The following is a 288,358-nucleotide window of genomic DNA, read 5'->3' as shown; positions in this document are numbered from 1 at the left end:
AAAACAACGTCCTTACCAAGTCCTTAAACCTCAAAAATGAATTTTGGGAAATGCATTCTTTTTTCCTCCCTTTAAATGTTGCTTTCTTATAATTGTGTCTCTTTTCTCATTTTCCCCTTTACCATGGGATCACAAGCCTAAGAGATGTTCATACTCTGACATCCTCAGATTTGTCAGATTTCCCCAGGAGCTGTGGTATTGGTACTAAATGCCACAATGCCACTGAAGTCATAAGAATCAGCAAAACCAGTAAGCACAGGAGAGCCCTTAAATAAACTTTTCCCAGCAGCCTGAACTCCCTTTCCACAGAGAGAATGCACCAAGGCTGCTGCAGTAGCTTTCACCCTTCTCTCATAATCACAGGAGTCTGTTTTACAGGAGAGTGGTGGGAGAATGATGCTCCCTGGAGATGTTTCCAGGTTTCATGAATTCACTGCGGTGCTGCAGTCCTGTACTTGCTTTAAATTCAGGTTTCTTAGGCCACATGTATAAAAGACAATCTCAGCCTCATTTAAAACTAGATACATCTCTGGAACCTCGGATCCATAAAAAGCTTGGAAACACTGGCAATACATGCTTTCCAGTTATGAAAGTATATTGGAAAAACTATGTATTAGTATGTAGTTTTTTCTTGTTTGTGGTTCTTTTCCAAGAACTGCTGTATGTTTGCAAAGGTTTAAGGCCAAAGTACTGTACAGAACAGAATTTCATTCTGAAGCACCAGACCAGTATAAAGAACACGAGGAAATGCTAACACACTGCATTTTGCTCAGTGTGCTGGCAGAGAACTGTGTTCCCAACAAAAAACAATCCCCAGGTCTTTCCTTTAAAGCCAATCAGTCCAGGGAATTAAAATCTCAGTTAAGATCTGTTCTTACAGCATGCTTTTGCTTCCAAAATGCCCTAGCTAAGCTCATTCTAGGCACCACTCAATACTTACTGGCTGCTACCTGTTGTGCCCAATGGATATGCCCTGACTCCTAAGGGACTTGCCCACACACCTGCAGCAAAGAGACTGTCTCAGATCAAGTCACACTCATTTAACTTGACAGCTACATCTTCAGCCCGAGGTAAGAGCTCCTCAGGGCTGATATTTCAGGGAAGAACGGTTCCTTGGCATGTCTTTACTCTGGGGAAAAGCATTTGTGGTTGGGTTTCTGCTTCCTCATTTACCAAATGCTAATGCCCTCTGCTTAAAGCTGTTGTTTTTATGATCACGTTGTTCACTGCACAAACCCCAATCCTGCAGCTCAGGACTGCTGGGATGAGCCCAGCTGCTGGTGGGCGGCCCTAGAGATGACAAACCCCTCAGGGGCACACAGCCCAGGTTCACATGGGCTCATACCACCCGTACAAACAATGTGTTCCACTCTGCTGCTTTCTTCTCGAACTGCTGTAAGTTTAAACAGCTGTAAGATGCTTTCAGCCATCAAATAATAGCAGCTGTGAGCTCCTTGCCAGCAACCACAGCAAGAGCTTGTGCCTGCTACTTGAAGTCAAATTTCTGTCTCCAGCAGGGGTTCCCCAACTTGCTCTGCTCTGCTGCATCCTTTCCAAATAGCTGTAAATTGAGGTTATTGTAAGACACTTAAAGCTTTCAAGTAGCAAAGCTGAGCTCTGCTGCTCTCTGACATTCACTCTAAGAGCCATAGAGGAACACATAAGGCAGCTTACCACAGGTCTGCCCAAGCTCACTCTCAAACCAGGAAGCACCAGAGAAACTTTTACTGTTAACTTCCTCAGGACACAGAAATGCACATGATTTTTCTAATCATTACAAGTTATAAAACCAACAGTTGCCTGATTTATTGCTCTTTGAAACAGAAGGAATGACTGGAGAACAGTGTGTGCCCTTACCTGTGCTCTAAATAAAGGTATGTGAACAACCAAATACAGCAGCAGAGTTTAGGAGCATTCAGCCCTAACATAGAGAGGGCACAGGCATCGGATCATCTGTCAGAGATTCACTTATGCTCCCATCTAGGCCATGAAGTGGCCTTAAAGTGGCCTAAAAGGTGCACTTGAGTTCAAACCTAATCTGGATAGACAGAGTTTATGGTTGGTGCAGATACCTCATGAGTTACTCAAAACCTTCCTGTGACAGCAGTGCTGAGCACACATATCACACACAACATCACGATGAGCAGCCTCACACAGTCTGGGCTGCTTAGACCGAAGCACCAGCCAATCACAGAATCTGACAATTTCAGATGGCTGACTAGGTACCTTGCTTTAGCTGGGAACAGTCTGCAAAATCAAAAGCATTTCCCCAAACAGCCTACTTTTAGCATTTCCTAGCTTTCTTATCGCCAGTTTGCAGTATCAGTATGTGTTTAAATGTATTCAAATGCATCATATATAACATGCAGCTATCAGATCACTTTACTTTTATCCTCTGTGATCCACAGTAAGAGCAACAAGGATTGAGGTGGTTTTGAAAAAAAATGCATTGTTCTGTTATGCTACCAAAAACCCAATAAACAGCACAAACCCCTAAATACAACACTTATTCCTAATATTCCCTGCAAAACCTTGTCTGATTGCCTGTTGCCTGCATGATCCTAAACAGAACATAAAATCAGAGCGGTAAAGAGGAAAAGAGGGATGCGTTGGGATGAGAGGAACGATTTGCCAGGTCATGCTTTGCTCATTCATAACACCATTTCGTGATTTTTCAATTAACAGCTCTTGCCGCTGTCATATTCAAGTTTTTAACCTCTTTTTCCCCTAAGGGCTTTTTCCAAGCAACCATGGATGTTTCATTGCCTGGGCCCAGAGTTACCATCAACAATAGGGCTATGCCACACCCTGTGACCAGCTGAAGGTTCAGGTTTGAACAGTGAAACCCTGCGAAGTCTTTCCTCTAAGCATCTGTAGTTCTCTAACTCGTTCTCCATGCTACAGCCATCAGCCAGCTGGGAAGCAGTGCCTGATACTCCTCCTCTGCTTTCTCAGATTATGAGGATGTAGTGGCGGTTCCTTCCTGGCCCTGACAGAGGCATCACAGCCACACAGCCTCTGGTCTAACAATCATGTCTGCTCTCTGGAAGCCCTTTTGCAGCAGGGACTCAGCAGCACAGACACAGACTGCTGACTGATAAATGTGGCTGTTTTTTCCCTGTGAATTCATATTGGTCTTTATTTTGCTGCCTGAGACCTGGGGAACTCCATCTCCTGTGTCGCAGCTGCCATCTGCAGGTACCCGAGCTCCTCGCTGGGGAACAGCCTCTCCCGGGAATGGAAAAGGGGATGTGTGTGGCAGAAAGGCTTTTTGTCCCCTTCCACCTCGCTCACTATTTTTCTACCTCCCATCTGTTAATCCCTCCCCTCTTTCTGGCCTCTCTGCTTTCTCCATATGCTTGCTCTGCTAACATCTATATTCTTCCTCACCTTCATGTATGTCCATCTGCTGATGTGATGGAGTTGCAGTCTAAGCTTTCAGCTACCACCAAGCATCAGAAAGAAACGTAATCCCTAATCCTTCCTTAGGTCTCACCCTCCTTCAACAGCACCAAGGAAACCAACCACCAATGCTGCCTTTTTATACTTCACTGGGATACCAATACTTAGCACAAAACCACCTGAAAGATTAAAATCCCCTAAATTAACATTCCCTCCCATCCTCAGAGCCTCCTTCAAGCAGCTGCTCCCTAGGGTTGGCACCCCAGTCAGGAGCAGTGTTTCAGCAGGGATTTCACCGGCAGCTTCAAAAGTCTCTGAGACTGTCCCACACCTGAGGCCAAACAGAATAGGACGCCCAGAAATCCAGCTTTCATACCCTGCCTACCCCCTGAACCATTCCCTGGTTAAAGGTTAATCCCTCTCTCCCTGTTTCAGCATGTTAAAGCCTCACTGCTCTGTCCCCTCCTTCTCAAGCAGAGCATTGTTTAAATGGTCCACCTATCTTTGGAAGTAAGGCACTATTTACCAAGGTGCACACACACATCATGCTTTTATCATCTTGTCAGCAAGCTGAGAGTGAAAACAACAAAACATGATTCTGTTAGAGGGAAGAGCTCATTGTCACAGCCCAAAATGTTTTCAATTACCTTCTCTCCCTACCACAAAACCCTCCTAATGAAATATGCAGACCCAAAGGAAAAGCAGGTGCCTTAGTATAAAAGCAAAGAGCCAAATCCTGGCTCTACTTCATTTCTAACCATTCCCCTTCACAACCAGACACATCGTCTCTGTTTTCATTACACAAGCAGCCTCCCCCTCCCCAGCAAGTATTTAAGCATGAGACAGTTCTACAAACCTGCACTGACAACTATTCTCATTTTCTACGATGCACCTTATGACAGCTCTTCTAATAGTAAATACCTCAGATGGGTACCTCAGAAACGTGGTGGATGGCAATTAAGCTCCGTTATCTCAGTTCGTGTGTAAGAATGCCTTTGCTCATCTTCTGGCTTTGAACTGCATTAATAGCAAAGACTTCTGAATTAAGAATTGGCAAAGAACAAGAATGAACATTTTGAAGTGCCTGGTTTTGTACCCAAAATACCACATAACCTGTGTTTTCATTTCCTCTGCCCACTGCCTAAAAACCCATTGCTTTAGAGTAACAGAGCTATTGGATATTTGTATCAATACATATTGTGCAGGTTGGAATTGTCTAAGCTACCAAAAAATATTTTAACTCCAGAAAACCAAGTTGTGATCTTTGATTATAATGAATATTCAAAAGAGGCAATGTAAAACCAGGCTCAGCAGTAGCTCTGCCGCTCATACCTTACTCTTTGCATAATTCAAGACTTTCTTTTGATAGTGAATCAAGGCACTGTGTGGGCACTGAAACAAACCTGATACAGCTTGTAAGAGCTAGAAAATCATTACCTAATCTAACACAGCAGCAGGCAATATTCCTCTTCCTCCTCCACTATCTTAACAATGCAAAGTAAGAGTCATGTAAGGCAAGAGTCATGAGGAACACAACCACCAGGCAAATGCGATATCAGAAATGCACCCTCTCTACCATGTGCCCCAGAGGATCTCATGGATGAGCAATTCCGCTCACCCACATGAGGATCCAGCAGGCTATAAAAATGAAACAGTGAAAACAATAACAGCAGAAAAGGTCCCACAAATCAGCACAGGAAAGGGAGACCCACACAGCTTCAACACCACCCTTTTCAAGAGAAACACATCAGCCATATTAACTGTGTGCCTTGCCACTGCACTGGGCAAAAGCACCAAAGCCTGTGGGGACTCCCTAATGGAAAAAAGGAGAGATTAAATAGAAAAATATATACATGTGCTTCCTTAAAATTTCTTTATAATGCAGTTCCTGGGGCTCAGCAGCAATTTGGTGAGACACAGGGATGCCGAAACACAGGGATAAAATGAGCAGAAGTACGAATGGTGCCATGAAGGTTTGAATTAAAACAAAAAAGGCACCATATTAAAGAGTTAAGAGAAACAACATTTTAAAGCATGTCAAGTTTGGCAACTGGGTGCAGTTTTTTGCATCATCGTAACACTTGTGCATTCATATCTGCATCCTCCAGAAAGCTTAGTTCCTCCATGGACAGTGCTCACAAACTGCAGGGAAGCCCCACAAGGAAGAGAGCGTACTCCCACCCTCCTGGCAAAGCACTCACCAAGAGGAAATTTCGTAGTGGGATTCCCACACAGGCTCATCAAGTCCAGCACAATTAAACGAGCCCCTCACGACAAAAGGCTGACCAAGCATGGGCTTGTCAGAGTGCAGCAACTCTCCCTTCACAGCCCTCATCACGCAAGTCACGGCAGCCACAGCTGCCAGGAGAGCACAAGAGACAAGTGTCTTCATACATCCACATCAGGTGAACCATGCACAGCCTGAACCAACACCCAGAGAGCTTTAAATAACACAGTACAAAGCTATACTATAGCCAGACCATATACTGAGTTTTCACATAGAAACATCATCTCCACCTTTGTGAGTGAGAGCTGGGGGCAGCTCAGCCCTCTGGGCAGCTCTCCAGCAATGCCAGGAGCTGCCAGCCAGATCCTGACCCCCTGCACCCACATCCACTGTGTCCCCTCCACTAATGCAGCACCCAGGCATAGCAGCTCACTCACGGCCTGTCCCCAGCATAGCTGTTATGACAGGTTTATGCCAGTTTAATATTAAAGCCTAGAAGACTATTTGCATAATTAAACATTGATCTGCTCTCCCTCTCTGCATGTGCCCCTAAATTTGTGTGAAAGACATTAATCCAGCATCTGCCTCAGGACAGAGGTCCTGCAGACATGATGTGGTGCCAGTCCCCTATGGAAAATTCCGTCCATCTTTAAAAAAGGATGCAGAATTTTTAAAATGTAAAGCCAAGGTGACAGGCCAGAGGCATTTTCCTTTTTATCAGGGAACAAAGAAGAGAAGCAAAGGGACAAGGCAATTAGCTTCCAGGCTAGCACAGGAAAGGGGATGTAATTGCTAGGCTTTGGTACTGCAATGCCCATAATCTTCAGCTGTGGGTGTTTGGAGAAAACAGCACACCCAGAATAAGCAACAAAATATAAATGCCAAGAAAGAGCTATTTTTCAAAATGTATTGCAAGCTACAACCAACAGGCATCAATGAATCCACTTTTTTCTCAAACAGTTATTCAAAAAGTGTAATGCCCAAACAATCCAAAGTAACTTTTTATTATGAAGTATTTTTGAGAAACAAGAGGACCCTGCTGGACAAAAGAGAAGATACCCTGAGACCTGTAACCCAGATATTGGGCTGCTGCTGGTCAGCATGCTGTCCCACAGCACACTGTCCTTCCCTGGCTAATGGGAACGTCAGGGGGAGTCCTCTGGGAAAGCAAAACAGGCAGTGGTCTCAGAATATACCTGACAGCACCATGGAAAAGCAACTGGTCACAGACAAGAGTCTGTAAAATACCAGGGTGAGCATATGAAGTTTTTGCATAGGCAGGGGAGGGACAGAAGTTGACCTTCATCCAAATCAGCCTTAGTTTGTCCTTTGGGAGAGAAATGACACCAGTGACAGAGCAGTTCCAGTGTTTCTGGTAAAAGGAAGAAGAAATTCCAGCCCACTACAGATGGTGTGGCAAAGACAGTCTAAAAGTAATATTAAGGTTAAAACCTGTATGATAGTTCTGTTGCCCAGCCAAAATGTTTGCTTTTGTGTCCATGCTATTAAAGCATTTCAAAGGGAACACAGATGCACAGGATCCATGCTGAGAAGACACTGCCTTTGATGGAGGAAAATTAGTAAGATCTCTCTCTCATACATATGGATGACCAGGGGAGACAAAACCAAGCAAATCTCCATAACCAAATCAGCTGACAAGGACAGATGCAGGGGATCACTTGTGGCAATACTGACACCTGGGCAAATTTTTCTATCCCGAAATAGAGTTATCCCAAAGCTGCCAAAGTGTGCCAATATCCATCCTCAGAGGAGCACTGCCACCCCACTGCAGCAGTCCCCGGCCTCAGCCCAAATTAAAAGCAGCAGAGATTTCTCCAGCTACCCAAATTGCACAGGTTTCACACTCATCCATAGGCACAAGCTGCCCCAAACTGGGACTGAAGGGGCCCCTAGCTGCAGCTCTCTGTGATGAGAAGAGAATTTTTCCTCATGCCAGGAAGGGGTTGGGGCAGCCACTAGGCAAGGCAGGAGTGCAGGGTTTCCGTGGAACTTCAACAGGCAATGGCTGCAATGTAACTATGGGGAAATTTCTTCAGTGTATCAGGTGTAACGCAGAAATAAACAATTTCTCTATGTAAATTGTATAAAACCATCCCATACAATGCATGAAAATATCCAAGTGCTCAAATTAATTGCTTCCATGGGAGACAAACAGTAGATAAATAGCCAATATTAATATTTTGAGTTCCAATTTCTATCTTGTGCTACTGAAAGTTATTTTCACATTTAAATAACAAACTTGTATTTAAATTAATCAGGGTTTAACAGTTAAGCCACAATTGAAAAATACCAGAGGAATCCTAATTTTGCTGCAAGCACTGATTATTCTGTATTTTCAAAATTGTAATTGAAGGATTGCTTTTTTCCCCTAGCTATCACAGAAGAAAATTGCATTGGGTTTTTTAATTTCCAAGTCACTTTAGCTGGAAATTTTACTGGGACATACCAGAATACCTTTTGTCTTCATCAAGTCTTCTACTTTCCTTATATGAACAAATTCTGAGATCATGGCAAGTAGCTGAGAGTTTGTTCAGCATAACATTTGTAAATGTTGTTTTGCCTTTTGTTTTGGGCCCTTTTTTAAAGGTCAGCAAGCATCACACCTAATCTGACTTGTAATTACTCTAGTAAACATGGCTAAATAGATAAATGCCAGCACATTTAAGTATATAACATTAAATGCACTGCTTTCTCTTCCTAATGCACTAGATGAAAAGAAAAGCAGAACTACAGAACTTTTCTAACGATTATTTATAAGCCAAGATGAAATGGAGTTCGTACGTCTTTCAATAAGCTAAAGAGGTCCTTTTTTCCTCCACAAAATGCTCTGATTACTTCTCCTTGTTCTTCCTCAGGAGATACAGGACAGAATAAAATAGCTGTTCTGCATGAATAAGGAAATAACCTAAGGTGCAACATGTCAGTCCATAATGTAATATACCTCCTGTGTCAGCTCCATGGGCCCACGTGAATTTTGGCAGCCATCTGTTATATTGATCAGATTACCTGGGTGACAGTGAAATCCAAAGGATGCATATTTCAGAAACTTCAACGGGTGAAGAAAGCCAGGCAAGCCAGGGAAGTAACCAGCATCACATCCAGACAGTGTCATGTGGACCACGGAACACAGCCTTGCCCAAGGACAGGGTCACCACCTCGCAGAGGGGTACAGCATTAAATCCATAAATTTACTTTAATGAGTGATGATAAATAAACCAAGGAGGAACAGAAGGTTATGTGTGCAGGGAGCATGGTGAGGCCAAGGGAGTTTTCCCCAGCATCACAGTGGGGCTGGGCAAGAAGTCGGAGCCACCACCAAAATAAAGGGGAAGCCATAGGGAATTCCAGTTTGGAGCCTGCTGGCTCCTGCTTATGGGAAAAGCAGCCCTAAGCAAGCATCTCAGCCACCTCCCTCCTCATCTGCTCAGACACAGCCCCCTTCAGCTGAGTGAGCTGCCCAGCATCTCAGCCAGTCCAGGTTCAAAAACCACGTGCCGGCTTCTTCACATTCAGCACATGCAGAGTCTGTTTTTTCCACATCCCACCCAAAACGTCCATTAGGTTCTGCTCACCCTGGGGTGTCTCTGTGTTATCTCCTACAGGACCAGACCACTAAAGCCCAGCCAACAGTGGCTGCATAGTTGCATTTCTCATCCAAGCTTCTGTGTGCTATTTCCTCAGCAGAAGGGCAATGGGACATAATTTCTACACTTCAAAATAAACCTGGCAAAAAGCAGGCAAACGTAACTTCTTCTGTAATGGTCTTTTGGTATCTTTGTAATCAAAATATAGTTTTACAACAGCATTTGCATTTCTCCTGTGAGAATGGAGCATAAAAGTAATCCAAAGCCCTAACAAAAGGAACCACAGGTTTCTGAGTAAAAACAAATAGCTCTCATCCCACTAAACCCCACAGCTACTGCAAATCACTTGATACAATATTTAATACAAATACCAGACTCCAGTCCCTGACTGAGTCAGGATAAAGAATCTACTCTAAAAAATAACTACCATATATATTGCCCTACACATCAATATTAACTGAAATGAAATAACAAAAGAAAACCATAATTTCCCAACCACAACTCCTGTCAGAGTACAGCCTAAGAAAATTGTCAGACAGTATTTGACTAATACACACATTAATTTCATTGAGCCTACTTAAGACTGCTGTGAGACTGTTAATATACCACACCACTGCCACATGCCAGGACAGAAATAACTAAATCAGATCAAGACTGGTACTTTGTAAGAAATTAAAATCTCCTGTCAGTCTAGGAAAGAACACAGTACTTCTCCCCATGAATATATCATGTACACAAAGCAGGCACAGTAGGACCAGAGGCACATCAACTTTAAATACCCACTTTTTGTGCTGTCGTGTGTGTAGGCATGACACCCCCATTCTGTTTGCTCAGTACAGCTGCAGTGACCCTGCACATCCTGATGGGCTCTGAGGGCTTGCCAAACTACAGCAAAGGCCACGGGAGTTTGGTGCCAGCCCTCAACCTCTGCCAACACACACACATTTGCTACAGAGCCACCTTAAATTCAGTTCATAACTTCCTAGACCATTTTCCCCAGCTCACCAGGGAGCCTCTGGAAAGCTCCATCCCCACCTGCCTGCGGGGCATGGGTCCTGCTTGCCAGTGCTGAGCCCAGAGGCAGCAGAAGGGCAAACAGTGATCTGCTGCCTCACCCACCTCCCATCACCTCTGGCACCCACTGCAGGGGCATTTCACATGCCAGTGGCACCTCTCCCTTTTCTCTCTTTTCTAGCTAAGTTGCACAGTTGGGATGCTTTATAAACAAAGATACACCTCGCATGTAACTTATTACAGGCAAGAAGTTTCACCAGAAGGCTGTGTGTTGCCAGCACATCTCCATGCATGGTGTCGACTTTGAGTCAACACCAAGTGCTTGGTCTTGGGGGAAATACGCATTAACTGATGCACTGAAACTGAAATGGTGCAATTTCCTATACCATTCCCAAACCTGATGATTACTGGCCCCCCATCAAGCATCATTAAAACATATTTGCTTAGTCTCTCTTCAGTGTGTGTGCACTATATCAAACTCATATTTTGTGGTAGGTTTGCACATGCCAAACGTATTATTTACACATTATTTAAGTTTTTACATATCCCTAAGAGCCAAACAAATTAATACTTTGATTAACTTAGCCATTTACTCTTACGCAATTATTTTCTAAAATTAATGCATTATTTAAATTTATTCAATAAAATAGCTTCTGGGGTGCCTCTTCTCTGTGTTTATTATAAGCTCTGAAGATCAAACATTCATCATTCGAGCTGTGTGGCTTTGATTAAAATTGTCAAGGTAAATCACAGGGCACTCTAGGTCTCCCTGGATTTGACAAGTATGGGCACATTCTTGCACACAAGTCAAGTTTGGCACTCAGGGCAGGCAAAACAACCTTGGCATTTGCTCTCAGGAGCTATTCAGCCAAATAAGTTCGGACAAATGTTTGTGAAAAGGGAATAGGAAGGGCTCATGACTGCAGCTTGAGTTAATTCTCTTTAAACTGTGATCGAATATGTGCACAGAACACCTTTTTTCCCTTCTGAGCCCCCTCGCCAGTCTCCTCCCCAACAGCGGCATACTGACAGTAAAACACTATATGCACACTCCAAGAGTTCCCATTAAACAGAAACAGTTATTAAAATGCATCTTGTTCTTTGCTTAATTTATAAGGTGCTCTCTTTTCTACATGCCCTAAATAATCACTTTTTAATAGGTAATACAGTTGTACATCACAGTGTATGCAGGTATTTCCCATTGGGAGGCTGGGATGTGCTCTCCAACAGCGCTGGCTGCCGTACAGACATTCCTTGACACTCCTGCTCTGACCAGGAGTGGTATGTGCAGATATATGGCTTGTAATCAGCACTCAGCACCAAGGATGAAGCACAAGGGAAGAAAACAACATCAGAGTGCTTTGTGCCAGGGAAGACTCTCAAAACACAGATGAGTCCTTCACAGTCCAAACTATCTGTTATCTTTCTAGTGTACATCTGAAAAACTACCAACAAAAGCAATTAGCTCTAGAGAAGTATTTAATTCCCAGCAACACATGTAAGTACTTTACTATTGCTTTTTAATTGGAAAACATGCTACCAAGAACATTTACTGCAAGTTTTGAACTGACCCTGCCTCATCAGCATGATTCTCTCTGGGATTTTCACTTATTATGGTACAACTTTATCACTAGCAGCAATCAGTACTTTCTAAACACTGATTTGTCTGTACAAAACCTCACCTCAGCGCTTAGAAATAGCAACCTTAGGTGTTTGGGAAAGTTTTCCCAGATTAATCATAAACCAGAATAACCTAATTTAAAATACACTCGTGCACATAACATACCCTGCCAGTTGATCCCAGCACACACAGAGCACACTGGCATGTGTCTGTTTATACAATGAGTTGTCTGAACCACACAAGCCCACCTTTATTTCAGTGCTTTGTCTCTCTCAAGTTCCCCATGATGTGCAACAAACCTAAATACAGTCTTTATTCTAACTGAACCAGACAAATAAATGCATATCCTAAAGGAGAAAGCACTTGATGACAGGTAACTAACTCGAAAGCCAAAAACACATAGAACACAGGGGACAACAGCCTGTTCATTTCTTCTTTGCTAATCATTGAATTAAAGTCTTCTCAGTGACTAGAAACCAAACTGAGACTGCTAAAATGCCCTATATTTAAGTTCACTCAGATTTGTTCAAGGTCTTTCTGTGTAACACATAGGACTTCAAAGTGCTATGGTTAACTCAGAGCAATTGACCCACTTCTTAAATTCAAATAGACACAGTTTTGATTGTGGTAAATGTAAGTAATGTACCACGTAAGTTACTTACTCAGCTGGACCACCGTACATCAAAGCATAGTTCAATGAACATTTATAGAGCACAGCAAATGCTGTGGAATAAACACTAAAACCCCCTCTCTCCACCAGGGAGGAGCAGTGCAGGACATTCCAAAGAGAGCGGGAAGTGTCACGATGCTTACTGAAAACATTGCACCTGAAAGGGACTGACAAGTCCTTAAAAACATAGAATGTTGGCTTTAAGAGAAGGCTCTTGCAGAGATGCCAATTTTTGCCATATGCCAAGTTACTGTGGAGAACAGCAGTTTAAAACATCATTTCTGTAAAACTTAGCCCCTACTGCCACCTGCAGTTCCCACAAAATGCGCTCCCTGATTTAGTGTTTCCATTTCCAAGCAGAAGCTGCTGCACACCCCTGGGTACCAAACATCTCAAACCAGGCAACAGTAAGGATCGCCCTTTCCACAATTAATATTTAACTGCTTTGTGTTTGCTTAAAAGCAGGTCACATCCTGTTCTCACTCACACACCCAAGACCTATTAAAATACCACCAAACTCAGTGAGGATGCGGCCTAGAGAGACCTGCCAGGTTAAAGCTCTGGCTTTGTCACGTTTGCTGTCCCTTGTGTGAGTGAAGTGTGCATATTCCAATATGCAAACCCTGATGGCTAATAGTATCTATGTGCTTCTCGACTTCTTTCTCTGGCCTTACCAATCTGGCATGAATTTTGGCAGGGCTGTCATCTCTTCTGCTGCACCCCTGAGAGCTGCACCATGTTGCTTGTGGTTCTCCTCTTCCAGAGGCAGCAAAATGTTGGCCCAAAACTACCTGTTGCAAATACATAAATTTTTAAAAATTAAAAAGGAAAAATACTTTGTAGGAAGTACACATTAATATATATGTAAGCGATCCACTCATTGCTTCAGGGCAGACAAGTTAATATCTAATTGCATATATGGGCTGCTGTGTAGTACAATTTCCATTGTTCTTCCTAACACACCTGGAGAACAAGTGCCTCAGGGCAGCTCCTTGTGACCTGCATGCTGGAGAGCTCAAGAGATCCCAGCAGTGGTCAGTACCAGAACTACTACTTCTAAATCCCCCCCACAGGTATGTTTTAGAGATCAATTTAGTATTTCTCTGTGGCTGCCAAATGCCTGCCCGGCCACTCTCTAACTCAACCTCCTCAGCAAAGCAGGGGAGAAAACATAGTGAAAAAAATGATGGGTGAAGATACAAACACTAATACAGACCAGGAGATCCCCTAACAATTGCCATCTCAGGCACAACAGATACAACTTGGGGAAAACTCACATTGTTTCTTACCAATTAAAGTAGATTTGGATGGCAAGAAACAAAAATAACTTACTCTCCTTTATCCCCTTTTCCCCAACTCATCCTGTCTCCTTCACTCCCAACTCCTGTGCCTCTTCTGGCTCCTGGCAGTGCTCCCTCCCTCTCACCTCCGTGCCCCCAAGGTGCCTCAGGCAGGGCTGAGGGGCTGGGTGAGGTTCCAGCCACAGGGCTGCTGGAACTGGCCATGCCCAGCCTGGAGCACCCCAGCCTCTCCTCTCAGCCCTGCAGCTGCCCCTGGCACCTCATGCCTCCCAAAAGCAAAATAAGGACTAAAGCACATGTGTGCAGTCTCCAGATGCTCTCTTGGGCCTGTGATCACATACTGTTATTTTCAGAGTAGTTATGAAAAAGCACCACTCATGTGGATGGGTGACACAATCCCCTTTGGGACATCAAGGGCAAAACCACCCTCTGGCTTGGTGCAGAAGAGGATGAGGCTAAACTGCCATCAACCCACTCCTGCTCACCTTCACTGCCTGCTACTGTCAGGTGCTTTTATTTTATCTATTTTTCTTTCCATTTCTTCTCTCTCTGCTCAAACAAATCTGGTTATAATCACAACAAAACAAAAACCTTCTCAAGGTTTTTTTTATTAACCACATACTGGAAGCAGAGAGCAAGTCTTCACCAATCTGCTCATGCATAAACACCCATTTTACAGCCATTTACTTGGTGTTCTCAAATAATTTTCTTTCATCTTTTACTCAGCCCTTTCCTCGGTCATTAAGTGGCTTCATTGGAGTTTCTTCAAGGTTCATGCATTTTGCTGTACTTTCTTTTTCCTTTCCCTCCACTGTTTTAGGAGGCTTTGGGCAAACATAACCTTCAGCTTGCTCCACCACTAAGCTAGTCCCAGAAACCCGAAGGCAAAGATCTCACCCACAAGGCAGCAGTGAGCACCAGCATCCACATCTCAAAACCAAAGCTGGATAAAACCAGACGGCAATTTCCCTGGGAGGAGGGAGGGAAAGTGGACTGCACACTCTAAACAAGCAACATTAAAAACACCAGTCCAGCTGTCACATACATCATCCAACAGGCAAAGCCACGAACCTGGAACAGGGAGGAAACCACAGTGAGGCAAGAGCAGGTAAAAAGTAGTAAACCGGGGCTCAAAGGTCAAGCCTATTTTGAAACCTTCCTTTTTCTCCCCATTCCATCACACCACCCTTTCACATTCCACTACCTTTAATGCAATTAGAGTATAGTGGAAAGCAGAACAAACCCACATTTTGGAAGATTTATTAATTATAACCCCAAATAACTGTGGCCTGCTTGTGAAGGTGGCAGCCACAACCCCTCTGTAGCAGAGGTGAGGTGAGGCACTGCTGCCAGCACAGCTGGGCTGCCATCCCAACAGGATGGGACCAGCAGCTCAGGTGGAATGCAGAGGCCAGACATGAAGATCCCTTCCATTTGGAGCAATTTATTCCAGACTAGATAAACAGGCTCCTTGGATGGATTTTAAAAATTCATGGAGAAAAATTGTGGCTGTCTGGGGAGTGTGTTTGCGGGCTTTTTAGCAGAGAAAAACCCTCTAAATGAAAACCATCTAATCCTGCTACAATACACACATCAATGCACGTGTATCAAAAGAAATGGAAAACCTTAATGTTGTTAACATCTACAACTAATAAAGCACCTGAATGCAAACAGCCATCCTTACATCTCAGTGAGGCAATATAAAGGGTCATGGCTCACACTCGGTCTGGGGAGAAGCCCTCATCCACATTACTGACAGAGAAGCAGAAATCACCAGGCTCTTTTCTCAAAGCTAGCCAGATCTCCCCACAGCTGTCCCAAAGCCAGAGGTCACCCTTCTCCCTGCCTAGGCCTGCTTTGATGTGTCCAGAGGTAAGCTACAGCACCGGAGGAGGTCTAGAGGTCAGAAGGTCTTTAACATTCCTGTTCATTTTTCAAGAACAAAGTTTCAGTGATAGAATACTTGAGTAATAGGGATTAGAAATTATTTCTCTTGCAATTCCATTAGAAGTCTATGCATTTTAATGCTCTTGAACAAAACCTTCAACTTATACTTCCATATTAATAAGCAAAACTAGAAAACCCACCTTTCTGCCTTTCTGCTGTGCTTTTCCCAAACTCACTCAAATTACCTTAAGCTTTTCTGTAACAAATGCAAGATGAAGAGACTATCAGCCACTCAGCAGTAGCCTAAAGACACAAATACATTAGCTAATGGGCTGTTCACAACCTGCAATGGTCAATTAAATACAAGGAAAACACCATCCCAGTCAAAGTACAGCCCCCCCATCTTAATCCCATCGAGGCACAGGCAAACAAGCTCATCATAGTTTGCTTCTAGCCCTGCCATTTTCTTAAAAGCCGGAAAAGCCAGGCGAACTTTTTTCCCCAGCCCCTCTGAACCAAAAAGCTAACACTGTTTAGGGCACAAGTTGATTGATTAACTTTCAAGAGCCCTCAAGTAAAGATCAGACACTTAGTCAATATTATTTTGCTCTTTTAACCTTCTAGTTAGAGGCAAGTATAAAAACTGTCTGAAAAGCACAGATAAAACTTTCTTTTCATTCTCTTTTATTTCATCATAATTTAGTGTTCACAAAAAGACAAAGTAAAAAAAATATTAAACTTTTTAATGCCATTTGTAGACCTTCAGAAGAGAAATTATTTCTCTACCAATTACTAGGAACAAAGAACAGGAGCCCAGCACGGCCAGGGGCAAGAGCCGAGCCTGCTCCACCCAAGGGCCAGCTCTGGATTCTCCACAACAATGGGATGAAAGGCCTTTTCTCCCCAAACAACAGATCTTGACAGGCTGGCACTCACCCGGCACAGCCACACTGCTCCTCAGGCCTGTACTTGACAGCCCATGTTGATTGTCCTTATCAGGACAGGAAAACTCAGTGCAAAATTCCACTTCAGTGCAGGATAAAACAATTAAAACCAGCTCACTTCACACGGTGCACTCCTGGTTTAGGAAAATCCATAATAGTTATAAATCCGTTGTAGTATTGCTATTTAATAGTGCTTTCTAGCTCTAGATGTCTGTATCAACTTCCATTAGAGAAGGAACTGTTCTCCCTTTCCAATAGATACTTCACCACGCAAAAAGAACAAGAGAAAACACCTTTATCAGCATAAACTAGAAATTTTAAAAGCACCATTAAAAATTATATAAACATATTTACTGATATTCATTTCATTACTAATGATTAAACTAATGCTCGCTGATTACTAAGGAGGAAACGACATGATTTCTTACCTGAGTTGCCCATTATTACGATGCATTTTTAGCTGTTGACTGATACTATTGCAGTATTTCCAACTGGATGATTGTGAAACTGAATGCCAGAGAAAGAAGGACTAAAGATGCTTCATTATTTTCATCTGTGTAGGCATGACACTTGTAAAACATCTTCTAGGCAGCAAGTGTGACATTCTCCTGAGTGCTGAGACACACAGGGATGGAGCCAAACAAGGAAGGACACACTTGCCCCCCCCGCCGCCATCTTGCGGGGGCCCCCCGCCGCCATCTTGCGGGGGCCCCCGTCTGCCGTCCTGTGGGCCGCCGGCCCCCGCAGCACCTTCTTGAGGGCTGACGGCCCCCGGGGCGCGCCGAGGGCCCAGGCCGGGACAGCTCTTCCCGCCCTTTGTGACAGATGGAAAAGTGGAGGGACCTATTGCACCTCATTCACCTCCGTTATTCAGTTCAGCGATTCCACTTTGCTTCAGAGCACTGGCTTCAAGGGTAAGAGGTCTCTCCCCATACCCTGCCCCTGGCTATGGCTGAACGTCTCCAGTTACCACTGCACGGCCGGCTCTCCCTCTTAGGGAAACGCAGCAAACCCACCATGAAAGCCCACACTTGCAAACCGTGCCGAGAGACTCCCGATGCTCCAGGACACACTCCTTCCCCTCACCAAACTTCTGCGGAGCTGCTCCTAAGGGCGATCCAACCACCTGCAGCTCCCAACAAATACTGATCACACAGTATCAAAAACCAGAAGAATTTAAGTAGCAAAGAACCAACAGCTTTTGCCAATCCACACAAGACTTAAGACTGTTAGCTTAAAAACAGAGCAAGCTGTCAATATTTATGTATTAGTGTATTAGGATATGGCAGTTTCTTACTAAGAGCAGATTTACAAAATCTTACAAAACATATTAAATATCACATCTATCTTGCATGCTGCATACCATAAAGCTACTATGAGTGTAATTATATATAATTAGTTGCATGTTTGTAAACTCAACAGCTTAATCATGTTTAATTAACCACATTGTAATTGGAACATTTGATAGTTAAATGTCTTGCTAAACTGATGAACACCTGGAACACACAGTCTCACCACCAATAAATTAACTTTAACTAAAATATGTCATTAGTAATTATTTTCCTTCCTTCCTGGTAGACCACTAGGATTAGAGATAATAAATAGCCAAATCAGATCCATAGCAATTTGTTAAGACCGTAAGTGCAGGAGCCCTCCTGCTGCCAATATTACTGTTTTCTGATACATTCTTCAACACAGATTACTAACTGTTGCGTAAGTCATAGTCATTGTTTTTTCCCTTTTTTTATTTCCAAACCCAATTTTTACCTGCACTTGGGTGCTTTTGGCTTTGTTTGGGGTTCTCGGGGCAGGGGGAGGGTGTTGGCTTTATTTTTAAGAACTACCAGGTCTAATGTACCAAGTTATCTCCAGGTGAGGAGCAGGGAGAAAGGCTCATCCCCTCACTCCAGCCCCACACAGAGGCCATGGCTGCTGGTTTATCAGCACAAGTGAAAAGTGGGCACACGCTGAGGGAATCTTCACAAAAGCACTTTTGAGCCATTTGCTTACCCATATCAAGGCACACAGACAGATATAACAGTGAGAGGCCTTAGAAAAGTGACCACTTTTCCAAGGTAAATAACTGGTACATTTTCAGAAAATGAGAAACCAGACAATACAAAATACATAGCATTAAACTGCAAGGTGTATCTGTAGGTCAAGCGCTCCTATTCACTGTCATTATTCCCCATCATTGACATCTGCTGTGGAACCAAGAGGCAGCAAATCTAAAACGATAAAAGGAAAAGAACACAATGCAATGACAGACTGCTGAACTGTCATACCATAGCCTTGAAATTATGGGATCAGGCAGCCTTAGAAAAGGACTAGGCATCTGTACAAACAGTAATATATATACTATTGTAAGGATTTTTTTAAATGGTTTGAAACAGATGACACAACTCTGGAGCTGCAGCAGAAGGCTGGGAGAGGGAGCTGAGTGTAACATCACTGCTGCATGGCTCCTTGCAGCAACATTCAGAGCTAGCTCTCACTGAATATTGACACCAACACTTACTAACCTTACCAATAGTGAGATACAGGATGGTGAAAAATAAGAGCAATTTCTTTCAACCTGGATATATACGGAGCAGCTTCATTTTGTGTACACAGATTCTAGTTTCCTTAGGTGAGCTAGAAACAGAAACTCTAGTCCCTTTCTTTTCCTTCACACACTGGTATGCAGGAATGAGAATTCAGTCAGGCCCTGTATCACTATGGATGGGATAATAGTGAAAAAAGGTGCAGGGAGGTAGAAAATTATGTGAGCGAGGCTGTAACAAACAAGACACGAGCTATTGCAGATGCAGAGTCCTCTTAAGTTTAAAAAGCTGCATACTCACCAGTTTTTCCCAGAGCCTTACAACATAATGTTGGCAGTCCTGCTTCCTTCAGGCAAACACCAGTAGAGGAATTACCAGCCCGAGTGTGTGAAGTTGCTGACGACGTTCAAACTTGGAGTCAGTCAGCCTATTCAGCCTTCCTGTTACTAGTATGACAAGGTTGTTACTCCATGCCTAAGCATTGTTTCACACACTCCTTTCCAAGATGAAAAACCATCAGCTACACACTTTCAAGAGTCTTTGTGGACACTGTAGGAACCCACCATCAAACTGGACCAGGCAGAGCCATACTGTGCTTTCTAAAGCTGTCAAAATTGCTGCAACTTCTTTGTCTTCTGGTTTATTCATCCAAATACCACCTAGTTTCCTAAACCAGTAGATTACTCAGGGTGTACCAAGTATAGAAAGGACTGTCATAGTTCAGTATCAAGAGTTAAAAGGAGCCTGGCATAATTCAGGGTCATAACACAAGTATGCAGGAATTGGAAACTGCTTGCTTCCCAAATCTCCACTACTCTTCAAACACATTCTTTTTCCCTCACAAACATCTGCAGCTACTGTGATCTACTAGTCTTGGTGCAAAGCAAGAGTGCTAGTACACGATCATCCCAGATTTACATATAGTTGGCCTGTAGCAGTACATCTGCCCACTATTTTCACAGATTTAACCCTAATGAAAGGATTGCATCTCCCAAAATCATCTCTAGGAAATTTTACATCTCCTGTAGCAAGTGATACAACAAAAGATAACCTTTCCAGTGAACTGCTGGTAACTCATTGCATGAAAAAATTACATCTCTTGCATGCTGTAATACATGACAGTTATTTGCCCCAAGCAAACTAAAAACTGAATGGCAGAACTAGCTGGTTACAGATGGTAGTGTGAAAAGTTTGCCTCCTCCTTTCTATACTGCTTAGCTGCAAGAGCATTAGACAACAGAGCAAAGGATTATTTGTACTTCACTCAGATTTAAAAGGATAAATGCTGAATATGAATTCACAGCCTTCACTTTAAGCAATAAAAAAGTGCTCCAACAAAGGAAGAAACAGCTTTGATGAAACATCAGATGGGATAATGAAAAAGAGCAGCGAGATGAACTTGACATGAATATTGGGCAAAGTTTGCTTTCCAGAAAAAGGAACTCCAGCTCTGCCTTTATACCTGGCCTGTTTTTTAACAAGGTGTGGGGATGTGTATCACTGGCTGATGACAAAAGAAAGCAGAGGATATTTGCCAGCTGGGACACGGTAGATTCAGCTGAACCCCTGTTGGTTCTCCATGCTGAGTCAGCCATCAGGAGGGCTGTGGAATGACAGACGGTGAGACTAAACACAAAATATGCCATGAACTGCAGGAGCAATGAAAACTGGAGCTTAAGCAAACCTAATCAAGAGTTAAAGGATAAATACAGCCTAATGACAGGCAAATGGCATTAAAAAGTAGGTGGCATAAATGAATGTTCAAGCTTCACCTCTGCTCAGCACCCAAGTCAGAAAAAAATCCCCAGCACACCTTAGGGAAAGACACAGCAATATTAGAGATGAAACACAAAGTGAAAAAGCTGGAATCAGTTCAGACTTCCTTTCTGGACAATCTGTGAGCACCACAGATGTATTTAAGTACAGCCAGCTTTTTTTTTTTTTTTAAATAACTTTAGATTTGCAGCTGAAACATAAAATCCAGAAAGCAGCAGAATTTTCTCAAATGCTGAAATAAAGACTTCAAATCAGTTTAAAAACAGATCAGGAAAGAAAGGCAATTTCACAACCAAGTGCTAAAACACTGAAGACATTGTTCTAACACAGAAACAGATGAACAGGGCAGATGCAACATTACAATCAAGTTTCTACACACAAATAAAGCACAGGGAAAGAGCCAGAAGTGATACTTAAGGCTAGAGACTATGACCTAATGTGTATAATTAAGCCACATGAATTTATTCAGCTCCCTTTGGTTTTTTACAGAGGAAAAGGAAAGCAATAGATAATGGTCCCACACTGAGTAAAGAATTTATTAGGGCATTCCCCCCCTCCACCAAATGCTTTGTCTTATTAAACACAGGGAAGAAGTGGCTCTACATTAAGAACTTCCAATTCTACATAGTCATAACTTTAAGGGAAGATACATACCCTAAAATACTGCTACTTGACCAAAAATGCTGCCTTTTCTATGACACAGACAGTTATGAATGACACACAGTTGTTTTTTCACTTTGGGACCTTTTAAGATTCAATGCACTGATGACATTAGTCCAACTGAAAATATTTCTAACAAAGCTGCAAATAATTTCCTTATTTCCAAACAGGAAAAATACAATTTTTTCCCCCAAATAGTATCATTTTATACAGCAATACCAAAAGGCAGCAAGGATATCTAAAGTAAAATGGTAAATAAGGTGTTAAATTGAATAGAAATCTTAAGATGCAAAAAATGGAAGTTTATGTTTCCGTCTGTATTTTGGTTTTTGTATCTTGGAGACAAAGTACCAAACCAGCTTCCACACTGGCCTAGGCTCATACAAAGAGCTCCAGGTACCATGAGTCATGCCAGGGCTGCTGGAAAGATAATTAACTTCTTTCGAGACACACAGCTTTCTGGTCATCAGTCTACCAAATTCACAAAGTCACCCCAGGCAAAGAATTCATTAATTCCAGGTCAAATAAAGCAGAAGTAAGCATGTTCAAAATGCAAATTATCTTTGTTTCCCATTTTTCACATAATGTTGAATGAAAGGAAGAGGGAAAATGCACTGCTGCAGTGCAGGACGGAGAAATACACTCCCACCACATAATGGTACCTTTACGATCCTTCTATTCCAGAGTCTTGTCTCTGCTTTGGGAATACAACTTTATATCATTCTATTTCTTATTAAACTTTATTTCCTATAATAAAAAAATTGAAGTCTACAGTAACAAAACTTGGTCTTTACCATATCCCTGCTGACCCAATTATACCTTTGAAGAGGTACAATAGTTACTATGGTTATAAATGTTAATGCAATAGAAGGCATTAATATTAGTCAGGAAAAAAAAATCCCAAACTCAAATCTAATCCTCATTGTATAAATAAATGATCAGAAGATAAAAGTTTGCAGCACATTCTATTGGGTGTTTGTCATCCAGCTCTATCGCCAGAGGTTAAGGAAATGCATGTGCCATCCACCTGTATGTCAGCATTACCTAAACATTGTTCTGATCACCAACTGATCATCACTTCTTGGGGTCCTGATCAGGCTCCTGGTGGAGCACACATGGGCACAGCACAGGGTTTGGTGAGGCAGCCAGGCAGAGCAAGCTGTGTATAAAAATGCACACACACTTCCACAGGTCCTTGCTCAATTGCAGAACTATTCTTTAACTATGGAACGTCTCAAAATACAGATATCTTGCAGTAACCTTTTCCCATCAGTACATTAAAGGGCCAAAATCAAAACAATACATGTATTCTTCAAAAAAAAGGTGTGTAAACATCCTGGGAAAAGCAGTATTCATAATACAGATGTTAAAATTTATTTTTTTATAACAAAATTGTGTTTGCTATCAAAAACCCTGTAATATTTCTGGTGTATCAACTCCAACATAAATACATTAACTGTTAGCCAATCACTGTTCCCCTCGCAGGAAGAATTTCTAATTGATTATGTGACATATATTGGATTATACACCACTACTTATATTATACAATATATAATTCATGTTCAATTCTTTCTCATTCCACATGTACATCTAGAACTTAATAACCTTTCTCTAAAAGGTTACTCATCGTCTCCTTTAAATGTACCTCTTCAAGTCCTGGCAGTTTTTCCAATATAGTATTATTTATCTCCTGTTCAGGTTTCTTATGCTAAACATAGTAAGGTCAACAACCCATAGAAATCTTTGGTCTCTTCACAGCATGAGGCATGTACTGTAATTTCGAGGCAAAAAACCTGTAGAGAAAATCAGCATATACTGGATGCTGCTCCTTTTCACAATTCCAGCTTAACAGAATATATAAGGCATCTAAATTTTAAATTATACACATCACTTCAATTACATTATAGCTTCATCTGAAGCTAGCAATTACATTTCGTAAAATAAATTAATACTTCACTTCAAGAAGCTGTAGAGAAGTCCAAACCTCTGAAGTATGCTTTTGTTAAGTCATTAAATTAATGCACAGATTTGTCAGCTCTTTTCTCACATGCTTTGATCAACTTATTCCATCTTCTCCATTTGCCTCCACATGAAAACTGTTGAGCATGCTACAAACAGCATTATACATGAGTCCTCAAATGTTTCCTGTCAGATATCTGGGGCAAGACTCTGCCCTTCAGATTCTCAATGCAGGCTTCATTTCCAGACAGGCCTCATATTCAAGTGTTGTCTTCTAACAGGTTTGCCTGTCAGACAGAAGAGAAATAATTACTGAAAAATGTTTTGCATCTCGTATTTTTCTTGTCCTATTTTATAGCCTAATATTAAATGCGAAAAGCCGAATTCATTGATTTTTAAAAGAAATTAGAAGTGAAATGGTATTTGAAGAAGCTCGGGGGTTTTCTTCCATTTCTGGAAAGCTGAATGCAGCATTACGCTGTATTAGGCATAAAAAGAGAACAAAATAGTTTGTGTAGTATCATTAAACTGATTAAGTACAATAATTACCAGATAATTAACAAGATAGCATATCAAGAAAAAACATAAGAAAACCACATATTCTTTTATTTCTACACTAAGCCTGCTTAATTCTAAGCTAACAATTCCTTTCTTAGAGAAATCCTCGCCCTGCTCCTTCCTTTTAAAACTAATTCTTCTGAGAAACCATTCCCAAACTTACAGGATATACTTTACTTTTCCTGTTCTATTACCTGTTGAATCAAACAAAAATTTCATTTCCCACTTCAGAAGTTTAATTTAGTGCATATCAACAACAGGAAAACACTTTAAATGGCTTTGACCCAGAAGACTGATGAAGGATAAAACACTTCTTCCAATATATATTAATAGTAGATTATGTTCTACTATAAACATTACAAAAAGGCACAATCCAATATATGATAAATATGCTTAAATGTTTTACTGAAAAAACACAGGAATGTTGCTGGATGTATTGTCCTTGATTATTTTAGACTTTTTCTTAAGGAAACAGAATAGTATTTATTTACATGTCATTTAATGCCTATAGGTGATTGCTACAGGTTATTAGCCTTTTCATCCTTAAGAGCCAAGGAATAAATGTTATCTCCATTAAACACAGCAGAAAGATGGCTTTAGAGACTTCCTGCGCATGTTCACTAATGCACAGTCTAATCAAGACACAGTCAGTTGTGGCTTGCATACAACACAGGGGAGAATAATGCAAAAGTACAGTAGACAAAAAAAAAATTACTCTGCCTCTTCATTTTGGAGCATTTGGTATCTGTGACTCTGCAGGTCTTCAATGCTCTCAGCAATTGGCTTATTTAGTGTTTCTGGCAGGAGGAGAGTCAGGAATCCTGCTGACAGTCCACTGATTCCAAACACCACAAACGGTACAGAAGGACTAAGAGATTTCTAGAATTCAAAGTACATAGTAAAAAGCACAGCATTTTTTCCTGCTCTTAAAATACATCAACTGTAGTCAAAACCAAAATACTACAACTTGTCACTCCAGCAGTTTGTGCAGTTTTCCATATACTAGTAGAGCAAAGAAACCCAAAAAATAGCATTTCACAGAAACACCTTCGTATGACAGCTTTTTTTTACATGTCTAAGAAAATTCAGATAGTGAGCCTTAGCAGTACCAAATGCATTATACAGCAATCATTTCACTAACACATGAAATAGTTACACAACACAGAATATTAGACTTCTATTTCAAAAACCAATAAAATACTAGGTATTTTTAAGAGTCTTATTCATTAATTTTTGAAATTGAGTGAACATTATTTAACTTTTCATAAAACCAACTTTTTTTTTTTAAGGAATATAGGCATACATTGTACCAAAATCAACAAAGTGCTTTTGAGAGAAATCATGGGAATCTGAGTTAAATAAAAAACTCAATAATCTTACCATAGATGGCACAAACGGAGCCAGAATGCCCCCAAATCTGCAAGACATGGAGCACACACCCAAGCCAGCATTTCTGTTTTGAACAAAGGATGAAAGATTTGTACTTTCAGAATACACAACTGAGTCATGCATGAACATGTGGTGGCACTGTCAGAGCCAACTTAAAAATATAAATTATCAGTAGTCTTTAATTGAAATGAAGTTTTAAGACCTCCAGCAGTTACTCCAAAAGTTTTCCTGAACTGGCTGCAGATAAGGTAAAATCACAGCCTTTCAAACCCTCACAAAACCACCCTTCACAGAAGTTTGAACAAAGAGGTTTTCCAAGATGCCATATAGGGCAATTCAACTGGACATCCCTGTGCTGAATGGGGAATGATTTCAAAATGTGACAGGATCTTCAGAGAGATGCTATCTGCAGCTCAGACTGAAGCAGCCTCAGGGTGCACAACTGAAAAGTCAGTGCTTACCTCCAAACAGAAAATCACTATTTGCCAGTGTGAAGCTTGAAAACATCTGGCCAGATGTGTCACTACAGGAGCTGCTGAATTCTGGGCTCCCCTCCATTTTCAGACAAGTTCAAAAGAATCTCATCTAGACTGTGATATCAAAGCATGGCTTAGAACAGCAGGATCCTCTCTAAAGAAAGTTAAAAAGTCCTTCGAGTCTTTTATTTCCTGATCAAATGCAAACATCTTCCACCTCTGTATCACTCCTACATAGAGTATGTAACAGCCCCTTCAGAGACTGCCATTGGTACCATCATTAGTGAGATGGCAAGAACAAGCTCAAGGTGGCTGTTCTCTCTACGTCTCTTGGTTGCTTCCTCTCACTCCTCATCCTCAGTCTCACTGCAGAGCTGAGCTGCTCCTGCTCGCCCTTTTGTCACAGTGACAGGGTTAAAGAAGCAGAGCAGTGACATGGGTCACCAGTGTCCCAGTATCAGCCACCTGCACATCCCTTCCTAATGGCCCTTTGCACAGGTGAAGGGAAACAAGATGATGGAGGGAGCTGATGAGAAGCCAGTGACTTTGGCGCTTCTTCACATTGAGGCAACATTGACCCAAACCCCACAAGACAAGGCCAAGCACTTCCCCATCAACAAAATCCTCGAATGAGACACACTAGTCTGTCGGTGAACCATTCCTTTGGAAGCATCTTTCCCACAGCCCCCAAGTCTGTCCATACCCAGAAGTTTGCTGGCTTTGTTTCCTGGTGAGAGGTAACAGGGCAAAAGGTAGTCCTGAATGCAAATTGCGTCATTTCAATTCCAGTGCAAAATGAAAGCAGTTGTTAGAAGACCATATGATAGTTTTAATTCAGAATTCAGCAGAGTTTGAGTTATACAGAATAATGTGGTATCCAAGAGGAAAACCACACAAATAGCTTAGTAATTGCTGAAAATAAGCAAAAAAGCTATCCTAGGCAGTCCAGTGGCCCCACTCTGATTTCATCCATCAAATACAAGGGCATCATCATTTTGCAATCATTTTCTCATTAAAAAAAAAGAAGTTCATTCTTATAGCTGTATTACTAGAGCCATGATTACATTTTGTCCCCAAAGATAACCTTACTCTTTGTCCAAAATGCAGCAGCGCTGAAGTTTTCTATTTTTAACCTTCTTTTCCCCCATAGGTATTTTAATGACACATCAAAAAGGAAAAAAGCCCAAAGCACAAACACTCCCTAACCTACAGCACTGCCCTGTTTCTAGCACGAGATGTATTTGTTGTCATTGCTGCATGAACCAGCTAACTTAAAATATGTGCCTAACAGTCTTCATGCCTCAAGCAATAATTAGGTTTAAATAAGGAGCAGTAGGACTGAAAACTTATTTTTTCTGCAAAACATCTAACTGGGGGGGAAAAAAAGGAAAAAAATAGTGATCCTACCTCCTCTGCCTTTCAACGTACATGCTTCATCCCATGACATGAGCGAGGATGCCACGAGCACTACAAAGCTTTGCAGACACCACCAGATGGTGCTATTGCTTTGCTTTAAATTTAACACCCATCACCACTTCCCTTGCAGAAACTATAGTATGTGCAATTAAAAGTACCAGAGAGGTATTAAACATTGTTAAATGTATAAATTGTCACACGGCAGGAATTTTCCCATGGTTTAACATAACAATTTGCCACATTATTAAACATGACTTATCTAATAAAAGTTGCTGATTTTTTAAACTGTCTTTATTCTTGCATGTTCTCCACTGGTGGTCTGTGAATTTGACATGCAAAGTACTTTTTTTGCCAGAATATTACTTCAGATTCTCAAGTGAAGCAGTACTTTACTTGATTTTTATTCCTAATTACAAATGCTTAGTTTCAAACACACCGAAACAGTGCTGTAATTCTTGCTAGGTATGAGCTGTCACATCCTTGGCACCAAACATCAATAGGACTTAAGAAGATAGTGTAACATGGAAACAGAGCAAAAAAAGCAGAAACCAATAAACTAAAACATTTTCAGATTTAATTTTCTTGATTATTAACTCCAGAAAAGCAAAGGGGACAGGAAAAACAAAACAAACAAAACAAAACAAATCAAACACAGGCACTTAAACTAACAAAAACAAAAAGGAAAACAATGAGGTTTTAAAGGATACAAAAGTTTGGATGGGGAGAATGCAAACAAGCCCCCACACCCTATTTCAGTTAGCATGCTTGGGACTTGCATGTTCAACCTAAACCTGTGCCAAGGAGTCACACACTTTTTTTTTTTAGGGGTTTGTTTGTTGGAGGATTTTTTTGTTTCCCCTTTTTAAACTTTTCCCCAAAGCCCTCAATGACCTGGATTTATGTCACCAACGTACCTCCCTCCCTCTGTGGTGCTACAGTCCACATCTACCAGCTGGGACACCTTCCTCATCAGCTTTCAGCTTTCCCTGCACTCTCTAAACTGGGCCCAGATTTTGCAGTAGATTTAAAATTGCTATTCTTAACAAAGTTCTGCAGTATGACTCAAATTCTGAACATGTACTTGGAGTACCATTTGGAAAATCATATGGAATCAAGATAAGGGTGAGAAGAACAAGACTGTTTATTATATTTTCCTATCTCGGCTTTTTCTTGGGATAACAGAATAACCTCACAGAGAGTTGGTAAGAACTATGAAAAATAAATTTTTAGCCCAGTTCTTCATTAATTAAATGGTATAGAGCAAATTACTGTCAAAGAGATACTATTAAATTAGTTGCATTATGAATATTTAATAACAAAGATACAGAAAAGCACTTGTTTTCCAGTGGGCTAACAAACAATCATCTAGGAGATGTAAGTATACATAAGGACTTGTATAAATGGTCCTTTCTGCAAATACTCTCCATTTATGATTAGGTTAGCACACGATTCATCACATCGCTACGTTTGGGTTTGCACCCTGTAATTTTACTCCCAAAAACCAACAGAAGTGAGAAACCCAGCACCTACCACTGCAGCACAAGAAGGGTGGTTTTCATGCTTCTATTCTGGATTCAGACCTAGAACAAGTTGTCCCAAACGGCCTGGGAAGGTGCACAGGTGCAAAAGGTGTGACTGCTAGGAAAAACTCTTTTGAGCCCTGGCAAGCTGCTTCATTACAGGAAGGATTCATACTGTTATTTCAGGCAAAAATAATTACAGATAAATACTAAAGCATACCAGCAATCAGTAGTGCTGAGCATGAAAACATATTTTATTTACCCAGAAGCTCTGTTAAATTACCTCAGCAGTGTTGGGTACAGCTCAGATGTATAAATGTACAGGATGTTGAAAGCAGCACTGACCATCATTTTTCCACACAGAGCTAACAAAGTGGGACCAAGGAGGAGACCTTTCAGGAAAGAAAAAACAAGCTGTAGGCATGAACAGTCTCTTTTATTACTCTTTTTTACACAAACATCCAGGCTTCTTTAGGAGATTATCACACATATCCAATGTTTGATCCATACATTTTTCAACAAAAGCACTGTCTCAGTTCTTCCCAACCAAACTAGCTTAAGAACAGATGGTTAAAATTGTATATAGGACTAAGAAAACCAACCCAATTTTTTTTTGTGAAATACAAAACTGTCACAGGCTGAAACAGAAGGGCTGCCACTTCCAGCTGTGCAATCAGAACATCTCACCGGGTAACCACGTCTTTTGATGAGCACAGACACTGTACCCTCTCTGGCCCATTTATTGGAGTCAACCCATAACACGCACTGTTCACTCCAAGAGTTTACTTGCTCCCCAAGGACATCCTCTTAGGACTTAGAATTGCAACAGCTCTGTAACTGGAAAGAACAAATGCTAGTGCAGCCCAGTTTACTAACAGAGTTCAGTCAGCTGAACTGAAGTGTGCATGTTTTAAAGTCTTTAATTAATGTGATTTTGGTTATGGTTATGTTTGCACCATCTGTTTTAACAAGAAGATAATTTAATACTCTTTCAGCATGGAAAAAAACCCTGAATGCTCTGATTAGCCGTATTTCAGGTTCTCCTCCTAAGCATTGAGTTCATCATGCTTCTGTTGGCATCAAATGATATTCATTAAGTAATGGGAAACTCTGATTGCGTCTCAATTGCTTTTCTTTTAGTTTTGCCCTTGAATATTCTCAGTACAATTCATCTGCTCAAGTCAAATTCTGTTTCAATTGATGCAGAAATTCATTTGTATGTAAACTGAAATCCAGAAACTTGATTTAGTTTCTCTAAGCGTGGTGCATTTTTGCAGTTATTTCTGTAATTCATGCAAAAGAGATGTGCAGCATTTTCATCCAAGTTCTCCTTTTGCTCAGGAAGAACTCCAATATTCCATAGAGTTGCCAGATGGAAAGATGTGAACCTGGTCCTCCAGAGCCCTGCTGGGTGTTGTCAGAAAGCTGGGACATCCCTTGCCTTCTGTTAAGCAAATATAAGGCAGTGAAGGTACTTGTGATTTGTTAAGTTTCAAACATGTTCTCCCAGGAAGAATTAAAACTGAACACTGCAAATCCACATATTAGCAGTACAGCATTGGAAGTTTTGGTTTTACTATCAAAACAGAAGAAAGAAACTGTCTAGACAGAGAAATTAGGACTCAGATTCTTAGGAATGAATTTTAAGTGCACTGTTCTCCAGGTTCCCTCCCTTAGGGGATTCTGAAGGCTGGCCATGTGGGGAATTATCGTGGGATGAGAAGCACACTGGCAATACCCAGGGAAGCTGACATACAGTGAAAATAACCCCAGACATAGTCCTTATGTTTTTCTCACAGTCTTGGAACATACTTTTAGCAATTCCTGCAGAACAGCCCATGATTTTCTTTCCATTTAAAAAATGTAACAGCATTAAAAGCAGGAATGCACATTCTCCTATGGGATTCTGGTGGACATGTATCCGTCATTCCCTTGGTCTGGCCAAGCATGTCCCTGCAGCCCCTGGAACTCTGGTATTACAGCTGCTCTCACACCTTTCCACCGAATGTGCAGTGGCAGCTGCACACACACAAGGCTGCCTGAAACAGCCCAGTCAGGGCAACTGATCCAAACATGGGTAAAAGTAAGGTTCTAAGTTCTCTCTAAATCCATGTACTTCAGTTTTATTGATAAGGGATGACCTTCCATTAGTAGATCTTTGGAATTTAGAGAAGTAAACTGGAAGAAAATGGTAACAAGCGGTGCTGATGTCTAAGACCTTCTAGAAGAGGAGTTTCTCTGTGAGATTAAGTTTTGATGCTGTCATTGCCATTAATAGTCTCATTTGCAGTGCCATTATGTAGAGTCACCCTCTGCCAGTCATCTTCATGGTAAAAGTTCACTTAAGCAGTACTTTTGAAACCAGGAGTTTATAAACTTACTTCAGAAAAAGTATCCACCATAAAAGGTTAGTTCTCAACACAAAATAACCAACATTAACAAAAGCTGAGGTAAAATTGATTTAAATAACTGCAAATTCTCTTTCCTTTTTCAGTGGAAAGCAGATCAATAAAAGCCACAAAAAGGTATTATGTGTTCAGCACAAGCAGATAAATCTAAATGAAAGATAAAATCCAGTTACCTCTAGACTAGTAGTCTCCTTTTCTTACTATAGTATAAAGCAAACACAAAATGCAGATATCTTTGTGCTTTCTAGCAGCTTTTGGAAGAAAATAGTATTACAGCTCCATTCTCCCTCCACTGCCACTCTCCCTCACCATCTTCCAGTCTGATACACAAACTAATTGCTGAGTTTGAGTGATAAGGAAAGAGGAAGCTGAGGGATGTATCAGTTTTTACCTAACCATTGAGAGAATTTTAGTCTTAAATTCAGTACACAACTCTAATAACAAAAATGTTCTTGGCTTATTCCACAGGGGAAATTACTCAGATCAGATTCTCATTCACAAGTTAGCAGAGTTATGTAGAAATCAAGCAAAGGTTACAGACAAGAGGCAAGTGCCCAACATCTCACTAAAATCTTAAATCCCTTGTAATAAAATCAAGGATCTTACCAGTCATTCAGAAGAACAGAGACTTAGACAAACATAATACTAATAGGAAGGTCAGACTGGAGCTGCAACAATCCTCATTTCATCCAAAGTGACTCGTTTTCATCATGCTTGGAATCGAATTTATTTCTACTGAACTGACAAGGATCACTCTGGGCCAAGAGCCAGCTTTACCCTCTCTACAGTGCAAAGTCAGATGTTTTAATGGGATTAAAGTCAAGTCAACTGGAAAAGGCAGAAGACTTCCTGTAAATTAGCAACTCTTCGGGAACATTACCCTATCCTAATTAGTCCCTACTGCTTTTCTATCATTTTGTTTTAAAATTTATAAGAAGCATAAAGAGGAAATCTGTTGGAATAAAGAATCTGCCTCAATAAAAGGAGCAACAAAACGTCTGAGAACTTGAATTAAGACAAGATGGCAAATTAGATTATGGGACATTTTATCTCTGTCTGTTTTTCTTCCTGGGACTTCTGAGATCAATTGGAACTGATGCCAGACAGCATTTATATCTGTTAAGAACAAATACAGCCTATGGAAGACTACCTTGTAATCACATTGCTGGTGCTCCTCAGTCAAAACACTGCTAAGGCTGAAGCATTTCTAATGAAGTGACTTTATGAAAAACAAAAGCAGAGAGCAGCCTCACACTATTTGTTAGTGCTGTAAGTTTTCAGTAGCAAAAATAAATAGTAATACAGAAAAACTGAACTTGAAATGGAAATGAAAGTGAAAATATAAGCCCCAAAATTTTGTTAATGTCACCAACAATGCCAGAAAAGAACATATCTTTTGAAAAGAGAAAAATACTTGATGATACTCCACTGTTACTATGAACTGTCCTCACAACTGCATAAACAGCAACACCCAGTTGAGACTGACATAGACAGCAAGCTTCTGGCATCTCTATGGGTTCCATACTGCAATTCTGACTCTCATTTTTTATTCGCAAGTACAAAATTATTTTTTATGCTTTGTAGTGGCTTGGGGCTTTTTAATGATGAGTTACGCTTCCAATTCCATAAAACCTCAGATTTCTATTTCTATACCTACCACATGCCACCAAAAAAGAATGAAAAATTAAGCTTGGCATCTCACACTGTCAAGATCCAGTCAAACTAATGTTACACTGCATGGCAGTCTGGCGATAAAATCCAGAGCTTATAAGGTTAACTGCTTGAAAGTGATGAGCGCAGTGTCAGTGTCTGAGACAGAATGTGACCTTCAAAGAGCCAAGGCTTACAGTCAGACAAACTTAGTCAATTAACAGGTTCAAATTATGCCTGCAGGAAGGTAAAAGGACTACAGACATGACCCTGGCTCCCTGACCAGTCCTGAAAGCAGGAGAGGAGTATAAATTGATAGGTCTTCAGGCGCTCATAATACTCAGTCACAAAATATCCATTAAGTTGTTTTGTCAGCTTTTAACCAAATTTGGAAACTTCTGGCTTTGCAGCAGCACACACTTACCAGCACTTGTTGGTAAAAACATGGTGAATATACAGGCAAATCCTGCAAATATCAGGAAACACGTCATGGTTTTACGTCTGCCAGACCTAGAAGGAAAAGAGCACCAAGGTAAAGATGTAAACAAAGTCCTTTGGGTGTCTTTCAACTTGTCTGTAAAATATCAAAGTACTAAAGTACACAGCAGCATAAGGAACAGTTATAAATCTATTGTATCTTGGTAAGTACTTCAAATCTTGCTTCTCTAGTTCTGTGCACTGAAATCCTCCCAAAACAGCTTTCCTTTTTCTAGTCAAGTTTTCATTTTTAAGCTATGGAATTTGTAGCCTTGAGAAGATTCCATCTACTTTGGCAACAAGAACTCAAGACTTTTTCCTCTCTGTACTAAGCAAGGCAATGGGCCTTGTCTCCAAAAGGGTATTACAGTGCATACACACGAAGATCAAATTAATAACGTTCAAGAAAATGTAATTCAAATACTTCTTAAGTATTTCTCCTTTACAACTTTGCATAAACATAAACAGTTGTAACCCACTGTAAAACTGTTTTGTATGCTTTTGTGTCTAACAATATACACACAGAAATCACTAAGGGCCATTTTTACTGCCTGGTGTTTTAAAATAAAAGAGAAGATGACAGGACAGAAAATCATCAGCCCATCTCCACATCTGCCATATTTAAATATTTCATAATTATTTGCAAAGACCCACAAGTAAAGATATTCTTAGCAACCATTTGCAGGCATGTAGAAATATTACACGTCCTTGTTACTTTATGAACTTTCACAGCTATTTCTAACTACTCCCCCATACTAGTAGAACCACAGTTTATCTGTAACAAATGTACAATGCTTGGTTTTAAAAATATAAAATATTTTTGCAACAAGCAAGTAATACTTTAAGGATATTGCTCACTAAAACTGAATGAAAACAGAGCAGTGGTTTGTCACATTCTCTTCTTTATTAAAGCATCTAAAACTACACCTATCTATACTTCAGGAAACCAAAAGCTTGAAAATTACAATTACTTTGACAAATTACAATGAAGAAAAAGAAAAAAAAAGGGAAAAAAAAATAAAAGGACTTGTGCAGTTTGCAGTTTAAAGAAATAGATGTGTCACTTAGGCTTTGTGGGCTTGAGGTGAAGGTGGGCTGCTTGTTTTGCTTTGCAGTTTAACTGAGCTGGCAGCTTTTTACTGCCCAAAATTCCCCAAAGGTGGCATCCTCTCCAGGATGAAGAAAAGAGGATTTTTGCCACTGACCTCAGTGAGACCAAAGTATCATAACAAAGATACTGAATGCGAAGTTTACGTGAAACCCTGAGGAGCCCTCTGCTGCTGGACTGTTTGGCCTTTGGAAAATAGAACCTACATAAAAAGGATGGCTTCCAAACACACTGAAAAGTATGAGAATACATGGACATGGCTCATCCACACCTTCATGAAAATTCAGCAGTTCTCACTTCAAGGATCTCTTTGAAAAGTAAAAATGAACAATTCTGAAAACTGCTTTCAACTGCAGTTGGTAGGCACTACAAACCCAAGTTATTCTGAATAAAATATGTAAGAGATATATTATAACCCATAGATACTTGAATAACTAAGCTATTCCTTTTTTCCATAAAGACCCAACTTTTTAAATAACATTAATCATTGAAAAGCTTATCTCTGGAGTAATGCAAGATACGAACAGAACTAAAAAAAGTGAAGAGGCAGAAAACCAGGCTCTCTTTTCTTTATCAAGTGCAGAAACCCCCACAGTGGAGTAAATCCCCAAAGAATCAACACTGTTCAGAAAAATAGTGAAATATCTTACTGAGAAAAACGTTAATATTTTTCTATGGTATCTACAAATGTGTGAAGAGAACTGGGAAATAAACTTTTCTTACCAGGATTTCTCAATAAAAAACATGCAGAGGGGAAATGCTGGAACTTCCACAAGACCAGAAAGAGCCACGTTTAAATACAGATTTCCTCTTAATTCACCAGCATTTAAAGTTAGTCCATAGTACACAAAACTACAGACATACCTAAAAATAACCAGAAAAGTTGTATTATTAACTGGTCTTGTTGTATCACTTTTCAAGACAGCACCTAATATAAAATTATGCAATCTGTATTTTATCTTGCTCACAATTTTCCTCCACTGAGTCTATGTAATGTAATTTTGGGCTGCTTCTTATTTCAGATCTCTATGGTTGCTATCCAGGCAGGCCTTTTCTTCCCAAGACTGGTTCCAACACACATCCTGTCAGTTATTTCTGCTTCAGCTTCTCATTTCAGTCTGCATAAATATTATGCTCTCACCAGATTATTTCTTGGTAGGTTTTGAAGCAGTTTCTGAGCAACACACTGAAAATAAAACACCACCAGCAACAATAACAAAACACCAACCTTTCAAGACATCATTTCAGATGATTGTTGCCTGCCATCAACTGCGAAATTTATGATTTACTTTCTTAGGACATCATTTTTAAGAGAAAAGGATGAAGATTTTGTTTGCTTCCTGCTGTCTGATTCCCAGCACCTTGGCATTGTGTTATTACCTACCAGAGGTACATCAGAATGAGGGTTCGCCACCGAAGCACCGGGTGTCTCACCAAGGTCAGGATACCAGCTGTTGATTCACCATTTCTCAAAGTTACTGCATTTGGCTTCAATTTCAGATTTAATCTCTCTTTTCCATTACCAAGGGCAATGTACTGCAGCACATCTTCAGCTTCTGCCATTTTCCCTTGGGAGTACAGCCATCGTGGTGATTCTGGGAGCATGCTAACAGGACAGCACAGAAAATCAACAACGTAAAGTTCATTCATATGAACACAGCACTGAAGTCAAGCTTTCCATTTTGCAGATCAACACTTGAAAAGAAAGTACCAGTATGAAATTCAGAGGAAAACATTCTATTTGCACCGCTCTGCATATTCAGTTCCAAGTAGCCTGGTGCTAACAGTTAACCTTACAGATGGATCATTGGGAGATGCTTGACAATGCACTCAGTGATGTTAAAAGAGCTGACACCGAAACCTTGACTTGTGCTGAACTACTTCTTAGGCAACACTACACTACCACGGCCCAGGAAGCATCTCAAACCTCTATTATCTGAGCAGCCTGGACAAAACTTCATTCTCATAAAGTTTATTTCAAGCTTCCCATTATGGGAAGGGCTCTGAGTAAGAGTGGAAAGAAAAGGAAGGAAACCTTCCTGGGGAATTAACTGTCAGGCTCCAGTACCAGCTCATTGCTGCTGATGTAGGTTTTAAACCTCTTATTCCCACATATAATCAGAATATCCCTGCTTACCACAACTTCATGATTCCTACTTTTTTTTTCCCTGTTGCAGCTTTTATATGAGCCATAAAATAAAGAATGGAATATTTTGAACTGAACATTTATTTTCTCTGGCACTCTTAACAGAGATATACATTCTATAACCAAACTTAACTTCCATTACTTTAAAGGATCCCAGTATTTTTAGTATTTGGGGAAGTAATTCTACTTCATCACAAACAGAATGCCATAGAGGAAAATATATCATGCAGAACTTCTTTATGATGCCCTCAGGCTTTGTATTCTTTGACTACAGGAAGAGAGGTGGGTTTTTTAGTGTAGTCTTCAACAGAACTTCTTTCAAGAGAAGATCTATCTAACAAAAGGAAATCAGAGGAGTCTTTTTCAATCTGTGCTGTATGCCAGACATTCCTTGCATTAATGTGCAGGCAACCTACTATGCTAATTCTTTAATTTCTTCTACAGTTTTAACTAGTGATTAGGAATGTACAAGGTGTGTAACTTTTTATGTTAGAAGAACGTTCTCTAAGAACACAGGCCAGCCAAAGCTAGCACTTAATTCTTTACATACTGATGCAGTTTAAAATCATTATTATGATAGTGCCAGTGTAGGAATTCTAAACAGGAGCACCCAGCACCAGGAACAGGCACAGGGAACCTCAGAAGCAAGCAGATACATAGCAGAACATGCTAAAAAGGTAATTCCAAGTGCTCCCACTTATTTCCCTTTGCATGCATCTCATGGAAAGAAACTCTAAAATCCCTCTAGGACAACTTCCAAAACTTCTCAAGTGCTGAAGCCCTGCCTTGGCAAGAGGCAGTGCTCCTGGCAGATGCTCCAGCTTGCAGCCTCTGGCAGGCCTTCCTTCCCTTCCCCAAGCAGATTTGTAATCGAGTTTTCTTGGACAGCTGGCACACAGCTGCTCTTTGCAGTGCTGGCCACCACAGCTGTAACAGCATTCAGAAAAACAAACTTGTATTTTGGGTAACCCTGAGTTTCTGCTTCATTTAACACCCCTTCTTCCCACACGGTATAATTTTAACCTTGCTTGGTTCACAAACCCACGAAGAAAAATGTTATCCTCATTTTTGCCACTCACTCAAACGATGACAAGAAAAAGTAACTTCATTACTGCATCTTTTTTCTGATCATTATAATGCATGTGAACCACTTACAAAGAAAGGAGGAGGAAGAAGACTCCTGGAGTATTCGCCACGAAGGCAAGGTAGCGCCATTCTCTGACACAGTAACCCAGCCAAGCATAAACAGCAATGCCAACTGCAAACGTCAAATTAGTTAAGGACCCTGAAAATACAAGAGCAAACCAGTCACTACAGAAACCACTGGCAAAAGAAAAACATTTCTTAAGCAGAAGCCCAAAATTCCTAGCCCATGATACACCTAAATAAAACAGCAATTTTATGAGCTATGTTTATAGCACTTGTGAACCAGCTGGCTTAAGTCTATTTTGCAATCCCAATGAAGAACAGCTTTGTGTAGTGTGTGGGAGGGTTGGGGTTTTTCCCCCCTTCGAAAAATAAAGAGTAGGACACGGAAGAGAGGAAGAAAATAACAGAAACCTGCAGAGAGAAAACCTGAGGGCAGGAAGGGGACACATTGAGAATGAGTGCTTTATTTAGGTCTGTTAGGGCAATCTTGAATAGAAATGGCAGGCTGGAGCAGAAATTGAAACTAAGTTCTAGAAGTACAAGGACGGAGCTCAGTACAAAACCAGCTGCCAAGCCAGAGGTTTACTACAGCAGATGTCCGATGAACAAGCATAAATAAAAATGTTTAGAATATGGGGTCAACTGGAACTCCAAAAGCCTAGCAACAAACCTCCTGCAGCCTAGCACAGGAGATCCTGCAGGAACCCAGACACTCTCAGCTGTGGCTCACAAGGGCCAGCTCACACCAACACCCAGGACAGCTGCCCCAGCACAGCTGAGCTGCATCCAGCAGCTCCCTCTCCTTCAGCCCCTCCTTCTCAGCGCTGAGCAGAATTAGAATAGAGCACCTAGAGCAACGAGCTCTAGGAAGTAGGAAATGGCCTGTCTCTTCCATCCATCAGGAGGCTGGCCCTGCAGGGAAAAGGCAGGGAAGAGCAGAGACAACAGGGCAAGGAAGGGTGGGAGAGAGAGAAGGCGTAAGTCAGAAAAGTGAACTCAGGAGAAAAGGAAAATTCAGTACTTAAAAAAAAAAAAGAGTAGAAGGTTCTAACTAAACCACAACTGTCTCATACATCCCCAGGACTCCAGAGAAAAAAAATACGAAAAACAGTAGAATGAAGCAACTGAATAAATGAGGGAGAGAAATATACCTCCAGCTGCAGCAAGTTAGCATTTGGAGCATGGTTTTCTCCGTGTTCTAGAAGCTGGAAAGGAGTTGCAGCCTGGGCTACTCCAGCTTTGCAACTGTCTGATATGCAAGTGTTCAGCTTATTTAGGTCTTGGCAGTTGTATATGAAAGAAGGACATTTAAAAATACTGGAGAGTCAGCACATTCAGCAGTGGAAAAAACACAGTTCAGGCACTAACTCATTCTGTGGTTCAGAGAAAGTTCCCAGAGTACCTTCCCAAGGTACCATACAGATGAATTAGGCAGGATCTGCTGAAACTTTTTTTTTAATGTAATGCAGTGTACAAATTTAGAAATGTTAGGAATTAATGTATCAATTTGAAAACCTTGGTTTTGCTATTTATCAAACAAACTCAGTCCCATCTTCCTTATTCAGGCACCTTTCCCACAGAAATCAGAACTTGGAAGAATCACATCACACTCATCTGACTTATACTACAACTGACTTGACTTGGTAAAAACATAAAAAGGTACTGACAGAACAATATGTGTCATAGTAACAATGATTAAATATATCCCAAATCCCACCTGTAAATGACCAAAATGATTTTCCTACATATTCTTGTGTTAGGACAAAAGACACAAGAGCCATTCCACCATTCACAATTCCAACAAAAAACCGTGAAACTGCAAATACGTCATAGTTCGGAGCTAAGGCTGTGACGTACCCAAAAACGACATCAAAAAATAGACCTGCAGAGACAGAATAAAATGTAGTTAGTACTTCTGCTACACAGCTTGAACTCAAAAGAAGGGAAGAGACCACAGCCAGTTAGTGACTGTAATGATTAGTCTGGAGTACTCATCTCTCATCTCTGGCTTTCTGAAATCACACCATATGAAAATTACAATCATTTTCAAGTCACAATGCCTGAGGTCTGCAATGCCAAAGATGGCATTTCCTTGAGAAAATTTTCTCATTTAACAACAAGACCCTTTGGCTGCAAACGCAGCTGGAAAACAAAACACCAGGACTTGAGTAACCCACCCTGAAGATACTTAGAAAAGTCAGTCTCCCCCACCCCCTTGAAAAAAAAGCAGATTATTTTTTATTGGGAACAATATAGTTAGGCAACATGTGGAATACTGTGCTCCAACAGAGACAGCCATGGCAAAAACAGGTTTTTTCACCTCCCACTGATACTTCATGACCTCTGTGCTGCTCAGCACACTGACAAGAATCGGTTTCAGTGCTGCTCCACTCCAAGTGAAACGCTTATAACACGTCATTGACAGAGCAAGGGACCCATGAGCAGCCTTTCAGTAGGGTGGCCCAGGGGCAGGAAAGAAAGAGATGTTTTCCATGTAGAACACTTAAGAAAAACCTTTTAACCATCTTACCTGAGATATACACTGGTTTCCTGCCCAGTTTATCTGACAAAGGGCCAAATGTGATATTTCCAATGAGCAATCCAGCAAAAAACAGGGATGATGCAAGGCTTACTTTGTAGGCTTCTTGTTCAATTAGGTACCACTATAAAAAAAAAAATACAAATCCTTATTAAAAGTATGCCCTTCCTCAAAAAATAATTTAAAACTATCAAAATTCTTCTCATCATTTCCCACTTCTTGTTTTATATTCCATTAAAGTTTTATTCAAAGTTTGATAGGTAGGCCAACAATAGTCATATTCTTTCCTCTCTAACAGATTCTAATATCTCTCCTCCTGGAAATTGCATTGTAATAAATTAAAATCATTCCACTTGGTAAGCATCATTAGCTGCACCCCAGTTCCCAAGCTTTGGCAAGGCAGCTTATCTTAGGTTATTAAAACAAGGAAAGTCTGACCTGTGAACAGCTTAGCCATCTCAGCACTAAACCAGCACAGCTACTTCAATGAACAGGTATTAAAATTTCATTATTAAGAAGTATAATGCACATTCACTACTGCAGTACTTAGAGAGTTAATGCTGTGCTTCCTGAACAATGAGGGATCCCTGGTGCCTTTCCTCACCACACACACGATGCACTCTTGAAGAGAACCAGAAAGGGATTACAGAAAAGTGTCCCTGTTTCATAAAAATGCTCAGAACTAGTTATGGTCTACTCGTTGGTATTTCGGTATTTTATTGCGCACGTGCATTTGTTATCAAACAAAAGTTACAAATAAATTATGGGTTTCTTTAAAAAATATACTTTCTACCTCATCCAAAATCTAAACTGAGGCAGGACAATCACAAATCATCACAGTGAAGTAACGGAGAGTGGACTGAAAATACTATTTCCCAATGGGGCGAGGCATGCGGACAGCCTGTACAATGATTAGTTCTTGAAGCCATTCTGGAGTTTTTTTGAGAGCACTGCCCCTGCAAAACCAGAACAGGACTGAGAATATTTAAGCTCCATGAAGTTTAATCTCCATCAACAAAATAAAGGAAATAAACTTTACAGAAACAGCTCTTGCAGGGTAGAACAAGAGAAAAGACTGCTTTTGCAAACTGTTACTTGTGCTGTTCGGTGGATCAAAGTGTGTATTTTAACAAGTCTGATACAATGATCTGTGAAGAATATAACTTTTAAAAGAATGCATCTATCTACTTTATTTTCACAAATAGAGGTTGTTAAATATTCTTCAAAATTAACTGTAGCTTGCCAACAAAAATGTTGCCAGTTTTGCTCTCACCAAAACAGGCATCCTCTGAGCTCTTTACATGCACAAGGCAGTCTGGTTTGTCTGATTTAGTTACTAGACTGCTAGCAGAGAAATGCTGGTCAGCATCTAAAGGCTTCATTAAAAAAAAAAACTATTAACAATACAGTCTTCAGAAATCTTAAAATAAAGTTAAAAAAATGCATAGGAACATAAATTTATTTTTATTAAAAAACCACAGTATTAGTTAAAATCTTTTGACTTCTGATTATAAATTAAGCACTACCCTATGTTAGGCATCCTGCTGAGAGTCTGAACCTGAAGGAAACAGGCTAATCAGAAATTTCTGTTTCTGACAGAGGATACGATCCAATGTTGCATAATTCCTTCTTATGTCTAGTCACTACATTTTTCCAAGATAAACACTATACAGGCCCACTTGGAATAACGGGAAGGAAGCAAAATTTGACATTAGCCACACACCAAGTGCTAACCTGTCTTACAGGAGTTTACTGACAACTGCTCCAAGAATTCCATCAGCAGAACTCCTGCAGTTCACACTACCAGCCAAGCCACCCACACAGCCTTTTTTCTGACACTGGCAGTGATGCTGAGGTCACTCCTGCTTGCCTGAGCAATTATAGCCCAGGGACCAGGAAAAAGCAAGCACAGCCTCTTGCCTGGAATCCATAAGGCATGAAGGTGAAGGGTCAAGCTTCTGTCCCACTCGGCAAACTCCAGTCTGTTCCATCTCCCACTTTCACAGAAATATCCAGACTGGTGCATGAGTTCCATTTTAATGGTTATAGTCTTTAATATGCATCTTCTGTGAGTAACTAATGCAGCTCATGGCAAAGCTTACATCCACAGCAGATTGTGCACACATGACAGATTGAGGCTTTTCTCAGTACAAAGCAGACATTAAGAGGAGCTCATTCTAAATTCTAAAGTTATAAACTGCTAATTAAATGATCATTCTTCCTTAATGACTTTCTAAAACAGATGAAAGTAAAACTGAAAACAAAATAAATAATATACAGAAAGTTTAATCTAAATTAATAAGCATTAGATTTATTCAGTCACGTACTCTCAGATTTTAAAATGATAAAATGAAAGAGCCAGATAGGTGGATTCTAAAAATTTTTAGTGCCATGAGCAGAAGATTACACTAAGCTCTGCTTGGCTTTCCCAAGCACCATGTCGTGCACTACTGACATAAATCCCAAGAGGAGGAGAAATTATTACAAATGAGAGAAGTACTTGCCTCAGTTACGATGGATGTGAAATTCCTGGCAAAATGGATATGCTTGGCAAGCTCAGCTCTGCTCACCAGAATCCCTTCTTGGTCTCTGTGATACTCAGGCACAGCTCCCACAAGCACAATAAGCATCGACTGACAAGCCACGTATACCTTAAAAATAAAACACGATTGTTTACCCTGAACAATCCCAAGAGACCTACTGGAATACTGCAAGCTTTTCATTAAACCAACAGTTAGCAAATTCCCTTTACCCAGCATCCCAGAGAAAACACAGTCAGTCTACTGTGTTTAAATCCCCAGATGTGGCCATGGAGGCTGTTGGGAGCAGCAAGTACCACTCCAGAGAGGCTGCTGCACTTCCAAGGAAAGTTGCACCTTGATACCCTCCTTCCTGTTGTAGAGGTGTTCAGTTTGTTCTTGCAGTTTTGTAGCCAGACATAGGAAGGGAAAGAATTAAAAACTTCATTATGGTTTCATAGGTGTGATCTAAGACTAAAACTTTTTATGTAATAGATGTTTTACTTACTACATTCTAAAGAATAAAACCTGCAGTAACAAGTAAAAAAAAAAAAAAAAAGTTATCCAAGATTTTTTTTTTTAAGTCTTCGCTAGTTCTTTCCATTTCAGGAACTGAATTCCTAACCTGATCATCAGCAAAACTAGAATGTGCAGGAATAAAAAATAGTTTCATAAAGAAACCCGTATGAGAATATTGATTTATTGAGATAGGCCTCAAGATGTTCTACATATCTCCCAGGCCTTGCATGCTACTTTATTTTTCTAACCTAAAATAATATTATCCTTAAGCCTATCCACACATTAGTGATTTTTAGGAGGTTACCACCGATGGAAGCTTTGCCTCTAGAATGGCTCTCTTCATTAGGCCACAAGTCTTTGGCTGGTGCTTTGGCTGGATGTTGTTTTAATGTACCATTTAATCCGGTGCTTACCATGGACACTCTTGCAGAAACAAGTTACAAACCAAAACCTGCAACCAGCCCAATTTCCCTCCCAACAGTGTTTAATTCAATGTAGAACTACACTAATAGGAGGAAACCTGATATAAGAAAACAAAGAGAGTGAAACATAAATGTTTGCATGCCGGGGTATGGACACTATTTAAAGAGAGCATCCTACATAACACTTTCACAAGAGATTAAGAAGAAAAAAAAATTTAAAAAAAAAACAGGGAAAAAAAAACCCAAAAAAACCCAAAGAAAACATTTGGTAGGGTTAGACTCCATTTCCCTCCAGTCAGCAGAAGTTTAAAAGTCACTCTTCAGAAAAATGAAGTCGATAAAAAGACGTGCATAGGAATAGGAAAAACAGATCACAAACTTTGACAAGTTAAGCATGTAAGACAGCACTGAGGTAAGCAAGAGGTTTGACAGGCAACTTGGAAAAGAACTAAATCCGTTTTGGAACGCCCATGAATCCAAGCGGGGCTCCAAGAGGATGTTTGCCGCCACGGTAATGCGAGGGGAGGGCTCCTGTGCCAGCCCCCGCAGGAGCCAGCGGAGCAGCCCACGGCTGGGACCAGCAGGGGGAAAGTCCTCTGAGCCGAAGGAACGGAGGGGACAGAGGACCTCGGGCTCCTGCGTGACCCCCTTTCCCAGCGGAATGCCCGAGCCAGCAGCAGCCGCCGGCGGGGCGGGGGTGCGCAGGAGCGGGGCGGGAAGCGAGCGTGGAGCCCCGCGGCAGAGCGGGGCCGGGCGGCCGCGCCAGCAGCAGCCTGTGCCCGGGAGCGGCACCGCCGTCCCGCTCTGCCTGCGCCCTCCGGGACGCTGCGCGGGCTGCGCAAGGAGAAACCAGAGGGAGCGCGCAGCTCCCAGCTCCCCAGACGCCCAGAACGCGGAAGCGGGCGGCCGCAGCGGCCGTGAGGAGCCCGGCGGCCCCGCCTCACCTGCAGCAGCACCAGCAGCGCCGTGAGGCGCCGCTGACCAGCGCCGAACGGCCCCGCCGCCACGAAGGCCTCCTCCAGCTCCAGCTCCATCCCCCGCGCCAGGGCCCGCCCGGAGCAGAGCCGAGCCGCGCCCCTGTCGCCCCGCCCCGCCGGGAAAGCCCTCACACACGGCCCGGAGCACCCGCTTCCTTACTGTAAATCGAGCGAGCCCGGGCAGCCGCGGTGCGAGGGGAGCGGCGTGAGGCGCATCAGCATCAGGCGGTGGGAAAAGCCTCGCCGCTGCTGCAGGGAGAAAGGGCTGCCAAGAGAGGAGGTTGGTCCAACAGGATGCACGGGGATATGGCCACATCTCTCCAGCAAAAAGGCACGCACAGGGGAGCTGCGAGAGATACCCCAGAGAAGAGCAGAAGAGCTTGGCAGATGTTCCACAGTGGTTTGAACAAGGGAGCAGCTTTCCTTCTTTCATGACCTCGATTTTAAGAGAAGCAGCGTTTTTCATCAAGATTTAATCTAGACTAGATAATTGCAGGCTTTCACCAAAGGTTGATTTTGTTTGGTAGCCTTCTCCAAAGGCCAGGAAATTGTCCTGCCAGTTCAATGATCAGTTTGAACTACTACAAATTCTCTCTTCACCCAGGGGGCTTGCAGAGTAACACCTAAAAGCTCCACATCCTATGAACAGCAGGGGAAACTCCCTTCAAGTTAGCAAGAAGAGAGACTTAACTCTCATTAATTAAACCTGACACAAAGGAATTTGACAAAAGCAGTGAGTGACCTTTGGTACAAGTGCCTTCAAGACTCTAGCACACATGGTTAGGGTTGTATTTTTCCTAACATTATATTTGTTTACAATTACACTAACTTTATACAGGGGTTTAGGTTTGTTTTGGGGTTTTTCTTTTTAAGTCTTTCTCCTCAACCATATCAAGGAATTCTTTCATTTGAGGCAGTAAGGTAGGATGACCTCCCCTCAGTATTCTTAGTCTAGAAGAACTAAAATTAGTAGAAATATTGGCTGGGGCAGCACAGCTCCCCGAGGAAGCAGTGAGTGCCACACCATGTAGTGTGGTGCACAGGAAGAGCTAAGTGAGGGTCAAAGTGCTGCTTACCTTGGAATTGTGACAGCCTGGAAAAAACAAACTTTCTAAATAATTTCTAAGCTTCCTCATCCACATAGTCACTGTACATTTAGCAGAGAGTAGTGAAATCCTACATTTTGAATTTGTAGGCTGATCCAGCTGCTTTCATGATTCCTATCCTAATTCAAACAGGGCAATCTGTTGCTGAACCTTGGCAAAGGCAGCAGATGTAAGACAGGCTCCCTTTCTGTTCCTGAATACATCTACAGAAAGGAGGAAAATAATTTTGGAAGTCTACTGATTTTACAACACCTATTAGATTTCCCCTCATATTCCACCATCTGTTTTCCCATGTTAGTGAGGAAAATACACAGTGCTTCAGAACTCAAACAAAAATCAAACCCAAACCAAAAACCCTGTCACCATTGCTGCTGCTGACTCTTCTAACATTTTAACCTAAAATGTATGTACCAGCACTAGTTTTGAATTATCAGATGATTCCCTGAGTGGGTCTTACCAGCATCATGTTAAACAGCAGGAAGACAGCTTTTAGCCCACATTTGGGAGCGTTCCTGCTACCTGCTAAACATCAGTTGAAGAAATAAAGGAAAAAAAGGCAGCATTGTTTTCTGACATCCACAGTTTCTTGGCAGGGTGCTTGTACTGCATGAACTGTTCTGAATCAGGAACTGAATCACTGCAAGGTCCCTTAACAGTCAGTCTGTGCTTCTGGGATGGATTTTCATAATGCTTAGAAACGATTTATTGCTACTGTCTTTTAAGCCTCTCTCCTCAATTCACCATATCAAGAAATTCTTTTCTTTGAGGCAGTAAGTCAGGAAGGCTTACAAACAAGGCCCAGAAAATGAGGTTACTGAGGTTTTTTGCTTGGGTTTTGGTAGGGGTGTTAACAGCTGACTTGAGGGGAGGTTTGAAAAAGGAAAGGGCCAAATTCACCTATGCATTGCCCCTCTGGATTACCAGAAAAACTCTGACTAGGGAACACAAAACAAAATCAGTTTGCTGTCCAGCAGTTCCCCAGGAAGTTACACTCTTTTGGGACACTAAACATCTCAATTTTAATTTACTCTGAACCAAATACCTAATCAAGACAGGTGACACTACAGCATTTTCAAGTTGCCTTTAGCAGGGTACATTTCATTTCAGCCTAAATCAGCTTCAGATTCAGGTTCACGGCAGAACCTCAAGGGCAGTTTAGTTTAGTCAAACTTCAGAGAGTTTTAAGAGTCTCTCCAAAGTTCAGAAAGGTTGCTTTCATGCTTGAACCATTATAATAAATAACAATACAGATTACATAGTGACTAGTTTGTTAATAGTAATTCAGATAATAAAATACCCACTGCATTCTGCTCAAAGCAGCATTTATTAAAGATAGCATCAAGATAAGTCAATGCATAATGAAGCTTTCCATCCTACAAATATGTAAACAAGTTGACAGCAAGTTATTATTACAATATAAAAATTAAAGCTTACATTACATTTTTTTTAAAGCTACTACCTTCAGTCCAAATGTGTATTCTCTGGTTTGTAGCATTTAAAAATACAAGTTCTTGAAAAATGTTGAAGTATTGCCTTTGCACATACATTTTTGTAGAAAAAATAGTTAAAAATACCAACTTCCCATTAATAAAATCAACACCAAAAATAAAACACATTTTTGTCAGGAACAGCAATTAAATGTGTCCAGCATTTTCTCCACCATTCTGTTTTACCAAGTTATCTTCTATTTTAAATTCATTACAGTTTGCAAAATGGATATTATGAGGTTACTTTCACATACCAAAGGAATTAGCAATATTGGCAATTACATTGTAATCAAAGTCCAGCCTAAGCTTATTTGCAGCTGAGGCCATCAATTTAATCCTCATCTCAAACTGGGTATTTTAACAAGCACAGTAGGCTCTTGCTGAGAAATCTTAGTCAGTTCATATATATTTTGGAAAGTCTTGAAACCTTGATATGATTTAAACAGAAACACATATTCTCTTTTAAAGCACTTTTAACCCCCAAGTCCCTGTTTAACTACATTAGCAGTCCTGTTGGTGGCAGTCAGTCAATTCTCAGGAAACACTTTGTTCAGAAGATGAGATAATTTGACATAAACTACATTTTACATTCCAAACCAAAAAAGAATGTTAAACATTGATTTTTAACATTTTTTTCAAGAAGTTTCCTGGCAAGAGCTAGACAGATGACTTCTGCAGTTGCTAAGGCAAGAGAAGTTTGAAAATTCCCGGTAGCCAAAGTTTAAAAGATTGTAGTGTTTCAAAACTAAACTAAGCTAAATGTAACAAGGAGAGAGAACTACGTATCACTGGGATGAAAGCTAATCATGCCATTGTGCCCTGACAAGCATCAGCTAACAATGAACAGTAAGAAGAAAAAAACCAAAGATAATCCAGTGAATCAGTTTGAGGATGAATTCAAAGAGCAAAATCAGGCTGGCAACAAAATATTTTTATAGTTGTCTATTAGACTGAAGAAAACAGCTAGGAAAACATTGAAGGTTTGATCATGTCAGTTATCTATCTGAGAGAAAAGTACATTTATATGCAAACAGTAGTGAATATGAATAATACTGCCAGCTTTCTTAATTCCATGCAAGGTCCAGAAAGAGGAAGATTTATTTAGCCTTTATTACTACTGAGTTAGCAAGTGAAGTCTGCCAGAAGTTACAGCCTCAGGTACATAGAGACACATAGAGCAACTTCCTGACAGGAGTGTGGTAGAGCCTAAAATACTTCAATGATCTCTAGCCTTGGAAATGTGTTAAAAACACAACCCCCACAACAGGATCTACATGAACCCGTAACAGGAACTATAATCCTGAGAAAAGGGCTTACCCTACTCCTTCATGCAGGATTCTGTTTGGAGCAAGAGGATCATTTTTTTGCCGTGCTTGCTGGTAAAACAAGCATGATTAGTTACAGCAAAATGTGTCAGTGAGTGTTAAATTGGACAGTAAAGAGTTAGAGATTCCATCCCAAGCCCAGGTTAGTCTGCTATTCAGAGTAGGGTGAGATGCAAATAGAAGAGCTTTGCGTTCCCTAGTGTCTTCCATACCTTAACACACAGACAAGCCTCAGGGAAACAGATGAGAAGCACAAACATTCCTGGGGCAGCAGTCCCACATCCCCAGGGAGGCTGCCTTTGTGATCACTCCCTGCCCACAGCTCCTTAGAAAAGCTGGATAACAAGGTACAGTTTAGGTTAGGGGACAGGATTTTCCCACTGTACTCATTTGGGAGAGAGCAGCCTTCCTGTCTTCCGGTATCCAACCGTCTTTCTGAGTAAAGGATTACAAGCTTTAGCCTTTTAATCACACATGGCCTGCTGGGACTTCTCACTAAAGCACTGAGGTTCCTCAGAGGTGCTGAAAGTGCTGTTGCATTTGAGCACAGCTTTGCCAAGGCCTTGCAGACACCTCCCACAGCCAGGGAGGAACAACACCAACACAGACCAGCTGCACTCGTACCCACAGAATTCAAACCCTGGCCTGAGTGTGCAGAAGACTGCTCTGAATGCCAGTCTATGCCAGCAGACCATCGAGTGCCTACCAGTGCTGTAACAGAAAAAGAAATGCAGCAGGCCCAAGCCTCAGGAACACATTTAAAATCTGCAGTAAACTTGCAGATGACTTTCAATACCTGGGGGAAGGTCTAAGGACTGAAGTCAGAGATTCAAGGATAAGAGGAAACAGATGCCATTTTCTCTTCAAGGGAAGTAACACAGTCTGTCCCAAAGATGAATAATAAAATACTATCTGCAAAAAGTGGGTGGCTTCTTCCTGAATCCACAGTAGAAATATAATCAGCCTAATTCTCAGAACTGCAGAAAATAGTACCAAAGGTGACCTAAAAAAGTAACTTTGACAAGCCACTGCCTTGAAAAACATTTCAAAATTAATCTCTGTGCAGATATGCCATGGGACTCTAGGTTATAAAATGACTGACTACATGAACTAGACTTTCAGAAGAAGCTATTTATATGCAAATATTTTAGTAATAACTTCAGCAATAAAAGAAAGTACTACGCAGACCATTTTAGAATCCACATATGATATGCAATATACACTCATACATGTTCTAAAGTACATATATATACACATAGATTCGTTCTTTAAGCAATGTAGAGCAAAACCAAACCAGGACCTGACTAACCTATCCAACATGCCTTTATGGCAGCATGACTTTAACACACAGCTCATAGGCTGATCAGATCCCTGAGGCCTATCACTGGAATTGCTACACGTTTTACTTACCACAATTCTAACCAAAATCTGACTTAAATCATGTTACATCTCTTTAGATGGAGGAAGACAGACACAAACACCATGAAACAACCTCACAAACAAAAAACGCTAAAAACCCCCCAAAAAACACACGCGCACACACACACAGAGACAAAACCCACACAGCTCTATAATACATAGAAAGGCACCTGATAGTATTGTTAGTAGCAAATATCTACAGCATCCTAAGTGTACTTATAAGCAGTCAAGATAAATTTTAAAAAGATCATGAAATACAAGAATTGCTGGCATTCAAAATGTAACTCTAACCTATCAAGTCACTAAAATGACATGTGCAGTTGTAAATCATTAAGTGTGCAAAACTATACAGTTTTGCATAAAGTGCTCTATGTACCCCCAGTTTGCACCTATTAGTATTACATAAATTTGTTAAGCTTGGCAATATGATGCAAGATGATGACATTAAGGATATATCCTACCTACCTCATCTTTCCTTTTTCTTTCCCACCATCATCCACTGTCCTTTAAACTGTACATTTAAAAATTACACAAAGGCCTTTTTCAGGAATTGTAGTTCAGAAAAATATTTCAAGTAAATCTATTTTTCCATGTAAACTTGGGGACACTATGGTTCCATTTTCACAAGCTCTAGATACTTACAGCTTCTGCTAATTCAATTGGAGTTGCAATTATTTCAGTCTGTTCAATACCTCTGGCAAAAGAGTGTTTCCTGTTACTCATTTAACTCCCATTTAAGGAGTGATGAAATTTATGCTGTAACTTATCCAGATTTAAATCTAAACAATAAGCAATTATAGAAAAACAGAGTAATACTTTATCTGATCACTTAGGCTCACAAAACCAAGTCCTACCATATCTATTCATACAGACTCATTCTAGGAATTGTACACAGATCTTTAACACTTGAATTCAAGTTATTGTAGTACAGCAGTTTCTCTTGCAGGCATTGTGCAGTACACTTAGAAGTATACAACAGGTCTCTTCTTTACTCTGTATTTCAGTGATCCATATCGTATCTGAGGGGAAAAATAAAGTTAGAACAGAGTTGAGTCACACCAAGCAAAAATATGGTTCACCTCCTGTAGTGGGTTGAACCTCAGCTGATGGACAGACTTTTAGACAAACCACAACACCTCCCCACTAATCCTATTTAGCAAATGTCTTTCAGTGGGTTTTAGACACCCCAGTTTCACTAAGAGAATCTACCTATGACTCAATAAGAGAAAGTTTCAACAGAACTGGGCAAGAGGAGTAGGTATCATCTGTTTTCCTGGAATGAGCCAAAAACTTTTATGAGACACCACAGAGATTTATCCTGAAGTATCTTTAAATTTTGTGATGCACACACATACACAGTGCATTGAACCCCAGCTAGGATCTTCTCTTTGTATATTACAGAGTCAGGCCATATGCCTGTGGGAACAAAAAAATTCTGAATATTCTTTATTTTTTAAACAGCAGACGTTTAAGTGTGCACAACATGCAGATACTATTGCTATCAATATCCCTTTCAAGGTGAGCAGTTCCTGAAATTTGGGCTTGGTGGTGCCAGCATTAGCATTACAAGCACAGAGTCTATTTCATCCCCTCTCCCTGTTCCTTGCTTAGTTCCTTTCATTCATGTATTTCCCCTAAACACTCCAACCTACAAAAGCGACAAACTTAGATATTGTTATCATATACTTCCTTCCCCATTTAGCATTCCACAAAACCCAGTTATTGTTGACAACTCCTCCAAGATTAAAAATAAAAATAAACTTCTGCACTATGAAAAATGCCAGTGTACACTGAAAAAACAAACTCAATTAACCAGGATTATACTTGCCTCTTTACGGCCTTTGACAGTTTTCACAGATTTCATACTCTGAGTTCTTCGAAGACCTCTCTGAGCAAACATTTCATCCTCTGAATGTGTCCCCTCCATCTCTTCATCTGTTTTGTCATCTCCAGGATTTTTTTCCAGTGGAGTTTTGTAACCTTTAAATAAAAATTATAAAAAGAAGTAGCTGTAATTTCTATGCTTCTAAGAAAGCCATGATTTTCATCTTTAACACACGTGATTCATCCTTTTAAATTATGCACTCATTTCAAAACAGAAACATCTACTCTGGCAGGAATTTGGTACTTCTAATCCTACCACTTGGTTCCACAGGTATGTAATACAGTGATTCTTCAGTTGTCAAAACTGAAACCACAAGCATGCTGCCATTTTCTGCTTTACACCGAACTGCAAAAACCTCAGTGGTCATCTCCAGAAGTACTTAAGATTTTTGGATACAATCCACATGAGAGGGAGGTCACACTTAGATAAACCTTTAAAGGTCCCTTCCAATCCAAACCATTCCATGACTCTGATTCATAGGATCTTTCATCATACTCTCATCCCTCTCCTGCATATTTAACACCAAAGCTCCTTTCAGACAGGTAACACACCGAAGTACTGTTAAGGGTTGTTAACATCCTGCAAAACCAGGACCAAGACTATTACCCAAGACTCTCACTAGAGGGCACAAACTGCTTAAAAACACCTTCCAAAAAGCTCCTTGGGGTCCAGCAGCTCCGAATCCCCATCACAGACCTATCACAAAGCTCCCAAATCCAGTCTGGTTCCTTGTTCCTTCCTCTGCCAAACTCTCCTTTTACCCCAGAACCTACAGGCTGTAACACTCAGGAACACCTTTTAGACTCCAAACCAAACTTTATTAATGACCTGTGTATATTTCATCTTAAGCCAATATTTTATTTAGGCTTAGTTTTTTTCCTCAATTTTTTTTCCTAGAAATTAGAATCACATCATCTATTCCACAGCTACTTGAGGCAGACATTCTGTCATTCTCTTCTGCCATTTTAGAGGCAACACGTCTCTGCTTTCAATACAGTTTCAATTCATCTTTTTCAATACAAAAGATTTCAATCACATCTGTTTCTCAGTTTCAGACTAGGGATGTTTGTAGTGACACCAATACTTCCTTATCTGTTTGTAACACCTGATGCATCAGCATCCTATCTGCCTTTTTCACAGCAAGTACATTGCCAGCTCAGCATCATCCTATGATCCATGTCCTACAACTAGGCCTTTTCAACCAATTTGCACAGAACTCCCAGCTCAGACCACAAAAAATAACATCCTGCTAAGCATTACAGATTATTGCTACAGAGTGTTCCTAAATCTATGTGTACTTCTGGGTTTTTTAAAGTTCCTAATGTTGAAGAAAATTCAAAGAAAACAGGAGAGCTATATGCTATATTTGAGTCCAGGAGCAGAAACAATTAAGTTCAACTAGCTGTAAGAAAGCTTTTTGACATTTGAGATTGAATCTCACAATCAGTGATTATTTATATGAAGTAATTTTTTTAGGAATTAAATTTAGAGCATTTTCAAGCTATTTCAGATAGATAAGTAATGCTCTCTTACTGAGAAACAGCCCCAGCACAACAGCTGCAGTGACATCATCTCTAGTGCAGCTCTTCATGAATTCTTGGCTTTCTCTCCAGCCAGAAGCTCCAGTTCACACTGCCTTGCACAGGATACCTTCTGGGGAAAATGTGCAATTCAGCTTAGGGCCCTTCAGCTGGCCATCTATTCCTTGAAACATCATGGGCTACCACACAATTCATGGAATTCCTTGTACCCCACAAGCGCTTCCCCTCCCCAAAAACGGAGGGATGAGAAGGAATGAAAGGCTTCGGTGAAAGGAAATAGCCCAGATCTACTTCTTTTGTGGGAAATATCAGCTCCTTTACATCACAGCCTCACCATTTAAAAAGGTGCAGTTGCCAGACTTCCAGTAAAACCTTCCTTCAAGCATCACAAGCTCAAGAGCGAAGTGTTGATGACAATAACAATACATGTAATATAATAATGAAATAATAATATCTCTGAACAATATCATATATTGGTCACCACACACCATCTTCTGAGTGTTGATGGGCATCAGTCCATTATGACAACTTGATGCCTTTCTTATTCCTATCACCATATACAATTTTACATTTTGATCTCTTACTACAGACCTAGTGAATTCATTTCTAGTAATTTTCTCTTCTATTTACCAAGCTTCCATATATTTTCATGTTTAACTTTTTGTACATTTGTCACAGAAACACCACTTAATCACACAATTTTTGACTTCAAATTAAGCTTTACTTCGGTAATAAATTCTTGTTGCCAATTGGCAAGGACAGGAATAATGAGTATAGTTTGATTACACAGAGTGGCTGTGAGAAGAAAGTAATTCAGGAAGGATTTCCTAACTGTCCAAATCTACTTTGCTCTCATGTACTCTGTTTAAGTGTACTGGAATTCTTTGAGGTATTTTCCATTTAGAAATGGGGTAAGTGTATCTCTGCTCTTCCACTTTTGCTTTGGGTGAATTGTTCTAGCTAGGGGGAAAAAAAAAAAAATAGATACATACCTGAAGATTCACTTGCAGAGGCTCTGGTTTTCTTTTTAGCTTCTGGCAATGTCTGATAAGGTCTCTGTCCAACAGGCTCATCTCCTTGTATAGTGGTCAAATCATGCATACTGAAACTTCTCAGTTTCTCAGTTATTGCACCTTGGCTCTGAAATACAACAACAATATCTTTGAAAACCAGGTAGAGGTTTAACTTTGCTGCTTAGCTTAGGTTAAGATGTTTAAGCCCATGCTTCCTTGCACAACAAAACACATTGAACGCATGTTCAATTTACGCATGCAGTTGCTTTACATTTGCTTTAGATACTGCTTTTACCCAAGCTTAACTGTGGATTGCTCCCAGGTGACAAAGTTACACAAACTACAGCTTAATTACAAACGATGCATTTCACTCCTTTAAACTGAGCAAATAAAGGCTTCTTGGGTAAGGGCAAGTATTTAAAAGAAACACACATCAGAAATGTTCCATTCACTTCAAACGTGGCAGTTCAAGGTAGCATGACACTGAGTGTAACACTCCCACTTTAAAGAGTATGGTTGAAGATAGTTTTCTGCTGTTTTATGTTTTACCCTCCACAAATGTGAATTTCTGTAAGGAGAAAAGTGTTAAAAATGCACTCTGTAACATTAACTCAAATAACTGAGAAACTGGCAGCACTACAAAAGCAACTCTAGTTGACAGAAACTTGCAACCACAAACCAAAGAGGTCCTGCCTGGAGTCCAGGATAGCAGGTCCTCTTACCAGTATAGCTTTACTGACATAATACCAACCCAAAATCTAATGCTACACAGGAGAATAGTTAGTCACGTATGAACATGAGTATTCCTTCTCCAATTGTCTTCACATCTTTTCTATATGGAACCTATGGAAATTTCCCTGTTGGAAAGAAAGGTCATCCAGCAGTTCTTCCATCTTACATCAGATAATGTTATTATTAAAGCATTAAAGATTAATTTATTGCATAGGCAACTAAAAGAATAAGACCATGAGAACAAGTACTCAAAGTCATGTTAAAATAACATTTAATTCTTCCCTCTCTGGCATAAGGCAAAAAATAACCATTTCAAGGAAAGGTTGACAAGCCTGTGCATGAATTCCACTTCAAGGAAGTGTTAAAAATTTTGTTTCATTCTTTCAAATGAAGCTTTTAAGTAAAATTCTGCATTTGAGCAGTATGCTAGCTAGCAGGAGCAGAAACCTGGGTACAATTCCATACACGTTTTTCTGCAACGGCAGCAGAAGGCAGTTCTGGCACCACTGGCCACAGCCATTTGTTCCCACTCTCATGACAACAACTGTTTGCATGTGGTAGACCAGCACACTGAATTATTCCACGTTAAAAATAGCCATGTAAAGTGAAGAGACAGTGGAATTAAAGCTCCTTAAGTCTGCATGGGTACCAAAAGGCCGGGGGGAAAGTGGCTGAAACCTGATACTTATTTTCTAATGACTAGTCATTAGTACAGCATATAAAATAAAGGCAGTGGACAGTGTGTTACTCAAGCTTGACAAACCCATTATCATTCTTACCCCACCATTCATACATTGTCACCAAACAATAACAAAGAAAAGGTTTCTTCTGAGAAAAGTAGATGCCTTAACTTTTCTATCTCTTCCTACATACTTGTAGGATAACTCACAGTTCTCAAAATTTAAGTACACCTTGCCTTTGAGTTAAAATGCATTATGGACACTGTATAGTGCCTGTATTAAAGATTATAGAAATCCTGAAGTCAAATTTGGTCCCCAAAATGGTTTATTTAAGGCAGGTCTCCTAAGATTCCTCCTAAGGCAGGAAAAGTCCTGCCCTTCCACTACTCCACTTCTTGAACAGAAAAGCATTTCAAGTAAAGCGCATCAGGAACCAGCTATGCCTGAGAACTTTATCAGCTGCTATGACATGGAGAAGAGAACTGGACAAACAGCTGCTTCTTTTGACAAGTAACAGCTTACAGTATTTGCTATAACATACAAGACTGTTCATTAGTCTGTGTCCAATGCTTGAAGAGGTTGAACAGGACTCAAGTCTCAGACACCGAACACCGATGAACGTGTAAAATGGACCTAGTTGGTTCTCAGCAGAATGCACACAAATTCAGCACAACTCCACTCACCAAGTGTGAACAGAGTCTGCTTAAAATAGTGACAGAGGCTGGTTTTGGGCAGCAGAAGTATAGAAAGACACACTTGTGTAATAGTTGCCCAGCGAGCTCATTCATCATGTGGTATACTACAAAAAGACATTTGGAAATTGTACAGGATAATACAATTAAGATTATAACAACTAACATACTAAGAATTCACATTACTAGCCTGTATTTCTTATTCCACTGTAGATAGAGGACTAGATCCAAGCTGGAAACATTCAGCCCTATTTTCCAGGGAAGCTTTTGGATACAGAATTTTGTTTTTCGAAGGGGAAAAAAAGTCAAGTATGTGCCATAAAATAACATTGTGCCCTTAACCAAACTGCATGGTTGAGCTGGAGCTCCTGTGGAGCACTGCCTCATTCAGGGAGGACGTAAGGGATTTATACAATGGGCCCTTCATTCCAGAACTACTTGCCAAGATGGAAAGTTTTACTCAAGTTACACACAGAAAACACTGAGAAGTTTGAAAGGATATATACACAACTAAAAGATGCAGCACACATGCTTGAGAGTCAGAGTAGGAATGGGGGTTGCACAACCACTGCTGTGCTGGGTAGGCCCCATCACACACTGTACTAATCCTATGCAGGTACTCCCTACAGTGCCCCCAGTCTCCATCCCACCCCAGGAAGATCCAGTCTAGCCAAATCAAGATTGATTTCTAATTCAACTCCACTGCATAGACTGAAGGACAAATTTCAAGGTGTTCTGTGTGGGTGTGCATATCACTGTACTCACACTGCATTTAAGACTTAAGAAGATTCTTCCACCCCCATGCCCAAAAGCAGCAGTTAATTGCTTTCTGCTGAAACAAAGCACTCTGTGAGGATCTGGATTACTATCAGCTCAGGATGAAAGTCTGGCTGAAAAATATTAAATTCCTTCCTACTGCAGGAAATGTGAGATTAAATACCCTCTACTGCAGGAAATGTGAGAGTAACATTCACATTTAGAATAATAATGCTTTAAGAGCTTTGATATTTTGTTTGAAAGGTCAGAGAGTTACATCTTGAAAGGAACATGTTTGCCCTAAAAACTGAAAGCAGAGCAATTAAATTGTAGGTGGAGCTGAAGGGGATCTCCTGCTTCCACTCCCATGCCATGGACATGGCAGCAGCCATCACCTCTCCCCAGATATACACACCCCAAGATGCTGCTCAGGAGAAGATGGTAGCACAGGCACCACTGGTGGCCCATTATGTCAACAGTTCCTACCAGTAAGGAAGGAATACATTGGGTTGCATCCAGCCCAGAGGCTGGTAACTAAGTTAGAGCACAAAAGATTGAGATACATACATTTACAATTACAATGCCAGGGAAAAGAAATTAATCACACAAGACCTTCAGCGCTAAAATTTCTATGTAAGCAAACACTGAAGAGAGATGAGCTGTGAAGTCTGTGTGTTGTCTTAAACAAAATCCAAGTCTTAAAGAATGATTTTGCTTCATTATTCAATAGCATTCCCTAAAACATACTAAACTTTTTCAGAGTCCACATTCATTAGCAGTGACCAATGCGAAAGACCAATTAAAGTTGCAATATGTTTCTAAATCATTTTTTTAAATAAATATAGCATATTTAAGGATATCCTTTCAAGACTACTCAGCCTCTAGTAAGCTATTAGTATGCAGTCTCATCAGCTGACCCTCATATATGAAATGACATTTTCTATTCTGTTATTGAGCGTGTACTTTTATAGTCTATATGCTTAACCCAGGGAAGTTGCTGCAAACAAACACCACACTGTCTGCCTCAGGGACTCTGTTGTTTAAATTGGACTTGCACCCCTCAGTGGCCAGGATCATTGACTGGAGCTGCCTGCCTTCCTTGGACAAGTTCTCAATGGACTCTGCAGCGTGCAGCACCCACATTCTCAGCTGTTCTCCCCCTGATCCAATCCAAGCTGACAGGGAATGACTTCTGCTCCCTCTCAACCTGCAGAGGGACTGCTGCCCCGTGAATGACCTCTGCAGCATGCCAGGCAGTCCCAGCAGGGAGGAGGATGAAAGCAGTATTGCTCCCCACAGTGGTACTGGCTGTGTGCCACAGCTGGCTGTGAGATACCTCCTTCCTCTGCCATGCCCTGAGTGGGGAGAAGGGGAAGTCTGAGCAAGGCCAGGAGAATAATAACCAACAAAAAGGCAGCAGATTCAGGATGACTAGAAGGCATTCAGAAAACACAGCCCTCAAACCGTATTATCACCACCACTTTACAAATTAACGCTATTTGTGCGACCTCATAAAGAGGGACAGAGTATTTCACAGCTTAATTAGCAGCCACCCTGCTCATGATGATAAAGACACCAGTTTTCACTAGTAGCTCAAGAAATCAGAATTCATGGGTTGGCAGAAATTGAAACATACAGGTAACCATCATCTCAGAAGACCGGAAAAGCTGATGCATCAAAGTATGAGATGCATCAGTGGAACTGAAGTGTTGCGGATATAATTTCCCCAAATCCATAAACTGCTGAGCTATTGAGGCATCTTGTTTCTGATTCTTTTACTAATAAAAATTTCCTTCAGTATATAAAAATTCAGTACAGACTATCTTTCATCTCTAAGCCTCCTGAAATCAGGATTTGTTTTCTGACATGCTAATTTAACATAATTTATTTTGCTAATGTAAGCTATTTAGCAGGTTTTGAAACACTACATTTTAAATGAACAGGGGCTAACTAGTACCAGCTAAAAATATCATTATGAGAATGTAAACTATAAGCCACTACTGCTGCCAAATATATTTCAATTTAACTACAGGGGAGCAGGTTTAAATCTATGTCAAACTTTCAGTAGACTGACCTGGCTGGCTGCTCCAACCTCCCTAACAGAGCCAACTAGCCTTTTAATGGTAATCCCCTATTCCTTTGACAACCCTTGGAGAAAATCACTCTTTCCCACATTTGATCTTCAAAATATTTCAGCAAGTTTCCAAGCAATTTTACCACCCTCCTAAAGTCAGCATAAGCAGTTTGCTTGGACACTTCAGTGTCTTTTGACATAGGTTCAAATCTCACACACATGTTTAGCCTCTCCCCCTCTCCTAATTTGAGATCTGCTATGTCAGAATAAGGATGTGTGCTCTATTTAAAAAAAGGGTAAAAAAAGAATAGTGATGAAAGTGTGTCCTCTTTCCCATCAAGACTGATGCCACTGCTACAATTCCATTCCCGAAATCCTATAGCATGCTCCACCAGCTCTTGCTGAAGGGATAATCTTTTCACCTGCTGGAGGCAGCAGTCAGCTCTTGAAAAACAGGAAACAAAATCGAGAACACATGCATTGTGTCCATTTGCCTGCATGGAGCAGGCACGCTCAGCTTTTTGGAATGACAAGCACAAGAGGCTTAACATGCCAAAATAAAGATTTTTTTTTCAGTGAGTCTCCTCTTTCATACTGTTTAAAAATCACGTCTATTCTAGGTCTTTGGTATTGTGGTGGTTGTTTTGCCCAAGCATCTGATCTGCACTGAACTAATTCTGTACAAATATTCATGAGTATGTTTAACAAGTTTTAACAAATAGAGCAGGCATCTTGCCAGTCACAGCTGAATAGCAATGAAATCTAAACACAGACATTTCAGAAAAAGTTATTATTTCAGAAGAAAATGAGAGGAGATATTGGTGTTACTTCTTTTACAATATTTCTGTAACATCCTAAAAATTAACAAGGAAATATGCAACCATAGCCAAACATGAGGAACACACACAAAGCACAAGTATCCTTACAGGTGCACATTGTAATAAATTTGTAATGCAAAGAATTTGTATTTTAGCATTTAGCACTTAAACTTTTTCCCAGTAGAGCACTTTGGGTGTTTGTTTGTTGGGTTTGTTTGATTTGTTTAAATAACCTATTTTTACTCTGGATACTTTTATTCCTTTGGAGGTGCACTCTGTTGCATTCTAAATTATTTCATGTCTCAAGGCAATACTAAGAATTTGAATAACAAAAAAAAAACCCCACAGTGATCAAATTTAATCACTTTCTCAGTATTTTAGGCTCATTATGACCATATTTAAAATCAAAAAGTTATACTGCTACCACCCACATGTATCTTTAAAAAGAGAGGAAAATGAACAAACAAGATATGCATGACTACTTTTTGAAAGCTTTTTGAGGTAGCATGTGAAAATGTAGTTTTTAGGAAAGTCTTTGATTTACAACACAGGAAGCTCATATAGAAGCCCAGACATTTAAGCTAAATGCCAGCTGTACATACTCAACTTTGACAGCTCAGGATCTCAACACTGTTTTCTGTTATCTAGTGACAGTGTTCAGGTTTTCAGTGCTGTTACTATGAGCACAGTGGTTCCATTTATTCCCAGAAAGAAATTAATCCTGATTGCCTTAAAACTGGGATTTCACTTGGACATACACCTTTTTCTCTCCCTACTTTTTGTGTTTTGGTTTTAAATTACTGTTAGGTAGGATACACCTTGTCTGAAGTATATTCCTTTCAGTGGTGCACAAATTGCTTAGAATCTTACATACAAGCTTATATTTTGTCTTCCTAGACCCAGAGCCCTCTGAAATACAACTGAAGGTGATGAGTTTTTGTAGGAAGGTAAACTGGGGAAAACAACAGATTACTTCATAGCTTAATGGAAAATAGATGACAAAGCAAGTGTATGCTAAACACCAATAGGCAGGCTTATGCTTAGTATATTAATTTAATAATTCATTCAACAAATTGCAAACCAGTTAATTGTGTCAAAATAACTTTTACCCATGGTAGTAGTCTTTCATGCCTTAATTAATATGTAGCATTACCTCAGGTTGATTGGAGAAAAACAGCAGAAAAGCGAGAAATCCTTTTAAAAGTTTGTTTACCAACAAGAAAGCACAACAGAGACAGAAAAGAAACAATGGTCATTTTTACCAAAAGCCTGCACAGAAAACTATGTGGTACCTTCTGAATTAAACTGATCCCCATCATCCAAGAAATAACTACAAGCCATCTTCAACCAACCAACATGGTATGAGGAGGAGAGGGCTGCAAGCCTTTAACGGTGTCCCAGGTTTTCAATACACTTGCAGAATTTATCTTTTTATTTAAGAATGCTAAATCCTCAGTACAATTACACTGTTCTACATCAAGCTCAAAAGCAATTAATGCAAGCAGAAAGTTACCTTTACAGCCGCTGTCACTGCAGCAGTTGCTGCCAAATTCAACCCTTGCCTTCCAAAATTCACCATGGTCTCATAGCCTCTTTCTTTGGCTTGGACAATGTACTCATCAATCTCCTAAAAGCAAAACATATTTAAAGTTTAGAAGGCTGTTCATAACAGAGCAGTGTTGCCCCACAGTATTATTTTTCCATCAATAAAGGAAGACAGAAGAAATATTTAAGAAAATATTTAATGGGATACTTACTGCTTTTATATACAGATGTTTTGTTCACTACAACTCTCATTTAAGAAAAGGATTATATGTGGTCAAACAAGAAGATAGATCACTTTTGTACAGCTCAGAAACATTGCAACAAATTCCTTACAGAGAATAAGCTTAACTTATTGGACAGAAGTTTTTCAAGGAATAACACGCATTTCTAGAAATAACATCAATGAACATGAAGAAGTCAGTGAGCTCCCTAGAAAGGTAGAGCTGCCTTACAAAGAACTTCTGAAGCCACAGCTTTGACATAGTTAAGTACCAAGGACAATACAGTCATGACATTCATCTCCAGCTCTGGTAAATGCCTGGAGTTGAAGATAAACTCAGCAAAGTACTTCCCACCAGTTCACAGACTACAGGGAAGTATCCCTTTAGCTTACAAAGTTGCAAATTGTTTATAGCTCAACCTTCAGAAGGTCAAGATGACTGTTTCTATCAGTGGCAATCTTGTCAGCTACCTGCTTTGCTCAATAAAGGCCAAGCCTAGCACTGACCTTTAGGAATGCTATTTTCTGCAGCGTGAGGCTTCTCAGTGCTTGCCTTCACACCTTTCCTAATCGCTCTTTGCACACATCCAAACAGGATGCTGAAAAAGAGCTAAGCAGAACTGTGTCCCTGTCATACTTTGACTAAAGCTAACCATCCTCTAGCTATTTTTATGTTTGGGTGTTTATTGTTGCAGACTGGTCTACTCTTGAAACTCGGTAACAAGTCTCTCCTCTTATCTTGTCAGTTTGCAAACCAAAAAAGAGTCATTGATGTCAATCATCCTGAGAAGTGTTATTACTAGTTTATGCTAGAAAAAAACGTTAACGTGAATAGCTTTTAGTAAAGCTGTGTTCATACTTCTGTGCAGAGAGTACTGCACATGTGCTTGCAGCAGAAAGTCAAGCTGCATCACTTCCACTCAACTGAGCTCCTCAGAGTGCATCAAGAACAGGGATGAGCAGGGAACACCAAGATCTCGTGTCAATAGGAAGCAGGACCTCGTCTGCTCAGGCAAGTTACACAGAAGCATAGACAGGGACAGTCACATGCACTTGCCTCTGCCAGTCCAAATTCATGCTGCCTGGCAAGCCAGTAACACACTGCTGTGCTTTTATGGTATATCTAGCAACAGCTTTTATTTCAGCATATGGTGTTTCCACATTAGGCATTAAAAATCTGAGAAGTTATTTCTTACCCTTTCTTTAGAAGAAAGCAGTGGGTGGAGGAATTTTCTGTAGATTAAGCTTGCCCCTCTAGTATACGGGGAAAGGAGCCAGATAACAAAAGCTATCTTCAGTTCATAGTACAGTGGAAACCTACAGATAAGTTAAAGGTTGCACAAAATCAACAATTGCAGTAAGAAAATGCACAGTAACTAATCATTATGAAGAGATCATTTCAAAAATTATATTAGCATATAAGATTCTTCAAATACAAGAAGTTACATTAGACAAAAATTAAATGAATTATGGATTTATGGACTGTTGTCATTTAAGAAATGAAAACAGTTAATATACTTGCTTTGCATTATACATTCCTGCACAGAGAAATTCTAGGCCATCCTTTTAAGAGTTCCATTCCCCTACTCAGTTTCTACAGTGAAGCTGGAAATGTTGTAGTCCCTATTTCAAGTGACAGTGTACAGCAAACTTGAAAACAGACGCTGTTCATCCAAGCACCAAGATCTTTTCCTGTAAAAAGGGCTATCAACGAGCACAACTTCCTTATACAAAAGAAATCATTACAAATCAAAACATATATAGTTTCCTCTAGAGTTCATAAAAAGCAAGCTCTTACCAAGAGACTGTTAGGTCAGTTATCGTTTCAGTAACTGTATAAAGAGCAAACACAATCCAATACATCATCCAGCGAACCTGAAAATTAAAACACCATCTCCAGTAAGAGTTTTGATTTCACCTTTACACATAATACAAGCTATACAGTGTATACTATTCAGAGTTGTCAAAGCAAGACATTCAACAGTATCTCAGTCTTCATAAACCAGGTTTCAGGTGAAATGATGTGAAGGTCCTGAAAGAATTCTGTTCATAAGTAGAACTGGTGGCAGCTGCAACAAGCTAAGTGAAATGGCTGGGTCACCAGGGTCACAATCTCACCTAGGCTGGTTTCACAGATTCGACTCTGTATCTACAAAGCTTTAGTGATATGAAAAATAAACAGTGCAAAGAGTTGGTAGATTATCTTAAGTATGCAGAGCAACTCCCACCATAACACTAAAGGCTATTTCATTCTCTTCCACACTCAACCGTATGTTCATACCACACACTTGAAAATCAGCATTAGTGAAGCAGCCCTTGCTTTCATTTCACAGTATGTGTTATTCAGCTTTACATTGCCATTAAGTTCCATGTGTGTGATTAATGGTATGGTATTAACACTGAGGCAAGGCAACAAAAAAAAGCATTTTCAAGGAGATTTTATTTCTGTTTACATGCCAAGAACTACAAAATTCTCGTTAATAAAAAAGCTCACATATTAATGCTTCAAGGGTTTACAGGTATATACTTTTTTTGTTTAAGGTTTACACTATATATCATTGCTATGAAATCAGACAATGCTCTTAAAATAGTATAGTTCATTTTATAACAGTCAATGGACTCACTCATTTTTCTTCAGCATTTGTTCAAATTTTGTTGCCCAAGCTGATTACATCTTTCGGAATAAATACTACAGAAATAGTTCCATGCACTTGTCTTCCCTAAGATATCAGCTGCCAAATGCAATGTATTTCCAAAATGGAAACCACCACTGGTTATTTGTACAAACTGAACATCCACATGTTCTTTAAATTCCAATGCTCTCTATGCTAGGAAAAAAAAAACCCAAAACCTGCAACAACACAAAATCATTTGAAACACAAAACTCAAAACCCCAAAAAACCAAACCACCGAAGAATAAAACAAAACCACCACAATTGTTAGAGACTAGTTTGAGCTAAATTCATGGTACTCTTTCAAAGGAGAGAATATATATATACGCCTTCCCACAGAGGATGTGGCTCAGATTTAATCTTCACTTTTAAAACAATCTTTTTTTGAAGTGGACTTAAATAACTACTCAAAACCTAATGATAAACTGCTGCCTAATTCATGGATGTGCATTATAGTTAATAACCACTTCCTCTGTCAGAACCTGAGTCCCATTTATCTTAAATGCTTCTCTGTGTTTCAGTTTGAAAAGAAACTCAGTCATGTGATAACATTCTTCAATTCAGTCTCTCAGAGGATTTAGATATCTCAGGGTTGAATAAACTAAGACAAACGTACACAACAGCTGAAGTCATTGCTGACAGGCCATGTGATATTTAGACTGGTGACCCTTCCATGAACCAGAGTCAACACCTGAATGAAAACAAAATTAAATACAACCTTGCCCCATCAACTTAAGCATAATGCAATGCAATTTTTAAGATGCCATGCAAGACTGTATTTTTTTCCCCCCAATATAATTTATCCAGGCTATTCTTTCTTTAATCAATATCTATTTATCCAGTTAAGAACAGCAGTGGAAGTGTTCTCCTGGGCTGCTAGGAGCAGTAAAAAACGCCCTGCAGAAGGGCACATGAGAGCTACCAGGAGTCCTGCTGAGGTCTGGGCAAAGATTCTATAAAACACAAATCATATTCTAGTACAGCTAATGCAGTAGGTACCACAAGTATCCTTGACAAATGAACCTGAGTGACTTAGAAAGGTTTTCATACCAGAAAAAAGGGCATGAAAAATTGAAGGTCAGATTTTGCACTACTCAGAACACCATCATCTACTTTAAGTAATAGAAGCTTCAATGAGTTTTACTTTTCATGTTAGAAGAGTGATTACAGATTTGTTTTGTTGAGGGTTTTTTTTTCCTAGCATCCAAGTGTTAAGCTCATCTTTGTTGGCTCTAGCTGAAGCACATTCTTTCAAGTCAGGATTTTGAAGCCAGGATTTGAAAAGGCTGGTCTGTTCAGGCTTCTAAGCTACATTTCAGATGCTTATTTCAAGTGCTTTGGTGCAATACAGTGAAAAAACTTCTCAAATATCTCAGTCAACTCCATTAAACCAGGGTAATTACAAGAACAAATAAATCTCCTCAAAGGCACAGATTCTAATTTTTAGCATTGAAGTCCATAAGTCTTCTAAATTACCACAATCAGCACAACACTTTTTTCCCCCCAGAAATAATCTTTGAACAATTTGCTGCATCATGACCTACACAACAAGTCAAGATGTCTGTTCTTTTGTTTGGTTGGTTTTTAGTGGTGGAAGCAGTGGCTGAGTAAAATATTTTACTGTTACAAAGCTCTTATCAATTCCACAACAAACGCAGATGACTCCTGAGCCACACAAAACCCTGGAAAGGAAGTTGTGCTTGGGCCATAACGTGACTGGCAGCAGACCTGTGCCATTTGGAAAGCTGCATTTAAGTCTAAACCCTTTACTGTGAAAGAAAAGGACCCAGCTGGGAAAATGACAGCCATAGATCATCCCTAAGACCTATCTGGACAGTCAACTCAACCAGTAATGGAGTGGTAATTCACTGATGATTCACTGTCATTCCCTGCTAATGAAAAAGTCACTGTGATGGGTCTTATTCATCTTGGCCCCATGAATATTTTGGATGTGACTGCCAGTTGTGGGACTGCTCAAAGACCACAGGTTCACACTAAAAGAGCTGGAAAAACACAACTCCAGGCCCTACTAGCAGGGGTCCTGTGTAAGGATGCCCAAGAAAGAGAGCTAAGTCATGGCTAACTGGACACCTGAGGCGACCAAAGTATCCCAGCATTCTAAAATATTACTTCTCTTTTTCTACAAAACATAGTGCAAGAGGCAATGGTAGCCTCAAAGCACTTTCCTTTATTTTGGTTGGAAACTGCTATCCCCTTCTTAGCTTATGGATCCCTTTTGAAGAAGCAGGGAGGAAAAGCAGATTATAAACTCCTTGCATTATAGACTTTCCTGACAGAGTAATATGAGCATGAGACAGAGAAAGTTCTCCTCTTAGTTTTGATTATTTTTTTCTCCCATAAGCTTAGCTCTTGTACACAGAAATGAGAAGAAGTACAAATATGATGTCCACTTTGGGGCCTTGATAGAGTGATCAGACTGAATTAAGACATTCAAGAGGAGGAAACAACAGCTACCGCATTCTACAACTACAACCAAGTACGAAGTACAGACATCACACATCAGACAGCAGCCTTAGGTCACAGCTATGGCTGCCGAGTTAGAGTAACTGACAGCCCTGACCCCACCCTGAGTCAGGCAGCCAAGTAAAGGACAAGATTCAGGACAGGTTAGTTGCTGAAATCAAGTCAGGCTGTCTCTTAAAACAGGGAAGTAATTCAGTGACTGAAGCTCCTTGTGACTGCAACTGGGTAACATTCTTGTAATTATCATCATTGCTCACACTGACAAGTAAATAATTTAATAGCTTAACTCAAACTGCAGTAACTATAGCTGTGTTTTTCTCCATCTTTCTCTTCTGTCTGTTCTGCTTCTTTCTCCACACCACCTTAACCAAATCTTTTCCTTCTCTGGTTACATTTTCTCTCCTCTTTGAGGAACAATAGATTAACAAGAACTACCCTTTTCTTAGGTAGATTTTTGAGTCCCCCGTTGAGCTCATACAATGACATTAAGCTGCTGCTGCTGCTCTTCTAGTGGTCACTGAGAATCAGTTTGTCAGTACTTATACTTGAGATGTTGGCAGAATTAGGAAACTTTCATTCTATCCGCTGCCCAAAAGTGCACTATTTCTTGTACTTTGCTGAAATAGATCCAAGACTTTAAGGTTTATGTTAAAAATACTCTTTAAAAAAAGAGCGTGTTGAAGATGTTTCAGCATAAAACTATGAAAAGTCTGAGATACCTTAACCCTCCAAACAAAATCATAGGATTACCACTAAGTTCACACAAGTGTTGTATCTAGCAGTAAGACAGTCAAAGCTTTCATATGATTTATTGTATAATGAAAATGTCACAGATCTATGTCAGCAGAGGCATGCAATTAAACAATTAAAATAATAAGACTTACATATTCCTTCACGTTTTTTGTCTTCACAGCTTTGTACGAGTAATACGCAGGATACAGCATCCCAAACACCAGCCTATTGGAAAACAGAAAAAGCCTTCAGGATCTGTTACATTGTATATGACAAAACGGTGACAACACCTCATTACAACAATGCAGCCAACTTAATATAAAAAAATCCTGTTCTCTAGCATTAAAAAAAAAGAAAACCAACCAACCAAAAAAACCCCACCAGTGTTATGTGTTCCTTGGAGGGAGTTTCATGATAGGCAAAACTAGAACAACATGAACAGAAAAGGGTGTATGCCCTAAAGACAACAAACTGTTTCGTAAAGCTGCTTCTAATAGACAATGTAAAACCAGTTGTTGTTCTGGTTCATTTACAAGTAAAACCAGTCCTGCAGCCTTGTCCACACCAGAAGTTTGTTTCCTGGCAGTGCTATCACAGTTGAAGAACTTCTGAAACTATCAGTAGTTAATCACAATCATCTACTTTTATCAGATTACCAGAAGATTATTTCCAAAAGAATTTTAAGACAATACTGTGACTTACAAAATTTCATGTCCTTTTGCTAGAACTCTGCAACAGCAGCATTTAGAAATGGAGGCAAAGTGGGAATTAATCCACTTTTGCTCAGACAGCCAATTGCTGCTGAAATTCATCAAAAGCAAGGTGCAATTCATCAAGAGCAGGGTGAGGGCGTGCCAAGCAATCCATGCTGAGAGCACGGTCAGAACAAAGATCTGCTCTTACTCAACTTTGTTCCAACCAGCACTTTCTAGTAAGAGTCTTGGCCAAAGACTAGAACAGTCCTTTATGAGAAATGGAACAGCAGTAGTTACCATCTCCTTGATAAATGCAAGAGCTCCATATTTCTATTTCACCACCTTGTTACACTTTTGTAAAGTCAAGCAAATTGCCTGCCCTTAAGTTCCATCTGACTTAAAGCAACCATTAGCGAAAAGTCCAGCTACACACCTGCAGCATCACTTACAACTTGCTCTAGGTGGTTACATGGGAGAAATTTACACTTGTAGGGATATCCAGAGATCCTTTAAGTTCAGAACTTGTAAGTAATTTAACATCTGATAGTTAGGCAAAGGAAGATGCATCACATATTTTGGTTTTGTTTTTTCTTTTTTTAAAAAAAGTCCACCTGGGACAGACTTGGCATATAAGATTTTAATTCAAATGAATTTACCAGAGTAAATAACTGAAATTTCATGTTTTATTGTTGTCTCAAGTAGCTTTAAGTAAGTAGTTCTACCTACACAGCCACTGCAGAAGACTGCATGATACTACCACAGAACTCTCCTAGTATACAAGACAACAGTGTAAGTTTGGATTCAATCAGTTGAATTACACCATCTTCCATACCACTCTGGTATGTGGGCAGAAGTCTTCTGCTTGGTAGGAAGCCAATTTAGAGTACTAAAGTCATCCCCAACAGTTAACGTACAGTACATAAGTGGGGGGAAAATTGAATTTCTAACAGCAAAAATTAAATACTTTCTTCAACATCAGACACCATACAGAGAATGTTTCTCCACCTTTAGTGCCCACAGTTAGCCCTGGAAGGAAGCATCTTGCAGGGGGATACTGGCAAAGGTTCTAAAAGTTAAGCTGTAAATGTTTCAAGTCAGAAAGAGGTTGATAAAATTATGGAAGCATAATTGCTTCCATAAGAAGAACCCTTCATGTTTGGAAGGGTCTTGTGAAGTCATCTAGTCCAACCTCCTGCTTAAATCAAAGTCAACATCAGATTTGGACCAGATTTCTTAATGTTTCAGCCAGTCAGGTAGGTCCTGGAGGCTTCCAAAGCGATTCCACAGCCTCTCTGGGCAATCTGTTCCAATGATTAATGAACCTCTTAGTGCAAAGGTTTAGTTATATTCAGTCAGAACCAAAAGTTTATGACTTATCTCTCTTGACTGAGTAGCAGAACAAGAGAAGGGGTCTGGCTCTCATAACCACCAAAAAGTTACATGAGATTGCTACCAATTCTCCTCAAAGTCTTCTCTTTTATGGCTGAACGAGCCCAGCTCATTCAGGCACTCATCACAAGTCATGTGCTGTAATCACCTTGATGGCCTGGGCTGAACTTTTATATATTTGATTGTGCCCAACTTTGGGCTTCTTAGTACAAGAAAGATGTTAATTTATTTGAAAATCTCACATCTGTATTGCCATCCTCTTTTATACATAATTTCCTCTTAATTTAAAAATTACAAAACTCAAAGAAAATCCTCAAACACTGATGCCTGTATTTTCTTAAACAGCAAAGGCAGCTCTAAGATAAATAATGGGTTTTAATACAGAACAATTAAAAAGTTACTACTTGATTATAAGTTAAGAGTCAAAGCTAGTTAATCATGTATAGCTGTTTCACCAAACAAGGCAAGATTTGAACAAAGCTTCTGGGCTTCATGTGCAATCCTGCATTGGACCCTCACTCATCCAACAGAGTTGTTAACAGCTGATAGTACAGAGGAGCCAAAGGGCACTTCAAGCACGTCTCCACAAAATCAGATCCCTCTGGAGTGGGAAGAGATGGTCACTGCAGAGCACTCAAACCAGTATTGATATGGAAAAGCATAACAGGTGCACCATAGTGGCACTTTCACAGCTGGATCTAGGTGTTCAGGATTCCACAGTTCATGCTACACTGGAAGTAACAGGAGATGGTCCTGGAGCTCTTTAATATGGATAGGCTAGCTGCTGCTCCACTGGAGCAAAGCTTACCTACACTTCTGATGTTGAAAGGCCTTTTGACAGTCTAGACTACCTGAATTCCAGCTCACCATACTAATCTGTAGAAGCCTATCCAGATACAGCTCTGCTGCAATCCACTGACCTTTTATCCTAAGGCCAAGAAAAGCAACAGTAAAAAAGCCTCGTTGAATGGTTTTACTCCCAGCTATGAGAAAAGCCCGGCAACACAAGCTAAAAATCTCACTTCACCCAAATAACATGAGATCCAGAAACAGAAGGAATAGGAGACCAAAGACCTTTCATTTTGTTGAAATTCTATAGACAACAGCTCTTCCTTCGATTTTTGTCCCTGTGGAAAATCCTGTTCAGTAACACACCAGCTCTAATGTCTCTCACCTTCCCTTGTTCTGGCTGAAATTATAACCATTAAGTATCAGAGATAAGAAAAGCCTTGTTAATCCTTTAACCCATAAAACAGACTTTATAAGGGTGGAAATTATCAGTTCAAAGAGAAGATACAGAAGAGGTTCCTGAACACCACAACCACCACCAACTGTCTGACATGCAAAATTATATGCCACCAGTTACTGGTCATCTATGCACCTCTCCCTAATTCTAAAAATACCACTCCAAAGTTATTTAAATAACTATTAGTAGTCTGGTCATGTAAGTGTCTTGCAATTAAGCATATGAAAGGGAAAACAGTTTGAGTCTTTCACTTTACAGATTTTTCAGCTACACTTTTCCACTCTACTGTCAAGTAGCATCACTTCTATAAAGAAAAAAACCCCAACATTTTAAAATTTAAACAGCAGTTTATCCTCTGAACCATCCTCAAACTGCTATAAACATGAACTGGGACAAAACAGAATTTTGAGAACACTTCTTCAGAAACAACTAATCTTCAACCAGAAAGCTTATTACAGCAACAGTAAGGCAATCATAAAGCTAAAGATGACCTCAAGTTAAATGAAAACACTAGCACAAGACAAACACAAAGGTAGCTAGTTTTTCCCATTTAGAAAAATCTTTGAGTTATTCAATACTAGTCAAATCAGGAGTTAGAAAGATACCTATTTTTGTAACCATTTTTTCTTTTAAAGAATTTTTCTAGAAATCACTTTAAAGCGACAGAGTGGAGAGTGGTTAACACCACAATATATCATTATTATCTTATTCTATAATATTGTTATTATTATATTATATACACTTCAATATATTATTAGTTATTAGTGTTCAATACTGCTGTAAAATGGAAGTGTTAGAAAAACTTTTGCTTGTTCACTAGAAGTGGGTAGATAGGATTAAAACAAAACAGCAGCATATTTAGTCAGTAATAATAGGAACTAGCACTGTGAAGTTTTTATCTCCTTACAGCCAGAGCTGACACTGAAAGTGTGGCATGATGCTGCTGCCAACTCTGGCACCACTATCTTCTCCACACAGGCAAAGTCCTCTAACCTTAGTTAAAGCTACCAGACAATTTTACAGTACAAAAGCCAGCCTGTCAACAGTGAGTAGCTGAAGGCCAGCAAGTACACTTTTACCCTCAATCTATGCATGATAGATCAGTATACTGGCAAAAGAGAGAACACTGCAGCTGACTGAGGCAGAAACACCTAGAACAGGAGCAGCAGGGAGCCTGATAGATGGCTACAAAAGCCCCACATGTTCCAGTCCTTTTCCTCTTTGGATCTGTACCTCAAAAAAGCTCAAAGCTGTCAGCAACACCTACTGCTACAGATTATGAGCACATCCATCCTCTGGTATTTCTACAATAACTGTACAACTACTTTAAGGATGTTCCCAATTATTCTATAGCTTTTCAAATTTAAAAGCTCAAGTGTTTTTTTAAAAGTGTAGTTTGTATTTCACAGTAGATATCAGCACACTGCACGAGTGTAGCAGACAAAAATAAAGGCAGCTCCCACAGATGGAAACAGATTTCAGCCAAGTGTGAAGTCATTTACTTGATATTTCTAGTAGATATATGGATAATCCTGCTTACCAATGTAATTTCACTGCCAGTTGTTAGCCCAGCTATTTCAGGTTCTCAGCTGGACTCAACACTGTAGCATTCCATTTTTGGTACAGCCACCTCCTCTACAAACATTTTGCTCATGTAAAGAGAAACGTTTCTCAAATATATTAGGAGATTAAAATAAAAACACAAAGAAAAAAGTATCAAAGAGCCTTTAAATCTGGATAAAACAACGTATTTCTGTATCCATATAGCTGTATTTTAAAAAACCCCAACCTACTGCATGTATTATCCCATAATCTATGGTTTTACAATTTTAATAGCTTTAAAGTGAATAATTGTTTGAAAGGCTCATTTATGAAGCAAAGCAACTGAGTTTGCATCTGACTGATAACTGAAAGATCAGTCACCTGAACACACATTGCTCTGGCACTGAGCATATTTGACCTGGATAGTAAGCAACTCTAAAGCCACAGTTTCAAAAAAATATTAAAAATTAAAGAAACCAAGACACAAATAAAAGCAACTTTGTCACTCAAAAGTACTACTTGCATCCAGACTCCGCAAACACTAAGGCATTAACATTAACAACAGTGCATTAAAGGGTTCAGTCTGTTCACATTGCCAAAGTATTGCCCAAAGCATGGACTAGTGTTCGGCACTTATTTCTTTTGTTCCTCTGAAATGCAAAAAAAGGAAATGCTCTGTGTCCCTTCCCTAACAGTTAAAGCAATCCAGGAAGCTCTTTGAGTATGAGATGCTTTGGAGACAACGCCATTCACTAAATATTCCCTTCCCTTAACAAACTTTGTAACAGAGATGACACCCATTTGTCCACTCATTTAAAGGCTGAGGATCTCCACAGACTGATACAGAGCCAGACACTCTGTGCATCTACAGTAGGAATATGTACCTACACCCTTGAGTGGCAGGCTGGAGAATAAAAGAATCCTCCATGCCTCCACAAAAACATGGAACTGAATATAAAGGCCTGATATGGTGCCTTGCTTTGCTGACCATGCCCAGATCCCCTTGTCAATACTAAGTCTTTCCCAATTATGTTAGGAGCAGCTTCCATCCCTGTCATAAACAAACACAAGGTTTTTCTAAGAGCTGGTCAGACAACATGGAAATACCAGAAGTAATGTAGGCAACCCCATACTATCTATGAAGAAATTAGGTCTGGTGGTGGTAATACCATTTTGCTTCTAGATGAACTATAATTACTATTCCACATATGGTTAGCAAGTTTAGCCTAAGCAAGATTTCATTTGAAGGGAAGTTTGCTAATGAAAACTAAATAGCAGAATAAAATCTAAAGAACAATGCTTGAATCTTTGGCTGGCTGTTCCTGGCTGTAAAAAAAGCAAATAGAGCCATATGCCTTAACAATGTATCCACTGGGATTTCAGTCAGCACACACTGCAAAAGCAGAAGCATTTTTGTTTAGACTATCTATTGCCCATATACTTCCAAGCCACTCCCATCAAAGATCAGCAGTTTGGATTTTTTCCTCTTTTTTTTGGCTACCAAGTGTTAAGGCTACAGTTACAGAGTAACTTCTAGCTGCTGTGCACCTCTGTAGTACCCTCAAGCTCAAAATAAGGCATAAGGAATATCTGGAAGAATCCTGTTCAGGGGAAAAAAGCCAAAAACCCTGCATGTGGTGGGTTGACCCAGGCCGGACACCAGGTGCCCACCAAAGCCACTCTATCACTCCCCTCCTCAGCTGGGCAGGGGAGAGAAAATACAACAAAAAGCTCAAAGGCTGTGGGGAGAGATAAGGACAGAGATCACTCACCATTTACTGTCAAGGGCAATTACCAACTCGGCTTGGGTAATTTGATTGGTAATCTATTACCAATCAAACCAGAGTAGGATAATGAGAAGACTAAAACCTTGACACACAAACCCAATACACTGCCAAAAAAGCAAGACCCTCAAGTCATGCTTGACCCCTACCCGTGAGTGTTACAGCTGGGTAGTAATTTCTAGACTAAGACAGCTACCAGCTGTGTTTTCACATGTCCAGACAAAAAAAAGCTCACCCTAGCATTTTTGTCCTGAATGTTTTTGAAAAGCACTACACTAAACAAAGACCTTCCGTCCAGCACCTGACAGAATTTAGTTCCATTTTGCTATTCAGATACACAATACTAACCACACAACCTACAGTAAAAGACTACATATTCAAGTAATCACAAAAACTACACTTTGACCAAAATGCTAGTCTGTTACAGGGACAGGGGAGCATGAGGATCAGCTCCTGAAGCCCACACGAAATGGTATCCTACTTTTTCTTCCAACCCCCCTGCCTTGGGCAAGGAACTGGGAAAATAATGTAAATCCTATTAAAAGAATATGTCTGCTAACAGTAGCAAACTTAAAGTTCAGCAACTCCTTTAGCAGATTACAGTTACCAAAATGCAGGAATGCAATCAGAAACAGGTCTGTTAAAATCTTCATAGCATTCTTATGACGAGAATATCCCCAAAAGCCAGAGGAAAAAAAATGTCTTAACAGTTAAAGAATATACCCAGAAGCACTGACACATCTGAATAAAGCACATTCTTGAACAGAGCAAGGCAACTATTAACTTTCCAGCTTAGAAAGCTGGAATTCTCCAAAGCAACTGCCAGATTCTTCCAAAGCACAGCATAACCAATACTAAAATGCAATTACTTAAACAGTCAGAAACCACCTTAGAATTTTAAGAGGAAAAGTGACATCCCCACTGATTCCTCTAAAGCGTGGGACTTTTCCATGCCAGGAACACTTATTTAATGGGTTGCAAGTATAATAATTGCAAGCAGCCTGATAGGAGACAATTAAGCCTTTCTTCCAATGCAGACCTCCAGGCTCTGTTATCCACTTGTGTTTATGGACTAATTATTGATCTACCCCAAATTAGGGAACCTGTTTCCAGACAACTTTTCAAGTTGTCTTGATATGGAAACATCCCTGCCTGAACCTTGAAAGAAGTCTAAAAAGAGCACAACAAAAAAAATTACAAAAACTTCTCTTCTATAAGGGATATTCTGCACTGGAATCCATGTCCAAGTGCTGATGTACTTACGGGCTCTACCAGCCCTCTCTCAGGGGCCTGTGGCAGTCTGGAACAAGAGACTGCTAAAAAACAACTCCCGAAGCAAAATCCAGGCTACCCTCTAGTGAGTCAGCCTGGAAATTCTTCCACATGGTCAAGCTGCATCAGGGCTCTAACGCAGTTTTCTCCCAGTCACTCTTATCATGAGTTGACAGGGCATTACTGGTACACAAAACCTGTGAATCAACTCACCTCCTGCTCACATATAGATCCAGTACAGTGCAGAAGTACTTGGGGAAAAGCTATCTGCATATAATTCTAACTCAAAGAATCTATGCCTGTGCCTGGAGACAGTGCCCAAAACTTGTGTCCACAACTGAGCAATTTTTCTTGTGCTGCTGGATAGCCTAGGCATAAGGGCTTTAACAGAAGGGCATAATTCTGGAGGAACCATCACCATATCATTAAAAAAAACCAAAACAAAACAAAAACAAAAAAATCAAAAGCCCCACCAGCCAACAAATCCTGTTCAAAACATAGTCAAAAGGCCCAAACAACGCAGTTGTACAGAAAATTCCAAAAAGCTAGTACTGGAAGGCAAATAGAAATTGTTATAAAACTCTTAGTCACTTCTCTGCATGACTACCTATTCACCTCTTGCTTTTACGATACGTGTTTGACTCCTGCTGTAATAGCGTCCTGCCCATCCCTGTGCTCCTTCCTGTTTACAGTCTTACAGAGCTCACCACATGCGCAGGGCAGTCAGGTGAGCTCCCACCTTACAAGCACTCACACCAAGGAACCAAAACCAGATCATCTGTAACACTTCCTCATGATAAAGAGCAAACATGGAATGCCTTCAACGCAGAACAGCACTTATTAGAAAACTTAAATCTTCCCCCTAGCTCCTACCTCAAACTTAATAGCAAATTTTCATCCCTATTGGAGAAGTATTCATTTTCAAAGCTGCTCACACTTACTTAAATCTCAAGTAAGTTATTTTCCTTCAAATACCTGAAATCTCTGATTTCTCTGGTGCTACGACTGCTTACCACTGGAAGCAAAGTACTTGTGGCCCCACATTAGCCAGCTGTGGTATCAGGCAGGAGCACAACTGAACATTGAGAACTAGCCAACAACTAGGAACAACTGCAAGTACTTCTCAGACAGCTCTTAACACAGCCTTGCACATGACTCTGTTCAAAGAAAAAGATGTGTCCTTGTACTGAACTGTGCTTTTCTTCTAATGATCTGCAAGGACTGACATTGATGTTGGATTAAAGATGTCAGAAGAAACAAATTGACTAACTTGCTATTTTTCATTTCTAAAAAAACATCAAACCAAGCCTGGTTTTCAGTAGATATCTTCTATTTTCATTTAGTATATGCATGAATAAGCTTATTTCATAAAGCGGTAAGCAAAACACAATTAAGGCCACAATTTTTTTAAGTTTAAAGATGAAAGCTGATACCTACCTACATGCGTGTTCAAAGAAACTGTCACAAAGAGTTTACATAATAAAGGTAACTGACAGATGACAGCGAAACCCGCTTATGAGCTTCCCTGCTTTGGAGAAAGTTCTTTACACTTACTACTCTTGGAGTTACTACAACCTACACATGCAGTTTTCACGAGCAACATGATCCTCTCCATTTAGGATACTTCTGAGAGCTCCTAAAAGACGTGCCTAATTTAATGCAGATGATGTGCTGAACAAGATTAACAGGAACATTACAGATCTAGAATGAGGTGTTTCATTTTGTTATGAGGTTTAAAGTTACATATGCACTTGTTAGTTTCTTGGCTTCCACAAATTCAAGTAAAAAACTACCAGCTCTCTTATTTATACTACTTACTGAGCTTTGTGCCTAGTGTCTTTGAAATTATGTTGGATGCTTCTACAAATTTTTAAGTCTTTCTTTCTGTGTAAGAACATGACGTCCTTCATATCTAGGATACTTAAGAAGAATCCAAAAGACACCTTAAAACACCTTCCATTGCAATCTGCAATTCACAATAGTGAAAAATTGTTCATTACAGTAACTTCAGCTAACTTGTGTCAAGTCAGCAGCCTTCTCAAAGAAACCTTCTCAGGTTTCTCAAAGGTTTCTCTGCTCTGTGCCGCAGTAAATTTTGAAACAAGGAAAGTTAAATGGACGTTTGGAGAGCCAAAGCTAGCATAAAGAAAACAAAGCAAAGACTTATCTCCGTACTGACAAGTCCTGCACATTTTTAAACATATTTAACAGTCTTAAAGCTTTAGCTCCTGGAAGTCTCAGAGATCCCAGTCCTGGTGAAATGACCAGGTAATCAGATTTTCATACAAAGATGATATTTCATCCAGTACAAAATTGGAACAGAAGCAGCAATGCAGCATAGCTGAAGAGCAGCAATACTAATTAAGTGACAGAAGGTCTGCAGGTGATAGAAAACTGAAACAAACTCTGCCAAAAATATCTGAACACCACATCCCTAGAATAAAGGCCAAAAAAGCCCAACAGGATACATTCTCATTACAGCAACTGTACTTAATGTTTAAAACTGCCTCACTCATTTAATGTATGCAAATCCCAAGGCAAGATAACTCAGTGTTTTAAGTGGCAGTAATCTTTCACTGCTGTAGGGAAAAAAAAAAAAAAAGGTTGTCTGAAAGGATACAAGGCCAGCTTTTTATTTATTATAGTTAATTTGGGCATATTTACCCTGAGTTATATTACCTTCAATCAAACTATAGAAGTCACAATGAGAAGCCCATGTATAAACACAGACTATAGACATCCAAGTCTCAACTGCAGGAGATGGGGAGAACTTCTTTCTAATAAAGTGTTCAAGCATATTTCCTCTATTGTCTCAGCAGCTGCCTAAGGAGAAAGCGTCCTGATGTACCCAGCGCTTGAACTGCAGGTCCAGGAATCCAGTACTTTAATATTATTTTCAGTACTAGACGAAACCCAGTTTATATTCTCTCAAGACTCTGAAGTCGTGCCTTTTCTCAAGTGTTCTTCAAATCTTGTTCAGCTTTGACAAGTGGCTTCAAAGCTAGCTACTGCACTGGAGTTCCCCTTCCAGGCTTGGCCATCACTTACAGCCTAGGCTCATTCCCTCTAACACCTCCAAATGCCATAGTCAAAAAACGGATTTCCACTTGGATTCTTACCTTTCCAACTTTGGTTTTCACCCTACATCAAGTCCACTAGAGACTTGAGCAAATTTCACAGGTTAAAATCCACAGTCATTGCTTGCTGCTCTAAGAGTATCTTCTGTATTTTTGGAGTATTAATCAACATCAAAATAACTGGCTATAGGAAACTAACATTTAAAATAGGGGCGGTCCCAACTAAAAATTGCTTCTGCTTATTCCAAGGGAAACCATATTTTATTTTTGAGCTGTCTGCTAGTATAAGGCAAACCACACTGCATGTAACCACACATTCATATGGGTTGCATTTAAAAAAAAAAAAAGTGTCCACATTTCTATATGTCACACTGTGTGGCATATTAATCTGTCTGGGTGGCTCCAGAGAAAAAAGTGAAGTTCATAACCCAAAGGCTCAGAAAGGTCCTACTTAATCATTACACATTCTTGAACCCAAGAGTGTCATCACAGACCAGCCTCAATGTCTTGCCTCTCCCAAAAAAATGCTACAAAAACACCACAATCTGAGCAAAGTGGTAAGTGGAACCATGTAACGCCAACTCTTGAAGTAAAAGTAATCATGTCTTATCTCTACTCCAGACAGCTGGTGGTTTTGCTTTTAATCATCCAAAGTCACTGACATTTTAATTTTTTGCCTTAAGGTCCATGATTTTCAAACTATTCTGTTAATCTTATAACCCAGAAATGTACTTCTGAAGCACCTTAAAGCATTAAAAAAAAAAAAAAAACCTCCATTGTACACAGGAAAAGGTTTCTGTGAACTTTGTATTTGGCAGATGCTGTTGAGGTAGCATCTGGACTTGTCATTCCCAAGTATATGTGTTTCCTCAATTATGCCTCATACTTAGGGAACTCTGTGAAGATTCTGCTAGACACCGAGTCAAGACTGACAAGCAGAATCTCTACCAGTCTTAGTCATGCAGTTTTATTAGTAAATAAACCTTATTGTCAAAAATACAATGCTAAAAGATACCCTGATTTCCTCCCTTTTGAAGCCAAATCATTTATGGGTTTTTCTTTAGAGACCCATGCATTAATTAATTAGTTAGAGGGGTAGGTTTCCCTCCCAAAAACAAATAAAGCACACTATGCTGATTAACCAAAAAGAATTTTTTAAGAACTCTGTTAACACAAATATGTTTGACTGGTTTTATGTAAATGGGCTCAGAAACCATGAGATACAAACAACATGTGTGCCTTTTCAGAAATTTTATTTTCCAAATGCAAATGAAAGATAGTTTGCCCAATTCACATTATCCTCTTTATACAAATGTAAATTCCATTTTGTCTCAACCATTCAAGGGTAACTTTCAGGCAAGAAAAACTACCCCTCAAAGTTCTGTAAGTACAATAGTAAAACCAACACTGCTTACATTGCAACTACAGCAAAGTAATGACTGCCAAAGCAGTCATGTAAAACACATTTATGTTTCTGTGATTATATTGTCTTCCAAGTGAACCATAAGCTGTTCACTGCTGAAAATTTTGAATAGGTCAGCTTCTAAAGCAGCCTAATACTAAATACACTGCAACTGAGTAATCCTAGACATGCCTTTAGACATAAAGGAAATTATGTGTTCTAGAACAAAATCCTAATGGGGGAGAGGAAAAAAAAAATATTAGCAGACAAAAGTGAGTAATAACAGCACAAAGCCAAATAATTAATTTTTGGGTTTTTTATATTAGTTTAAGGTAACATTACTGTATTGTAAAAACTAATCAGGATATCTTTAAGCTAGTGACCATCTTCCTTACTCTCCCCTTTCTACAGTTTTGATCAATGAGTTACAAAAGAAGCAGGGTGGGGGGAGGAAATAACAAAATCAGACAGTGGTGGGAAGGCACAAGCACAAACTGTTTTCTGATTTTCCCCTTTGAGCACTGCAACTTCCAACAGCTTTAACACAAAGAAGTACAGCATTATGTCAGACTTCTCGCATCAGGAAAAATTCTGCTTGGGAAATCCTTGCACTTAAAGCCAGGTTGCAGGCTTTTGAAATAAATTGCACCTAGTTTTCAACATCAAATGCAAGTTCCAACTGTCTTTGGGATGCATGAGCAATGCTCCAAAGATGATAAACACAGGGCAAACATTCATCTAGTTAAACCCACCTCCATGTTGATTCTTGCAGACTGCTATGAAACAACAGAAACAGAAGTAACACCTATTATTTTGCCAGTGATAAACTGAGCAGCAAAGTAACAGCAATGGCTGACAAAAAGCTCAATGCAGAGATAGCCTCTGTGGGGTGTTTTATTTCCCTCACGTCCAAAAGTATCTTGTCAGACTATTCTGTACCACTGAGGCCAGTCAAGCTTGAAGCCATACTGGTCAGCAAAAAACCTGCAATCACCTTTCCTACCTAGACTCTCCACACCTCATCTCATTTGTCCTGTAGTAAATTGTTACAATCTAGTCTGGCAGGTCTTAGAAAAGTGAGATTGACAACAGAGGGATCCTACTGTTGGCAGCTATAATATTTTCTTCTGTAAAATCCTAGTACTTTCACAGGCTTTGAAATTTTGGAATTTCAAAACCAGAATAAAAAAGACCAAAAAGCTTAGAGAAACCTCCTTTACACATGGAACAATGGAACAGAGGACTTTGCCAGACATGCTTTTACACACAGTTTTAAGATAAATTCTTATCAAACATTAAAATTATTGAGCCAAAGCAGCTTTTTTTTTTTAATCAAAATTTGGCTCAGGATCTTCCTCAGCCTTACACAAGCATATCAGGAGCTGTCTCTACATACAAACTCAGGAAAGACAAGCTGTTCCGTCCAGGCTGCAGAAACGCTCAATAGCCTACAATGTGTTCGCTCAAAGCAGACATCGGTTTGTGGAACACACAAGAGTGGAGGTTGTTTGTTTTAATTAGAAACATCCTTTTGTGCCAGATCATGCAGTTCTTGGTATTTCTTTATCTATAATGCATGGGACGCAGATGTGAGTTTCAGCACGTTTTGTAACCCAGTACATGCCAAGACCATTAAGTAAGAACGTCAGACTCCACAGGACACCTCTAGCCGTGCTCCATCTGTTTTGAACAAGGTTCAGTCCACCCGCCTGCCATAGGCTGGGCACACTGACCACGCATGCTCTGCACCTACACCATCCTGTAAACATGGGAGAGAAAAGAGCAGCTAAGCTACAGAGCAAATGTTGACTTAAGGCAAGGTGTGCCAGGCAGGCAGTAGGGACACTTCTTTCTTACAAGCTGTCATAGATAGTCATTTTGCATTGTACTAACTCAAGAGGTGTTACAAGCCACATATAAGTGAGCAGAAACTTCTCATTGTACATATTAGGATTGCCTCACTGAGAAGCTGAGCTATTGGAGAGAAGTGTTCTGATGATTTCATTGCTCAATTATGTAAATGATTTTAAACTCTCGTACAGACAGAACAATACACTTAATCCCTACACTTGCATATGCTTACAGATTTCAACCCATAAAATTGAATACACTTTTAAAAATCTGACACCTTGTTTAATTAGAACAGCTGCACTGTTATTACCGGAACTAGATTCACAAGAAGAAAGAATAAGCAGCAATGTGAAAGCGAAGAATGTAGTTTCAGAGTACACTATAACCAGGGTGGTCATACGCTAAAGCCTCAAATAATGCTGGTTTTGTCCTGCAACCTTTCATTCTCAACATAGCACTTACCTAGCAACTACACAACAGCAGTGTGAGCTGGTGCAGCTCATTGCAACTAACAAAAGATTAACATCTATCAATGCTGACTTTCATTCTAGTTGACAAAACAACCAGACTTACACAGTGGTTACAGAGTAACGTTTGGATCCTGTGGAAAGTGAATGATGAGAGGGTGATGGGCAGGATGGCCCCCCCGCTCCCAGCAGAAGGACAGTGAGATCTATTTAAGCATAGCATGAAATGCCAAGGATAACTGATACATGGTCACTGATTCATTCCAGTCCTGTGATGAGACAGACATTGCAGCACATCTCACTCACACAATGACAGCAACTCTCTTTTCCCCACAGGTGCGGCAGCAATTTATAGGCCTTTAAACTGAAAGAATACCGGCAGAAATTCAGCTGCAACCATTCTGCCAGAGAGCAGGCTACAAACAGTCAAAGAAACTCTCCCACAAATGGCCCTTCCAACTTGAAGATTAAGCTATTAAGCTTTAGCTATTCCTTCCACACAACACACGGTATTATTGTTACTTAATTCCATCTGAGGAGCTGTGAGTGCTTTAAGACATGTTTGACAGCACGTTGATTAGCAAACAAGAGGGTAAATATTTTTGTACTTTATGCTTTTAATTTAAAAAATTGTATTCCAAAAAACAAGACACAATCTAGGTTACAGTCAAAGCATACACAGTTACATAAAACATCACCTACATGCTAAACCAGGGTATTCCTGACAACAACCCAATAAACACAGAAGCTCTGGCTTCAGCCACCCATTCTCAGATATGTAGTAATTCTAGGGGCAGCTGGACATCTGGAAATGTCAAACAACAACAGAAGCATTAAAAGTAGAGTAAGATAATGCCTTGGAAACTACTGTTAAAGAAACAGCTCCAATTTGTAAAGCAGCAAAGGCTGAGAGAGATTAATACTACTACCTACCTTCAGGTCACCTCCTGTGTCCCCAGACAGTCTTTGTCCAGCTTAACATATTTAGTTATAATCTAATATCAGAATCAAGGAGTATTTGCAAGGCTCTAAAATGGGGGTGGGGAAGACAGACATTATAAATACAAGCAAACAGAAAGCTACTAGTACCCAAGACAAAATACATCCTCCCATGGAGCACTGCAACTCTCCCTTCCAACATTCAAGGACGCTGACCAACTTAACTGGAAACAAACCATGTACTCAAACATGAAGGGAGAGAGTGTGTTGCAAAGCAACACAGATGGGGGAACTTTCATTTTTAAGTGAGGAGGGAAAAAAGTTAACAGATTACAGCAGACAGTCTGCTTTAACAGATTGCAAGAACAAAATGGCCATCTACTTTGTATTTAGGATGCTTCACATCTTTGCTTGGCACAAGAGGATGGTCTGATCTCATCCATACCAGGCTGTGACTGACAAGTACTCAGCATGTTTACTATTAAATACTGTCTCAGCAACTGATGTGTACACAATTGCTCAGACCTTACAAATGAGAAGAATGAGCAATCCAAGCAGACTAAGTCAGGCACAAGCTCTACTTGAAGTTAACAAGATGGGCAGTCACAAATTTAAAATTTTATTTCCACCATTAAAGACTAATGACAATATGTACCACTCTGAGAAGTTTCTGAGACTCTGAATGAAAGTTTTATCTTCTTGTTGGTTTTGTAACTGAAAAGAAAAGAAAAAAAAAAAAAAAAGGAAAAACCCTGAAGTAAACATTCCAAAAACTGTTGCAACAGCCAGAGCATTTTAGAAATAATAACGAGCTATACTTACTACAACAGCACCCAATTGACACCGAACTTGAAAATGAAAAGATGTTTTTAATTATGCACTTCAAGTCTTCTGCTTCTTGACGTAAGGACAACATGCATTTAGTACAAGGTATTTCACAAGTTTAGACGCTTAAGAATAATAGCATTGATAGAGCAAAGAGAAAAGATTTCATTAAAACAAAGTTTTGCTGAAGATTATTATGTGGAACAGTGAATTTGAACCACTCCCCATTTCCTGTGCATGACACCTCAAGACAATTCACATGCAATTAAGAATTCAAATTCTCTATTAGCTCCATTCCCTAGTTCTTTAAAGCTTTAACCAACCTATTTTAGCAGAGTTAATGAATCCCAAATCGCAGTCTCAAACTGAATCAGAAGGCAGTTTGCTTGGGACCCACGTGTCAGGACAAGTCCACCACGTCAGAAGTCAGCAGAGGGCACTGTGACACACCTACAAATTAGTATTTTTCTGCTCTTTTGGCCCTGAAACATAGGAGGTCAGTCAGGAGTGGACAACCCTGCCATAGACAGAAAAACTGCTGCTCCTTCCCATCACCAGTCAAGATGACAGGTGTTCTTGATGGCTGCCCACACACAACAGGGCTGCAGGGGCCTGCTGTGGACATATGCACCAGGAGGTCACCATACCAGAACCAAAATGCTACATAAGAAAGAGCCCCAGGTCTTCACAGCTACACGGTGTTTAAAAATATGTTTCTTAGGGCATCTAAGGGAAAGAGAGTATACACCTTCCAAACTCCAAACACACAATCCAGAGACCCAAAGTCACTGAAATAGGTACATCTGAGAAGAGACCAGGAAGGAAAACAGATCAAAAAAGGAAGACAATGGTCTCTGAGAAAACAGGATGAGAAGGACATTCTCAAGGCCATTGAAGTTAAGACCTCTCATGTCACACCATATCTACTTCCATGCTACTTCTCACCTTCCGTTTCCACATGAATTTTGCTTTATTAGTGAAATTAAACAATAGTCTCAAAGCTGTCCAAGTTCTCATTGAACACTTTCACCTTCCCGGGAAATTGAACACTAGCAAACTTTTAAGTCCCACAGCTAGGAAACAAGGACACAAGAAGGTGGAAAGGATTTATAAATAATATTTAGGACTTCCTTTTTAGCAAAAATAATTAGGGCAGACAGATGAGTGACCAATGGCAACCAGGAAACCAAACTACACAGAACTACATAGTACATTATCCTTTATTGCCTTTTGCAATAAATCTGTAGAGAACAGTAGCTGTTCTCTTCATTCCCTGTCCTCTTGGGTTAGGCTCATAGAAGACCTTATTCTTATGCAAATACAACCCATAGCAATTCAGGCAGAAAAAACCCAACTAACTTCACAAGAATTTGGTCATCAGAAATTAAGGTGCTGCTATTTCCCTTGAAACCAATACAGTCTAAGTAGTTAAAATAAGAATTCTTTGGTTGCTGCTCTTACATAACAAAGCAGAAACAGGTTGAACAACTCCATCTGATGTACAGAAAGCAAACGTATGCCTCTTGCCTCTAGCGCCGTGTGTTGCCCATGGGAAGACCACACTGACAAAGTGCACCAACAGCAATTCCTCCCACAGCCTCTCTTCAAACCTCTGTCCTCTTTTGCCAATTCTGGAACGTGATGTTCTACTTTGCAAGTTGCAATTATGTGACAAGTCTCAGGGAGGGCAGGGAGGGGGAGAAGGACTGCTACTTATCTAGGTGACTGGACAGCAGCAGGAAAACGTACGCGGCAGTATGAGAAAACTTCCTGACAAAGTTTTCAGATGAAATTACACCAGACAGCTTAAGGGGGATATCTGTCACCAGCAAAACAGGAACATCCTACTATGCCCTGCTTTGGATCACACACTCCTGCTACATACTTTATGCTAATTCGGGTGTTTGTTGGACTGCTTTGTGAGCAGATTCACTTCATTTGCCTGGCAAAAACTCACACACAGCAAATCTCAGCTCAAGCGACCCAATAAGCACTGAGGGCCCCAGAGTCACAGTGCTACTCAGCAAGGAGCATGAGGAAGACTCTGCTGCCCAAATATTACTCAACCTGTATGATGGAATATTATTCAAATGAGCAAAATAACCCATCAGTTTCAGGAAGGAACAGTACAATGCCCACGAAAAAGATCAGAGGCTGCACTGCAGCTTACTCTTTCTCAAACAGAACTTACACAGCATGTAACATAATGCTTCTCACCTGAGAAAGTTCGCCTATTTGGCTTTCAAAAACTCAAGTTTATGAAGCCCAGTACACAACAAAACTGCCAGTCTACCTCTTCAGCTGACAAACTATACTCAGCACAGACCCCCATCTCACACTAGCAAGCGTTCTTCTAGTCCCCTCAAGTCTGCCACAAGTTAAAAACGAAAAGTTACCAGATTTTGTAGGTTACTTTGGATCAATTTACAAGCAACGGTTGCAATTTGTGCGTGACAGGCACAAGCAGCCCGAGCTCGCTGGCTCCGCAGCCCCGGGAAACATGCACTTAGAGCAGGAGGCACACGAGCCCGGTGCAGGTTTTGGGGGAGTTTTTGGGGGCACAAGGACTCTCTGAGGCACGCAGACCCCCAAGGAGAGCGCAAGACACCCAGCTCGGGAGGCTGGAGGTAGGAGAAAAGGGGCGCCGCCTCCCTCCCGCCGCTCATCGGGACCACCCCCGCCCCGGGAAATAAGCCGCCTCCCGCAGCCCCAGCCCGGCACTCACACGACCGCTCGGGAGATCATCCAGGACACCATCGCGGCGGCGGCAGCTGCGCCTTCCCTCAGCCGGCCGGGCCGCAATGGCCGCGGCCCTGCCCCGCCCCGCCCGCCCCATTGGCTCGGGGGCTGCGCGCCTGCGCCGTGGGGCCGCGCGGGCGGGGCCGCGCACGGCGGGGCGGGAGCGGGCGGGGGGCTCTGTGGGGACCCCGGCGGGGCGCGAGGGGAGCGAGGCGGGGCGCGGGCACCCCGGCGTGTGTGAGGGGAGCGGCGTGGGCAGGCCTGGGGGAGCTGTCTCCTCCTGCTTCTTCACCCAGGACCTGTCTGCGCAACAGTGGCGTCGGTCCTAGACCCCCACACGGAGACCCCCACACGGAGACCCCCACACGGAGACAGCCTTTGCACAGCGCCCGGCAGAGAGAGGAACAGATAGAAGTCGTTAAGATTTGCAGTAAGGCACCTTTCTCCCCTTCTCACCTCCTCCATTTGAAACACAGTGACCAATTCTTGCAAGAAGAATGGTGGGTTGCTCACCCCTTACCTTGGTCTTTGCCCTGGGTTCCCCCTGTGCTCGCAATGCTGTAGAATGTTTGGTAAGCCAAAACATCCGTGTCACACGCTGAAGTCACCTCAGGTTGGCCTGCTGCCCCGGAGAGTGCTGAGCCACTCGTGTGCTGGAGGGGTTAGATAAGAGTGCTGTGGGGACACCGGCTGGAGCCCTGCCTTCTGAGCAGAGTGTAGGGCCAGCCCGCTCCCTGCGCTCCTGCACCCCTCTGAAGCACTACGAGAAGGTGCTTCTCCTCCATCCTTGCTGACAAGCACTCAGACCTAAAGACTGTTTAAGGTCACGTCCTTAGGTGGGCCACACAGACTGCTACATGCAGTTAATCCAAAACTGCGGATGACCAGGAAGATAAACGTGCGATGATTAGTGCTTGTCTGCCTTGTTACTTTTGTTTCATCCCCTACACATCTTGTTACCAGCTGCTGCTCAAAGCAGGACAGCAAACAGGACAGTCCACGGCATAACCCAGTCCAGGTACTCTTGCCAAGGTCATGGTCTGGCAGGTTGTGACATCCAGGAGAAGCTGATTGCTCCCTGATACCTTAGTTAATCTATTGCAATCCATCTCTGCCTACCAGTTTTACACTTCCTGCAAAACCGCTTGCACATATAAAAGGACAATATTTTGCTGAAACTGACTGCTTTGTCTTTTCTCAGAAGACTAGGTTGTATGAAGCTTTGCCCAAGCCATCGCTGAAAACATTCCATTTTACTCTTCTGATTTCAAGACGTGTAACAGCAATATCCAAAGTGATAGATGTCGATGCTACTGAACATGCCACTCAGCAGCTAAGATAGGGAAAGAGTAGATTACAGTTTCAGCACCATTCCTGCTGCCTCTCACAGCAAAAGACATGCCAAAGTCAGCATCACAATCTCTGGAAGAAATTAGTTCTTTAACATACTTTTAAGTGGGGATAATACGCAGCTTCCCTGCCTGCCATACAGCAAGAAGAAAGAGCTTAATCTTTGTAAGCTACTGTCTTATTCTGATGAGAGGTGTCAGGTGAATACAGGATGGTTTCTGTTCCACAGGCAAGCACCAGAATTCCTCACCTCCTCCCACCAGTAAAACCCAGCCATGGGCATCTTCACTCCCCTGCAGCCTTCAAACACAGCACACACACAGTCAAAAGGGACAGAAAGAGGGTAAATAATCAACTGTGGAACATTTCAATGATGACAGTGTTTGACAACTGTTGTTATAGTTGTATACTGTGAAATTTGAAGTCTGAAATGAGAAAGAATACAACGTAAAAAGAAATTCTTTTTAACCACGCAGAAATTCTGGTCTTGCAAATAATGATACTGCCCGTCTTGGGTGTCTCCTCACACTGACCTTTGTGGGGGGTTACTGATGCAGGAAGAGGTAGAGAGGAATTCGTTTGTGAGCAATTTAAAGTACACCACTCACCAATCTTATTTCTGAAACAGGCCTAACCTGAAAGCATTCTTCCCTGCGTTCAATGAAAGGAGAAATCTGAACCACTGCTTCTATGCTCTTTGAATAACAAACCTCTGCAGTGGTAGACTGTGCAGAGCAAATTCACATGGCAAAGCATTTGTAATATAAATTACCTGGCAGAGATTACATTTTAAACTCCATTTCTGTAAACTCCTGCTGCCTGCCTGACGCTCCGCTGAAGTTTGTGGCATTCCAGTCCATCTAGAGCAAACTGCAAGATGAGAGCTCTAGTTCATAGCATATGAAATTAAGTACACAATACATTTCTTTACTGCAAGCAATTGTGTTTGGTACTAGCTCAGAGAACCATTCCAGGCAAAGACTGATACTCTTTTTTACTGTCTGAGATTGTATATACAATAATTCCATAGCTGCATATTTTATTTCATATGGAATATGTTTATACAAAATAAAAAGTGGTTTTCCTCTAAGAGACATTTATTTTTCTTGCGTTTGTTACCATGGTAATACTGTCTCTGGTGGAAAGCTAAATTTACATTTAAAGAGGCTTTTTTTTTAAGGGTAAAGGCAGATGGCTCCTAACAGTAATTTATCTTGCTCAGAAGATTACACTTTATTTCACAGAATGTTTTGAGACTTAATTCAGTGCAACAAGCTGGGTGGTGGTTGCTGGGCCCGCAGCAGACAGGCACAGGGATGCCCCGTGAACTTCCCTGTACTCCAGTTCACATATAATGATAATCCATGCTCCTGAATGGCAGGAACACAGGGAGCAGCATGGCAATTAAATCCATGCCATGTACTTACTCAAACTTGGCCTGCCTTACTCATATGTCTGTCTATTTCTGTGTAAGGAAGAGACTTACAGGTATCTCATTAAAGGATATTTTTAACACCCCTTCCAAAAACCACTTAATATAGTTAAATACATAGTTAATATATAGTTAATACAGTTAAAAGTTGCTTTAAATAGTTTTAACAGTGTTTGGAAAATCATTTGTAAAGGCTACATAACTTCTCTGATATAGTACAATGTATGTATCCAAACATCGATGTTTAGCTTTCACCTCTTTTATAGGTAAACAAACATTTTAATTACATTTCAGCTGTGCAAACAGTAATTGAGCAACATTTAGGAAGACACAAGCTAGTTTCTGACAGTGGGATTCAGTCCCCTGCATTACAAGGATATGCTCCCCAAAGACAGCACCACTTGCATCACATATGTTAAAAATACACATAGGTTAATCACAGGGGTGGGTTTTTCTTAGCTTCACTGTTTTATATTCATCTATCCTAGATGAGTCTCAAATCTAGAACAATTTGAAAAAAAAAATGGAGAATTCTTTTAGTCCTGAATCATACCACATACATTTGTAATTTTGGTATCAGAGCACAGAACAGATGATACCAGTCTATTTGCTGAAACAGCAATACAGATTGGGTGAAGATGACTATTTCTTAGAATACTCTAAGCTGATGTTATTACCATAATTGATTAATTAATGTGGTTGAATTTATGGTTTATGCTACCTTCAAGTATTTAACTCTGCATCTACCTTTCCTGTCCGTGAAGCAACAGCAAAGGTAGGCTCAGATCTCTAGATAAAAAGCCCTTCTGCCTTAATGGGGTTTAATTTGAAAGTGAGTGTTGGGCAATGCTATGGATGTTTTATGAAATCAAAACAGCTGAAACTTTTGCACAGAATTCTGGATGTGCCACTTCTTGCTCACATGTGTTTCAGCCTCCCAGCACAGCATCTTGCTGAGGAATATGGCAAAGCCAGTTTGTGTCTAATACAGCTGTGTCTTAAGTTTTTTTATTCCAGCATGCAGACAGAATGCCAAGAGGCCATAAGTTTATTTCTTTCAGAAAAGTCTGTGTGAAATTTATTAACATTCCAAATTAGGAATGTAAAGCACCCAACTTAATGAAAAAAAAAAAGTTTCAAATTGATGTTTCTGCCTCTTTAGTTTCACTATTGTTCTCAGTTTTATTACAATCTGACATTCCTTTTAAAGCTCTTGCTTCTATATTCATAAGTAAAATCCTTGGGTTTTGAATAATTTCTTTCCCTCATGTTCACAGATACACCTGCAAATGCAAAACCTGAAAACACAAACTGCAATGTGATGTAAAATTTATGTTTTAAGGCGTTTCTAGAAGTCAGTTTCCTGACTTTCAGGGCCCTGACAATTCCAGTTGAATCTTAGTAGATTTTAAGCAAAACAGAATTTGAGATTAAAAAAGGCATCTAGCTAGAGCTGTAGGATGACTGCACTGTGTAGTACACGGGAATCCTTGCAAGAAGACGAGTTAGCAAATGCAGCAGGCCCAGAGACTTTTTTTTCCAAGACTATGAAAGAATGATGTCTAGCACTGTAATTCTGTCAGTTGTAGGTCAGGAAAAGCAAATAAGGCTGAGACACAGCACTGAAAGCAATTCAGAACAGCTCTGTCAATATAATGCCGAAGCATTTCCATCACTCCAGCACCAGCCTGTTTTGACTGCAGCAGTCAATTTAGACAGAATCCAACTAACCTTATAAGTACAAATATTAAAAGGGTACTCTATTTACTATTTTAAAGAAAATTCACCATGCTGTGGAAAGGTTTCTCATGCAACTGCTGATTGGTTTTATCAATTTTTAATGGGTTGCAATGGGTTAAGTGCCTCCAGTTCCTTCTTACCAGAAACATTAAAGCACCCATTAGGATTTTTTTTCTTAAGGGAAATGTGATCTAAAGAGGAAGGGGAAAGTTCAGAACAGCTCCATCTGAGACTTTCTCCTGGCAGCAGTTGTATGTCCATCCTACCTTATTGCTTCCATTTGGAGTTGAAAGCATATAAAATGCAGCCCCCATAAGGGCAAGCTGAGGCAACAGAGGAGCTCATTTCCAGCCCAAGAGGCTCTCACAAAGCTGCTCTGCTGTACTTGTCACTTCCCTGCTTCTGTGTTGATAAGCTATAGACAGAGAGGTCTGACATGTATTACATGTGGACCTTCAAACATTACTCTGTAGATACAAGTACATCCAAGTAGGGCAGTCCAGTAGATATATTTGTATAGTTATTTCTCCCATGTTCCCAAGTAGAGTGGCATTAAAGCTGTTAGCTTGTTCAAAAGCTGCAGCTGAATGTTTCAGTAAATATACACCTCCCTCATGAGAACAAACCCATTTTAAATTATGGGCTATGCATACTCTGGCATCTGATGATCCACTCTCTGGGATTTGAAATCTGTATACAGAGAGGCAGACCATATTTTTCCTTCCTGTCTGGGTAGTATCATCTCAGCTATATTCCATCACTACTTGTGATGCATCACATTTAATAATTATACCAATCTGTTGGAGTTTTTTTTTAAATGCACTTTCTGCTTTTGATGTTTCTGATCCCTATGGAAAGCTTATGTTATTTTATAGTCTGCTGAGTAAGCTCATGTGCACACCAGCTGCATTTTATCAGGGAACAATGTTTGCCTTTTGAACCGGCTGGTAGATTTTACTTAAAATAAAGAGGAGATATACATTCTTTGGCAACAATTACAATGTTGTTCAGCATAATATCGATTTGCAGAATGTCATAGTCTCCAGCTAAACAGTGCTTGTTCAACACTGCCACCAGCCCAAAAGAGATGGAAAAAATATATCTTAGAAACAGACACCTAGTTTATCTGCTGCATAACAAACCAGGATCACCCTATGTCATTTGCACAGATGTCTTGTCCTACCTGTTCCTGAAGCCTTTCAACAGGGATTACACACCTTTTCTTGACTATGTATACTAGTCCTTCATTATCCTACTGGGAAGCTTCTCCTGGTATCAAAGTTAACCTGAGTCAAGGAGTATTCAGGAGTTTTTACCCTGTTTCCCCCAAGTATGGAAGGAAAAGTGTTAACTTCCTTTGCAGCAACTTCAAAAAACCAAAACCAGTACTTAAGGTATTCCATCTTCCTTTGAATAAAGAATTCCTTATGGGATATTTTCTAGTCTTTTTGATTCCTTTTCTAACACCCAACTGTCTTGAAATGCAAAGCCCAAACCCATACACAGAGCTTGAGAGGAGCATAATCAGCACCAAGAGCTGAAGGACTACATCGTACGTTACCCAGCAACTCAAAACTCTGCCAGCAAAGGACGCTGGGCTACCAGGTTTCCCTTTTCTTCTTTCCCACCCTCTCAGGGCAGCACAGTGCAATTGGCTGGGAGAGATACTCAGGGGAACCGCTGCTGTGAACCAGCATAGCAATTTCTATGTACAACCCCAAGTTAGCCTTTAGCCAGCTGACCCCACTATGCCTTGCTTTCTCATTCCAAGACTGGTCTAGTCAAAACTGCTGACCAACAAATACATTTAAGGAAGCTGTTTTATTAAACAATATCCTGATTTGATTTTCCCTTGTAGCAATGGTTTCTGTCTTCTCATTATTTGGGTTCCTTTCCCCCCAAGAATTGTCCTCTCTCTGCATTCTCCCCTGAATTTAGGAAAAGGTCTCTCTGGATTTTAAAACTGGAAGGTAGCATCAAATCATTTTATCGAAGTTAAACCCAAGACACAGAATCATTAATTCATGTGTTGAGTCAGATAACCTTTGTTTTCTAGAAGCAGTGCTGCTGACAAAGAATATTGATTTGAAGGCATCAGAACATTGATTTTTTTTCCATTTTCATCAGTAAATTGTTTTTCCCTCTAGAAAACTAGGCCCACGCTTTTAAAATTTGAATTTGCCTTTAGTTTCCAGTTTAGGTTCCTGCTATGCTTTAAGTGATAGATTAAAGAGGTATTTCACGCTCATTATCTCTCCACAAGGATTTATGCATGCATAAGTCACCTTTCAATCTCTTGAGAAATTAAACTGCACATTTCTTTTTTTTTTTTTTTTTTAGTCCCTAAATGCTTTATGGTAGATTTCTACCTCTAATCCCAAATTTGTCCAGCATATTCATACACTGAACTTTGTAACCAGATTACTCTTAATTTTACAAACTTTCTGTTCAAGTGCCATAACAAATCTGCCACCTACTTTTGGTCTCGTTAATAGAGAAAACAAAATGTTCTTGGGTGCTCATATTCTGTTGTTTGTTCTCTTTAATCCAGGCATCTTCCTTGCATGCTGCTTCTCAAACTCCTGGCTACCAGTCTGAATGCTTTGTTGATGTCTGTTCTTGGAGAGCTCACCTAGCACAGGAAAAATTACTTTCCTTTTGAAGAGCCCAGGTTATTAAGCACTTCCACAAGGATGCTGTTCTCTCTTGCTAGAAGTTAAGAGAGTTAGCACAAGGTTTCCCAGCATTCTTCAGGCAAAGGGGAAGTGGGACGGACCCCAAAGGCATGGCTGGATAGGAGCACCTATGTCTCCTCACTCCTGCAAGCACAACAAGGACAACTCCTGCTGCGCCAGCTGACTGCCCTCCCTTCCTTCCCACCTCTGACAAAGCCTCCCAAGGCTTGTCCTGAGGTGCAAAATCAAAGCATAGTGTTTCTATGATATATATCACAACCATACAGAGTGTACAGTGGATCAACAAGCCTTATATTGTATCTACCTTCCAATTTGCAAAGCTTCTAGAGGAAACATTCATTTCCCCCCTGCAGCAAACCAGTACTTGCTTCTTGCTATACTGAGTGACTCAAGTCAGCACTGAAGAAAATAAAGATTACCTAGAAAAAAAAAAAAAAAAAAAAAAAAGAAGTTGACACTTCTGTTTGCTTTCTTGTTCAACATTGCCAAAACCAGCAGATATACACAGCAAAATGTCTCTCATGGTCCACAGGGCCCTACACAGAAACCATTTGTTTCTGCCTCAAAAAGATCTTTCCCATCCTCTGTGGCAAGGAAGTCACCCTTTAGTTTTTTCCTCTGTTATTTGAGTAGAATATTGCCAGCTAATAGGATACATTTCTATGTAGTCTGGTATGCTTAGAATAGAAGTGCGAGCTGTTTAATACATTAGCAATAATTGTCAAAGGTTTGAAACCTCTCTGGGGAGCAGCAGGAGGTTTGCACAGGAATTTTGTGCACTGCTAGAAATCCCTGTCAGCATGTATTACTGCTCACTCAGAAGGCATCCTGAAGAAGTGTCTCTCATACTCAAAACTTTGCCACCTTTGCTTTCCAAATAGCCTTTAGTTCTTAGGAAAGTTGACTCTGAGAAAAGGAGCACAGACAGTCTTTCAGCCTGTCTAGACGTTCTGGATGCTGAATGTTTAATAGCCTGGTATAGCATAGCTGGACTATAGCAGTGGAAAGTGATGAAGGCAGGAAAAACAATAGGCAGAACTTCTGGTTTAACAGGCATAAATACACTGCGTCTGTAGCTGCTCTGAGCCGGTAGCCTGCAGGAGGCTAGGAAACAATCATCCACTTTATGTCAAGGAAGCTCTGTCTAGACAAATCAGAACTTCTTCCCACAGAGCTTTACCGTTTTTGCATATCCTTTGTCTTCCAGAATTTGCAAGAAATAACTGTTAGGCATCAAAACTTACACAAAAGTCACTGTCCAGAAAGTCAAAAATGAGAATCAGTAGCTGGTTTGTTTTGGCTTCCTTTCACACAATATTCATGTAAGGACACAATTCTTCCACATATTCTTTTTTCATCCTCTCTCACACATTTTGGAAAATAAACCATCAAGATACATGAAACCTGAATTAAAAAAAAAAAAGCCAGAAAAAATTAAAGTGCAACCTAAAACTCAGGAACCTCAGCAGCTGATCTCTGGAGTATTTAGGACCACAAATTACACAAATGATGGATACTCCTCAATTCAGCACCTATTGTTGATCAGCTGAATTAAAAAATAAAGTCACCTTTATGGTTTTGAGTGGCTTTAATGTTTGTGGTTGACCCACTGGGTTCATAGGCATAAAACAAGGACTCAAGTTTCACCATCCATAGCATGGAACAAGTCTTATAGCTTATGCAAATGCTAGAAGGAAGACATGAATACCTTCCCTCACTTTATTTCCTTGTAGATGAGTTGCATCACAACTGTGAGCACCACTAAATTTCTCTTAAATCAATTAGCTCAGTCTTCACTCGGTTCAGCAGTTATCAAGCACGTGCTTTCAGACCCCTTTTTTTGTCTAAAGAAAGTTAACGTAAGCAACATGAAACAAGTGTTAAATTGCTCAGTTGTAACTTAGAGGGCTCAAAGAGTTTGTGACATAAGGAAATTGGAGTCAACACAAGGCTCTGAGGTGGTGCTTATTGCAACCATTTCCTTGAACTTCCGTCTCATCCTTCTGCTCACATTAATTGGAAACAAGAAAGACAGTGGATTTGCATTACATTTGGGCGTATGAGAGACACAAATTACAGATTTAATAAGAGTAATTTAAGGCCTCCTCCTGGAAAGAGAACATCTCTCCCCAGCCCAGCCACACAGGCTGGCTCACCACCTGCCTTGGACCTTGACCTTTCTGAATCATGTCAAATAAAGCTGTGTGCAGTCATGTCTGCTTCAGGTAAATAACCACTGGGATTACAAAGCTATCAGACATGGCTTGATGGCCTTTTCTGAAGTCCAGGTTAGTGCAGTACTTTAAAACACAGACCAGACCATGCTGGGGAACATTCTGTATACTATACTCTCTCATTGCAATTACAACTGCAACTTGATGTTTTGTAATTTGGGGTCGTCTTATTAAGATATGGTCAAATAATGAATATTCACAGGTAGCTACAGCTGCAATTTAGTAATACCAAAACAAAGTTCTGGGAACATCATTTTGACTAAAAGTGAAGGGGAGGGGGGAAATAGAGGACCGAGATAAGATGATTTATCTTTCACTACTGATTCTTAATAGTAAGAACATAATAATAGTTACTATTAGTTTTGCCTCACTTAAGCTAGTTCTAATATTTAAGCTAACAAGTATTTTGGTCTAATCTGAAAGCAGGATCAGTATCTAAGCATTGAAAGGGTAGCACAGTACTCCTACTGGGACCCAGTAGGCTCTTGGTTTAGAACTCAACAGCAAGAGCAAGCCCATCTTCAGACCACTCACTGAAAGGAGGCAGGCCTTCTGCAGACCTGTACAGTGTGTTCATAGTGCATGGAACCACTGGCACACACCTTGCTAGAATTTCTTCAGCAGGTCTTGTATTATGTTTTTTCATATTAGAAATCTGTACATGCTAAAGCAGATTGTTCCTTCAGATTCCTGTATATCGTCCTACAAAATAGTATGGGACAGGACCAGATAAGTCCCTGTATAGATAAAAATCTGAAAATACTAATTTCTGTGAGTAGAAACCTCAGGTTCAAAAGTCACATGCAACAGGAAAATAATGATACAAAATGTAATTGAGCATTAGTTACACCGAGAACAACAGCAATGCAGATACCATAACAACTGAGGACTAAGCACCTTTCCCCACTAATTCTTTCCAAAATTGTTTTTCCTAATACAGTCACGTTCACTGTCAGTGGTGCTTCAGCTGCAGAGTTCATGCTTTTCCAAGTTTTACCTGTAGTTAGGACTTGCCTCAGTGAGAGAAACATCTCCCTGGTTTGCATACTAGAATACCTGGTGCCTGCATTCAGAGCTTATTTACTGAAGACAAAAGAGTTTTCTGCTGGCTGAACTTCAGCCAGCTAGGCAAGAATAACCAATTTCTGCTTCTACCTTTTCCAGTAGGCACCACAGGAGCAACAGCAAGGATACAAATGCAGGAAGAAGATCCCACCACTTCTGGCATGGGAATCCATGGAAGATAACTCAGGGAGATGGAGGACAGAGAATTGGATTCCTTTGGTGCCACAAAATCAAAAACGAATGTGTAATACAGACTTGATACTAATCAGGGTGTTATCTATACAAATAAGTATATGCAGTGGCTGCCAGAATCTTTGATCGAAGACAAAACAGAGGAGCAACCTTTTCGCAGTGGTGCCCAGGGAAAGGACAAGAGGCAACAAGCACAAGCTAAAATACAGGAAATTCCATTTGAACTTAAGAAAATACTTTTTCCACTGTGATAGATTGCCCAGAGAGACTCAAGTCTCCAGCCTTGAAGAGATATTTAAAACTTGGCTGGACCTGGCCCTGAGCAGCCTGCTGTAGGTAGCCCAGCTCCGAGTGGGGAGGGGTCAGACTAGACAATCTCCAGAGGCTCCTTCCAGCCTCAACTAGTTCATGACTCCAAGACAACCTTTTCATTCAATTAAATGACACAGCCAAACAATCTACTGCTCTTAAATCCAAGAAGACAAGCAAGTCCCTTCTCATCTCTATGCTTATGTAAGTCTGTGCCTTTTCAGATTGTTATTATAAGATGTAATGTTTCATTACAGTTCTTGCAGTAATGGCAGACTTAAATCAATTCCCTTTCTAGGGCCGATTTTGAATGTAGTCTGAACAAATGTAACAGACAGACCCTGGAACACTTCTAATGAGAATGGTAAATTAATCAAAGAAGTTACTGGCCGAGTAGAAAATTTGTGATAGTTTTAATTGGGATAAGAGTGCCAAGAAAAACACAAAAGTACCACTGCTTGATCAGCACAGAATCAGCAACATAATTTGTTTACACCCTGTGCCAGACAACACTATGAAATGTTAAGACCTAACCCTTACCAAAGAGATAAATATTGTTAAATAATAGCTATTACTGAACTGCAGAACACAATTAACACTAGTTTGTTAGCCTTTCCTGATACAGAAACTGAACAGGACAGGCAGCTGGAATACAGGAAAGAAACCTGTGTATCAGTTTTAAGCCAATTGGCAGACAATCTGCTGGCAGAAGAAAGAAGAACTAGCATCACACAAAAATATTCATCAGACAAGTTTGTTAAAGAGTGCTTACCACATGTGATAAGCACTGTTACTGTTTTAGACAAAACTGGCAAACAATTATACTTGGTGAGATAAAGAAATAGGGAAATACTACAGTTGCATTAAGAAAAGGCAAAGGAATTTGGAAAGCAGAGTAATAAGTGAGGCTGAGAAAGGATGTTACAGAAATTTCAAACAGAAAAGGTAACTAATTTTTTTTTCTAAGCTATTAAGAGTTTTTCTTTCTACCTCACTTTCAGAAAGGCCAAACCATGTTTCTGTTATTATTTTTTCTTCCCCAGACAAGCATAAATAACATGGTCTTGCTCCCCATCTACTGCACAGTTTAATGGTAGCTGAAAACAGCTGTTTCTTACCTCAGCTTTGGCCCTTTCCTAAACCCCAAAGCCTCCCATTTGTTTTTTATTGTGCATATTGTAGAGCAGCATTGTAAACCATTTCCTTACCATAACCATCACCTGTTTTAGTTATGTCAGGATAAGCAATACCAACGTCCAAGTCATTTCAGTCCAAAGCTGCTGTTAATAAAAGCCCCTGCTTCTGGAGGGGGCACCACCCTGACACAAATCATAGGGAAGCTGGAGGTTCAGAACAAAGGAAGTTTTCTGCACTGCAGCACCAGTATAGGTCTTTATACTAGTTTTTTTTAAAGATACATAAGAAGTTTCAAAGTAAACACTAAGAAATTTATGTACAGAGTATTAATCAGATTATAAAACTTCTGTTCCAAGTACTTCAATGCGCTATGTGTGGGGTACCACAAGAACCTTCAACAACTCAGGAGGCAGAATGGACAACTATATCTAGCCAGATATAGTTGTACATTCTCCCTGATTTTATCTGTATGACATAATATACTAGTGATCTCCAGTGAAGATAAGAGCTCAACCCGCCTCCCAGTTAATTCAAAGAAGATCTGTAAGTTTATTTCACTGTTGAAAATATTCTACTTTTTTTATCAGTAACAATAGCTACTCAGAAAACTATCTACATAAACACCTTTCATCCAACACAGAAAGAAATTCCTCTACAATATTCTGGGAAACTTTAGTACACCTTAAAACTAAGATAGAAGTCTGACATAGAAGCAGTAACTGTCTTCACATGGCTGTTTGTGTTTTCAGGGATTTCCTTTTTACTGTTACCCATCTGCTAACCTTCAAAAGCCCCTAATTGTAAAAACATAGAGTTAGCAACAGCCGAGCACTTAACATTAAGTAAAAATACTCACACATTAGATAATCCACAAACCTGGTGCTCCAGGAGCCTATGTGAGAGAAGCCTACATTTCCATATACCAAGCTATCTTTCTAGTTAATGATCTTCCAAAATCTCTAACTGACTGGCCTTTATACAGCTTAGGTATGACTGGGGAAGAAGCACCACTAGAAGTAAAGGTTCTTGGGAAAGCGATTCATTCATCTTAAGGGTGATTGGTTTCAGGTTTTATGTGTGAGTGATTAACAGGAGAAAGGAGCATTGTTGCTGGGAGCAGCCCAAGGTAAGGCAGGCCCTTTCAGGAGCACCATCAGCACTGCTGAGGCTACTCAGGCTCTGAGTAGGCTCGATCTCTTCTAGAGTCTTGCTGTGTAGGAAGATCCCCTCAACTAAATAAGAATTCATTCTCAGTTCTCGTGCTGTCTTCTGGGCATTACAGTGTATGTTGTGGGAGAGCTGTTAGGGGCTGACAGATATGCCTAAAGCTCAATCTAATTCGTGAGAAGTACCAAGCCTCAAGCTGGGAGCAGCAGCAAGATGAAAGGCAGGGAAGAAACTTGAATGGAGATCTAGCATTACTAGAATGGCCACAAAAGTGTTACACCACTGTAGCTGTGCATCACTCTTGCTCTTAAGGCTTGCACCTGCATTGAGTGAGCAGTAGAAATGGCATATTCCATCTGTGCCTTGAAGAAACTGAGAGCATTTTCCTCCAAACAAATTCAAAGAAGTTGTTTTAGATGGAGACATTATCTGATCAGGCCAAAGCAGGGCTCTGCAGTTTCACCTGAGGAATTAAGCCTGTAGGTATTCAAGGAAAGGTGGAGACTGAGAGCCTTGTTATCTCTATTCCCCCAGCCTCTGCATTTTAGCTCTACAGGGTGTAAACTCATCAGGAGGGATTGTTTGGCACCAAGGTCTAGTACTGGTCTAATGATGCTTTGCCCTCAGGCTGCTCTTAAACACTTAGTGCAGAAAACAGTGGCAGCTGTTGAAGGTAGTCTCATCCCCAGATGGAGGGAGGTGGCCAACGCCAGGGCAGGGTCAAGGGGTGAGCACGTCTCAGCAGCTCCAGGGCTCGGCAGAACCCACTTCTGCAGCTTCATTGGGCTGAGCTGGCCGACCGTATATTTAAAACAGATGTGGGGTACCCAAGAATTCTGTTTGCTGACTTAAGTGTAAGGCAGTGGTTAAGGGTGGCAGGAAGTAGGGGTTAGGGGTTGTATAGGGATATGTTAATATCTTAAGATGCCAGCAAACCTTTGAGGAAGAGGATGTATTGAAGGCTTTATTAATTCAATTTGTTCAACCATTTTTTGGTGCTATCTTATTAGCTGGAACAGAAAGAAATGTTGGAATTGGAATGTGCTGTATTCATCTGTTCTAGGCTGTAAATTGACTGTGAAACATCACATGGAGGCTCTGTAGTGCTCCTTGCTGTTGTCAGCATTGATGGAGTGGCACCCTGTGAACCACAATGTTTTCTTGTGCAGATATGATTGGAGTGATTTGCAAATGCAGTAAACTTCCTCCTTTGTGTGCTGTAGCAACAGCCAGGATGGTATCAAAGAAGTCTTGAGGAATCATCTTCAAGGTATCAACCTGGACACAGTGGGGTGCTGTATTCACCTGCAAATACAGCAGTAAATCTGCAGCCGTTTTACAAGTGAGAAAGCCAAGACACAGGAAAAGATTAGGAGTGGTCGGTTTGGGACAGACCCAAATGGAGAGTGGCTGCAGAGAGTCGGAGATGCAGTGAATTACCACACAGGACGTTAGTGGTAGAGCTAGGGAGGTAATGCCACCGACCACAACTTTTACTCTCGTGCACCTTTGCACCTCCAGGTGTTTAATGCAGACTTTGCATCTACATTAAATAGCTGTCTTTAAATAATCATACTTTCCCACTGATCTATGTCCCATTCAGTGTTTAAGGCCTGCCTCACCACTCAAATAATTATGCTTTCAAGGAGGGTGCGTTAAGAAAACCTCTTGGACTCTGTAGAAGATAAGACAACTGGAAATCAAAAGTTGGCTTTGTAGCAGAAATAAATGATGTTTGAGGAAAAAATCATTTTCTCCTGGCTATGAATTTTAAAGTTATGAATCTTCTAAACCAACCTGTTAAATGTAGATTCTTAATTTTCTGATGTGAACACTGGAAAACATTAAATGTGACTTCCCAAATTTCCGAGGAACTGTGAATTCAGAGGAAAGCGATGCTTGCTACCTCCCAAGGAAAGGTAAGATATGTCTAGAGGTATATAGCACATATTTTAGGAAGAATTAGTTCAGTATTAATTCTGCTTAAGAGTTTTGACAGTGACAAGTCATTTTGCCTTTCTCTCTCTATTTTCCTTCCTGTAAAATGGAAATAATAATTTCTAAATGTGGCATTTATCTGTATGGAGAAGGTGCAATTACTACCAGTACAGGTTGTGCTGCATTTCAATTGGGAAGTCAGAAAAAGCTCTCAGAAAATACCTTGATTTTGCACCTAACCAATGTGTATACTTTCAGGGAGTAAGAGGGGATTTGTCCATAGTCAATTTCCTAAGAGAAGCTCTCCTTCCCTGGGGCTTAGCCTAGAACTGTTTTGCTTTATTTTTTTGTGGACTTCTCCAGCCTGGAGGTGTCAGCTCTATTTTGTTGTTGCCTATAGGCATTTGGCTCTGAGTGTTGCTCTTGAGCTCCAAGAGAATGATTCCTCTGGTCTTTTCAGAGTAATCTACAAGAAGAGGCTCCTTATGCCATTTTCTTCAGAAGATGCACCAGTTCATACCATCCCTAATCCTTTCAATCCTGTGAATTTTGGTGCTTTGAATTTTCAGTTCAAATATTCCTTAATATTTATCAAAGAAATAAGGGAGGTGTTCCTTTGAAAGGGGAATTAATGTATTGGTTTGATGCCTGCAAAGGCTTCTGAGAAAGGAAGAAATCCTACTGGAGTGTGATATGGCTCAGACTGTTTAAAAGTTAGTGTCTAAACTATTTTCAGGCCTTGGGCTACAGCCCTATGATTTTGTTCTGTTGAAAACAGGGATTCTGAGTTGACTCATCCACATCCTGAGCATTTAGTGCTCTCCCAATTTCTACCATTTCACAGAGAAACAAGGAGAGAAGGAATCAGCAAAGAAGAAATGGGTAAGTGAATAGAGGCAAAGAAAGAAGTTGCTGAAGGTGGAAAATGTTCAGCAACTTGTGGGTCGTGTATGCTGATCCACCCGAACATAGTGATTTTGACCTTCTAAAGCACCTATGGGTAACAAAAGCTGCTCCAAGATGAGTAAGTGAAAGAGGGAAGAGCTGGGATGTGTGTTACTGGGGAGTGAAGCTGCCCTGCGATGTGTCAAGGCTCTCCCTTGAGCTGTCTCCTACTGGTCCAGCTCAGTGGTGTCGTGGGGAGCAGGGCAAAGTCCTGCCCATCTCATTTGGCATCTGGGAACTGACAGCCAACCATGGGAATTGACACCCAAATGTTGATGTCACTTGATCTTACTGATACTTTCAGGTGATTAATATCTATAAAATGGTTCAGCATTGAACAATAGCCTTTAGTGAATTCTAATCTATACTAAAACATAATTCTAGTGATAACGAATTTTTGGAACGAATTAAAAATACTTGATTCTTAATAGTTTGGTATTCTGTGATAAATTCACAAGTTCCGTCTATTAGAATCATGTGAATTGGCTTTTTTTGGGTATTGTTGCACATTAATGTAATTTACTTAATTGTAGAGTTCAATAGTATCTCAAATTCAAGTATCTCAATAGTACCTCTTTGATTAAACAAGAGGGAATGAATACAAGAAGTTTGATATGATTAATATTTATTTAGTCGGTTTTGTAACTTCTCTGTATAGCCTTTATTAATAACTGCCTTGTACTTACATAATTTTTGTTCCTTCTGCAAGACTGCAGTACTCTCTTGTTGGTTGTAGAATTACCTTGGAATGTGAATGAAGATCTCATTTAGCTCAAATGCACTATGGTTGCTTCTGCAGCTTCTAAAGAGCACACCTCCATGCATTACAGCCTGGGATGCCAGGCCATCTATAGGTTCTGGTATAAATGTGATGCCTTGTGAGTTATTCTAATCCTGTGAACAAACTTGTCATGGTGAAAGATGAATTGATTTCTTTTTTTGTTTGTTTTCTGTTAATTAACTTCTCTTACAGTTATTTGTTCCACTAAAATATACAGGAATGTGGGAAGTTGGCACTCTTGATTTATGGCTTTTGCCTCATAATCTATTTTTCAAAAATGCACTATTCAAATTTGCTTTTAGTGCTAGATGAGAGATCATTAACCTGCTCTCTTGAGGGCAAGCATATCGGTAAAGGCAGGCAGAAGTTCAGGAAAGCTACACCTCCAGATAACATGAAGGAAAAACTCTTAAAATGCAAACATGGCATTGCTACAGCATGATTACGGGATCCACGGAAAGAACAACAAACCGATAGCTACTGCTACAGAACATGGCTGCATGGCTTCCTTGGGTGTTACAGCCCAAGCTCTCAGTCGAAGCCCTTGTGAGTCTCTGAGGTGACTTCTTAGATATCCTGTTTGCTGGCATTCAGCAGAATTCAATACTGTCTTCTAGGTCGGAAGTATTCTGTCTCTAAAAGCCTCTGAGGGACTAAACTGACATTACATTCCCAGGGAGTTCTGTAGTCTTTGCAGTAGGGACAGGTGGATGGATTGGATGGGTGTCTTTGTTGAACTCCCCAACAAACTGACTTTGGGGGAGAAGGTGCTGCAGATGGCAGACCTGGTCCTGGCTCTCCTAAACCCTGGTGGGCTGGGACATCAGTGTGCTGGTGCCTGGCTCTTGGGATACCCTTGCCAGCCTGGGCTATCACAGAATGGGTCAGGCTCGAAGGCACCACAGGGGCACATCTGGTCCAACCTCCCTGCTTAGCAGGGTTGTCCTAGAGGACGTGGCACAGGGTTGTGTCCAGACAGTTCTTGAATATCTCCAGTGAGGAAGACTCCACACCCTCTCTGGACAATCTGTTCCGGTGTCACTCGCACGGTGAAGAAGTTCTTCCTCCTGTTCTGGTGGAACTTCCAGTGCATCACTGCAACACCCTGCCTGTTGCTTCGTGTCCTATTGCTTGGTGCCATCGGGAAGAGTCTGGTTCCTGGTACCCCGCCTTCAGACATTGATATACATTAATGAGTTCTCGGAGTGGTGCGCCTTAAGTAGGGTGTGGGCGAGCCTGCGGAGGGCGAACAGCCGCTTCTTCCACCGAGGGAAAATACCCCGGAGAGGCTGTGCCCGAACTCCCGCCGTGGCACCGGAGGCAGGGAGCGGGTACCCCGCCAGTGTCAGCTCACCGCGGGGCTGCTCTCGGGGGGCGCCGGGGCGGCAGGTGAGGGTCGTGCTGCCCCGGCCAGGGCTGGGCAGGCGGCGACGAGACGAGCCCCCGCAGGGTCCCGGTGCCACCCCAGCTGCCGCGGACTCTTTGCCGCGCTACAGCCGCTCGCCCCGCGCTGCCTGGCGGAGGGAGACGTCGCGCGGCGGCGGTCTCCATGGCAGTGGGGCTGCGTGGGCGGAGTGGTCGGGGCCGCAGCGCGGCGGGCGGGTGCGCGCGGGAGGGAGCGAGGGAGGCGGTGAGGGAGGGAGCGCGCGCCCCCGGCCCGCCCCCGCCCCTCGCTCGGTGTTTGTGTCGGGCTGTGGCGGCGGCGGCGCGGTCGAGGGGTCCCGACCCTCCCGCCGCTGTGAGCCCGAGAGCCCCGCGCCCGTCCCCGCCCCGTGCCCGCCATGCGCGGCCCCTAGAGCAGCGGGCTCGGCGGCTGGTGCGGTGCCTGCGCGGCGGCGGCCATGGCGGTGGAGACGCGGCCGGAGCTGGTGGGGAAGCGGTTCCTGTGCCTCGGCGGCGAGGAGCCGCCGGAGAGCGGGCGCTGGCGGGCCGGGGTCATCCGCGCCGTGTCCCAGCGGGACTCGCACAGCCCCGACCTGGCGGTAAGAGCCGCGGCTCGGGCCGGGCCGGGGGCTGCGGCGGGGGGCGGCGGGCCCGGCGTGACACAGCCCCGCGCCCGGCCGGGCACGGTGACGTGGAGCCGGGGATCGCGGCCGGCGCCAGGCGCGGTTCCTCGCGGCGTGTGCGGCCCCTCCGTGCCCCGGCCGTGCAGCCGCGGTGAGAGAGGGCCGGTGCCTGGCCTGGCCACCGAGGGACAATCGGGCTGCCCCTGGAGCAGCAGGGGAGAATGCGGCTGATCCGGGGGAATGCAGAAACTGCCGCCGCGTAGCACTGTCCGACTGGGTCCAAGACGCTGGTGAACGTTGTTATTAAAAAAATGTCATTGTTTCCCTTCCTTTCATGTCCGCTGTCACTGTTTTCCTAAGGGGTGTAGGAATGTGCGTGGAGGTTAGCGAAGGAGCCAGGATATGCTCTGTTGTGCTCAGACACACTCTCGCTGTGGGGGGGAAACACGGCCAGGATTTCCTTGGGTTGGTGTTCTGAATGCATAATCTGTAAAATGGAGTTTTATTGTGCTCCCCGGACTTAGTCGTTATTTTGTTCGTGAATTCCGCAGTCACAGGAGTGCTGTGTTACCGCTGTGGTTACCTCCTTCCATGTTTTTATGTTATTTAGTGCTTCTGAAAGCACATTTTAAAATATCACGACTATGTAAATGGGCATTACGTAGGCTGAAAAAAGGAATCACCGGACTGCGCTGGGCAATCCATATTGCTGCTGGCAAGGGGGCGGCGTTCACAGCCCGACACGGATCGGGAATGTTGCCTTTTTTACAAACTCATCAGGCAAACAATTGCCTGGTGTCTCGATTGCTTAGTTCGAGAAGTGTGAATCACAGAATTAAGAACTCTTGTTTTCGTTCACTTCAAGCTTTGTTTCAGAAAGAGAGAGCGGACTTCAGATGCTACTTTTTTACTATATTTTGGGTTGGTTTTCTTGGGGGGTTTTTTTTTGGCATATTGTTCTGGATTTTTTCCCCATTCTCCAGCTATAATTCAAGTAGCATTCTGTTCATGCCCTTCTTCATGAAATGGCTTGTGTTTTCAACCTTTGGCTATATGTGAGAATCGTCTAGAACGCTTTATTTTTAGAACCTATTTTGGATGTTTTTCTTGCAGGGTAGTCTCTAGAATCTGTATACAATTATGGAAACACTGAGTAAGGTTTAAGGAGGTATTTACTAATATTTACAAGTCAGAGCCATAATTTGTAAACTCTAGGGGCAGAGCTGACAGAAAGAGAGAAAGGCATTTCAGGGGCTGTGTGTGCTGTTAAATGAAAGATGCATGCTGCCTATTGTAAAAACTTGCTCCTCTTCCTGACTTTGGTGTCTGAGTGTTTTTCTCTTCAGATGCTCTCTCGTTACTATTCTTGGTAATTTAAAGAAGAGCTGTCATGTTACAGCTGGTTTCTGAGGCAGGATGACTAAGGGTGTACCTATGTATTGTAGTGAAGTACCATTTGGATAGATCTAGACTACCTGAGAAGCCGGATGGATGCTCCAGCTGCACTTCAGCATGGGTGCAGTGCAGTGCTAACGTGGCCATATTCCTTCTGGTGTTCAAGCTAGCTACTCAGCACTGCATTATGCTATGTAGATACACTCCTAGTCACCTACGAGTGCTGGAAGCCTGGGAGGGTTTTGAAAATACTTTCTAGGTCTAAGGAGTCTAACACTAGTACTTAACTACGGGAACATCATTGCCCCCTTTAAAATGCAGTATTTGGGGTTTGTGTTACGTGTTCTCTCGCCTCAGAGCACAAAGAAGTATAAATCACGAAGGGAGTGGATAGAGGAAAAAATGATAAGGTTTCCTTTAGCAACAGGTAGTTTCTGTCGGTTAGACTCTCTTTCTGCATTTATAATTAACGTTAATTTCTTGTTAGTCGATATTTCCTAATGTGATTATCATCTCCCCCTGCCCCCAGCAAAGGACAAGGACGTTTTTCTGTTAGCCCTGTTCTACGTGTGCTATCCTAGCTGGAGTAACTACTGCTCTTATCCTTCCATGGCTTTTGTTTTGAGGTGGCCTTCCCTGTGAATAGCTCCAGAGCCTTCTGCTCCCCGTCACTGGAGTGAAGCGGTAATTCTTGTTGACAGTTTCATTGCTGCCCACAGGGTGCAGCATAAAAATGTTGAAATTGACTTTTTGTCAATTTTGTGTTTTCCTGGTCTCTCAAGAATGGGATGGATGAATGAGAAATGCACAAGCTGCCCTGAAGCACAGGACAGGAGGAGGGCAGTAGTGGGCATTTTCAATGTGATTTGCAACTGGCTAGAACTGAGTTACCTTTTAATCCTGGCTTTGAAAGGAAGTACTAATTGCACTGGCTTTGTGTCTTTTCTTCCTGAGTAAGTGTGAACTCCCCAGTCAATTTCAACCAGTTTAAGAACAGGGAGAGGTTTGAGAAAGACTGCTTTCCCCCAGTCTATGAAAGTTGACATCTGAGAACCCTCTCCCCAAAAAAACCATAAAGGTAAGGAGGTCATGGCATTTGGTGTTCTCCTGGAAGTGAAGAGGCGATCTCCAGCTGGCCAGCCAGCATGCACCCCGTTTCAAACCAGCTACAGCATATGCTGCCTCTTTCTTAGCGCCATTCAGAGACAGGTGATGGAACTGATGGAATGGGAAGGTGGGTTTAAGGGCGTGACAAAGAGCTGAGCATTAACAAAAGTGTGAGAGCAAGCCTCAGTGTGTGAGTATGGGAATATATGGGCAAAGGGGGAGTTTTATGGGGTGCAGGAGCTCAAGGAGACATGGGCAAGCGTAGAGGCAACTGATGTAATTAATGTTAAGTGGCCACAGGGCTTGTAGAAGCAAATCCGGAGGAAACTGAGCTTCATTAGTTCTGCCGTAAACAGAACTACTCATTAAATCAGGAACTCCAGACCTGAAGGCTCGACTGGCTGCTCTGCACCTTTGAGCAGGGAAATCAAGAGGCCAGGTTTTGTATGCTGCTAAATTTTTTTCATGATTGTATTTTTATAGCTAAATTAATGATTAATTCCATAGTTTAAATTATTGTTTTGATAAGAAAATATAGGAAAGAACTCAATTGTAAAGTATTTTCTTCCTGCTAGGTCTCTCCTGCTCCATGAAAGTATATTAAATGACTCTTTCCTTATACTTTTCATGACTACAATATAGCTGATATGTAGTATCTTTTTTTAAATGCATTTATTTACAAAGAAAGAGAACACTATCAAAGTGTCTTTTCTCCCACTGCTTTATAGCCATTTTGCCTTCCTCAGCTTTCCTGTTAATTCCCCACTAGTGGGGAATATGGTGAGGACAACTGGTTGTGAGTGCTGTTGGTCTCCTGGAGTATGAATGCTCTTGCCATTACATGAGACCCTGCGTGTCAGGGTGTGGAAGCCATGCCTCTTTCTTAGTCATCCTGTAGTGTTTACAGATGTTGTAAACACCTGTCATACAGGTATAATGTATGCAATGTATAAAATCTAATCCAGGAGTTTTCTTGCTGATTTTCATGGTCTGAGTCATCTTTATAAGTTAGACCTCTTGATCTTTCTTTTTTGGACATTGCTGTTGCATGCAAAGCATTTGTTTAAAAATAAAAACAAGGACAGAAGTTTAATATATGTGTTTCTGTGTGTATTTCTGTATGTGTTTCATAGCCATTGAGAGAATTCATAACTATTTTCAGCTTCACACCAAGTGTTGTTAGAGGAAACTGGGAACTCTATTTTTCCTTCCTTCTAAATGCCTGGAAAAGCCTGTGAGCTGCTCTGATTACAGTGATAACTCTGGGCAAATAAAGAAATGGCCAGGAGGTAAGAGGTGGAGTCAATGCCCTATGATCTCCCTGGTCTTTACTGTCCCATAAGAATTGCTTTCTGGGCCACAGGTTGCAAACTGCAAACCTTTGACGTGGTGATGAGAGAGAAAATGGAAGTAAACTTTTAAACATACAGTGTGCAACTCTTAATAAAAAAAAATCTCAGTAATTTGTAAGTTGATGTTTATTGATGCATGAATTTTTCTGCCATGATGCTCTTGGTTTGGCAGACAGCATAAAAATGGAGTTGGTATTCTTTACTGCATTATGATAGGGAGGCTAACATTTAATAATTGTGCATAGAGAAATATATTGTGGCAACAAATCACCACATTAGATACTCTTCATAAAAGCCTAAATATTAATGATAGTTTGAAGCAGCTGTGTCATTTCTATTTACGATAAAGTCAGTAAGATATAGTGGTATAAACAATACACTAACACTTTTGGTGAATTGTAGTTTTTTAGTATCTCATATTTGGTAATTTACAAACACGGAATTGTTAAAAATTCAGTAAGTCTTGTAAAACCATTTGAAGAGAGTATCAGCAGGTTGTGTGTCTGTTTTAACTGAATTTGCCTCCACTTAACAGTAAAATGGAAGTTCACAAAATGTAATGGAAACTTACTACTGCTGTGTTACAGTTAACATGAAAATAATTTTAAATACTTTCGGATAATTGGAAAATAAAAGATATTTTAGACGAGTACTCCATACACTGATTAGTTTCTCACCAAATGATGAAGTTAAATTTTCCTTCACTGTGTGGAGCTCCTCTTACTTAAACTTTTTACAAACTGTAGTTGTTTTCATCTTCCTGCTTCTGCATTCCCAAAGTTTCTGAATGCCATCTGGCTTTGTCATAGAGGCACAGAATTGCACTTCTGTAGGTTACACTTGGTTTCTGCCATATATTGATTTTTAGTGCAGTCTGTTGCATGTGGTCCTCTGTTCTCCTTTTGCTAAGATAGTGTTATAAGGTGAAAGTGCATGTGTTAACTTTTGAACACATTTGAGCTGGTCTGTTTAAAAATGAAATTTCTTTTTTTATTCCTTGTTTTAGAAGTACATGCTCTGCAGCCTTGAGTTGTTAACTTTGACATAAACTGGAAGATGGAGAAAAATCTTCAGTAAAATTATTGTAAGAAGTAAACAAATAAATATGCTTTGAGCTAGTTGTGCACAGCTTGTTGGTGGTTAATGGAATTTAAAAATTCTGTATGTTTCTGTACTAGCATCTGGGTTAAAGATGAAGAGCAAGTTGTTGGTGAGGATCCTGTCACGTTATTTACTTCAGCTATTGGAGATGACACTAAAGACGTGCCAGAGGTTATCTCATCACTGCCACCTCTGAATGTTGTTGTAGGATGTGTTTTATGTGTGTTTTGAATCTGGTTTGAAAGGAGGGGGAGAAGCTCAAAACACGGTAGGGATTTAGACAATTTTCAGTTGTTCTTGCTGTTCTGTATCAGTATTGATGCCAACAAGAGTCTTGTAAGTTTGGTGCATGTCAGCTGGACAATCTTGGCTAAGCAGTAAAGAAAACTTCCTATTTCCTTTTGTGTTTCTAGTAAGGTTGAGCTTACCTGTGCCTGTGAATGTCGCCTCATCTGTCTTCCAGAGTTAGTTCAGGAAGGAGTATCTCTTTCACAGTAATTTGACAAAAATCAAACCAAGGAGTATTCCTACGAAATTGACTGCAAGGATTCAGTGCTTTACGCTCTGCCCTTCCCTCTTTACTTCTTTTACTAAAAGAAACCTGAGTATGATGTAGATCAATAAGTAAATGTACTTGCATTGAAGGATTTTGAGTAAAGTTTGTTTGAATGTCAAGATTGCAAAGAGAGTTCAGGTGTCCTGAGCTAGGGACAAATAATTCAATTAATTTGCTGGCTAGTTGCAGAGTAAGCAATGGTGAACAAAGTATGGAAAAAGAAAGGTTTTACCCTATAGTTAAATCTTTCAGGAGGTTCTTAGAAAGATATATCAAATATTAATTTTAAAAATTGCTTTTGCCTTTTATATGTTGTGCATATAAATACTGTATTATTCCAGATTTGGGTTACCTCAGATTTTTCTTTTTCTAGAACTCTGTGTGAATCTTTGGAGCTGTCTCAAAAAGTACGGTATAGCCATCATAAAGAGTTGTAAAGAATGAATAACTATTTTATAAGAAGCCATTCTTCTTGTGCACGTACCAGGATCTCAAAAACTGCTTGAGAACAGCAGAACTGTTATTTAATGTCAAATTGAATGAATTTTAAAAGTGGTATTTGGGAAATTTGGCCAAAAAGTCAACTCAGCCTTCTTCTAATCCTACCATCACTGAACTGTAGAGATGCTTAGTTCCATCAGTGATCTTGAATCTCTGCTGGGATTAGGCTTGACTTTCCCTTTCAGTTGGACTTGGTAAACTGCTTCTGCTTTTGCTGAAAAAAAGTAGCTACACATCATCCGAGAAGTTGAGCTGAAGTTGGCAGCAAGCGTTTTTCTCGGAAGAGACGCCTCTGTGCTGTGCTGTTACTGCCCACTGTGGTGCTCTGGGCACTGACATCCCATGTTGCTGCAGGGAGGGCTTCCCTCCTCACACTGCTAGGTCGGGACTGAGGCGTGCTCTGCTTCTAACCAGCTTGTCCTTGGACACTGGTGGAGAATTCTAAGCTAAACTAATGCTATGTTGTTTCACTATATTGATTCCTCCAGTATGTTACTATTGTTAGTTGATGTTATACCTGTGCACTGTAATTTTCATGTTATAAGAAAGAATGAGAGCAGGGGATCCAGAGAAGCCTCAAGGACTTTGCTGTGTTTTGCTTTCTAGTAATTTTCTTTAAAATACTATTATTTTACTTGAAATAGCTGTTGCTATGTTTCAGAATTAAGTGGAATGAAGCAACTTGATTTGCTCCTGAGGAGGTTACTTTCATGTACATATAGCAACTGGCTTTGAGCTAATTCATATACTCTGTTTGGAGCTTCATGGGCACGAAAGATGCAGGGTGAGCATTCAAAGCATCTAGTTTGACCCTCCAGTGGCAACGTTTTTAGAAGTTTTGGAGACTGTGGTTCCACAGACATTTCTCTTGGTGGCACTGCTGGCTTAATTTTTTTTTAACCCTGAGCAATTTCCTGATCGTTCACCATATGGCACTTCAGGCAGTTGTACTGAGGCTGAGGAGGTGGTATGGGATCAATTCAAGGGTAGGAGCAGCTTAAGGCGGAACCGTGCTCAGGAGAAGTGTCTCTGGACCATGGCCTGAATGAAGTTGAAAACTGACTTGAATACCTTTGAGGGTTGTGTGCAGTCCCTGTAGCTAGTAGATGTGTTCAGCTATATTGCAGTTGAATTAATGATACTTATTCACATAGTATGAGTAATTTCTTCTTTCAGCTGAATAAAGAAATAAATGTTCACAATAGTGCATAACTTGATCATTTGATGTCTGCTGATGCAAGATTGACTTACAAAAGCAGGTTTTGGAAGAATAGGTGTGAAACTAAATGCTCTGAGGGAAACCTAAGCATCTCTATGTTAAAATGTATAAACCTCTGATGACTCAGTAAAGTGTGGCCTATAATACTTCTGCATCAACATGAAGATCTTTTTGAGTGTTGTGAACAGCACTATAGCTGATGCAGATATTGAAATGATTGCAGTGAGGCTTTACTGCAGGTAACTCAAGTAGACACCACTGACTTACTGTTTGGGTTGTGTCACCATGGTTATAGTTTTTCACTAAGAGAACAGGGCTCTTCAATCAAATGATGGTTTGAAATCTGAATTTTGATTGCTCTATGAAAAAGAGAGCACTTGCTGAGTCACTGCCAGGTGGTCCAAGTCAACTCTCTTCAGTCCTGCATGTCTGGAGGAGGGACTGGAAAAGCTGTATTTTGGAGGAGTGTTGGCAAGCATAGTTAATTTTGAAACATTCCTCCAGCTGATTTCCTTATTTTTTGGCTTTTCTTGGCTTCTCTTCTTTCCTGAAACATGGAATGTAAATTTATTACCTTTCAAAAACAAACAAAGCAGCCCAAAGCCAAAGTCAGGCAGACAAAGAAACTTGTTGGGGTAATAATAGAAAATACGTGATCTAGACTGTTCAGTCAGTATAGAAAATCTTTGAGAAGGAGAGCCAGGAAATTGTATTGAAGTCTTAGACTGGAGTTTGTAATTAATCTGTACCCTAATTCTTCCTACAACATAATTGAAGACTTCAGTTTTTCAGCCTTTATCTTCATCAAAGACAGGAGCAAGTGCGTGCAATCAAGACATGGATGGTGTGAGCAGCTTTTAGTGGGGAGTTTAATGAGTTTTGGGCTGTGAACCCATGGTGGGATTTAAAGAGTTAGGAACTAAGAGTGGTCTAGTTGCCAACATTTTAGTCAAAAATACAAAAGCTGATACAGTTGAAGACTGAATGGAATGATGTACTGTGGCCTTCAGAACTGGTGTGATGCTTTGCTGTCACATCTCTACAATTCTGGCATATGGCTGCACTTCCTCAGTGTTTTGTTATAGGGATTTGCAGCTCAGGGACTTCATCCAGCAGAGGTCTTTGAGTTTTGTAGCCCTTCCTGGGTTTTTCATAAACGAATTAGTAGGAAGTCTTTTTGAATCTCTGTGAACTTTTCAACATCCTCTGACAAAGAAGGGTCAGGCTTTACCTGTGCATCATACTCAGGGTTCCCTTCTGTTGTTTCAGATATGCTTTGGTCCCTGCGTTGTGAGGTACAAGTCCACAGTCACCCCTTGTTTGCCATTCATGATTTTTTCATTATTTTTACATGGCACTCAGGATTTTATTAGCTCTGCTCTGAGACTTCATACTCTTCTCTTGGAGCTTATAAATGTGGCAATTTTCCTTTACTGTTTCTTGACTGAAGAGACAAGGAGGTATCTGTTCTGTCTGTCAGTCCCTACCAACCCTGTCCAAAGAAATGTCTCTTTGAACTAGATTATTCCAAAGAGTGCAGTTTGTTTGCTTATCTTAAATGGCTATCTCCGCCAAGATGTGTATCTTCACATGATTTCCTTTCTGCAGGTTGTTTTGAACAGATTAAATTTAATACTGTTGAGTTAATTTTTTTTTTTTAGGAATAAGATAACATTGTAAATTAGTTCTAAATTTTTAAAAATTATAATTTATTTCCTCACTGGAGTATATAGTTGATTTTTCTTTTCAGTTTTGGTAGCAAAATTGTCTATTGCAGATGCATTTACATTTAGTATACCCAGATGCTGGTCAAACCTTGGTGGTAATCTATTTAATAGCAGTTAAGCAGTGAGTAAAGCTTCAAAAAAAAGTGAAGGTGATAATGAAATATTTCTGGCTTACTAACTGTTAATTCAGGTGTGCTGTCCTAAATACACCTGATCCTCCTGTATATTATCATATTTTAAATTTTGTATATAGGTCAGAATGTGATATGTGAATATTTTTAGATAATGTCATGATCGCTTCTCAATTAAATAGGTAGCTTTTCTGTGTAACGGGGTCCTTATCTCCTTCTGCATGATCTTTTAAAAGAGATATTTTGACTCATTTAAAGAAACTTCAATTTGTTTTTATAAATAAAAAATGTTTCAAATGCTTTGTTACTTTGTAGTATTTTGTCCTTTAAAGGCTTGTAGTTTAAATTAATCTGTTTCTTTTGTTACTGATTGCTTTTAAGAAGATTTCAATTTAGTGAGTCAGACCTAAGACTATAGAAAATGAAAAATCTTGTTTAATAAATTATTCATTGATTAACTTTATAATTCCATCAGATGGTTTCTTTTGAAACTGAATGTAGTACTTTAGTAAATGATTGTGAAGATTGTTGTATTTAAAATTGAAAGATTTGGCTTTCTGTTGATGCTTAGAAAAATGGCTTGCTGATACTGCTTAATTCAGGGTTTTTTTGAGTTCTGTAATACTGTCTTGTTCAGGTAAAGTGAGATGTGTGTGTATACCTTGGCATACTTTTCCCTGTCAAAAATTTTTTGACAGTAAATTTACTGATATCTGATTTTAATTTTTTTTTTAAATTATAACTTAAAAATGCATTTGAGCATGGCTCATGTTTCAATAACATGGCAAAATTGATCGCTGCTCACTGGCTTCGTTTCAAATGTGATACACACAATGCAAGTCAAGTGTTAAGTTTGCCCATATATTATTCTTCTGCTAGAATAATGGCCAAACTTAATAGGGCTCTTCAGTTGGTACCTCTTAAATGGAGGAAGTTTGTATCTCCAGAGGATTCTTAGGTTGTTGGCTGAGGTAAAAGGACTCCATTCAATACCCTCTTAGGTTCTTTTCTAAGATGTGTTTTATATTATGGTAACTACCCATTTCCAGGTACCTGGAACTTGTGTTCCAGGAATGTTTACTGGTATGTTTGAAAGAGTTTAAGGCTTCAGTTGAAATAACCAATTAGTTCTATGTCTGTGTTTTTCCTTCCTTTTTTACAGAAATCTGGTTTTGGTCTTGGTCTGCCTTTAAGAAGTATGTCTTCAGTTAAGAAGAGGACAATGTAAGGACGTGCAGAATGGCCCTTGGGAATCTTAGGATTGAGTTAGTTAGTGTTTGGAGGCAGGAAAGAATGGAAAAGAACTTTTCTTTTTTCTTCCCTTTTTTTTTTTTCCCCTGAAAAATTTTTTATCAGTTCTTGAGCTTTCTTTAATCAGGACTTCCTATGAAAAGACTGGGCAGGCATGTACAGAAACTAGAACGTATGGGTCAATCAGCAGAGGAGGCAAGGACAGAAGAGAGGACTATGATGGTTTGAATGTAGAAACCCATATACAGTTTGATGTAATTTGACAATAGGGAGGCTCCTTCTGTCTGCACAAAAGGCAGCATCCCTTCCTGGAAGGCTTCTGGCTGCTCTGGGTCCATTCTCTAGCACAAAGAAATATTAAGAAGTTTGTAAACAAGGAAAGTCTAAATGTTGAAGTTCAGTACCTGAATTGACAGCTTTTTTCAAATCTAGTGGTTTCTTAAACTCAGGGAAAAAAGGAAATCTCAAAAAGCATCTATTATTTAAGGTCAGAGCACAGGCATGAAGCTGGTATTGCTGTGTAATTAATTACAGCTTAGGCCATGTGCAGTTCTTGTTCCTAAAGCTGTCAGTTTGGCATTTCTTATGTCAGTTGTAGAACTGAGGGGGTTTTTGTGGCTGTTCTTAATTGCTTTGTTTTCTTCTCTTCCCAGGGCTTAGCTGTATCTGCTTGTTATTTGTCAGGTCTTGGCTGCAAAGGGAGACTCACTTGTAACATTGCAGGCATGGGCTGCTCTTCCTTGGGACTGCATGTATAGGACAGAGAGCCTGAGCTCAAACCTTACTTAGAATTGCAGGGTTTCTGGGATAGATAACTATAGGCTGGCCATCTAAGTACCATGGATAATAACACAGCAGCATCATTCTGGGAGTTAGGAAAATTTCTGGAAAGTTAGGTCTTGGAAACTGCTTTCCTAAAACATACTGTGGTGGAGGGAGATGGTGCCTGATAATGTGGTAGGTTTGGACTACCTGTGGCACGCAGAAAAGTGGTTCTGAGTGTGTCTGTGCTAGTGCACTCATATTTTCTCTGAATTTGTGCTGCTTGGTTGGCTTCCCTTTCAGCTGATTTTTTTAAATCTAAGATTTTAACTAAGGCTGCTGTTGAATTCTTTCAGTTATGAGAGCTCAAACAGGTAGGTAGCCTTGAAGGGGATTAGTTTATCAGGTGTCTAGTAAAGTGCAAACACTTTCTGCAGCTTTATCCACCCTCAGGCTATTGAAGTGTGATTGTCTGAACCGGTGAGGCTACAGAATTAACCTTTTTCTTCAGTGTGGAGAAGTTGGTGGGTTTTCTCCCTTTGGACCTTAGGAGACAGTGATGTCTAATTTAAATGTGTGTTTTGCTGAAAGCTACTTTTAATTAATACCAGGTGGTTTTTTTCACCACATCAGTATTCCATACCTTTATTTATTGGGCCTGTCAGCTGGGCAGTGGCAGCATGAGGTTTGGAACTGCAGGCCTGCCTATTAGGCAAGCAGCCAGCTCTCCATCAGTAGAGTGTACGGATTTACAATTCATTTGTTTTGCAAGCTTCGTAAGAAATTCATTTGTGGGCAAAAACATCCAGATCCTCTGACATTTGTCAGTAGCTGCAAGTTAGTAAGGAAATCTTGACTGGAAAACATGCTTAAAAATTATATATATATGTATGTGTGTGTATATATATATATACACACACCTAGAAACAATAGTAGAAAGTAATAAAAGAACTTGTGTGGTTTTGATATATTGCCTACTAGTATTGGCATTTATGTGATAAAAACTAGAGATGTTTCATAGGAAAATGGATATATCTGCTTTGCAACAGAACTTGAAAATTGCTGCTGTAGTACTTGTGCGATGGAGTGTGCAGGACTTAGCTCTGCTGTGTTTCATTGGCATTGTTGATTGGGAGAGGAGAGCTAAGGGGATTGGGTTTGTGGTCTGTGTCACTTGTAGTAGTGGTGAAGGGTGATATGGGGAGCAGTAACAATGGACTAGGGGCAGTATACGCTATTAAGTTGTGCTTTGAAGTCTTTTTCTATTTCTCTATTGGTTGCTTCTGTGTAATCCTTTTATCTGTTTTCCAACACTACTGACATTTTTTAAAATGGAAAGTACTTACTCATATACTCTAATGAAAGATTTTACTAACAATCTGGAAGAAAACGAGGTCCTGTTTTAGCAGTCATGCCAAATGGGTTAATGCTTTGAAGGGTGGTTAGCCTGTGCCATTGGTTTAAGCTTGCAATGGTCTTTAACTTAAAGTGTATGTGCATTATGGGAAATGCACTCCTAGGGAAAATAATAAAATTAAAATTTTTCTACAGGTTGTAGTGTATAAAAGTAATTTGCAAAGAAATCTTTAAACACTTTCATGGAGCACTTAATATCACAGTCATTGCAACTAGAAGGCATTGTTGAGGTGCTTTGAAATGAGTGCTGTTAAATAATATCCCCATGCATCTTGCTGTGTTCTATGTTTTTTTGTACCTTCTAGTTTTAGAAATATCCAGCCAAGGTAGCCAGCATGAGAAAATTGGCAATGGAAAGTGGTATGCAGGGAGAAGGTGTCTTAAAGTAGCATATTAGACTGAGATCTTTCTGAATACATGAGTGAAAATTATTGACACTGCTTTTAATCTTCTCTCATCCTGTGCAAAGCACTCAATCTGATGTTTACCAAGTCCTGTTTAGCGTTTCCTGTACCCTGCCTACCTCAGTGGTGAGCTGTATTTTAATTTCTCCTTAGGTCATATCTCTTTATTGCATCTTTCTATGGTTAGAGTACTTCAGGATTCTCATAATCATCTTGTCCTGTCCTCACAGTTGGAAGACTCTAGTAAACCTCCCTTCCCTCAGGAAATAAGATATAGTTAGCTAACTAATAACTTTTATTTTTATTGTGAAAATCAAACCTACTGAAACTATTGATTTCTCATTTAAAAATAAAAGACATAGAGGTTGCTTCTGGTAATGGTAGATGGTTACACAGGTCTGTTGGCTCTGCTTCTGTGGGCAATAAATTGATTTAGTGGTGTATTTTTGCTGAAGATGATCTGAAGGATTGGGGGGTAGTTAACTTCAAAAATGGACTTGTGTGTATGTGATTTTGTTTGAAGGTAAGACTGAGATGTTCCAGGGTAAATAGACTGTGAATCACATGATAAACTTTTGCCAAGTCTCAGTTCTGAAATGGCTGAGATTACGGTTTCTGTGTCCATGCAACTGTTTACTTTGTAGGACACTCTTTGACCAAGACCTCACTGTGGTAGGTGCTGTACAAACACAGAGCTAAAATTGTCACTGCCACAGAGTTTCTGAAATCCGGAATGACAAGGAGCTGAAATGAGGTTTTAATGTGTATTGTTTGTGTCCAGCAGCCTAACCTTTGGGAAATCTTTTGACAGAGGAGAGTAGGACAGATTTTCGAGGTGTATAGCAAAGTAGCTCTATTGGTGTTTCTTAGTTGTCTGTCCAGCATGAAGGACAGCCAGGGATAAAACTCAAAAAGTGGCAGGTTGAAATGGATTTTTCCTTTTTTTCCTTTCCTTTTTTTTTTTTTCCAAACGTAGCCAGTGACAGGTTCTAAGTACACATCAGGAGTGGGACTTGGCATTTTGTAGCTGAGTCTGAAGACTTTGAAACCAAAATCCCAATAAGTTACATTAATAGAGAAAGGAGGCAAAATGATGTAGAAAAGACAGATACTGTCATTATGAACGATTATACAGTTATTGTATAACAGCACTGTGTGGTGCTGTGTGTAAGCAATGTGAAGTCCAAAGGAAAAAATGATGTAATAACTGAAGTACAAACCTAGGGTAGGACTTAAAGATAGGTAAGGGTAAGGACCTTGAAGGAGTTGATAGAAACAAATAGTATTGGGATGAACACTGAAAGTTCTGTCTGAAGCACAATATGCTTGAGGTGCAAACTATGTATGTTAGTATCACTGAGGGAGTTTTAATGGGTTTTGTGACCCTAACCATAGGATTGTGCTTATAAGCAGTCTGATTCAGCTCCTGTTATAAGTACATTCTGAACTTCTTCCCCCAGCACAGAGAATGTATTTTTCATTTCTATCACACATGTTTTTTTTCTGTGGTATCAACTCAGGAAATAATTTTTGAAATGGATTAAACTCGTGACTTTTGAACTGCGCGCATATAATTTGTGGTCTAGGAAGCTAAGTGGTAAGTGAAACGAGGTATTTCTATTGAAAGTTTGTGAATACTGATCTCGAAGTTTGAATGCTAGCAATACCTTTTCAATCCTAAAGGCTTTGGAATCGCTTTATTTGAATGTTTTTCTGATGATTTAGTAGGCCCACCATCACTGACATCTTGATGACAGGCTGGTGGCAACTTGAGCTGTCAGCAGATTTTTACATATATCACTTGTGATGCTAGTTGTGTTTTATGTTATAGATGCAGCAAAGACCCCTTGGTTTTGACTTTATTGTAGAGGTTTTAATAACTGGGAGTGACAGAGGAGTTGAGTAATAATCAAATTAACCTGGATTGCCTAAACATGTAATAGTTGAGATCCTTTTTCTGTGAGGAACTGACTTGATTTGTCAAGATGTCAAATTGGTCACAAGCCAAGCTAATCACTACTGTGGGTTGCATCAAGAAAGACAGAAGAAGTGCTCCATATGTTCTGATCTGTATTCATTCAGTTTTGCCTAACAAAATTTTAGGTGTTAAGTAGGGTTTGTGACACCTCCTTGTTTTAACATTTCCAACCTGTGAAAGTGGTAAAACATGGTGAAATATGGACTGTGCTGTTGTTAAATGCCCTCTCAATTAAGTTCTTAATTCTTCCACAAGAGGACAACCTTAGGGAGTTGCTAGGAGAAGAAGCAGCTTTGGTGTGCTTGCAGTTGTCTGAGACTTTATGCTTCTTGAATTGGGAGGGAGTATTTATCCTAATTTGATAATTTGGAACTACTATGAATATTTTATATTGACCAAGTTATTGGAATGCTTAACTGTGTGAACATATTGGTTTAGTTTAATGGGAAGGAGAAGGTGGAGGTGTCTAGGGAAAATAGGCAGGAACAGAAAGAATTTTGTGTCTTGGCAAAGAATTTGAGTGCTGTTAAGCCAGTGACTCTCTCATCCCTTGTGTTTTGGGGTTTTTTTCTTTGCTTTTTTTGGCTTCTTTGTTTTTAATTAAGCCTACAGGACTGCTGTTGTAAAAGAAGATTTAAAAAAAATTTTTTTTTCCACATTTTCAGCTCCCACTCACAAGTGTGGGTTGTAATAATTCAGACATTCGGACTGAGATGTAGGAGTCCTGAAAATGGGTGTATCTGAAAAAATCAACATAGCCTTAAGTACCACCACAAGATGTTAAAATAGACAGTCTCTAGACTTCGTTCTCAATCTTTCTCTCATTGTGCTTAAAGAAAAATAGGAAATCAGTTTGGTTACAGGTTTGGAAAAGGATCATCCGAAGTATCAGTCAGTAAACAAGGTAGAGCCAGGAGGTGACGAACAGTACTCATGATGGGTCACAGGGCTTTGTCAAAGAGCACAATTAGAGGAATTGCAAGTATAAGTAAGTTCTGTTGCAGCATCTGGGTCTCTGGAGGTGGATGTGCTGAACTATGATTGAGAGCAAAACTTAGCTCTGTAACTAAACCCAATTTCTACTTTTCTTCAGTTCCCTGCTCGGAGAATTGATTAAGTTTTTGTGCCTTATGATGAGAGGGAGTCCACCTTTATAAGGTAAAACCTTGGTGAACCTGCAGCTTTTGTATCCTGTGCTTTTGGTATGTGTATATGTAGTAGGCTGTCAGCTAAAAGGGCTACTGAGAAGGGAGGTCATCTAGATTTAGCAAACGTGTTAAGAAAAAATAGGAGCTCTCAAAAGATGGGCATTTGTGACTGTATTAGGGTGTAAGCAAACCAAGTTTCAAAGGTAGAGAAACCATTGTTAAATGTTTTGGTGTAGGTGGTGGGTAAAACCTCAATGTGGTTTTCAGCATCTGAGTCTTTGAAATGAAAGCAGTGGGGTTGAGGGGATGGGAGGAGGGAGTGGAAGAAGTGCTAAAATAAGTTTATTTCCCGGGGGAAAAAAAAAAAAGATTGTTTGGAACATGAAGAGAGGAGTAAAATTAGTGGGTTTATGGCACTTTGCTGAGCGTATGGTTTTTGGTGTTCACTGAAGTTTGTTCCTAGGCTCATTTTCCCAAATAAGTTTCGTAGGCTTCCCTTGTGGATGAGGGCAGAGAGAGCAGAGATTGTTATTTTCTGAATGATGTCTTGCTCTGGCAGCTGGATATTTCTGTCCTTTGTAAATGTCTCTTTAATGAGCTCCACTATTACTGCGGCTGCTTAGCTTCCATTAGGCACGTAGTGCATTGGATGAGGAATGTTACATTCTGGAAAGTGCAGGTGCAAGATCCCAGGATTTTGATGTCTGTGTTGCAGAATGTGTTTACTGTGGTGGCTTTAGATGTGCTGGCAAATCATTGTCTGGTGCTAATGTAGCTGCTAAGCATTGGGATAGAAGCCAGCTTAGTATTTTCTGTGAAAGAGAACCCTCTAAAACAGTACTGAATGCACAGGTATTTCGTGTGTTTGCATTCGCAGATAGCTGTGGCCAACTTGTGTCTAATGTTTCGCTTAGCTGATCTTTGCCCACCTTTCTTCCAGAGCTGGTTTTGCTAATGTGGCACTCTGGGCTAATTAATCTGTTGCCAGTTAAGTACCAAAACTCTTGTGTTTACTTAGGCAAATGAACTGCTGCACTGCAGATGCAAGGCAGCTGCAGATCCTGTATAATTGGCACTTGCTGGTGAATCCTATTCTGGTTTATTGATGAACCTAATCACAGAAAGGAAAATCTAGGTTTCTTACGTTAGAAATGGCTATTTACTTGTCAGTACAATATATAGCACTGCAAAATTCTGAGCCATAGTGTTCAGGACTCTTGGCAATAAAAGTAATCCATTTAGATAATCTAGTAATAATCATCTCTTGAATAATTGAGGCTATGAAGCTTTATTGTAGGTTGTCTAGCTGAGTTTTCAAAGCACATTTAATGCAAGCATATTTTCCAGAAAGGGTGTTTAGGCTTGATTTGAAGGTTCCGAGTAGTGAATCCATTGTCCTTTGTTAGCAGTTAATCATTGTTGCAAAAATACTATTGAATTTCCTACTGAGAAGCACAACAGAGTGAATTTTAAGTCATGTGATTCCCCTCTCACTGTTCTGCCGCCTGATACCAAAATTGTCTGATGCTTTTGTGATTTTCGCGTTTAGTTCTTGAGCAGAAGCCTTGTGATTAACAGATTGAAAAGTCCATGAGATCTTGGAATCCTCCAGTGTTGTCCAGAGGCAAGCTTTGAATACAAAAGAGAGAGCTGAATTTTCAAGTGAATAACATGATGCGTTTGTTTAAGTGCAGAGCTTTTTGAAAGATACGAAGCATCAATGATCATTGCTGGTATGCTTGGCTTGGTTTTCAAAGTCAGCTGTGCTTAGCATAGCTGAGAACTAATGGAAGAGATCTGCAGCCTGTTAGAAAGAAACTCAGTTCCTCAGTTCATCTGGGCACTGTCTTCCCCAAACTGGAGCTCATACGTGGGGCAAAACAACTTTATGAAGATTGAGTGTACATGTTTGCTGTGAAACTTCCTGTTGCCCAGTCTGCATAATTAATTACTTGAGGATATAAATTTATTAGCATTCTGCTAATGAAAAGCCATCTGGTGTAGCATTAGGTTTTTGTCACACGACAAAGTCTCAGATCCTGGCAGCACAGACAGCATTATCACTGTCTTCTCAGCAGATGATTTGTTTGGGTTATGCAAATACACTTTGCCTTCATAAACAGCAAAGGAGAAGAGAATCACATACCAAAGAAGTTTCTATGAAACTTCAGTACCTATCTATATAAAAAACTTGGGAGCTGCTGACTGTGGAGACATTTTAATGATGATAAGAAATATTTATTCATTATTTTAGTCAGAATAAAAAGAAGTAAAAAGAAAATCTTGAAGGAGCCCTAGTTGTGACTTTGTCAAAGTGGCCTATTACTATCAGTGTTTTTCTGGGGAGTATTTCCTGGTAATATTTGCAAGTTAGAGTCAGATTTTTCTGTCTTTGTTAGTAATTTGATTATATGGGACTAAATGGATTTTCCTGCCTATTTTCAGTAGCTTTTCAGCAATCTTCTACATCCTCCATTTTTTTAAAGCATGCTTCTAAAAATGTGAGTATCTGAGATAGATGCAGTACTTCAGCTTCAGTCTCAGAAAATGTTGGCTAAAATGATTTTGTTGGTTTTGGTCTCTGATGTTCTCCAGAGTTTCATTGAAGGAGCAGGTATGTACTGTCTCTTGCTATGGCAAGGTGCTGTAAATCATTGATGTCTGCTGGTTTCCTGTGTCTCTGGAAGTTGGGCCTTGGGCTCCTGATGGGTTCCAAACTCAGTGGGAATGTTACCAGCATACTTAACTCTGAGTGTAAGGGAAAAAACAATACTATCTTAAAAACTTAGAGAAGTTGCCAGTTTTTCTTCTGGGAAAAGAAATGATAGTAAGCTGTGCTGGTTTCTCAGGCCTGAGAAGTAAGGTTTTTTTGTGGGAGTTTTTGGTTTGTTTGGGGCTTTGTTTTTTATATAAATTTATTAACTGTTACTTTTTTCCTAGGGTTTTTACTTTTATTCCCAGAGACAGTGAATTTCTACATTCAAATCCACAACTAAAATTAAATACCAGAAAGAAGCAAGCTAACACTTGTTAGTATCTTTTGGATGCGGTTGTGGCTCCAGATTTATTCTCTTACTTGATCTACTTTTGTTCTAGAAAGTGGACCCCCCTCCTACTGTCCAAGAACTGTCCTGATTGGCTCTCCATCCTGACTTGTCTTGGTGTGGCTCTGGATACTCTTATCATTAATTCTCTACATGTGTTTTATTTCTGTATCTTCAACATTTCTTACATGGGTTCGAAGTAAATTTCTGAATAATTTGTGAATTTAAGAGCTTCACAAAAAAATCTTCTGTTAATGGTTATTTACCTCGTTATTTTCCATCTTTATGCAAAACACCCATTTGTGTGGGCAGCTTTCTCCACTGTTTGAGAGGCTTGAGAGACTAGGACCAGCTGTGATTAAATAGAACCTTTTCCTAAAATACATTCCAAGCTACAAGACCCACCTCGGCTGAGAAAGGAGAGCGTGTAACTGGTGAGGTCCAGCACTAGGGCTGGACTCCTTAGCTCCTTCTTGCTCTGTGGAGCCTGAGTGGGGTGACAGCAGGGACACAGGACTGCAAACTCCAGTGCTGTGAACCAACTGCCAGAAGGACATGGTGAGGAAAATAGGGGAACTCGAGCACTAAAATGGCTGCATTTCCCCTTCCTGGAGCATCCTCGCTTTGCTTCAGCACAGACATTGTCATCCTAGTTTGCTCTTTCCTCATCTCACAACTGAGACGCCTGGCATTGCCTATCCTATACTCTGACAATAGCACTACTGTGATCCAACCCTTCTCCCTGCAGTCAGTCTTCCCTTTTTTCCTTTAACCCTTTGTCCTCCTGTCAGTCTGGAAAACAGCAGTGACTCTGTATTTCGCCAAGGAAGAGTGCACCTGAAAGGTCACATCAATACTCTTTGAAATGTCTGGACAGGGAAAAAAGTAGGATTAGCTAAATTGATTTGTTTAGATGTAAATAGAGGGTTCCACCTAAGCCCCAGTGTACTGAAAGTAAAAAAACCAAATCAAACCATCCCCAGCCCCAACTGGCACTCAGAATCTCTGCTGTGAATACAGTATGAACTGCTTACTGATTGCCAGTTTCCTGAAGCGAGGTGCAAAGAAGTTGGAACCGCTGTCTTGGCATGAGAGGCTGGCTTTCACAGGGCTCTTCTCAGAGGAAATTTAATCATAATTTCTTCCTAGTGAAGGAACTTCACTAGATAGGTATGATGTGCATTTCATCTCCCTCCCCAGTGTTATTGCACACTAAGATCTTATGCTTTATTAAATAGCATCTGTAAATTGTTTGGCATAAAACATCCTGTTTTAGAAAGACCTACTTAAAAAATGAAATGTTTAACTAGAAGAAATACTTTTGACTTTTTGAACAGCTTATCAGCATTAGAAGTGCAGTATTGCTGGAAACATATGCTGTGTGGTCTTCATATAAATGTATGAATTTCTCACTGAAAGGGAACTGTGCAGCTATTACTGGTATACTGTAGTATAATGGTCTCATTTGCAGTTGTGATTTAGTAAGCTGTACCAGATTTCGAGCTGTCTGCATTGCAGCCTTTTTGTTATTAATAGTTAATGATACACTCTGTCTGTAAGCAGATCCTTGCTTTCAGCCTTCCCTCCCCCCTCAATCCTTAGGATTTTATGTTTTGTCCTCTTAACTGGGAGTAGGGGAATGGGTACAATTGCTTTCAGAGCTAGCAAGGCTATTTTGTAGGCAGTCTGGACAGATCTGGCTGGAGAACAATGCGAGCTGCCCTGTCACAGGCCTGCTGGGCTTGCCTTGACTGTAGGCATGCTTATCACCCACACACTGATCGTCTTGCAGGGCAGTGCAGTGTGCTGGCTTTAGCCTGCTGATGACCCTGGATTATGTTCTTGTTCATGACATGTCTGCACCGAGTGCGAGGTTCCAATTATATTTGCCTTCAGGCGGTTCTCAAGAGATGGTGGGGGGAGGAGAGGGCAGGAAGAAGAGAAATCATTTGTGTAACTTAGAAAAGACTTTGGAAGGACTGTTTCAGGGAAGAAATCTGAATTTCCAGTGTAATCCTCATCTCAGACTTGTAAATAACAAATACAAATAAATTCAAAACCTGAGACTACCTCTTGGGTTATGTTTTTTTGGGGTATTTTTTTTGTTGTTTTTGTTTTTTTTCTTCACAAAAGAAAGTCTGTTAAAGTGAACTGGTTTTGTTTAAAGGATAACTTAAGGAGACACTACATCCCTGAACAAAACCACAGTTTTCATGTCTTGTACTTTGGAAACAAGTAAGACAACAACGAATTCTGAACTGGAGCTCGGAAAATGTTTTATTTTGCCACTTTTTTTTTTTTTCCAAATTGAGTAATATCACCAAAAATGCTTGGCTAGTACATTCTTTTTCGCTACCTCTCTGCTAGTCTGTTATCACTTCAGTTTCGATTTACTTAAGCTTTGCTACTGCTTTTTACTGGTAAGCAATCTCTTTCAAGGCCTGGGGACAGAGAAGGCGTGAACTCTTCACATAGCAGTGAATGGGTGATATTGTCATGCCAAATTCATGACAACATAAACTATAATTGAGCCATCAATGAGGCTTTGGAAGTGACTATTCATAGCTTGTCCTGCAAACAGACATTGAAGAAAAAAGACATTGTGTTTTCAGTTACAGCAACAGTTCTACAAGCTTAGTTTGTATTTTCAGTTAGAAGATTTTCCTACTAAAAATGTGAAAAGCAACTTGTGAAGAGAAGGACTTCCCAAAACTTTGGAACCAGTTGGTCATAACTTTCATGTTAGTGTTCAGGTGACTGATGTAGTTGCTTATTTGCATTTTGAAAACTAATTCAAGTGGAAAGATTTTCTTTTGATTTTTCTTTTTCAAAATATTTTCGTTCTTATTCCCAGAAGCAATGCAAAATACTGACAGACACCCTGTGCATGAGAGGTTTGGCAAGTTTTCATTAAGAGTACCCATGAAGGACTTTATGTGGAGTCTTCATGTCATTGTGCTGTTCACAAGGGCATAGAGGGCACTTTAAGCTGTCCGTATGTTCTGCAGTGCTTGGGCAGAGTTGCAGTGAACTCACTGTGTCTTATATCGGGAAAGTTTGTTCCTATAAACTGTGGCTACAGCAAGTGGTGTTTCATGTAGTTTTATGTGAACAGCTAGAAAGAAACAGCTGTTTGCTGTGTGGTAGTGTGCTGGTTTGGCATTTTATCTTTAGGAGAGATATCTATATCACTGGTGGGCCCCAAGAAAGCAGCAAGACGTCTGTGAAACTTCATTGCCTCTCTATTTGAAAATACTAAAATTTCATTGAGCTGTCCTGTGGACAATACACTGAATGCTGTCAGTGGTCAGAACATTTGGGAGCCACTTAAAATAGGTTAAAAATAATAAGGTCTAACCACTTCCCTTAGTAAGATTTTATAGGCTGTTCCTCTCACTGAGCAGGACTCTATCTTTTTATTAGGATACTCAAAGTTCAGAGGCAAATTTCTAAGGGAGCATATGCAGAAGGCTAGGGAGCCTTCTGTGGTAAGGTACCTCGAAGGGGAATACAAATGAAACAATTCAGATTGTCCCAGAAAGCCTATTTAACTTGAACCCAGATATCTATAACCAGCATATCCATTCCAGCATAGTGGGTCAGTGGAACTTTCAGAAACATCAAGATGTTCTGTAGAAAGGCGGTTGTGACCAGTGATTTGATGGCTTTAATGGATACCATTCATGATCAGTTTTTTGCAATCAGTGGTTCTCTTTGCTTTAAGGAGAGACAACCAACCTTCAGTGTTATGAATTCTGTCCCAAGGAGAAAGGAATGAAAGGCCTCTTAATTGCAGGTTGCATCTTGCATTGGCTAAGACAAAGAAAACACCATCCTCTCATGTGCTACTGTAAGTGCTTTGATGTTGCAGACATCAGTGTTAGAGTCACTGAGTATTTGTAATTGCTGGCAAGAGAGTCTTACCTACTTATTTGCACTGCATTAACTTGGGACTTGTGCCCTAATCTAAACTGACTTCATTCAGCAACAGGACATACAGCTGCTTTTTTACTTTGAGCAGCTTTAATTGGTACAACAGCTCTCCATACCTCAGATTTTGATGTGTGGCAAAAAAGTAATCTGCTTTTCTAGCTTGTCCTTGACCTATGTCAGTCCTCTACGTATATCAGTGCTTTTGTGAGCTTTCAGGCAAGGCAGTGTGAGGCTAATGGTATTCCCTCACTTAGGGGTTGTGGCTTGAGGCAACCTGTGTCAGTAGAAAGTCTGGGTAAACTTATATTCGTGCATTTTGGATGTAATAGGGATGAGATGGGAAGGAAGCTGCACTGGAGATAATTAATAAAAAAAAAGGGAGGGAAATGCCTGTTGGTTTTCAAGTTTGTAGTGCTGTCTTGAGCAATAACTGTGCAGCTGACTCAAGTTAGAATATACCTTGCTCAAGATCTTTATTTTCCTTGATACTCTTTCAGAAGAGGAGGATCTGCCTATTGTTTTTTACAGGTTTTAAAACAGATTTCTGCCTGTAGCTTCTAAAGCAGGTTTTTTATGGTTCTCTCAAAGTTCACTGGTAACCCAAGACTTTGTTAATTTGTTCTCTGCTATGGCCCCAGTAAAAGGAGTGGTATCAGTGAAGTAAAACAGGGGGTTAATCCAAGTGGTTTCTTAGCCTTACCCTGACAGAGGTCTCAACATGCAGATAACTGCTGTGCTAGGTAGGTAATGTTAAATAGAAGACTTTAAAAAACTATTAAAAAGAGCCAAGAATCTTCAAATTCTTCTATGCAGCAATTCTCTGCACAGCAGTAGACATCAACCCAAATGCCTTATTAGTACCTTTCAATCACCCGCTTAAAATAGAGTAATTTTACGATGAAAGATGATATTTTAAAGCCTGCCAAAGATCTGTGGGCCACATTATCTTCTGTTTCCACATCATCACACCATGCTAACCACATAAATTGGATACCTTCCAAGAGGGTTGAGTATCTTTACAGTACTCTCCAATTCTCTCTAGCAGTCATGGCAATTAAAAATTAAAACAACAGTGCATAAGAAGTTTGATCTCATGTGCAAATGGATGTCAATAATTTTTTTTTCTCTTCTCTTTTCCTCCCCCTTCTTATTTTCTAGGCAGAACAGTTTATTATTAAGTTGTACTGTCAAAATTCACTGGGGAAACATTCACCAGTTCTTTTGTCAAACTAACAGGGAGCTTGATAGCAAACTTTGCCAGATTGTTCTGGGTAACAGTTAATTACCAGAGCAATGCTTCAGTCTCTTGGTGTTGCAGATACTGGTATTACTACGAAGATAGATTTCCGATTCGCAATACTTTGCTGTTCCTCGAGGGATATTAAGTGATAATGCAATAACTCTCCTTTGAACAAATTTTCACTGAGTGCAAAAACCAGCAAAACTTTGGTATGGTTTAAAGACTCAAATACTTCACTTATTGCAGGTCTTTGTGGTTAAGGAGCTCACAAAATTTTATGGGCTGTCTTTTGGTAGCAAAGTCTGTAGGTGTAGTTATCCATTGACATGACGATGCCTGAAACATCCTTAGTCAGAAAACAGAGTAATTTGTGATTTGTTTTCTGTAGAGACCTGCAGGTCAGTGTTACAAGGTTAAATCTGGCTGTCCCATTCTGTAATTTTCTGCAGCAGTCTTGGGGTTCCAGAAAGTGAAAGATTTCCATGAGGACACATTTCAATTGCAAAGCTATTTGTTGTTAAGCTTGCAAAGCCACCCACAACTAAGGCTAAATAGTTGTCATTGCATACATTCAGAAAGGACTGCATTGGTGCATCAGCCTTTTTTTAAAAAGGCAAATGTAAGACAGGTTGTTTTTCAATGGTGAACAAAGGGAGAAGAAGATATTTGTCTTGGAAATATATTCACTCTTTTATTGCCTGACAGTCATTCAATCAGTGGTTACTGACTTTCACATGGGCCGTTTTGAAAATAACCACTTGTAAACATGAGGCTCCTTCTATCTGATTCTATGCGGAAAACGGAGATGCTGTGAGAAACAGCTGGGTTAGGTCAGTGTTACATGAACAGGGAGACAAATACCTTGTCCAGAGCAGTCCAGGTGTGGGAATGGTTGGTTGTAAATCTGAAACATTTTACGGTTGGAGTGATTGACAAATTCGCCAATCTTCTTTTTGGCAGAACCTCTGGTTCATAAAATAGTCAGTATATTCTGAGCCTGCTGCCCCTCAAATGAGTAATTCCTTGAGTAGGTCAGCTGCTTCCAGAGAGGCCTGTATTCTGGCAGGAGAAAAGCCCAGTGTTGGTTGTGGATCTTGGCTTAACTGTTGTGTACTTCTCTTACGTGTCTGTTAAACGCCCAGGTAATCTCCATAGTTCTGGCACAGCCTTACTGGTTTTGTTTATCAGACCTTGTACAGCAAGATATTTGTGGTTACAGCGTTATTTTTTGACGGAGTACCTATCACGCTTAAGATTTCTTAAGTTGTCTTTGAGCCTCTCTTTCTTCAGTCCAAAGTGCCTCCCTCTTGCTTGTCAGGATGAAGCAGAGTGATATAGTCTGATTTTTTGATTTGCTGGGTTTGTGTGGAGCAGGATCTGTTTGCTTAAAGCCTGAATTGTTTTGTTTCTTTTGGGTGTAGAAGGAGTAGTTTTTAGCACACACTACTAAAGTGGATTACAGATTGAGGCATAACAAGGAATGATATCAACAGATGCTTCACTGTATATTGGAAGTTATTCAGCTGGGTCTCAGACTGTCTTCATAGCTTATTTTGGTGAGGTCCCTGTGGTGAGGGGTTGGAGAGAGGCTACGTGGTCTTCGTGTATGCACTAAACAAACAACGTGCTGATGGAAGCACTGAGAACAGATGCAGTGAGAGTTGCCTCTCTGATCTTTCAGATGAATTTCTAGCTTCCATCTCCTACACGACCAAGCTGCTAAGTAAGAGTCACATGCATGGATACTTGAGCAAAAAGCTGTTACTTAATATAACTATTGTGCTTAGAAATGTTCTGTACTTGTCGATCCAGCAATTTGCCCTCTGCTCATGCAGCTCAGTTTTACTTGCACTGGGGCCCATGTGGATTGCCTTGACCCTTCTGTGCTTGAGCCTGGGAGCTGAGGGCAGGGAGAGTGCTTGTGTGACCCCTAACGGAGGCTGCTGAGGAGAATTGCCTGAATTCACATTGAATGCATACATACGTTATGTGTAGCATCCATAGTTAGAAAATAACTGGAATTGTAGTTACTACTTTAGCATAACTTTGAGGTGACTATAATGTGGTGTAAATGCTTTTGGCGGAGATGAAGTAGATACAAATTTTTATTTCAATATTTAAGTAGATTTACTGAAACTGTGTAGTCATTCTTATGATTTCATGTAATTTTTAAAATGTAATTGTAGAATGTGAATTCAGTATAAGTGTACCTGAAAAAGCCTCTTGCAACTGATATTCATTACTGCAATAAAATAATGTTGCTGCTGTCTCTGTTATGTTATTCAAGAAGTTTAAACTCACTTTGACAAGGAATTATGGTCTGTTCCCTGGAGGTTAGCTAGTAGACATGGTAGACAGCTTTGTTCACAAATTTGATGGCAAACGTCTTCAAAGTTCTATTGGTAGGGAAGTAAAAAACCTAATGAATCTTAAACTATAGTTGTTTTTTTGCTCTCCACTTGTAGATCTGCATTTTCTCACCTTCCCAATGTTGGCAAGCATTTTCAAAAGAAAATAGTGTTACTATATTGAGTCCTTGTTTATGATGTCTGCATGATCCAGTTCTTTCCAGTTGCATTTGGATATGTGGTGTTAGAGAAATACATCATTCAAGTATGGTGGGTTTAACTTGCTTCCCTGACTTAAATAATCTTTGCCTTTCTCATGCAAAACCTATTCCTCTTTACTGCTTGCTTACTTACTCCATCTTCTAGCATGAGCTTTCCAAAGTGTGTTTAATTCCTTCCACTTAAAAAAAGAATTAATCGATATTTTCTTGGTCATGTAGGCATATATTTTTTTCCTGTTGACTGCTGTTGCATGCCGGTGTTGATTCTTAGCAGCAGGAAAATGAAATTAATCAGGAGAGTCTCTTTTTAGACTTTGCTTTCGGCTGTCAGGTATGGTAGTTTGCAGATTAATGCAGTGATGATCTGCCTTTAAAATGCTAGCTTCTCCTGATAGTAAATTCTATTTCTTCATCATAAACCTATTGCTAATATGGATTTTTTTGTTCTCTGGGAGAAAGATGATTGGTAGTTTCTGTCTGACCCATTTAATTGTTGGAAGAAATCTGATGCCTGGCTCTTGCCATTTTGGCAGTCTCACCGAAGGGCTAAATTACAGTGCGGGTCCCGACTTGCCAGTTGTATTGAAATTTCTTTGTGTGCAGATAAATCAACAAGCTCTGTAGTGTTTTTGTACCTAGTACTGGCAGGTATAGTATTCCTACGTAAAGTTTCCTTTTGCAGAAGGAAGCTTGCCAGGTTACTAGGTTTGCTGGTTTTCCTTACTTTTCCTTACTTTTCTTTTGAGTTTCTGGCTCTCCCAGACAACATGCTAACCCATTTCAAAATGTTTTAGGATGCTGTGTCTGAAGGGGGAAGGAAGGGACTTGTTTTGTGTGTGTATATATACATGAAGGTGACCTGGCAGTAGCTAGCTGTTTGATATTTTAGCTCTCACAAGATGTCTTTTATTCTTTTTTTCCTAAAAGACTTAAAAAAACCACTCTTAGATGTGGGAGTTTGAGTTTTGGGGTTTATTGTTGCTGAGGGTTTTTTTTCCCTGAGAAAGTGTTTAAATCATTACTTTTATTGTGCTCAGTTTTTTCTTGGCAGTATGTCAGAACAACTGACTGTGATCACTTCGGAAATGCCTCTGTCACCAGTGATGGGGCAGCACACGGGGGCTCTTGGTTCAAGCTGACCCCCAGCAGCTGTCAACTCAACGTGCCACGGCGTTGATGAATGTTGTATTGCTCACATTCCTTGTGGGATCAGTGTTGCTGTTGGCTGGCAAGACTTCTTGCCTGCTTGGAAAGTCAGACTTGAATTTTTTTGGGTGGTGGAGCCTGTGGGAGATTGGGGAAGATGCTCAAAGTACTGCTTATATGTATGACTTTGTATAGATTTTTGCTGTTGTACAGTGGTTTGATTCTTCTCAAAGAAGGGTATTTGAAATGATTTTGTGCCTCCCCTGCTGAGTACAGTCATTCACCCAGGAGCTTCTTTTCCTAGTGTATTTTTATGTGTTATTGCTGCTTAGACATCCCCCTTAAAAAGATTAATTATATGTACCATAGTCACACACTTGAGGAGAAGAAAAGGGTTTTTTTTTTTCCCCTTCAGTTGGCAGAAACATAATTTTCAAGGTCTGCTCTCTAAAAGTATTTGGATGTCTGGCCAAGAGTTTGTCAAGGATGCAGAGAAACCCTGTTCTTTCCTGCTCTATAAATGTTAGCATAGGTAGGTGGGAGGCAGTTACTAGGTAGTAGATACACTGTCCTGAGAAACGGTTATATAGTAGAAGAAAGGATTTAGACCTGTAGTGCTGAGGTTTTCCACTTTCCCTTATCCATTTTTACAGGCATTTCAATTTGTAGTAGCATGGTTTGAAGTAAGGGCTGCATAGAGTAGTAGATACTGGATGTCTAAGAGTGTGTATGTAGTCTGGTGTTGCTGCTTTAAGACTATTATGTATAATAAGAACCATTCCATCTCTCAATGATTAAACTAGAAAATTGGAAAAGTTTCTAGATTTCATTGGAAAAAAACCATCTGTACTTGAAGAATCTGGTTTTCTGTGCACATTTCTCTTGATAGAAACGAATTTCCTATTTTCTGTAATATTTAGATTCACTATCCCTGACCCTTCTCCTCCAGCCCTACCAGCTTCTCTTACTGGTAATTTTGGAGGAGTGTATTGGTGGGCACATCTACCCATGTCCTTCAAGGGCAAAAGTCTCCATCAGTTTGCCTTATGAAGTTTATTTCAGGTATGTTTTGTTTGGGTTTTTTTCTTCCAGACTGGTATCAGGACAGATGCAAAGAAAATTATGACAGGGGTGTAGAAGCTTAAGCATTTCCATAATTGTGCCTTGTTTTTCTGCCCCTTCTTGCTGATGTTTGAATCCCATGACCATTTACAGTGCTATGTGTGGTGCATGAAACTATGGCAAATAAAGACATAGAGAATTCAATGGAAACTAATGTTTAGTAAGTGGATGAGAGTCCAAATTAACACTTTGCATACAAAGGCACAGGGAGCTCAGCAGGTGATGATTTAATTTGGTCACAAACCAGTTGTGCAGTCATGTATGTGCTTAAGCCCCAGCGTGTGCTGTCACATCCCCAACATCCAGGCCGGATAAAGCTACAGGATAGTGGTGTGGAGGTAAGATCACAGCGTGAGAGAGGAGGAAGCTTTGGGATATAGTAAGAGATTGGAATGTGTTATGGGAGGAAACTCAATTTTGCAACTCCTAGGGAATTCAGAGTAATACAATGAAAGTATGTTTGGGAACATAAGAAACCACACAGTTGTCTTGTGCTTCTGAGTAAAAAAAAAGTTACAAAAAAATGAAACCAAAACCATAAGAAAGCAGTGAGTGATGTGAAAGGCGTGTCTTTTATAAGCTACTGTTATTCAATATAAACAATTGAAGCAAGATCAAATTCTTGAAGCAGTTTATCTGTGCAATGTGGAGAATGTAACTGAGATTTTTTTTTAAAATATCTGCACCCAGGTAATGTGGTTCAAAATTGCACTACCACAAATTTTCTTGATAATTTCTGGCATAAAAATGTTGTAGAAACTCAAGTTTTACTATTGAAACATCATGAGAGACTTCAGGGTATGTAATAACAAATCAAAATTGAAGACTTCATGAAATCTGTTCATTCTTGATGAAGTCTTTGCTGTCAGGTGATGACAAGATCACATTTCAATGTATGGTAGCATAAACTGAGGAGACTAAACAAATACTAAATGAGCACAGTCCATTCTATGTAGAGTATTGTTTCTGTTAGATCTTCAGTGCTTTCTCTTGCAGGTGGAAGGGAAATTTAAATATTTAATTGGATTTCTGTACGAATTAAAGACTTGGAATTTGTCTGTACTGCTTGTCAGGCTTGAGCTATGCACAAACACAAGCCAGGCAAGTGTTCCAATGCAGCATTCATTGTTGCCAGTGGTATACCTTAGCATTTGCATCCGTGCCTTTATTTCTGTCAAGTGTTGAATGCTGTTTGGGAAGGTAGACTTTGAAACATCAGAGTAAAGTTCTCTAGAAAAAGCCTTGAAGTGCTCATCATTGGGACTTGTTTCTTTTTTCCTTTCTTCCCCCTCCACACATTGAGATTTAGCTGAACATATGATGCTCCTTTGTCTCAGCTCATTTCTTCAGTGAAATTGTACTGGCAGGCCATCTGATAGATGGATTAAATAAGAAATTGATGATTACAGTTTGTAGGTTTATGTGATGCTATTCTGAGAAGTTATTAAATGCTGCCTGGGTATTTAAAGAAATATGGAAAGATGCTAATTCTGGGAGGCAAGAATAAAGGAAGCCTTCTTGTCACATTTGGTAATTGCAATACTTTTGCTTGTCTGTCAAACAATCCTGAATATGCCTGCGTTTCTAGAATAAGAGAATTGTCACCCTACCAAAAACGGTGAGGTACTGCACACATACAGGATGAACAGCAGAGAATTGAAAAGAGATACAAACAGGGTATCTTGGAGCTGTTTGGGTGCTTCCCCTTTGTTTTCTGGGGATGAAGCACTCAAGTGGAAGAACCAGTGCAGCTGTACAAATAAGTAGCTGTTGCCATCTTGAAGTTTGCTCTTTTAGTCTGCATAAGAGACCCTTCAACCATCGAGTTGCAAGGGTAGATCTCTTAACTCTTGGAGTTGATCACTAATAGGTTGTGAGTATAATTGGTAATATTAAGCATAAGTTACACTCATTCAAAAAATGTCTTAAAAGATACTAATGTTTAGGTTGTACCATAGCCATAGTTGGAGTGTATGTCAGCTGTGCTGAACCTGTTGGATGTTGGTTAACTTGTCACTTGCATGATTAATTGGCCCCGCATAGTCTGTGAATTACTGGTCACATAATGATGCCGGAGCAGGGATGAGATCTGGCATTTGCAAGCGTGGGTATGGTGAAACTTCTTCCTTGCAGTAAACATGGATTTATTGCATTTGTGCATCGGTTGTAAAAATATATTCTTTGTATCATGTGAACTGTACAGAGTGATAATTTAACTTCCTGATCAGTGTAAGCAGATGATGTTACACTAATCCCATTTTATCTCCAGTGAAATAAGAGGCACCATGTGTATGATGGCAGTTTTGGCTTTACCTGTTGGTGTTCGTGTTGCAAGCACGTGTTCTGCTTTCTGGATTCTGCCCAGCTGTTGGACATACAGTGTGGACTTTCTCTCAGTTTCCTTGGTAGTTTGGGGACTTTGACTTCTGTTTCTTTTTTCTTTCCCATTCTGCTCTTTTGTCTTCTGAAGGAGTAAATTGGTCTAATTGTTACTTTATATGACATGCTTGATTAACTTTACAGACTGCCGCCTTTGCTGACAGTTTAAGTAGGAATCTAAGTGTTTGTGTGCTCACAGATCAGAGTGTAATTATGCTTTCTAAATTGATTTCTTTTTGATACTTCAATTAAGCTTTCTTATAATGGAGTATTCACGTCTTTGCAAGTGGGGAGAGGAGGGAGTATTGCAAGTGCTACATGCAAGAATATTTAATGAAATAAAACCCATTAAATTAGCTGGCTGCCTAGTATGCTTCTCAAAATTTTCAAGAAGGTATGAAACTAAAGTGCTAAAGTCCTGCAGGTATCTCTGAGATAAAAGCATCTTGACAGCTCTAGTTAAGAGTATTGTATGTCAGTCTTTAGCTTTAATTACATTTTGCACTGAAATAACAAAGAATATAAAACAATATGAATGCAATTAAAGACTACAAAATGAAGCACTAGGATGTCAGGAAATGGTAATGCTCTGTCAACTCAGCAGAATAATCCTACCTGCCACACTTCATAGTTCTATGCATTGCAGCGAAATTTTGAGGGCTACTAAGTTAAGGCAGAGAGTTTGATTGGTGTTTTAGGATGGGGGAAGAACGTAATCATCACACAAACAATTGGCATAGCAAACCCATAAACTTCCGAATAGTATTTTAAATAGACAATTGCATAGCAATTTTTAACACAATTTTGAGAAAAGTGGAATTGCCTGTGTCTGTTGTTAAAGTCTGCATTTCCCTGACTGTGCAGTCAGTTATAGTAAGCACAATTAATGATATTTTAAACTTCTGAAGGTTGTTTTGTAAGTCTTTGTCGTTTCATCCACGTGTCAGTGTTTCCCCACCCCCCAGTCTTCCCCCAGTAAAATGCTCCCTTTGATTCTAAATGAGTGACTTGACTTCAGTCTTTATGTAGTTCTCTTCTGGCAATTTCTTTGGCATGACCCATCTTTCACACTCCGTGTAGGCAGTGTTCTTATCTAGTGTTCATACAAAAGAAAATCCCTAAAGAGTGTATCTGTGTTAAATAAAGTAGACTTCTAACAGTCAGAGGGACAGATTGACTGGCATGTGATAGCTGTTTTATGCATTCTGGAGCTACAAAGCAACTGGGGAATGCAGAGCTGGTTCAGACAGATTTACAGCTGCCTTGCCTCACTGACTCAGGGCAACAAGACCGGCAGTTTATTTTCATTCTTGATACTTCATGAACTCTTGAATTTTCTCTTCCTTCCCCCCCCCCCCCCCCCTCAAATGTGTATGTATTTCCTCTTTCTGCGTGTCTATCTTATTGGCCAGTTCAGATGCTGCAGCTCTGAGGATGTTTAGGACTGAGATTAATTTTTTAGCAAAAGGATCCTAAAAGGGCATTTCCCTCCATTGTGCCTGCAGCTTCTCATTTTTCAGCCTGACTGAAGCCATAACTGTGTGAACAAAGATGGTCACTACTTGCCTTCTGGTTTTGCTACTGGGAATGAAGCCAATTGCCCCCAGGGGAGAAAGTGGCTTCCTATCTGTAGGGATATAGATGATGACTTTGAGAAAGGATGAAAGCGAGGTAAGTTATTCTTTGCTGAGAGGCAGCCTATGGCATCCATCCTTCTGAGAGTGTGAGTAAATGGCAGCTGTTGTGAAAAAAGGGCAGTTGTTTTAAAAGGTTCTCTGGAGAGCATTATTCTTCATTCTCTGAAGAACCATGGGAGAAAATTACTGCTAAATCTAAATTTTTCTCTATTTCCCTAAATAAACTGTAAAATGCTAATCTTAAATATACATGCATGGAGATGATTTGGGGAGCAGTTCTGGTAGCAACATATTTAAAGAACTTTTTGCATCCTTTGAACTAGTGAACTTTTGCAAATTCTTTTAAAAAAATCCATTCAGTACAGAATGAATAAGGGCTGTAATTCTGTAGGGGATAGCCGTATGACTAGAAGCTTTAAATCTTAGACTTAAGTACTGAACTCCTTCCCAACTATTTGAAGCCAGGGTAGTGGATGGTGACCTACTTGTGCTTTCCTTGGGTTAGCCATTCACTACACAGTGGAAGCAGCATTTAGGCAGCTTTTTTTCCCCCTTTTTTCTCTACTTAATTGAGGTACAAGGTTGCATTGCGACTTAGGTGTGTTGCTGAGGGTTGTTACTGACTACTAAAATTTGCTTCTCAGTGGATTCTTTAGAAGCAGCATGGGTGAGTCGCATTAAAGCAGAGCAAGCTGACAAGTCTCTGTGTGTGCACTGCAGTGCAGAGCAGATGTACTTGAGCTGGGTTTAAACTGTCGTAGTCACGGTAACACAGAGTTCAAAGTAAATGCTTTGGCAGTTGGCCTGCACTCATAAAACTGGTCTTTACAGATCCTCTAGCTCTCCTCTAACATCCCTCTTCCTCCTTTGTTGGATAATGTCCAAGCTGTACACTCAGTCAGTAAAGGTAGTGTAGGTGCACTCTGCATGTGCAGTTTGCGTTTATCAGGCATTACAGGCACTTAATTTACTACTTTGTGGGGTAATACTGTGTCATCAGAAAGTGCCTGGAAACTGGCATCCCCTCTGAGGTAGAGGTGGACATACGTGTCCTGGAAAGCTGGAGAAATTAACCCTGTCCAGTATCTTTCCCAAAAGTAAACTCTGCTGACTGTTACTAATACAGTTCCATTTCAGAAGTGAGAGTTAAGCATGTCTTGTCCCACCTTCTGTGGAAGAGTAAGTAAAAGGAATGCCAGACCAGTATTCTTCCACACACATGTGCGTGGAGATGTGAACTAATGTAAGTACTTCGGGTTCATATATGTATATATTCTATGTTCCCATCTGGCCGGGCCACTTCTTGAGTACAATATTTTTAAAAATAAAATCTATACTCAAGTATCTCAATGCAGTTGGTAATGCTTACATATAAAAGCACCCAAATTCTGCAAGCTGTCATTGATCTGTGATCCTTACAGTGATTTGCCATTGATATGTGTATTGATGCATCTTCACTTATGGGCAATAACAACACTGCTTCTAAATATCATTTGAAGAAACCCCTTTGTAATGGCAACTTGTACAGACCTGCTGAAAGAAACACAGAGCACGACAGAAACTTTTATTGGTCCTTGTGCTCTTCCCTGAAGCATCTCATACAGATGTTTGTTCATTTTCTTGGCTTCTCTTGAATGGAGAATTGGTTGAATGGCTGCAAGTTTGGAGACAGCTGGATACTGATAGGCTTTCTGGGGCTGCCTTCCACTTTTTGAAATGTGACAAAACACTTGCCCCTAAGTGTCCCACAAAAATGGGATCAGCCCAGACACTAACAGCTAGATCAGACAGGAAAAAATCAGGAAAAAAGGTTGCTCAAAGAAGCTGAATTGATTTTTCAAAGAATAAGTGGGATTAATACAGAGAAATAACTGTCTCCTTGAAATATCCCCATGCCCTATTGCTGTTCAGCTTTAATAAGGCAGTAATTAAAAAAACCCAAACCAACTAACAGGGAGTCTTGTATTTCAGAGATGTATTTAAATTCAATTTTAGTAATTTCATTTTTGTGTCTTGGGTAATACCAAGTTTTATCATACCATTAAAACTTTCTGGTAGGTGTCTGTAGAAGCAGCCTGTACTTCCCTTGTTTTCTGCCATTAAACAGCCCTTTCCAGTGAGGCTGGTCTTGCTGTGGGAGTGCTGGTCCCTTCTCCCATGCCCCACTGTATGTGTCTGCTGTGCAGCCCTCTCCTTTCACACAGGACCACACCTTCTCTGACCCACATGTGGTCCTGATTCCTGGCATGGTGCTTCTGCTGGGATTTGCCAAGGGAGCAGTCCCTCTTTAAGGAGTGTGGTGCCTGCCCCTCGGGTGCTGGACTTTAGACCATTTAGACATTTGGACTTTTACCATTTTAGACAGGTAGCCCTCTCCCAGCTGTGGCAAGGATGGCTGGGTGTCAGGAGCTAACTGAACACCACTGGACTTGTTTTATAAAAGAAGCCTAGTTGTGGTTTGAAGATTACTTAGCGACACAATTAACATCAAATAATTCCCTGAATTCCATCAGATTGCTTTGTTACTGGCCCTTCTCTTCTATGTGCAGAAGGCTTTTCTTGTAAATCAGTGCCAGATTATCTATATATAAAACCAACGTTTTATGTGTAAAAATAGAACAAGCTCAGCTTTTCAGCAGCGTTGGAATTGATCACTTATTTCTTCTGTGTGGACTCTTGCTAAAGCGCCGGTTTTATGACATGTGATAAGCTGTTGAAATAAAGAGCATGTTGTTTTTAGCAGGAGCCAACAATTCCCTAATCTGTTAGGATATTGGGATTATATTTCTGAGGTTGCTTAGTAAGGATTTTAAGGCAGAATTTTATGATTTCAGGCTGTTTTTTAACTCTGAGATATGTTTTTTGGAACTCAGGAGGGGGGTTGTTGTCGAAGTCACTGAGTTGAAACAAAAGCACTAATTACGTCAATATTCAGTTTTCTGAAACTTTGTTTTTATGTTAATTAACATTTAAATAAAGCCCCCTTTTGTTTGCATATACATTCTTTTTTTACCTCCATAATGTTTCTCTGTATGTGGTATCAGCTGCCCACTATTTAACAATGTGGAAAAATGGGCTGGCATTAAGTAACTCGTTCTGCTCTAAAAAGCAAGACTAGAATAAATCTTAACAGCACTGCCAGGTAGACAAGTACTATGTGGCGAAGGGAGCGAAGACTTTGCTGGTAGTGTTTTGGAAGATTTCAGGCTGAGTTTCTTTGCTTATGTAAAACAGTGGTCTTTGTTTGGCACTTCCAATGGCGCTGGGAGTGTTGTGTAGCTTCATTGATTGGTTCCATGCAGTGGAAATCTGACCTTTAGCAGATGTTTGAGAAATTGCCAGCATTCAGAGTGATCAGCAGACTAGACAGTTTTTTCCTTGTTATGTCGATGAGAACTTCCATTAGACTAGTAACGTGCGTGACAATGTTAAGCTTTTAAATGATTAGTAAACTTTTTGAAACAAGGCAGATTTTCCTGCAGTATAGAGCTGCATCAAGTAATTTATTTTCTTATATGCATAGTCTTGCTAATTGGTTAGCTAATGGAAATATTTTGATAATGTAAGTGGTGTGGGTTTTTTCTTTTTGTAGTAAAGACATTTAGATTTTAAGTAAGTTTTGGGTTGTCTGTATTTTTCTTAAAAGGTCAGTTTTAGCATGCTGTTATAGCATCAGTTTGGGATAAATGCTTTCAAAGAAAAAAGAACAAGCTTAAATGGGCTGGGGAGGGGGAGGCAGCAGTGAAACATATCCCATCTGGAGCATTTGGCTTGGAACAGGATGTTGCATGACTCCATGTGAAGTCTGCTCTCACGAACAGTATCCTAAGCAATGTAGGAGATTCAGCTGCTTAGTGGTGGGAGTTTAGCATGAAATGAGGTCTGTTTTCTCAAACTCCAACGGTTAGAACTACAGGAAAGAGGTGGGACTTAATAAGAGATTTATGTGTTGAATAACTTAGCAACACCAGCAGTTGCCAGATTAAACCCTTTCCTGCAGGTGCTGGCTTTCCTCAGACCTCTACAATTGTTTTTCAGTGTGATGCATGTGGAAAGAATAATTATTTAAAGGATTAGAGGTTTAAAATGAGAACAATACAATTACTAAGTTGTCTATTTCTGGTTCTAAATTAAAAAAATCAAATAATTGCAAGAGGATTGATCTTGTCTTGGCATTAGATATCCTGTATACATGTGTGCTTTTTAAAAAAAATTTGATTGGGTGGAGTTTTAAAGATTTTTATTAATATTTTGGGTGCAAAAAACATGTTAAGGAAATAGACTGTACTGAGAGCAGGAGGTAGTCTTGACAACCAGCCCTGCTATTGTGGGCTCTTAGGCAAAAAGTATCCTGTGAAAATATGTTGGTGTTTTGGTTTTGTTTTGTTTTGTTTTTTAACATGAATATTAGGAGGGCAGGGATCTGATGGTAAGAGAAGCCACACACATTAGAAAGCCCGGAAATCTTTGCCCTTTGCTCTCAGTGCTCAAGAACACTTAATTTTTCCAGTGCTGTGGAACTTGTCAGGTATGTCTCTTTATTTTATGATTCCCATGAATTTGTGCCAAAATTCCTTGGCAGCTCATTTTGGTATCTAGTAATCTATGTACCAAATCAGTTTAATTTTTTGGGAGATATAACTAATATTCTGATTCCTTTTTATAAGCAAAACTAGCAAAGCTGTCCTTGCTTGTATGTAGCACATTTAATGTTGCTTCTGACTCTTGTTTATTCAGCCTTCGTTTCCTGATCTAAACATGAGGTACTGGGAGATGTAGAACTGAACTGATTCCCTGAGTGGGTGAAATATTTGTTTGTCTGGTTCAGCAGTGGTGATCTCCTTCCCACCCTGAGAGAGAGACTTAAGAAAATAGGTTTTAGCTGTGGCATTCTGTCCTTCCATTTTTTTTAATGCAGTGACCGGGGAATAAAGGCTCTTGATCTTACTGGTTTTGTGGGAAGTGAAATGCATGGGAGAAAAACGTGTCTTTTTCCCCCCTTGGCCCTCTCCATGCAGTTAATTTTCATACATACATATACAAATACTGGTATATGTATTTGTCTGAAATGTTGGCAACTGTCATCTACACAGAGTATATAAAAGTTGCAAGATTGCAGGTCTTGGCTGTGCTTTAAACTCCTCATAATTACAGTATGTGAGTTATTTGTATCACAGTGACATAACTGAACCAAAACCCTGTAAGGAATCCAGTAATGAACATTATGTTCTAAAAGTATTTATTGCATATTCCTTTAATTTATTGCAGTATTAATGCTTGTTGGCTGTAGGAGACAGACCTCTCTGTCTTACATTTTTGTCTTGAATGCTAAATGGACTTCTTCACATGAGTAATTGTTCCTTTCTTATGCACAGTAAGTTGACTGCAGCAGAAGGTATACTTTGCATACAATTCACAAGGAAATGAGCCTGACTGTTAGAAATAACATTCAGATTTTAAACAGTTCATAGAGAGAAGCAGAAGGCATTTTGTAAAGCAAGGTAGAAACCTCAGTTGTCATTCCCTGATCTGTTTTGAAAACAGATTCACTTCTTTATCATTATCAATGAAAACTGCAGTTATCTGATACCACAAATAGTTCTGCAGCTGATGACTGTAGTCAAAAATATCATCTTACAGTGTGTTCATTTTCCTGAAGGGAACACTTGTGTCCCTTAACTTGAACAGTAATTTTATTGCTCATTCCCTAAGGGAATGGAAACAAATGTGGTGTGACTATGCTCTATCTTCTCTTGCACTGATTTATCATAATACAGTAAAATTGTCAAATTCTTCAGTGCAGGAAGGCTGTGGTTGCTTAAGTTACCTCTGGAGGTCATGAAGGCCCTACCTAATTTCTTGATGTCTTTCCAAAAGTCTTGTCTGTATTGTGTGTAACTGTAACTGTAGGTGCACAATCAATTGCAGTTTGTGAGATGGTGTTGTTTGTTTTCAAGATGTTTTCTGATTCAGAGAGCTTGGAGTTGTGCTAACATTTGTTACAAAAAACGACTTGGTTACATTCATACATTTTTTTAAAGATTCTGAGTGTAAGTGGTTATTGGAATTCAAGGAGCTCCTCAGAAAATAAACTTGCAAATGCAGATGGGTGCTGAAAACTTGGGGGAAGTTGTTCTGCATTTTTTGTGTATAGCAATGGTTGAATCAGGGGACACAAAAACCATATCTTAATTGTAAATAAGCAAGATGATCATGGGGAAATAAAGGGGAGAAAAGAGGCGATAAAGAGTACCAGTCCTCATTTTGTGGTATATTTATTATCTGTACTATTTCTAGCATTAAAAGCTGTCTTGGACATACAGTAAACCTTGTTTTGTTCCAGAAACTTGCACAGATGGTGAGCAAATTATGTACAGTTCTGAATTAATACTTTTTTATTCTCTTCTCTGGCCTTTTCAATTGCAGGGAGGACTTTTTTTTAAATTTCAGTCACAGCCTTTATAGTTACAGTCTATAAACCATTGTGCATAAACAAACCTTTTTTTTTTTTAAATTTATCATCACAATCTTCTTTAAAATGCCATTTATTCAAAAATATTATCCTTGCTGTTGTGACAGGGAGTGTCTGACTTTTTTACTAGTAAGCTAGCCAGAGATGGCTAATGCAGTAATTAAGGTTATTAATTTGGTTCATTAGGCAGCTTTTGATGTGTACTCATTGCCAATATTTTGTTCTCACGTCTTTACTTCTGGCCTTAAGCACTAAGGGTTTGATTATGTTATCTGTTGGATCTTTTGTTCTGTTGGTCTTATCAGTGGATCTGTTGTTCCTCCTTTGAAAAGATCTTTGAAAGGAATTACTAGGAGAGCTGAAAATGCATAATATTTCATTGCCTTCACGTTTTTGTTTGAGTTGAAGTACATTGGAGATTTCTAGGACAATTTCTAATTAACAAAAGGTATGCTGTAAGCCTTAAAAAAAAATCATGCCATTAAGATAATGATATCTAGATAAATATCAAAGAGATATTTATCTTAAGAGATAAATATCAAACCTTTCTCTCTAGTTTGGACAATTGTGATACTGAAACAAGTTAGTTAATACTTAAGATGTAAAAGGTTAAATGACCTCCCTCACATTTTTGAGAAATTTCGTTGCAGGACAAAAACTGATGTTAGATGACAGAGCAAAAGTCTCCCTTCTGAAAAGCACTAGTAGACAAACACATTGAAAGGGAATTTTCATGTATGTATCATGAGTGATTTCTGTAACCTTAAGTGCTTTTCAGCCCTATTTTCCTGAAGCTTTTCCACGCCAGTAATTCTGTTTATTTGAAGCCATTCCTCCTGTGCTGTAGCCTTAGGAGCTGCAACAACAAAGTGGGCAGCTGTTCAGAGGAGCTGGTTGTCTTTGTAGTTCTATGATCCAGTGTGATTTGTTTTGTAATGCCTCAGTTGCACCTGAAAACCCACCAACATTCAATCTGCAATACATTCAGTGTCATGTAAACATAATCTCAGTTCCCAAGGAATTTCTGGACAAAGGAGGCAACACTGGGTTGAAGTGATTGTACTCTTGGTCTAGAGGATGGAGCACAGACATTGTGACTTGCCTGCTGTCATGGAGTGAGGGCAGAATCTCCCATCTCAGTATCAGTGACTGAAGGTTTTGGGTTGTTTTTTTTTTTAATAAAAAAGCCAAACACAGGCAAATTAACTCTTAGAAGACTTTCACAATACACTGACAAAAGGTAAGTGCTTTGTTAAGTTGTGGGACCAAATTGTCCACATCGCTAATGTCTCCATTCCAATGTAAACCATCTCCTTAAGACTGTGAAATAGAAAAGTTGATTGCCTAAATTACTTACTGTGCTGCTGTATTTCTGCAGAGTTTACCTATTATTTATAGAGGTGTAATTTTTTTGCTCAGATATTTTGATATCTGTGACTCAGGAGTGGCCATTATGGCAAAGACAAGATTGAGGATGTGGAGTAAGACAGTCTGAAACCCCAGGAAACTGTGGTTACATTTCCTCTCGCTCTCAAAATGTTGCTTAACTTTGGCAGGCTGTTTCCTGATAATATGTTTGCTCACATGTGCCACCAGCCTCACTCTTAATCTCCCCTGGCCTTTTAGTAATAGCTGGAGATAGCTGAGTTCAGAGTTGAATGAACTTTGATCCCAGTTTGTGGACATTTATGCACTGGTGAACTATGAACTGTAATGACCCAGTTCTTCTCTGTAAAGTCTAGCCTTGCAGTTTGGTATCAGGTGGAAAAATAAAGGAAGATCATATAGACCTTAAAAGTCTATATGTTAATCCTTTGAAGTTTCAACCTCTTGAGTACAGCTCTTTTCTGTCCAATGCTGCAGTTAACCTATAAGAAAGAAGTGGACCTGGGTAAGTTTTGTTTATGAATCTTTTGTTAGCAGGTGTCTTCAAGTTTTCAGTTACATCAGAAAAATTGTATGGGAGTCTTTTTGAGTGATGGCTCTCCAGTGTGAAGAATTAGACAAGTATCAACAGTGTGAAGGGAATAGAGATGTAGTATTGAAAGATGACTTGTAGAGGAGGTTGAAACCCAAAGGCTGGAATGGTAACATGAAGTTGACTCTTAAACAACAAAACAGTAATTCAGCTTGTGAGATAGCACTGAATACAGTCACAACACTACAGGAGAAGACTTCAAGTATTCAGATTTCCAAAAAATAAAACTTGAACAAAACAGCCAGAGTGAAATATCTCTGCATCTTAGCTAGGAAGAACTTAGAAACTGTTTGTCTTTATTGTTCTGCTTTGAGGTGGTTTCGGCAGGACCAGGAGAAACAGTTATGGTTATAGAAACAGCAGTGTGGTTATAGATAGCTTGTGAAGTGAAGTGGAGGAAAGAGGACAGAAGTTACTGTTAAAACTGTAACATGTTCTTCTCTGATAAGAGATAAAGCTTTAAAGTAATTGATATGGTACACTAACTTCCCTACTCAAATATTCTATTCCTCTTATAAAGGAAAAACCACCGGGAAAATATCGCTAAAGATTTTAGCAGATGGTCAATGAAGTAGATAAATATTTCACTAACATTTTGTCTTGCTTCAGAAGATTATGATTATTGTTGCTATTACTGCTATTTTCTCATCTGCTTGCTAAGATTTGTTGGGTTGTCTTATCGCTTAAGGTTAACAGTCTTGGTTACAAGAGCAAATACTGTGTTGTGTCAGAATACAGAAAATTACCATTTTTTAGTTGACAGTCATTTATAAAAATTCCAATATACTGTCTCTTTTTGGTAGCTGAATTCCTGGTTACTCTTGGAATATTCCTTCATAGTTCTCTTAATTCCTGTAAGATAACCAAAGAAAGCAATGAATTGAGTGAGTTTGGCTGCTGGAATTTCTGCTGTTGATATGAGCTAGGCCTTGAGAAAATGTCTTCAGTACAAACAAAATCTACTGGCCAGCTTCCTCTGGTGATTTGTCACTATGCTAAGGATTTGCTGGTGTCTTTTTGGTACCTCTGGCTTTATCTGACAAAAAGGAAATTGTTTGTGAGCCCACTCCTGTTTTGTTTGGCTTGCTGTCTGGAGAATGATGTGGGCATGCAGAGCAGCTGAGAGGCACTTGGTCTTTCCTAGCCTGGATTCCAAAATATGAGTATCAAAAGTTCATCTCAAAACCTTGCTTTTCTTTTACAGTCTCTCTTCTGTTTCACTTCAAATAAAGATTTACTGTTCCAAAGTACAGCATTTAATCAGTGTCTGCACTGTGGATTTGGGAGGACACCACTTTTCCTACCAGCATATAAATGAGATTGAACCTCTGTCTGGATAGATACTGATAAGTACTTTTAGGTTCAGGTCTTAGCCCTTAGTCAGGGTTAGTACTTTGAACCTTGGAAAGGTGGCTGTTTTGGCTGCTCACCTATTGAAGATGGCTAATTGGATTGTCTTGGTAGAAATAGGGAAAGCCCTGTGCTTTTAGGCACTTTTATTGATTCCTTTTAGCAGTGCTTCAGGTTTGGGCTATTCAGATGGAGTGAGACATCAGAAAAACTCAGGGAACCATAGCTCTCTGCTTAGGTCCTGGTTGTCTCCTTAAGTGCCAGCTTTGTGCATTTAGACTGTCTCAGGAGGACTGAAGGTGACCTGTTTCCCCATGAATGGCTTTGCAGCCATGCCTTGCTAGCTAAAGCAACACATTGGTTAAGTTTACTACCTCAGGAGAGGCAGATTTCTGTTTCTACCTCAGATTGCAGATGAAAAAGAGTAGCAGTTGATGAATTTTGGCTAGGAAGTGACTTTTTCCTTTCACCATTCACTTTAATTTAGCCTCCTGTGGTGCATTGTGCTGGTGGACAAACTTTTTCTTCATTAATAAGCCATTACATTGTCAAAATTGACTGAAATAAATTAATATTTAGTATTTAAAATAGTCTGATAGTTATTTTTTGTTGGTTTTAGTCACATCTTCAAACGACAGATATATACAGTTTTAAATCAGCATAATCTTTTTCAAATTGAAACTTAGCAATAGTAGTTCCTTATTAAATGACAGGTGTTGGTCTTTTTATCATGACATTACAAATGTGTATATAAGATGAATTGCTTTTAACAAGTCATCTAAATCACTAGAGTTTTTTAACTGGCTTTTAGTTCACCTTCTTTAAAATGATATCTGATTTGAAAACAAAAATCCATCTATTTTTAAATTGAATATGTAGGCTTTCTATAGTATGTGTGCTTCTTAACTATTGTTTTTAGACATGATCATTTAGAAATTTAGGTATAGTAAAAGTTTCCTATGTTGTGTAATGGTGAAGAGAATTTGGAATATTTTTTCAAGCCTGAAGGGCCAGGAGGTTTTTATGTGATGTGCATATTTTACCTAGTTATTATTTAATAGGCTATGCTTTCTTAAAACAGTAAGTCACTTCTATTTCTCACTTGGGATCAGTAATTCAGTAAATTTCTGGAATCTAAAGCGTGTATCAAATGGGGCTACTTGACTTTGGTTTTTGAAAGTCCAGTAGAGTCATAAGATTTAATTTCCGGTTTGCATGTTACCTCACTTTGCTGTTAAGATCTAATTTGGAAAAAGATTTGCAAAATTGGTATGCCAAATAATTTAAACACTTACAGTGATTTAAATAGCTTGTAAAGTAAAATATACACTCCCGTAGATTATTTTTTTATCAGAGAGAAGTATTTTTTTGAGAAATTAATTTAAAACTCACATACAAGAAGTATGGGATTTATTTTCCTTTCATTTGAGTGTAGATCATATTTCCTTCCTTCAGCTTTCTGTTCAGAATACGCATTTTAAATTGAGGGATGAAAGTCACATACTTGTATTAGATGGTTTTCTTTATTTCAAGGATGGTATTGGGGCATGCAAGTAGGATGCTTTTTTATTCTGTCATCATCTCTGCAATCTCTACTTCGTGCTCTACGTGATGTGCTGGTTGCTTAGCAATCCAAGCTACAGACTGCAGCAGGCTGTTGCAATAATACTGGTATTTTTCTTCAGTTTTGCAACCATTTTTTTGCTGCATTTTTCTTCTGCAGGAGCTACTTTATTGGCAGTGTTCAAGCATGCATTTTGGGGAATGCAGAATTAGGGTTTGAAAATTAATCATAAACTGTTCATGTTGATAGTTTCTTACCCTGTAATGTATCTTGAGACTACTGTTTGCTGGAAATAAATAGTTGTTTTTGTTTCAAGGCCTCTGTATTTGTAGGATTTTTATGTTTTAAAGCTTAATATAAGGAATCTACCTGGAAAATCCATGTTTATTGGAGCATGTATTTGCTACATCTGTCCCTCTTCCCTCCTGCACATGGCATGTATTTGACATGTCTTTTCAGTGAGTGTGTATCTCTGGTTTATTCAGAGGCCTGTTGAGAGAGCAGGGTTGTCTTCCTTATTCTGCCATCTCTGAAATATATTGAGCAATGTTGGCAGTAAAAGTGTGGCCTCAGCTTGAGTGTGTCTGTCACTGTGTGACTCAAGCAATGACACAGGCTTCTCTAGATAGTTTTATACATTTTTAGCAGATGATCCTGAGGCTGCAGATTTTATTCTTCCCTCAGTAATGAGAATAGTGTTCTTGGAGGGATTGTCTCCTTGCAATTCAGGGGAGCTGTAGCTGGATGCTGTTATGTGGGGTCGCTCAGTGGGAGGAAGTAAGTGTTGGTGCTTTCCTGCTGGACAGACCTAGAAACATTTTGTACCACAAAAAAAAGGAGGTTTCCAAGCAGTTGTGAATCCTGAAGCAACAGAGATTTAATACTCTGCAGATAATGAATCAACCTCTCTTTTTGTACGCTTCAACTTTCCAGCTTATGACTAAGGATTGCTGCTGGGATACTACACCTATTCTATTTTCTTTTGAATTAAAAGAGAATTTAAGTCTTCAGAACTATCAGTATGATGTTTCATGGTAGTAGGGTATGTCAAACAGGATTTCATCTTTGAGGAATTGTCCCTTTGATTTCCACAGCTCATCTGAAAGTGGCAGGACTTTATCTTCTCATTTAATAGAAAATAAAATCTTCTGCCATTAAATTTGTTACTTCTTGCAAACTCCACAAATAATCAAAACAGATGTGCAGAATTGAATATTTGTTCAAACAATTTCATGTTTTAAAAGCTGAAATAGCATAAAATAACTCACACTATGAATTTGTCCTATCTTTAAAGGATCTTTCAGTGTTCGTGTCTGTAGAAGAGAATTCATCTGATTCTACAGCTTTTTTTTCTAGTGCTTTCGAGTTAGAGGCAGGGCTCTTGCATTGTACAAGCTATTATGTTCCTTGAATTGTGGAATACCAGTTTTGTCAAGAACATTTTCAGGTCTTCTAGAGACTTTCTGTGGTATTGTGGGTATCTACTCACCCTGGCTAAAAAATACACAGTACATTTACTACTTTTTGTCAAAACTAGGTACTTCCTTGACTGCAAATATAAGTGAATGAACATGTCTGATCTGCAGTAAAAATGCTGGCTATTTTCAAGAATACATGGAGGCATTTAACTCCCTCTTTTAATACTAAAATATTTGATAGTTTATGACCAATCTATTGCCATTAGTTCAGCTGTTTAAGTTGCTTTTAGGCTATATGGGGAACACCAATGTATTTTAAAATGCTTTTTTTTTAAGCTTTTTTTATTGTAGAGTGACTGTGAAATGCGAATGTGAAATTTTGGTAGCAAAAAGCAACTTTGTAAGCCTTCTATTAAAGAAAAATCCCTACTGCTGTATTTGGTTGCTGTTTTACCACTTTTCCATGTGGAAATGGGTAGCACTTGCATAACACAGTAATAATTTTCCTGTGTTAAGCTGTTTTGCTTTTTAGTAACTTGTGCTTTGATTGCATTTGATTAGTTTAAGATATATTTAGAAAGACTTGACTGCTGGGTGATGCCATCTCCATCAGAGAAACAATTTGTAAAAACCTGAGAAGTCAAGGATATTGGGAACAGGATGGAAGATTAAGTTTTATAAAAGCACCCTTATTGGCTCCATCCCCTATGTACTTACAACTAGCCTTAGTCTATACCAGCTAGATGTTTGGCAATCGCATCCATCTCAATCAGGAGATGGAGTTTTCCAGAGTCTAATGTACTTTGTTTTAATTTCCAACTGTGTACTATGCTGAGGAAGCACACTGGTGCTGAGCAAGGTGTCAGAGTTGTCCAGGCTTCAGAACTCCAGAAACATTCCTGCCAGTTTCAACCTCCACTGCTGGTGGTGGTTCGGTGTGGGATCCCTGATCTCACCTGTTCCATCCACCTCTGTGGGCAGCAGCAGGAGGCACTGGCTGCTCCCTTGGCTGCCTGGATTTTCTTTCAAAACCAAGAAACTCCCAGAACCCTTGTTACTAGGCCACGAATAAGCCATTCTTAAATATCCCATAGAATGCTTGTTCCTCAGAATTAAAATTTGCAAGTTGCAGTTAATGTTGGGGAATATGGAAAGGGAAGAACTAATTTGGACTTGTATTTTGAATTTTGCCAAGACATCTTGTAGTTTTTGATTCTTTTAGTTACTGTGTATAACTTGGAGGTGTCAAACAGGAAATTTTTGGTTTTCTTTGATGATGGTACCATGGATTTTAAAAGCAAAACACACCCCCCCCCCCTTGTAAAATACTCTATTTATTGCCATTGAAACATGCTTTTCTACACTTGTGTATTTTTACATAGATTTCCGTTAGATTACATACAAGGTTTACATTTGTGTGTTCCCTTGACCATACATCACAAGGTTGGAAAATTGACAGCTAGTTTTTGAATCTTGGTTGCATGCTAAGAGGTTTAGGTCTATCTTAAGTTGCATAACTAAGAATTTTGAATTGCACAGGTAATTTTTAGCATCTGAGTCTGGAGTTGTCAACACTTGTAATTTGCTTATGAAGTATATACATGTAACAATAGAACATGGCATAATATTCTATCTGTTTTAATATAAAAGTGTTATGAGTGAACCCCAGTGGGATGCGCTCTGAGGCTCACCTTAAAGTCAGTAGCCAAACTGGTGTTGATGAAAGACTATTTAATATTGTACAGAAGAAGTGTTTTCTTGGCCCTGTTGAAAATGTCTTCAGAAAGGTTGCTTGGATTTTTTTATTCCTAGAAATAAACATTTTGCTAACAATTAGTAGGTGATAAAGGGGTAACTTGTACTCTCTTCCCTTAGGAAAGCAAACAGAACTTGTATAGCAGTGCACTCAGGTTGTTTTAAGGAAGTGGACGATGCATGGACTATGCTTTTTAATATTTTAAGTCAAATTTGTCGGAAGTCAACATTGCTTTCATGACAGTTCTAAAGGGTTTCAGAATTTGTTTGGTCAGGCGTATTTATTTGGAGCAGAAATGACTGGAAAACTCCGGATCACAGCGCTGCATGTAGAGAATTTCACCATGATTGTTGTGTTTGGGCTTTGAAATAGCAATATTTTGTTGCAATTGCTTGGCTGACTCCATTGGAAATAAATTTGTTGTCTTGCTTTACTTGGAAAAGCATGCTAAAAGCTTATGCTGCTTCCTGTTGGAAAATAGCAGTGAGTTACAAAATTAGCACATTAATGCCAATTATAAATACAATATCATCCCAGTGGGAATTTCTCATTTTTATTCAAGAGAATGCATACGTGGTGAGAAGACTTCAGCTACTCTGGGAACACAAACATATAATATCTCTTCACAAATAGCTGACAAGGCAAGGATGCACAATTTGGCTGAAAAATCTCAAAATCAACATTCGTTCTTAGGGAGGCAAATGTTGTAGAGTTTCTTGCTGTGTAGAGTTCTGTCAGTGGAGCAAAAAAAGATTAAATATTTTTAGCCTTTGCACTCCTTAGAGGGTCTGACTTTGGCTCTACATTTTATTTTGTTGGCGTAGGTTGCTGGATTGCTTCCTTTCCTCATCCTTTCCCCTTTTTACTCCCTTTCATAAATTGTGCTGCTTGAGATAGTGCTCGTCTCTGTGTGGTAAGTCAGCGTTCAGAGAAAGGGGAAGCCTCTATTCTTCAGAGGCTTTACTGTTGCCTTAGAAAAATGAATTTCCCAGCCAAACAGAGAATGGGCGATGACTGGGCTCTGCCTTTTGTCTCTCTTGCTTCTGCTTTTCAAAAATGAGCTTTAAGAAGCCAGCAGATAGTTAATAGTCTTGGCATGGAAAGCTGAAAGTGGTGGAAGCTGGCAGAAGTAATTCCCAAGTAAGGTTGTGTGTGTATCGTACTAGAGGCGGAATGTGGTGCCCTGGGCAATGGCAGGCTGGCTCTGTGCCACGCTCCATTCTCCACTTTTCTTGGAACTGCTCCTTTGAAGATCTAATTATACGGTGCCAGGAGACTCTGCAGATAGCTCAGCAATAACTCCCACTGTCGCTGCACCGGATTTTGGTTTATTTGGGGTGCAAAACTTGCACACAAACATTAGATTATATCACAGCTATCCTCAAGTTTTGGCCAGTGTCCAGAAGATACAGTATGTTTTAGTGTGGCTGTTTCTAAACTGCTAACTCCGCTTTAGACTTATCTGTGCTTTTCAAAAATATTTATTCACTTGATTCCCCTTGCCTCCTATTTTTTAAAAATCTGCTGCTGTGTGAGGTCTGGTGCTTAAACTCTTAACACCTTGCTACAGACTACCCAAGTGAAGTGTCTTTCCAGATACTAAAACAAAATTATTTGACCAGTCCAAAACAATTGAGTGGAATTTGCAGGAGGAGAGGCCAGGAGGAAGGTGAATTTAGAGAATGATTTTTAACTGTACTGTCACTGAAGGTTGTCTTTACAATTGAACAAACAACAAAATTTAGAAATAAATGTTTCTCCAGAAGGGTTCAAAGTAGCTGCAAATAAAAGATAATGAATGCTGCTAAGATGATTTGAGATACAATGTACTTTCCTGCCAGTGTTTTTAGTTTTACTCTGTTTACTGTTAGCTGTTACTGTTAACTGTTTTGATTAAGACATGAATATTCTGCAACTTTATTACATATTTTAGAATTAGTCTCTAGAAATTAAGTTATTAAAATGTGGGGTTTTTTAGTGAAAACAGTTTTCGTTACTGTTTTCTACTTGCTTTGTTAGACTAAGGCGATAGCTGCAGTAATGAACAGTGGAGGTGAGAGGGTCTTCTTGATCTGATGCTTTAGAGAGGGAAGAGGAAAGTGTGTGGGAATGGAGTGGGAGTAATACGGGTTAAAAGTGTCTGTGGAGGAAAATGGGATGATGAACTTGATACAGGAGTGAGAAGTGGCTTGGTGGAAATTTAAGTTGTGTACTCAGAAGGGAGAAGGACAAGCTGAGAAGGAGCACTGGGTAGTACACGTTTGGAAAGTGTGAGACAGAAAGTCTAGACAAGGAAGTATGTTGTAGGCCTAAAATTAACCAGAGTTAAAAGAGAAGAATATTTCTGTGACAGTGATTTTAAGTTCTCAGAAGCAGATAGAGGAAGAAACTTGAGTTTCAGAAATTGCCTTGGGTGTGACTGAGGGCTGAAGTTCAGAAGAGTAGGAAAGCATCTTCCCTCCTTCTCCACTTAGTGTAACAAGCAGTGATTTTTTGTATATTGCTGGCTGATTTTCCGTATGAAATTTCTCTTACTTTGGAAAAGGGAACAACTTATTACATTGATTTTTTTTTTTTTTTAATATTTAAAATAAATTCTGTAATTTTGAAATGGAATGGGTTTAGCAGAATTGTGCTTGGTAATGTAGATAACTTTTGGATAGCTTTGAGATCCCTCTGCCCTGCACAAGAGGAAACAAAAGGTTTGGTGTATTTAACTTAGTAGTTTAGTGAATGTAGCTGAGGGGAGAAGGTATGGCTGTTCTGTGTTGGGGAGGGACAGGGATAGCACAAGATCAAATAGCTACAAACTGGCTCCACATTAATCTAGCTGGAAACAAAACATGGTGGTATTGCTTTTTGTTTGGTTTGGTTTTTTGAGCTGGATTGCAGGAGGACAGAAGCAGCACAAAACGGAGCTGCTTCTGTGAGGTTCCCTGTGTCAGACTTGCTTGTAGTAGCAAGGTCTGCAGGCTCAAGATGTCCTTCTGGTGCTGTTCCAATTGACTTCTTTTTCCCTTAAAACCATTTCATTGAGTGGTTGGTTGGTTGGTATTACATGATACATAATGGAACCGAAAATGAGAAGTATTCTTAAAACTTACTGATTATGTAGATAGCTGTATGTATTACTTGAATGCTACTATTAAATACCTTGTGTAATGCTTTTTGTTCATGAGGTAAGACACCCAATGTTAGTGTTTTAGCAAATGTAACTCTCTTCAGCACAAATGCACTGCCAAGAAAACTGTCTTCTATGGTGCAGGAACAGATAATATAATTTCAAAACCATAGCATTAAAATGGGTAATAAAAAAAGCCTTGCATTAAATTTTTAGGTTTATGTGTCCAGAAGTGTGTGTAGATGAACACATGCTGTGTATATGCAATAATGTGTTTCCTTTCCTTTCTTAAATTTCCTCAGGTATACGTGGAATTTGACGACCTTGAATGGGAAAAGCGAGAATGGGTTAAAGTTTATGAAGATTTTGCAGCCTTCTTGGTGGAGTACCAGCTGGTCTGGGCGAAAAGAAAGGACCCAAGCCAGACTCAGGGATCAAAGATCAAACAAATTCAATGGCCTGCATTGGTAAGATACTTGAACAATTTTATTTACTGAAGTAGTTTATTCTCTTTAATTCTGTCCTTGGGAAACTGTCTAGGTTACTCAAGTGTGGTGGGAAATGGTGAACGTGGAGGGGGAGAAGGGTAAGAAAAGGATAAGAAAATACTAGTAAAGCATGGTTGTGTTGGAGGGGTGGAGTGATGTGATAATAATCGCTCATCTTCCTTTTTGAGTCAACCTAAAGCACTGCAAAAGTTGTCTCTGAGTGACATAATAGGATTAATGTCACTTTCCATAGTGAAAGCATCTTACAAATATAAACTTACCAGTAACACATTTTACTGCTCTGGGGAGAATTTAAATTAAGGTGAAAAATAAACCCTCAGGCTTGTGATACCCTCAGCTCCCACAAAGAAGGTATCTGAAATTCAGGTCAGAGCTCAGAAAGATGAGAAAAGATTAATAAAGTAAGTGGTAATTGTTTGCCTGGTTTATGAGGTGATACTTGTGACTCTCATTCTTTCTGGATTGCTGCCCAAGCATTTAAAGTTGTTGAGATAACTGCTAGTTCGTTTGTGACATGCCTTTAGATATATCTGATGAGATAATCTAATAAGCAATAAACACGTATTCCCTTTTTCTCCAAAGAAACTAGGAGTGCTATCAAAGTCTTCAGAAGAGCCAAAGAGATGTGAGATTTTGGGAACATACTATATTGGATGCTTTTGCTTTGCATACAGTTGGGGAAGATTCCTCACAGACTGGTGGGTGAAAGGGGGCTCCAACAAATTTGTCAAAACGGTGAAGGGAAGTCTTAGACATATTTGATAATAAGCTTAATATCTGTAACTTTAGTCTTGGGTTTTTAGATATTTATAGTCATAATGAATTTAGATGATGGTATTTTTTCTCTGGCTTTTGCCGGAGAAATCTGTTTCCTTTCAATATACTCTTCATATTCTTGTCTCGGAGCACCTGACTGATTTCTTGGAATGCTGTTGCATGATAATTTTTTCGAAGCTGGGGTGGGAACACTCACTCTGAAGGTCATGAAACAGTCTGGTCAAAAAAGCCATAGATGATTTTGGGTCGACTTATTCCTCTTCAGTAAATATTCCTACTTGACTTAACTTGTATGTTTGTGCTAATGTACTCAAGTAAAGCAAGCTAACTTTCTGGATGTACAGGCTGAGTCATATATTTGCTTGTACAGGCAAGTTAGTATATCCTTGAGCAAGAATTTTTAGTTTTTCATTTTTTCAATTTTCATTTTTTCATGTCATTTGCTCTTTGAAGCCACCCATCTCTCCTTGATTGAGGTGGGTATTTTAAAATCTGTTAAAAACTTAGTTTAGTATCTAAGTACTCTGCTATTTTACATGCTTGTAATCTCACCCTCTAGGATTGAGATCCTTCTTGGGTTTAGAAGGGGTATATTTCTATAAAGTATTCTAGTCTGGCTGCTGATCCTGTCCACAAGTTGAAAGTATGTATTTGCTAATGTGTGAAAGTGTTTTAGTCGAACCTTTCTCCTAGCAGACACTTTGTCAAACTTGTGCTGGTCCAGCAAAAGGCAAAAACTTTTTTTCTTACATCTCTGTCTTATCAATTCCTTTATTATTTTTTTTTTTAATATTTACATTCTTGAGGCAGCTGATAGGCATGAGAAGGAAGATTTGCAAAAGATCCTGCCTCCTGCTTTTACAGTTAAAAAATTGAAATTGTATAGTCTGAAGTGAGGCTCAAACAGCTTGTCAGGTCACAGTTTCCAGATGTTAAAGATGACAAGTTCTCAGCATTTGTACTTGGCCTCCCCACAGATGTTCTAGCAATTGTTTTCTGAGTCAAACCCTCTAGTCATCCATTCCAGAAAAACCATACTTGAGGGAAAGTGCAGATACAGGATATTAGCTATAGTTAGAGCAGATTCCTTCCACAGAGACCTCCCAAGGTTTTGCTCTGTATCAGTAGCAACTCTGAGCACACCATGGCGTGGGGGACAGTGAACAGCTCGAACTGACATGGAACCTTTGGTTTTTGTTGTCAGACTATCAGAACTGTGGTGGATTGGAGTGGATGAGCTCTGTGAGGGTTTGTGTGGTGTGTTTTGGTTGTGGAGAGGTTTTTTTTGTTTATTTTCTAAACCAAGACTTACTAAAAATAAGAAAACATGAAAAAGGTGGTAGAAGAAGTGATTTGCCAAGCAACAGTAGGAATATTTGCATTTTTAGGTGAAATCCTAAGTGTGGATGTAGTAATATGCACATTTTGAAAAAGTTGAGTCCTGCTGTATCCTTTAAAGGAAAAGCTTCAAGCATTCCCATGCATGTGAACTGTATTGAAAAAAATCATAGCAAAATAAAAGTTTTTGGTACAGCTTTATTTTGGATGCTAAATGCAGCAAGGCAATATTTTAGAAAATGTTATGTAGTATTTCTCTGGGACCTTTGCCTTCAGTGGAGTGAATGAAAAGTGCTTGTTTATTTAGATGGTTCTTATCACCTTCTGTTCTTCTTTGATTAACGTACTCTGTATTTACTGTCTGGTATTCAAGCCTGATCAGAAGACAAGGTCTGCAATTGCTGTGGGGCTTTCTGTGGGTAGTTATCAGTCTAGTGTCTGAGTACTTCATAATTACTGATTGCTTTCACCACTCAGTTGTGTGATATGATGTAATCTCCACTTTGTAGATGAAATTTCTAGAATGCAAGTTGTTCACAAATGTTCCTATTTTAAAATGCCTGAGTGCCTGAGGTGTAGCTCCTCCTGAAAGCACAGCATCCATTGACCTTGTGTAACTCTGCTTTAAGATTTTAGGCTCTATAGTCAGGCTGAGAAAGGGAGGAAATGGGAAACACTGTCTCTTTCTCCTTGTTTAAAAACTCAGTAACAGGAGAGGGTAGACTATCGACTGAATTCAGTTTCTCTCATGATGAGATTTTACCTTTTTAAGTGGAGTTCCTACCTCCGGTGAAGAGTTGGCTGTAAATGAACCTGGAGCCCTATTGCCAGGAACAAGCTTCATTGTGATGACTTTGACTGGGTACTTCTGCCTCTGTGCAAGGCTGGGGAGGGAGGAACTGCAGTGCCTTAGGTAATCAAATTAGTGCCCCACTGTAATCAAATGCTTTTTCTTCTTGTGAGATGATTTCCTGGGAGCACTGGAGAACTTGGCTGCCTAGTTGGTATAATTGGAAATTACCCTGCATGTGAGGTGTTTGCAATCATAGAAGAAAAGCCTGTCAAGAAGCCTAAAGAGATGGCAACAGTGATAAGCAATGTCAGTGTATGTGTAGCCTGGATATTGGGGAAGAGGATGTTTGGTGAACAGTGCTTGTTGTTTAGCTTAAGTAATAGAGATGCTTTATAGGTATCAACGCAGGAGAAAACTTATTGGCCAAAGGGTTAGCATAGGAAAAAATGGAAGTATGGATTCTGGAAAAAAAAACTGTAGGTAGTGGAAGTAAGTGGTGTGCCTTCCCACATTAAGGGATTAAAAAAAGTAGCCAAGATAAGGTGTTGAAATTGAAGGCATCGGTTTAGATTGGTAAACAAGGGGGGTGCATGGCACAAAGATACAAAAAGACTGGAGTGATAGGCTAAAAGTGATGGGTTAGGGGAATAACCAGTACTTCAAAAATGAGGCAGAATTGGGTGTTGAATTTCTCAGAAATAACTTTAAAGCAACTGACATGGTGAATAAATTTTTTTGACCTGTAGGTAGATAAAGAATAGTTGTGTTTTAGGGAGAGTAAATTTATTTACCTATGTAGAAATAGCTTGGGTACTATGATGTTGGGGATCAGTGATAAAATCATGCATATGATATAATTCAGTCTGAAGTTTTAGGAATATGGTGCTATCCCCTTAGCAGCCAAGAGGGGAGATGGAAGTACATGTGTGGGCAGGGTGACAAATTGGAGCCAAGGTTTTAATGTGGACTGAACAGAATGCTTCTATGAGCTGTCAGTTTGAATTTAATTACTGCCTCTCTAATTGCACATTAAAATATCTAGAAATAAAGTGTAGAGGGAGAAAAAGAGATAACAAAGGATTGAAGCAGCTAGGGATATTTTAGAGAATAATAGAATAATGTGCGAGAAGAGTTTTAGGGTGATAGACTTACTAGCAGAGGGCACCACAGACAGCAGTTCACTTTTTTCGCAGCATCAGCTGTATGTGTCTTAGGCATAGGAAAGTGTGGGCTGAGTGTCTTTTTCTTAATAATTTTGTTTGGGAAGAGGGTTTTGGAAAGTTGAATGATATGCTGAAATGAAAATTTATTATTGAAGGTCTACAGATAGAAATGAAAGAAAGACATTTCAGACAGGCATTTTAAGAAGCATGTTCCATCATCTTGGAAGGAAAATAAGGAAAGAAGAATAATGGAAAATGCAGTTATGATTAAATTATTTTAAGATTGATAGGTTATGGCAAGTTTGTACTTTCAGGTAAAGGATCTAGGAGAACACAAGAGGTTGGAAAGAAAAGGACTGGAATTGGATATAGAGAAAAGTGAATGCGTTGAATGGGAACACACATGAGAAACTTTGGCAACAAGAAAGGAAGAGGCTATTATAGAACAGAAAAGGAAAAGTATTATCTTATTTTGGCCTTTTCCTTGTGGAAGAAACTGGCGCTCTTGTGCAGGGTAGATGTCAAAGGAGGAGATGGTTTGACTCAGTGTACTGTGATGAAAAACAGGAGTGGGGAATGGTACATTTAGCTGGCAGGGCAGAGCTGGGTGCCTGGGATGATGATGAGTCAGGGTGTTTCATGTGTTCTACTGGGTATGGCTTTTTTGGTGAAGTATGTATTTTTATACCTGTAAACAAACCAGTGCTGTTTGTGAATTCAGTATGAATCCATATATAATAAATCAGAAGAAACCATAGTAGTTTGTTGCTCTGAATATGAAGACTGCTTTATTAGCTTTACAGTACTTGCCTTGTCAAACCAACAGATTTGCCCTTTGATCTCAGCTCATACAAAGGTCTGCAGTAACTCTTATCACTCCCAGTTTTGGGGCTGGTATACAGCAAGAACTGGTTCTCCTGCAATTTTGTGTTCCTGAGGAATATATAGATAAAAGCTAAAATACATTTTCATGAGGAGATCCTGAATATGCATATCTCCCTCCTAAGGCAGGGAGGCTGGAAGAACAACTCGACCTCCCCTCCACCCAAGTGAAAAAAAGAGCATGTCTGTTTGCCTGTCTCTCTTTGTTGGAACAAGTGAAGTCATTGCTAAACCAGTGGCTTGAGAACAGTCTTTCCTGGGACTCTGTCCAGGGCTCTGCAAGAATATAGAGCTTTAGCCAGGCTTATAGCAAAAACAGGGACAAAGAGTGGATCTTCATTGGCAATGACAAACCCTTTTCCATTGTGAGAATCTGGAACTGATTTACAGTGGCCAGTGCCAGTGGCACATGTGGGGCTGTGGGCCTTCACCTGACCATCATGCTAATGAGGAGGTTGTCTTGCAGAAGAAGGAGATGAAGTTTATTCTGGGTAGTAGTGATGTGTTTCTTTCGGTTAGGTGTGAATGAGCCCAATATGTTCACGTGCTGACTGTGTGTTAGGGCACTTGGTGGTAAAGTATAAGAGGAGAAGCATTCATGGACACGTGGAAGAGAAGATTTGTCCTCTGACCTTATGCAGCCTTTTCCCTCCTCCCTCCCTGCCCCTCTGTCCCAGCTGTCAATTGCAGAATCCCTTCGCTTGACTGTATTCTGCTTCAGCTGGCTTGATTGTGCTGGATTATGAAGCAAATACTTTAAAAGTGCCAGTTTATTGGCATTTGTGTCATGATTAAAGGAGAAAGTGTACAGATTGAACAACAAGATTCTACAGGGCTTCCAGAGGTTCTTGAGACAAATCAAATTCTTTATTTTTGGCACAATAATGGAAAGTAGAACAGGTTCCTTGTTCATTCCTGTTTATACTGTGACACACTACCACTTTTTCACTCCCTCAAAGATCTGTTTTCTTCTTTGTCTTGATGATCTAATTTTAGCATTTCTGAGTAAGTTTCTCTTCTATATGTTGATCCTATGGCTCAGATTGATCCCTGTCAAAATCAGGAGCTTCTATAGATATGGCTGATGTTCCCCCTGCACATTCAGTTACTTCATTGCAGCCTGTTCTCTCTCTGCACAATGAAAAATAGAGGTATACACTGCCAGATACTGTGATTAAATCCTCAGCGGACACTCAAAATACTCCAGCAGTAAAAAGAAATTAATTCACAAAGGATTACTGTGTATATGGAAAGTATGGCAGAGAGAAGACTCGGTCTCCTGAGTCTTAAAAATAAGTAAAAACATTGAGGATATTTCAAATTTGAGGGGAGGAAGTGCTGTAGCTTCCAGGGAAACTAACAGTGTGTTTTTTTCAGGTTCTCCATTCTCTGCATCAAAATTCTAGTGCTTGTATGCCTTGATAATATGGGGTAAAGGTGAGATATATGCAATAGAGGAGAAAATGCTTGGAAGCTGTCAGCTTCTTGGAAAACTTTAGAGCTTGGGGAAGAGAAAATTTAAGTAACTGACTCAGCAGAGCATAAACGACCCGATTTTTGCTTCATTGTGAAAGACAGTAAGATGCAGAAACAGCACTTGGAGATGGTTCAAAGATTACTTTGTTGGAGAGTTCGTTACTGTAATATTCCCACAGAACATAAATGTCTCAAGCAGTACCACATCCCGCCTGTGTACTTTGGCACTTGCTTCTTTTAAACTACTGCTTACTGGGAGTCACTGCTCTCCATGCAGCCTTCTGGGGAGAGGCCATTACCTTCCCAGGACATGCCCCAAATAAAGAGCAATAAACTGGAATCTGCCTCCCCAGATGCTTTGTTGTGAAATATGGGTGTTACCCTGTGGCTTCCCACTCTGAAAATGAGTGATGGGGTAGAAAGCCTCACTGCAGTGCTGTTTTCTTTGTGACCCTGGTGCTTTCTGTGCACTTTACACTACTGCATTGGTTGTTCCAAAGTTTTTTCTCTTGAGGTATTGGCTAATGGCAGGCTTCCTTTTTACTTTCTTCTTGTTAAACTTGCACTTGTAAGCAATGGGATGCTTTTTTGTTTGAAAGGATTTAGTTTTGTAAAAGCATGCTTACGTATATGAAATAAATGAAATATTTTTTGTAGTTAAGTGCTGTGCTAAGAATAGTTCTTAATGTTAATTTCATTTACAGAAGTTACAGAATTCCAAACAAAATGGAGTATTTTCTAGACTTTTAACAGTAAGCGCAACTCATGTTGATCATACTGGCCTGGGAGTTGCCATATTGGCAGCTCATCTAGAGAAATCTGCTTTAGTATGTCACAGCATCCTGGATGTCTGTACCTCAGGTTCTTTCCTGCTAGTAAAGCACTTCTTGTTCTCCAAGGGTTGTGCCAGTTACAAAACCCTAGATACTGTTCAGCCTCCTCCAGCTGTAACTGAGCGATGCTGTCTCTTGCACCTGTTCCAAAGTCAGATAGCAGTGAAATGCTGGTGATGCTTTACATGTCCTTCCGTAAAAGACAGACATAAAGCATCTTGAGGTTCATGCTGAGCTTGAGTCAGGCTCAGCACTTGAAGCAGAGCAGTTGAAGCCACAGCTGCAGGGAGCTGAGTGCAGGGCGACTGCTTGCATATTGATGTTTATAACTGTTGCTGAAACCTAGACTGGTTTGGGATATGGTTACACTCCTGTTGATAGCCCAGTCAGCTAGACTGGAGTTTGTGTCAGTGTATCTGAACTGTGTTCACACTTCAGCTTCAGTGTTGGCCTACTGCACAGCTTCTTCGCATAGAAGAGCCAAGATTCTCTGGAATTCACTGGAAAGTCTTAAGTATTTAATTTCTTTTTTTTTTTTTTTTTAACAGCATTTATGAGAACAAAATTTTCACTTGTGCTGAAGAAAACAAATTGCTTTGTAGCTGTCTAGATCATCTGCACTTTTCCAGTGAATTAGAAAGATCAGCTTTACTTTGGAGATACCACAGCGAGCAGAATATAGGCTGGTGGATGCAGGTGGTTATTTCAGCACAGTATTGTGGAAATTCAGCTTCCGGAGCTTGAGCTTTGGAAGATGACTGATTGTGTATCCCCATCAGACTTATCACTCACAATCTTACTTGTTGCTGTTCATATAAATTATGACTTATACATCTATACATTATATATATGGGTGGGTGTGTATTTATAGATCATATGTATGCAGACATACACACAAACAGAATACTTTTCTCTGTATGTTAAAAACATTTAAAAAACCCTATCTTCTGAACTATACTGTACAGTGTACAGTATACAGTCTGTACAGTGAGGGAAAGATGTCAGCATGGTACTTGTCCTCCCTCCCAATGGTGGCTGTGCAGATTAAGGAAAGCTGTGCCAGAAGACCTCCACCCCCAGCTACTGCTCCGTGTTGTTCTTGTGGTGGCGGGAGGAGCAGCTGGGCTTTACACCTGTCGAATCCACTTGGCAGCTAATTTTGAAAGCCACCCACTGTTCAAATCTCCACTGCTGCTTCTGTGCTTGTCAGCTTTGCAATACTGAAGCACTGCTCTTGTCATGCTCACTTGAGTAAGATGAGTTATGGAAAGCATAATTAGAGTTTCTTGTTCTTCTTTCCCAGAATTTCAGCAGTTTCCTCTGTGCTTAATGGTGAATACCACGATGTGTTGTCTGAAGTCTCAATATCCCACTTATATGTGTAGCGGTGTGGAAAACCCACCCAAAATGTGAAGCACTTTTTCTGTAAAAGGTACTTCAGTAGGTTATACGTGACTGTGTGGATACAGAGGGCCTGGTGCATTCCTGTTTCTCCCATTCTCATACAGCTGAGACATTGGAGCTTCAGGTGAAATTCATGTCTCAATAAAGTAAAAATGTTGCAGTCAGGACCAGACACTGGGTTTTTTGAGTTTAGGGTAAAAGTTCTGCGTTTTGCAAATGAAGGAGGCTTTTTCGGTAGTCCTAAGGAAGTGTATCCTTCAGCTTCTCCTGAATTTCGGTTATTGACATACAAACAAGGCAACTGTTGCTGCTAAGGTCTCTCACTGATGCTGAAAGGGCAAGTGCTACTACCTCCCCTTTTTGGCATTGTGGCTTAAACCCCCCTCAGTCTCAGTTAGATCCAGAAGTTCTGTCCCCCTCATTACACAAATATATTCTTTTAGTTTGCACTAAACCCTTGTGAACTAAGCAGACATATATGTAAGAATGAAGTGCTGTTTTTTATTTCTATTATGCATTGTCTGTACTTGAATTGTACTGATAACTTCTGGGTTTTTTTTTGTTTTGTTTCATTTTGTCTTTCCTAGGGCTCTGCATTTGAAAAAGATTTTGAAATGAGATGTTGGTAGTTACCTGCCGTTAACAGAAACTTCTACTGGCAGATTTTGCAGGCCTTCAGTTACACTAAAACAAGCTAAATCAAGTACTTGGAGAAAAAAGTCATAGGTGCTAAAGCATTATAAATGGGCTGTCTGTGATACATTTATCATGAGCAATCTTTTTCATATATGGCAGTTTCCTGAGGACAGGAAAAATCAAATTTCCACAGCAACCTCATGCACCACTGAAGTTGTTCTAGCAACGATTTGATGTCGTATATCTTATATGTTTGCTTTTTAAATTTATCTTAACTTCTGAGGAGAAAACCGAACATAGGAAAGTTCAGGAACAGACTGTCAGCTTGAGGTATTTAACTTGCATGAGGAGAATAGCTGAGTGGAATCTGTATTTTGTATCTTTAGTATCCTAAACTTTCTGCTAACTTCATTTTGTGACAGAGTGACTACCACACATATTTTTTCTGAAAAACAAACCCTGAAGTAGTAAACCCCCTATGTCCTCTATTCCTGACTTCACTGTCACAAGAGCAGTCTCCTGAAGTACTTGCCAGTTCTTTCCAGGTGCACTTTTGTATGGGAGCACGTTACCTTCTGAACTTCGTGTTGCACCATTTCTGTTGGCATGGATATGATCAGTGTTTCTGAAGCTGTTCTTGGATTTGGTGGCTCTGCATTTCCCCCAGCTGGGCAGGAAGAATGGAAATGTTGGTTGGCTGCAGGTCATACTACTCATGATGACAACTAAGATGTAGTTACTGCCTAATCATAGACTACGTGGAATTGTGAGGGACTATTGATGGGGAGAGAAGGATAGAGGAAAAAGCTGCTGAAGGCACAGGTTCGTTTCTTCTGCTGAGCAATTTTCATGTCCTCATTTAATACAGGTTTTATTTGTATGCTGTGGGTTCAAAATCCATTCTCTGTGCACATGCAGAGGCCAGGGCTGGGAGCATATTGTTTTACCACTTCCTTTCTCGTACCCTTGGATTAACATCCTTCCAGCTGCTGGCCAAATCAGGAAGTTGAGTCAAAGGCTAGAAATGGCAAAGACACTTTCAATGACTTCTTGAAAGGAAAAGCACAAACTTAAACTGAAGATGCTTGTGTTTCTCTTTGCAAAGTCTGTCCTGTTAAGATGATGTCAGTCCTAAACAAATGATGGAACAACACTTAAATAATTTAATTTTTTGAAATTCATCAGGTATCAAGAAATCACTTTGTGGGTTTAGAACACTTCTGGTTTTCTGGCATCTGCTGTGTGATGTATTCACATAAATGGGGGAAGGACATACAGTGAAACTTGGGTTTGTGACTGGGTTTTTTCCCTGTAACTTATCTGCACTTCCTTGCAGTAAATCCTGAGGTTACTTCAGCAATAGTTCTTGGCAATTCTTTGAGGTATTGTATCTTACTTTATGTGCATTACATGTTTAAAGCATTGTTACATACAGTGTCTTTAATACTAGAAAGTGAATCAATGTTAAGAACCATAAATTTAGGGCTATATAATGTCTTGGGGAACCAAAACAATTTCTGAAAAGTATTCATTAGGCTGATTTTGTAAGCAATCAAAATAGACTCCTATTGATTAGGGAATTGATCTTTGAAAATGATATCCTTTTGCAGTAATTAATATTTTACTAGAGAAATATGGCAGACCTCATCTAACCTTGAGTAAGTCTGACTTCTTATTTACAGATAGGTGAATTATTAACACAATTAATGATATAGTGTTTATTTTTTGTCTACCAACTCTCAGAGGATCTACACTAGTCATGGGTAAAAAAAAGTATTTGATTCAGGTTTTTGTCTTTTATTAGCTGCTGTTGTGTTCCATTTTGACTGCTTTATGGAAGAGACTTGGTCTACTAGTTAAGCAATTTTTGAATAGATCTGTATAAGGAAAAAATTAACTATTCTTATGTATCATGCATCATTCTGAAAAAATCTTGACTGAGTATTTTAATTTGAAATTTCTCATCAATTTTGAGTCTAGGACATTGGGTAAGTACCTCATTTCTTTTAATAAATGATGCAAAATTATATTTCTGTTCTTGGCTCTAGTTTCAGATGGCTTTGAAAAATTCTTACATATTTAATTTGAAGGGCTTTGCTGAGATTTAAAATGCATATACTGAATTGCTGAAAATGGTATTAGTACCATCACAATAGGAACAAACTACTGATTAGTAGGGCTGATTGTGAATGGGTAGATGTTGTTGGAGTCACTGAAACATTTAGCTGCATCCTGAAATGAGTCAAATAGTGCTTCTTATCACTGGCTGGTATATTTAGTTAGTTTGAAAGTATAATAATAAAACCTTATATTAATATAAATACGGCCAAAATCTCTTCATGTGTTCTATACAATTTTTTGCATTCATTTTTTGCATTTGAGTGTAATGGGCTTTTTAGGGAACTATGTTCCTATGTGTTTTGGTGGATTTGTCTGGGATAGGATGATCTTTCTAGGTCCCTTCCAACTCAGCATATTCTGTGATCCTACAATTCAGTGTTCTGTAAGGCTCTGTTACCAACCTAAAGCCTCTTGGTTTTGGTTCCAGAATTTCTGTTTGTCCACATATGCTCTTGCCAGTAGTAGTACTTTTACTACTCTAAATTACAGTACTTTTAGTACTTGTAGTACTTTAGTCCAAATGATTCATTAAACTTTTTTATTGCTTCTAAATTTAAAATCAACTCTTTTTTTTCACATCATGATTACATCAAGTCCTACAGAAATGCCAGGGTTTATCTTTGTAGCTTACAGAAAGGACAGTTTGAAGATGCACCATAAGACATTTCCTTTCAGGAATCTTGTTAGTAGTGAATTGTACAGGATTGTAGAGTACATGAAGAGGCATCAACACCTTTGTAAACTGCTTGTATAAAGTTGCTGGGATCAGATGCTTTACTGAAGTTTGAGGCAAGATGCTAATCCTTTTAACCCTGAAGAATGGGCATCACACACCCCCCACGCCCCTTTTGAACCATCTCCTTCTGCTAAATTACTTAGGACAGACCGAATAGATTCTGTTCTACTTCCTGGGTAAGACACAGTTACAAGGTAGTTTGAGAGCTGCTAATGAATTAGCTATGGATTGTTTATTGGCAAGTAGAGTGATAGGCATTTGTGTGCAGTCACCTTCTAAGACTCATGGTCCAGTTTATTCAGGAGCAGTATTGGGGGTAGTTATGGACAATTGTGGAGGAATTACACTAAGTCAGAGATGTCTTTTAGAACTCTGTCATCTTGCAAATAACATAAAACTAAAATAGAACCACAGTGTGCATTTATTTATTAATGTTTTTCCACTGGCTAGCAAGATGCTGTCCTGTGGAAAAAAGCAATTATGGGTTTGAGATTGCATCAGAACTTTTGTTGAGTTTCTTGTCAAACTGATGTCAGGCCATCACCTAGACAGGCAGAATTGTATGAGCCTTCACCAAGTGCCATCAGCTTTGCTGGTGAAGGTAGCTGCAGGCAGCAGCAGTGTGTGATTAGTCAGGACTCTGGTGCACTTGCAGCAGAGAAATGTGTTTGGCTGGATTTGCAGGTGGAGGGCTCATGGATGGTTTTTATAAACCTGACTAATATGTGCAGTATACAGAGAACCTGCTGTGACTCTGCTGTTTTTCCTCCACTCCCAAAATGTGGTCAGGCAGAAATGCAGTCGGATATGTGTCTGAGTATGCAGCAATTTGTGTTTCCTTTAGACTTGGATAATCTCAGATGAGCTTTTGTTAGTGAAGAATTTATACAATTTTCCATACAGTCTCTTATTAATAGTTTTGATTTTTCTGTCCTTTATATATATGAAATCTGTATCTTGGAAGTTAACCTATGTAAGCTGTGGTATTCATACTACTAGAAGGTTATGCTTCAAGGAGGCTTGATGGCATTCTTAATTGATCATATGGTTTTGCTATGCCAAGCTATTTTCCTGTGTTACTATCACAATACCCAGTGAACTGTGATTAATCACATTTTGGCACACAGCTCTGAAATTACTGCCACTGCTGTAGAATGTAGATTTCAACATCTTTGGCTGCTGCAGTTGCACAATCTTTTAATGACAGATGTACTTGGAGTTCCTTCAATACAAATGACATTATTGGCACATGTAGGATTGTATGCTAGATTATTTATTAGAATAACCACTGCACTTTTTATTGTGCCTTTTAAACCTTCTTCTGAATATCTAACCTAAGCTTCCTCTCACAGTGACAAAATGACTGATGTGATATCCTTAAATGCTCCAAATGCACATACAACATACAAATGACAGCAGGAAGGGCAACCATTCCACACATCCAGGCAGGGGAAGTTGGTGCTACTGGATGTCATTTGACTGCTCTGGTATTTGCCTGCCTTTTGGGGCTAGTGTGTATGACATCTCACCTGCCCAGAACACTGGAAAGCTGTGAGCTGTTTTGTGTCTGTGTCACGTCTTTCTGTTAGTGTTATTTTAATCAAATTTTGGATAGTAGGGAAGACAGACTGGCTTTACAGGATTCTAACCAATCCCTTTTATATATTAATGACATTGTAACATATGTTTTAGTATACATGTTTACAGTGAGACACCAATGGGTTTGTTTTTTTAATCTATGTAATTTAACTATATAAAGAAAGTACAAGTCTGTTACTTGGCCATGGATGTTTCTGGCACAGTGACACTATGTAAGGTAGTTAACAGCTAGCTATTTTCTATCAGGGAAGTGGTTCTCTTTAACATAGATGTACCTTTTCCACTCGTGTTAACCAGGGTCTTAGCATCTCCATTGTGAGTTTAAAACTTTAGCTTCAGTTTGCCGTCTTGGTACAGTTTCAGTATAGATTTTTCAACTAATGTAGTCCAGATTTTTGTTGGTTGCCTTTAGAGTTTGTCTTTGAAATGAACTAAAAGATCTGTTTATTTTCATAAATGAGAGATGAAGATGGGAGATAATAGGAAAGTCATTGCAAGATCTATAAAACACAGTAAATCGTGAATACTGTTGTTATGTTGGCCAGCAATAACATTTTGACTATAAAAAGTAAATGGAGAAAACCCAGTAACTGTTTATATCAAATTTCTTATGGAAAATAAGTCATTAGGCCAAAGCAGATACTTGCTTCTCCCTTGAAATTCTGTTTTCAACCATGATCCAAAATTGTGAGGAGCCAAAGAATATTGGTAACTATGTATACATGTAAACCAGTAACTTTTATTTACCAGAAATTGAGCCTTATTTTCTATTTCCAAGGTAGGCATGAGAAGGTGGGTATGAACTACACACAAATTAACTGTAGTAAGGCAGGCTAGTAAGATTGGAGGTTTTTTTTAAAGCAGTGCCGTATTCAAACAGCCTTCCAATAGAGTAGTGAAAATAAGAAGTTAAAAAAAATCCTTATGTAAAGTGATTTTCAATCCTGTATGTTTTCAACTGTTGTAATTCTTAGCCAGTGGTTTTATCATGCTCTTCAAGTCATTTGTTTGCACAGAGTTGTTTTGGGTTTTTTTAATGCAGAGTTTTGGGTGTCCCATGTCAGAGACTGTAGCTGGGATCCACCTTCATTGAATCCTGATGCCCTCCCCCATCCTCATTGACTTTGATGAGTTCACCAGACCATATTTTTGTCTCTTCTGCCTTGCAGACAAAACCTGTGCTCTCTTTGTTCTTTACATTTTACTGCTCATTGAACTGTCCTGCACATTAGTCACCCTCTGAGGGAATGAGTTTGCAAGTAGGAACAGTTGTGGAGTGGGGGAAATAATGTAGTTCCTGTCTGAGACCAAGTGATGAAATTCATTAGCAAAAATTTCTTCTTCATGCTGTATGTGGAGAAGGGCCAGAGTTCTACCACATGAATATGGACTCAGTAGTGCTCTGCTTTGAGATTAACAAGGCAGTTACAGATCTGACTAATTTTTCCAGATTCATGCAACAGTGATTTGCAGCCCGTTCATAGTTCTAGGCTTAGCTTTCAACCATGAAGTCTGGAATTATAATTTTATTATTGAGAAGTCATTTTCTTGAATAGTTTTGTGAGAAGAGGTGAATTCAGTTGTGATTTCTTATGATTCGGAGGCATAGAAATAGTAAAGAAGAATTCTCTTCCCCTCAATTTGTCTGATCTCCAATTTTGGTAAGATTTTAGCAGTCATGCAAAAAATTTGGCTCTATGTTGTTCTGTAATTACTTTATTTTTCTGCTGGGATTGCTGCTCAGCTGGGAAAGGATTCACTTCTTCCTTTGCCTCCAGGATGTGCTGTATGTTTGGAGATAGGAGGTTGTATCTCACTGTTTGAAAGGAGATACCACCAGTAACAGGATAGGTGTGAAAGCAGTGGAGTTGTCTACTTAAACTGCTCGTCTTTTGTTCCAAGCTATGACTGGAGCCTGGTTTAGTTCTCTGCTGCTATTTGATAACATTGCAAGCAGTGGTGGTGCTTGTAGAGCTCTCTGAGGTGCTTGTGCTTGGATGGGGACTGCTGGCAGAGGGAAAAAGGGATTTTGGAATTCATCGTCAAAGAGCAAAAAAAGCCATGGGTGTGAGGGGATCTGGGGAAGGAATGCTCTGTACTTGTGCTGTTGACCTGACTTCTTCAGGTTGTTTTGACTTTTGTCTTCTGTTTCAGCATCAGCTTTTGTCTAGATTGAACCTGTTAACACAAAGAACTCGGTCTCCAGCCACTGCTGGTTTGCTCTTTTCCCACAGTAGCCAGAATGAGGTATAAACTAAAACATAGCTTTTTCAGGTAAGTGGCTGCTGAAATAGAAGGTCATTGTCTTCCAAATTCAGAGCCCTGTTGCAGGAGCTCAGTGGTGTCAAAAGGGGGAGTCTTTGTTCTCCCTGTTCTTTTCTCTGAAGGTGGTTCAAATGATTCTGCTCTTTCACCAGAGCACATAGAGCCTACTTGCTGAGATAAATAGAATCATAGATTATCTGGTGATAGCGGTTGTCTCCATTTTACCTTTGAAAGGAGAATCATTGCTGCCACAGAAGACTGCAGATCAGAACAGAACATGATGAAGTCCAGTAGGTTTTTCCTTTTGCTTCCTTGTAGTGATGTTTTCATGCTGTCTTTTTTGCCATTCTTGAAGGGAAGAATGGGAGAGTATCCCTTGCCTTGATTCCAGGTGGTGTGTTGAATAGAGGAGTGGATACTGAAAGGAGTACATATGTTTGTTTGTGCAGAGCCCCAGATTACCAGTGATGTACTTGTACAGCTTTCATCAGAGCTCTGGGAAGAAAAACTGAAAGCAGGAAACCTCCCACACCACTTCTGCATAACAGAGACTGGGGTGATGGTCACAGGCAGAGCAATGTTATCGTTTCACAAATGCATCACATTATAATCCAGGTTTGAGGAATCACCAATCCCTTTTCTGTGATGCCTAAAAACTCCTCACTTTGGACACATGGTCAACTCCATTCTCTTCTTCATCCCCTGTTTTCTTCCTCATTTTGCCAGGTCTTGTGCAAGGATCTGTTTAAACAAGACTGATGACTGTAGGGACGTCATCTCAGCCAGACTGGAGATGATTCTCCCTGTAACACAGAGAAAACTTTTCATTCCTAGCCACGCAACCTCTCCTGAAGTTGTTTTAGAAGAGGCTGACCAGATTTCTGAGGAAATGCACAGATGTATTTAACAGCCTTGTGATGAGTTTCTTCCTGTGGCCGTAACAGATAAGGTCCTCTGGACCACACTTTTGAATCCTGTGCCCATAGTGTGGTTTGCCAGGGCAGTGTACAGAACATGCTCTTTGACGTTAGGTCCAAGGCTCAGAGTTACAGACATCTTGTCCTGTGCCACATCCTGATTGCTATAGCTTTGTCTTAAAAACAGTTCTTCTTAGAACTCTTCTCCTTAAAGATTTCTCACTATTTTCAAAACTTCCCTTCCAGAAGTGCTCCTTTTGTGGAATCTCTGGTTCTGTAGTTTGCTGACAATTCAGCTTCAGTAACCTTAATTTTGTAAAGAAATTTGAAACCATAGTAGTCTAGACAAAAAAAAAAAGAAGTTGACATACAAATGCAGACACAACATGTGTCAGTGTGCCATTTGTTCCTTTTCTCCTACTCCTTTACAATGCCTGAGAGCCATTTGGTGTTTCTTCCTTGTCCTGGATCCTCAATCCCCTCTTGTGCTTGTTAGCTGTGTTTTCATGGTGCTAGTACCTGCCTCCTGCATAGGGCGCATGTCCCTCTTATAGCTGTGCTTTCCATGTGAGTCAGTCCAAGGACAGTGGAATGAGAGCTTTGCGTTTTCTGTGGAGTACAGGATTATTAATGAGAATCTCCTTTATGTAGTCTTTGTTTTTCTCAGAGGACAGGATGTTTGATTTGTTCAGTTCCTCTCCACAGCTGCCTTTTGGAGCTTGAATGCCATGTTCCAGTATTGTCTGTACATGGTCAGTCACAGCAGTTCACAGGACACACAGGATGCAGCTGCCTCCAGAAAATGCTTCTCTGGAGTGATGAAGGGCACATTTACAGGAGACAACTCATGTTCAGTCACCTGACAAGGTGCAGTCTCCATGCCTAAAATGCAGGCTTTTCCCATGTCTGCTCATGTACCTTTGCTACTTTGTCTAGCTGGTAAGGAGGGTGTTGGAGGGCCTTCAGTGAAAGGAAGCAGGTTGTAGCTGGTTGAACAACTCTCCTGTCGATCTCCCTGTCCCTATGCAGCTGGAGAGGCTGGCAGAGACTCTCACTTGCTGTGAGTCACAGGTGGCTGTGCTGTGATGCTCTCAGGTATTGCCAGGATGGGAGCTGACTCCTCACGAAATCCCGTTCTGGGCTGGTGGTGCAATCCCCAGTATGCTGTGCTCTGACACATCACAGGAATGAATAACATCTCTGAGAGGAGCATTCCCAGGATCTTCTAAGAGCTTGAGTACTACCACAAAGCCTATCATGCTCCTGTGATGCTGAATACGATGCTCAAGCCTCTTGTTCATCTTCAGTTTGAGGGAGAAAGGATCATTATTTGGATGGGAGGGGAATAAGTTACTTGATGAGTATAAGTAACTCTCACAAATACATTATAAAGGTGAAATATTGACAGTTCATGTGTTTTTAGTGGCAAAAATATAGTAAATTTATATTTATTACAGTATGCAGGCTGTCCTAATTTGCAAAGTTGTCATTAATTGTAAAAACAGATAGAGGCATGAAAAGGTGCCATGAGCTAAATGCCAAAACCACATGATGACTTAGCACATCTTGAATTTATGGAGCCCAAGTTGGGGAAAGGGATCAAAAAAATAGAAGTATACAGTCAGATATGTAAATAAATGGGTATTTCTGTTTATCAAGTCATGGAGTGCAAAAGACCTACATGTCTTGGTCATACAGTTGGCATGATCCTTTAATGATGACTGACTTCTTGTGGGGGAAGAAAAAAAAGTTCTAGATTTATATTAATGGGCTATGGCATGGATCTCAAGTATCACTGGACAAAATTGTTGTAGCCACGTAACATGTACACACAATTACTTGATGATTTCCATATTTATAACAATCACAAAATGTATTTCCTGACCCAGTTATTTATTGCTTTACTAGAACCAGCCCTGCCCCCCCAACTTACGTCACTGAAAACTGAAAGTTAAACTCCTTGCTAGTGAAGTCTTTTAAGTCTAGGCAGCAAGATCAATTCTTCTAGTTTGAGCGTCTGCATTATATCATAGGAAGGGACTAAGTCATCATATATAAAAATATCAGTAGATGAAAACACTTGGTTTAACACAGAGATTTGTTCTTTCTTGAAGAAAAAAAAATTAAGTTAGGAAATGCTGCTCTCCCCAGATTACAGTATTTTCTTGAAAAATACTGCAAGTGATAGGTAAGCCTGTAGCAGCTATTTTGGGGGTGGTAATGAGCAGTGGAAATTAATACATTTTTCATGACTTGTTTCCAGCACTGTAGGTTAATGGAGTCAATAGTGTCTCTTTTATTGTAGAACCACATCCTGTCTGGTTGAAAAAGATGGGATTATTAGCCAAGTCTGTCTCTCTCTGTGACTTTTTTGTCAAGACAGGAACTGCTTCATGCCATGGTGTCTGACAGCATTGCTCAAAAGCTCTTCTTTCACATGTCCTCCTTTCTTCCAAAGGCACTGGCTCCTTTTCTGAAAGGTAGAGATGAATGTTAGATTCTCTGAAATCTGAAGGTGTTTTTTGGACATGGTTATAATGACTTTTGATGTCAGTGCTTTCACCACAGTCTGCTAATTAACAACCAGTTGATGCAAAACACTGGCATATATTTACCTTACTTTGGTGTCAGGCATCTCTGATGTTTCTTTTGGGTGCTTACATGGTCAAACCGACTGTGTGTTTGTACTAAAGGTGGTAAATTTGTAACATCCTTACTGAGGTTGAAGGGCAGGTTGCCATATGCAGAATTATACCAGGTTATTTGCATGTAATATTCAAAGAAGAGCAGACTTAGAATTTACTGTCTGCTGATGTTGATCTGTTCTTTTGATTTTGGCACTGTGCTGTGTATGAATCATATTTAATGGCAGAGGGAAGGCACCGTGCTCGGCGAGGGAATGAGGCCGTATTGCATCTGTTTGAGTCAGCAGCCAGCGCGTTGTGCTGCAGCTCTGGTCGGAACAGTCTGGAGGTTATTTGAGGGGACAGTGAGTCACGGCGATGCCTTCTTCACTCATCACCAGTCTGCAGGGTGACACGCGGCTCTAGCACAAACCTCTGGGTGATTGTAAGAAAGGGATTTAAAACTGAAAAAAGAAAGTGGGATTACTTGAAAAGAAAAGGCTTTCTGGTTATACAGAGGAAGGAAAATCCTATAATCTAAGTAAGTAATGTTTCTGGGTATTGAGGGTCTGCAGGTGGAAAGATTTCCTGAATGTGCTCAAGGTCCAGCCATTCCGTTTCTGTAGAACTTGCATTTTCTTCATATAAAAAAAAATTAGGATGATAGATCCCTAATACTGTATCTGAACTTACTGCTTGAGCTTGGTAGATAGCTTGTTAAACACACAGCCAGAATTTTGTAGAAAGCATAAGTATGAAATTAATTATGAAATTAATTCTGGTTGCGGCCACCTTTCCTGTACAAATCTATGAAAAACAATGCAAGTATCAGTTCATCCCCATTTCACATAACCATTACGGGAAAACCTATGAGCAGCTGAACGAGAAGTACTGTAATTTCTCTTGCTAAAGTGGTAAGAGCGGTGAAAGCAGAAAGAGGCCAACTGGGATTGACCATAAAAAGCATACTTCCTTTTAGAACTAAAAATAAAACCTGTGAATCCTGAGTACCAAAGCTTGTCTACCAGATAATTATGACACTCATTTACATAGTCTTTTATCTCCTTCTAGGGACTGGTCTGAACAGTCTTCTCTTAAAGACTGTTCCAGCTTCTGTGGTTGCCTTGCAGCACAGGTTTTCAGGCTCCTTAGCTCAAAAGACATCTGACGACGTAGGTTGGTTTTAAGCAAGGTCTTGTGGGTTTGTGTTGTGTGGCAGCCTGCCAGGGATTTCTGGTGCCTCAGTTACAGGGAGGAACAGAGCTCTGAGCAGAACAACACTTGGTACTCAGTTGTGGAAGATGAAGAAGATCCTCATCTCAGGCTGTCATTTTGTTTTAGAAGAGAGAGTGTTTTAGAGTAGGCGAATACATGTAGTTCCAGACAGGGGCCCCCATGCCTGCTGTTCTTCCATTCACTTAATTTGGCTAGTAAATGAAATATGAAAGTTCAAATTAGCGTTGTGAGCTCTGTGAGGTCACTATGCTCCCACATGATGGAGTTTCTGTAATACCAGTTTCCATTTTGAGTTTAGGCGATCACAGACCAAAAGACTTACACTTTTAAAGCTCAGGTTGCAAAGTCAGCCATTGAAAAACTGGAAGACACTCTTTTGCTATGTGTGGATGAAGCTAGAGGTGTAAATTGTCTGTGCAAACTTTCAATCCTCTGTTCCTGAACTTCAGAATTTCATTTCATTTTAGCTGAGTAAAATTATAATTAAAGCTGCATATGTAATGAAAGGATGACAGTATCGATGCCTAATATTCTTTATCAGTCATCTCAAAATCCACCAGTTAGTGGATAGATGATGCACCATTTCTTCTGTCAATGGTGTAAGATGGTCCTTACCTGAGGCCTACTGATTCACTATGCATTTTCCATCATTTTTAGACTCTTGAGTATTTTTTAAATTTTAAATAATGCAGATGATGTATTTTTCCTTCTGCCCATTACCCTGCTCATGGTTTTGGGAATTGCCCAGAACATGCTTATTCCTAAAAACTGAAAAGTTTACTTAATAGCTAGGCTGGGTAAAAGACAAATGAAAAAGATAATTCCTGTGGAGTTCTACAAAATACCATGGTGGAATTTGTCAGAGAGCATTACATGAGTTGTAATGTAATAACTGTAGCTGAGACATAGTTGGACAAAGTATTTCACACATCATAGAATTTAGAGCGCCTCATAGTTGTTCTGCATAAAAGTACTTGAAATACATTAAAATATTCAGAGGATGGATTCTGACTATATTTTGCACTCAAAAAAAAAAAGCAGCTGAGCAGATAGTATCCTAATACATGATATATTAAATGTTATTCAGGAATGGAATTCTTCTGTTCCATCACTGGTGATACAAAAATAGAAGTGACCAGTTATCTTTTTAATATAAGCATGACTTTTTAAATGTTTACTTTAGGTCAAGAGTTATATAAGGCTTATTCCTAGTACTCCTCAAATATAATTTCTGCTCTACTTTCCAATGCCCAAAATAGTTTTCCGGTTAAAAGGCATTAATTATGAAGATGGCTATACCTTGTTTTCATCCTTTATAAAACTTCATATCAATAATGCTGTATTCAGATGAAATTGAAATCAGGCTAATTGAAAATTTTTTGATGCCAGTACAGTAGAGTTCAAGCACATTTTTAAACTCTGAAAAGAAAAAATGTTTTTATTTATACTAAAAGCCATTGCTGGAGAATGAACTACAGTATGTATGATTCCCTTTCTGATCCAACAGGGATTTGTTGATAGATACTCAATGGGATGTGGTTGCCATTAAGAATGCACTCTTACAGCTAGAAGCTTACAAATGGCTGTCTTTAAATGTTCAGGAAATACAAAGAAAAACTTTCTTTTCCTTGGCTGATGTGTATAGGGGTCTTTTGTATGATCTTGAAAATAATATCAGTATATCTTTCTTCTCCTCAGTCTGCATTTTTACAAGCTGCTTGGTTGGCAAACATCCTTTTGAATAGCCTCAGGAAATATTTTCAAGCGAAGTTCACCCAAGGCAATGATGCAAAATGCTGGTTTGGTGTTTGTGCAGGACACCAAGGTGAGATTTATCAACCCACAAAGACTTTGGGAAATAAAGTAATGGAAATGGAAAAAGTATGACTCTTTCTCTTGTAAGAGGTATGGATTTCTGATGGTCTAAAAGTACTGTATTCTTGCAGTTTTCCTTGTTCTACTGTCTTTATAGTTTCACCTTTTGATACTCTCTCTCCCTATAACCCTTGTCTTGCTAAAGTTGGGGGCTTTTCCCTAATATTTTGTCTGTAAGACTATGAAAATTTCACAGCAAATTTAAATAAAGTTTTTGTATGGCAAAAATAATTTCAGTATTTTTGAGATGTAGCAAATAAATGCATCAAAAGTGTTCACCTCAGCCATCTTTTTCAATTAGGACAGTAAGAAAGGAATCAAAACCATTACTACAGCCTTTTTTCTCAAATATGGATTTTTACAAATGCAGGCTTGTTTCAGGACCCTGGAGTAATACTGTCAACTTAAAATGTTTTGTTACTTTGGCTCATACCCATCTCCCAAGTGAGGCAGACATTTATTTGATATGGGTGTTGACAGTGTCAAACACTATTGGAAATAGAGACCTGGTAGATCTAAAAGAATGTTATTTGTAATTTCAAATTTTTATGATCTTGGAATTCCATGAAACGAAGAAATTGCTTTGTCAAACTCTCCACCATTATCTAAGCCTCTCTGTGAAGCTCTTTCATTCAGAAATGCATTGGTGGCATTTAAAAAATATTATTTAGAATACAACTAGCCTTCTAAAAGAGGTGTCTAAATTCTCACTCGAAGTTTACCAAGCATTTTAGCATCATTCTAAAGAGCAGGTAGTGTTTACATGTCCTCAGTTGACCTTACCTATGGCTTACCTTTTCCATCTTGGTTTTAGCTCCAGTGATCTGCTGAATAACAGCAAACAGTGGAAAAAGACTAAGTGTAAGGACAAAGCAAAACTTAAAATCATGTTCCAGGAGAAAATAACAGTGCATGTCTTACCTGGCATAGCAAATGCAGGTTATCTCAAGGCTTGTATAGTAGAACTGTAAAAGTAAAGAGGGCTAGAAGAAAATATTCTTGTCAAGACTCTTAAACAGGCTTATGTTCTCTGGCTTGGAAGAGGGCTGGTGGTGGGAGCAGCCTTTTGTAGGGCCATCAGTGCTGATGAGGGAGCACGTCAGAAATGACTGCCTTGAAGTACCAATGGATGTCCGGTGAAACATGGGAGCAGCAGGTTCACAACAAGCAAAAGGAAGTACTTTATCAGCAAAAGGAATGGTAAGTTATTGCCATGGTGCCCTTGCTACTGAATGCTGTGCTACAGTGGTAAAAAATGTTCATGGATACGGCAGGTGGTTATGCTGACTCAGGGAGAGGATGATGAAATAAGATACAGACTCCAGTTCAGGAAGTCAGTCCATAAACTGCTGTTTGCCAGGAGCTGCTAGATCACTTTGGGTTCCCCTTTCCAGTTTCAAGGAGGGCAAGAGTATGTGTGGGAATTGCTGAAACCAGGTAGTGACCTGGTGTGACCTAATCTCATTGCTCACAGTCTTGTGAGGGAAAAGATGGGAATAACAGTAGTTAGCAGTTTTTTCTGCTATGATACATCACTTGGACAAGATTTTGTCACTTAGTTTCTTTGAGAAATATTTCTTTTCCCTTTTAGGTTTTTGATTTCTTTTTCCTCTTAACATCCTTTGATGTGGTCTAGTGAGCTGTGTGTGTGGTCAGAGGGGAAATTATACTGTTCCATTTTGATATGCCTTTTCCAAGTCTCTTTCTGCCCTCTTGGAAGCTTCTCTTTATATCCTCTTGTGCTCCTGCATTAAAGTGAACAACTCTGCAGTGATTTCATCCTCAGTGAAGACAGGAGACATGATGCTAACAGCAAAAAGTAGTGAAGCTGTAAAGTAAAATCCTTCCTCTCCCTCTCCCTCTCCCTCCCCCCTCTCCCACTTTCCCTCCCTCTCTCCCACTTTCCCTCCCTCTCTCCCTCCCTCATACTAGCATGAGAAGTCAATTAGCATTACTTCACCAGCTGCCTGGGTTGTAAACTCCCATTGCTCTTCCCAGCCCTCTCAGGACCATCCCTGCTTTAATTCCATAGCATTAGTGGCCATGGGTATTTGTCAGCCTAAAGTATTTCATACTTAAGACTTCAAAGCATGGCAGGTATCTTGAGAGTAGCTTTCTGATAAATAAAAGTCTCATCCAAATCTTCTCTGACCAGTTAGATGTACACTTTACTAGGAAAAAATAACAAACTCAGGTAACAAGACAACATAATCCATAGTTTTCAGCTTGTGATTTTCATGGTTTTTGCAGGAAATCCATGTAATCCTTAGGTTTGGATATGCTTTATTTTGGGCTTTGGAAATGTGAGGTAACTTTTCTGGACTGTATTAGTCTATGGAAAAAAAACCCCACCCACCAAACCCAAACAATAAAGCTGTTACTGAGGTTTAGCTTCCAAGCTGTCATTCTCAGCCAGTGCTGAGAGCTACCAGCACGTCTTGTGAGGCACAGAGGTAAACGCGGTGTTTCACCAGCTCCTGATGGCCTTGAACACACACAGAGAGCCTCATCAGCTCTGGGCACGTCCTATGAAAGAGTCTTTGGCTGGAACCTACAATTATCCAGTGCTGCTCTGTGCACCTTGAACAGAAAAATGGAGCTACTTGAAGATAAGTTCCTGCCATCAGTTAGTAGACATGTGCAATCATCTGTTTTGCAACCATCAAAAAAGCAAAAGAATTAGTGGAGCTTCCAGATGAAGGAGGTACCAGCTAACCTCATCACCACAGCAGCTGCAACAAAACCTTCCCAAAAAGAAGGATTGAAATCTCAGTGCTGAGAGAATTAATATGAGAAAGCAATTTTTACTTCTGCAAAAAATGCAAAATTAAGGGTAGTACATAGTACTGCCACAATACTTTTGTAATCTGTTTTTAAGGAATGGTAGCCTATGATCTCTCCATATACACTTGTTGGCAGTCTTTTTCAGTTTCAGGTGGGTACAAGGTACAAATCCAGAGATGTTTATATAGAGCTCTCGAAGTGAGCCCCAAGCTGTCTCCTGTGCCAGAAGCTGGGCTGTACAATTCCTGTGAGGATCTGCAGGCTACTGCAGTGTGTGCACTGGGATAAGCACTGGATAAACTATACCAGACACTTAGAATTTCACATGTACATCCACCTGGCGTGCTTTGTGATTTCCAATAGTAGTGTGGATGCTGTGACAGCAACTCTCCATGTTGAGATCTGTGATTAAAGGCTGCTTTTTGTCAGCCCCGCCCAGGTTGCTTTTGTCAGTTGGAGCAGTTCTCATGTTTGAGCTTTCTCAGCTGGGGTGATTATCTTTGTGTGATTGGAAGAGGTTACTCTGAATCTAGGGAAATGTGAAGGGCTGATGCAGGTAGTGCTCTGGCCTGCTACCTTGCACCTGCAGTTTTGAGGAAGACAGAATTTATTTTTTTTTCTTTAATAATCTGGAAAAAAAAATCCCCAAACCTCATGTTTGGAAATGAAGTCCTGAAATGTGGTGTGAATGTAACAAATACAGGGACATCTGCTTGCTGCTTCTGAGAAGCTATAAGAGGAACCATATACTGCCTTAAAAGAGTAAATGCCAAAACACATGACTTCTCAGGAAGCCCTGCCAGCACCAGTCCAACAGAATATTTCTTGCAGGGAAAAGAAGGGTGCAGTTGCTTACCAGTCTAGCCCAAGCCTTCCTGGCTTCGTCATAAGGTTAAGATTTCCTCACATCAAATGTACTAGTAAAAGGGCTGTGAATTTTTGCTACCTGCAGACAGAGGGCTGCTGCTGTGTGTAACATGTGCCCCATGATGCCATCTCTGCTTCTGTAGAAGAGGAACACTTGCTAAGACTGTTTTAGGAAGCTGGAGCAGCTTGTGAGCCTACGGGCATAAGCACAGCGTCGGGGGCCAGCTGTGACACAGGCAATGCCCACTGGAGCAGGTGATGTGAGCAGCACAGCGATGTCCTCACTGCACGCTCTGGGCATTTTCTCTGAACTGCTGTTGTCTCCTCTTCCAGGTGGGAGCTCCCAGTGGCAGGGGGAGCTCCTCAGGAGCTTGGTGTGGATTTCTCATGGGTGCAGGGTGTGTGCTCTCCGGGTCAAGGGTGGGGCTTTGTTCCTGACTCTGCTCTGACACCAAACTAGCAAGGTCACACAGGCCTGACTGCTGCTCCTGCAGTCTGGCTTTAGGGGATTGTAAATACGTTGGCTACATGAGCCAGCTGCTGCTGCTACCTTTGCATCATGAGCAACTCTGATGCAATGAGATTAATTTTATGGACAGACTCTTGCCAATACATCACCATTGGTTTAAATCACTTTTGAGTAAGAGAGTAGATAACCTACAGTTAAGGAAAATCTGACAGAGAAGTTAGTTTCCTTCCAATTTATTCTCATACAAATGTATCTACATGGTAAACTTTGTTGTGTAGGGTATGTGGAAAAAAAAAAGAATCTGGTTGCTTCCTTCCAGACCTATGTCAGTCTGGCTTTTAGTATAGGGGCAGATAATTTTCTGAGGAGCATCTAATCATACTTAATATTCTTCAGTGTAACCTATCTTTTTTTCCTTATCTGTTATGGGGCAGAAAACAGCCACTCATTCACATTAATGAGTTTTAGCTAGCTAAATCGACACTATAACACAATAGGCCTTTTATTAAAATAGGAAAATTTTTTTTAAGTGCATGGATCTTCTGCATAGTTTTTTCTTACTTTAAGCATTGAAAAGTTGGTTTTTACTGTAACTTGGTGCCACCTAGAAGAAAACATGTAATGGAATAATTTAATTTTTCAAAATAAATGGCATTATTAATTTAGTAAGTTTTGAGTGGTCCCATTTCACTCCTTTTCTTTGTAAATATGAGAATTTGAGCATTCATTTAACAAACATGAATGTTTCTGAAATTGATGGTCATCCGGGCTCCACTTTTAGTGTGGGAAAAACTACAGTAATTTCTCATGTCCCAGTGTGGTAACTGTTGTCAAAACAGACTGCCCATGGGAAATCCTTTCACAAAGCTTGGTATAAAAATCTGTTTTCTCTGGATTAAATGCTGCCCTCCACTGAAGACTTGTTCAGACTTCAGGGCTGATGGCTGATACCCTCTAAAATTCAGTACTTTGTGCTGTGGAAAATAATACTCATTGTTCTAACACAATAATTACAGTCAGCTGTAATAACACGGTAGAGATGGAAGTAGCTTTAATTTCCAGTTGAGAAGTTCATTTAAATTAGTAAAGCAGAGCAGATGGATTAGACTATCAATCATTGTTAAATGGTTGAGGTAGACACAGAAATACACTTTTTGACAAAACAAACTGTTCCTAACCCAGAGAGAAGTCTGATGGAAACCTTCAGGGAGAGGCTGTTTGGTCAAGCAGTCCCTTTCCTGCCAGAGTGTGGTTTTGATGCTGACAGGGGAGGTAGGAGAGAGGTTCATCTTCCTGGTTCTGAGTGGAGTAATGGAAACTCCTCTGAAGCAGATGGAAGGTCTGGACCTTGGAACTGGGCTTCCCTTTTCAAACACAGGCATTCCTCTCCTCTGCTGCCTGCTTGGGCAACAGGCAGAAAAACTAACAGGCAATTCAGTAAACACCAGAGACACAAAAGTTGTCATGAAACAGACTGAAATAGTTTAATATGTTAGCAGATCCCTTTTTGCTCATACATAAAGCCTGAAGGAATCCAGACTGTATTAATGTTCAGGAATACTCCCCACCCCAGTCCACCCCAGGGGGCTTGGAGGGAAGCTCAGGAGTGAATGCTTAAAGGGCTCTTTGGCACATAATGCAAAACCTGGTTTGAGTGCTCTTAACAATCTCTATATTGGACTCGCCTATCATCAAGCAGAAATTCAATTATTGCCCATGCTTTTTAATTCCTAGGGATAGACAAAATATATTAAAATATATTTATTTGAGTTGCATCCCTTAGGAAGCATTCAGAAACATCAACCTTTTGCATGCAGCATCCTCTTGAATAAGAGTTTGGTTTCAAAAATGTTGCTGAGGAACAAAAGAAAGTAAACTTACTGCACTTTGACAACTGCAGTGGAGGTAGCCTGTGAGTATCCTGTGAGTATTCAGGAAGGCATGCTCCAGTAAGGGGCAGTGGTGAAAGGGGTGCTGACACTCCACAGTTACTTTAGTCTGACTGGCTTCTGCTTTCCACCACATTGCTACAAAGAGGCATGTGGAAGAGTGGCTGTGCCTCTGCTTCTTCCACAAGTCAGGTTATGGTCTTCCTTCTGTGGCACAATACCTACCCAGCAAAGTTTGCATGAAAAAAAACCCCATATATATATTTTTCTCATCCTCATCAAGCTACAAGCTACTTTGATCGTTAAAATGTAGTTTTTAGCCCAGTCTTAAGGGTTCTCTGATTGGAAAAGTAAGATTGTGCAGCAGAATGTCAATTCCAATAAAGTATACATTTTATATGATAAAAACTATTACAATTCAGAGTTCAGTTGGATGTGTCTGTACATCACAGAGGAAAGACTTCTGTAAATAAATTGTTTTTACATCTGAGAAGTAGGGCTGCAAGGTATTACCAGACCAGACAAAAAAAAAGGATGGCTTTCCCTTTTTCTCGAAAATGATCATGTCTGAAAGAATGTGTGCTGAAATTGGAGTTGGCAGGAAGGCAGACAAGTATTTAAGTAACTTGCCAAGGTTCTGCTAAATGTGTAAGGACACAGGTGTCAGGTCAGTTCCTCTTCATGGTTTTATGGCAGAATGTTAAGATTACATGTGTGTTGTATACCATTGGCAATTACATTTTTCCAGCCTAATTAATTGTTATGTTCCATATGTTCCAGTCTTGTGGCTAATTCAATATGTTTTACATTAATCATGTTTTTCTCCTCCTACTGCATACATATAAATCAAAGTAGTTTCTAATATGAAGTCCATCACACTTTCTATAGTGCAGGTTTTTGAGTACTGCAGCATTTTTTTCTGCTTATTTGTCCTAGAGGAGCTGGTGACTAGTTAAAATTGAAACGGAAATAAATTAGTTGTATTTGGAATGGAACATCTGGAGTTACAAGATGTTTTGGATATCACATAAATGAGGGGTCACCTTGACTATTGTTAATAAGTTCAGACTGGGAACATTTCAGTGACAAAGAAAATGAGACAGAATGAAAGTGCAAAAATTAAGCAGGAGTAATTTTCACTCCTAAAGGGTACTTTAAAATACCATGTTTCACCCACAGACGATCAGCTCACTGAAGTCTGTGTCAGTGGCCAAAAGTAAAGGAATAACTGAAGTACAACAGAGTTCAGGGAAGGAAAAATGCAATGGAAGAAAAATCCTCAACATTTTTCTGGAATAGTAGGTGGGGTAAGGCTTGTGGAAGAGCTAATGTATTTTATTGGATTGACAGATACAGAAGGAATTTAACTGTTAGTCTTTAATAATGCAAGTTCTTCAGTTCTGAAATAGAAGTGTCAATCTTCATCCTTAGACCTTAATAACTACAACACTACTACTGTAACAAGTATCTGGTGTCATTATAGTGTTTTAATTAATTTCTCTTGGAAAGGTCATAAATAAAAAGCTGATAATGGAATGAATAGCTTTGTTCTTTTAATTTCTTTAAAGATCTAGAACTCAGCTAGTTAAACTTCACTTTCCAATTTCATACGCCTCCCATCTTCTACAAATTAGTTTTAATGTTGATGTTATAATTACATTTGATACTCATCATCATTACATATAGATTTCTTTGATTGCACTCTTTTGCCACTCATACTGGTGTTCAGGAGCTTCTGCACCAACTTCCTATGAGTTCTTTTGCCCTTCAACTGAAGCACATTACTATCCTCAAAAGAAAGGTGGTACTTCTAAATATAGAAACCTAATTTAGATTCTGCTGTGACAACTAGGGGTCCATTTCTTGTTCATTACAATGATGAGGTATTTATTGCTGAAGTCCATTGATAATGTTACTTAGGTCATCGTTTAACTCGAAGGCAGACAAATAGTTGCCAGTACGGGGGTTTCTTCTGTTACTAAAACTACTGTTAGAGCCACTTAGTGCAAAGCATCTTTACTGCTGCTGAAATAGACTCAAACCTGTGGATGTATTTTTCCTTATCCCCTTTCTTTTCAGGACTAGTAATCTTACAGAGAAAGTCAGGTATAACTCAGTTATAGAGAAACCTAGAGGGTTTCAGAGGCTGAATAATGACTGAGAGAGAGAAATGAAGCATTTCTCAGCAGGTATGTCAGAATGATTTCGTCATATGGGGAGGTAGTACTAAAAGTTCTCAGAAATTTCTTAGCTCTTATATTCGTTGGAAAACATCACACTTACTTTTTTTTCTGTACCAGAATAGGTTGGGGGGGTGGTGGGGCACAGAAAAGGTTATGTTTTTTGCTTTTTATAGGCCAAATGGCTATGTGATTCACAGCTGGGATTTTTGACCAGAAATGGGGGCATTTATTTTATAGATTCTCCTGAAGTAATTCAATGTGCAGTGTTACAGCACTATGAAATGGGGGGGGGGGGGGGTGGAGGGAGGAAATGTCCTAGAGATTTAGTGCTTGCCCTATTGTCTAGCTCCATTTGTGAGTCTTGGTCTGAAATAGCTCTCATTCAGAGAAAAATAAAAACCTGTCAGTGAGAGTTACTCTTCTGTTCCCTCAGTACCTTATGTAAAGCTTGTTCTTGTTATTTTCAGGTTGAGGAAGAGAGTAAAGTTCTTAAAAACGTTTTACAGGTATGAGACTATAAAGACCAAAAGGAGGCTTTGTTTTTAAACTTCCATCCATTGCTTATGTCTTTAAGCACAACTTGAGGATATCTTAAATAGGAGTAAACCCCCCACCAAACTTTTGGATACTTCTAGATTTGAAGCTGTCATCTGATCTACTGATAGTTTTATATCAGTTATGCATGGCTAATTGGGCCAAAAAAAAGGAGTAATTTAATTTAAATAGTAAAATGAAATACTATTACAAAAAAATGAGCATGATTAGGAGAATTATTAAGAAAAATTAATTACTATATCAAGTTGAAAGGCAAAAAAAAAGACCCATGTTCTCATCATCACATATGTAGTGTCTTGCAAGTGGCAAAAGTACTGGGAAGTGACACAAGCCAGGAAAGAGAGGATGGTGTTGAGCAGAACAGTGCATGAGGAGAGTGCCTGGATGGTTTCTGCTTCAACACTGTTGAGAGCAGGTAGTACATATAGAAATAAAATGCTTCTCCTTCCAGTCGATTTTGGGTGGGGGGGTCCCAGAAGGAAACCTGTTTTGAATGATGGAGAGAGGGGAATGAGGTAGAGAGATGCTTAATCCCTCTTAGTACTCAAGCATTTTACAGAGCAAAGCAGTTTTTTCCACATCAGTTGGCTGGTTGGTTTTGTGGCCCAGGTACAAAAGAAGCAGTAAGTTGTCTTTGTAAAAAACCAGAGGAATGTTGCCTGGGGTTTCTAGGTGTGTTTCCAGCTTCCAAGGGGGATGTGCAGTGGTAGTACACAGAGCTTTCTATTCTTGTTAATCTATTGCCAGCTGTTTTGTGTGTTCATTCTTTCTCACCCTCCTGGTGGTTCTTTCCCTGCCCCTGTGCCTTCTCCTCTGCTTTTGGCTCCCTTTTTCTTTAGTGCTGGGTGCCAGCAATGGGAAGCACTTTTTGTCCTGATCTCTAAGGCCACAACCCTCAGTAGTCAGGAACAGTGATTGTCAGGAAAGGAAACAGCACCTTGCTTGCAAGCATTTCTCAGTCAGACATCTGTAAACCTTTTTTTTTTTTTTAATTTTTTTTTTGAGGCCTCTAGCTGTGCCAAATTTTGGATAGTTTTCCTTGGGAATAACCAAAGCAGACACCTCTGACACATCCAGTTTGTTCTAAAGCAGTGAGCTTATACCGGAGGTCAGCAAAGCCAGCACAGCACCCTCTCCCGAGGGGTTGGGAAGCAAATCTTGTTTCTTGAGGACCAGTGACAAGTGTTTGATTTGAATGTAATTTATAGACAGCATTTGAACTTGAGTATGAGACTGGTTCCTGCTGCTACCCACAGCTGATCTAAATGAAGGGCTGAAATTCTTTTAGACAAAAGGTTTCAAAAGCCAAGCAGCTGATAGGTAGTTGCTGTGTAACTGGTGAGTATATCAAGGGAGTTTAGTGTGTGTCCTTTTTAAAGGCAAGGACTTGAAACAAAGGAGAGTTAATAATCTAGGGAACAGTGGAGGAAACCTGAAAAATGGCAGATTTAATAAAGATGACTAAATATAGTATGCATGAAATTACTAGTATGGTTCATAAGTGAAGAGGAAAAAAAGCCAGAAAAGCAGGGAGGCTCAAGATGCAATTGGCAATGAGGCTGGAACTTAAACCAGATCCAAGAATTAAGGAAAGGCTGAGGAATTGCAGATTTCTTGGTGGGACTTTTGATGTTGCTGAATGGGAAGATAAAGAGGAATGAGAAAGCTGAGAAAGATCCTGAAGGGATTTGAGTGGGAGTGGGAAGGAAAGACTCCATCATTAGCCTTCATGATAGGGTAAACAGTAAATTTTCTCCCGTGGTGGATTACAGACGTGCATACCATCCCAGAGTAGATGCTCTGACAATCCTGAGTGGAAGTATGGTACCTGGTGGAGAGACCACTGAGGAGATAACTCTTATGGAGAGGCTCTAATCCCAAGTTACCTAGAAAAACTGCCTTCAGAGAAGGTGGCTGGTGCAGTGGCTGGGAATTTCAGTGTAAGGAAAAGCTTTGACCAACAATGAAACCTCCATTCAGACCTCGGTTTTTAGGAGAGAGCTGTTGGGTAAATGTTTTCTTCTTGGCACATGGAAAAGTGACAGTGGGTAGAAGACTAATACCAGCTGAGAAGGAAAAGAGCTCCAAGATTAAGGAAAATGATAGTCAGGCGTTGCAGCTAGGGAAAAATTTCCACTGGTAAGTGATTACTAAGAAATAACTGAAATGTTGAGAGTCTGGACAACAAAATGGAGAAATCTGAGCTTCTCATAGAGGTCAGGATATAAAACATCCAAGTATCAGAAGGGTGGTATAATGCTCTTACTAACTGGACTAGAGGTGTTTAAAAGGCTTCGTGCTGTTCAGAAATAACTGAACAAAAGGAGAAGTTGTGCAGTAGTAATTATACAGTGGACTAGAAAAAATGCTTTGGTGTAAAAAGGTCAGACTGAAATCAGTTTGGCTGAAAATCGCTTTGGAAAAAGATGACAGAAGGAGCAAAGAATCTGTGTTAGCCCCAGGGTTAGACTCGAATAGGGGTAGGGATCTCTGTAGTGTTGTTGGATAAATACTGCCTTGTTATCAGGTGGTTTACTTTCCCAGGTAGAGATAAGAGAAGAAGTGATAGGGCCAAGGTACTCCTGGATTTGATTGCTGGCAAGTTTCTTCCTCAAACTAGTCACTGAACCAACAGGAAGACAGTGTTACTTTAGCCTTCACTTTGAAAAGCAATAAGGATATTCTAGAAAATAATTTTCGACTGAGGATTCAGTTTCACTTTACGCTTTATCATCTGCTGGAAGAGCTGGCTTCCCTCTCTCTGCCCCTGTCTAGCTGATCCGAGCAGTCACGCAGCCAAGGCATGAGTTACATCAGCAAGGTGACTCCAGTGGCAATGAGTCACTCGGATGGGGGGTGAGTTCCAATGGATCAGGCTGCCAGAGAGCTGGAGCCACTGCTTGGGGCTGGTGAGGCAGTCAGGCATTCCCAGTCAGTGGCAGCTTACAGTTCAACAGATTAAGTGGAACGTCAAATTGCATCCTTAGTAATCATGGGTTGGTTCAGTTTGAAATATGTGAAAAAAATACAGAGAAGTTGGTTTGGAAATCTAGGTTTTGAACCTTAGGGGCAAATTTAAATAAGCAAAACTGGTCACAGGTGTAAGGAACCTCAGGACTCAGTTACTGGAAGTTACAGATACATAAAGCTTGCCTGGAAACTGAATTCTCAGTAAAGAGTTATCCTGGTCTGCAGTTCAAAATGGAGGAATAGTCAGCCTGAGAATATATACTAAGACTAATGCAGAAATCCTGCAAGCAATGGAGGGGGGGAGGAGGGCAGGACAACTTAATTCAGGTTTGTTTCTAAAAATTAAACTTGATCTTGCAAATGATGTGAAAGCAAATAAAAATAAGGTTTTGTATGGTGAGAAGGATAGAGAATAACAATAATACAGAACTAAAACATTAAATATTTTTGCCTTAATTTTCAGTAAGGATAATGATAAATAGAGGAGAATACTAGATGTAGGAGAATAAGAGAGTGGAAATTACTACAACCAGAGGGAACTTAAGGATCATAAAATACTCAGAGACCAAGAGAAATTTCCATCTCACAATTAGGAAAAAATTAGTGCTGATTGTAACTATTTTAGCTAATTTTTCCTTCAGGGTAATACCAATCACTGGAGAAAGCAGTGCCAACATGAAGAAGGGGAAAAGAAGAATTAGGCAAGCAATTTAAAACCTGTCAGTCTGTCCTCACAATATATAAAACTTTGGAAGGCATTGCGGGGTGTGGGTGAGGGGCAGTCAAGGATTTGGGAGATTAAAGAAAATAAACTACAATATACCTACTTCAGAGAATGAATTTTACTGACCCTATACTTGTCTTTGGGGAGAATTAATCTTCTAGACAAGGAAGGCCATTCTATGGCATTCAGGTCAGGCATGATCTGCCAGAACCATTCCCAAGGTCTGCAGGTAAATCTTCCTGTTCAGCTCTGTCGGTGGGAATATGCAGGCTGGGATTAGTGCAGGCAGGGAAAGCTGGTACCTCCCAGCTCTCAAGAGTGCTGGAACACTGCTGCCAGGGAGCAAGGTCTCGAGACTCTTTTTGCATTGCAGCCCCCGCCCCCCGATCAATGGTTTGTTGCTGTTGAGAGAAGCCATGAAGTAGGTGATGTTGGGCAGAAAGGTACATGGCATAATAAAAGCAGACTTAAATATATTTTTAATTTGGGTATGTGTTTCTAAATGCGGTTTTATTTGGGAGGGGTAAGTGACTCTGCAGATACTCTAGAATCATAAGGCTGAAAAAGACCTTGAGATCATCTAATCTAAATTAAGGCAGTTAAAACTTGTTGTGTCTGCTGTAGAGATTAAGGAATTATTCCTTGCAGCATCCTGTTTTCACAGCTGGAGACACACCCAGCTGTTTTCTCCTCCCAGTCTCTTCAGTCTGTGTTCATCTATGGTATTTTCCAAAACTATGCTCATTTTATTGTACATACCTATCTTGAAGAGCAATATCCAGAACTCTGCTCACTTTATAGTACTATAATTCAGACTTTATGAATGCTGAACACAGGTTGTACAAACATTCATATATCCCAGTATTGTGTTTATATTTTTACAGCATGATACACTTACCTCAGTCCATAAATTGAACCTAACCTCTCTTTTTCTATGGAATTCCTCCTTAGCCACTCAGTATTTTTGGTGTTGACTTCTGCCTACGTGCAGTGTTTTGCATATCATCTTTTTTCTCAGACCCCTTGTCCAGTTTGCCTTTTTGTCCTCTAATATAATTTGCAGTCCCATCAAGCTGGTTGGTTGTCAATTTAATAAATGTAGTCTCTGTTCCATGATCTGGGTCACTAATAAAAATAGTGAGTAAGACCAGACTCAGTGTAGGTGACTTTGGGAACTGCATTCTACATACATATTTTGGCAAATAGTGGTGATTTCTGAATGTTCGGGGGATTTTTTTTTGTTTATGCCTTCTTTTTTCTTGATATGCCTCTACATTAGTTTCATTTGGGTCTAATGTATTTAGCTTGCACACATGAGTATCATAAGAGGCAGAGTGTCAGAATATAGATCTGCTTCTTAAGCCTGCTCTTCTATTTGGCAAGGAAATTTGCTTTGACATGCTGTATTATTTTTGATTTAATGCTGCCTTTTACTCATAGTCTTGTATTCTTTAAAGTCTTTACAAATAGACTGGTTGTAGCTACTGTGTGTTTCCTCCCTCTGCCCTTAATCCTGGTCTACTCTTACCATGAAATGCTATATCATGGACCCACTTGAATAAGAACTTTGGTTGTCTTTGTTGTGAGGCAAGAAAATATAATTAATATCATTCATCTCAACTTTTGTAATGCATTCCACAGTATGTCAAGTAAGGAACAATCAGAGGAAGACTGATTAATAGAGTGAACAGTAAATTAGGTAGGAATGAGTTTATAAGATGTTGGCTATGTGGTGTTGAAATAGGTGGAGCATTGCAGTGGTGAAATAGTTCTGTCTGCCAATAGTTGTTAGTACATTTTGGGAGTGTCTTGCTTTGTGTTTTTGCTTAAATGTTTGGACTAATTGATTAAATTTGATTAAACCAGTAGACGGTGCAGAATAGGAGAAGCCCTTAACACAGAGGATGAGGGTTTTTTATGCAACTAAAATTGAATGTCCTTGAGAAACAAAGTAATAAAAATGGAACAAAACGTCACTGCATAAAACAGAAAGTGGTGGATTTAGGAGCAGATGGCAAATGTAGACAAGAGCTTATCCAGCGGAAGCACTGGCAAGGAGAAGGTTTGAGCCTTCTGGCCAGTCAGAGGAGGACTGTGAACCTGCTGGGTGATGTCGAGCTGATTGCAGGTGTGACTCTGAGATGTGTGAGAACAGAGGCATGCTTGTGTCCCCCTAGAGCTGCCCCTGAGAGCCCTTTTGCACTAACAGACGTAATTCTGCTCAGCCATGCTGGAGAAAGATAATTTGAAGCCAAACAGGATACAGGGCAGGACAATGAGGATAACCAGAGCATAGAATACAATCTAACATGAGAGACTACGTGGAAGTAGAAAATGTAGGTTAGTGACACTGCCTACACATTAGTATGGGAGGAATGAGGGAATGTAATCACTGCTATAAATAGATCCTGGAGATAAATACTGTCTGATACACTATACAAATGGATCCAGAAGATCCCAAATTCACAATACAGACCTGAGACATAACTTGGAAAAAAATGCAGAAGAATACATTGCTTCTTTCTAAAATACCAATAAGTTTGAACTTAGAAAAGCATTTCACTTTTAGTAGGAAACTTCTAAGTGAGACATGTTTGTGTGACCTTTCAGAGACCCTAGAGAAAGGAGATGAACAAGATCTGGATCATTTTGATTTTATCTTTAAACTCACAGCTGTCACAGTTTGAAGATGAGTGAATTTATAAAAAGCGGAAAACTTGTTATCTCAGAGAGAAATACTTTGAACACCATCTGTCCTGTGTTTTCCTGAACGGAAAAAAAGTGTTTGTCCATCAAGGTTGCTATTGGACAAGCATGTAGGGCAGATGTGAGAATCTAAAAATAGCATTGGGGGGGGGGGGGGAGAATCCATTATGATATCTAGGTTATTTTCTAATTTGTTTGCTAGATAGACTGATGGTGTTTCAACATTATTTCAGCATTATCCTGATGCTGGGATATAGTGACTAAAACCCCGTCTATTCCATCAGACTTTTTATTATCAAATGTCAACTTTTAACCTCACCTTCTTAGTGGCTTATGCCTATAAGGGTTTTTTATTTGAGAAGTTCTCCCAAGCCTTTAATACTGTAGATTCAGGAATCAAACCAGTGTACTAGCAACTGAATCTGTGTAGGAGGTCTGACAGAGTTACAGTATGATTATAAAATAATCATAGCGGAGAAAATACTGCTCAAGGAGGTTAAAATACATTTCTGTGTAGTCTGACACTTGATTGTTTCTCTCCCTGCCTACATGACACACACAGGTGAGGTGAACAATCTGGTATTTTTATTTGAGGAGTATATATTAGCATGTTGTCTCAGTAAGATGGAGCTTTTTATGAAGATAATTAAAACAAAATGCATCACTGTTGCTTAATACTTAAGTCTTAGTGTTTGGAAATATGAAAATACTGCTTTTAAGATACTCTTACAGGTAAAGTGTATAATGCTTAGAATATAAAAAGGATGTATTGCAAAACACAGACAAGTGTTCCAGTACTCCCAACAAGCTGGAACTAAGAGCACAGAGGCACTGAGTCCAAAATGAGTAATCCTCTCTCTCCGTGAATGGCCTTTCCCTATTACGGGAATCCATAGACAGCCAGATAGAAATGCTGAAGAACTGGCAAATGGAGTTCCTGCTTTTCTGGAGACAGTGGAAGTAGAAAGGGAGGAAAGGGTAGAAGTTGCAGCCTTTTAACTATTCACCAACACCCCTGGATCACCCTCTTCCCCCCCAGTTCAGAATATGTTGCAGATTGAATGTGCTTATTCTATAGGTCTTGCTGTGTCTGACAAATAGTGAAATGCACTGCTGTCAGTAAAAGAGAGTAAATGTAAACTTGGAGGAGTGGCCCTGAGGAGTCTTTTGCTTCTCAGAAACTGAATCCAGATTTAATGTTCAACAACTTTATTCACATGATAACATGAAGTAGGTATTTCCTTCTTTCAGCTTCTTCAATATGTATTCTTTTAAAATACTGCTCTCTGTTCTTGATATTTTTCTAGGATTTTTCTACTTCACCTTCTGTATTTTTTGAAGCTTTTGTTATTGCAGATAGCTTCAAACAGGAGCTCCTCTTTAACATATCCAGCTACATGTTTCAAGAGCCAGTTCCACTCCCTGTAGAGACCTAACTGAGTTGTCCCAGCCACTATTCAAGTGACCATTTTATAGCATGGTGTCTCAAATACATTGCAAGCCCTGGGTGTGGCATCAGGCATACAGGGAGCAGTTGATGTTACAAGAGTCATGGGGCTGTGGGAATGGAAAATCCCAGCACGGGTGCATGCTCACGCTGCCATAGGAGAGGAAGTGATGCCTGGAGTGAGGCTCCCTCAGAACCGCACCCCGATTTGCCTCTGATGGAGCCAGTGGCTTGTTTCCAGGAGGCATCCCTGGACCAAAGGGCCTGCCAGCAGCCTGAGCAATCAAGGAGCCTCAGCTTCAGTGGGAAGCTGAGCTTTCTGTGGTGAGGACGCTCCCGAGTTGTTTTGGTGAAGAGCAAGTAGAAAAATGCAAAATAAAATACAGTCCATTTAAAAGACAGGAATATGACTAAGCTGGTAAATAAGATACTCTAGACAAAGGACAAGGAGTGGTAGGGCAGAGGAACTGAAAAAACAGGTGAATTGGGAAAAAACCAGTGCTCTGGAAATCCAAGTTAACAAATATGTAGGGGGTGAGCTGGATAAAGGTGAGGCAGGTATTTAAGTTCTAGGGAATAAGAACAGAAAGGGACCTTATGAAAGGTAGATCTGGGTGACTCTCAGGAAGCTAGATGAGCTTCTGAGAGGCAGTTGGGAATGTAGTCTGAGAGAGACAGGAAATAGTAGGAGGGTGAAAGGTGGAGTCCTGTTCTGTAATGGACTTCAGTTAGTGGGAATTATGAGAGGAACATGACAGTGCCGGATGCTGAATCAGAAGAGCAGAAATTCAGTGGATGTTAAGAAGCCTGAAGCTGATGTTCTCAATCAGGTTGTTTTTCTGGAGGTGAGGCTGGAAGGAGGCTGGGTAAATGAATGTTAGATCCAGTAAGTTATAGGGGAAAAGGATGCAAGAACATTGTAAATGTCGTTGATAGGGCTGGAAGAAGAAAGTAAAGCCAAGAAATGAGTTGGACGGAGTTTGGCATCAGTGTGATGGAAGCAAGAAGGCTGAAAAAGCATGAATACTGCAAAACATGGATGGCACCCAAGTTAAAACGGGTTTGATGAATATTGCAGACGGAGTGTGGGTAAGAACATTGTGAACTTGAAGCTGTTGTGCTTTATGAACTTGAAGCTTGCTTTGTGGAAGACAGAATCTGGTCCCAAGGTTAATGAATGTTGTGGCACATTACCACGACACTTGAAAACTCACATGAAAGTCCAGGATTTCCTTGTCCAATGTGTTGTGCAACAAGCACAGAAGGAAAAGGGTTCTTTTCTGCATAGAGTTAAAATGTGAGAGTGAGTCAAGGGCAGATGACACACAGAGACAGGAGGTGGGGAATAGAAGGCATTGCTTATGAGGGAAGATTAGGCTTCCATAAAGCAGTGGCCAACCCATTGTCAAGGTTTCAGAGGTCAATACAGCAAGCAGAGTTTTAAGGAGAAAATGGAAAAACGTCAGTGAATCAGCTTTGCTAGTGTTGCCAGTAAATTGTTCCTGAAACTGGTAAATGAGTGATACCAGGATTGGAAGATGCTGTATGTCTGAAGGTGCAGTGTGATGTGATGGGGCTGCTGGGGGAAGGAGTGCAAAGAGTGAATACTGTTGGCTGTGGGTGTTTGTGACAGAATTTTGCATGGTCTGAGCACGTGTGCATTTATTAAGGCCAGAATGAAATGCAGAATGAATATAGGTTGGTGCTCTGAACTATGGGGATGGGTAGAAAAATGTGTTTTATAAGGTTTGCTAGAAAGACCTGCACCCAGAAATGAGAGAGAGCAGGTCACACATAAGGTGACATTGATGTTACTCGATTTGAGTGAGTGGCAAGGGTCCCAGCATTTTTGCTCAATTAATGAGGGAAGGGGGCTTAGGAAAATACAAGTCTGTTACAGTGATGTTTGCCTTAAAATGAGACATCTACAAAGTCTGAGCGACTGCTCAATATTTTGTGTTTGAACATGAATCTGGAGTTAGAGCACTCTCCAGCAAATAAGAAAACTCATACAATGCTATTGACTACAATGATAATGATTTTTTTTAAGGCCATGCATCTGGTTTTTCTTTTACCACAATTATTGGTCTCCTGTTGCAGCAGGGACACTAATTCAGCCACAGAAATAGCACCAGATCACTAACAGAGCTTATTCCCAGAGTTGTGTTTACAGTACTGGTATGATGAAGTCGATGGGGATGAAGTAATGGGGAAAATTGCACAGTCATGTTGATGCATGCAGCATTAAACCCCATGATGCCTGCCCAGAGAAGGTCAAAATTAGTTTTAAAAGTTGACTGAAAACATTGCAAGGATAGAAACTATATTTTAAATTGGAATAATTTGAAATATACTGTAAAATCAGTTAGCACTGATGTGGAGTGTATTAATTGTACTGTTGCATGTGTTCCGTCATGTACACTCTTGTCCTCAGCTTCTCGGTTTTGAAAAACTACTAAAGATAGCCTGGTGAAGTTTTTGCTTGTCTGATTTGCCCACCTCAATAACCAAAAAAGGAGAGTTAAATGAAGAATTTGCCAAATGAACTGGCACCGGAATGCCAGTTACTGCATTTCATGTGTTGCAGTTCCAGTAGTAATGATTGTTTCACACACATTAATTTCTCCTTTGGACTTTGGCTTCTGCACTTAAGTACAGGGTCTGAACTCGATGGGCTGCACAAATGCATAATGAGAATCTTAAATTTCTCCACTAACATGAGGCTGACCGTAGCTCTGCCCTTACACTGCATTATTTTTGCAGGAAATATCTGCAGGACTATCACTATGAAACGGTTCTGCTTGCTAAGCAAATGTGGGGCAGCACAGACAGGAAGAAGCAGAAAAAAAATGCTAATTTAAATGATGAAGACCGATTTAACTAACCTTCATTTGTTTTAAAGTTTAAATATTTACTCATTTGCAATATTTGCATGTGCTCTTTCCTGGCCAGCAGCACTGTGCACGTGGGTTTCTCTGGCGCGGTGTGAGGAAGGAGCATGGTTTGCAGTTCAAGAGGTTCGCTGTCTGCAAGAAACGAAGGGGGATCACAGCAGAATGCCTGATCCGTGTGTGCTGTCGCTTCCCCAGTGCCGGTGCGGCATTCCTGGTGGCCGTAGCTCCCAGCAGGGCGGTGGCACAGGGCCCGGGCGCTGGCTGCCCGCCAGCCTGCAAGTGCAGGGGCTGCAGCTGCCACCGGCCTCTGCCCGCTCGGCCAGCGCCGCTCCACTGAAAAACCTGCCAGGCTTCTAATGGGGAAAAATAGCAGGGGAAAAAAAAAGAGCAGCTCTTGCACGACTGTGCCAGCACAACCCGGCGTGCCTTCCGCCTCAAAGCAAACAAAAAACAAACTGAAAACCTCCAGCGGAGGAAGGCAAAACCATCCACCACCTGGAATTTTTCATGCAGTCACTAAAAATACAAAACCTGCAGTATTGCTATCCTCACATGTGTGGCCCGAGCCTGGGCTATGCTGCAGCACACCGGGGAAGTTACAACTGCAAATTTAGGAAGAGAATGTTTGCGTTTTTCCGTTGATTTTCATGATTATCTGTAGTTCTAGCGATTATCTGCAAAATAGGGCACGTTGTGTTACCAGTAATACATGTATCCTGTGGCAGTGAGCCAAGGCAGTAATTGAAGGTCAGGGATTGTTTGTCGAGTGCAGTTCAGTGTGCTGCCTGATTCCATAGGGGACTGGCAGTGCCAAAGAACAAAGGCAGCTCTGTTCTGCAAGCCTATAGTATGGCTTGTTTGACAGAGTTCAGGCCCAATTGTGAGAAGAAGCAAATAGGAGTGGAAAACAGTGCTAAAATAATGTGACGACTAAATAAGCCTGTAAAGTGTAGTATTTTGCAAATGTCAAAACCAGGCTTGGATAGACACTAACTTTTAAAACCCTTATTTAAAAATTGGTTAGTACCTTTATATGGCAAATCTGTGTTTTGTTAATAACATACACATATATATTGTCGTAAATTTTGTAAGTTGTAATGATGTAAACGTCACTTTATGTTGCCTTAGAATACTTAACATCAACAATTATACCTGTAGCAACTTTCTTGGTTTTTTTATACTTCCAAAAGGCGTTTTACCACTTAGTGGATTTTTCCTGAGGATGCCTTTAAGTGAAGCCCTTGGAAATGGAGTTGCTGAGTTAGTATTCCATGCATAGCTGGTGAAACTCGAGAATTTTTAGCAAAATCCTTCTGTGGTAATGAATTGGTGGTGCTGGGCTGAGTATTAATATTCTTTGTTACTAAGTTGCAGTCTATTAATAAAGCTTTGTCCAAACGGGCAAACTTGCCTGTCCTCCAGACAGTCTTGTGATTTGTATTTTAATAGTGTCTGTCTTTGGATATTATTAAGGATTGCCTGCTTTGACAGTTGCACTACATACCACACAGCTATCAGAGTGCCATTAGTTCAAGAGCAGCATGAAGTATGTTGTGCTCTGTAATAGGCATTATTCATTTGTTTGCCCTTCCTGAAATAGCTATTAAGTGTCTGGGCTCTTAAGAGAAATGGTAAAACAAAACCTGAAACTGTATGAGAAAGGTGGGAATCTGGTGGTAGAAGTAGTATGTTTTTGGGATGCTCAGTACTTCTTGGAGGTAATCTAGTATGTACTTTATTTATTGATTACTTGGTAAAGTCTGAGTTCCAAGATATTTTCTTGTGTCAGCTATTACTGATAGGTCAAGTTTTATTTTTCAGAGGTGACGAGGCCTCTGAAGGACCAGGTCTGTAAAAGACTGTCTTGCTCACTTGAGAAGAGGTTCTGTTGCTGTTGGGTGGCAGAGACCAAGGCACACTTCTGCTCCAAAGGGGAACTGCAGTGTGAACTGCAGCCCCAAACCTGGAATAAGGTTGCCTTTCAGTCTTTGCTACTACATGACCTCTCTCAGTACTGGTGAAAGTGACTGAGGTGTTATTCCCCCCTATCCAGTGAGAGGTGGGCTGGAGAATAAGGAAGTGAAAGGAAATAAGGTCAGAATGGTGTCACTAAGATGTTTAATGTTTTCCTCTGGTGATAAGGCAGTGCAGCCCCACCATGGCATGGCTGGGGCAGGTGTGTTTTGGGGGAACCAAGGAGGTTAGTGAGCCATGTTCTGCTGGTGGAAGAAAGCAGCCTTTCTGTGGCAAGCCCTGAGGGTATCCCTGAGCAGATCTGGTCACGGGCTGTGGCAGGGGTGCTGGAGGAGCAACTGTCCAGTCTGGGTGGTCAGGAATAGATGGAGGCTGCTCAAGGCACTGCTGCCTCCCCGCAGCCTTGTTGCCATATAAGGCTGCTCAGCTGCCTTGAGCCAGCCAGGATGGAAGACCACTTAAAAAAGGAAAATCAATACAATAAACTGCCTCTGCTAGTGTCCCTTCCAAGCAAAATCCAGGAGTCTTGCAGTTACAGGGTTTGAGCATAGGCCAGGTAGTGACAAACTCCATGTACAGGTAGCCTGGTTCCTGCCCTTGCTTGTATGCGTGCAGTGTCACTGTTATGGAAGAAAACCAATTTGCTGGAGAAAAGCCTGTGGTGGGTAGAGAGCCTTCTAGTTCAGCTTTAATGTTTAGCTGTACCCAACTATTTTATTTCAAAGCTTAGTATGTTATAGCATTCCGGTACGCCTTTAAGCTTACATCATTTGGAATAATTCAAGATGAGAACAGAGATGTAGTCATGCATTGATTTCCCATTATTCTCATACTTTCTTGGCAAATGACACGCTTTGTATTTTTTCCATGAAGTGAAAAATGTACAGCTGTTTATGTTTAAAGAGTTTGGGGGAAATAAATGTCTCTATCACAACCTCCCTTGTGATTATTTTTTCTTTTTTTTCTTCTTACTATCCACGTTTGTGTATGTGAGCTAAGTTCAAGGAGTGTATTACAGGTGTTTTTGCTAAATTTCTCTTTGGAAACCATTTTCTCATTACGAAGTGTCCCCTGAACTTTTTCACCCTGCAAGATGCAGTTGAAGTTTCCATGTGAACTGTTAACAACTAGTTAGTGACATTAGCTTGTGTTGGAAAGTGGGGAAACACGCTTAATTTCTATTTTTTTTTTTTTTTTGCGGGGGGAGGCGGTCACCAGGGACAAAATAGGTTGTATGCTAAAAATGAGAAAATTGTGCTTGAGAACGTTTTCCGTGAGTTTCTGCTGAGCACTGTGTGCTGTTGCTGAAGGCTTTGGGCTGCGCAGCCTCGGCTCTGACGGCGCAGGGGGGCGCAGAACCGCCCACTACCCTCTGCTCCGGCTGCTCCTGGACCCAAACCAGGCACTGAGCTCATGCCTGACCCGCCCTTCCTTTTTATTACTTTTTTTTTTCCCCTCGGTTGAATGTGGACGAGCTGCAGCCCTCGCTTGCTGACTTTCCAAAGCCCACCTGCGGGAGGGATAGGGAAGAGCTTTCCAAGGCCGGGCTCAGCGCCGCGGGGGCTTCGCGGGGGGAGGAAGCACTGAGGCCATAAAGGAGGTTTGAGGTTGTGGCACGGAGCGGCGGCAGCGGGCGGCTGTCGGCCCCCGGGTGCCCCGGCCGCGTTCCCGAGCCGCCGCCACACGTGTCCCGCGACTCCGCCCCCGCGGGACGTGGACGCGGGCCGCGCCTGCCGAGCGCCGCCTCTTCCCGCGGCGTGCTCCCGGCGCTCAGCTCGGTGTTCCCAGCCCGGCTCCTCCCGCCCCGGCACCGTGCGCCTGCCCTTATGTAAGCAGCGGCATCGGCAGCGCGCCATGACCCAGCAGCGGGGACGCGCCGGGCCCTCCGCAGAGCGCACAGCTGCGCGGTAGTCCGCGCCGGCCCCACAAAGGGCGGGCGGTGAGTCGTCCTCCTCCTTCTCCTCCTCTCTCCCTCCCCGCCGCCGCCTCCTCCGGCCCCGCCGTCTCCGCCCCCGGCACGGCCGCCCGGCCCGACCCGGAAGCGGCGCGGCGAGAACCATTTTCCTTGTGAGTTCAAAGGCGGAGGCGGGTGCGGAGGTCCCGCGGGCCGGGCTGCCGAGCGAGGTGCGTGCCGGCCGGGGGGGGGGGGGGGGGGGGGGGAGGAGGAGAGAATCCGCCGCTGTGGTTTGGGGGGCGCCTCAGCGGCTTCCCCTGCGGGACACACAACCCGCGCGGACACTTCAACTTTGCGACGGGCGCCTTTGTTTGCCCTCCGAGGCTGCTGAGGCGGAACGGGCCGCACCCCCGGCCCGCGGGGCTGTCGCGGTCCTGACCCCCCCCTTCGTCCCGTCCCCGCGGAGCGGCGCACGTGACGAACGGGCTCCCGCGGGGGGCGCGCGCGGCGCGGCACGCGGCCGGCGGCGGCTTTGTGCGCGGCCCGGCGAGCACGAGAGCGCGGCGACCCCGGGGCTACGTGAGTACCGGCTATCTCCCGCACCCGCGGAGGCGCGCAGGGTGGCCTGCGCCGCTCGGGAAACGGGAGAAGGGGAGTTCAGAAAAAAACTGAGGTTTTGTGGGGTTTTTTTTGCTTTTCTTCGGTTAAGTTTCTGCCGTTAAGGCGGAGTGCGGGAGCGGCAGGACTCGGTGCCGGCCGTTAACGGCGCGGACCCCGCCGTTAGAACAGCCGTGGGCGCCGTTGGTGCGCCCTGCCATGCGGCAGCTCCGGCGGGCAGCGAGCCCGGCTGGCGCTGCCTTCCCCCCGCGTCCCGACGGGTACTTCCTTCTGGCCCCCCCGGCGAAGGGCTGCGAGAGTTCCGCCCGGAATAACGCCTTGGCTGGAAACGGGTGCTTCCGTAGGGATTGCAGGCAGGGTAATCCGCGAATGAGGAAACCCCGTGCTCGGTTTTAACGTCAGATCTGCTTTACTGATTGTCCGCTCTTTTCACTTGGTAATTCTGCCTTTGAGTACAAACCATGGCAACAAACAGGCGTTGGAAGAGAGCTACAGCTATTTTGAATGATTGAGTGTCATAATGAAAAGGTGCCAGTGTTTGCGCTATTGCAGACTAAACAGCAAGGCTAGAGAACAATATGTGGAAAAGTTTTCTGAATAGCACGTAAAAATTAAGTTTACATGATCTTATCAATTTTTGTGCTTTAAAGAGGAAGAAGTAGAGAATGTAAATGTTTTAGTGTAAGAATAGCTTTCTAAATTATTAACTCTTTCAAAGGCTGTTAGGCTTACGGCATAAATTCCTCTAGAAAGATTTTTTAAAAAGGGCCACTGCGGTGTGTGTGCATAGTAGGATGTGTTTTTGTGGTGTGGGGAGCAGGCTTGAGGCACAGTGCCCAGCTAAGCAGCCTGTGAGCTTCAGCGAGGCAGCTGAGGCAGTGGTACGTGCGGGATGAGCCGGGCAGCAGCTGCGGGCTCAGCTGTAACCCGAGCGTTTGCTGCATTGAGCCTTCTGGGTGTCACAGCCTGGCAGCGCCCAGGCTGCAGCAGCCGAGGTGAGGCGGCTCCTGGAGTCCTGGCCAGTGCCAGGGAACTGCTTGCTCACATGCTGGAGGCGGATTACCACCACTCCAGCTGCTTAATTGCACTGGGCAGAGGTAAAAATGCACTGTGTGCTTGCTCGCTGCTGCTTCCTTGGGAAAGTGGGTCCTGTGGTTGCTATGGGGGTTTTGGAAAGATAAATAAAGAGATGAGTTGTGTTATTGGGCATTAGAAAAGGTAGTAAGTGAGTAATCTGCTGTGTTAGTATTTGGTGAACGCTTTTGAATAGTTTTGTGATTGTTTTCTGTGGAGAGATGGTAATAAACATCTTCTAAAAAGTTATTTGAGTTTCCAGAAGATCCGGAATCCAATTCTCAGACTCAGTGTTGTCCCAGCTGCCTCTTGTAGGCAAGTTATTGCTGGCATGAGCTGGGGTAAAATCATGGCGAGGGGGGCAGAGTAAGAAACACGCTTTATTCAGCATCAGGGAACTTGCAGGAAAGCAACCAAAGAGAGTGTGTGTGTGTGTGTGTTTATGGAGCTCCCTTTGGCCAAGCAGGGAAATGTGGTGGGGGGAAAAGTGGAATTTTTTTTTTTTTTTTTTTCCAAGCAGCCACTTAGAATAGTGGTGAAGCCAGATGTCGCTTAAAATTGAGTGCTTGAGTCCTTCGCTTAGTTGTGGTCTTTGGGGAATTGGGTTAACACATAAAGCTTCCTTTTACAAGCTGCAGGTTTGAAAGGGAGATTTTCGTTCACAGAGGTTCAGTTTTTCCTGGTTTCAGCCAGTATGCTTGGTTGTCCTTAAAGTTGTCCTCCACTTTGGGAATGGAAAGAGGGAGTGTCTGTGAGGAGCTCGTTGGACCTTCTTGCATCTATTTTCATGTTATTGCATGTCTCACATGCTTGCCTCTGATAGCTGACTCTTGCCTGCTGTGCTCTTGTCTGTTTTTCCTCTGTGCATGGGTAATATGTAGTGTGAAATTCAGTTATGTCTTCCATCTTAAAGTTTTTCAAATCCCTAACCTGTCCCAGGTTGCGTATCTCCTTGGTGGCCTGCCTATCTCGTGGAACTGATGGAGCCTGGACTTTGCTTTTCCAAGAACTCATTTATTAAAGGGTGGTGTTTTGTTGTTCTTTGATAGTGGGAATGTTTTTTAATAGCGTCTGAAAAATCTCAAGTTGTGTGCAGCGGAGCAGCCATTCGCATAGGAGGAAGTGTGTGACATGGCATGGTTTTGCTTTATTTATTTACATATTTTTCCTCTGTGCTTGTGGGATAGCCTACATCCTCCACATGCGTATTTTGGGGGCGTTGACCTGTCTAGAGGCACAGATCTATGAAAGCAAGTGAGAAGGCATTACGTTTCTCTTCTCAGAATAATCACACTCCCAGATCTATATTTGGAACTAGTTCTTTCAATACCAGTAGGAAGATAAACCAATGGCTCACATGTACCTTAATCTGTAGTGTTGTCTGAATCCTGAATGATGACTGCAAGCCACATTCCACGCAGTTTTGTTTCAGCTAATGATGTGGTATGTCCTGTTGTTTGTAGTCGGAAACACATTTCTTGACCTAAAAAATAGCTCAGAAAGTTAGAAAGGAGCCAGCATGGAAAAAGTAGAACAGTGTGAGGGAAGACGTGGGGGCAGATTAAGAGCTGAAAGACTACAGCATTGGCTTTTTCAAAGAAAAGTTTGTCCTCTTGTGAGTTTATACACTCAACATTTTGCAATTTGATGATGTGAACTCCACCCTCTCTTAACCATTAGCAGTACAAGATCCATTGTAGGAAAGTGATGGAAGAGCAAAGGCCTTTTCTTAGCTATTAGAGGTTAAATAATTATTTACTATTTGAACTCTGTAGTTGGCATATTATCATATGCTCTTGGTCCTCCAGCCCTTTCATCTGGTTACATATTGTAGAGATGGCGGACTGGCTGAGAGGTTTGGCTTTTTTACCTTGCTTGTCTGGGAAAGAGTAGCAGCTGAAGTGAAACCTTAAATAAAATGGAAACAAGAATGCAGTGCATTCAGTCTGAGCATTTGTGGAGTTGGATAAATTTATTAGAAAGTATGATGTATCTCCTGTGAAGTATTCTCTCATTTGTTTAGTAAGTGCCAAAGCCGAAGCTCCAGAGAGACTTGGGTTATATTTAGCCTAATCGCAAGGCAACACCTTTGTAAAGTAGGTAATGAAGCCTGATAAAACCTTGAGTGCTCTGTTACGAGCTGCCTGCAGACTGGCTGAGGGCAGGTTGCTGGCTCTGCTGCTGCCCTGCTTAGTCGCTTTTGTCAAGTTATGGGATTGGTTCGTGCCTCAGTTCCCCCATCTGGAAATAGGTCGTGGTGATCCTGCTTTCCCCTTGTAAGTACTTGGGGTCTGTTGCTGCGGGGTGTTGCGTGTGAGCTGTGATAGCAGCGTTTTACAGATCTTGGTGTAGCATTTGCACAATGCTTCATGTGGTTTGACCTACCCTTGTTTCTCCTCTTTGTCTTTTTCTCTTGCATTTTAAATTTAGAATTGGTCTCAAAGGGCTTTTTTCTTTTCCTGTTTTCCCTCATTACTGTTTTTTTGTCCTGTAGAATAACTTTCCTCTTATTTTTTTCTGTCCCTCCATGTTTTTCCCCCTTGCATCCTGCATGTTCTTTCTGCCAGTCATTTCTTTTGTTCACTGATGTCTTCCTCTGCTGTTCCTGTCTGTCTTCAGAGCAGCATTTCTCTCCCCTCCATCCGCTGGGATTTCCTTTTCACCTGACTCATCCCCAGTCGGTACATCCCCGCTCAGTCACGCTCTCCTTGCGCTTCTGTTCCAGGAAACCCAGCCAGCAGGGAAGGGGACCGCCTGCTTGTCCCCTCTCAGGGGAGATCCACTGAAGTCACGGCGCCCTCCGTGCTTGTCTGCTGCATCCTGCTGTGCCTGGATGAGGGCAGGGGATTTGGGCAAAAAGGTGTCAAGGAGCCTTTTACTCCCTGCTCCTTTTTCTCTGTGCCTGGATTTTGCAGCAGAGCTGGGATGTTTCCTCCTTCCTCCAGCAGCGAGGTCTTCAGGACCTCGTTGCTTTCCCAGCACACGGGGTGAATCAGGAAACCTCCTGGCCCTGCTGTGAAATGCCCGTGCCCAGTGCTGTGGGCTCGGAAGGCGTTGTGCTGGAGCAGCCGGTTGCTGCAGGGAGGAGCGGCTGCGGGGGCGGCAGGCGCAGAGTCAGAACAGTTCAGAGATGGGCAGGGAAATGAGATGGTTGACTTGAGGCAAGGTGAACGATTTCAGAACAGGAAGGGGGGGAGCAATTTCTCTTCTGCAGTCTGCTTCCACTTGAGCTGTCCTTAGGGTAATCACTGCTGTGCTAGCTGGTCCTGCAGGCAGGGAGAGAGGATCTGTGGGCTGAGCTGTGTGTTTAAGATAGAATGGTGCTCCTGTACTTTAAACTTCTGTGGTAAATAATCTTGCTCAAGCACAGTGAGGGAAGGGAAGAATGTATGGTGTAGTTCTCTTTTCCAGCTGGTTTTCCACCAACAGCACAAAGGAAAAAAAAATCAGAACACAAAATCCTTCTTTCTTGTATAACTTGTACAACAGTTTTTGTATAACTACTGATTGTTATTCTGTTTTAATTTGTTTTGATGGAAGAATACATCAGTATTATGCAGTTTTGGGTTTGATGTGCTGAGGGTTTTTTTCAGTTGCTTAATTTTCCATTTTTTTTTCTTGATAGACATTCAAGCCCTTGGTTGGAAAAAGTGTATACAATTCAATTACTGCAGTAGAATTCCTTGTGGACAAACAGCTGGATTTCATAACTGAAGATAGTGCCTTTCAGCCCTATCAGGTAAGAAATTTGACTAGTGCATAAGTATTATCCATTTAACTTATTTAAAAGCCATATTTTTACTATTGTTTAAGTGCATTTTATGTTGAAGTTTTGTGTTTCAGGAACAATTTCCTCTTGATTATTGGCAGAGATTATTCCTTATTTTGTGAAAGATTATATTGTGTACTATATATGATTCTAGTTAATCTGATCATGTCAAGGAGTACTGTGCCACTAATATTATTGTACCACCTTTCATTAAAATACCTGATCCCTTTAAAGGTTAACCAGTACCATTAATTGTAGAGCAGATAGAAGATGGTATCCCTCCTTCTGAAGCTTTCATTTCCAGGTCTTTGCATGATATTCCACTTACTGATTTTTGAGGTTTTTTGGAGAATGAATAGCAGAAAATGTTAGTTCCTTTAAAGAAAACCACTTCTCTTACTTTTGTTTTTAAGCCTGGTAAAATTTCCAGTATTCTTGATTTTAATGCTTCTCCATTAATTAGAAACACATTAATATATTAATGCGTGTGTATTTAAAGAACAAGAGAATTAGTATTCCCCCCCCTTGCTGCTTCAGAAGAAGGTCTAAAAATCTCTTCTATAACAAGTAGAAAAATACTTGATAGTTCAGCTTGTGCTGAACTGATTGCAATTACAATAGCCATAAATTCTTCCTTATGGCTTGGATGGTACACTGCGGTGATACAGAAATAGTACTTACAGACTTGGAATAACAGATGGCCCTGAATAAATGCTATGTAATTTTGTCCTGACACCCCTTCTTCCCTCCTGCTTCACCAAGATGTTTTTTTTTCCCCAATACCAAATATAGAGCTAGAAGAAGAGAAGTGGCTGAGAGAGAATCCTAGGGAAAGGAGAGGGAGGTTCAGTTCGTGGAAAGGCTGGTGCTTTTGTGTGTCTGTGGTGGGGAAGCCAAACGAGTTGAACGTTTCTTGTCAGGGTGAGGTTACATGTTATGACTCGAGCTGCTGGAACAGCTTGGCTTTGCTGCAGAGAACAGTTCCCACTATCAGCCCCTATGCTAGTGCCTTCAGCCCTCTAAACCAGCACAGCCTTGATTTTCAAACACGGGAGGGGGTAACACAGTGCGGGGGAAAGCCTGTGATGTTCATGAGCTGAGCTGGATTAGCCCAGGGTGCATCCAGTGCTGTGGCTTCCTCTACAGAGGGGGTCAGGATGACGCAACACAGAGTGGGATATCCTCCTTTGGCAGCAGCGACCTCTTAAATCAGCTGAGCCATGAAGTGTAAATTCGCCCTCAGAGTCCAGCCGCAGTCTTCCAGATTCATTTTACAAAGCAAATACTGGTGCTAGTGTCTGTCCTTTGCCTGAAATCTGTCAAGATCATGAGTCTGATAATGCTCATTCCAGTAACAGTAATCAATCTCCTTTTGGCAGTGAATCATTTCTGAGCTGAGCAAAGCAAACTGAACATAGGAGGACTGCCTTTTGTTAAACAATGCTATTGCCAGGCAGTGACATAGCAATGTTCTATGCATTTTAGGCCATTCAAAGAATATTAACTGATAGAGCATTAGACTCAGAAGCACCTTAATTTGGGAAGGTGCATTCAAGTTGAAAGTGTATTTTTTTAAAATGCATCAAATGAACAGCTGGCTTCATGCTATCATGATAGGTCATACTGAAATTAGCAGTGTTAGCATCTTCACTTCTCAAAGAGATACTGACCAAAAACTGCTACAAAGCAGTAGCTTGTCAAAAACAGTTCCAGAGATAAGCTTGGTCTCCCTAACTGTTGGCCTCCATTTTTGACACATAGAGGGCAATTCTGTGTTAGATCAGGCTGTTTTCCGCTCTCATGGAGCAAATAGTTACCCATTAAAGCCTGAGATGGAGGCTGTTGATCTGTATCCATCATGAGTTCGGTGACAAGATACTCGGAATTGTTTATTTTAACATTACAAGAAGTTTGCTGATGGAGATTCCTCTAAGTACTAAGGCATCCAGAATTTGCGTTTTAACTAGATACTGCTTGGATATTGAGTGTAGAAACATAAAATAGCATTGTGCTCACTGATGAATAGTGCAAAGATTTCTTTATTTGAATGATTATAAAAAGCTTGAGAAATGTCTTTTGTAAGAATGTCTCTTTGCAGGGCTAGCAGTATCTCAGTGCCAAATTGTACAAGTTAATTGTACAGATAAGAGCTTTTACTGAATGATAATGTCTTCAAGAGAACAGAAACTATATATGCTAATAATGTGTTAGACAGAAATATTAGCTTTATTACTGGGATTTATTTTCTGCTTAAAGGTACCTGAAGTGGGAGGATCGTGTCTATTGCTTTTGCTTGCTGTTTTTTGTTAATGCTGGAAATCACATTCCTAGTAATTAGTCACTTAATGTAAGGTAGTTTGTACTTGTATTTTTTTTCTGTAAGACCTTCCTTTTCTTTGGCCTCCCTTTTCTTTGCCATAAAACCAGATCCTAGATAAATCTTTGGTAAACTTCCTGTTACTGTCCGCTTTGCAAAGAAAATGGTATTTTTGCTCCCTTGTTTGATCTGGAATAGCATCGATCTGCTTGTGAGCAGAAGACAGAAGTGAGGAATCATTCTTTGCAGGGATGAGTTAACTTTGAGTCTTCTGAAACGTGTTTAGTTTTTTGTTTAAGCTCATGGCTGCGCATTTTCAATATGAAGTCCTTAGAGACCATGGTGACCTAAACGCTTTTTTATTGCGTTTTGCTGTTAGTGCCTAAAATTCCAGTATCTTCCTGCCAAAACAAACAAAGTTTGAATCTGTGTGGGAAGACTCCATTTCACTTCAGATACAATTCTTAACTACTGACTTAATTTTTCCCATCGTTACATAGACTCATAATACTGGTAATGGGCAGCAGACAAGTATTTGGTATGAATTCTGCTCACATCAGTTCTGATCAAGAAACAGTGGTGTTTCACATAACAATTGGGCCAAAAGGCTTCATGAATAAGGTGCTGCTGTCCAGTTGTAAAGGTGACAACTGCTCAAAGCAAAGAAAACAGCACACTTGGCATCCTTTGAGACTTGGCAGGAAAAACAAAGTTTGAGTAGGCAAAGAACTAAATTACTGTCGTTACCAGAAGTGGCTCTTCCAGAACAAGATGAAAGAGACTTTGGCAGGACTTGCTGGGGAACCGTGAACCATGCATTCCCATGCCATGTCTGCTCTTTGCATAAATAAACATGTTTCAATTGTTAAGAGATTCAATGACCTTGCTAAGGGCTGGATGAATATCGTTATTAAAAGTAGGGCATGCAGTATACAAGCCCACTTGCATGTCTTCACAAGGTTTGCTATACCAACTATAACACTTGCCAGTGAATTGGTCTTCACTGCTAAATGTGCGCTTATGTGTGTACTTATTAGAATCCTGCCCTTCTCTTTAAAAGTTGCTTGGATTCTGTATGTGTGGTGCCTTAAACACCAGCCTACAGCTTGTTTCCGGTGGCTTTTATCTCTGTTGCTTCATGGAGGACGTAAACTGTATTATTCTCTACGTGAAACTTGTGTGTGACTGAGTGACTCATTCATTAATCTGGGATGGTCAGACCATTTAGTCATGTAGTTCATTTTATGATGGTGACAAGGGGATCTTGAGGATAAAGCAGATATGAACATTTGCTGTGGTACTTTGCTTAGCAATGGAATGAAAATTCTGTCCTTTGCAGGAAATGAGACACAAAGTTTGCAACATGCATTTTCTATCTCAAACTAGTATCTGTAGGAAGTGTAAGTCTTGAAATGGGACATGTAGGTTAGGTCCTTAATGTGAATTCTACTTCGCATTCGTAATATATCATGTATGTTCTGTGTTTAAAAATTCACAAGTATGGTGGGTTTAGTAATGGTTCTTGCTGTAGTCTGAAAATGAACACCTCTTGCAAAAAGCTGTTTTAAGGAAAAATTACAGTTAAGTCTACACATACAAGTGTGACCTAAATCAAATACTTTGAACGGAAGCAGTTTTCTGTAATAAGTTATTTGTACTGTTCTGTGGCATCTATGTGTCTGTCTGTTGTGATACACATATTAAGTTAAGCAGCAGCAAAGCTAATCATGCCTTAATTTGTTTAAGCACTGTCGTTTACTCGAAGGACTATAGATGGGGATGTGAAGCATTAAAGCCCAGCATATGGTATGCGTGACCTCATCAGAGTGGTGTTTTTGTCTGGGTGGTGTTTGGCAGTGCCCGTCACAGACACTGTTGGGCTGAAGTGTGTGATTCTGCTGTTGCTGGCCAAAGCAGCTGGAGTCAACTGCATTATACTTCAGACAAGCAAATGAAGAATAACAAAAAGTGTTTTATATCGTGTTTTTCCATAGTAAAATACGCTTGTGGAAAGATCTGGAAAGACACTGCTTTGCCCAAGCAGTGTGTGCATTTCAGCTGTGTGTCTGGGTCAGGCAGAGCAAGGGTGCATGATAGATTATATACTTCCAAATATGTACATAATGTGTGTGATAATGTATTTCCAAAGGATTTCTGAGCACACAGCACTGGAGCAAATGTGCACAGTGGAGGCAGGACAGAGTTCAAATGAAGTTCCTTCCAAATCATTAAACTTCCTGCAAAGGGTATTTTACCACTCAAGGAGGAAAGTGGAAGGGTGCACAGTCTTTAAAAAGTCCTCTTGGCTATTTGGTTAAAAAAAATAAAAAAAAAAAAAAAAAAACAAAAAAAAAACCAAACAAACTTGCTAAGAATGAATGTTTACAGTGAAGTCTCTCTTCAGGCCTTACACTCTCCTTCAGAACTTCTTTTTTTCAGGTTTTTTTTTTTCTGGAAGACAGGCCTGGTTGCTTTAGTGTTTCTAAATGGTACAGTCTGCCTGTCTACCTCTGTGCTGAAGGCTGCAGATGTAAAGATAGGGCGATGAGAAATCCCCCGTGGGAGGTGTTGCATGCAGAGCGATAGGCACCTGTACTTTGCTCTTTTTCTAAATGTGTGTGGCACGTCTGAATGCTGGCAGGTCAAATGTCTAACGCGCCTTAAAGATTGTTGAAATAATAAACTTTCTCGCTAATCATGAAGTAGGTACATCAGATACAGGACCTAATATACACCTACCTTGATCTATTACAAATTCAAGTCATATTTGCCATTAAGAAAGACTTGAGTGAAGGGCCATGGGCAACTCCACTGCTCTGCTTTTCTGTTCATTATGGGCAGACGTTGGATATTTCAGACCGGATGCCTTTGGATTCCATGACTTGTTTGCTTGTAAGAGCAAGTAACCAGGGCTTGTGTAGTAATGACACGTGCACATAAAAAAAAATCTTTAAACATCTTGAAACAGGGACAAAATAGTATTTTTCCGTCTGTATTTTAAGCACCCCATAATTACATGTGCACTCATCTTTCAGACTTCTCTTACTTTAAGCTTCAGGCTTAAAAATAGCTGCTGCAGCTGAAAATTGGTTTTCCCATAAACTTGTACCTCCGCTGACCAGGCAGGCAGGAGGTTTTTGGGGTTGGTCCCACCCTTTGAGGTTGTGAGAAGCAGCTTGGGAACTCCGGGTGCTGGCCAGCTGGCGGCGGTGGCCATCATGTGCTCCACTCCTGCTTTCGGTTCCTTCATGGGCAACCCAGGCACACACAGCTTTCTGCATCTTTTAACTCCTCTCAGTGTTGTGCTGAAGAACTGTCTCGGTTCTTTCCCATGTCTCTGGACCACCCATACGGAGTCCAGCTGGCTTCTCTGGCAGCCTTGTAAAGAGCGATGGTCTAAACAGCTTGTTACTGACACATCTATGTTTAAGCGTACGGCTCCAACATGCAGGGAAGCAAAAGGCTTCGTCCAGCTAGAATTGGGTCAGATGACTCATCCCAGTCCTCACTCCCAGTAACACGTGCGGGACAGAAGAGTTTCATCGGGATGCTCACAAAAGGAGAGGAATGAGGGAGGAGGGATTGGCACCCTCCATTTGTAGAGTCAGAGGGAGATGTACATCATCTGCCATAAGCCTGTATTTGTGCTTCTCTTTGAAAAAGAGCTTCTTGTTTGAGAACTTGCTCTGTTTTCTCAAAAGAGGTGGAATAAAATGGCGCCTTTCTGTTTTACCTTGATCTGTTAAGAAGTAAGGGCTTCAGTCACTTTTTTGTCTCAGCAAGGTTTGGCGCAGGAGTGGAGTTCTTCAGATCTGACAAGCCTTAGGGAAGTGAGCAGTGCGGAGGGGAGGCCATCAGTCAGCAGGAAGGTGACACAGTTGCCACAAATAGTGTGGCTCTTCCGGGTGGGAGGGAGTTCAGGTGGAACTTCTGAGGCTGTGGGAAGGTACACAAGGAGAAAGGGAGGAAAGAGTTGTGAGGTCCTTTGAATAAGCTGAGATTACTACAATGCAGATGACTCTAAAATCCATAGGAAAACAGTTTTCCTTGCATTGTTATAGAGAAACTTATTCTTCCTACAATTTCTGAAAAACTGCAGTCATTTCAATGATTTGATTTCATTTCATTAATCCTACTCTAGGAGGTAGCATTGAAGTAAGTAGTTTAAAAGTTTGGATTTCAGAACGGAAGAGATGGAACAAAACCTGCTTCTTCTTTGAAGGTGAATATCAAATCCTTTCACTGAAGTATTTTGGTACTTCTGAAAAGCCATGGTTGGTATTACTGAGTTTAAAAATCCATCCAGTATTTCTGGATGAAGAATTTCCTGTGTTTGATCACAAGTGATTACTTCTTCACCAGTAAAAATCAGTGGAAAATATCGTTCAGTAGTAAGTGAAGGGTGCCATATCCTTGGTTCTGTATCGTTAAAATTTCTGTTTGATTTATGAAAAAGGAAAGCTTAAAGTATTTTTCTCGTGTGGTGGTCTTGACCAACACTGCTTCTGTAATCCAGACTCAAAGTCAGCTTGCAGAGAAGTCTGTTCCACATTGTAACCAGGAGCTGCTTTGCCCCTGTGTTCTTGGTTTCCCAAGTTGCTCTTTGTTGGGATTGGGAATCCTTGGTGCTTTAGGGATCTCAGAAGTGTGAATTCGAGTAAGCTCTGCAGTGTTGCATGGGAGTTTGTACCCAGAGCAGGAAGAGAGTAGGCATTCCTGCATTTCAGGTAGGGGGAAATTTGAGTTTCATGGAAATGTGTTCTTACCCAAATTAAGCCTTATCTTGACGTGATAAACACAATAGGTCATTTGGTGAGGTGCTCATGGGTTTGTTTGCTTTCATTCCTCCCTTGGATACAATGTCCCTTTGTTCTGGCCGCCACTCTAGACCTTTTTCTTACAGAATGTATTTCTGAAATTACACTAATAGAAGCAATAATTTGTAGTCTGGGATTACTGCTTCATGGGAACTGCTCCACAGCCTTCAGCAAACTTAAAGTTAGTAGAGGTTGAGCACTATAGCAGTTCCAGGTGTGTGTATCTAATTCGTTTTCCAGGCCAGACATCTGGGGAGAAACTCGAGTAATTTTATACCAACTTGAATTTTTAAAATTAAAACTAAGTATGAATCTTGCTATTTTCTTAGACATTGGAATAACTTTACTAAGGGCTTGTAGAGGACTTGATGTACAGAGCATTACTCATTTTTAACAATACACTAGTAACTACAGTTACAAAGCTTTTTTACTACTATTGTTTGTAAATAGTGACACCCCCCCCTTCAATCTAGCTAACATTTCCTGTGTTTTGATTGGAATTAAAATTACTATTCCCATTCTTCCCCTGTAACCTCCTCTACTTGAGTGTATCTGCCAGTATTGTTGGGAGCAGTATTTTAGTGCTTTTGAATTATAGTAATTTTTGTGCATCTCAGTGATGATTACATTTTTTGTGATTTTAGCTGTGAATTTTAAGCTTGCAGTTTAGAAATTACATTTCAACCATAGAGGCAGGGACTTTATCCTGTTTGAATGTTTTCTCTTCTTATCACCACGTCACACCATTTTGGTATACAACAGATAAAATCAGGTTAAAGCAGGTTGCAGAATGCATAAGACTTGGTGGCTAAATTATGGCGCTTGACAGGCTTGAGCTTTTTTCTTCCTTTTTTTTTCTTCCCCGAGTCATGTAGATCAGTCTTGAATTATGTCTTCAATAGGAATTTTTTGGTTCTGCATGCTAGGAAATTTATCTATGGAAAAATATTGTGAAATAGAAGAGCATTGTATCAATTTTAAACACTGTATGACTTTCCTAAGTTTACCTCAGGGAAGTTATTGCAGCAATAACTGAAATGTCCCTGTTTTCTGATTAGCAATTTAATCTTTCCTCTTTGCAAGACCATTATTCATCAGTTCTATAAAAGGCACATCCACTGCTTTCTCCAGAGTTGCAGAGAGCTGTAGTGTTAATCCAGCTATGATATATGTCCCAGCTGGTCAGATCTCTGTTATTTATAGGGAAAATTCCTAAAAGGGTCCAACAGGTCATAACAGAGCTCTCTGCAGGAAAAAAAAAAGGCAGTGCTGCCTAAAATCCTATTAGAAATTAACTTTGAAAAGTTCTCTGCAAATACAGTGGCACTTTTAAAATGTGAGAAAAATGAGTTTTATTTTGATCTACTTTCGTAATACCAGCGTGTAGGCCAACGTGTATGTATTTGTATTCTAAGAAACACATTATGAAATAAATCCCTGAAAGCCACTTGAAAATAAAACGTGAATGTAATAGTAATTCAGTGGACTAAAACAAGCCGAGTTTCAAGAACATTTGGATGGTATCTGATGTATTCTTTCTGCCTTAAAAAAAAAAAAAAAAAAAAAAAGTTAAAATATTTTTGTTCGTAAGGATTTGTTTTCTGCCCATAATCCTCATGAGTTACAGAGAAAATGAGCTAGAAAGTTTTGTTTCCAGAGTTCCTGTTTGGTAAATAGGATGGAGGATATCTGCAGAAGAGACTAGGTAGCTGTGTGATTATTGTTGGTAATTTAAGCTGGTGATAGTTCAAATTCCAGAGCAGGGAGTCATTCACAAGAGTGATACACTGATGGATATCTCTAGGAGGTGGTGTTGATTCTAGGATCTGTCATCAGACTGACACGTTCTGGACAGTGTTCTGCACTTTTCTTCTGCAGAACTGAATTGAGAGGCCTCTGCTCTTCGCTGCAGTAAGCTCTCAGTTACCAGTAGTCTCGTCAAGGAATATTGTACTGCTGAGTAATGCAACTGATGGAAGATTCAATGGAGGTGACTACCAGGAGTTAAGAGATGACTGGTCAGTCATTTTCTGTGGTGGTGGTACACAGCCTGCCATCTGCCACAGGTAACCTCTGCTGTCCCTCATGCAAGAAAGATGTGTCTTCTGTAAAGTGGTCAGTGTCTGAGCAGCCCTTCTGTCTTGGCTTGATTTCTGGGTGCATTAGACTGCCTTTCTAGCACCCCGCTAGTCCAGACAACTGGTGGTCAATAGAATGTACTTTCTTTTTTTCTTAAAGACAAGTTCATCCATACAGCTTGTCCTTCAGCTGATGTGATTTGAGTCTTGTTAGATACCTTCTGAAAGCTGTTCCCGGTTCACAGGGTGTCTGGTTCTCAGTTCAGATTTTAATATCAATGTACAAAAGAGATTTCTCCAATGTACTTACTTAGCAGGTCTCCTTGTTAGCATCAACTTCACTCTGCTAATTGCTTGCTTCAGGGAAATGTCTGCACTTTGAGGTTTCTTTTCCCATAGTGGCAGTGAGTTGCTTAGTGACTCAAAGGCTTGTTCCAGTATTGCCACATGACTGAGTGGGTTAGGACCAGTACTCCCTCCCTGTTTCTCTTATGATTAGATGAAAAAAAAAAAAAGCCAAATTAGTACAAGTTGCATATTGCTGAGATGGTGGTGATAAATATGTGGAGCCTGCCATGAGGAAGAGGAAGGAAATGTGATTCAGTGGAAAATGAAAGAAAAGCAAATATATGGCTGTGTCATCAAAATGAGAGAGAAGGTGGACATGGAGTAGTGTAGTTCATTTGACTTTTATTTGTCTGTATGTGGAGAGTGTAAGTAGTACAAACAGTCACCAGTGTTCTAGGTGGAAGCTGACAGCCTCCCTGTTTTGTGGATAGGAGCCACTTTTTTAGAGAAGTCTTAGATGCTAAAAGATACCTGACTTTGAGGGAGAGTTTGCTTTTCTGACCCAGATTGTCCTACCTGCTCAGAGAGAGAGAGTAATATAATTTGTGAGTGTAAGGGTCGTTATTTTTTTAACCTCTGCTTTCAAATGCAAGACTATTGTAGATGTCACTAGAGCAGTTTTTAGGCCAGCACTGACAATATTTGTCTAGCCCAGGTTTGGCTTTGCTTATCCACTGAGTGTTGCTTACTTCCTTGCTGCATGTTCATCCTGTCCGTGTTCATGCTGTTCTGATTTCCCCTCTGCCTTCCCATACCAGATTGTCATCTACAGATACAAGAATAACAAACTGACTTGTAAAATGCAAATTTTACAGCATGCCCGTTTCACCTGAGGTATTGATAGTTTTATAGGAAGGCAAATACCTCTGTTGATTTTTCGTGTTAGTAAGTTAAAATAATGGAGAATATTAGACTACAAGTCATACTTTTTTTTCACCCCCTCTATGTTTATATTCCTAATGTTAGTATATCAGTTACTCTTGCAGAACTGAACAAATCAGTGTAATGATGCACCTTCAAGCCTGAAATCGTGACTTGGAGAACTGTATGTAGCCCTGATCCCCTGATTCTCAAACCTGATAATTAAAATCTTAAAATCAGTTTCAACTCTTCTGGCAAAATGAGGAAGGGAGTAGGAGTGTGCAGGGAGAAGTATTATGGTATTATGCATAGGGAAGAGTGGGGAGCAGCAGAAAAATCGTTGATAGCTTTTCCTGAGAGATGTTAACTTTACTGACAGTTGGAAAATTACTAAATTTGTATTCTTCATCTTCTTCCCCCTTGTAATTTTAACTTCCTACTTACAGAAACGTAGTCGTTGCTGTTACACACTGAAAATAACCCTTAATCTTAAATGTCTGTGGTCTGAAATACCCATAAACATTTGTCCTTGGAACAGTGCATTCAGAGCCCCTTGCTGGGTGGGGATTAGTTATCCCAGTTGTCCGTCCTGGCCCCCGCGTCAGCGCCCATCCCTGCTTTCCCCATGCGGCCGTGCCTCTGCGCACGTGTGAGCAGGGCTGACCTCGGCTCGACTTTGTTTCTGGTTTAGGGGTCAGGGTTGTGCCTTCAAGCTTGACTTAACTGGTTCAGATGTAGCCCAGCAGCTGCCGGGTTTGAATGAGGTAAATTGTGACTGTGCGCTCAGAACGGCAGAAAATAGGTCAAGTGTGGGTTGGGTTTACATAGAAAGCGCTGGCGTCGCCTGGTAAGCCTAAGCCTCTTCTCTCAGCTCAGACAAAGCCGTTTAAGGTAAACTGGGAAGTTACGATCTCCCAAAAAAACTTTCTAGCCTTGCTAGCTTTCTAGCCTTGGTGTTTGTGGCTGGCGTTGGCCTTGATAAGAAGCCTGGGGCGGGAGGGAGGTTGCCCTGGTTGCAGGGGCATGTGGAGAGCCGGGTCGATGTGTTCCTCTGAGCAGTCAGTCAGTCCCCTCTGGAAAGGCGGTGCTGGTCTGGCTGTGCGGGGCAGCACAGCCCTGCAGCCTGCGGTGCCTCTCTGACCTCCTGCCCACCAGCTGCAGTGGTGTGGCAGCTGGGGTAGCCTTTCACTTGTCAGAGAGTAATCAGGAATATACTGTTTATCAGTGGTTTATGCATGCTGTGTGTCCAGAAAGAAGCTGCAGAAGATCTGTATTTAGACTCATGTAAATTTGGTTATTTCCCTCTGAAGTTTGGTGTGGTCTGTGTGGCAGCCACAGTGCCTGCCTGGTAATACCCTCAGGGGTGTCAGTTGCTGCCAGTTTTTCTGTGTTTTAGTTAGATTCTTATCTGTTGCACTGGAAAAAAAGTCTGGTAGCATGGCAGAGGGATACTACCAGTTCATAGACGATGTTCTTGTTAAGATCTTGGGTGTTCTGCCTGTCTGCATTTTGTGGGGTTTTTTTTCTCATTCTGATGTCAAGCAGGACAATGTTAAGATTGAAGGTTTGTTAAAAATTAGAATCAGTGAAAGAGATTACAGATCAGTGATGTAATCACGTCATGTGGCATGATCAGTGAAAGATGAAAGAAAAAGAAAAGGATTTTGCTGGTTATCAAGAAATGAAAATAAGGAGAGTGTTGTACAGGCCTGCTTTCAAATGTGGGGTAAAAATTGTCATGAATGTGTTTGAGGCTGGGTGCAGGTACAATACTTAATCTTTTTTTTGGGAGAAAGTAATCCAAAAAAATGGCATTAGAGGACTAGTATAAATTCTCAACAGTGTAGATTTTAAAAAGTGCTTTTTGCTGCCACTGTTCTGCTCTCTAAAGACTTGTGTCAGTCAGTAGGGAAGTGTTGACTGTTTTCACACTGCAGTTCTCATACTTAATTTCTATGCAGCTGAAGTTCAGTGCAGTTGTACAAATGATTTGCTGCAAAAGGAAAAAAAGGGGGTTGGGGGCTCATTTTATAGACGCTAATATTCACTTACAAAACAAGAACAAAACTGAAGGTTCAGGATGCTTTGATCTTTGAGTTTTTCATTTGCACTCTGAATTTAAATGTGGTCCCTCTGCCATTAAAGTCCTAACAAAATGCTTATTTCCATGTGCAGTGCATACTGTGTAAACACTGTAAACAGGACTGTTAAGTTGGTTATGTACTAGTTTTCATCTAATTCGTGTCCTAAATTATCAGAAAACCTCTAAGCAGCCAGAGGAAGCTATAGTTAATTAAGCCACAGATGGTGAGGACTAACGTGGTGTTGACCTTTGTGAGGACTGCAAAATCTACTTAGTCTTTCTCTGTAAAACACTAGCTGAAATGAGTTCCTACTGATATTAGGAAGATGTCCTTGATGCATGAAGCCAAATGCAGAGACACCATGACCAAGGAAGGAGCTTTCCCAAATGAAGGTTTGCAGCTTCCTAATGTTTGACGTGTGTTGAGACGTCATCTTCAGGGCTCTGATTTAAGCTTTTTTAATGCCAAAAGCATTAAAAAAGCACTGTTCTTTTAGGACTGGTTTACTTGGAATATTGTCAGTTCTCCTCCTCTTCACCTAAAGTGGCGAGTTGACAGCTGACTGGAGTGCGTGTACCCTCCCATAAGCAGCATGCAGGCTGTGTGACTGGGGGTAGGAGCAGCTTCTGGAACACACTTTATTATTGTTGTTCTCTGCTCCAGGGTTTCATCTCTTGATGAACTCATTTCTGCCCCTCAAGTTTCTGAAGTGTATTTTAAAATGCTGAGGAAATGTGTTGCTTCAATAGTTCAGGTCTTGTGGGAGAGGTAGCTGTGGAAATACGTAGGCCTTCCTACCACAGTCAGACCTGGCTGCCCAAAATGGAAAAGGAACATCTGGTCATTTGAGCCTTTCAGAGGCGCTTTGTGCAGTCTTTGGGCAATGTGCAGATTCAGCATATCTAGGGATAGCTCTCAGTGTCTTGGATAATATTTTTTTTTGTGGATGGAGTGAATAGGAGAATTCTCATTAGGATTTTGACTTCCTTTTCTGTGGATACTATCTTGAAATTCCTGTTTGATCTTATGGGAGTTTTGAAGCATGGTCAGTGGTCTGAGCAGTTGTTCACCTGTGACAATGAATGATAAATTATTTTTGTCCAAATAAGCTCTCTGAAAATGCTTCTCTGAACAAAAATTTTTCCTTCCTGGTTAGACCAGTATGATATCTTAACCTGCTGGTATGGTCTAGAGTCTCAACCTACTTGTATCGTTTTGCACAAGGATAAAGAACAGATATACTCAGAAAAGCACAAGATCTCTTTGATACTTGGGGAAAATTTCATTCTCTATTCTTCTCAGGACTTCCTTGGAATTGAGCACATCCCCAGCAGGTGAGAATGATCACCTAGAGAGACATGCAGCTGACCCAGTTTTTTTGATAATTAAGCATGAAGTCCAGTCCAGCAGAAGTGAATCCTTCTTTTGATCTAGAAAGGAGGAAGAATATCAGCAAAGATGTAAAAACTTGTTGTAGATTGGCAAGCTTCTGATAGTCACATTGCCTCATGTGACTGTTTTCCAGAAGGGCAGGAGGGGTTATCTCAACCCTATTTTTCTAGCCCATATGCCCTTTGTCTTCTTCCCAGAGTTGCATATAGTCATTTGTGGAGCAAGGGACACTGCTACTTGAAGGACATAAAGAGCTTCCTACAGTAGATTTGAAGAAGAATTTAGCAGTCCCATTTATTTGATTTGCATCCTGATTTGTGTAAGGATTTCAAATGAACATTAGCATTCTTCTGGAGGAGATATTCCAGGACTTGTGGAAAAACTAGTCTAGGAGAGGGTACTGTACTTACTTTTGTTTGTAGAACTGCTTTCAAATGAGGAAAAGTCTGGGGGAAAATCCTGCAGGGCATTTACATCTTTCGGAGGTTAGTCTGTCACTCATGCTGCTTCAACCAAGAAGAGGAAAACTGAAGGTTACAATTGCCAAGGTTCAGATCTGTAGATGATAATTGTTCCTTGAGCAATATAAACAAAGGGAAAGGAAAGGAACTGGGAACTGCAGACTCATCTGCTTGTCTTCAGTGCTGAACTAGGGAAGAGACTGCAAGTCATCAGCCTTTCTTGTTGTCCTGTCTCCCTGGGAGTTCGTGATTTGTGCTGAAGCAGCGTGGTTAAGGCCACTGCCTTATAGTTTTAACACATTATGCAATTAATTCCCTGGGTTTTAGATATGCAGATTTAAGACTAAAGATGGAAAAAAGGTAAGTCATGGCACACACGTTTTTTCACAGACACATGTACACAACAGAATTTTTGAGATTACGAAAACTTGTTCTGTTAGTATCTTCCCCCTACCCTGTGGTTGACATGTAAGATGTGTATTGCATGGATATTTAGAAATTCTGGGTTCTCTTTGATATCATTTACATAATCCCAGTCACACCTGCATGCAGTTTGTGTAATGGGTCTTTGACCTAACCTGTGCCTTTTGTAGCTCATTTTTGAGATGAGCTCATCTTTCTGCAAGGGTAAGGAGATAAGTACAAAATGGACTTTGCAGTCTCTTTTTCTAAGTGTTCACATGGAGCACTGTCAGCCAAAGGTGCTAATGTCATGCATCTGGGTAGGAGATAAAGGTTCAAATGTACTATATGTGGGATGGCCATTATCTTCAGTGTCAAGTTCAAAGAAGGCCAAGATGCTTAGGAGGGATGTGAAAGCTAAAAAAAGAAAAGCAGCAGTGTGTGTTGCCTTCAGGAAACAAATCAAAAGTGGTTTAAGATGACATAGAGACTCAAAAACTTTGTGTAAAGAACTAATGAAAATGGTATAATGTTAAGAGTAACAGGGTTGACTTCATGGTACTTAATTGATGTGTACAATCTCAAAATCAAGATACAAATTTTCTTAGATGGGTCTGAAGAAATGGCTAAAAATGTACAAGATCTGCACACTAAATGTATTTGTAAGTCAGCCAAACTCAGTATTGCAGTCCTCAGTCTGTTGCTTAGATCCAGTGCTTGTGGATCTGAGTGGGGAAATGTTTGGTGCAGGAATCTCTTGCAGCTGCTGTGAAAGAGCATGCATGGGAAGGAGGACAGATGATTGATCATCACGCAGCTCCAGTTCCAGGATCTGTCGTGTTCCCCTGGCAAATCATTCCCTCTTTCCAGTGGTGGTGATGCTTCTGTATGTAGGATCCATGCAAAAATGGATTTGCACAAGTAGACAGAGTAGCTATAATACTCTTTTTTAAATTGCCATGGGAGAGGACATCCTTGAATAAATTTTAGTAGGGACCCTCTTGTGCCTCTGGTAGTGCTAGCAGCATACTTAGCTGATTGGTGCTTTGAACCTTGTGGTAGAGGTCCTGTTGGTCTTCTTCACTTTCACTTTGTTCCAATTTACATGTATTAAAATGGTCATCTTGACTATTCTTCTGGATCCTTTGCAAAAGCATAAGGAGAGAAAGAGTAATTTTCTCTAATAACCAAAGCATTGATGCATTCTCCATAGTGAAGCACAGCAAATCTCCAAGTGTCAGGAAGTGAATTTTGAATTGGAACTAGATATCCTGTGATCAGTGGGTTAGCAGGAATAATCTCATCCAGATGAATAGAGAGAAATTGCTTGTTTCACTGGAGGGCCTGGCAGCAATGCACGATTCATTGGGTGTTGCTTGTATCTTTGTATTTTGTGGCTGGAGCTCTTCATAATAAATTGTGAAACATCAAGGAACTTGTTGAAGATCAAGGAAAGAAATTACTTGATCTCAGCTGCAGTACTGATAAAACATTCTATGTTTTATGTGTGGAGAATTGCACTCATTATTTTAGCTGTCTGAAGTTCTCTTGGTATAAATGAATGTTGCTGCCGCTCATGGATTTCCAAGGCCATCTTCTGCATGAGGAGCCACCAGGCTTTTTTTCTCTGCCACAACCTCAAAGACAGAAATAGCAAGTTTGCTCTGAAATAGAGAAATAGGTGTTCTAGGAGTCCAGAGACGAATGGTGAATTCAAGCCATGCTTGCAAGGATGTGAACCAGATTCTCTGCCTAATTTTTTTCCTGTTAGAAGGACAAAGCCACTGAATAGATCTTAATTTCCTAGATGATATCCTACCAAATACTGAATAAGAGTATTTTCCAGGAGAACTGATAATCCTAAAATTAAAACGTCTTATTTGAAACTACCCAATTAACAAAGGCCAACATATTTGAAAATCAGCAATGGTGTTTCGCTGAGAATGCTTGTTTCTCTTAAAGTACTGCTTATGCGTTATATTTGTGGGTTTGATATCTGTGTTTATGCTCAATATGTCCATATTAAGTTTTACAGAGATGGAAAACTGATTTTTTTTTTTCTTAATTCATTAATTATTTAAACAATTCTTTGTGCATACCTGTGAACATATAAGTCTTTAGAGGGCATTTTTAGCTTGTAGTAAGACAGTATTTATGAAAGTGTGATCCTATTAATAGCTTACAAGTCTGGCCACATGTAGGATCTAATATACTGGGTTCCCATGAAATAACTTCTAGCACTACGTTATGCTTTTAAGTTTTTTCTAAAAATAGCACAGGGATTTGTAGGCAATCAGTAAAATTAGCATCTAACTACTTAATATTGTATTTTAAAATACATCTAGGAAAATAAACAAAAATGTTACAAGTAAACATAACATATGGTTCTTTTTTTAATCTCTACTTTAGGACGACGTAGACAGTCTAAACCCAGTTCTCAGGGATAACCCGCAGTTACATGAGGAGGTAAAAGCCTGGGTAAAGGAACAAAAGGTTCAGGAGATTTTTATGCAAGGTAATTATGTGGGAAATTGTGTTATTTATATTCTGTGTTAGCTAGTTTAAGGCCATTACTTGTGTGGGACTCATCCCATAGCATTTGTGATATAATGGAGAATATATTTTTTAACTTGGAAGTTATTTTTTGGAAGTATTTATTAATACAAGAAAACAAGACTGTAAGAAGCTGTTGGTGACTGCTTCAGACTGTTCTTAACTTGTTTGATGTTTTAGTGATCACAGCAAAAGCTGAATATCATTAGTCTGAACGTAGATATTTTATGAAGTTTGTTGTGAAAATAAGTGTGTATGAATGGCATCCACACACATTTTGGCATGTTTAAAACTGTTCTGTGCTCTGTTAGTGTTACTGTTACGTGTGGTAACTTCTCAGATACCTGTTTGTGCTTGTAGTTCTTCACAGTTCTGTCACAGATGAAGAATACTTTCGAATTCCTACCCCACACCCTCACCCCCTGACTGAAAAGTGCCTTTCAAATCAGTCACAGTTTGTAACTCAATTCTAATGCTGGGAAGTTGCAGAAAAAGCTGTGTACAATAATATTTACACTGTAGATAAAAGTTACAAGAAAACTAGTATGAATTAGAAGAAATTATTTTGGTGCCATCTTTCTGATAGTAGAAATACTGTATGCATTTGCAGTTATATTCATTAGTTTCAGGAAGCTCTGCAGAGGAGTTCCTATTACTAGGAGGCAGAAACCAACCAACCTCTGCGGGTCTGGGCTAAAATCCCCAGGCAAGCAGAAAAGCAGTTTCAGAACAAAAATGCTTAAGCAGTCATTTTGTAAACGAAGATTAGGAGGGAAGCTGTAAATAATGAGATATTTTAAGGACGGCTCTGAGGTTTCCTTGCTGTCTAGTCTCTTTGATAAAACCAAGATCAGAAGACAAAAGGAGTATGGTAAGTATAATACTGAAGTTACAGTAAAAAACTTCTGTCTTTCCTTCTGTGGAGTTTCTCATTTGACTAGATGTGATTATTCTTACGGGCCACAGAAAAAGGATGCTGAAAAAAGGAACATGTGGAATTGTGTAGATGGTGAGTTGGCATGTTGGTGTTAGTCATTTTAGATTTTAACTTTTGGTATCAACAGATGCAATACAAATTAATAGTCTGTTGATGAAATTTGCAGACAAAACTTGATTGAGAGGTGATGCAAAATCAAATTAGGGCTGTATGAAAAGGAAACTAAAATTGAGATTGTTTACTGTATTTCATTGGAGTAACAATAGTAAGACTATTGTAAAAGCCTCTGTGTACACTGATACAGAATCAGTAGCTGAGCAAAGCTCCAGCAGTATTGAAATAGTCATCTAAATGAGACTGCCAGCCCATCATCCACACAACTCATTCCCATCATTCCAGGAACTGTATTTTTGTCTTTATAGATATAAGTTCTCAAAGAGAGGTTTCTGTCCTTAGGAGTGCACAAATGAATTCTCAAAGAGAGGTTTCTGTCCTTAGAAGTGCACAAATGAAGAGTAATATAGATGATGAGATGAATCAGTGCCCTTGAAGGCAAGCTTTCCTCATCTAAGGAGAAGCTGTAGATCCACTTGCTCCCCTGATGTGATGTGTGACCTGAGGAGACACAGGTTTCCTCACGAGGGCCTTGGCAGTGCCCCCACCTCAGCCCCATGGGATGGTGGTAAGCCAGCAGAGCCTGCTGTCACATTCTCCTGGGACGTAATCTGCTCCTGGTCACGCAGACTTTATGTTGGCATGAACCCTCTAGTGGCTTACGGACAGCCCTCTGGCAGTGCTAGCTGCTGTAATCTAGTCCTGCTCTCTTCCTTTTCTCCTCCTCTCTCTTCTCTGGTTTGCTTCACCTTCTCTACTACCATTTTCTTCTTCCCTGCAATTTAAGCTATGTTTTCAGTTCTACCTTGTCTAGATGTTAAGGTTGTTACCATATTCTCTTACTTCATGCTCTACAGCATTTTTAGGATCCAGCCTATGCCTTGTTTTTTGTGATGCTGAAACCTTCATATCACAACTTAGTTCTTTCTACTTTGACTCTTGCAGTTAAAACACAGCTTTTCTGACGAAAGAGGAGGGTCGGATAGAAGCATTAAAATCTGGTTCCAAATGTTTGAAAAGCAACATGCCAATTTGAGAAGGGAGAACTTTAGTCAAAATCAGTCCAATTATTTACAAGAAGGAGACCAGGAAAAAATTGGCCTATTTAACCTTTCCTTTGGGCGGCAGTCACAGCAGCATGCTTTGCAGTAGAGATTGTAGCTTTGGCAGGAAAGTAGTTTATTCTTTGTTCAAAAAAAATGAAACTCCTCCCAAACTTGGCCAAGTTGGAAGCTTTTGGGACAAATAAAACTAGTTCAAGGAACATAGTGAAGTGTCTTTGATTTTTAACAACTAAAACACTTGATTTCTTTCTTCCTATTAGATTGTTTTATCATTACAATCTCAGGCTGCATGTATAATAATCCTCTTGAAACATCGAGTGTGCTTCTATTTCCTCATAGTACTGCACAGGCTGTTTCAACAATGTGTAGCTGAGCGTGGTTCAGCCAGGGACTGGAGACAAAGCCAGGCTTTTCCTGTAATGGCTGCTTGTGGCTGGGCTGGGCTGGAGCTGAGCTGGCCTGTGTCATGAAACTGATGTTTAATCTTTCTCCTTCTTCCTGTTGCCCCATCAGCATGTAAGAAAAAAGCCCAACCCACTGTTTTTAAAGTTAGATAAACTTTTTTAAAAATAGATAGGGTAACAGCTGGGATGAAGGACGGACACAGATTAGAACAAGGAGTAAGAGGAAAGAAATTGGCGCTGGGTCAATGCAGGGGAGTATGGGAGAAGCTGGAAGCTGTTGGAGAAAGGATGGAGCTTGTAAGCTGAGAAGACTGGGGGAAAGGACTTGGAAGCCAGTGGCCTGAAATCATATTAATATAACGAGACAAGAACCTGGGGAGGGGCTGGTTCTGCTTATGCAAGAGACTGAAAATCATTGTGCAGTTAGCAGTAGGATGCAAGAGAGGAGGAGCTTGGATAGGAAAGTAGGAATGGCAAATGGGCACGAAGAGACACAGGCAGAATTTTACTGAGACTGTCTGGATAAGGCAGAGCTTTGGGACAGCCATTAAAAGTTCAATGTGGAGAATGTGGATAGGTCAGGCAGTGAGTGAGAAGTGTGGGAGCTGAGCTGGAGGCGTTTTGTAGGGGCATATGGAATAAGGGTTGGAGAGAAGCCATCAGGAAATGTGTCCCCACGGGAACCCCATGTGGTCCAAGACCAGAGATGTGAGACATAAGCTTGTAGATGCTTCCTCTTTTTCTGCCCTTATGTACCTGTGCTGGCACACTTCTGGCCCTTGTCTGTGCTGCTGGACACATACTCAAGGCATGAGTTAAGGCTGGTGGCTCAGGGGGTTCAGGAGGTCTCAAGGTTTCAGTTGTGCCATGAATGATGTGGATGGGGGTAAGAAGGGTGCTGTGGTGGAGTGTTTCTCTTCCCAGCTGGTTTTAAAAGTGAGATAGTCACATGCAAAAAGTATTTCAAGAGACCACTTGGAAATAACTAAATTATTACCGCTTTTGCACTTCTCTTGATCTCTCAAATGTTGACATTAAAAACTCCTCACAGTAGCACACTGTCACATACAGAGGGTATAATAGAGACCCAGTTGGTGTGATGGTGGATATGTTTTACTAGAGAAAGCTGTCACCTGTGAGGTCCCTGGCCTGTTCGCTGCAGATGTTTGAGCTTGCGTAATGTACTGGGCAGGGCTTGGAAAAAATGATCTTTAGGGAAGACAGGGGAATTCTGGCCTTGCCTGTGTGGTTTAGCAACTGAGCACTCTTAAATCACTTGAGCTAGGCTGTTGGGAGTTTGTCACTGACTGGTTTTTCCTCCCTTCCTGTTTGCCTGACCCGGGAACCCGGTGCTTGATTGCGGAAGTAGCGAAACCCACACAGTTGGAACTGAACTTGGTGGCAGTGTTGCTTGGTCATGCAAAATGCTACATAAACACCAAGTGCAATGAAACTTAAAGAGTTCCAGTGATCAAGTTCCATGATCACTGAACATGAATAAAATTGTTAAGTCTTGATTTCTGGGTCTTGAAACAAACTGTAAAATAGGTACAGTATCATACTAGTTCTCCTCCCCATGGGCTTTTGGAGGTGAATTAAACTGAGCTTTGCAAAATGTGTGAGGTTTCTTTGCATTTGGTATGTCTGCAAACAGGAGCTGAAGTCTTCTTAGCATTTGTGTGCTTGAATGTTCTGTGTGGCCATAGCAAGCACGGGATTGTTCCACTGCCTTTCTGCCTGTTGTAATGGAGAGAAATTCTGTGGTCACTTATGGGAAAGACTTGGCAGCTGCAGAGCCTAGCCACCAAGATGTAAATCTTTTCGCCAGCAAAGCAGCTGGGCATGTGACTAGCCTGTTAAATAGCTTCTGTATAACCTGCTGCTGCCACTTTCTAGCCTTTCAGATTAGTTTTCTGTGGTTGCTCTTTGTAGGCAGGAATTTTCCCATCATGTGTCATCATAGTTGCAGAAACAATTTTCTTATCTAACTAAATCTATGTTGAAAATGTTAGCAGAATTAGCCTTAAAGCATGCTTAATATGTATCATTTGCATTTCAAAATGTCTTCCTGAATCTCTGGTTAGCTGTCTATGCCACGTGCACTGTATGTTTGCTATGAAGCAAAAAAAAAAAAAAAGGCAGGAAAATCCGTGTACGCCTTTTTTTCCTTTTATTTTTTCTGCATTCCTCAATGGCTTTTTTATTTCTTCCTCTTCTAAAGGTCCGTACTCCTTAAATGGTTATAGGGTGAGAGTGTACAGACAGGATTCTGCCACCCAGTGGTTCACTGGCATCATCACTCACCATGATCTCTTCACCCGCACTATGGTGGTTATGAATGACCAGGTGAGTTGATGGATGATACTCAGAAAACAAGCTGCAAGTAAACTATGCCTTGGGAGGTTCTAATATTTGTTGGTATCACTCAGAAACACACTGAGCTGGTTCAGTTCCAGCAGGGTGAAGGTATCACTGTGCTGAAACTACAGCACAATTGCTTTGGGCTATCAGTTAAATCCTCCTGAAGCTGAGCGTTTGTGCAGTGATATGATTAATACCAGTCCTGCAGTTTCTTCTGCTGTTGCTATTTGACTAGTGAAGTCTTTGAAGTGCAGCAATCCAGTTTGAAGAACTGGTCTTCCCTGTCTGCTCTGTTGAGAATTTCTTTTCACAAGGATGAAATCTTTCAGCACTTCAGTAATGATTACTTTTTCTAAGCAATTGAAATAGTCACTTTCTGCAATTTATTGAATTAAGCATTTACTGCAGCCTTAATTTGTATTTGCTATGGTGGGTTTTAGTTTTATTTCAGAATTTGATGTTACAAAAAGTATTAATACTGGTACTTTTAATGGCAGTAATGAATTCTGTTTCAGGAGAGTAGAGTAATGACTCAATAGTAATAGAATGAATGACCCATCTGCCTTGAAATGACTGACAAAACCGTGTGTGACAATAAAAATTTAAGACTAGTCTATTACTCAAATTCTTGCCCTTAATTTGCTCAAGTTAATATTCCCCAAATGTTACTTTTTTCACTTTGTGCCGTATTCTTTGACGATCTGGTTAGCATTTCCTACTTTATGAAATATTTCTCACTAGTAACACTCAGCAGTTTTAGAGTTCGTCTTTCCAGTCACTTTAGTTCTCTTCTTGCAGCAGTTTTGCTTCTGTAGAAAGCAGTACTGTAATGTGCTTCTGCAGTATAATTTATAGTATATTAAATTAATCTTATAAAATACTTGTATGTTGTAATTACTATGTAGGGGTTATTCTATGAATAGCTCGTTAAATCTCAAATTTGCAGGTCCGTGGAGGGGGAAGGAACGGGTGCTGGGTTATTCTTTGCTTTTTAAAAAAATTATTTTTGCAGTGACACGTAAAGACACATTTGCTTTGGTTTGACACTGTTCCCAGCATTTGTTGTGTCATATGTCAGTTCTGCTTGTCAGGATTAAGTAGGCTTTTCTCTGATTAGTCTTCGGCACATAAAGTAGACTGGTGAACACTGATATAGAAAATACAGATTGGGCATTGTCTGAACATCTGTGGATTGTTATTTTCTCTCTTCTCTTTTTTCTTTTTTTTTTCTACATAAACCAGGTGTTAGAACCCCAGAATGTTGATCCTTCTATGGTTCAGATGACCTTTCTAGATGATGTTGTTCACTCTTTGTTGAAAGGTGAAAATATTGGCATCACTTCACGCCGGCGGTCTCGTTCCAACCAGAACAGCAACACAGTTCACGTAGATACATTTATCTTTTTACCTAAGTATTTTCGTATATTGCGAATGTTAAAAATACATGTTTAAAGACACTAATTAACATTGCATTTAAGTCCATTAATAAAAAATTATTTTTAGGGTCATTATACACGTGCACAAGCAAATAGTCCCAGACCAGCAATGAATTCCCAAACTGCAGCACCAAAACAGAATTCTCACCAGCACCAGCAACAGAGGAATATTCGGCCAAATAAGAGGAAAGGCTCTGACAGCAGCATGCCTGATGAAGAGAAGATGAAAGATGAAAGATATGATTATATAGGTCGAGGAGGTAAAAACGGTTAATGGAAGGGGGAGGGAGAGCTTCCTAAAACTGTATTAGACTGAAAATGTGATAGACATGTTTTTATCTTTTACAGAAAACCCCAAAACCAAAAATAAACACTTTCTTAGTAAAAGAAGAAAACCTGAAGAGGATGAAAAAAAATTAAATATGAAGAGACTGCGGACAGACAATATCTCAGATTATTCTGAGAGCAGTGACTCGGAAATTTCAAATAAAAGATTAACAGATTCATCCTCAGAGCAAAATTCAGAAAATGAGTTAAAAAGCAAGAACTCTTCAAAGATAAATGGAGAAGAAAGAAAATCCCAAACTACTGAGGGAGTAGAACAGACACTAACAGATAGACGGTCTCCATGGGATGAAGTACAGCAGGATAAAAACCATGAAGAGACTGAAAGACTGAAGTCGTCAGTCTTGGATCAGCAGGAAAAATCTTCACTCCATGCAGCAGAGCAGCCAACACTTCATGAGCAGAATGCCAAGGATCCACATGTTCAAGAGTGTAATGCAGAAAAACATCATACTGTGGAGTTAAAGAATGAGCAGTTTTTACCCAGACCACCTACTCCGAAATGTGTTGTTGATGTTACTAATAAAAACAACTCTGAAAAGGAGAACCAGGATAATGCTGCAAGTACCTTTGGTTTGCAAGCAGTTCAGAAAATAGAATCTCACAGCAGTGATTTAAAGCAGCAATTTACAAATGCAAATTTCCTTGAAGCAAGGAAACAGGAAGCTGATCAAGGTTGGGTTAGCAGTGTTGGTAAAACGGATTTGATACAACCTGGGGTTGTAAAAACATTACCAGTAAATGAACACTTAAATTCTGAAAAAGTGCAGTATGGCTCATTTATGTCTTCGTTAAATGTAGCTTCTGTAGCAGAAGAGAGTAAACTGCGTAAACAAAGTCCAGTCCCCGATTCTGTGAAGTCAAAATCTAGTGCTTCAGTTGATCATCCTAAAACAAAGTCACCTGATGTTAAGCCTAAATTCACCCAATCTTCTGATACTGTGAAGTCTAAGGTTAGTTCCCAAAACAGTCATGCTACTGGATTAACAAGGTCAGCCAATAAAACTGATCATGATTTGCCTAGGTCTAGTTTTCATCCAGTTCCAGCTAGAGTTAGTGCTCTAGAAGCTACTAAGAGTCCTCTTATCATTGACAAGAATGAACATTTCACAGTATACAGGGACCCCAGTCTGATTGGACAAGAAACAGGAACTAATCACATTTCACCTTACTTGCATCAGCATAATTATCCTCTGCATTCCTCATCCCACCGAACCTGTTTAAATCCAAACGCTCATCATCCTGCATTAACTGGCTCATCCCATCTGCTCGCTGGGTCTTCAGCTCAGGCTCCCTTGTCCGCTATTAACACTCACCCCCTTAGTAGCGCATCTCACCATTCTGTTCATCACCCTCATCTACTTCCCGCAGTGTTGCCCGGAGTGCCTGCTGCCTCCCTGCTGGGTGCCCACCCGCGACTAGAGACTGCTCATGCTAGCAGCTTAAGCCATTTGGCATTAGCACACCAGCAGCAGCAACAGATGTTACAACACCAGTCTCCACATCTTCTCGGACAAGCTCATCCTTCTGCTTCCTATAATCAGCTAGGGCTTTATCCAATTATTTGGCAGTATCCAAATGGAACACATGCTTACTCAGGACTCGGTCTGCCCTCCTCCAAATGGGTCCACCCAGAAACTCCTGTTAACGCAGAGGCTTCCTTGAGAAGGGTAAGTTGAGATCCTTTCTTAATGACTTATTTAGCTGGGCCTGGTGTTTCCCAGCAGTGATTTCCTAGGTACAGATGTGGTAGTTTGTGTCACACTGAGTATACTGTGCTGGTGGGGTTTTTGAGTAGGCAGAGAACTAGGAATGGAACTACAGCAGTAACCACTGTCTCATGGTGGATGTGCGTAGGGAGTTTTTCCAGACCTTGATTTCCTAAGAATTCTAAAGAAAAATGAAATGTTTGGTTTTAGTTTATGACTAAAAATGAGGTCAGCCAGCTGGTTTGGGAACTCAAGTTCACAGGATAAATATTTGCTGCCTCAAACTGTGTACCATTGTGTAAGTGAAATATTAGGAGAGGTGGGACAGTTGCCTTCATAGTGAAATTTTGTGCGTGTTCACTCAATAATGGTGAAAGACTGAGAAGGAAGGAGTACTAAATCCAGTGGGAAGTTCTGAAGAGAAATGCTCTTGCATTTATAAGTGTTTCATGCACTATACACCCATTTCTCTTGTCTTTACACCTATCTGTGTACCCTTTCTTGGCGTATCGTTTTCTCCCCTTCTGTTCCTGTTGACACACATCCCTGCCTTGCCATCTGCTTTCTACTCCTCTGTATTCAAGTCAGGGTGATTCCTCTGTCTGTGTGCTGCGTGTAACCACTGAAGTCTCAGAAGAAATGGTCTGTGTTTTTCAGCCTAGCGCCCAGTGCGGCGGTGGGGTTTGGCAGGCAGACGTGGCAATTACAGGAAAAGTTTTCGCAGCTCCTGCAGGCTTGGGGATATGGCATGCTCACTGCAGGCATCTCAGAGGAATAGTGTAAGATGAAGCATGTGTAGTGCAGACAGAAACTTCGGAGAGCTTTACTGCCAGCTTCAATCAAACCTCCACTGAGCATGTGCATAGTGATCTTTCAAGGCTTTCAACTTGGCCTAATTTGGGCAGATTTTCACAGGGACCACAAAAGGCGTGTCACTGACAGTGGTCCTTCTGCCAAATTGTAAGCCTTTGTGTCAAAGCTTGGCATTCTGAATGGTTAGAAAGATTTTTTTTTTTTTTTCTTTCTTTTCTTTTTCATCATGGGGACGGCTATTCGTCCCCAGACTCGTGCTTGAGAAAAGCCAAACCATTGTGGCTAAGTCTTACCCAAAACAGTCAGTTTGAGTTGGCCTTGTAATATGAAGTGAGTTTGATCGAAAATGTGATAAAATCAAAATGTAGCAGTGAAGAAAAGCCTAAGAGAAAACGATAGGTGGGTTTATCTTTTCGTGTTGCTGCCTGCTCCACCCCATACGGGCGTCCATTTTAAAGAACTTAGGATAGACGTTGTTTTCACTTTGGCTGCCTGAAATATGCATCTCTGCATACTGAGGCACGTAGCTTTTTAATTATGTTGATATGTGGCAATTGTCTTGTGGTGACTTGTCTTCTGGCTCTCGCACTGGAGGCCTTTTTTAAATAGATCTTAGAAACCCAGAGTGGGTGTTTCCACGGTCGGTTTGTATGGATGTCACAATCACAGAAAGGGATCTGTGTTTCGGCTGTAAGAGCAGCAGCAGCATCCACCCTTGGCTCAGAGCTGAGCTATGTCTCTGAACTGAAGGAAGTGTGCCCCAAGCCCACCTTCTCTTACTGTCCTTGGGTGGCTGTGGCAGCTCCCGTGTTTGGGCTGGGCAGTAGATGGTTGCAGGTGGAGTCACGAAGCTGTTTGAGCAATGCTTGGTGCTCAGGCAGATGTTCCCCAGCTCCTCTAGGGAGAAGGTGACGGGCCTTCTTTGCATAATACTTTAATACAGCTTACAGGCTGTTCGTGGGAACTCACCACAGCGTGGGAACTCCTGGCCTAGGAAGCGTGCACACTAACACTGTGAGCACAAGCCCAGGTGGCTGCTTTAAATATTCAAAAACACAGAAATCAGAACTTCAGATTTGTAGCACCTGCAGATCTATTCTGTGTGCATGTGTCACGAGAGCTCTTGGCTCCCGTTCTGCTGCAGTAGTTCCCAACTGGAGTTGCCGGGTCTGGGGAGAAGGATGGGGATGGACTGCTGAGGAGCATAGGCAGAGGAAGAAGGTAGGGATGGATCAGCACCGCAAGGCTTTGGGGTGTGCAGGAAAGCTCACTCTTGGCTTGTCCCCGGCACTTGAGCCCCACTTGAACAGGTGTCCTGCCTTTCCACTCCACTGCGTGCGCTTCTCATAAGCAGGTCTCCTAAGGCGGAGGAGAGAGAGAGAGGGCAGGAGCAGAGAGAGTGCTGCTCCTGCTCTTTTCTGCAGGCTGTTACACAAGTTTCAGAGAGGATAAGAAAACAGAAAATGAACAAAGTAGTAGATTAAACAGTAGTTCCATAGATGAAGACTTACCAGTGTGTCTAAACGAGGAGGCCCACCTTTAAAATGTTTAGGTACACAGCATAAAATTGGCCTATGTGTTTGCCATGCTTCACAGTATGGCAGGTGTGTACATTTATGGGTTTCATAGTGTGATGATGATGATGATGCCAAATAAAAGTGTCTGGCTAAATAAAGCAGATTGATAAGGATTATCATACTTAAATCATTTGGTTGGGGCAGGAGAGGAACAAACCAGGAAAGAGATACTTATATCCCTTTTATAGAGATTTGTCATAAAGCTGGAGATAAAATTGCTTCCAGAAATACCAAGCCATATTTGTATTTTTAAAGAAATACTTCTTGCAATTCTTTGAAGAGATAATGGTCTTCTTACTAGTAACAGAATTTAGGTGTTGTCAGGTTGTCTTCGGTTTGTTAATTTTGATGAGCTTGAGATGCTGTTCTAGAATTAACTGCTCATCTTGAGTACTTGAAAATTAAATGGTTCTAAGAATGCTTCTGAAATGTGTAAACTGTTTTGTATACTGGAAGTCCAGAGGAAGTACAGTTGTGTTTCAGTTGATCAAAAAAGTGACTTTAAATGTTAAATTCTATTTACTGTCTATGATTTGATACTGAAATACATTACTTCACTTGGATCATTGATAGGACTTGGTAGAGTGACCCTTGTGGTCCCGTGATTATTTTGAAATCTGATTTTATTTTTTGTTTTGGTTGGTGTCAACAGAATACTCCCAGCCCCTGGTTACACCAGCCCACCCCAGTGACCTCAGCTGACAGCCTTGGTTTACTGAGTCACATTCCTGTGCGACCGTCCAGTGCAGATCCCCTTCGGCCTCTTAAACTGGCTACGCATTCCAGCCCACCATTGTCCAAAAGTATTGTAGACCATCGCAAAGAGTAAGTTTGCTGTTGATCTCTGTGTGAGGGGGTACATTTCAGCAAGTGATGTTGCCTTTTAGCTTCCTTTTAGTTTATTTGTAGACGTGGTTGCCTGTGGGGGGACACAGGCTTGTCAGTGTGTTGCCTTCTTGACTAGGAGTGGTACTTGAGTTCATGAATCATTCGAAGATTTCTGGAAATTGTACTTAATATAGAGAAAAGTTTATTTTGTGTTAATAGATAACTTTGTTCAGGGCACGGGAAGAAAGGTCTTCCGTCTAGCACGTTGTACTACATTCAGACTAACCTGTGTTTGCTTAACCTTTCTTCAAACAGAGAACTGGAGAGAAAAACGTTTGTTGACCCTTTGCGTTCTGTTACCACTGCGCCAGTGAAGAGTGAGCTAGAGCAGAGCAGAACACAGGCAGCAAAGGAGAGCCATATGCACAGACATTATGCAGATCCAATGTTGAACCAGCTGCCGAGGCCACCACAGGAGACTGGGGAAAGACTGAGCAAATACAAAGAAGAACACAGACGGATACTCCAAGAAAGTATTGAAGTTGCTCCTTTTACAGCTAAAATAAAGGCACTGGAGGGAGAGAGAGAGAACTACTCCAGGGTAACATCCTTATCTTCAAGTCCCAAAAGCCATTCAGTAAAATACGACAAAGACGCTGAACGTTCTGTGTCAGAACTGTATAAAATGAAACATTCAGTTCCGCAGAGTTTGCCACAGAGTAACTATTTCACTACCCTGTCTAACAGTGTAGTAAATGAACCACCAAGATCGTACCCATCAAAGGAAGCTTCAGGTGCATATGTTGATAAGCAAGCTAATTGTCCTTCAACAGCAGCTAGTCCCCAGGCTCTCCCCTCCTACATTTCTTCCCTTTCAAAACCTCCACCTTTAATTAAGCACCAACCAGAGAGCGAAGGCTCTACAAGCAAGATACCCGAGCAGCTTCCACAGTCGGTGCAGTCTCACTCTGTAAATTCTTTCAGAAGTGACAGCAGGAGCCCTACTCAGTTGTCAGTCTCATCTTCAAATACACTCCGGAGTATGCCTGCCTTGCATAGGGCCCCTGTGTTTCACCCTCCTGTGCACCAGAGCCTGGAGAAGAAGGAGAGCAGCTATAGCAGCCTTTCACCTCCAACTCTAACCCCTGTTCAACCAGTTAATGCTGGTGGTGGCAAAATACAGGAGTTGCAGAAACCGCCAACTTTAGTACCTGAGCCCAAGGAAGCCCAGACTGTTTACAAGGGCACTTCTGAGCAGAATTTATCAGAAATGTGGAAGTCTAATAATGCCCCAAATAATGAAAAAGTAGATTGGCACAGTGAAAGAATGAGTGGAAAGTCGCAGTCCGCTACAGCATCTGTTATTGTGCGTCCTCCTTCTAGCACAAAATACGAGAATGTACCAGTAATGCAGTCTGCTTCCAAAGATCGAGTTAGTGAGAGATCTTCAGCTGTGACAAATCAAGCAGATTGCCTGAAAACAGCGGAAGCCAGGGAGACTGGAAGAGTCATCCTGCCAAATATGAACTCAGACAGTGCTCGCACACAGTATGAAAAGAAATTTCCAGCTGTCTCGCAAGGCAGCATTCCTCGTGCTGTCACCCCTACCACAACTATCATCTGCAGCACCAAAACGGATGTCACCGCATCAGCAGCAACGACGACCAGCGTGTCGAGCCGCGGGAGCTCTGAAGTGACCTACTCAGTGTCGAGCGCAGTATCCTGCGCGCCGCTGGAGTGCGCGGCCCCGAGAGCGGCCGGCCAGGCGGCAGCGCAGCCCCAGGAGTGCAAGGTCAGCACTTCAGCTCCGGTTGCATCCGCTGTTGGCAGCACAGGCAGCGCTGCTCAGCCCAGCTCGGGATTCTCCACCTCTACCGACTTTGTCCATTTGAAGAAGCACAAGGCAGCGTTGGCTGCAGCTCAGTTTAAAAGTAGTAACACCACTGAGACCGAGTCCAACTCTGTGAAAAATCAGACATTTTCAACCTCTCTCTCCCTAGACAGTGCTATCGTCTGTAATACAATAAACAAAGCGAACTCTGTAGGCAGTGGGCAGACTTCCCAGACGAGTCAGCCAAACTACCACACTAAACTGAAAAAGGCTTGGCTAACAAGGCATTCAGAGGAAGATAAAAACACTAATAAAAAAGAGAATTCAGGGAACAGTGTTTCAGAAATTATTAAGCCGTGTACTGTCAATTTAATAGCTTCTACATCAAATGATTTGCAAAATAACATAGATAGCAAAATCTTGGCAGATAAGTTTGTGAAGGAAGATAAGCACCCAAGGAGAAAAGGAAAACGAACTTACGAGTCTGGCTCTGAAAGTGGTGACTCTGATGAAAGTGAGAGCAAGTCAGAGCAAAGGACTAAACGGCAGCCCAAGCCAACTTACAAAAAGAAACAAAATGATTTGCAGAAAAAAAAGGGTGATACCGAGGAAGAAGTGAAACCAAATGGTGTTCTTAGCAGGAGCGCCAAAGAAAAAAGCAAGCTGAAGTTACAGAGCGGCAGTAACAGCAGTGAGTATATTAATCTGATTTGGAAGGCACAGAGGAGTGTGAAGTCCAACACTGTTAATCCTGGAGGGTTTGTCATGCACGATAGCTGGGAAAAGAGCTAAAAAGCATGCCTGTGTAAATGAGTAGGTCCAGATTTATCTGTCTTGAGGCCATTTGAAATGTCCTGGTGTAAGATACAGACCGTTTTGTATATCTGTGTTAACAAACTGGTTCTTGGCCTAAAAATAAGCAGTAAACAAACTGGTTTATGCTGTCCATCAGAATTGAGCAGGCTGGTGCATATAGTTGTGCCACTTATACTGAGCTATATATATATATGTTTGGGGTTTTTTTTGTTTTAAGATCTAATGCATTTATTTTTAGAGCACTGCTGGAGGGAAAGTTTCTCTGTTGTTGAACTCTAATTCATTCTTTGATCAGAAAGCCAGAGGCAGTTCCTTGAGAGCCTGCTGCCACTCAGTTATGATTTGGTTAATTTAATGAAAGGTTTAAGGGAGAATCATTTCACACTCCTAACTAGCATGTGTACTACATGGTGTTAACATCCCTCTTGTTTAAGGAATGAAAAAATCTAGGGAAATAAAAAATTCAGTTTAAATGTAATACTGTAACATGTAGCAGATTGTAACTAGATTAATCTGAAAAGAGAAACTGGTCTGCCAACATAAGGGATTTGATTTAAAAACTTGCCTTTTTTATTCCAATTTATTCTTTTCCAAGGACTCTGCTTTGTCTTTGGTCTGGTTAAGTATGAGAGAGTCTACCATTAAATTACTTCTTGAAAGAATTTTTAAGTACAGGTAGCAAGAAAATGAGCAATTCTGCCTGTAATTACATTCTGTGGCTTTTCACTGTCTGGTGTATAAAGTTACTCTTCTGGTATCTGAGAGCACTTGATGGCTGAATTCTGCTGTGTGCTGGAAGTATTGTAGTCCATCTAAAGTACTCTGGATATTTGGTCCAGTGCTAATAGTATTACTTTTTCTTTCTGCCTCAAGTAAAGGGAAGATCAAGGCAAACATGCCTGTAAAATCTTTTTCAGCTTCACTTCTTAAAGTAAACTGTAAATGCTTACACTTAACACTTAACATGTTATGTGTTTATGACCTTTGTATTGTTGCAAAACATTTTTAGTGGTAAATTTCTGCAAGAGAGCTGGTCAGAGATTTTTCTTTCAAAAAGAACTTTCCACAAAGTTTTACACAAAATCATAGTCAACCTTGAGGAGCTTTCAGGAAAGATGATGTTCCGTTGGAACAGCTGCCTGGGTTCTCTGTAGGTGGCTGGAGGTAAAAACTAACTTGTGCTTCAGGATCTGGGGCTCGGTGGTGGTTTTGCAGCATGGGTGGTATGTGGATTCTGCCAGGGTTGAAGAGTGCTTTGTCCTGGTGCCGTTTTGGAAAGCCCCGGGAGCTCGTGCGCTAGCCAGAGTGCTCAGAGCTCCAGGCTGTGAGGCTCCCTCCTGCAAAGCAAGGCATTTCACAGCCCTGCAAGTGCTGGGGGTCTTCCAAGTGTGCCTACCCATAGAGTTTGAAGTATAGCAGCTCCTAGATGACACCCGGGATCTCTGCTTCCAGGGCAGAAAACACTGGTCTGGAGTAGTAAACCTGTACTTGGGCCTTTTCTACTCCTGGTTTTAATCCAGTTACTGTCATGCCTTGGATGAGTATGGAGTGTGGTTTCTAGGCCTTGAACTGAGGCATAGGCAGTCTGTCACTTGCAAAGTTTGTTCAAGTCATCTCTGGCAACATACCAATCTGAGCCCAGGTACCAAGTCCACAGTTAGCACCCTGACCCCTTTATCATCCTACATCAGATCTCTGTTTACAGGACATGAACTTACAAGAGTAGTGCTAGATGAAATGAAATGACAGATACTTCTCTGTCTGCAGATAAGAGTGGTGCCACTTTTAAGACTCCTTAAAATGAAAGCTTGGTTAAGTAACAACAGGGTTCAGTTTCAAAACCTATATGTGAAAATTGCACTTATTACCCAATAGACTTGCTCCTCATGTTACTTGGTGTCAGATCTGCTGACTTCAGTATTGAAAATAGAATTACATTGCTCAGCCTTGCAAAGCCAACAAACCAGACGGAGTGTAAGTGGATTCTGTGAATATAGCTGCTATTCTGTAGTCATATTTGTAACCTTCAAAAAATAAGTTTTGAGGGAGTTGGAGTTTGCTTTTGGGTAAGTTTTTATAAGCTCTGCTTTTAATCGTTAAATTGTGGCCTTTTTTGCCTAAACCTTCACTTGAAACAGAGTTCCTGCTTAACTTTCATGCAGTATTGTGTGTCTTTGCTTTTTTTGTCAGAATGAGATTCTGGAGATGGTTATAGTAGAATACTTGTTGAATGATACACCTAATATAGACGAAAATGTAGTGTCTTGGGAGCTTAGCAGGTATTTAACTGTGCTCCTGCCCTGTGTAAGTTTAATTGGTACCTTTGCTTTTTTAGCTTCAATGCTGACAGGCAGGCAAGTGGAAATAAAAATGAAATATGTTATTCAGGTAACGAATGTATCTGAAAAAAAGTTGAACGCTGACTATCTTGACTGTGATCTGTGAGTAAGCAGTGCCAGTGCCTCATCTGAAACTCTCCTTACTTTTGCAGCTGGTATACCTCGCTCAGTGTTAAAAGATTGGCGCAAAGTAAAGAAGCTGAAGCAAACGGGAGAGTCCTTTTTGCAGGATGATTCTTGTTCTGAAATAGGACCAAATTTGCAAAAATGCAGAGAATGTAGGTTAATAAGAAGTAAGAAGGGAGAAGAACCAACTCACTCACCAGTGTTTTGTAGATTTTACTACTTTCGGCGGTAAGTACGACTAGTTTCCTGGTAATGTGGTGCTTCAGCTTTTAAGAATAATACTGACAAAGGACTGGCATACTTGAAAGTATGTCTGATTTTTCTGGCTCAGTCAGTCAACCTGATAAAAGACAGCATCTAATTTAACAGTATTTACATTTGTATTCCTTTTGTGGATTGACTTCATCGCTGTTTAAAGCTTTATAGCAAAGACATCAGAACATCTGCCTGGTGTACCTTAGGCAAGCAGAAAAAACAGCACATCACCATTACACAGGTGTCTGACATTTGAAGTGGGATTTTCAAAAGGCAAGCTTCAGTTTTTATGGACAAGTTGTACAACCGCAGAGTTGCACTTATTCATAATTGTTCTTATGCCAGTATGTGGTGGGAATGTTGCTCGGAGTTTTCTGAGGACAGAGAGGAGTTGTGACCTCCTTTTTCACAATTAGCAGCTCATCAAGGGAAACTGAAAAGGAAGAAAATTTCCTGGGGTGCAGTGTAGTGCATGTGGGTGCAGGAAGCACCAAGAAAGGGTAAAACAGCTTCAATTTGTGTATGGACTGTGCTGTCAATACTAATCCAACTTGTTTTCGACAATAAACTGTTCCCTAAATGGGGTTTAATTTTTTTGTAATGGCTCTTTAGTTACAAGACTCGGTAGATCTGTAGGAGTCATTTCAAGGTTGGACTGTGAATGCCTTCTCTGTAAGAATATTTGCTTCCTAATGTGGCAAAGTTGGAATTTTGGTTGGTTTTTTTTGCTCTGTATAAAGGAGAGAACATAAAGGTTTGCCAGCATTTAAAAAAACCAGTATAGAATTTAAAAACTTGGAATGTTTTGATTATATTGTGGTAAAATTTAAAGCTATTTAATTACTTTCATTGTAATTGAACACAATTTCATTGTGTTTAGATAGTAGGGCTTGAATTGCAAAAGAAGTTTACAATTCTGTTGGAAGTTGTTGTAGCTGAAAGTTGATAGTTTCATCTTGTTCGTTTGAATACATATCTAAAATGTAATTTTTGGTACTTCTAAATTCAGGACTGTTTTGCTGGCATAAATTCCTTAACTGTTACAATCACATCTGTGTAATGACTTACCCTGTTTTGGATAGATGGAATAATTAATTGTTACTGCTTAGAAATAGGCTAAGTATAGCCAGTTAGTGGAACAGTACTGGGTAGGGTAACAGGAAAGCCTTTTAAAGGTCACAGCTTAGTGGATACAAAAATGTTATCTTCTGTTAGTGATTTGTTCTGCCTAGAAAAATACAAGTTTAGTGTTTGAACTCATGTTTTCTTAGTATGAGAGCAGTAGGATACAAAAATCTATAAAATATAAGTCAGTGACTGCTGTCACAGACATTCTGAAAATTGAAAGTGAGGAGTAGGTGGAACCAAACTTTGACCAAAATTAAAAAGAAATAAAAGAATTTTTCTGTCTGCAATTTTAAAGGAGTAATAAATGCTAGAAGAGAGAATGATGAGTGAATGGAATGCAAAAAAGTTCCTAAAAGGTTAGTTTTAGTTTTCATGCTTGCTTATTGGTAATTTCAAAACTATTTTCATCAGTAGGATTTATTTAAAAATTAAAAAATATTGTAGCATGATAAGGTAAAAAGAAAACTTTTGTGTTGTACGATTTAAGCAGCAAGGTAAAGTAGCAAGTAAACTGGAGAAGTCACAGAGTATAATACATGCAGTTAAACTATCTGTTTTCATTTTTAGGTTATCTTTTAGTAAGAATGGAGTGGTTAGGATAGATGGTTTCTCCTCTCCTGATCAATATGATGATGAAGCACTGAGTTTATGGACACATGAAAACTATGAAGATGATGAACTGGACCTAGAAACTTCTAAATACATTCTAGATATCATAGGGGATAAATTTTGTCAGTTGGTAACGTCTGAGAAAACAGCCATGTCCTGGGTGAAAAAAGACGGTAAGGAACTCTCAAAGCTCTCAAGCGTTCTGCAGTTTTTCTTGGGTGGCCATTGCTTCCTTTTGCATAGCTCTCTTCCCCTGGCAGTTGGATTTTCCTAGGCTGTTTGGTAAGAAGGCATGCTGGGAAGGACCAGCCCAATCCCCTCCCTGTGCTGGTGGCTGTGCTGGGCAGGGGCCGGGGCCAGGCTGCTGTTGGGTTTGGAGCAGTCTCCGTTCCCAGCTTGGCCTCCAGCTCTCCAGCCAGAGCAGCCAGCTCCCAGCCAAGGCCTGTGGCGAGCCAGGTACTGACTGCTGCCAACAAATGGTGTGTTTCTGTGTCTCCTTCCCAAAACAAAGAGAAGAGCGGAGCAGCGTGGGCCCTGCAGAGCGTGTGCTGACACTGTCACCTCCTCCCCACCAACGCCACCATCCGTCCTTCTGGCCCACAGCAGATGGGCACAGGCTGGTGGCTCTGCTAATTCCAGGCTGTGTGAGGAGGAAGTGGGGCAGAAAACATGTACTACTAGCCAGCTCTCCGGAACAGGCAGCTCCCTCCCCTCCTGCCAGCTTCAACTGTCCAGCTCACTGGTTTGGCTGCCCTTGAGATCAAGCATGTCCCATGGGCAGCCAGGTGAAAAACCCAGCTCTCTTAAGTGCATGGGGTTAAAAGTATGTGTTAAAAAAGTTCTTCATACTTGCAGCAATACTTTTTCTGTATGACTTCAGTCTATGTTTTCTGAATGCTTTATTTCTTTATAATGTGTTGATAGTAGCATTGAAGGGGGATGCTGTGTAATGGAACTAAGGGGGTAGATGTTGATGGCCTGTTTATGGAGGATCACTTTCCTCCCCCAAAACCCAGTTGTGTCTGAGGGGAAACTTATGAATGCTTCATCTATAAAGACTATTCATTGTGTGCTTTGCATTTAAATTTCAGTCCTTTTATTCTGCTTATTTTGTATTTCAGCCAAAATTGCATGGAAGAGAGCAGTGAGAGGAGTCCGTGAGATGTGTGATGCATGTGAAGCCACATTATTTAACATTCATTGGGTCTGCCAAAAATGTGGATTTGTGGTCTGCCTAGATTGTTACAAAGCAAAGGAAAGGAAAAGTTCTAGAGGTCAGTTCTTTATGAACTAGAGTATTGTATAGGCTGTTTATTCTCATTTGTTGCAGAGCTGCTGATCCACTATAACTGTCTTTCTGTAAAGTGTTAAATTGCTGCTTGTGGATATTGGTTTCTCTTGATCTTTTTCGCCTCCTTTTTTGTCAGTAGATGTAGAATCAGTCATTCAGAAAGCAACTGCTGTGGGGGCTATTTTAGCTCTTTGTCCACGTTTTCAGTCTTTTTGTGTGGATTGTTGTGGATTGCTTGTGCCTTGGCCCTCAAGGTTAAATCTTGTTCTTCAGTTGTGAGACTGGTGCTCAGTCACACTTCCCTCTTTATGGTAACTCATTGCTGTTAAGACTTGCCTTGATTTGAATGCTTTCTGGAGTCCTCCCTTCAGAAGTGGCTTGTCATACTGACTTCAACATCCTGTTTTATAGTTTTGTTATAAAAAAGAGATGGAGAAAAATACTTCAGGTAGTATTTAAAATGAATGTTAATAAAAGTTTCACAGTCCATAAGCCTACAGATACACGTGGTTTATCCTCTGCTCTAATGGAAATGTCTACTTTAGTCTGTAGGAAGTGTAACAGGACTGACTTGCAAACCTCTGATTTCTGGGTGACCCAACTGGGTTGCAGTTGAAAGGAGGAATGGCTTGGAGGATTGATTTGGGCTTTGAGCCCTTGGCTGTGACACTGGTGTGCAGGCTGCTTGGTGGAATGCACTGCCTTCCCTGGGAGGCAGGCACTGTGCCCTGGCACAGTTCTGCGGTCAGACGCTGTGCCAGGAGCTGATTCCAGGATAATGCTGTTTAGAAAAGCAGTTCCATGTTTGTCATAGCTGCGTAATGTCCCAGATGTGAATCGTTAGTAAAAGAACGGTTAACTATTAGGTGGCAAAGCTTTGCCAAATGGAGACTCTCATCCGCTTTGTCCCTGGCTTGTGGTGACAAGCCTTCTACACTGAAGTTTTTAGGGAGCTAATGTCAGTATTTTCCCGCTCTGAGAACAGTTGCTAGTGCTTTAGTGCTGGAAGCTGCTTCAGCAGCTCTTCACTGGCTGAAGTCTGTGTGCGCACACGTGTGTGCATCCATCTGACGTGGCTTGGGATGTATGCCGAACATTATTTACCCTGGTGGGAACATGCAGTCAGAGGCTTTTTATAGTGTGTGTTAACCAGCCAGGAAAGTTTTAGTAAAATGTCTTAGAAGTTTGAAAAAGCAGTATAAAGAAGGAGGCTTCTCTTCAGTTTTCTAACAGGGAGGACTTTCTCCTTTCTGTTGATTGCAATTTTATGTGTGAAAGCAGAGGTACGACAGCTTCCCTCGCTGCGGCTTAATTTCTCATGATGCTGTGGGATTCATGTGAACTGTGTTGCTTCTTTGGCACTTTCTTAAAAAATGTTCAGAACCACCCACCCATCTATATAATAGGACTTTATATTACACCATTTTTCCTGGAACTGGTAGTTGTTTTTACAGTTGCTGAATGTAACAGAGAATCCCCTGGTTGAGAATCCCCTGGTTTTTCCCTGCTTCAGCAGGAATGTTAGAGCTCTAAATATTCCAGATTCAGATACTTATCAATGACTTCTCTTATTGCTTTACTGCATCAGTGAATGAATATTCAATCATTGTTATCTTCAGACAGTTCATGGCACCATCAAGTGGAATGCCATGTTATGACATTTCAGTGAGAAAATAGATTAAGTAGATACATGCTGTTTTGTTACCTTGATTTATGTTCGTGACCAGTTGGATATTTAGATATTTTAGGCGCTACAAAAATTACGAAATAGTTTATAAATCCAGTATTTATCTGAAAGAACATTTGGTACATTGTACACCTACTACAGTGTAGAAAAAATGCCTTAAGCGTGTTAAATGCTTCTCTTGGTGTGTTCCTTAGTTTAAATTGCCAGAGCTGAGCAAACTGGTAAAAGGCTTGGAAAGATGTCTTAAAATTAGCAGTTTAGTGGATAGGACACAAGACCAGGGATTGAGAGAGAAATTGCCTTTTCTGCCCCAAATCACATGGCAGGTTGGTGACCAGTTGCTTGGCCAGACATTTTTTACTCTCATTCTTCTTGTGTCTTTTTCTTTACACCACAGATTTTGGGACAGTCTTCCTTAATCTTCATAGAAAGCCTCTCTCTCCTACCAGTTAGGCCCTCTCTTCTGGCACAAATGATTTTCAGCCAGTACATACAGACTTAGGGTTTCATGGTTGCTTTCACGTGATGTAAATCTGTGATGCAACTTCCCTCTCCTTTGTGCCATCAGTAACATGGGTGTAGCGGCAAGGTAGGTAGGCTGAATCAGACAGATGATTTGGTTAGAAGTTCGTCTTTTTGGCTTGTCTGACCAGCTCTGGTTGAAACCACACACTTGCAGTTGGAGCATGGATTGTGTCAAATCAGATGAACCATGCAATCACGGCCTAATTGTGTCTCTTTTCCATGGCAGGATTCATCAAGGGAGGCTCATGGCCTTAATGGCAACTGTAAAGGATTTCAGCCTATGTTAAATTGGTAACTCACTAAATGTGATAAAGGGAATATACTTTGAAATTTGGAGGTAATTGGCAAGGGCCTGTGTTACAGATGCAGCTATTTCAGATTTCAGTATTGTTAAAACTCTCTTTTCCTTACTGTGAAAAGTAGCTGTTGTATGCAAGTCAAGTCCTTGTCACGCAGGATACCTGGACAGAAGACTTAGTTTGTGCAGAGAAATATTTCTAACCAAAACCAGTCTGAAAGACCTCAGCTCCGTCTGTGTGCAACATAAGTGAAGTAAAACACTGGCAATGCTATTTTGCAGATAAGGAGTTGTATGCCTGGATGAAGTGTGTGAAGGGACAGCCTCATGATCACAAGCACCTGATGCCAACACAGATTATTCCAGGCTCTGGTAAGACCATATGTGAACAAGCAGAAGGTATTTTTTTCCCAGGTCCTTCTGTGAAGAGGGGCTAGAGTTGTTTCTTGAAACTTGTCATTTTCCATTTAAAAACCTGGGAATTGAGTTAAATCATTGCAAGAAGGTGAGTGGTTCTGGGCAGTTACCAGCACTGAGCACAGATGATAATGAGAGTAAGAAGAGTGTGCTGACAGATACATAAAGGGGTTTTGAGGACAGGCAGTGAAAAAATTGAGGGTCTTTCTTGTGATGGATTTGTACCTTTTCAGAGCAGAATAAAACAATCAGAATGTACTTAATAAATCTGACCTTAGCTGTTAAAATAAAATTTTTAAGTAGTACCACTGAGGCAACAGATTTCTGGGGATTTGTTTTTCGCTGTTGTCTGTCCTACACCCAAAAAAAGAAAAGAAAGGTTTTGGTTCAGATGATTGAGCAAAATACAGTGAAGGAGCTTGTGATAATTGAAAAACTAAGCAGGAATCATAAAACCAGCTAGATTCAGAATTCTGCTTACAACCAAGTATGTTCTCTGAAGCAGTGCTGTTAGGTGTGGTGTAGTGGTTGTTAGCACAGAATTTCTGCCGGCATCTATACAGACCAGAAAATAGAAAACTGATGTGCTCTTAAACATACTAAGTGAATTCCCAGGTTATTTTCATCTGAAAATACAGAACCAGCCATTATTCTATGGGTTGTTGCATGTTAGTTCAGGTAGAAATGAAGGTTGGGTAGATTCCATAACAAATTCAGATTGTGACATTCCCCAGAACAGGTTCTAGACTGAAACTGGTTTTAATTTTAAATTGTGAAAGTGAACCACTCATCTGGAAACAGCACAGTGAAGACTGCCTACTTAACCTCAGTTTTATTCTTCTGTGCATACCCATTACCAAACAGCCTTCATTTATATGGTCACATACTAATTTTTTTGTCAAGACGTGGCTCACTTCAGTTTGTAGCTGATGGTTTTATTAAAGGAAGCAGTGAATACCCATTGAACAATGAGGAGCAAATAATTAATGGCTTGCCTAATGGGTACCATGCAATGGGCATGCAGAGTGAAAGTTACCTTATTCAGAAGAGGAGTGTGCTGTTACTTGATTGAACGTGTCTCTGCACAAGCTTAAAGATAAACTGGGCAGTCATCTTAGAGTCGTTTCAAATGGTAAATTCAGCATTTTTAATAGTTCAGAACATCAGTGTGTGTGTGTTGTAAAGAGGGTCACAGAATTGATTGACAGCTACTGATGTTTTTCTTCTTAATTGTCTTCTAGTTTTGACAGATCTTTTAGATGCTATGCACAACATTAGAGAAAAATTTGAAATGAAATCCCATTGTCAGTGCACCACAAAGCAGAGCACACAAGCTGCCAAGCTCCCTGCGATGAATGGTGTGTCTCAGGTGAGTCTAAAATGTGTGTTTATATTGCATCTTGTTCAAGTGTTTTGATCCTGGTGGATTTTTGTATTTAAATAGTACCAGTTGCATTTTAGTTTGCATATGTGGTGGTTAAATGCTGGCCATGTCTTTGAAATACATTAAAGTGAAGCTATGTAGTTAAAAATAAATTTGTTCTTTACAGGTTTTGCAGAATGTCCTTAACCACAGTAATAAAATTTCTCTGTGCATGCCTGAGTCTCAACAGCAGAATATTCCTCAAAAGTCCGAGACAAATGGTAACACAAGTCCAAGGAGTGATGTGAGCACAGACAGCAAGTTAACACCACCTGAATCCCAGTCCCCACTGCATTGGTTGGCTGATCTTGCAGAGCAAAAAGCCAGAGAAGAAAAGAAAGGTATATCTTTGAAATCTTCATATCATGTCCATTACTTTGGGGGCACTACTGGTATGTAATTGAATTAATTAAAAAAAAACAACACCATTTGCTGTTCACAAAAAGAAAAGACAGTGTTCTTTTCTCTATGGGTTCCAACCTTCAAACTGCAGTGCCTTTCCCTGGTGGCATCAGAATCAGAATCAGTCACCAGAAGATCCACCAGTGGAATGAATATGTGTGTGCTGTGGGAGTATTTCCAGCTACAGCATCTCTCACTTGGGACAGGGACTCACTCGGCTGCATGTCTGAGATGCTGAGGAAGGCCTTTACTTGGTCATAGTGTTTGACTGTGTTTTGAAGGATGTAGTTCATCCTCTGGTGTGTTCCCAGGTGAATAAAGCACTAGTGCTGCACAGTCTGTTACCACCACTAGGAAATGCAGGATACTGGTACTGTTCTGTGTGTGCATTGTGGTAACAACAGTGTAAATTTGCAATGGTTATTTTTATTTTAGAGAACAAAGAATGTCCGTCTGGAAAACAATCGAAGGAAGAGAAGGACCAGGATAATTTGGAATCCCCAAACTGTAAAAGCTCCCCTCCTGCATCCCAGAACAATGAGCAGGGCTCAACCTTACGAGATCTGTTAACTACAACAGCAGGCAAACTGCGTCTGGGTTCTACAGATGCTGGCATTGCTTTTGCTCCAGTTTACTCTACAGGAGCAGCAGTAAGTGTTTACAAGATGCACAGTTTTTCTCTCAGGATTTGAAAGTCTCTATCAATCTGTTTTGTCATGCTGTAGTTAGAGCAGTCTGATAGGTGTATTGCTTTAAATACTCATAGTTAAAACTTCATATGCACATGCGCACATTTACATTTTATTTGATTTTATATATGGTGTTAAGTGATAAACATCAGAAATGTTACTCAGTTTCAAAAGGAGTTGCATTAAGTTGCTTCTACATTTTTTAAGCATAGATTTGTTTTCTAACAGAGTGGCAAGAGTGGAAGGACTATGCCGAACATTCTTGACGACATAATTGCTTCAGTAGTAGAAAACAAGATTCCACCAAATAGAGCACCAAAGATAAATGTAAAATCTGAAATAAAAGATGAGCCAAAGGATGATAAAAAATGTATTCAGGATGACTGCAGTAAACGGTACAGTGATATCCAGTATTCATGGATCTGTGATAAGCACGTTCTGTGGCTCAGAGACCATAAAAACAGCAACAATTGGAAGCTCTTCAAAGAGTGCTGGAAGCAAGGAAGGGTAGGTATTGAGCAGGTCGGTCAGTGAAGTGACCTCAGCATGAGCTTGGGGAATTGTGTGTTAAAGGACAGAAATGCCTAACTCTGTTTGAAACTGGGGGGCAAAAAAAGCTTGTCAGGTACAGCCCATAGATGAAGCTTGTGTAGTTAAACTTGAATTAACCACTAATAATAAGTAACACATTTCTGTTTTGAAGTTTCAGTTTCCAAAAAGAGTTGACACCTTTGGATATGAGTGTTCCTGGAGGAAGTGCTAGCAGCTCAGTAGGGCCAAGGTCTTCTGTGTGTGTTCCAGACACATTTGTATTCCAGTTCAGTTAAAGAATGTGTTTACTTGGGAAAGGATAAGTAATGATTTTAAAAAATTATTTTATTTTACTTTTTACAGCCTGTTTTGGTGTCTGGTATGCATAAGAAAATGAACTTCAGCCTGTGGAAAGCTGAGTCAATCAGTCTGGATTTTGGAAACCAGCAAGCTGATATCTTGAATTGCAAGGACAGTATCATTTCAAACACCAATGTCAAGGAGTTCTGGGATGGTTTTGAAGATGTTTCGAGTATGTTCCTTAAAATGTATTATGGTATTGATTCTGAAGATGATCAGTGTTAGAAACGGCAGTTAAAAATTATCTTTATGGATCTTGAGTCTTTTAAGAAACTTTAAAAAGAAAGTTCTAGGTAATCTGTTTCCAGAGAACATGGTGGACACTTGAATTTTGCATGTCTGCAGAACTAAGGATGCACTATTATACTAGCTAGGTCTTACTGAGAAACCAGGCAAATGTCCTTCTTACTTAACTAGCTGAGTTTGGTTTGTATCATTCTTGAGTCTCGAAATCAACCATCTCCTATTTTACGCGTGAAATTTTGATTCTTGGCAGGTTTAGAGTTAATTCTTATATATCAGTTGAATAAAGTAAAACGCCTACAGTATATTAGTTTTTAGTTATTTCTATTTATTTACAGAACGGCAGAAAGTAAAAAATGGAGAAACAGCTCTACTAAAACTGAAAGACTGGCCTTCTGGGGAAGATTTCAAGGCTATGATGCCAGCAAGGTATTCTGAGTTTAATAGTAGATGTTCTTAAGTCAATCTTAATGTTATTCTGTTTTCTCTTTCTACATAATGACACAAATTCAATTATATTCATCGTTTCTCCTCCAGATATGATGACTTACTAAAAAGTTTACCCTTGCCTGAATATTGTAGTCCAGAAGGAAAACTAAACTTGGCTTCTCATCTGCCAGGGTTTTTTGTCCGTCCAGATTTGGGACCCAGACTGTGCAGTGCATATGGTGAGTTTGCCCTACAAGTGCAGCAGTTACTTGTTCCCATACACCTGTAGAATATCACACATTACAATGCTTGATAGAAAGCTGAGCTTTCTTGAAGGATAGTTGCTCACTGAATGCAGGGAAATACTGACTGACTTGGGTATTAACAGTACATGCTCCTGGGGCATGAGAGGTTATCTGCTTCTCCATTTCTTTCTGTCTTTTCTTATGCTATTACACTCTCCTGAAGCATATAAATGGTTAGCTGCTTCTCTACAGTATTAGAACTTGTCTTTAGTAATGCTCTGGGACACAAAACCTCATGAAATATTATCGTGTTCATAGTTCTGGTCATAAATTAGTCTCCTCATATTTTTCATAATTTATTTTGTGTGCTGTACACTCAAAAACCTGTTTAGAAAAGGTTGGTTCCCTCAGACACTTTCCATCTGTTCCTTCTTTTGCAAAGAATTTTGTTCAATTCTGTTTTACAAATAGTTGTAATAGAAACAAGAAATGAGTGCTAATCTGTGACACGATGGCTTTGATTTTAAAAGTTCTCCAAATGTCCTGTGAAAGAAGCATATTAACAATAGTGATAATGGCATGGGTCTGAGAACTGCATCATTAATGCCACTCCAAGGTAACACTGCTCTAAGGCTCAGAGTTCCAGAATGTCCTTTGACTTAAGAATGTTCATTTTCACTTCTTAAAACTAAAATTATTTTTCCTCTTTGCTTGGGGGTTATTTTGATTAAGAACTGTGCTTACAGACAGATACAAAAGTGACAGATTTGATAACCTTTTGTATTCATTGTACCTGTATTCTGCCCTAAACAGCCTGAAGGGTTGAGGGGGAATGGAACATAGGAGTCAGGAAATGTCTCCGATGGTTCTGCTGAAATGTTTTGTTCTGACACAAATGCTGTGTAGGGACAGGTACCTGGGCTAAGAGAGAATCTCAAGGACTCTATTAAAAAGTAACGTTTTCTTGTTTAGCAGGTGAACCAAAACCATGTTTTTAATTTGTGTATCTCAGTGATGCTAAGTGTGCTTCAGAAATTTCTTACCCGTTGTTGCATGTTCCGATTTTAATATGCAATGCAAACAACTGTTACCTTGTAACATAGGTGTGGCTGCTACTAAAGACCATGACATAGGAACCACAAATCTCCATATCGAAGTTTCTGATGTCGTGAACATCCTTGTTTACGTTGGCATAGCCAAAGGAAATGGAGTACTTTCCAAATCAGGTAACGTGACGCTCACTCACTGTAAGAGGTGTGGATGGACTGAATGTTCTGCCCCTTCTAAAATTGATGCTGTTCTTGGCAAGGTGATGAAAGAGATCCACAAGAACTTGCTTACAGCTGGGAGATTCTTTGTTTCGAGGGTTTGCACGCACATTAGTTCTATATAAAATACACTGCAGTTCATGAATTATGAAATGATATTTCAGACTCTTTCCACTTTTTTTGCCATTACGTGTAATTGATGCAGTGTTCCTGTGCTGGGACTGGCATAGCTAATGGAATGCAGGGTGAAGGATTTCCTCTGGAAGCTGTGCTCGTTCTAACAATTATGTCAGGATGATGTATTTGCCAAACCGTCTGTTTATTCTGCTGCTTCTGGATGCACTGTGCTTACTCTATTGAATTTGGGCTGTAATGTAATTTTTCAGCACTGGAGAGCTTAAATTGGTGTATGTTAGTCATCTCTAGGAGGTTTATTGCTTATGTGAAACAGTGTTTAAATCACTGAAATAGTTTTGTTTCTTTCCCCTTTTTCTTTTGTCCTCTTATTCCATAATCATCAAATGTAGATTTTGGGTGTGACTAATAGAGCTGCAGTAAGGTTTGCCTTTCATTTGCTTTGTTTTCACTTGTGTATGCACTGAGTTAATAGCAGCAAACTTGAGCATCCTGGAAGAGCTCTGGCTGCAATAATAGCATGCTAAACACTGCTTGTGCTGACTGCAGGAAAACACCTTTTTCATCTTCCCATTTTTTTGGTACCAGCCCTGCTTGTTTATTTCAGGTAGGAGATTGTGTTCTGTCAAATTCAGGAAATGTGAAAAAATTTAAAAATTAAATATTTTTAAGGTATCTGTGGCATTCATGCTCTAGTAACGAGTTACAAACACTGAACAGAAAGATCACCTGGTAGCTTCTGTTGTATTCAGCAAACTTCTATCTGCTCAGTCTTGCACAAGAAATATGAAAAGAAGGTATTTAGCTTCAAAATTTTTCTCCTTCTCACATTTAAAGAATATTTTTGTTGAATCTTAGGAGTTTTGAAGAAGTTGGAGGAGGAAGATTTGGATGACCTTTTAAGGAAGCGGTTGAAAGACTCAAGTGAATTACCTGGTGCTTTATGGCACATTTATGCTGGCAAAGATGCTGACAAGATAAGAGAGTTTCTGCAAAAGGTTAGATTTATTACACATGATTTATAAATATAACCTAAGTAGTTGGTAAATCAAAGGAGGCTGGCAAAAATCACAAACTCCACCTCGATGTTAGAGAAGGGAGGAAAGCAAAATTATTTCCTTTATAGCACATAAAATAAATTATCTTGACCTGTCAAGTCAATTATCTTGACTTCCTTCAGCATCATCCTTCAGCAGCATGTGATGAACAAGTTAGAGCCACATCAGAATCTTTCAGGTTGTTACCTAGGATGAATATCCTTCAATGGCATTAAATTCAGGGATAGCCATCTTGGAAGCAGTTTCTGTGCCTTGTCTTTAGCACATTTTCATGTTCTCAGAGGTGGCCTTGATGGCTGACACAGAAATACCAAAGTATCACTGAAGCGATTGCTCAAGGAGAAGTCTTTACTGTCCTCTTCTGTGGAGAGAGATCAGATGAGTTTCCACTGACTGCATCAAAGGGGTCTGTAGACAAATTTGAGGCCAGGGGCTCTTCTGTGAGCAGGGAAAGCCTAAGAAATTCAGCAGTGACGATTCTCTTGGACAATAAAGCAGTGTTTTTGTACCAGGACAGCTGTCCTCCAGTGACTCAAACATTTGCTCTTTGACAGGCTGAACTGTGGGGAAAAATGAGCACTGGTAAATAAAACAAAGCTATTTCCAGGAGATTGTGAATTATACAGCAAGACTTTTTTGTTCATTCAAAAAGTAGATGCTCATAAATTAGATGGTGGCTTTTCAGTTTGAAAAAGAGAGTTGTGAACGAAGTCATGAATGCAAAGGAATAGGTGGATGTAAGGGAGTATTCAGCATTTCCTATCTCAGAGCACTTCTGAAACTGTTGTGGATAACTGTGAAACTATTTGAGCAGCAGGTTTAAAACAGAAGCATTTAGGATGCTGTGTAAAGAAGTTTGTCATTTGCTACCGCAGTTTCCCCTGCTATCCCGAATGAATTGCGTACCACTGGGTATTTTAGGAGCAGTGGTATTTGGGAAATACTGAATTGGAGATTAATTGATGGGTAAGCATTGGGACTGTTCTGCTGCTGATAAGATAAAAAATCTCAGTATCTTGTTAGAACGGTAATACTCAAGGAGAGTTTCAAGCTCTGCATTACATAATTACATATATTTCATAAATAAAAGTAAAAAAAAAAAAAAAAAAAAAAAAAACCTATGTTTTTAATGAGGTATTTGTTTCCTGACTCATGACAGGTGGATTAGGTCTGTGTTCTTTATGTGTAATCACTTTTTTCTTTTTAGTGACTAGGATTGATTTAGTAGCAGTTGATTAGAGTAATATATGTTCCCCTGTGGCTCACTTGATGAGAAATGGTTGTGGAATTCCATTTACTGATGTCAGGAAGTATTTTTATGTGTTCATCATTTTTTCCGAATATGTTCATAGGGTGGTAGGAAAGCAGCTTCTTATCCCAGCATGGTTGAGGTTGGAAGGGGCCCCCCTTGAGGTCCCTCTGTCCAGCCCTGTGCTCAAGCAGAGTCACCTGGAGCAGGTTTCCCGGGACTGTACAACCCTTGGCTTTATCTGTGGCATTTTCCTGACCTAAGGTAGTGATGTTGCATGTCTGTGTCAAAACTGAAGGTTGTAAGCCTGGGCAATTGGCAGCATAGCAACTCCTGAGCTCAGATTTTATTTTCTGGATTAAAGAAGTCACACAGAGAGCATGTTGCTTATTACTAGATTATTGTGCTGAGTTCTTTAAAGCTCTGCATTTTGGAGTGGGTGTGCTGCAAACGTCTTCAGTTCAGTGAGACTTCCCAGATCCTTTGAGGTTGTTCTGAATCCCTAGCTAGAGTTCTTGTTCGGGTATTGAGAACTGAGTGACATTGCTTGCCAAGGTGGGTATACCTAAAATTTATCAGCAAAAGGTTCAGTTCTTTTGGAAATGACCTGGGATCTTTTCTGTACTTGCAGATAGCAAAGGAGCAAGGCCTAGAAGTTTTACCAGAGCATGATCCAATCCGTGATCAGAGTTGGTATGTGAACAAAAAACTTCGCCAAAGACTTTTTGAAGAATATGGAGTAAAAACCTGCACAGTTATTCAGTTCCTTGGTGATGCTATTATTCTACCAGCAGGAGCACTTCATCAGGTAATGAACCTTAGTTTAAAGACACAGGATTAAATAGCACAATTGCTGTAAAATAACTTTTTTCCAAAGATATGGATATATCTGTTCTCAATTACATTTTTTTTCTTAGTAGCTATTAGCATGTAGGAATGTAAAATAAGGTACATCTGCTGGTGTAGCTGACTAATGTACAGCAAATTGAATGCCTTAAGTATTAGTTCCTTTTTTGCTTTACAATTACAAATGAACAGACGATTATTAAGCATTGTTTTCCACCTTTCATTTTTGTAGGAAATTTCTAAACAAACTGAGTCTAGTTATGGCAGAGTCAGGTTAGTAATTTTTGTCTTCTAAGCCAGAAGTTAATCTAACGGAGGAGGGGCAGGGAGAGCAACCTGAGCAGGTAAACACACCTGGATGTCAGGTGTCATTGTTTTTAAGTCTTCAGCCATAGGAGAATTGGCAGTGGGTATTCTGGTGTTCCTGTAACAGGTATTTGGTTGTTTTCCCATGCCACACTTAAGTTCCTTTTAACACACAAGGTACATCAGTCACCAGGAGTCATCACTGTCTCTTCAGCAGCTTTCCTTATTGTGAGAAAGAGTGATACCACCTTTGCAGCAGCTGAGCTGATGTAATCCATAGTTGGGTAAGAAGAGTACTGCCAGTGGGGCAGTTCTGGAGAAACAGGATGAATTTGTGTCAGTCAGCCTCAGTTGCCCCCTGGCACAAAGGGTTTGTTGCTGCCTTTAGGCCTTTTTTTTTTTTTCCTCACAGTCTGTAAAGTGCTGCTCCTTGGTGAAAACAGGAAAAAAGCTCAATTGTTAAGATGAGATTTTTGGGTCATTCTAGATTTCTTCCTTTCTTCACTCCATTAACCTTTTCCTGCTTCAGCAGGAAAGGGAGCCTGCTGGTTTGCTGTCTTGGCAGCTGTCAAGCACCACTAATGAGGTCGCTGACTATCAAGGACTGAGGAGCATCCCCACCCTGCAGTTGGTTGTAAACAATCGTGCTGTTGAAAATCTATCACTGATCTCCCCGTGGGTTCAAGCAAGGCCAAGCCTTTCTGAAGAAGGTGCTATTTGGTTTCCAATCTGCAGATCAGCTTCCAGCTGTGAAAATGGCTCACCATGTCCCTGTGGCCAGGGCAGTGGGGTTTCCTCTGTGAAAAACTGACTGGGTTGTAGTGATGACAGGGGTTCTGTCTCCGAGTGTGTCTGTTGCTGGGGTATTGAAAGCCACCAGTACCTTACCCAGACTAGGCTCCTCCTCATCCCACTGAGTTTCTGAGTGGGTTTGACATGGTGGTATATAGCTCTGGATAGTCTGTGTGGATTTGTTTTCTGGCACAGGAAGGAAAAAACCCAGACAGCCCCAAACAGACCTGGGTGACCCAAATCTGGGGGAGGGGGAGGGGGATGGGGGGTGGGTAGGTTGGCTTCCCTTGTTCTATGACTCAGGACTTGATGTTGTTTCACAGATATGGAGGAACATCTGACATTGCTGCTGTTCTTGGCTTCTGTTAGGCTAAAGCAGTTGGCACTCCCAGAGTCATGTATTGCATCCTCCAGCAGCCTTACTCTGATCCCTTGAAACAAGGGAGATACATCCCAGATAGAAGAGTGGAAAGGGAACCCAGGGGAAATAACAAACGTACTGGGAAATTCGTTCTGTACAGCATATGCCATTATAAAAAGGCATACAGAATATAAAACATGAACTAGTGGGACTGTTCCAGGCTTCCCTGCAGTTCATATGTTTAAGGACCAAAAATAAGACCACTCTTATCTTTATCTCCTTGGCTTTAAACTGCAGATTGTGTTTGAAGTGGTAATGTTCTAGCTTCTGGCACCAAGGAGTTAATAACATGGTGTTTTTAAACCTTAGTGGGTGAAGCTGAGAACCTTTTCATCTTCAGTAAGAAGTTCCTGTGAATCTGCCACGTAGGAGGAAATAAAAGCATCGTGTTCTTTCATGTATGTGCACAGTGCTCTCTCTCTCTGTAGAGATGCATAAATACTGACCTTAGGGATCAGCACCAATACTTCAGAGATACAAAGCACATTTAAAAACTGAAAAATAAGTCTGCACAAGAATACATACCACGTTAAAGTTTACACATTAAGTGTTTCAGATTTATGTGCACATCATCAATCTTTTATTGTTAAAGCTGGGTGAGAGTTGATACTAAATTAGGTGGTAAATTAACATTTTTATTTGCTCATGATTAATGTTGTGGAGCAGAGGAAATCAGACTGAGTGCTGGATTTAGGGAGCCTGGCTGCCTGTGGTCACTGCCTAAGTGTAGTTCTGACACTTCAGTCTGGAGCCAGTTAGGATTGTTTGCACACTGCTGCTTCTGATGTGCTGGTCTAGAATTTACTGCCCTAACATGGAGGAGGTTGTGCGTATTTCTTCTGTGTATTGTTTTTCCACCCGTGCCTGGTTCTATGGATTCATGTCTGGCTTTTAAAGTAACTTACTCTTAACATTTAATGGTAGCATAAAGCACTCCTCTTGCTTCCCAGGTTTCTCCCCCTCCCTGTGTACTTTCAGACAGCAGTCACATCCTTCTTGGATGCAGCAGGCAAAGTCAGACTGTTCCCAGGTGGGATGGGAGGGAGAGCCTCTCCTGTGAGCTGTGACGGGCAGGGTAGCCTTGTCAGTTCCTCTTGTGGAGGGAATTGCTCCCTCGGGAGGAGAATCCAGAAATAGATACAGCATTGGACCGGTCACCTCTGCAGATGCTTCCCTGAATGCTCTGTGAGGGGCATCTCCTCCTTGGCTTGTACAGCTTGGGAGCTCAGCAGTCTCCTTGCCTTGCTAGTGGCTGGGCCTTGTTCCCTCCGTGGCATCTGTGACAGGGAGCCCTGAGCTCTCCTTGGAACTTCCCCAGCTAAAAAAGGGTGTTGTACTGTTCTTTTGAAAGATTCACTCTTTGTGCTGCTCCACTGTGGGTCATGCTATATCACAGACATCTGTAGGGATGGCCTCCCTGGTTTTAACTTTGTAGCTCCAAATTGGTAAAATATTTTCGCTAAGAATAAACAGCTAGAAATACTGGAGTCAGTGATTGAAATGTGGTGTTCAGGCTCCCTGCAAAACTTGTTCATAGTGGAACAAGTTATTATAATGTTGTTTTTTATAGTGGTATTATCTTGATTTAACAGCAGGATCATATATTGTAAAATAACATGCTTGGAGGCAATGCGACATCCTGGCGATGTTCCGATAAGGATGTAGGATAAAGGTCTGGGCGTTGCATATGCAGAGCTCTCGAGCTCAGCCTTGCAGGAAGTGGCTGATCCTGCAGCCCTCAGGATGGGTGGGTGGCCCCTTCCTCCCTGCCCACTCACCTTTCCCTGTCCCGGCCCAGGTCTGAGGCTTTTCCAGTGCTGCAGCCGCCTCCCGGGCCCTGCTGGAAAACCTCTGCTGTGTGTGGGCTGGGTGTGAAGCTGTTCTCAGTTCAGCTGGAAGTGGCACAGGCGTGGGAGTGCTGCACTCCTCGCCCCACAAACCTCAGGGGAATCGTTGCTAAACGTTTCTATGTGTGTGTGTCACTGCATCAGCTTGTATTATAAATATTATAAATAGAACTGCCTGGGGGCTGTCAGTGGGGCATTCCCATGTTAAGTATCAGACCAGCCGGGTAAAATCTGTCCCCGCAAACTTTCACACGGATAAGAACAGGCCCTGGAAGGGAGGGAAGAAAGCTTAAGGCACAGCAGAATGAAAGGTCTGAGGGAAACAAATGATACGGAGTCAGTAAAACCTTGTCTTAATGAGAAGAAAGTGAATGAGTGGTGTGGGATTTGCATAGGCTGGCAAGGAAACCAAGGGCAGGTAGAGACTTGAAAGAATTGAGAAGCCTGTGAGGGAGGGGAGGGGGCTGGAGCTGCTGGCTGCACAATGCAGAGGCACTTCAGCCCAAGCTCTAGGAAATTCCCTTTGTGCTGGTGGGAGCCTCATGGTAGCACTTCTGCAGCTGCTGCCTTGCCCCTGGCTTTCTGCTGTTTGCAGATTGTGTGGCATCAACAAACCCTCCTTGTCTCCAGAATTACTTCTGTTCTGATTAATTCTCAGGAGGGACCAGCACAACTTTGTCCTTGATGATGTTGAGCCTGAAAAAACCCCATGTGCAACACAAATGCTGAGCTGGGAGTTACCCACTGGGATTTCAGCTGTAGGGGGGGGAACTGCTGTGTAAAATCAGACTTGGGCAAGGGTTTTGAAGAAGAAAGTAATTTTTAAATGAAGTCCCATGCCCTCAACTGTGTAGACACCAGTGGTTTATGTGAATGTCAGGTACCATAATGGAAATTTTAGAGTATGCATTTAAAAACTCTAGATTTGGCTAAGTTTGACTTTAAAACATGGAGATCTCTGTCCAGAGCAGGGTGGGATGGGGTGTTTGCTGGGATGGCTGAGGCTCCGCCTTGCCACCCCCAGGCTTTGGGAATTCGAATTGATGTTACACGACTTCTGTGAGGAGCTGTTGGAGTTTGGGGAAAAGAGGTTTTTGACCTGCTGAATTACAAATTACAGTGTAATTGTAAGGGTTCAGGGGTGAAAACACAAATGTTTCTGAAGGGAACAAGCAGGAGTCGGTTGGGTCACAAGCAGGAAGCATTTTTCCTTTCCCCTGTCCTCCAGGTATGACCTGGGTGGCAGGAGATGATGTCTGTTCCTCAGTAGTTATCGCATGCCAGTAAGAAGAAATGTTTAGAGAAAGAAGAAACTGCTTTTTCCCCCTTCTTCTCAGCCTCCCCCTTTCTTTGTTCATGATTGTTTCTTCCAAGTATTTCCACTGGCAGTTCCTTTTCCATGAATGTGCCAGCTTCCAGCTGTGTGTGCATGGCCAGAGAAGCTGGGTCCTACGGGGCAGGGCTGCTCCCGGGTGGGTTGGCAGCTCCAGTGCCTGCGCAGTGCTGGGGAGGCTGTGGCAGCAGCAGCGCCTGTGCAGCTGGGCAAGGGAGGAACAACAGTGTGGAATTAATGCCGGAGCCGACTGCGGGAAGCGCCGCCAACAGGCAGCTGGGCAGTGTTCAACGTGTGCCTTTTGCCAGAAGCCAACTTGGATAAGTCAAACACACTTAATTGCTCTCTACCTGTAAAGATGCCCTTTAGTCTGATAAGGCTGTGGTTAAGGGATCTCAAGACCCACTCTCTTCTCAGGTACCTCTGCCGAAGAATAACCCCAAATACTAATTATAAGTCTCTTCTTGTTATTTTGGATAGGTGCAAAATTTTCACAGCTGCGTTCAAGTAACTGAAGACTTTGTGTCTCCAGAACATCTTGTACAGTCATTTCACTTAACGCAGGAGCTGAGGCTGTCAAAGGAAGAAATCAATTACGATGATAAACTGCAGGTAGGAAATGAATGCTGCTCTGGAAGCAGCTGGGAAGGCAGGGCATGCTCGGGCTCATTGAAATGCCAAGCAGCGTGTGGAGCTACTTCCTTGCTGCTGTTCACACAGAATAACAATGAGCAGCAGCATGAATGCCAGGGCTGTAAATGACTCTCCCTTGAGCTGCTGGTTTTATTTCACATTACATTTTAAAATGTGTAAAAAGCTGATCTCTTTTGCACGGGTGTGATGAAGCCTTTCTTTTTTTTCCATCCGTGGTACTTAGGGCTTAGTCCTGAACTTTGCAGAGTTCCTCAGTCATAGGCCTTACTAAAATCTGTCCCATGTTCTTGCAGGTTAAAAATATCTTGTATCACGCAGTTAAAGAAATGGTGAGAGCTTTGAAGATTCACGAAGGTGAAATGGAAGATATGGATGAGAACTGAGCATGCTCTGCTTTTTGGAGGTAGCATCACCCAGAGGTTATTTCCCCTGATTTATGAACGGTATGCACACTAATTTAAGCTTCATAAACCATCAGTGCCAAGAAAACACAGTCATCGTATTTACTTGTTAATGACACTGCAACGGTAGAGCTTCATATCACAGCCACTGTGATTCCATGTTCCACTTGCAAACAGTTGAGCAGTGTTCTGCTGTCTGTATTATAATGTACATGAAGTTTGTGAAATGTCAAAGATTTAAGATGATGTATTTATTTTTGGAAAAAACGACAAAATTCTATGCTATATTGTTGATCAAATGTAAATGTGACTTGTACAGTTTGCTAAAATAATTCAGATATTTTTCACTACATTGAGACAGTTACTGTGAGAGTAGGACACAAACACCAGCTATTGCCTGCATTTGGGATCTTGCTGAGTCCGCACAGCAGTCATGTCATAATCTGAAAATTACTGCCAAATAATTGTAAACTTTGTAAAATATAAAGTATATAAAGTAGATATTAAATACAGACACTTCAGTATTTTATTGAAGCTATTCAGTGTACAATTAAACGTTTTCAAAGGTGTAATTTATTTAAAAATTGTCTCATTTTGGTAAAATTTATGTGAACTTTTAAAGCTTAAATATTAAACTTAATATGCTATGTAAATATATACATATATACATTCAATGATGTATTTTTTTAAAACATTGGCTTGCTTTAATTTGTTAAAAGTGCAAGTGTTACACATGCTTTGTACATTGAAGTTGAAAGGGGTTTTACATTTTCCATTAAAATGACTTTGTCAGACGTGGTGGTGTGGGTTTGTTGTGTCCCGCTGGTGCCGGTGCTGCCAGGGCAGCCACGTGCTGCCCTCTGCGGGCCGCAGCCGGGACTGCGGGCGCGGCGCTGCCACTCACCCCCTTCCCTCGGGAATCTGCACTTGCGCGGTGGGAAGGGGAAAGGCGTTTCTGTAGAGTGATTATTTCATGACAACTTACCTTTAATAGTTCAAGTAATACCACAAAGTAATGGATGTTTCAAAAGATTTTTTTAAATGTGTTCTATTTAATAATGATAAATGCTGGGCAGTTGAGCAGAATTCCAGGTTTTGGAGTGAGTTTGGAAAGGTTCACAAAAAATGTACTTTGAATAGTTTTAATAAATCAAAAACGTAGATTGATTATCAAATGTTAGGCAGAGCCAGTGGCCAGCTCGTGAGGTGTCCAAAAGGGGATAGTAATTAGCCCGGTTATAGTAATGAGCCTGGTTACTGCTCCCAGTTTGATGCATTTGACTGGGTTTGGGGTCACCAAAAAACCCCAAACCCCTTGTAAGTTACCTTTAAAAATAATGAAACACTAACGCAATTTTTTATTCTAAAAGTCACATTATTTAGTTGGCTTGAAAACTTGCAATTTGTCAAGTTGCAGAGCAATACCATGGGCACTTAGCAGTTGCTTCTTAGCGTTGTAGCCTGTTTCATCCACTATAATCTCTATTCTTCCCTGCAGCATTAGAGCATTGGCTGAGGGTGCAGGATCTGCCACTGTACGTTTGCTTAATGAGAAGTGGACTCTAGTTGTACATATTTTCATTTTTTAAGTTCAGAATATGCAAATATTTAAGTATTTCTTTCCCTGGTTGAGTTTTCATGAGGTACTTGTAACAGATGTTTAATTCCTGGAGGCTGCTGAAATTACCATTCCTGCTGCAGAGTCACGCCCCCCCCCTCCCTTGGATTTTTCCTGGGGTTTTCTTGGGATTTCCAAGAGCAGTTGTTGGGCCATGGCTGCCATCACTGCTCACCCCTGTGCTGGTGTGTCCTGGCAGCTGAGTGGGAGGGCAGGGGTTGGTGTCCCCTGGGCTACTGTCCCAAAGTGGCACACTGCCATGGCTGCCCATTTACTGCTTTACCTCTTCTCCAAGGCATCCATGTGGATATGGGGCAGTGCCTGTACAGTGACAGCACCTGTGCCTCGAGGTCTGAGCTTTGGTATCACCCTTTGGGCCCCCATGGAGCACTGACGGCCGCTCCTGCCACCCCAGAGTGCTTAGAGACCTGGGCAGGGATCCCTGGCACCTGCCTGTCAGGCTGAAGGTGTTCTTGCCTCCTCAGGGGGAACTGGAGGAGTCGCTGAACAGTGCCAGAAGTTGTTAAAGTTCATAGGTACTCCAAATACTACTAAAAGACACAATTTTTTTTATCTTTTAAGTACTTGGTGTAGCACATTCTGCTTGCTCAGTACCTTAAGGTTTCTGACTCTGTCACAATGAATCTGAGCTCCCTGCTCCCCTGCAGGAAGTGAGGCTGGTATTGTGCTTGTGGTTGTGAGCATGACCTGAGGTGTTCACAGCTGATGTCTGGCACCAGAGAGGGGTTTGTGGGGGAGGTGTTTTCAGGTTATTTCTTCTCTCTTGACCATATCCATGTCCTGTGAGATGTTACTGGGCATGTTTTTCCCATCTTCCTTTGCTAAAGACTCTTGAGGGGGCTTTTTGCTCTACAAGCTGAACTTTCAATACAGCCAAAAGTATTCAATGAGATCAGCTGAAGCTGTTTGAGGGCAGGAATGCTGTCAGCTGCTAGAACATGGATATGAAGTACTATGTGTCATCTTTTGCCACCTTCCTGTTGAGACCAAGCTCTGTCTTTGTCTGCTTTGCTCTCCAGGAAACTTCCTTTTTCCTTTCCTGTCCTTTGAAAGATCACACCTAAAGAGTCATCAAAACTGTGAGCCCTGCTCCCCACACCCCCTCTTTCCCTCCTTTCCAGCTCTTATCATCATCTCCATCCTCAGCACTGCCGTACAGTAAATGGACACAGCAGTTTTCTTCCTGTTGTAGCTGCACAGGTACCTAGTGAAGAATAAGTGATTAGCAGAGAATGAAGCAGGGCTGCAATGACCTGAAGTATTTCAGCACAGCAGAAACTGGAATTGCTGGCAGGGAAATGGTGGTCCATGTTATGGAGGTCAGATGTAGGGGTTTAGAACAGTCTGACTTGCAAATCTATTTATTCTACTCCCCCAGCTTCATGCAAGTTGCTCAGATCTGTGCGTGTACGCCAGCCCCCATCTGATCAGCACTACATTCTCATGCTCTCTGACCTTTTCGGTAGGTGGTAGTTTTGTTTGTACCCTCTCCCGTGACATCCTGTCAAGCTCTCTCCTGCTCTCACGGCTGACAGCCTTCCCTGCCCTGTAACTGGGAATTTCCCTTCCTTCCTCCTTCCACAGCCACCATTGCCTGTTCTGCTGCTTTACAGAGCAGGATGTTTGTGCTCTCCCCCACATCCGTGCTGGATGAGCTGCCTCACCCTGTTGAGATTCCTGGACTAGGGTTTGCTGTGCTTTCCTCTCCTAACTCCCAGCTTTGCCTCAGACAATGTCAGCTCTGCACTGTGCTCCTGCTTTCCACACTTTGACCTGTGCTTTGTTGGCTGGAGTGCTGTGTCTCCTTCCCACCGTGGTGTTCCCATGGTCCGTGTGCCCCAGCAGGCAGCAGAGCACGCAGTGGTGTGGGGGGTCCTCGGATGCAGTGGCCACCACCACGTTCTTTTCTTCCCATCTCAGCAGGGTGGCTCAGGAAACTGGCCAAGGAGCAAATGCCCTGTGGTGTCAGCAGCACACACAAACGAACCTCTGTGTTTTTTTCATTTGTTCTCATCGGTTTTGAAAAGGAAGTCACCATCTATAAATAGCTGGTAGGAAAATCTTGCCTCACAGCAAACTTGAAGACGTGATTTACCTGATGTGTTGTGTGCAAATAGTTGCATTTTAAACATGGGCCTTTCTAAAGGTAAGTGGTATACTGAAGGATTTTTGCTCTTAGGTTTCAAAGTGAACATTCCTGGTACCTTCCAACCATACCAAGACTATACATTCTGTCCCAGGTGCCTGTTTCTTTTTCCAGTCCCTGGGAATGTGGTTTAATTGTAGTTCTGTGCTACCTTAATGGAAATAGAGAATAGGGTTTGGTAGCTCTGAGGCAGGAAATCCTGTATTTTCACAGCTCTAAGGATTTCATATTGTTTGATCTCAATAATACCTTAAGTCCTGCAGCAAATGGGCCTGAGGGAACACTTCAAATGATTACAAGACAAAAACCCTGAGTAAGTTGAAGTTACCTCTGGTAAAACATGAGAGAGAAAGGAGGTAGAGGAAAAGATGGTCCATAGCTCTTGATTCTTTAGGGAGCAATGAACTTCTACAGTTGAACTCCACAGTCTTCATACTCAGGCAGGAAGGTCTGGCAAATAATGTCCAGCCTGTACCTGGCTTGTGGCAGCCACACCACTGCTGATTGCTTTGGAACAGTTTGATTTTGTTTTCTACTTTCCTTTTAGTCCAGCTCAGTACAGGATGTTATTAGCTGTTGTGGCTGTATTTACTTTTCCCTATGTACAGAGCCAGGCTGGAAGGGGTCTCAAAAGATCCAACCTTTTGTGGGAAAGGGAGTCTAGATGAGGTGTAGCTCCTGTCACTGAAAGCAGGTCAACAGAAACTGCAGATGGCTGAAGAGCTGCTGCTGAGAGGACAGTAGGAAAGAGTTGAATACCAGAGTTCCTGAACATGGAAATGCTCTCAGAGGAAGCAGTCACAAAACCCTCTTTTCGCTTTTTATAAAAGCAAGATGTAAAACCCAACACTTCTGTATTTTGATTTTAGCCATTATTTTAAGTAGCAACTGGTAGTGGTGAAGTCTGCAGATTTTATTCTCAATAATAAAATTGCTTCCCAGTTGCCTTTGGTTTCTCTTTCTGTGGTGATACAGCCAGAGATTGGATAATTACAGTTTCTTTCGGCATAGCATATGTTTGGCAATATTCAGCAGGGCCAGTATTTGTGTGCCAAGACAAGGGTGGTTTCTGTGGTTAAAGCAAAGTCTATGAATAGAAGTCAGTGTCTGGATGTGTATTTAAAATTGGTTCTTGGTGAGACACTTTGAAATAACGGACTAGAGAATTCTTTAATTCTGTCCATTATAAAACAATGCAGCCCAGACTCACCACCCGCGGGAAGGTTTCCGTGTGCTGTGCCAGGCTTTGGTGACACTCCATGTGACCACCAGGGTCTTACCGCTTTGGTTGTTGCTGCTACAGCCTCTGATCATCGGTCACCTTCGGCATTCTCGCACCTCGCCTCTCCCTTACTCACTCCAGGCGCGGGGATCGAGCCCATCAGTTCGGTGGTGGCAAGAGCGAGGGCACGGCCGGAGGGAAGAGGGTCCCGGGGGCCCGGCAGGACCCGAGTCGGGCGCCGGGCTCCCACCAGGTGGCGGCCGGTGCTAGCCAAAGGCTGTGGCGAGCGGAGCGGGATCCGGCCGGCCCCCCGGAGCCCCGCGGAACCGCGCCCGGCCACACCCACCCCCCCGCTCGGATGTTATTAATAACTTAAAACAGTTTTAAATTGTTAGGGCATAAATTAATTGCTGATAGCCATGGGAGAAGAATTTCCTCAGGTTTATCGCTATGTATCTGTAAAACCTGTCCTCTAGTGGTGAGTATTCTCTGTACAACCTACCTTTCTTACAATGCACTGAGTAACTGCTTAGCTCTGGATTCAGAGTGAAGAATTCCTTACTTTAAAAAATTCAGCACCACTCACGAGAGTGGAACACTCCTGTGCTCAACCTTACTGCCTGGAGCTGGGATTCAGCAGCAGTTATGTGTTGAGTAGGCAGACTGCAAGAACAAACAAACAATTGCATTGCAGGAGAGGGAGAAGTTTTAACACCACTTTCAAAAGTGGCAGTGTGGAGTTTTGCCCGTACTCGGCCATCCTTCCCACAGAGAAGCAGCTTCTTTCAGATCTGGTGTTTTGTCTATGCAGCTATACATGAAGGGACAGTTTAGTCTTAAAATCGAGAAGGTAGAGCTTGCAATTCCCGTGCTTCCACCTCTGAGTGGAATCCTGACTTCAACAGACCTAAAAATTGCTTCCTTCTCCTATAGCTGCCATTTGCAGACACCACCGAAATGTCTGTCTGTAGTTAACAGCCCTGAGCTGCCACCCTGGCAGTGGCATGAGGTAGGTGCTTAAATAATTTTATTTCCATCTTGTAAGCACATGCTATTTGCTTTGCTTTACTTACATGACTAGAAACACTGTCCTCCTCTGCCTTGTTACCTGGAATAGTCAGCCAGGCAGGGGCCAGCAGCGACTGGGACTTGCCTTTTGGTGGGAGCAGTGAGCTGGGGCTGACCTGGAACAGGTCACCTCATCATAGCTGGATGGGGCTATTTGCTAAACTGCTCCAACTGAAAAATAACTTTTATTTCCCCAGCAAGATTAGATTCCAGCTACAATTCAGCACAAGGCACCTCCCCTAATGAACTTGTCTTACCTCTGTTTCCATAGACTTTTTCTAACCTCCAGTCCCTATGCTCCTTCAAGCACAGAAGACACCAGGTATACAGAAGTAAGGGGAGAATTTGCACAGCAGTAAGGTGTTCTTGCTGCACTTCCAAGTCTATTCTGGAAGAAAAATGCACTCTTAGAAAGCAAGCACAAGAATAACTTAAAATGGTGTAGCTTGCAATACTGAACACTTCACTAATCAGTAACAGCAGAAGGTATTGATGCCTCCACTACACACCAGCACCCCGCGGGAAAGCCCCAGTTGGGCTCCAGGGCAGGGGCTGAGCCACGCTGGAAGGGCCGGCTGTGAGGAGGCCGCACGGCCCTGCTCAGACCCAGCACTGTTCCTACAGCTCCTGCTGGGCTGTGCCCCAGCAAACCCAAGGAACTGCTCTGCTGATGCTCCAGCGCTCTGCAGTGCTGGAACCCGGCTGTCAGCCAGGTCACTGCACAGGTGGGCAAGGCCCTCTGAACTCATCCCAGCTTTCTTGAATTTGCTGAATGATGAACACAGAAGCTCAGCTGTAGGTGTATTCTAACACTTAGTGCAAGTACTAATTTGTTCTTTATACTCTGAAGCATTTGAACAGATGTATCAGACAGTGTCAAAACACCTTGGTTTTTATTTTCCTGTCCTTTTTGAATCAGGTTAAGCTGTAAACAATTTCTTTTTCAATCAAATACTGCCAGCTAGAATTACTTCCATTCATGCATCACTGAAAACAAAAAGGCTATTTTTCCTTAAGTATAGATTTTTCATTTTAAACCATGTCACTTTATACAGAAACCAATAGCTAGATTCAATGCACCCTGATTAGTTATGTAAACAGATAACCCCAAAAAAAACCCCTCATCAACAGAACTAATAAGTTGGTTCCTTCATAGAATGGAAATTAAAATCTCTCCTGACTTGAGGTTAATGTGGTCAGGAGTACAGTGTGGCACATAAATCCATCTAGGAGGTGTATAAATTGCACTGTATCTGAATTAACAAAGTTATGCATAATGAAATGCACAAATTCATGCTAGGAAGCATTTTTCAATATGAAGTGGCAGCCAACTGGCAACCATAACAGTTAGGTTCTGCACCATCATTTATGGCATTATAGGTAACTATTACATATAGCATACTTAAAAACCCTGAAGGATTGTGTTACTTGAAACATTCTCCAGGCAGTCGTTTGGTTTGAAACATTGGGAGAAAGACTAAAGAGCTCACCATCTTATACCAACTATGGTACCTTTAACTTCCATGAAGTAGATCAGATATGATGTGTATTTCACAGTAACAAAGTTGCTTAATGCCTTTTCTCCAACAGTAGGATTGTGGTAAATGTTTCTGCCCTCAGATCACCATTGTCCTGGTGGCTTTCCCTTTTCTCAAGTTTGGGTAACTACACTGAGCACTTTTCCTGGTTTTTAGCTATTCATCAGCCCTTTCAGTATATCGTCGGAGAGTTCCAGCAGCGGGAGTTCAGGGGACGGGATGTCCAGCGGGGGAAGGTTGGGTATTGGAATGTCCTTTGCCTTCCCAGCAGTTGTTGCAAACTTCTGCCAAGTTGCAGCTGAAGAAGCAGATTCCGAGTGCTGCTGCAGACCCCACAACTCTGACTTCTCGACAAAGTCAGCATCTACATCCAACTCCTTGTCTACTGGAGATTTTTGGAGTCTAGCTCTTTCTGCTTTTAACTGCTTATTCTCTCTCCTTAATCTCTCATTTTCAGCTACAAGAGATTCTATGAGCTGTTTCAAATCTGCAATTTTGGTTGCCTGCTCTTCTATTATTGTTTTGTCATCTTTTGGCGCTTTACTCCCCATACATGCTTCCACTGGCTCCTTTTTTTTCTGAAGCAGAAATAAAAGTGTATCTGGGTCCCTGTCAAAGACACCCCGAATATCCTGTGAATGTTTCTCTGTGGAAGAGCTGTATTTCTGAGTAACAGGAACCAGTATGTTTTGATCATCAGAGTCTTCAGCAGATGGCTTGTAAGAAGTCTGAAGATGTGTGGCTGCTTCCTTGTCAGCACTCTGCTGGGCTTTCAGCTTTTCCTCCCTCTTTGCCCTTTTCCACCTCTCCTGGATGAGCAGTAACTGTTTCATATGACTATCCCTTTGTAATTCCAGTGATAGCTGAGCCTGAGTAAGAACAAGATTAAACAATTTAGTTGGTGATCCCTAATCCCACCCAAATATCCACACACATTAAGTTACATGTGTGTAAATATTTACATAAACAGCATCACCACATGCCCAAGGGGGGGAGCTTTTGTCATTCAGACACTAAATCCAACAGGATGCGCTCTCTGCTTGTGCAGTGCAACAGAATCAGATACATCACCCAAATGTAGCATAACTCTGGTCTCTTTGTTTGAAAGTCACTGATCAGGCTACACCACCTCTGGGCAAAGGCACCTGGAGTTTAACTGACCTGTGACCAACACCAGGACAGAAGAGACTCACTTGGCATGCATGGCCACACTCTGCCTAAACAATGCAAACTTTCTGTATGCTTCTGTGAAGGTATCTGTGTAGACATATCAATAACACCCAAAATGAAGCAGCAAATTGCTCCAAGGCCAGGTATGGTCCCAAATGATTCAGCCACGTTTAATGAAGGGGGTGGCATAGTTGTTATTAACTCACCTGGGCGAAAGACCATTTTTCTACAAGAATGACCTGCTGGAGCAAAGACAGATGTCTCATCTCCAAGGGTTATTTGATTTCATAATATTGGCTAAACTCGAAGCCTGCTGCTACGAAAGTGCTGAGCAGACTACACTACTCCATTCACATATAGACTTGTGGAATGGATAAAAAAAGTGTCAGGGCTGTTGTTCTAGAGATCCCCCAGTCAGGCTTCATTAAACCAAAATGACATACTGTAGATGAAATGCTTGGCTTTTTGTCTCAGCAAAATACTAAGTTGCCTCACAGATGAAGTTCAACATGACACTAATTTTGTCACCTACTTGAAGATGTCTGGCAGACTAGAAAGTTGGAGACCCCTTGGATGGGTTATTTCTCTTGTCCCTGCTCCATATAAACTTGGAAAAACTCTCTAGGAAGATTAGTATTACCACACTTGTGAAACTCCTGGGGCAGCTGCCAAGGGTTCAGAAAATTTTGCAGAGGGTAATGGCCGGGAGGGATGTGGTCAGACACAACAGGACACACGGGCGCAGCACAGAGCTGTGGCTGGCTCTGGCATCTGCCACGCTCTGGTCTCACCTGCTCCGACTGGGTCAGCTTCATCGCGTCCGTAAGGTACCCTGTGGGACAGAACATCCATCAGCACTTATGGCACGGCTGCAAAACCTGAACGCTTCTAGAACAGCCAAGAAAAGCCTTCAGACCTGTGTGCTCGATCCCCACATAAAGGCAGCAGTCTAGAGGCAAAGTATTTACCCAATTACAGTGGCTGGAAACACCTGCTGTTTTTCAGAAGTCTGAAAAAATTACTGTAAGATCTTGTAAAACTAGATCTACACCCTTCCCGTGGTATCCTGTTGGCTTGGGTTGCTCCAGTTTGTTTTTAGAACAGCAGAAACTTCCAGAAAGTCCCAGAAGAAAAGCTTTCCCATGAAGGGAAGAAACATAGCTAAGGACCAGACTTCTAACATATAAGCCGTCTATAACAAAATGCGACACATAGGATGCTCTTGCCTATGGCACCACCCATTTTATGAAGTCATGCTTTTAAGTTACATTCATGAAGAAAAGTTATGGTCTTTAGTTCCTCACTTTTTTCACCAACTTCCCCTCCAAACCAGAAAATGTGCTGGCTTAAGGGTCAGAGCAGCCCTTTAGACTTTGAGCATATCTTACTAGTGCTGAGAACGACAACGTGTGAGAAATGCTCAGCCAAATCTGGAATGATGCAAGACAATGGCAGAGAATCATCAAAGAAAAGCAAGAAGCATTCATTGTATTTTTGGGTTTTGTCTTGGTATATGAAATGAAAGAAAAGAAAAAGAAAAGTGCATTTTAGAATATTAGTGCAATCCCTCATCACTCTGCGTATTCATAAATAGCAAAGAAACTATTAGTTTCTCACTTTATGGGGGTTTCTAGTATTTATGAATGGAAAGCAAGAACGCCTGGTATCTAGGTTACCATGTTCAGAGTAGCCACTTACTTTGTCTTTACACAAGCCCTGTCCCTGAAAATGTCCTACTTGTTGCACCAATTAAGACCTCCTCTTTCTTCTGCCAAGTAGCTGCCACACTGTCAGAGAGCTGAGGGACTCCAACACAAATAATTAAGCAGGACTATTTAAATGGACAGGTAAATGCACAAGATCTCACACAGGAGAGGCTGTCCCTGCAGTGTTGAGGCCTGTGATGCAATCTGCTGTTTTGCTCAGGTTCTGGGGAGCTCATCACCTGTTCTTAGCTACCTTGATGCAGAGACATTAGGAAAGGGAAGTTTTGTAAGCAAACATTTGTCCTTTACCAACAGAGAAAGCACTGTGACCTCGCCTACGAAAGCAGTGAAGAAAATGCAAAGTATAAACTGGCTTACAGCAGGTACCCAACTTCAGTCTGTGCATACCACAAGGTGTTGGCTTCATCTTCAGTCAACAACTGCCTTCACAGTGATAACCACCCCCAATCTAAACAACTTTGAAAATGTCTGTCTTTAGCTGCTCATATGAGAAAAAAGGTTTGCAAAAGGATTCTTGATCTGGACTGAAAAACAAATTCACATTTTAAAAATAAAAATTTTGCAAGTAACTAGACATTCTACTTACACAGAATCATAGAATCTGCTGAGTTGGAAGGGACCCACCAGGACCACTGAGGCCGACTCCTGGCCCTGTGCAGGACACCCCAAGAATCCCATGTGCCCGAGAGCGTTGTCCAAACACTTCTTGAACTCAAGACAGGCTTGGTGCATGCAAATCTAGAAACTGATTTTAAGAGCTGAAATGTGAGAAATAACCTACTCACCAGCAGCTTTTCTGTGACAAGAAATTGCTTCTTCATATTTCCCTGCTGCCAACAAGCGGTCTGCTTTTCTGCTTTGCTGGTGAGCCTTAAAATTAAAAAAAGAGCACTATGTCAATGAGGGGTAATGGACAAATAGTTATACCTGTCTTAAAAATAACCAGTATATCTAAGAAACCTGCACTGATCCCAGTTCTCAGGCTTTTAGGCACAGATCTTCACTCCCTTCCAAGCTTTGTAATTGGACTTCTTTAATACTACTTTAGAAAAGCCTGTACTGTTAAGAACTGAAGTTTGTTAATGCAGCAAAACTGGTGTGTACACAACAAAATACTTTTGAAGCTGTTCCTCAGAAAGTACATGTTTTCCTTTCTAGGCAGACACCATAGTCATGTAGAAAGAGCGTTAGGCCAAAAGAAGTTACAGGAAGTTTTAAGTATTTTGGACCAATTTACCTGGCAGAATGCAAGATATTTGAATTGTGTTACATCTTACAGCTGATTTGACATTTTCTGCTGCCCCATGCCCAAGACATTTTGCCTCTTGGGTGAATAAATTGGGTTTTTTTGTCTGCAGCTTACAGCAATTAATGGTAGCAGCACAGCCATAGTTAAAAGTATTAAAGTCACGTTGTTGCTGTACAACAGTTAAATCTATACTAGTGTTTGTAAACCACTAATGTAAACCACCAACACAGACTAAGGTTGTCGCTGAAAGCAAGCATTTGATGCAAGTATTTGCATATGCTCAGTGAGAAACAGTATTGCATAACCAGCACTGCAACATTCAGGAGAGCAAGTCTTTTTTGTCATTACTACAAGACACGGATTTTCTGGCCCTTCCTCCAAGACAAGCTGTGTAATGTGAAAGGCTACAAGCACTGGCTGGTGAGACTGTCAGCTACACACACTGCTCAGGACTGCTTTACTACATGTTGAGCTTGAAGTAAACACACATCAGGTACTGATACTTACATGGTACTTATATTAACATCCATTTAAAATACAAGTCCCAAAATGCAGGTCAGTTTGTCAGCTTGCCAAGTGGAGTTATGCCCTACAGTGTTATAGTAAGTTCAGTTTTCTACCAGAATCTTAGCAGCTCTGACACCACAGAAGAGAATGACTTGTACAGAAAACACCCGTTTGGGCAACAGCTGTTCTTAAGCAATCCCTGGCACTTATATCACTCCATGAAGACATTTGGCTTTCCTGAAACTGATTTCATATGCTAATATGGTGTGTTCTTAAAAAATCTAAAACACAACTCCTTGATTCTTCACAACAAATACTCTTTGTTACATTCTTCTTCCTCACCTTCACTGAATCCTCAGAGCATTGTCAGCATTTCCCATTTCTTCTACCCTGAGGTTAAATAATCTCAGAAGAGGAAGTGTTTTTCTACTAGAAAATCATCTGGTTTATGGCATTTTTCTATGGACTCCTACAAATGACATACGCCAGAAAGATAAACTTATTTCCCATTGGTATGAACAACAGCACAGATAGAGCCATCTCCTTGGTTATTCCTGGCAGCTTGATTACAATTACAAACTAGCTGTGTCATGGACATAAAAACACCTGAGCTAGTTCTTTGCAAAACAATTTTTCAGTAATTTAGTATTGATACAGCTGCTTCTGCAAATTGCATGGGCAGGTCTAAAAAAAAACAGGGAAAGAGGAAACAGAATAGCCAGAGACAGAAGAACTAAGAAAGCAATTCAACAAGTCAGGGGACAAGTTCCATTTACTAGTTTTTACATATAAGAATTTGAGTCCCATTGTTTTCAAAGATTATTCACGTGTGTTTTAAACTGCTGGAGTATGATCTTACTCAAATCACTTAAGCACATGCAGAACATATGAGGACATTCCGTTCTTATTTGATTGAGCAATTAAACTATTTCCATTCTCAATTAACTTCCAGTGATGCTGAAGAGAGTCTGAAGAAGTTGGGCTGAACTGTAAATAAAATTAGGAAAACAAGAGTCCATAGATGCTGGCAAAAACAAGACCTAGAGTCCTCTGATGACAAGGTCACAACGCCTTTCTTGATCTTACATCAAAATATACGTGTCAGGCCATCTTACTCTGATGCAACAGACTTCCCAATGGAAACAACAGGAGCTACAGCAGAGAAAAATTAGTTTTAAGCACAGCCCTGTGTGAGAAAACTAGCTGTTTTGCAGTCAGCCATGGGCAAGGAATTCCTCTTTTCCTGTCTTTTCCTGACAGGTTGACAAGAAAATATTTGCTCATTTATTCTAACCTGTGTTTGTTCCAATTAGTTGATTGTGGAAATTAGTGGTGCTGTTTCCTAGCAGCAAGTGATGAAGCTGCAGCAGAAGTATTTGGATGCTCAATAGCCATTATCATAGACGAGATTCTACATCCTGTCTACTCTGCTGGTTTATTCTTTGTGCTCTGTTACACTCAACCACGCAGCTTCAAACCATTGTTAGCAAAGCTATTTTAAACTTAGAGTGGCCTGTATCCCATTATAAAACTGGCAATGGAAGAACTGGTCCTCTATCATAAAGAGAAGAAGATTACTCTCAAGTTCATCCCCGGTCTGATGTTATGCTAGAGGAAGGTATTTACACAACAGCTCTGGAGCTGCAGTGCTGGTTCCCAGCAGATTCAAGCAGGACTGCTTTGACTTTGGTCTTGCTGCTGTGATTGCAGAAACACCTGCTGCTTGACTATGGTGGGTTTATAGATCTGATTTCTCTTTCCTCTTCCACTTGCAGTGCTGGAAATTAACATAGGATGGGGTGTAAGAATAATTATAATTTATTAACCAGCTATGGAATTGAAAAAGGGAAGCAGGTTGACAACTACTTCCACATGTCCCTCCCAACCCTGATGAGCCGGAATTCCCAGTAGGCAAATGGACAGGTCTAACAACCTGACTCTTGTAAAAGGGAGCAGGTGTGAGTGAAGGATGGCCCAGCTAAAAACCTTCCTCACCTTGCTCCAACGTATTTGGTTCTTAAGAGATTTGTACAAGCCTTACTGTGTGACTTGAAGCACTCTGGACCAACTGCAGAAGGTAAAGTAGGCATTTTTCCACACACTTTCCAAATGTAGTTGAGATGCTGAGGGATGATACCTGCTTTTGTAAGTTTGTACTGCTGTTCTAGGGAAGTGTTCCTATTTGGTTTTTCCACCCAACTAGCCCAAATCATTGCCTGTGTAATCTCTGAACAGCAGAATAAAATCCAATCAAACAATCCTCTCAAACAGCAATGAGGGTCTCCTCTTTACCTACAGCTTTCTTTAACCAAAATCTAACACTCCACTTCTTTGGTTTTCTTTTTCCTGCTATAGACTAGATAATGATGAGACTGCAGGCTGTGAGAAACTAAGTCATAAGGCCCACTTGCCAGATCTACTGATGTTCCCTCAAAGGAAAAAATAACAATGTTAGTCTTCTTTCTAGAGATAGCATACTGTTACAACTTAAAGGACTACCACAGTAGGATCCCAGCTTAGGTTGGAGGGGTAAGGAGGGAAAGCTGCTACCTTTCCCACACAATTCTAGTAGATCGCTAGCTATCATAGAAAGGAGCATAACAGGAAAAAACCTGTTTGATTCAACAGTATTTTTAGAAGGCAGATGTAATACTACTCATTTTCAAACAGAGTAGGTCTACTACCCTCTCCTAAGAGCAGTCATTTGCAACAGTACTCCTGTAGCTGAGACAGACATGTTTTGTTTTCTCTGTTCCACTAATGGGAACAACTCTTCACTGGACAAAGCCTCGCACAAGATGTTAAGCTTACAGCCTTCTCTGTATATTACAAGGGACTCTCCAGAAAATGATGTATTTTAATGTGATTATGGAGCACAGATTACAGTGCTTTACTTAAAATGACAAAGGCAGGAAAAATCCAGCTGCTAAAATGATGGGGCCTGATGAAAGCTTAACTGCAAAGAAGTTTCTGTTTGTAAATGTTTTAAGTGAAACCACTGTTTCATGCTGCTATCATCCATTTTATGGTATGGACTGTGCATACCAGTTATTCTTGCCAGAAAAGATCAATACCTGTGCTCTCTTACTGCTGAAACAAAGAGGAAGGGCTTTTTTGAGAGAGGAGGGATCTATTTCAGGATTTGTTTCCCTATGGATATAGGTCTGTTTTCCATTTTGAACAGTCAGAAAGTGCATGCTGCTTCTGTATTATCCAGAAGAGTGCTAAGTGTTTTCCATGTGGGTGTTTACAGCAGCAAGCTACAAAGGGTGGGATGAGGTGGTGCACCATGGTTCTCCCCACCCCACACACACTCTGTCAGTGCTACACCTACAGAAGCCTCTTTCAAACCCATTCTTACCAGGAAATGGTGAATTTAGAAAGGTTTGAATGTGTATGTCCTCATATGCAGTGAAAAAATGGAATGAAAAGAGAATACAAGCGTAAAACTTTACGTGAGAGGTCCAAGAATAAACTATGGCTATCCATTTATTAAAAAAAAAAAAAAAAAAAAAGTGCAACCTTGATCAGGGTGACCATGGAAAATGCTTGTATTTACTGGCAGTTACACTAAAAGCAAAAATAATGAAGAGTTGTACTGTAACTTATGCTAAATAATGAGAATATATTTGCAGTAAGACTAAAGAAATGGTAATGGTGTAGCTTTACCAAGAGAAGCAAACCCCCATTTTTAAATACTTGTATTCTGTAGAGAAAGATGACTAAAGGAGAACCAAAAAATGGCAGAACCCATTGTGGCTGTTCAACCAAGACCACTAGTCACATGTTAGCTCAATTTTCTGTTTTTGAAAGCCTGTATTTAGCAAGGTTGACAGAACAATGACTCAACTGTGTAAATTATAGGTTAGTGTTCCTATAGAGCAAAACAAGTATGTGACACTCTCATGAGAATGTTAATGCTGAGAATACAGACTCCTCACTCAGTTTGTATTGAATTGTAAAGATGTTAAAGTTCAACTTGCATGTAAGCAAGAGTATTAGACTTTAAATATACAGGCAGGTGAGCAACCAGTTGTTTAGGCAACCCCCATTAATTCATTGAATAGCTCTAATTGACTACGCGTGTGTTCCCAACCTATTCCAAGTTTCAGATAAAATGGTTAGTCTGAGTTCCTCACCACGCAAATGCAATTAAGAGATCTGGAATGAACCCAACTTGCATTTACACTGCTCAGGTTAGGTGGAGTCTTCAAAACCCCATACAGGCAGAGCTGCAGCCCTTTCCCTGATCACCTGCACCTTCATTAAGGTGTGGTATCCTTTTACCTACTGCATAGTCAAATCAACCTCATTCGCTTCCTTTTCATCCATTTAGTATGATAAAAGCACTAAATGCTTCAACTTGTTTGTCAGAGCCATGTTCACAGACTCACAGAATGAATCAGGTTGGAAAAGACAGTGAGATTGAGTTCAGCCTATGACTGAACACCCCCGTGGCAGTACTGAGTGTCATGTCCAGTCTTTCCTTATCCAGGGACGGTGACTCTACCACCTCCCTGGGGAATTTTGTATGCCTACAGTTCTCAGCTGCTTTGGCAATGTTCTTTTTGTCCCCATATATAATGTCACAGCTGGTACTACACAGGTCTTGCTAACTGGAGGTTACAAGCTAAGTGAGAACTGTTCCATCACCCTGATAAACAAAACCAGTCTGGGCCTCTGTATCTAGCCCTAAACCACATGGCTCAAGCTGTTATAGCAACTGAGCTACCTCTCAGCAGGAGCATCTGAACCATTACAACGAATTGTCCAGTGAACAAGCTTCCAAGAGCAACAATTTCAAAACAAGTGGGGCAGAAAGGCTTCAGCTGTGGCTTCAGTCTGTCTCACCAGGCCTCTCTGAGATGGCTTCATTTGGGTCTTTAAACTGCTGGTCATGCTTACTCAGAGCTGAACTCTGTGGCTTGATGACAGGCACGTAATGCCAGTGTGACACAGCAGAAAGGCACTGCTGGTAGGTACCCAAACAGCACAGGTACAGCGAGGAAATAATGCTTGTCAAGCACCCATCACTTAGCTAATTATGTTCTTGACTGGGAGCTGCTGCAAGTTGTTTTATGTGCCACAAGGAACAGTTTTGTGTTGTACAAATCAGTTGTACTTTTACAGCAGTTATATGCCTGCACACAACAGTGTTGAGCTTTTCCAAGGTGGCTATTACTGATCTGGCTGTTCAGCTGATGAGGATCTGATGTACCTCCAGTCACTTTACTCAGACATGCTGCTGCCTCTGGGTGTTCACACTTTTCAGTTCTCCCACCGCTGTGGTAAAAACAGACTTTGTGTTAAGCATGTCTGTCTAGTGATACTTCTCCTTTTGTTACCTTACAAGCTTGTTCTCTCTAATTTGAATTCAGAATTGAGTGCATCTGCCTTTTTTTTTTGGTTCATTTTACACTGGAAGATCAAGTATAGCAGCTTCCAGGTTAAGATTTTTTTTAAAAAAGCAAAGAAAACAAATGGGGTTCAATGGATGTTTCTGTAGATTAACATAATATTCCTGGTTTTCCAGTGAAAATAACAGAACTGCAGGCTGGCATTAAGTCTCAAACACAACAGTCTGCATGGTTTATATCCTTTGGTTTCTAGTGAACTTTCATAGATGTTTTCTATTTTCTCCTCCTACACTTCCATATTGCATATTTATTCTGCTTTTTATTTTGACTTTGTGTGGATGCAGTATTACCTCACTTTGAAATAATTCGTTAGAGTAAACCATTGATTGGCTTGCACTGGAATGGTTGCTACCAGTGGCTTACAGCATTAATACTAAAAGCTCTCATTATATGAGATTCTTGGAATACACATTTTGTGCTATTCTCACTCCAGCTACCTGTCCGTGCTTTCTGATTTTCACCAAAACAGCAGGTCTTCAAGCTGGGTCCTTTATGCTTCAGGACACTTAAAAGGTGATAAGATATTCCCTAGATTTTGGACTGTATTTTATCATAAATGATAATGCTACTACCTTGCAGGAAGAATACAAGGTAGAGGTGGTATGGCTCCTTACCTACAGGACAATACTGAGCTGTTAAAGTAGAATCTGCAGAGTTATGAAGTCCTGGGTGCCAAACTCTGTTTAAGGAGCAATCTGTAGTCTCTTCCTGGGGTTAATACTATTTGCTTCACTTTTACTGCGTTACTGCCAAGCTTCTGATAGTCAGCAGTGTGTAGTTGTGCTTTTTAACTTGTAACTTTTGCTCCTATACCTAAGATTAAAATCATGGCTGGATGTGAGATCAAAATTCTTTGCCTAAATCAGATGGCAGTAGGAATTGCCCCTACAGCAAGCAGCACAGAGAAGGTCTTAAGATGCTCTGTAACAACATGCAGTATTCACAGAAGACTTATCTTCATGCTTTCACAGTAGAAGTTTTAATTTGTAAAAAGAATGGCGAGATGTTTTTGGGTTTGACACTGGATTATGTGTGAAATAAGTAATCAGCTGGGCTAGGTACCTGCTATATGGCTGCCTGCTGGTGCAGGGACTGCACTTAGTTGATGCTGGTTTTAAGTTCAGTGGCCAAACCTAAAAATTTTATTTGTAAGGTTGAAGAAGATTCAGTTCCATAATGATAAAAGATTATTTTAGGGAAATGTATCTTTCAGAAGTTGCAGAAAAAGAGCATAATGGAAGCCAGGAGAATACAAGATATGGCATTAAAGTGTAAGGGGTTTTTTTTGTTGTTGGGGCTTTGTATGCTGGTTTTGGTTTTTTGGTGGTGGTTTTTTTTGTTCGTTTGTTTTTGGTTTTTTTGGTTTTTTGTGGTCAGATCAGCTGGCCAGGAAAATCAGGACAGTATCTATGCCTTCCAGTAACTAAGACTAGATGCTCTGATCCACAATTAATTTTTACAAGACAAAACAACATTCAAGTACTGTGGTAAATTCTCATGAAAAGCCTTAACTGATGAAAAATCAGTTTTGTGAAAATTGGCAAGCCGTGACATAATGAAAGAGGGGAAAATACCTTGTATTTAAGCCACTGATAGCAGCTAAATAAGACTAACGATTACTGTATCTACAATCACTTTGTAGTTTAGGTGTTGGGTGATTTGATGGGTTTGGTTGGCTTCAAGAAAAGTTTTTGTATTTCAGGACACTCTCAGGCAGTAGGACCATATTCACAGGCAATTTCATAATTTTGTGTACAAAAGTGTGTAAAACAACTTTTTTTTCCTGTATTGTGCATTACACAGAAGTGTCTTGACCTTACTGTCAGCCTGGAGCTACACAGGCATGGTAACTGCACACTCCTATTGTGGTCACAAGGTCATAAACCAGGCTTTAGTCACACTTGTGTCACTCCTACAATCTTTCTAAATGGTTTCAGTAAGAAACACTACTGACTAGTGATACTGCCAAAAAAGGTGCTACATTCAGACATTTACTAGCGAATGTATAATTATAATTTTCTCTTTAGAACCTTATGCACTAGATCTACTTTTTAAAAAGGTTTTTACCGTGTTTGTGAAATAGCTATAGTTCAGCCCTCTTGCATTACCATGCTGTTAAGTTTGCCTGACTTTAACCCCATGGTATCAACAGGTTACAAGAGCTTTCCGATTTCCTGCTGTTCCTTATTTTAATCAGTCTTTCAGTAGACAGAGTAAAAAGTGAGACAACACAATGCTGACATACTGACAGATCTAAATAGATCATCTCCTTACTACACTGTCAGCCCTAATTCCATGGGTGGTCTGCAATGACAGTTCTCTAAGTCTTTCTGAAACTAGGGAGAGCAATCCAGAAATACCTGACTCTGTCGGCAAGGATTTGTCAGCACTGACACCATCCTGGTGTAAATAAGCTTTGATTAAAAACTAAACTGACACAAGTCTGAAGTTTGCATGGCGATGTCTGAACAACTCCTGGATCAAACTCGCTCCTGAAAGCAGTAGAGCTGTATTCCCAGTGTGCTGCCTCTGGCTAACTGGACTGCTGGACCAAAGCCTGTTTTCTAAGGGAATGCTCTGTGTGTCACCACATAGCCAAGATACAGCTTTGGTAAAACCCACAGGGCAGCAGAGAACTAACTCCTCTTGACCTAGACCTTGCCTATGGGGCAGAGACCTGCCAATTTAGGCTGTTTAACATCTGATAAGCTTTTGTGAAGATGCATTTTTCAGACCACCTGCGTTTCAGTTCAGGTTCCTTAGTAATTTAGTTTAAGCAGACCAATTACTGATCTAAGGTTGTAAAGCATTTCACCTTCCGAAATTAAAGGAAGCACTTAGCCAGTACTAGGCCCCGACAAGCCTCTAAAACTCTTGAAACTCTCGTGGATATGGCCTGTGTCAACCAGACGTTTCCTTTAGACGCTTCCTTCCTGAACTTCCCTTGTCCCTCGCTTTTGCAACGCCATGTCCCCACACACCCCTCCAATCTAAACAAGCCAGGACACGGACCCCGGGTGGTTCCCCTCCCGCCGCGCTCCCGGGCACGGAGCAGCGCTGCCCCCGGCGGGACCGGGGCGAGCGCACCCTCCTCCCTCCCCGGAGCCGCCTCCGGCCCGGGACGGCCGCTGGGCCCCGCTCCCGTCCGGGCAGGGCCTGGCACGAGATCTGAACAGGTGTTTGGGGGGAAGAAGGGCGGCGAGAGCCCCTTTTTCTGTTCAGGTCGCGCCTCTCCGCCCGGTTACCCGTGGGTAGGAGCCGAGGGGTGTCACCCTCTTCCCGCTGCCCGAGCGGCGGGAGCAGCGGCGGCACCAGCTGACAGGACGCACCCCCCTTCCCCTCCACTCCCCGCGCTCACCAGGTTGAGGGGCCCCTCCATCACTTCCATGGGCGGCGGGGGCTGCGGGCACATGGGCGGGGGGCGCTCGCCGGTGCCCCCGGCCCGGCGCGTCCCGGCCCCGGCGCGGGTTGTAAACACGGCGGCCGCTTCCGCTCTGCCCGCGAGAGCCGGGCGCGCCTCGCGAGACTACGGGGCCGCGTCGCCGGGGCAACGGGCGCCGCGCGCGCCTCCCGCCCTGAGGGCAGAGCGCGGGTCGGGGGGGAAATCAGGAATAGAGAGGGATTTGTTCACCCTTCCCATAAGGGTGTGCCAGTCAACGAGGGTGAAGAAAAATAAATAAAGAAAAACGTCACCTTCCTTGCTTCTTGGAGAAGTTAAGACCTAAAGTGGTGAAGGGAAAAAGAAAAAAAAGGAAATCTTAGAATCGTAGGATATGCCGAGCTGGAAGGGACCCATCAGGATCATCGAGGCCAGCTCCTGGCCCTGCGCAGGACACCCCAAGAGTCACACCATGTGCTGAAGAGTGATGTCCAAACACTCCTTGAGCTCTGTCAGGCTTGGGGCCGTGACCACTTCCCTGGGGAGCCTGTTCAGTGCCCGACCTCCCTCTGGGGAAGAACCTTTTCTTGGCATCCAGCCTAAACATCCCCTAACTCAGCTTCATGCCATTTTCTCGAGTCCTGTGAGTGGTCACGAGAGTGAAGAGATGAGTACCTGCCGCTCTGCTTCCCCTCATAAGGATGTTGCAGACCGCAGTGAGGGCTCCCCTCAGTCTCCTCCAGGCTAAACAAACCAAGTGACCTCAGCCACTCCTTGGAGATTGCTGCTTATGATCTTGATTTTGAAGTATTTTGGTATTAACGATTGTTCTGTAGGGTGATTAGTCTTACAGAGAGATTTCTAATCCAAGTTTGCAGCCACGTATGCACGTTTGTCTCGACTTTGTACGGCTTTTGACAATCTCCTATAACATCACTGTATAGGAAGTGATAAAGCGTGATCTAGATAAATGGACCCAGAGATGGACTGAAAACTGGCTGAGCTGCCAGGCTCGGAGGGCTGTGATCAGTGGCAGAGTTCCACTGGTGTCCAGTGATGAGTGGCATACCCCAAGATATGATTCTTGGTCCAGTATTATTTAATGCCCTCATTATCAGTATTATTTAATGCCTTTCTATGCCCTGCTGCCTGCTGGGGCTTGCTGAGGTGAAGAATGGGGTGTCCATGGGGAAAAGTGCCCCCAGCATGGCTCATAGGGGTTTTTAGTGCAACACCAGTTAAATAAGTGCCTTTTATAATGCAGCACAGAGAGGATGTAAAGAAATCATGCATGAAAATATGAATGTCTGGTCAAAACCTTGCCTAGGAATAAGTGACGTGGCTCTCAAAGAGTAAGAAATGGTTATGTTTGAGTTTGCATCATATTCTGTGCAGTGTCAAGTCAGCATCCCCAGGTCTTTAATAATGTCAGGAGGATATAATTCAAAATAATGGACGTAAGCCAATGTAAGGCTGAAACTGGCAAGTAAAATTTGTGTATAGTTGTATGTAGACACCAGAAGCCAGCTGCTATACTGTCAGTCTGAGGCCTCTAAAACTCTGCACTCAGCCACTGCCACACAGAAGCTTTAAAACCAGCACTGGGTGAGTTTAATTGAAATGCTTTAAAAAGAGAACTATCTTCCTCACCTCTCAGCTATATTCTTGCTATTTTTCTCTGCATTCAAGTTACTGTGATAGCTCTTTCTTCCAGATGATGCTCATTGATGAGAATAGAGAAAATGTGAGGTAATGAAAAAGGCTCTGCTACTAAACCCTTCTATCCCCTGGGAGCTCAAAAAACACTTTAAAAGCTCTAGGTAGAGGCTTAAGGGACAGACACCGAGGGCTGTGATGAGGGGAGAGTGGGATTCCTGTGGGGAAAAGTTCCCCCAGTGGAGTCACGAAGCAGTAAAAGTACCAGGGCTCCTCATGGCTTTTCATCGCAGGAATAGCAGTATATGGAAACAGGTGACAATGGCAATGGTACTGAAATTGCCATATCACCATGTATGTGCTAACAGCACAATAGTGTCAATTCTCCCACGTAACAAATGATAGAATAAGAGGGAATGGCCTCAAATTGCACCCAGGGAGGTTTAGATTTGATATTAGGAAAAATTTGTTCATTGAAAGTGCTGTCAGGCATTTGGTACAGGCTGCTCAAGGCAGTGATGGAATAGCAGTCCTTGGAAGTATTCAGAAAACCTGCAGATGTGGTTCTTAGGGTTTAGTGGTGGACCTGGCAGTGTTAGGTCAATGATTCTGTGATTAATTATTCAAAATACACTCTCTTGAGAGAGACCATCAAAGCAGGGCACTGAACAGGACACTGAGCTGTTACACCACTGAACATAGTGAGCGTCGTGGTCCACACAACTTTTGTGTTTTGTGAAGACCAGAGGAGAAAAGTGCTATAGAGGGATTGTGTGTAACTTTGTCAGATGGAACAAAAGGTGGCACGAGTTCATAGGAGCATGGCAATATTAGTCTGAAAGGGGAAAGAAGGCGAGAAAAAAGGGGAGAGAGAAAAGAAGGTAGGGCTGAAGTTGAGATATCCAGAAAATAAGAAGTGAAAAAGCTAATTAGCAGCAAGTAAAGAAAGCTCAGAGTTTCCTTTGTGCCCTTTATAGCTGTGATCCTCAGGCATGAGTGGCGTCTGTGGGTCTCTGAGGGAGCCCACATGGCCTGATATGCCATAGCTCTCAGCTATCCCGGTGCTGTAGGGACTAGCTCTGCAACATGGGAGTGCTGGGGGGAGTTTTCCTTCTAACATATGTGGTTAGACGAGATAGTCTCTTCTGGCAAGGAGCTTCCCAAAGACACCTTGCTAGTTCCCATTTTCATTTGCAAGAATTTATCTATCACTTTGTTTCATTATATATCAGCAAGTCAGATCCCATGTAGTCCAGATGGTTTTGAACTAGAGCCCATTGATTGAATAGTAGATAGGTGAAGTTGTCCTGTATCAGTTGTTAAAGGCACAGGTTGGCCTGGGTGAAGGAGAAAGGGTACTTGGCACTTCACTGTCAGCACTAACACTCAGACTTGAGACGATAAAATTGAATTGTTTTATTGTACTGAACCATTATGTTTCCCTTCTTTTTAGTTCATGGACACACACTCATGAAAGAGTAATATTTAGCTGTTATCTGTAGGAGTATAGCACCCATTTTGGCCATCCCACTTGGTCACTGTACCTCTTCACAGTGACAAGCCCTTCTCTAATCCTCAGCCCTGTGCAGCCTGGCCTTTTCCTCTCTTTTCCGGTAGTGCTACAAAGGAAGAAGTTTGCCAAAGGTCTTTACATTCGAACACAAAGCTTGGTTGCTCAGTTGTTAATGACATTATACTGAGTTAATGTGTCACAATTTACTGAT

General features: G+C 40.8%; 4 protein-coding genes across 10 annotated transcripts; 1 reads left to right on the top strand and 3 right to left on the bottom strand.

Annotated features, from left to right (window-relative positions):
• Positions 1-22,842: 22,842 nt before the first annotated feature.
• Positions 22,843-44,968, bottom strand: LOC116447104 (solute carrier family 22 member 15-like). 3 transcript variants are annotated; one of them, XM_032115805.1, is made up of 12 exons: positions 44,850-44,968; positions 42,950-43,096; positions 40,437-40,569; positions 39,624-39,788; positions 37,913-38,042; positions 35,996-36,217; positions 35,335-35,475; positions 33,451-33,536; positions 29,252-29,360; positions 25,548-25,620; positions 24,883-25,046; positions 22,843-23,896 (listed from the first exon to the last, which is right to left on the bottom strand). In XM_032115805.1, the coding sequence occupies exons 1-12, from the start codon at positions 44,937-44,939 to the stop codon at positions 23,884-23,886; spliced, it is 1,473 nt and encodes a 490-aa protein (XP_031971696.1). In that variant the 5' UTR covers positions 44,940-44,968; the 3' UTR covers positions 22,843-23,883. The 3 variants fall into 3 exon arrangements, with proteins under 3 accessions (XP_031971696.1, XP_031971695.1, XP_031971697.1); XM_032115804.1 differs by having other exon boundaries at positions 24,888-25,046; XM_032115806.1 differs by lacking the exons at positions 22,843-23,896; positions 24,883-25,046; positions 25,548-25,620; positions 29,252-29,360 and adding an exon at positions 29,384-30,412.
• A 2,321-nt stretch (positions 44,969-47,289) lies between these two features.
• On the bottom strand, positions 47,290-87,374 carry REEP3 (receptor accessory protein 3). Its single transcript, XM_032115807.1, has 8 exons — positions 87,278-87,374; positions 68,216-68,288; positions 63,974-64,050; positions 63,372-63,492; positions 61,924-62,037; positions 54,638-54,785; positions 52,048-52,199; positions 47,290-51,238 (listed from the first exon to the last, which is right to left on the bottom strand). Exons 1-8 carry the CDS (start codon positions 87,307-87,309, stop codon positions 51,182-51,184), a joined length of 774 nt encoding a protein of 257 aa, XP_031971698.1. The 5' UTR covers positions 87,310-87,374; the 3' UTR covers positions 47,290-51,181.
• Positions 87,375-106,069: 18,695 nt separating this feature from the next.
• JMJD1C (jumonji domain containing 1C) lies at positions 106,070-264,710 on the top strand. Of its 5 annotated transcripts, XM_032116783.1 has the most exons (27): positions 106,072-106,259; positions 157,363-157,527; positions 208,918-209,031; positions 226,231-226,336; positions 231,115-231,239; positions 232,497-232,640; positions 232,758-232,950; positions 233,018-233,988; positions 234,607-234,705; positions 237,787-237,959; positions 238,278-240,484; positions 243,101-243,302; positions 245,025-245,239; positions 246,188-246,340; positions 249,150-249,239; positions 250,526-250,653; positions 250,835-251,048; positions 251,545-251,759; positions 252,027-252,305; positions 252,693-252,861; positions 253,271-253,361; positions 253,470-253,600; positions 254,710-254,832; positions 255,868-256,007; positions 257,948-258,124; positions 263,342-263,473; positions 263,809-264,710. In XM_032116783.1, exons 1-27 carry the CDS (start codon positions 106,119-106,121, stop codon positions 263,896-263,898), a joined length of 6,987 nt encoding a protein of 2,328 aa, XP_031972674.1. In that variant the 5' UTR covers positions 106,072-106,118; the 3' UTR covers positions 263,899-264,710. The 5 variants fall into 5 exon arrangements, with proteins under 5 accessions (XP_031972670.1, XP_031972674.1, XP_031972671.1 ...); XM_032116779.1 differs by having other exon boundaries at positions 106,070-106,259; positions 233,018-234,705; XM_032116780.1 differs by having other exon boundaries at positions 106,119-106,259; positions 233,039-234,705.
• A 6,145-nt stretch (positions 264,711-270,855) lies between these two features.
• Positions 270,856-285,087, bottom strand: NRBF2 (nuclear receptor binding factor 2). Its single transcript, XM_032116785.1, has 4 exons — positions 284,958-285,087; positions 275,212-275,296; positions 273,491-273,531; positions 270,856-272,398 (listed from the first exon to the last, which is right to left on the bottom strand). The coding sequence occupies exons 1-4, from the start codon at positions 285,009-285,011 to the stop codon at positions 271,682-271,684; spliced, it is 897 nt and encodes a 298-aa protein (XP_031972676.1). The 5' UTR covers positions 285,012-285,087; the 3' UTR covers positions 270,856-271,681.
• Between the last annotated feature and the right edge of the window lie 3,271 nt (positions 285,088-288,358).

Source organism: Corvus moneduloides, chromosome 8 (assembly GCF_009650955.1).
Source record: "Corvus moneduloides isolate bCorMon1 chromosome 8, bCorMon1.pri, whole genome shotgun sequence".
Lineage (NCBI taxonomy): Eukaryota > Metazoa > Chordata > Aves > Passeriformes > Corvidae > Corvus > Corvus moneduloides.
The sequence above is the reverse complement of the archived record's forward strand: the minus strand, read 5'-3'. Positions and strand labels throughout refer to the sequence as shown.

Bases quoted from the DNA above. Each gene is read 5' to 3' on its own strand.
- LOC116447104 (XM_032115804.1), bottom strand. From the start codon at position 44,939: ATGGAGCTGGAGCTGGAGGAGGCCTTCGTGGCGGCGGGGCCGTTCGGC. The intron at 40,570-42,949 runs GCAAGTACTTCT...TTTTTTTTATAG, and splicing joins TCACATCCATCGTAACTGAG to TGGTACCTAATTGAACAAGA. The intron at 36,218-37,912 runs GTAAGTGGTTCA...CTGTCCTGTTAG, and splicing joins TTCTTCCTCCTCCTTTCTTT to CATGCTCCCAGAATCACCAC.
- REEP3 (XM_032115807.1), bottom strand. From the start codon at position 87,309: ATGGTGTCCTGGATGATCTCCCGAGCGGTCGT. The intron at 62,038-63,371 runs GTAAGAAATAAC...TTTTGCTTTTAG, and splicing joins TGCTTTCTTCTAAAGAAAGG to GAGATTGATGAGTACATTGT. The intron at 51,239-52,047 runs GCAAGTATAATC...TTTTCCCCTCAG, and splicing joins CTGTCAAAGGCCGTAAAGAG to ATACGATATGGATCACTGAA.
- JMJD1C (XM_032116779.1), top strand. From the start codon at position 106,119: ATGGCGGTGGAGACGCGGCCGGAGCTGGTGGGGAAGCGGTTCCTGTGC. The intron at 243,303-245,024 runs GTAAGTACGACT...TTTCATTTTTAG, and splicing joins AGATTTTACTACTTTCGGCG to GTTATCTTTTAGTAAGAATG. The intron at 253,601-254,709 runs GTGAGTTTGCCC...CTTGTAACATAG, and splicing joins CAGACTGTGCAGTGCATATG to GTGTGGCTGCTACTAAAGAC.
- NRBF2 (XM_032116785.1), bottom strand. From the start codon at position 285,011: ATGTGCCCGCAGCCCCCGCCGCCCATGGAAGTGATGGAGGGGCCCCTC. The intron at 275,297-284,957 runs GTGAGCGCGGGG...TTTAATTTTAAG, and splicing joins TGGAGGGGCCCCTCAACCTG to GCTCACCAGCAAAGCAGAAA. The intron at 272,399-273,490 runs GTGAGACCAGAG...GTTCTTACTCAG, and splicing joins AGCTGACCCAGTCGGAGCAG to GCTCAGCTATCACTGGAATT.